This window comes from Pongo pygmaeus, chromosome 1, assembly GCF_028885625.2.
Source record: "Pongo pygmaeus isolate AG05252 chromosome 1, NHGRI_mPonPyg2-v2.0_pri, whole genome shotgun sequence".
In the NCBI taxonomy this organism is placed as follows: Eukaryota; Metazoa; Chordata; class Mammalia; order Primates; family Hominidae; genus Pongo; species Pongo pygmaeus.
The window spans coordinates 211,499,167-211,757,500 of NC_072373.2; the positions used below are offsets into that span (position 1 = coordinate 211,499,167).

The following is a 258,334-nucleotide window of genomic DNA, read 5'->3' on the forward strand; positions in this document are numbered from 1 at the left end:
ACTTCTCTGGGTTTTGGATCCCTCATCTATAAAACAGATGGATGGTAACTGTCCCTGTTTCACAAGGTTGTTGTGAGGATTAAATGAGGTAGAAATATGGCAAGTGCTTAGAAGCAAGCCAGGTATATGGTGGGCACTCAATAAACTGTTGCAAAGGTGATGATCTCTGTATCAGCACTGCCCAGCACTAGGTCTGACCTGCGGTAGCAATCAGTACAAGTCCCTGTCAAGGGAACCCACCCAGGCTCTAGTCTAGGGAGGCCCATGGCCCACCAGACAACCCCTCGCTGAGCAGTAGCTGGAGCCACTGCCTCAACCCCACAGCCCTGCCCCGGTCCTGCCACCAAGACACTACTCACGGGAAGGTAGATGCAGCAAAGCAGAGAATGGAGATCAAGCCCAGGCCCACACTGGCCTCGTCCCAGCCGTCCTGGGCACATTCACCCAACACATCCCATATCCACTGGATGGAGCCATTGGGGCAGCTGGAGAAGTTGCGGGAGCCCAGTTTCTTCCAGACCATGGCTGTGGAGGAGGGGCCCCCGGCCAGGCAGGGCTGCACCGGAGGGAGGGTGCTGGTGTTCTGAGGCCAGCAAGGGTTCTACAGGGAGGAAGAGAGGAGGCTTTCAGCACTGGGAGGTCCAGGTCCTATTCACAGTCATCCCAAACTAAGCTCATCCCAGCCTTTTCGCCGGGCTCCTGGCCCTGAACCAGAGAAGGGCAAAGACATAATCTTCACCCACCAGGACCCAATCAGCCCCCAGGTGCACAGATCACAGCAAACACACGCCAACTAGAGACACATGCAGACAGCATGCTGGATCTGCAGAAGGGACGGGTGTGTTCAAATCCCTGCTTCAACACCCATTCATGCTAGACTTTGGGCAAAGACTCAGCCTTTCTGTGCCTGAGCCCTCTCATCTGTAAATGGAGTCATCACAGTGCTGCCTCCCACATACAGCTGTTGTGTGGGTTCAGTGAGTTCATACACAGTGTGTTGAACTGAGCCCTCGATGTTACCTTTTCCTATGACTCTTGAACACTTAGGTTGTTCCTAATTTCTTGTTATTATTGTATGTAAATTACTCTGTATTGTAAATTACTCTGTAAGGATCTGCTGAGGCCAGGCCCATCAAGTTCATCTAATTTAAAGCAGGTTGTAGCCATGAGCGATGGCTCATGCCGGTAATCCCCACAATTTGGGAGGCCAAGGCGGGAGGACAGCTTGAGCCCAAGAGACTGAGACCAGCCTGGCAGCCTGGGCAACATAACAAGACCCCATCTCAAAAAAAAAAAAAAAAAAAGAAAGAAAGAAAGAAAAAGAAAAGAAAAAAAAGAAAGAAAAAGAAAAGAAAAATTAGCCAAACATGGTGGTGTGCACCTCTGGTCCAAGCTACTCAGGAGGCTGAGGTGGGAGGATCACTTGAGCCCAGGAGGTAGAGGCTATAGAGAGCCATGATCTCACCAATGCACTCCAGCCTGGATGACAGAGCAAGACCCTGTGTCAAAACAACAACAACAAAATAAGGACTGGGCACTGTGCCAGCACCCTAGGAGGCTGAGGTGGGAAAGATTACTTGAGCCCAGGAGTTCGAGAACAGCCTGGGCAACGCTGTCTCTATGAAAAATCCAAAAATTAGCCAGGTGTGGTGGCACACGCTTGTAGTCCCAGCCAGCTACTGAGGAGGCTGAGGTGGAAGAATCGCTTGAGCCCAGGAAGTGGAGGTTGCAGAGCAAGCCATGATCGCGCCACTGCACTCCAGCCTGGGCAACAGAGCCGGACTCTGTCTTAAAAGAAAACACACATACACACACACACACACACACACAAACCATAAAGCCCGTTGCCCCACACAGAAGAGGCAAGTGGAGAAGAGGAGCAAGGGATTCCCGGAGTTGCATGAGTGACAAGGACTCAAGTTTGGGATGCTGCAGCCTGTATTGTCCCAGGAGCTCAGAGTATGGGGGACGCCTACCAGCAAGGAGTCCACAGCTACCTCCCCACTGTCACATTGACAAAGCCAGAATATGGCTGATCGCAGGAGTGGGCAGGGCAGGCCTCTCCCGGTACCCGGGCACCCCGGACAGTGAGTAGAGCAGTCATTGCCTGCGTGACACCTTAGAGGAGGGAGGGAAAGTGAGGCTCGGCTGGGCCATCTCCATCAGTGATGGTCACCACAGCTTGGACCAGTGAGCCAAGGATCCTGCGTGCATTCATGTTGCATCTTCACAGCAACTATGAAGTGGGGACCACTGATATCCACAAGGAGCCTGAGCCAGAGTGCAGAAGTGATGTGCCAGCGCCACCCAGCCAGGAAGCTAGAGTCAAACCCAAGACTCAGACCTACACCCCTGCTCATGGCCACCTGCCACACTGCCCGCCTCAGGTCCATCTGTCACCAGCAAAGCAGAAGACTTCTGTGACTTGAGAGAGAGGGAGAGGGGGACAGGGGGAGAGGGAGACAGGGGGAGGGGGGGAGGGGGGGAGGGGGGGGAGAGGGGGAGAGGGGGAGAGAGGGGAGGGGGAGAGAGGGAGAGAGGGAGAGAGGGAGAGAGGGGGAGAGGGAGAGAGGGGGAGAGGGAGAGGGGGGGAGAGGGGGGGAGAGGGGGGGAGAGGGGGGGAGAGGGGGGGAGAGGGGGGGAGAGGGGGAGAGAGGGGGAGAGGGAGAGAGAGGGGGAGAGGGGGAGAGGGGGAGAGGGGGAGAGAGGGGGAGAGGGGGAGAGAGGGGGAGGGGGGAGATAGGGGGAGAGGGGGAGAGAGGGGGAGAGGGGGGGAGAGGGGGAGAGGGGGAGAGAGGGAGAGAGGGAGAGGGGGAGAGAGGGAGAGGGGGAGAGAGGGAGAGGGGGAGAGAGGGGGGAGAGAGGTGGGGAGAGAGGTGGGGAGAGAGGGGGGGAGAGAGGGGGGGAGAGAGGGGGAGAGGGGGAGAGAGGGGGAAGGGGGGAGAGGGGGGGAGAGGGGGAGAGAGGGGGAGAGAGGGGGAGAGAGGGGGAGAGAGGGGGAGAGATGGGGAGAGAGGGGGAGAGAGGGGGAGAGAGGGAGAGAGGGAGGGAGAGAGAGAGAGAGGGAGAGGCCTCTGTGGTCTGGCATGAGTGCACAGCCAGAAAGGGGGCTTCCTCTTTTTTCCCTGTGCTCAGAGGGGATTTCCTCATCCAGGCGGGGGCTGTCTCTAGCTGTCTTCATTCCCACTTGTGTCAGGAGGCCTGGGCTCCCCAGCTAGTCCCTGGCTGGCCCTACGGAACTGCTGAGGACACAGAGACTAGGGAGCACCAGGAGGGAAAGGAAGCGAGTCAGCACCTCCTCTCAGGAAGTCGCAGACCCTCAGCCCTAATGTGACTCGCTGTGGGCAGAGGCCCTGGACCTGAAGGTAAGGGCGCCCCAGGTCACTGTCAGCCCAGCTCACTGGTCTACCTCCAGGGCCCGGCACAGGCAGGGAGGCTGAAAGCCTCTTCCCTGTGTCTTCGTGGCCCACCTGGGGGACCATCAACACAGCTGATGTTGGAAACCTTCACCTGATGCCCCATCTCCGGCCCCTGAAAGGCCACTCCAAATTAACATATAGTTCAGGTGTGGCTGGTTCAGTGGTTCACACCTGTAATCCCAGCACTTTGGGAGGCCAAGGCAGTTGGATCACTTGAGCTCAGGAGCTGGAAAACAGCCTGACCAACATGGTGAAACACCATCTCTATCAAAAATACAAAAATTAGCCAGGCGTGGTGGGTGCGTGCCTGTAATCCCAGCTACTCAGGAGGCTGAGGCAGGAGAATCACTCGAACCCAGGAGGCAGAGGTTGCAGTGAGCTGAGATGGCGCCATTGTACTCCAACTGGGTGACAGCGCAAGACTCTGTCTCAAAAACAAAACACAAACAAACAAAAAAACCATATAGTCCAGGTGAGAACTACACGTTTGCAATGCCAAAGGCATTTCAAATCAAGTCCTCATGTTCTCAGCCACCACTACCAACTGGGCTGCACCCCCACACCCCCTTGCAGAGTCTGAACACAAGGCTGCAGCTCATCCACTGCCATCCTCACCACACCCCAGCAAGGTTGGGTATACTGTGCTCATTTGACAGGTGAGGCTGAGCGGCCTTGGAAGTGAATTAACCTACCTGAGCCTGTCTATAAAATGGGGCTAATGACACTCACTCCTTGGGGCAGCTGTCCTGACTAAATGCACATAATGCTCTCAGCCCTGTGCCTGACAACACATAGCAGCGACTGTTTTCAGGATGAGAGTCCAGCATCTCAACCACCTTGGAGACTCTCTCACTCACTTCCCCCTTTCCCCAGGTTAGGGAGGAAATGAAATGGACACATCTCGCATGTGTGTGTTGGGGGGTTGTCTCGAGGAAGGTACCTTGGTTTATGGACCCTGCGGCCTCTCTCTCACTTCCCCCTTTCCCCAGGTTAAGGAGGAAATGAAATGGATGCACCCCAGTATGTGTGCGTGTTGGGGGGTTGTCTTGAGGAAGGTACCTTGGTTTATGGATCCAGGATACTGGGTGGGTGGCCCCCTGACCTTGGACAGGACCCATGTGCAATGTGGAGCTCGGGACACTCTGAGACACACCTGATCCCTGAACAGAAGGGCCTGGCTCTGAGGGCCATCCTGCGTAGTTCCTGTCACCTAGAAGCCAGGCATGGGCCCACTTCCTGTTCAAACAGCACTGAGCAAATGGATGTCCAAAGTTGCAATGGAGCTTGACCTCATCTGCATGCATGGGAAGGACCCCAGAAGTGGTACCCTGGAATCACCCTTGGAGGGTGCATGTTCAAAATTTGGAGTCAGTGCACCTGGGCTGGGGCTTAGAGATTCTGAGTTTAAGAAGCCCTCCAGCGATTCTGCTCCATCTGGTGCACTTTGAGAAAGGCTGGGCTGGAGATGACATCTCCTGCCACACCCAAACTCCTCTCCCTGATCCCAAGCTGAGTCAGGGATGCTTCGGGCACATGATCACAGCCAATCATGTGTCCACCTTTGTCTACAGGATGAAGTCCAAATTACCTGAGGCTAGGCCTCAAGTTACTCCAAGAACTGCCCCTCCCAACCTTATCCCCTGCCTCCTGACCCATATCTTCAGTCATTTCAGGTCTCCAGGCTTCCGCACGTGCTATCTCTTCCCCTAGAAGTGTCCTGCTCCCCTTCAAGGGCCTGGTCATGAGATAAGGACTCACTTCTAAATTGCCCTTTCAAAGATGCCCCATGAGAGCTGGCTGGACAGAACCTTCCACCTCCTCCTCTCCCCTTGTCCACACACCTGAAGAACACTACCACTGTCCTCTGCGACCACTGTCTTTGAAACGTACTCTCCCCACTCTGGGTTGTGTATTTCTTATTCTCCAGGTGTAAGCACACCTAGAGGTTCAGCAAATGTTGAGAGACAGAGAGAGAAAGAGAGAGATAGAGAGAAGGACAGAGTGAAGAAGAGAGGAAACGGGTGAGGAAAGGAGAAAGGGGGGAAGAGAGAGAAGAGAAAGGAAAGGAGAAAGTTAGGAAGGGGAGAAAGCTATGAACTCGAACAGCCCAGGGTTGAGGAGAAAAGCACTCTGGAACAGACCTGCCCAGTGCCTACCAGTCTGGAACTCAAGTGATTGAGCTTCGTAGTTCTCATCTGAAAAGTAGGGGAATAGTGCAATACCCACCACCTAGGCTGACTGCAGAGTTAAATGAGACAATCCAGGCCAAGCGATTACAAGGGTGCCTGGCACTGGCACGCAACACCAACAGCCCAAAATGACTTATTTGTTCTCATTGTAGCCCCTCCAGCGTCCGGGCACACAGGCGCCTCCAGTAAGCGTTGATTAGACATGACCTGTGACCCAGGCCCGGGACCCCTCACACTTCCAGACTCAGACTCTCCATGCACACGTTTGGAAACCTACCCTAAGCACGGCGTGGGAGGAGGCAGTGTGGGCCCTCGGTCCCTGCAGACCTGGGGAGATTGTGGAGGGAGGAGCGTCCCAGCTCGGGGCTACCACCCACTCCAGGCCTCGGCGTCCTCGGCCACAGCTCCCTCCTGGTGACTCAGCCCGGCGCGGGCCGCCTGTTTGGAGGGATAATGATAGGACAGCTGCTGGGGCCAGCGCCGCGAGGGCCCCTCGCCCGGCCGGCCCGTGAAAAACGAAGCCATCAGATGCCAAGGGGCCGGTCGGCCGGGGCAGGGCAACTCCTGGCCAGGCCAGCTCGAGAGGCCGCGCTAGTCGCCTTTGAGGTGGGGGGCCACGGGCTGCGGACTCCCGAGGGCCACCCAGTCCCGGCCCGGAGCCTCGTCCCAGGATATCGCGCCACAAGGAGGGTGCAGGAGCCCGGACAGTCCAGCGGCCGGAGGAGAGGGCTGGAAGGACGTGGCAGGGAAGCCCAGGAGCCCCGACCCCCAGCCGTGGACTTTGCCACCTGCCCCCTGACCGGCTCACCACGTCCAGATCCGCCGCCAGGGCCCAGCTTCTGGGTCACGGCCCGCCGGGTCAGCTGACCGCGCGCCACCGCGCCGCCCCCACGCCGCGCGCTGGGCTGACCCGGCCTGGAGGCGCCGCTGCAGCCGCGCCTTGTGTCCCCGCCCCCAAGTGCCTCCGCGCTCCTCCCCGGAGTGGGCGGGGCCTCCACGCCTCCCAACGCGCAGGCGCCGCTGCTATGCTGAGTGCCGCGTCTCGCGTAGTCTTCCGCGCCGCCGTCCACTGCGCGCTTGGCTCTCCGCCGCCCGAGGCCCGCGCGCTCACCATGTCCAGGCCACCGCCACCGCGGGTCGCCTCGGTGCTGGGCACCATGGAGATGGGGCGCCGCATGGACGCGCCCGCCAGCGCCGCGGCCGTGCGCGCGTTTCTAGAGCGCGGCCACACCGAACTGGACACGGCCTTCATGTACAGCGACGGCCAGTCCGAGACCATCCTGGGCGGCCTGGGGCTCGGGCTGGGCGGCGGCGACTGCAGAGGTAACAGTGGCCCCGATCTTCCCCATGCATCGTGTAGAGCTGAGCCCGTCCCCAGCCGTGCACCACCCCGCTCGGGCCCGGCCGCGGGCGGCACCGACGGCTTCGTCCCTCGACCCCCACCCCAGGTCCACCCCGCAGCTCTGGGAACCCCAGGACAACTAGACAGTGCTTTGTCCTGACTCCTTTCCGCCACTCTCCTTCCCCTGGGAGTTGCAGCGCGAGAGTCTCCCCCCAGCCTGGTCTGGCCCATCGCTTCCCACCTCCATTGATGCCCCCGCCTCCAAACCTGCCAGGTGCCCACAACCGGTCCCCACCCAGGCTCTCCCCCTTTTCTCTACCCCTTCGTTGCCATCATCACCCATGCACTCCCAGAGCACCCTTTTCTCATCCTGGCCTTTTCTTAACCGCTAGACTCTGCCCTGTGTAGCTGGCAGTACCTCTGCCTCTCTCAGGGAGAACTGTGGCGATGCCGTAAGGCTGGCTGGGAGAGTAGGAGTGTTAGGGAGTGCGGACGGGTGAGGGTGTAGGGACTTTCTATCCACTCTACGCCAGGCTTTGACATGGGGCCATAGGAGGGAAAGTGACTCCAGCCCTCCACAGGGAGTTCAGAGTCTAATGAGGAAGATTGAAGTAATGATTGCTGGAGAGCCCGGAAGAGAGAGTACTTTGGGGAGCTGCAGGCCGGGGAGAGGCACTAGGGAAGGCTCAGCAAATGCTGGATGGAACTTGGCCTTTAAAGGCTCAATGGTAGGTTGGAGGAGAACAAGAGAAAGGAGCATTAGAGTCTGTGCAAAGACTTGGTTTGGAAATGCAATGTGCGTGATGTGTGAAAGGAAGGCCACTGGGCAGGTGGGGCTTGAGCGGAGGATGGAGGGGACTGTCCCTCGTGAGCCTGGTGCCCTTGATAGCCCTTGGGAGGGTGCCTGGCACTCAGTGAGGGCCCAGGGAAAGTGGGCTGTTACCCTTACCATGCTTCACCCACTGGACTATTCCGAGGCTCTTGCTCCCCACCCCTGAGGAGAGGTTCTCTCTGGGTCCTCCTTAGAGTCATAGCAGGTGGGGGGTCGGGGGGAAAAGAGGGCGAATGTGAATCTCAGGCCCATGCTTTTTCTAGTTCACCTGGCTGCATGTTGTTGTTATTATTTGAGACGGAATCTTGGTCTGTCACCCAGGGTGGAGTGCAATGGCAAGATCTCAGCTCACTGCAACCTCTGTCTCAGCCTCCCAAGTAACTGGGATTACAGGTGCACACCACCACGCCCAGCTCATTTTTGTATTTTTAGTAGAGATGGGGTTTCACCATATTGGCCAAGCTGGTCTCCAACTCCTGACCTCAAGTGATCTGCCCACCTCAGCCTCCCAAAGTGCTGGGATTATAGGTGTGAGCCACCATGCCCGGCCAGGTTACATGCTATTAATAATGAAGATTTTGTTCCTGAGTTGGTTTTTCTTCTCCAACCCTTCCCCGCTTCCATCTTTGAGGCCAGGAGCTCACTGGACCAAAGTCCTCAGGCCAGGCCTGAGGCAAAGTTCATGCCAAGAATGCCTGGGGTGTTGTGGGGAAATGGAGAAAATCTGGATGAGAAACTGTGGAACTTGTTCTCTCCCATATCCCAACTGATCTCATGACACCCCTCTGAGCTACTGAGCTGACTTTGCTAAGTATGAAAAGTGCAGAATCCATCCACCGACCAATCCAGACAGCTGGGGTTCTTTTGTTTTGTTTTGTTTTGTTTTTTGTTTTTTGAGACAGTCTTACTCTGTCGCCCAGGCTGGAGTGCAATGGCACGATCTGGACTCACTGCAACCTCCGCCTCCCAGGTTCAAGTGATTCTTCTGCCTCAGCCTCCCAAGTAGCTGGGGTTACAGGCACATGCCACCACACCTGGCTAATTTTTGTATTTTTAGTAGAGACGGGGTTTCACCATGTTGGCCAGGCTGGTCTCGAACTCCTGACCTCAGGTGATCCACCCACCTCAGCCTCCCAAAGTGCTGGGATTACAGGCATAAGCTACCTTTCCTGGCCCAGCTGGGCTTCTTTTTTAATTTTTACTTTTGTAGAGGGAGGGTCTTGCTACATTGCCCAGGATTATCTCAAACTCTTGGGCTCAAGTAATCCTTGCTACTCAGCCTCCCAAAGTACTCCCAAACTAGGTTTACAGACTTGAGCCACTACATCTGGACCAACAGCCGAGGTTCTTTATAGGGGAAAGAATAGTGCAAAATTAACTCACTTCCAAGCTGCTTGGATGCAGAACACTGTTGTCATAGCAACGTGTCTGTACAGTGGTTGGATGTATGCTCATGCTTCTGTGAGTCGGGAAGGGGAGGGGAGAATTATAATTACATTCTGCTCAGTGTGCCTTCTAAGCTCTCCAGTTGATCTCTGCCACTGGGCCACATTCATGTGGCTGCTTCGCTTTCCTAAATTCTTCCAGGCCTGCCCCCTTGACTTCTTTCTTTATACTGCAGCCAAGTGTGAACACAGGTGACCGGTTCACACCCTGACAAAATCTGGAATGATCAAGTTCAGATTCAGTGGGATGGTATTTAAGAACTTTTGGGATGAGGTCTGTCCCTGTCTCTTGTCGTATGTCCCACTGCTCCTTGCTCTGGAATTTAAGCTCTTATAACTTAGACTTGAAGGTTTGGAGCCTCACATACTGTTTTTTTGCCTCTTTGACTTTGCATGGGTTCCCATGCTCTGGAGTGTACTTCCTGCTCTTCCTTGTTGGCTGGGACTCTGGGAGTGATCTCCTAGAAAATCCTTCCCTGGAGTCTCCAAGTTGGCTTCATGCATCTCATCTGGGCTCCTTGGCATCGTGTGCCTTTCCCTCCTGTGCTTACCATATTGTACCATCATCCTCTAGGGCTCCAGGAGGGCAGAGATCCATTGTGTTCAGTTCATCTCTGCATACTCAGTCTCTAGTGCAACGCCTGGCACAGCCAGCAGGTTGGTGACTAATGATAGTTATTGTAATAGGTGAACATTGAGAACTCACATATATGACATTATTTAATCCCCAGGACCTCCCAATGAGGACAGTTTGATTATTATCACCCCATTTTACAGATCATACAATTGAGGCCAAGAGAATATTAGTAATTTAGCTAGAGTTACATGGTTAGCAAATGGCTCTGATAGGTCACTTAACCATTCCATTCTCTCTCCAAGTGAAAATTGCCACCAAGGCCAACCCTTGGGATGGAAAATCACTAAAGCCTGACAGTGTCCGGTCCCAGCTGGAGACGTCATTGAAGAGGCTGCAGTGTCCCCAAGTGGACCTCTTCTACCTACACGCACCTGACCACAGCACCCCAGTGGAAGAGACGCTGCGTGCCTGCCACCAGCTGCACCAGGAGGTGAGGGGGCCCTCCGAGCTCCAAAGGTGGGCTCCTACTCCTTTCTTTATCCTGATCCTACTCATGAGAGCAGAGGCACCAGGGCAGTCCCAGGGTGGGGCAGGGAACAGCCGCATTCCCTGGGACCTCACCCTGGCCTCCCTTTCCTGGTCTGGGCTGCACTGTGTTCTGACTGGAGCCTCACTCACGCAGGGCAAGTTCGTGGAGCTTGGCCTCTCCAACTATGCTAGCTGGGAAGTGGCTGAGATCTGTACCCTCTGCAAGAGCAACGGCTGGATCCTGCCCACTGTGTACCAGGTGAGGGCTGGGGCTGCAGAGGCCAAGGTCTCTAGGACTCCTGCTCATCCTGGGCTCTCTTTGGCCCCCTGACTGCCCCCTGTGCCCTCTGCATAGCAGCCACTCCCCTGCTGAAAGCCTGCAGATGGCTCCCATGTACCCTCAGGATGCCATTCAAGCTCCTCAGCCTGGCCACTGGGCATCTGCTTCTTTCCTGCCTGACTGTGCACCTTGGACCCTTCCTTCCCCACCTCCTTTCATACTTCAGCCTGGAACACACTTCCCCTGCTCTCCTCCCTGGGAGAAGCACTTGGGCCTTACATAGAGGTCTCCTCCTCTGGAAGCCTTTCTAGACAGCCCCACAGGAGTCTCCAGTCTCCAAACCTCTTCTTCATACATTCAGCGAGTACTTTCCAGCTCCTTGTTTGATCGTAGAACCTAACTTTATTGTAATTAGCTGCCTTCCTGTCTATTTTTTTAAACTTGAGTAAACATCTCCTGGAGGCAGGGATTTTGTGACACCTGCTTGTGGTTGTAACCAGTGTCTAGCATGGAGTTCATACACCAGAAATTTGTGGAAAGATACCATTCCACTTTGATTTTCTGTCCTTGGGCCCAACACCCTCCCTCCATCCCCTACTAACAGTAGTGATGTTAGAATATTGCTGAAGTCTTGGGCTGGTGTTGCTTTAGAGTTTAAAAGTGGAAGGCAACAGTTCCTTCTCTTGACATGTCCACTCTGTCCCCGGGGTCCCTCTCCCTGCAGGGCATGTACAACGCCACCACCCGGCAGATGGAAACGGAGCTCTTCCCCTGCCTCAGGCACTTTGGACTGAGGTTCTATGCCTACAACCCTCTGGCTGGTACGTGGAGCATTCCTGACCCTGTGTCAGCCTATTCCCGACCCACAGATGCCCAGCCCAGAATTTACGAAGCAGGGAGGGTTTGACAAGAGGCTGGGCTGCATTCTTCAGGGACCTCCTGGGTCCCTGCCCCTCCCCTAGACCAGAGCCCTGAGGGATATGGCAGCTTCTGGGGCACTCGGGGCCCGGGGGCTGATTGCTGCCTTCCCGCAGGGGGCCTGCTGACTGGCAAGTACAAGTATGAGGACAAGGACGGGAAACAGCCTGTGGGCCGCTTCTTTGGGAATAGCTGGGCTGAGACCTACAGGAATCGGTGAGCTGGGGGTGGGCTTGGGACGATGGCTGGGGTGGGGTCAGCTCTATGTGGAATGAAGTCCTGGGCTGTTCCTGAGGTAAGACCTTCCTTTGCTGTTTGCATCTCCTCCCCTGCATTCCTTCAGGAATTCCCAAGCACTCTGTGGGTTTTCTTGTTGTCTTGGGACCTCGGGGGGGAAATGAGGATCCCTGGATGTTGGGGTCTTGAAGTTGTAGCTCTTTCCTGAGCAGTCACCTGCTGGGAAGGAAAAAGCGAGCCCAGGATGGGCCAGGCATGGTGGCTCATACCTGTAATCCCAGCACTTTGGGACGTCGAAGTAGGAGGGTTACTTGAGCTCATGAGTTCAAGACCAGCCTGGGCAACATGGTCTCTACAAAAAAAAAAAAAATGCAAAAAAGTGGTCAGGTGTGGTGGTGCACACCTGTCTATAGCCCAGCTACTTGGGAGGCTGAGGCAGGAGGATTACTTGAGCCTAAGAGGTTGAGGCTGCAGTGAGCCATAATCATGCCAGTGCACTCCAGTGTAGGCAACAGAGTAAGACCACGTGTCAAAAAGAAAAAAGAGAGCCCAGGAGGGAATCCTGCCCCATCTGAGCAGCCTTCGTGTCCCTGGGGAAAATCAGAGCAGGCTACTGAGTCCTCAGGAATAAAGATTCATTGAGGTCTCTGCTAAGGGGCCCAGCATCCTGGGTGGTTCTGATGCCCAGCAAAGTGGGAGACCTATGACTAGAGAGGACACCCGCCCTTCAGGGCTGCAGGGTGTAGGGTGGGGCAGTGGTCCTCGATGGCTATTTGGTGTGGCTCCCAGTGTGACCCCCATGGTACTGACCCCTGTGCTACCGTCCCCTCTGCACAGCTTCTGGAAGGAGCACCACTTCGAGGCCATTGCGTTGGTGGAGAAGGCCTTGCAGGCCGCGTATGGTGCCAGCGCCCCCAGCATGACCTCGGCTGCCCTCCGGTGGATGTACCACCACTCACAGCTGCAGGTAAGCAGCAACCCTGGACGCTCAGCTTCTTTGCTTCCAGGGCGACCAGCATCACCTTTAGGTGAAGCCCAAAGCATTTGATTTCTCAATTCCTCTGAAATTTCTCTTTCTTCCAATTCTCATAAACACTCTTCTCACTGGTCTTTGATGGTATCTGAGTGGAGGCTTTGTAGTGAGGGCTTCATTACAGGGATTTTCTTATTCCTTAGGCTTTATGAATTATGATTATCCCAGTGTTATTGATGAGGAAACCGAGGTTCACCCAGCTATTAAAGTGGCAGACGTTTTAACACAGGTTTAACTAAAACCCACCCATCTCACCCTTTTGGTTTCCCTCTCTTGATGCCCCCTGTCTTCCTGGTTAAACCTTACTTCCTGGCCAGTGGCAGTGGCCCACACCTGTAATCCAGCACTTTGGGAGGCCGAGAGGGGAGGATTGCTTCAGCTCAAGCATTTGAGTCTAGCCTGGGCAAGAAAATGGGACCCTATCTCTACAACAAATCAAAAACATTAGCCAGGTGTGATGGCTTGCTCCTATGTTCCCAGCTACTCTGGAGGCTGGGATGGGAAGATGGCTTGAGCCTGGGAGGTCAAGGCTGCAGTGAGCTGAGATTACACCACTGCACTTTAGCCTGGGTGACAAAGCAAGACCCTGTCTAAAAAAACAAGCAAACAACAATGAAAATAACAGCAACAAACTTATCTCCAGCTCCAGCCTTCCATGTTGCATAGTGTCTGGCATATATCCGGTAGATGTTCAGTACGTGGGAGCTGTGTTTTACATAAGTTTTCTTATTCCAATGCTGAAAATAGAGAAAAAGATTGAATGTCGTGCCCACATTGACAGCACATACACTAAAATTGGAATGATACAGAGAAGATTAGTATGGCCCCTGCGCAAGGATGACACGCAAATTTGTGAAGCGTTCCATATTTTTCCGCCGCCACCACCACACTGCACTACCTCCCACCCCCTTTTGTGTACAAAACACAAGGAAAAATATTTTTGTTTGAAAAAAAAAAAGATTGAATGTCAAAACAAGCTTAATAACATAGCCCGCTTTTTTATTTTTTTGAGACAGAGTCTCACTCTGTCACCCAGGCTGTAGAACAGCAGTGCACTCATAGCTCACTGCACCCGCAACCTCCTGGGCTCAAGTGATCCTTCTGCCTCAGCCTCCCTAGTAGCTGGGACAAGGCATGCACCATCGCCCCTGGCTAATTTTGTTTTGTTGTTTTTTGTAGAGACAGAGTCTCTCTCTGTTGCCCAGGCTGGTCTTGAACACTTTGGCTCAAGTGTTCTTCCCACCTCGACCTCCCAAAGTGCTGGGATTGCAGGCATGAGCCACTGTGCCCAGCCAACTTAGCCATTTTTACACAGCTGCTGGGGGGCAGAACTGGGCTGTGAATGTAGGCCTGTCTGGGAGCGTCGTGTGGCAGTAGGGGAAAGGATGCAGGTTTCAAGTCACATGGGTACAGCTATCCAAGGCACCTTAAGTCCTTTCTGGACATACAGGATATAAATATAAACAGGGACCCCAGATCTCAGCAGGGAGGTGGCTGGGAGGGCTGTGAGTGGAGTTGCTGTGCAGCAGAAGAGGGTTGAAGTCTGGCTGTCTCCCTTGCAGGGTGCCCACGGGGACGCGGTCATCCTGGGCATGTCCAGCCTGGAGCAGCTGGAGCAGAACTTGGCAGCAACAGAGGAAGGGCCCCTGGAGCCAGCTGTCGTGGATGCCTTTAATCAAGCCTGGCATTTGGTTGCTCACGAATGTCCCAACTACTTCCGCTAGGCCCATCGTGGCTCAGGCTGCCCAAGGCTTTTCTGTCACCTCTTTTGTTCTCTCACACTGACCAGTCTTGGCCTTAAGCTGACTTAGAAGGGTCTTTCTGAATTGTCTAGATCCATGCATTATTTTTCTAGCTTCCTGCCTTGCTCCCTGTTCACTTTACACTGTGAAAGGTCGGGGGTGAGTCCCACTTGAGCACTTCCTGTTGAATAAAGCAGGCACTTGACCTGGCTGTAGCCCAGGTCTTGAGTGAACCCCAAAAACTTGTTTTCTCTGCTGTTGACACCTTGTTTCCTCTCCTACCTGGGGACTGAGAAAGGGCAGAACCATGGGCTGGAATCTTCAGAGGGCAGAGGTACTAGGAGGGTCACAGAAGCACACTGCCCTCCCGGGGTCTCCTCGGGCCCCTGGTCTGAATACCCACCTGACCTCTCAACATTGAGGTGTCTCTCACTCTTCTACACACGATAGAAAATGTACACCTGCAGTACATTTTCTCTAATTGAGAATTGCCTCAATACATTCTTAGGAATGAAACAACTGGGACAAAGAAACTACCATTAGAGTCACTACCAAGAAGAAGAACACTTCCCAGGATTTGTGGAACATCTTGAAGCTCTCAATCTTAGCCTACTCTTGTCTTAACTAAAGCGTCTTGTCTTTTCACCCATTAGGTTCTCAGTCTTGGCTCTGGGCCTCCTATTCGGCATGGGGACATAGGCAGCCAAGGTCCTCATTTCCCTTGGAAACCCCTACTCCAAACAGGAGGCACCAAGGCTGAGAAGAAGAATCCTCGGTTCAGTGGTTGCTGAACCTGCTGCATTCCCAGTGCAGCAAAATCCCTCCAGCCATGGGCAGGGCAGCAGGCAGCACTTGGAGCAGCTTCTTGAAGCAATGAAAGAGGCCCAACCTGGAAATTTACTTTTTCATTTATATTATTTGTTCTTGAGACAGGCTCTCGCTCTGTCACCTAGACTGGAGTACAGTGGCATGATCACTGCTCACAGCAATTTTGACCTCCAGGGCTCAAGGGATCCTCCCACCTCAGCCTCCCGAGAAGTTTTTATTTTTATTTTTTTTGTGGAGCGGAGATTTCCCTATGTTGTCACCGTCGTTTCTCTTTACCCGTAACAAAACAGATGCTCACCCATGTGGAGTGGTGTATCAGTTATCTTTGCACAACAGACCACACTAATAAGTTGCTTGAAAAGATAAAATCCAAGGCTGGCACAGTGGCTCATGGCTATAATCCCAGCATGTTGAGAGCCCAAGGCAGGCAGATCACTTGAGCTCAGGAGTTTGAGACCAGCCTGGGCAACGTGGTGAAACCCCGTCTCTACCAAAAATACAAAAAATGAATCTGCGTGTGGTGGCACATACCTGTGGTCCCAGCTACTCTGGAGGCTGAGGTGGGAGGATCGCCTGGGCCCCGGAAACAGAGGTTGCAGTGGGCCGAGATCATGCCATTACACTCTAGCCTGGGTGACAGTCAGACCCCATCTCAAAAAAAAAGAAAAATCCTTCTTATTGATCAAAAGATTTGATATAATTCTTATTACTCCCAGCTGACTTTTTCTTAATACTGAAATAGACAAACTAATCCTAAAGCTCATATGGAAATTCAAGGGACCCAGGAGAACCAAAACAGTCTTGAAAAACACATAGTTGGAGGACTCACTTTCTGATTTCAAAACTACTACAAAGCTACAGTAATAAAGACAATGGTTCTGGCAATAAGAATAGAGCAACTGAACAGAACTTAGAGTCCAGAAATATACTCTTACTGATTTTAGAGTTGAGTTACAACTCAATAGGGACAGTTCAATAGGGAAAAGAATCATCTTCACCAACATCCAGATGTCCTGTGAAAGAGTGAAGTTGGACCCCTTCCCCATACCATAAACAAAAAATTAACTCAAATGAATCACCATCTAAATGTATAAGGTAAACTATAAAACTCTTAGAAGAAAATACTTGAGTAAGTGTGACTTTGGATTAGGCAGTGGTTTCTTAGATGTTGACACTAAAAGCACACGTGGCAAAAGAAAAAGTCAACACCATCAAAGTTTAAAGTATTCGTGCTTCAGGAAACACTATCAAGAAAGTGAAAAGACAACCCACAGAATGGGATAGTGTTTTGCAAATCACATATCTGCTAAGGATCTTGTAGCTAGAATAGATACAGGACTCTTACAACTTAATAAAAGAGAAAACCCACCTGGGTGCACTGGCTCATGCCTGTAATCCCAGCACTTTGGGAGGCCAGGCGGACAGATCACTTAAGCCCAGGAGTTCAAGACCAGCTTGGGCAACATGGCAAAACCCTGTCTCTACAAAAAATACCAAAATAATTAGTCGGGTATGGTGGCGGGCACCTGTGGTCCCAGCCAATCGAGAGGCAGAGGTGGGAGGATCTCTAAGGCCCAGGAGGTGGAGGCTGCAGTGAGCCAAGATCAGACCATTGCACTCCAGCCTGGGCAACACAGCAAGACCCTGCCTCAAAAAAAAAAAAAAAAAGAAAAGAAATCCCAATGAAAACAATGGGCAAATTATTGGAATAGACCTTTTTCCAGAGGTTATAGGTGGTCAGTAACCACATGGAAAGCTGCTCAAAATCAGTACTTATCAGGGAAAAGCAAATCAAAACCCCTTCAAATCCGCTAAGCACTAGGATCATCAGAGTCAATAAAATACAGAAAATAACAAGTGTTGAGGGTTTGGAGAAATGGGAGACTTAGGACACCACCATTGAGACTAAAGCGGTGCAACCATTTTGGAAAACATTCTGGCAGTTTTTCAAAAGATTAAATATTTATATGACCCAGAAATTTCACTCCCTAGGTATACCTAGAAGAAATGAGGCCGGGCGCAGTGTCTCATGTCTGTAATCCCAGCACTTTGGGAGGTTGAGACGGGCAGATCACCTGAGGTCAGGAGTTCAAGACCAGCCTGGCCAACATGGTGAAACCCCATCTCTACTAAAAATACAAAAATTAGCCAGGCATGGTGGCACACACCTGTAATCCCAGCTACCTGGGAGGCTGAGGCAGGAGAAGCGCTTAAACCTGGGAGACGGAGGTTGCAGTGAGCCGAAATCTCGCCACAGCATTCCAGCCTGGGCGACAGAGTGAGACTCTGTCTCAAAAAAAAAAAAAGAAATATATGTCCTTATTAAAAATTACATGAATGTTATAGCAGCATTATTCATAATAGCCAGAAAGTGGAAACTGCCCAAAAGTCAATCAATAAATGAATGGATAAACAAAATATCTGTATGTACAATGGAACATTTTTCCAAAAAAAAAAAAAGGGAATTAAGTATGAAACATCTTCCGGATACTATATCTCAAACATAGTTGATGGTCTCTTGAATTCAGCTATTTCATATCTAAAGAGATCCTTGAAGACACCATGTTGTACACCTTAAATATATATACAATTTTATTTGTTAATTTAAAAATAAATAAGTGAGGCCAGGCGCGGTGGGTCACGCCTGTAATCCCAGCACTGTGGGAGGCTGAGGCAGGTGGATCACGAGGTCAGGAGTTCAAGAACAGCCTGGCCAATATGGTGAAACCCCGTCTCTACTAAAAATACAAAAATTAACTGGGCGAGGTGGCGGGCGCCTGTAGTCCCAGCTACTCAGAAGGCTGAGGTAGAAGAATTGCTTGAACCCGGGAGGCCGTGGTTGCAGTGAGCTGAGATTGCGCCACTGCACTCCAGCCTGGGTGACAGACCAAGACTCCGTCTCAAAAAATAATAATAAATAAATAAGTGACAAGGAACAAAAAAGTCTAAAGAAGCAGAGCTGGATCTGGAGAGCATCTCATATATTTAATCATCCTCAAACTAAGGAAGCTGTTCTGTGCTGTATGAAAGACTGAAGAAGGAGGTGGCATCGATTTTTTATTTTTATTTTTTTATTTTTTATTTATTATTATTTTTTTGAGATGGAGTCTCGCTTTGTCACCCAGGCTGGAGTGCAGTGGCGTGATCTCGGCTCACTGCAAGCTCCGCCTTCCGGGTTCACACCATTCTCCTGCCTCAGCCTCCCGAGTAGCTGGGACTACAGGCGCCCACCACCACGCCCAGCTACTTTTTTTGTATTTTTACTAGAGACAGGGTTTCACTGTGTTAGCCAGGATGGTCTCAATCTCCTGACCTCGTGATCCGCCCACTCGGCCCTCCAAAATGCTGGGATTACAGGCGTGAGCCACCGCGCCTGGCCAATTTTTTATTTTAACATTTTGTCTTCTCTTACTATTTTTCCTTAGGTGAGAAAAATGTACCCTTCCATGCCTGTGCTTTCTAAATTTTGGGACTGATACAGATCCACAGAGGCCACACCTAAAATTAAATTATCGTTAGTGCTAAAACTTAATTGACTGTGTATATAACTGTGCGATTGCTGTTACCGATATTACTGTTTGGGGTTCATTCAACAGATTAAAGAAGCAAGGTCTTGCATTTAACACACAAACTAATGAGATACTGCTTTATACAAGAATTTTAAAAACACTGTCATGTGGTTTAGTGTAGTTAATGTCATGCTTATGTCATATAACATAGCATATTAGAGTTCTTTAGAGGGACAGAACTAACAGGACATATGTACATAAGAAAGGGAGTTTATTGGCCGGGTGTGGCGGCTCACGCCTGTAATCCCAGCACTTTGGGAGGCCGAGGAACGTGGATTACCTGAGGTCAGCAGTTCGAGACCAGCCTGACCAAAATGGTGAAACCCCATCCTACTAAAAAATACAAAGATTAGCTGGGCATGTTGGCAGGTGCCTGTAATCCCAGCTATGTGGGAGGCTGAGACAGTATTGCTTGAACCGAGGGGGCGGAGGTTGCAGTGAGCCACTGCACTCCAGCCTGGGCAACAGAGTGAGACTCTGTTTCAAAAAACAAACAAACAAACAAAAAAGGGGGAGAGTTTATTAAGGATAATTGACTCACACATTCACAAGGTCAAGTCCCACGATAGGCCGGCCGCAAGTTGAGAAGCAAGGAAGCCAGTGGTGGATCAGCCTGAGTCCCAAAACCTGAAAAGTAGGGAAGCCGACAGTGCAACCTTCAGTCTGTGGCCAAAGGCCTGAGAGACCCCCACAAACCAATGGTGTAAGTGCAAGAGTCCAAAAGCTGAAGAACTTGGAGTCTCATGTTCAAGGGCAGGAAGCATCCAGCACAGGAGAAAGATGAAAGCTGGAAGACTCAGCAAGTCTACTCTTCCATCTTCTCTTGCCTGCTTTATTCTAGCTGGGCTGGCAGGTGATTAGATGGTGCCCACCCAGATTGAGGGTGGGTCTGCCTCTCCCAGTCCACTGACTCAAATGTTAATCTACTTTGGCAACTCCCTCACAGACACACCAGGAACAGTAATTTGCATCCTTCAATCCTATCATGTTGATGCTCAATATTAACCATTACACATTGGTTCAAGTTCTTTCTTCAGTCACAAGAGTAACACAGGTAGAAGAGACAAATGAATAAGTGCCAAGTCTTGCTGCAGAGTTTCCTTCATAAGTTTTGTTTGCAACCTGGCCATTTCTTTTCTAAGGTCACTTTGTTCATCAGTGAGATGAACTCTGATTCTCTTCTAGGTCCTCCAAACTCCGAAGGAATTGCTGATTTCAGTTTAATTTGTTTCAGTTTCTGTCTCTCTGAACCATTCTAGCTTATAGACAATTCTTTTGTTGCTCTTGAAACATTTTAGCTAGTTTTTGTTCCTCTTGTTCCTCAGCCTTCCCCATGTGTGTTCCAGTCTTGAAACAAAGTCAGAAACTGCTTAGAAAATTTGCAATGAAGTTTCTGCCTTTCCTCTTGTGTTTTCAAAACATGTTCAGTTCTCTTCTTAGTGGTGTGGATAAAAGCATTCATATATGCCTGTAATCCCAGCACTTTGGGAGGCCAAGACAGGTGGATCACGAGGTCAGGAGTTCGAGACCAGCCTGGCCAACATGGTGAAACCCCGTCTCTACTAAAAATAAAAATTAGTTGGGCGTGGTGGCGGCGCCTGTAATCCCAGCTAGTCGGGAGGCTGAGGCAGGAGAACTGCTTGAACCCAAGAGGCGGAGGTTGCAGTGAGCCGAGATCGCGCCATTGCACTCCAGCTCTGGGCGACAGAACAAGACTCTGTCTCTGAAAAAAAAAAAAAAAAAAAGCATTCTAGCCTTTTTCTCTTTGCAGCAAAATCCTGTTTAATATCAGCTTCACTTACTTGTAATTTCTGTACATCATCCCCCACATCTTCCTCATCTGTTCCTACAAAGTGCTTTCTTTCTCCATGCTCATCAGTTCCTGAATGCTTTCCTCCCGGCTCATTTCCTGGGATGCCATAACCTGGGCCTCCACTGCCTTGGCAGCCTTCACGAGGCACTCCCTGTCTACAGGCTCCATGGCTGGCTGTCCTGGAACTCCTGAAACTTGTGAGTGCAGTGATGCACTGGAAGTGCTGGAAGAAGGTGGAGATGCGTGTGATCTGCAGGCTCGGGTATCTGGAGGCCAGCGGGCAAACTGGACACTCCCTGTGATCTAAGAACTTATTTAGGCAGATAGTGAGGGTAAGGAAGTCCTCGGTAAGGTTTTCCTTTTAATGAAAAGCAGCCCCCAAATCATTTCTTTCCTAACAAAGTGCAGCCTGTAAAATCAAGCTGCAGACATAGATAAGCAAGCTGGAAGCTTGCAGGGGTGAATGCCAGCAGCTCTGCCAATAGGAAAAGGCTCCCTGGAGGCTAGTCATGTTCAACATGGTGGTTCCATCTCTTCCCTTTTTCTTTGTCAACCAGATGTACAGTAAGGAGCAGGCAACATGGTGCCAGCCAGGTAGAGAAGCCATTTGTGGCCAGGTGTGGTGGCACACGCCTGTAATCCCAACACTTTGGGAGGCTGAGGCGGGCAGATCACCTGAGGTCAGAAGTTGAAGACCAGCCTGGCCAACATGTTGAAACGGTGTCTCTACTAAAAATACAAAAATTAGCTGGGCGTAGTGGCAGGTGCCTGTAATCCCAGCTACTCAGGAGGCTGAAGCAGGAGAATCTCTTGAACTTGGGAGGCGGAGGTTGCAGTGAGCCGAGATCACACCACTGCACTCCAGCCTGGGAAATAGGAGTGAAACTCCATCTCAAAAAAAAAAAAAAATCCATTTGCAAAATAGATTAGGGTGGGGCGGGGAACTTCTTCCTGCACTATGTAAACATCACACCTGTTCCAACCAATGTTTGGGCCCTATGTAAATCAGACACTGCCTCCTCATGCCTGTCCTTGTGCATGCTGCTGCAGGCCAGAAGACCCACTCAGGTGCCCCCTCTCTGCAGGAGAGAGAGCTATTCTCTTTTTCTTTTGCCTATTAAACCTCTGCTCTTAACCTCACTTCACATGTGTTCGTGTCCTTGACCTCCTTGGCATGAGGCAATGAACCTTGGGTATTACCCCAGATGAACGACACTGCTTCATTTTGGGGCCCCAGGTGGGATCAAGGTATCATCATCAGAACAGTGAGGACAGGAGTGGACCTCAACCCTGTCCTTTCATTTCAAGGTTCCTGGCCTCCATTTTAAAATCAAATCAAATACTGGGCCCCCTTCAGCTATTTAAAAATGGTTAGTGTGGCTGGCAGCCTTATAAGACTTGGGGGACAGGCTTGCTGGGGAGAACATTCTGAAGCACTGGGAATTTTTACAGTTCAAGGAAGTAATCCTGTTAGGCAAGATCAGGAAATACTGTAGTAACCGAGGTAGTGCTCAAGGCAATGCCATTTTTGTGATTTTCTAGGAACAGTGGATCTTCCCCTCCTCTCCCCGTAGTGAGGTCTCTCTCTGCCCTTGGTCTGGAGAGCACATGGCATTTAAAGGTCAACAGCTCTACCCAGTGGCATAGGAATCCTCTCCATGAGGCACATTTTCGGCCCTTTGCCAAAACACTCTAGCTTCCCAATTCTCCTCCCTTTCTGCACCCCTTTGCTGGACACCAGGCTTTATGCTACTTCCATAAATGGGAAAACTCTGCCTTCAACAATAAGGAGGAAAATGTCCTCCAAAACAAAATTTTAGTCTCAATACTGTCCATCAGCAGGAAAATAGCCATTTGGTTCCTATGTTTTTTTTAAGGCACCTATTCTGCTTCTAATTAAAATAGTACTTAAATAGTAAGGGTAATTTAAGTCTGGAAGTTAACTGGAACCATTCTCTAAGGGTACTTTAGCATGAGTCATAATAGCAGGATATAGACCTCAAACCAGCTCACTTCCTCCATTATGGAGGGAAATACAACAGTTGCCTAAATGCAACTGTTACGTAGTCTCTCCCAAGATCCGTTTTTCAGGGAGCCACACAGGTCACACAAGTCTTGGAAGTCAAAAGGAAATCACAAGTGCAGGACTAGAGTCACATGGGTAAGCATGACTAACCCCAATCACTTAGTTCCTCTGGTTCCATGGCTGGGGGTCACACCTGCAACCATGGGAGGCACATTTAACAAGATGCTGGGACCCAGGAACCAAGGAGGGAAAACAGTAGGGGTGGCGCCCTCACTGTCTTCCCCTTCCCCTCCTCTGGAGTGCATTCTGAAGCACTGGGACTCCTTTGACCCTGAGATTTTGAAGAAAAAACAGCTCATTTTCTTTTGCACAAGAGCATGGCCTTCTTACTAGACCTTTGCAAAGCATTGCACAATTGACTCAGCTCTTTCAGCAGTCATATCAGACAGGCCCAAAGGGAATGATTCCCCAAAACTAGAGAAACAAACCCCCAGGAAACCCTCAAATGCAACTTCCAGATGCCCTGGCCCTTCCTCCCTCACTTTCTTTCACATTGTCAGCTTCTCCAATTCTACCACCCAAACCCCCAGACTTTTCTATGGTATTTTTCCTTCCTTCATTCATGATTTAAAATGGCTCCTATCTCTTCTTCTATAATGTTCCTCCAAACTGGGAGAAGTTAATTTCCCCAAACCTTAAAATGCTTGGCTTAGGGTTGAGCTCGGGGAACAGAACCCAGAAGGCTGACATGCTGTCAAAAGGGTAAAAATTTTTATTTTTATTTTTATTTATTTATTTATTTTTGAGACAGAGTCTCACTCTATTGCCCAGGCTGGAATGCAGTGGTGCAATCTTGACTCACCGCAGCCTCTGCCTCCCCGGTTCAAGTGATTCTCCTGCCTCAGCCTCCTGAGTAGCTGGGACTACAGGCACGTGCCACCACACCTGGCTTGCTCCATCAACACTGAACATTAGTGATTGAGTTGTTGCCACTACTGGCACTCAAAAAATTATCCAGGTGTGGTGGTGTGCACCTGTAGTCCCAGCTACTCCAGAGGCTGAAGTAGGAGGATCTCTTGAGCTCAGGAGGAGGTCAAGGCTGCAGTGAGCCAAGACCATGCCACTGCACTACAGCCTGGGTGACAGAGCAAGACCTGTCCCCCCTCAAAAAACAACAACAACAACAACAACAAAGAAATATATTGAAATAACTAGTATCTTCAATACAATGTTGAATGAGTGGACATCATTGGTTCCCAATCTTAGGGCAAAACTTTCTGATTTCATCATTAAATATATTAGCTATAGGTGTTTTGTGTATGCTCTTTAAAAATTATTTTATTTTATTTTTTGTAGAGAAGGGTCTTGCTATGTTGCCCACACTGGTCTTGAGCTCCTGGGCTCAAGCAATCCGCCCATCTTGTCCTCCCAAAGTCTGGGACTATAGGCATGAGCTACTGCTCCTGGTCTATGGATGCCCTTTATCGGTTTCAGGAATTCCGTTCTATTCCTAGTTGGCTGAGAGGTTTATTTTCCTTTCATGAATAGGTATTAAATTTTGTCAAATGCTTTTTCTGCATCTATTGAGATGGTGATATGGGTTTTGTCTTATAGCCTGTTAGTATAGTAAATTATATTGATTGATTTTAAAATATTAAGCCAACCTTGTATTCCTGGGATGAAACTAACTTGGTCATGATGCATTATTGTTTGTATTTACTACTGTATTCACTTTGCTAAGTTTTAAAAGGATTTTTGAAAAAAATAAAAAGGATTTTGTGTCTAGATCCATGAAGGATATGTGTGTAGTTTCTTTTCTTGTAACATTTTTGTGTCATTTGGTATCTGGTAATACTAGCTTCAAGATGAGTTGGTAAGTGACCTCTCCTCGTCTACATACTATAATCATTTGTGCAGAATTGATGTTGTTTCTTCCTTAAGTGTCCAATGAAGCCATGTAGACCTGGAGTTTTCTTTGTGGAAGTATTTTTTTTATCAAGAATTCAATATCTGGACTAGACGAGATGGCTCACACTTGTAATTCCAGCACTTTGGGAGGGTGAGGCAGGAAGAATACTTGAGCCCAGCAGTTTGAAACCAGCTTGAGAAATATAGCGAGACCCTGTCTCTACAAAAATATTTTTACAAAATTAGCCAGGTGTAGTGAGGTTCACCTGTAGTCCCAGCTACTTGGGAGGCTTGGGCAGAAGGATCACTTGAGCCCAGGAGGTTGAGGCTGCAGTGAGCTATGATTGCACCATTGAACTCAAACTTAGAAGACAAAGCAAGACCCTGTCTTAAGAAAAAAAACAAAATTCAGGTTGTTGTTTTTTTTTTCTTGTTTTAGACGGGGTCTGGCTCTGTCGCCCAGGCTGGAGTGCAGTGGTATGATCTTGGCTCACTGGAACCTCTGCCTCCCAGGTTCAAACGTTTCTCCTTGCCTCAGCCTTCCGAGTAACTGATTACAGGCACACACCACCACACCCAGCTAATTTTTGGATTTTTAGTGGAGCTGGGGTCTCACCATGTTGACCAGGCTGGTCTCCAATTCCTGACCTCAAGTGATCTGTCTGCCTTGGCCTCCCAAAGTGCTGGGATTACAGGTGTGAGCCACTGTGCCCAGCTGTCTCATTTTTCCTTAGTGGGCTTTGGTAGTTTGTGTTTTTCAAGGAAGTCGTCCATTTCATCTCACTTACTAAATGTATTCACATAAAGGTTTTAATAATCTACCTTACTGTCATTTTAATTTTTGTACAATTTGTAGTGGTGTCTCTTCTGCTCTTTCTGGTGTGGTTAATCTGTGTATTCTCTCTTTTATTCCTGATCAGTCTAGCCAGAGGTTTATCAACTTTAGCGATGTGTTTATAGAACCTACTTCTGGTTTTACTGACTTTTGCTGATGTTTTTGTTTTATATTTCATTTATTTTGGCTTTTTTTTTTTCTTTGAGATGGAGTATTGCTCTGTTTCCCAGGCTGGCGTGCAAAGGAGTGATCTTGGCTCACTGCAGCTTCTGCCTCCTGGGTTCAAATGATTCTCCCACATCAGCCTATTTTGGCTATTATTTTTATTATTTCCTTTCTTCTGCTAATTTTGGTTTTATTTGACTCTTCCTTTTGTGGTTTCTTGAAGTACAAGCCTCGGCCGGTGCAGTGGCTCACACCTGTAATCCCAGCACTTTGGGAGGCTGAGGCAAGAGGATCCCTTGAGGCCAGGAGTTCAAGACCAGCCTGGCAAACATGGTGAGACCCCTTCTCTACTAAAAATACAAAAATTAGCCGGGCATGGTGGTACATGCCTGTAATTCCAGCTACTCAGGAAACTGGGGCATGAGAATTGATTGAACCCAGGAGGCTGAGGTTGCAGTGAGCTGAGATTGCACCACTGCTCTCCAGCCTGTGCGAAAGAATGAGACTGTCTCAAAAAAAAAAAAAAAAAGTAAATGCTTACATTATTGATTTGAAATATTTCTTCTTTTATAATATGTCAAAGTGGTGCTATAAATTTCCCTCATAGCACTACTGTGGCTGCATCTCAGAAAATTTGATATGTCCTGTTTTTACTTTCATTCAGTTCAAAATACGATCTAATTTTCCTTGTGATTACATATTTGACCCATGGGTTATTTAATTTCTAAATATGTGGAGATTTTCCAGATATCATTCCATTATTATTTTCTATTTTTCCTTTTTCTTCTATTTATTAACTTATTTACTTATTTTCAGTTCCCTCTCAGGCTCTAAATTCTGTTATTATTTTGTTTTCCTTTCTTTTTTTTTTTTTTTTTTTGAGATAGAGTCTTTTTCTGTCACCCAGGCTGGAGTGGAGTGGTGCGATCTTGGCTCACTGCAACCTCTGCCTCCCAGGTTCAAGCAATTCTCCTGCCTCAGCCTCCTGAGTAGCTGGGATTACAGACACACACCACAATGCCCGGCTAATTTTTTTAGTATTTTTAGTAGAGATGGGGTTTCACCATATTGGCCAGGCTGGTCTTGAACTTCTGACCTCAAGTGATCTGCCCACCTCGGCCTCCCAAAGCACTGGGATTAAAGGCGTGAGCCACCACGCCCAGCCTCTGTTATTATTTTCTAGTATAATTCCATCGTGTTCAGAGATGTACTTTGTATGATTGGAATCCTTTAAAATGTATTTATTTTTTATTTTTAATATGGAGTCTCACACTGTTGCCCAAGCTAGAGTGCAATGGCCTGATCTCGGCTCACTGCACTCTCCTGTGATTCTCCTGCCTCAGCCTCCTGAGTAGCTGAGATTACAGGGGCATGCCACCACGCCTGGCTAATTTTTGTATTTTTAGTAGAGACGGGGTTTCACTGTGTTGGCCAGGCTGATCTCAAACTCCTGACCTCAGTGAATCCACCTGCCTTGGCCTCCCAAAGTGCTGGGATTACAGGCATGAACCACCGCTCCCGGCCTCTTTTACATTTATTAAGACTTGTTTTATGCCTCCAAATGTGGTATATCTTGGTGGATGTGCACTTGAAAAGAATGCATATCCTGCTGTTGTTGGATATTCCATTCATGTTGTTTTTGTGGAATTGGTTAATAGCATTGAGTCTTGTATACCTTTACTGAGTTTCTGTAAATTATGACTGATAACGGTTCTACAACTATTGAGAATGGTGTGTTGAAATCTCCAATTATAATTTTGTATTTATCTACTTCTTCTTTAGTTCTATTATTGTTTTTCATGTATTTTGATGATCTATGCTTAGGTGCATATATATTTAGAATTATATCTTCTTTATTAATTGACCTCTTTGTCATTATGATATGTCCCTCTTTGTCTTTGGTAGTTTTTGTTGTTGTTGTTGTTGTTGTTGCTTTGAGACAGGGTCTCAATCTGCAGCCTCGACCTCCCAGGCTTAGGTGATTCTCCCACCTCAGCCTCCCAAGTAACTGGGACCACAGGCGCATGCTACCACAATTTGATAATTTTTAAAATTTTGTTGTAGAGATAAGATCTCCCTGTGTTGCCCAGGCTAGTCTCAAACTCCTGGGCTCAAGCAATCCTTCCTTCTCAGCCTCCCAAAATGCTAAGATTACAGGTGTGGGCTAGTATATCGCCCACTGTGTGGGCCAGTATTCTTTGTTTTGAAATCTACTTTGTCTGATATTCATTTAGCTATTCCAACTTTTTAAAATTTAGTTTTGTCAGTGTATGTCTTTTCCCATCTTTTTGCTCTTAAACTATCTCTGTTTTTATATTTGAATAGCTTTCTGGTATTTACCATATTGGTTTTGCTTTTTTATCCATTCTAACAATTACTGCCTTTTACTTGTGAGCATTTACATCATTTATATTTATTCAATTATTGATATGATTGGGTTTAAATCAATTTTGCTATTGGTTTTTCATTTGTTCCATCTATCTATTGGTCTTTTTTTCTTTTGTATTTGGAGACAGATTTGCCCTCTGTCACCCAGGGTGGAGTGCAGTAGAGCTATCACAGCTCACTGCAGCTGGGCACTGGTCCATTTTTCTATCTTTTTTTTTTTTTCTTTTGAGACAGGGCCTCCCTATGTTGCCCAGGCTGGATTCAAACTCCTGGGCTCAAGTGATCCTCCTGCCTTGATCTCTCAAAGTGTTGGCATTACAGGTGTAAGTCACCAGAGCCAGTCAGTTTTTTTTTTTTTTTCACTTAATTCACAGAATTCAATGCCAACAGTTCTTTTCTTTCAACACTTTAACCATGTCACTCCATGGGGACGCTGTCTTGAGCCTTTGGTAAGCCTCATTCTCCAGGACCACACAGCAGGCGTGACAGCCCTAGGTCCACCCCACCCTGTAAGCTCCCTCCTGGAGGAGACAGAGACCCAGGACAGCTCCGGGGCAAGGCCGAGGAAGGAGGGACGACGGGGCAGGGAGGCCTGAAGAGTCCCCGCCTTTTGGGATAGTTGCCACCCTTGGACCCCCTCACCCTTGGGGACGTTGAGGAGTGTTAAAATCTCCAAGACGCGAGTCACCGGTACGAAGCCACAGCCATTTCGCAGCTTGCTCGGTGCAAGTACAGAAGGTCCTAGTAGCCGAGCGTGGAGTCGAGCTCGTGGGCGGCGTTGGGCACCTTCGGCCGCGCCCTCAGCTGCACCCCCCGGTGGGCGGGGCCCGAGCCAGTCTCTAAAGCCAAGCGGCCGCCCGCTCCGGGGCTGGTGCTTCCGACCGCTGCGCGCCGCTGCTCCGGGGCTGTCGCAGTCTCCCGTTGCCGCCGTCATGTCCCGGCAGCTGTCGCGGGCCCGGCCAGCCACGGTGCTGGGGGCCATGGAGATGGGGCGCCGCATGGACGCGCCCACCAGCGCCGCAGTCACGCGCGCCTTCCTGGAGCGCGGCCACACCGAGATAGACACCGCCTTCGTGTACAGCGACGGCCATTCCGAGACCATCCTTGGCGGCCTGGGGCTTGGGCTGGGCGGCAGCGACTGCAGAGGTAACAGTGGCCCCTGATCCTCCCTCTGCACCGTGCAGAGCTGAGCCTGTCCACAGCCGTGCACCGCACCGCTCTCCCTGGCCCGGGGCAGCACCCAAGGCTTTGTCCCCCCCACCGCCCCCACCCCCGTCCACCTCGCAGCCTTGGGAACCCCAGGCTCCTTAGGCACGTCTAGCTCCGGACAACTTTTCTCTCGTCTTCTCTTCTGTTCGTCTCTCTTCTCTTCCGGGAGGTAGCCAGCACCCTCACTGACGCCTGCATGACTTGGTCTTGCCTGGAATGACTTGGCTAGCCCCTCTCTGGAGCACGAAAAACATTGGAATCTGGCATTGTGCAGCTCCTGTCCCCACCTGTGCCCTCCAGGTGCCCTTGACGGGCCTGATCTGCAGAAATTCTGTTCTTGCCGCCTGGCACTCCCTGGCACAGTCCAAAATCAGAGTTTGGACCCAGCACACTATCTGCTTCCTCCTTTGCACATGCCAGCCTGCTCGGGGCCCCGGACTTTGCTCTGAGTACCTTGTGGTACACACAAGGGCACCGCACAAGGGTGGCAGTGCCCGGGAGCCTTGGCAGCTCCCTCAGGGGGATGAGGGATTGGGGTGGTACAGGTCTCACTGCCCTCTCTGTGGAGGCTCTGTCTGAGGCTATTGGAGAGAAATGGACACTAACCCACTCCAGGAAGCTCCAGTTCTAGAGATGGCTGGGGAGCCCAGAGTGACCCCTTCCTGGGAGGGACCCTGTGAAGAAAGAACAGATAGGAGTTTGTCAGGAAGAGTACGAAGGGCAAGGGCGTCAGGGCAGTGGGCATGGGTGTGGAAAGGCAAATGTGATTTGGCAATGCCACGGGTGCTGGAGGAGGCAGGTGTGGCCGGAGGGGAGGATGTGTGTATAGGGGCAGGAGGAACCGCCCTCAGTCTGATGCCATTTGCAGTGCTTAGGCCGATGCCTGGCAGGCACATAGTGAGGGCTGGGAAATGTTAGCTGTTTCTTTGTTCTTAGTATTAGCACCATTTGCCTCCTTCCACTCTGAGTGTCTGAGTGGAGTCTTATTTCTCCTCTGATTCACCACATGGTAGATCCAGAACAAACCTAGCCTGTGCATGCATCTCAGTGCCATGCTCTTTCTAGATCACCCGGCTGCCACTCGGTGAGAGCTCTAACCATATTTCTGATTTTTTTTTTTTTTTTTTTTTTTTTTTTTTTAGACAGGGTCTTGCTTTTTTGCCCAGGCTGGAGTGGAGTGGTGCAATATGGCTCATTTCAGCTTTGACCTCTCAGGGCTCAATCCATCCTCCCACCTCAGCCTCCTGAGTAGCTGGGACTACTACAGGCCTGTGCCACCACACCCGGCTAATTTTTTGTATTATTCATCGAAACCAGAGTCTCACTTTGGTGCCCAGGCTGGTCTCAAACTCCTGAGCTCAAGTGATCCTCCTGCTCTGGCCTCCCAAAGTGCTGAGATTACAGGTGTGAGCCACCACAAATCTGCACCCTCTGCCTGGCCCTTATTTCTGATTTTTTTTTCTTTTCTTTTTTAATCCTTCTTTGTCTTCTGCCTGAGTCCAAGGTTGGCTGGCGAAAGTCCTCAGATCTGATCTGAAGTTAAGTTCAGTTGAGAAGCAGAGGGGTGGTGGTGGAATGGAAAAATTCCAGATGAATAGTTCCTCAAACCTGCTCCTTGCCAGGCCTCAAGGGTTCCAGTGACTGCCCTCCTGCCAGCCTAAGTGACTTTCTAAGTGTGAAAAGTGGGAAGAGGACTCTCCACTCACCTGTTAGTCCAGCTCACTAGGAACTAAGATTCTTTTTGTTGTTGTTGTTGTTGTTTAATTTGTTTGTTTGTTGGTTGGTTTTTTGAGAAGAAGTCTCACTCTGTCGCCAGGGTGGAGTGCCGTGGTACAATCTCGGCTCACTGCAACCTCCGCCTCCCGGGTTCAAGCAATTCTCCTGCCTCAGACTCTGGACTAGCTGGGGACTACAGGCGGGCTCCACCATGCCCGGCTAATTTTTGTGTTTTTATTAGAGACGGGGTTTCACCATGTTGGTCCACCTGGTCTTGAACTCCTGACCTTCTGATTTGCCTGCCTCAGTCTCCCAAAGTGCTGGGATTACAGGCATGAGCCACGGCACCTGGCCCTGAATTTCATTTCTCTTTCCTCTCAGTGAAAATTGATACCAAGGCCAATCCACTGTTTGGGAACTCCCTGAAGCCTGACAGTCTCCGGTTCCAGCTGGAGACGTCACTGAAGCGGCTGCAGTGTCCCCGAGTGGACCTCTTCTACCTGCACATGCCAGACCACAGCACCCCGGTGGAAGAGACGCTGCATGCCTGCCACCAGCTGCACCAGGAGGTGAGGGGACCCCTGAGCTCTGGGAGGTGGTCCGCTGCTGCTCTCCTTATCCTGATCCTAATGGTGAGAGCAGAGGCACCAGGGCAGTCCCAGGGTGGAGCAGGGAACAGCCCCACTCCCAGGGGCCCCACCCTGGCCTCCCTTTCCTGGTCTGGGCTGCACTGGGTTCTGACTGGAGCCTCACCCGAGCAGGGCAAGTTTGTGGAGCTTGGCCTCTCCAACTATGCTGCCTGGGAAGTGGCCGAGATCTGTACCCTCTGCAAGAGCAACGGCTGGATCCTGCCCACTGTGTACCAGGTGAGGGCCGGGGCTGCAGAGGCCAAGGTCTCCAGAACTCCTGCTCATCCTGGGCTGTCTTTGCCCCTCTGACTGCCCCCATACCCTCTGCATAGCAGCCACTCCCCTGCTGAAAGCCTGCAGATGGCTCCCAGGTACCCTCAGGATGCCATTCAAGTTCCTCAGGCCGGCCACTGGGCATCTGCTTCCTTCCTGCCTGACTGTGCACCTTGGACCCTTCCTTCCCCACCTTCCCCTGCACTCAGCCTGGAACAAGCCCTTCCCCCACCACTGCCCCTTCCCTGGGAGAAGGGTTCAGGTCTCACATACGTGTCTCTTCCTCTGGAAGCCTTTCTAGACGGCCCCAGAAGACCCTGAGACCTCAGGTCCTTGTTTACCTCCTCATGATTCATTGCACAAATATTTGTACACCTGCTTGGTGCCAGGCACTGGTCACAGAACTTTCTAGTTTATTATGATTGCCTCATGACTCAATTATAACTGTTTATACTTGACCTTATTATAAAACCTTGAGGGAAGGGACTCTGTCCTTTTGGCTTAAGAATCTAAATCTGACAACCAGCCCATAGTTGGTGCTCATGAAAGTTGGCTGAATGAATGAATTTTCCTAGGGCATAAGCCCCTTTCACCAGCACCAGTAAGAATAAGTATATGCCCAGATGGTTAAAGTCCTAGAATTGTTAAGGTCTGAAATCAGGGTTCTGGAAGGGTAAATTTGAAGTCTCTTCTTTTGACACATCCACCCTCTCCCCTGGGGCCCTCTCCTTACAGGGCATGTACAACGCCATCACCCGGCAGGTAGAAACGGAACTCTTCCCCTGCCTCAGGCACTTTGGACTGAGGTTCTATGCCTTCAACCCTCTGGCTGGTACGTGGTGCATTCCTGACCCTGTGTCAGCCTATTCCCGACCCACAGATGCCCAGCCCAGGACCTGGGAAGCAGGGAGGGTTTGACAAACTTTGACCTCTCAGGTCAAAGAGGTCAAGGCTGTGTCCTTCAGCCTTCCTGGGTCCCTGCCCCTCCCCTAGACCAGAGCCCTGAGGGATGTGGCAGCCTCTGGGGCACTCTGGGCCTGGGGGCTGATTGCTGCCTTCCCGCAGGGGGCCTGCTGACTGGCAAGTACAAGTATGAGGACAAGGATGGGGAACAGCCTGTGGGCCGCTTCTTTGGGAATACCTGGGCAGAGTTGTACAGGAATCGGTGAGCTGGGGGTGCTTGGTGTGGATGGCTGGGGTGGAGTCTGCTTTATGTGGAATGAAGTCCTGGGCTGCTCCTGGGGTAAGGCCTTTCCTTGCTGCTGCACCTACTCCCCTGAATTTCTTCAGGAATTTCCAAACCCTCCATTGGTTTTCTTGTTGTCTTGGGACCTCCAGGAGGAAATGAGTCTCCCTGGACCTTGGGGTCTTGAAGTCATTGCTCTTTCCTGAGCAATCACCTGCTAGGAAGGAAAGAAGGAGCTCTGGAGGGAGGTCCAGGAGGCCTGGGGCTGAGTCCTGACCCATCTTAGCAGCCTTCATGTCCCTAAGGAAAATAAGAGCAGGCTGCTGAGTCCTCAGGAATAAAGATTCGTTGAGGTCTCTGCTGAGGGGCCCAGCATCCTGGGTGGTTCTGATGCCCAGCAAAGTGGGAGACCTATGACTAGAGAGAACACCTGCCCCTCAGGGCTGCAGGGTGTGGGGTGGGGCAGTGGCCCTGGTTGGCTCTTTGGCTGTGGCTCCCAATGTGGCCCTGATGGTACTGACACCTGTGCCACCATCCCCCCTTCCCAGCTACTGGAAGGAGAACCACTTCGAGGGCATTGCCCTGGTGGAGAAGGCCCTGCAGGCCGCGTATGGTGCCAGCGCCCCCAGCATGACCTCAGCCACCCTCCGGTGGATGTACCACCACTCACAGCTGCAGGTAACCAGCGACCCTGAGTGCTCAGCTTCTTCCCTTCCAGGGGAACCAGCAATATCTTTAGATGAAGGCTGAAACATTTGTTTATAGATTCCTCTGAAATTTCTCTTTCTTTCAACTCTCACAAACATTCTTCCCACTGGTCTTTTTCTATGTTTTATTTTTTTGGAGACAGAGTCTCACTCTGTCACCCAGGCTGGAGTGCAGTGACATGATCTCGGGTCACTGCAACTTCTGCCTCCTGGGCTGAAGCAACTCTCTTGTCTCAGCCTCCTGAGTAGCTGGGATTACAAGCATGTGCCACCATGCCCAGCTAATTGTTTGTATTTGTAGTAGAGACAGGGTTTCACCATGTTGCCCAGGCTGGTCTCAAATTCCTGAACTCAGACAATTCGCCCTCCTCAGCCTCTGAAAGTGCTGGGATTACAGGCTTGAGCCCCTGCGCTCGGCCTTCCCATTGGTCTTTGATGGTATCCAAGTGCCAGGCTTTGTAATGAGGGCTTCACTGCAGGGATTTCATTATTCCTTCAGCTTTATGAAATGACTATCCCAGTGTTATTGACGAGGAAACTGAGTTTCACCCAGCTATGAAAGGGGCAGACATTTTAACACAGGTTCAACTGTTAAGCCCACTAGTCTCATCCTTTTTGTGGGAGCTGGAGTTTCCCTCTCTTGGTACATCATGTCTTCCTCATTCAAATTTATATCCAACTCCAGCCTTAGATGTTGCAATAGTGTCTGGCATATATACAGTAGGTGCTCAATAATAAATGGGAGCTAAGTGCTCTACATAATTTTTCACACCCATAACCATGTTGAAAATAGAAAAGAGGATTGAGTCTCAGAGAGGTTTAATAACAGCTGTGTTTACACAGCTGCTGTGGGGCAGAACTGGGCTGTGAATGTAGGTCTGTCTGGAAGCGTCGTGTGGCAGTAGGGGAAGGGATACAGGTTTTGAGTCACATGGGTACAGCTATCCAAGGCACCTTAAGTTCTTTCTGAATGTCTGGGATACAAGAGAGCCCAAATCTCAGCAGAGAGGTGGCTGGGAGGGCTGTGAGTGGAGTTGCTGTGCAGCAGAAGAGGGTTGAAGTCTGGCCGTCTCCCTTGCAGGGTGCCCACGGGGACGCGGTCATCCTGGGCATGTCCAGCCTGGAGCAGCTGGAGCAGAACTTGGCAGCGGCAGAGGAAGGGCCCCTGGAGCCGACTGTCGTAGACGCCTTTAATCAAGCCTGGCATTTAGTTGCTCACGAATGTCCCAACTACTTCCGCTAGGCCCATCGTTTCTCAGGTTGCCCAAGGCTCTTCTGTAACCTCTTTTGTTACTCACATTTTCTTTAATTTAGAACTGCCTCAGTAAATTCTTAGGGATGGAAGTATTTGGACAAATACCTAACAGAAGAGTCACCACCAAATGAAGAATGAAACCTCCCAGGGTGCTGTGTGTTAGTCTGTTTGCGTTGCTATAAAAGAATACCTGAGACTGGGTCATTTATAAAGAAAAGAGGTTTATTTGGCTCACCACTCTGCAGTCTGTACAAGGGGGTGTGGTGCCGGCATCTGCTCTTGGCGAGGGCCTCAGGAAGCTTACAATCATGGCAGAGGGGGAAGCGGAGCCAGGGCGTTACATGGTGAGAGAGCGAGCAAGAGACAGACGGGGGAGGAAATTCCAGGCTCTTTTAAACAACCAGATCCTGTGTGAACTCATAGAGCTGGAACTCACTCATTACTGTACAGATGGCACCAAGCCATTCATGTGGGATTTGCCCCCATAGCCTAACCCCTCCCACCAGGCTCACCTCTAACATTGGGGATCACATTGCAACATGAGATTTGGAGGGGACAAAATACCCTAATGATATCATTGTACCAGTACCAGTCCCCCGCAAATGTTATGTTCTTCTCACATTGCAAAGTACAGTCATCCCTTCCCAGTAGTCACCCAAAGTCTTAACTTGTTTCAGCATCAACTCAATCATAAGGCCAAAGTCTCATCTGAGACTCAAGGCAAGTTTCATCCACCTGTGAATCTGTATAATCAAACAAGTCATTTGCTTCCACGATACAATTGTGGTACCCGTACTGGGTAAGATTCCCATTGCAAAAGGGGAATCGGCCAAAAGAAAGGGGCAACAGGCCCACGCAAGTCTGAAACCCAGTAGGGCAGGCGTGAAAATGTAAAGCTCCAAAATAATCTTTGACTCCATATCCCACATCCTGGGCACACTGGTGCAAGGGGTGGGCTTCCAGGGCCTTGGGCAAAATTCAATTGCTTAAAATGACAAAATCCCCAAGATGATAAGAAAATTCAACATAATCCTTGTCCAAATCCCAACTGGCTTTTTTATTTATTTATTTATTTATTTATTTTTTGATATAGAGTCTTGCTCTGTCTCCCAGGCTAGAGTGCAGTGGCGCAATCTCGGCTCACTGCAACCTCCACCTCCTGGGTTCAAGTGATTCTCCTGCCACAGCTTCCTGAGTAGCTGGGATTACAGGTGTAAGCCACCCACCTGGTTACTTTTTGTATTTTTGTAGAAACTGGGTTTTGCCATGTTGTCCAGGCTGGTCTTGAACTCCTGACCTCAGTTGATGTGCCCCACTTGGTGCCTCGAATGCTGGGATTACAGGCATGAGCCACCACACCCAGCCAGCTTTTTTTTTGAGAACACAGAAGTTGGAAAACTGGTTCTAAAATTCATAGGGAAATTCAGGGCACCCAGGATACCCAAAACATGCTTGAAAAAGAACACAGTTGGAGGACTCCCACTTTCTGGTTTCAGAACTTACTACAAAACTACATAGCCGGGCGTGGTGGTAGACGCCTGTAATCCCAGCTACTCGGGAGGCTGAGGCGGGGAAAATTGCTTGAATCTGGGAGATGAAGGTTGCAGTGAGCCGAGATCAGGCCACTGCCCTCCAGCCTGGGTGACAGAGTGAGATTCCATTCTCCAAACAAAACAAAAAACAAACAAATAAACAGGAAAAACAACTACAATGCTAAAGACAGTGTGGTCCTAGCATAAGGCTAGACATAAATCAATGGACTGGAATTTAGAGTCCAGCGGTAAACCCTTTCATGTATTGTCAATTAATTTTAAAGAGTGTCAAGACAATTCAACAAGGAAAATAACCATCTTTAGGCCGGGCGCAGTGGCTCATGCCTGTAATCCCAGCACTTTGGGAGGCCGGAGCAGGCGGATCACGAGGTCAAGAGATCGCGACCATCCTGGCTAACACAGTGAAACCCCGTCTCTACTGAAAATACAAAAAATTAGCCGGGCGTGATGGCAGGTGCCTGCAGTCCCAGCTACTCGGGAGGCTGAGGCGGGAGAATGGTGTGAACCCGGGAGGTGGAGCTTGCAGTGAGCCGAGATCGTGCCACTGCACTCCAGCCTGGGCGACAGAGCAAGACTCCATCTCGAAAAAAAAGAAAAGAAAAGAAAAGAAAATAACCATCTTCAACAACATCTGGATATTTGCAAGTAAGAGAATGAAGTTGGACCCCTTCTTCATACCATACATAAGAAAATAAACACAAAATGAGTCATAGATCTAAATGTATAGGCTAAAATTATAAAAACTTTTAGAAGAAAATACAGGGCCAGGATGGTGGCACACTCCTGTAATCCCAGCTACTCTGGTGGCTGAGGCACCAGAATCACTTGAACCCAGCAGGCAGAGGTTGCAGCCAGCCAAAATTGTGCCACTCCACTCCAGCCCCGGTGACAGAGCGAGACTCTCAAAGAAAGAAAAAGAAAATATAGGGATAAGTCTTGTGGCCTTGGATTGGGGAATTGTTCCTCAGAAGCACACACAACAAAAGAAAAATTAAATTGGACATCATCAAAGTTTAGAACTCTTTTACTTTAAAGACTCCATAAAGAAAGTTAAATGACAACCCACAGAATGGGAGAAAATACTTGCAAATCATTTACTAGATGATGTTCTGTCTAGACCAGGGGTGTCCAATCTTTTGGTTTCCCTGGGCCACACTGGAAGAAGAATTGTCTTGGGCCGCACATAAAATACACTCACACTAACGATGGCTGATGAACTTAAAAAAAAAAAAAAATCACAAGAAAATCTCATAATGTTTTGGGAAAGTTTACGAATTTGTGTTGGGCCACACATTCAAAGCCATCTTTGGGCTGCATGCGGCCTGCGGGTCGTGGGTTGGAGAAGCTTGAATTATGTAAAGAACTCTTATAATTCAACAATAAGAATATCAATAATGCAATTGAAAAATGAACACAGGATTCAAATAGAACTTTCTCTAGCAAAGATATACAGATGGTCAGTAGACAGATGAGAAAGCGCTTAACATCATTACCCATGAGGGAAATAAAAATAAAAACCACAATGTGTTTCCACTACTTCACACCCACTAGGATGGGAGTAGTAAGACAGACAGACAATAGAAGTGCCGTGGAGAAATTGGAATCTTCACACACTGATGGTGGGAATGTAAAATGGTACAACCACTTTGGAAAATAGTTCGGCAGTTCCTCAAAGGATTAAACATAAAATTACCGTAGGATTCAGCAGTTCCACTTGTGGGTATATAGCCAAGAGAAGTGAAAACATATCTCCCCACAAAAAACTTGGGCATGAGTTTTCACAATATCATTACTCGTAATAGCCAATAAGTAAAAACAACCCAAATGTCCATCAATGAATGAATGGATAAACAAAATGTGGTATATTCATACAACAGACTATTATTCGGCTGTTAAATAAAAAATAAAAAAGTAGCTCACGCCTGTAATCTCAGCACTTTGGGAGGCCAAGGCAGGAGGATTAATTGAAGACAGGAGTTCCAGACCAGTCTGGACATAGAAGTGAGACCTTGTCTCTAGTAAACATAAAAAGAAAATTAGCTGGGTTCTGTGGCTCACACTTGTAGCCCCAGCTACTCAGGAAGCTGAAGTGGGAGGATTGCTTGAGCCCAAGTATTCAAGGCTGCAGTGAACTATGATTATGCATCACTGCACTCCAGCCTGGGTGACAAAGCAAACCATGTTTCTAAATAAATAAGTAAATAAGATGAAGTAATGAAACACCTACAATGTAAATGCACCTTGAAGACTTGTAAAGTTAAAGACGCCAATTGCAAAAGGTTTCATATTGCATGATTTGATCTGTATGAAATGTCCAGAATAGGCAAATCTGTTTGAGAGAGAGAAAGTAGATGAGTGCTTGCCTAGGACTGGGAGGAGGTTTGCAAGGAAATGGAGATTCACTGCTAATGAGTACAGGGTTTCTTTTGGGGGCGCTTATGAAGATGCTTTGAAATTGATTGTGATGGTTGTACAACTCTGAATACATGAAACAACATTAAATCATCACTTTAAGTAGGTAAACTGTATAGTGTCTGAATTATGTCTCAATACAGTAGGTTTTTTTTGTTTGTTTGTTTGTTTTTTCTTTTTTGAGATGGAGTCTCACTCTGTGGCCCAGGCTGGAGTGCAGTGGCGTGATCTCGGCTCACTGCAACCTCCACCTCCTGGGTTCAAGCAATTATCTTGCCTCAGCCTCCCAAGTAGCTGGGACTACAGGTGTGTGCCACCATATCCGGCTAATTTTTTTGTATTTTTTTTTAGTAGAGATGGGGTTTCATCATGTTAGCCAGGATGGTCTCAATCTCCTGACCTCATGATCCATCTGCCTTTGGCCTCCCAAAGTGCTGGGATTACAGGTGTGAGCCACTGCGCCTGGCCAATACAGTCGTTTTTAAAAAACAAAACAGGCTGGTCACAGTGGTTCATTCATGCCTGAAATGCCGGAACTTTGGGAGGCCCAGGCAAGGGGAATCTCTTGAACCCAGGAGTTTGAGACCCCTTCCCCATACTGTACACAAAAAATTAACTCAAATGAATCACCATCTAAATGTATAAGGTAAAACTGTAAAACTCTTAGAAGAAAATACTGGAGTAAGTATGACTTTGGATTAGGCAGTGGTTTCTTAGATATTGACACCAAAAGCACACGTGGCAAAAGAAAAAGTAAAGTTAGCACCATCAAAGTTTAGAATGTTCGTGCTTCAGAGAACACTATCAAGAAAGTGAAAAGACAACCCACAGAATGGGATAGTATTTTGCAAATCACATATCTGTTAAGGAACTTGTAGCTACAATAGATACAGAACTCTTACAACTTAATAAAAGAAAAGACCCACCTAGATGCAGTGGCTCATGCCTGTAATCCCAGCACTTTGGGAGACTGAGGTGGGAGGATCCCTTGAGGTCAGGAGTTCAAGACCAGCCTGGTCAACATGGCGAGACTCTGTCTCTACTAAAAATACAAAAATTAGCCAGGTGTGGTGGCACATGCCTGTAATTCCAGCTATTCGAGAGCTAAGGCATGAGAATTGCTTGAACCTGGGACGCCGAGGTTGCAGTGAGCCGAGATCGCACCATTGCACTCCAGCCTGTACAACAGAGTGAGACTTTGTCTCAAAAAAAAAAAAGTAAATGCTTACATTATTGATTTGAGATATTTCTTCTTTTATAATATGTCAAAGTGGTGCTATAAATTTCCCTCATAGCACTACTGTGGCTGCATCTCAGAAAATTTGACGTGTCATATTTTTACTTTCATTCAGTTCAAATTATGATCTAATTGTCCTTGAGATTACATCTTTGATCCATGGGTTATTTAATTTCCAAATACGTGGGGATTTTCCAGATATCATTCCGTTATTATTTTCTATTTTTCCTTTTTCTTCTATTTATTTATTTACCTATTTACTTATTTTCAGTTCCCTCTCAGGCTCTAAGTTCTGTTATTATTTTCTAGCTTAATTACATTGTGTTCAGAGATGTACTTTGTATTATTTAAATCCTTTCAAATTTATTTGTTTATTTTTTTTTCTTTTCTTTTTTTTTGAGACGGAGTCTTACTCTGTTGTCCAGGCTGGAGTGCAGTGGTGTGATCTTGGCTCACTGCAACCTCCACCTGCAGGGGTCAAGGGATACTCCTGCCTCAGCCTCCTGAGTAACTGAGATTATAGGCATAAGCCACCACACCTGGCTAATTTTTGTATTTTTTAGTAGAGATGGGGTTTTGCCATGTTGGCCAGGCTGGTCTACAGAACCCCTAACCTCAGGTGATCTGCCTGCCTCGACCTCCAAAAGTGTTTGGATTACAGGCGTGAGCCACTGTACCTGGCCTGTTAATTTATTTTTGTTTTATTTTTTATTTTTTTAGATGGAATCTCATTCTGTTGCCCAGGCTGGAATGCAGTGGCATGATCTCGGCTCGCTGCAATCTCTGTCTCCCAGGTTGAAGTGATTATCCTGCCTTAGCCTCTCGAGTAGCTGAGATTACAGGTGCATGCCAACATGCCTGTCTAATTTTTATATTTTTAGTAGAGACGGGTTCTCACCATGTTGACCAGGCTGATATGGAATGCCTGACCTCAAGCGATCTGCCTGCCTCGGCCTCTCAAAGTGCTGGGATTACAGACATGAGCCACCACGCCCGGCCTCTTTTGCATTTATTAAGACTTATTTTATGCCTCCAAATATAGTATATCTTGGTGGATGTGCACTTGAATGCCTATTCTGCTGTTGTTGGATATTCCATTCATGTTGTTTATGTGGAATTGGTTAATAGCATTGTTCACGTCTTTTTTTTTTTTTTTGAGATGGAGTCTTGCTCTGTCACCTAGTCTAGACTGCAGTGGCGCGATCTCAGCTCACTGCAACTTCTGCCTCCTGGTGAGTTCAAGCAATTCTTTGCTTCAGCCTCCCGAGTAGCTGGGATTACAGGCGCCCACCACCACACCTGGCTAATTTTTTGCATTTTTAGTAGAGATGGGGTTTCACCATCTTGGCCAGGCTGGTCTTGAACTCCTGACCTCGTGATCCACCTGCCTCAGCCTCCCAAAGTGCTGGGATTACAGGCTTGAGCCACGGTGCCCGGCCTGTTCAAGTCTTCTATACCTTTGCTGAGTCTCTGTAAATTATGACTGATAACTGTTCTACAACGGTTGAGAGTGGTGTGTTGAAACCTCCAACTATAATTTTGTATTTGTCTATTTCTTCTTAAGTTCTGTTATTGTTTTTCATGTATTTGATGCTCTATTTTTATTTGCGTATACATTGAGGATTATATTTTCTTTGTTGATTGACCTCTTTGTCATTATGATAGGTCCCTCTTCGTCTTTGGTAGTTTTTCTTGTTGTTGTTTTTGTTGTTGTTTTGAGACAGGGTCTGAATCTGCTGCCCAGGTTGGAGTGCAGTGGTATGATCACAGCTCACTGCAGCCTTGACCTCCCAGGCTCAGGTGATGCTCCCACCTCAGCCTCCTGAGTAACTGGGACCACAGGCACATGCTACCACATTTTGATAATCTTTTTAAAATTTTTTGTAGAGATAACATCTCTCTGTGTTGCCCAGGCTGGTCTCAAACTCCTGGGCTCAAGCAATCCTCCCTTTTCAGCCTCCCAAAGTGCTGAGATTACAGGTGTCAACCACTGTACGGGCTAGTATTTTTTGTTTTGAAACCTACTTTGTCTGATATTGATGTAGCCATTCCAACTTTTTAAAATTTAGTTCTGTCAAGGTATGTCTTTTCCCATCTTTTTACTTTTTTTTTTTTTTTTTTTTGAGACGGAATTTCGCTCTTGTTGCCTAGGCTGGAGTGCAATGGTGCCATCTTGGCTCACCGCAACCTCTGCCTCCAAGGTTCCAGTGATTCTCCTGCCTCAGCCTCCCGAGTAGCTGGGATTACAGGCATGTGCCACCACACCTGGCTAATTTTGTATTTTTAGTAGAGACAGGGTTTCTCCATGTTAGGCTGGTCTCCAACTCTTGACCTCAGGTGATCCAACCCCCTTGGCCTCCCAAAGTGCTGGGATTACAGGCGTGAGCCACTGTGCCTGGCGCATCTTTTTACTTTTAACTTATCTCTGTTTATATATTTCAATAGCTTTCTAATATTTACTATATAGTTGGGTTTTGCTTTTTTATCCATTCTAACAATCTCTGCCTTTTACTTGTAAGCATTTTTTTCATTTATATTTAATGTAATTATTGATATGATTGGGTTTAAATTAATCTTGCTATTGGTTTTTCATTTGTTCCATCTGTCTATTGGTTTTTTTGTTTGTTTGTTTGTTTTTTGTATTTGGAGACAGATTTGCCCTCTGTCACCCAGGGCGGAGTGCAGTGGAGCTATCACAGCACACTGCAGCCGGGCATTAGTCCATTTTTCTTTCTCCTTTTTTTTTTCTTTTGAGACAGGGCCTCCCTATGTTGCCAAGGCTGGATTCAAACTCCTGGGCTCAGGCGATGCTCCTGCCTTGATCTCCCAAAGTGTTGGGATTACAGGCGTAAACCACCACAGTCAGTCAGTTTGTTTGTTTGTTTGTTTGTTTCACTTAGGTACAGAATTCAATGCCAACAGTTCTTTTCTTTCAAGACTTTAACCATGTCACTCCACGGGGACGCTGTCTTGAGCCTTTGCTAAGCCTCATCCTCCAGGACCACACGGCAGGCAGGCGCGACAGCCCTTAGGTCCACCCCCACCCCTTAAGCTCCCTCCTGGAGGAGACAGAGACCTGGGACAGCTCCAGGGCAGGCGAGTCCGAGGGATGGGGGACGACGGGGCAGGGAGGAGTCCCCGACCTTTGGGATCGTCCCAACCCTTGGACCCCCTCACCCTTGCGGACGTTGAGGAGTGTTTAAATCTCCAAGATGCGAGTCACCAGTACGAAGCCACAGCCATTTCGCTGCTTGCTCGGTGCAAGTGCAGACGGTCCTCGTGGTTGAGCGCGGAGTCCAGCGCGTGGGCGGCGTTGGGCACCTTCGGCCGCGCCCTCCGCTCCACTACCGGTGAGCGGGGCCCGAGCCAGTCCCTAAATCCACGCGGCTGCCGGCTCCAGGGCTGGTGCTGCCGACCGCTGCGCGCCGCTCCCGGGCTGTCGCAGTCTCCCGTTGCCGCCGTCATGTCCCGGCAGCTGTCGCTGGCCCGGCCAGCCACGGTGCTGGGCGCCATGGAGATGGGGCGCCGCCTGGACGCGCCCACCAGCGCCGCAGTCACGCGCGCCTTCCTGGAGCGCGGCCACACCGAGATAGACACGGCCTTCCTGTACAGCGACGGCCAGTCCGAGACCATCCTGGGCGGCCTGGGGCTCGGGCTGGGCGGCAGAGACTGCAAAGGTAACAGTGCTGCCCCGCTCTCCCTGGCCCCGGGCAGCACCCACGGCTTAGTCCGCCACCCCACCCCCGTCCACACCGCAGCTCTGGGAATCCCAGGCTCCTCAGGCCCATCTAGCTCTGGACAACTGGACGGTGCTTTGTCCAGACTCCTTTTCTCTTGTCTTCTCTTCCGAGAGCTAGCCCAGTACCCTCATTGACGCCTGCATGACTTGGTCTTGCCTGGAATTACTTGGCTAGCCCCTCTCTGGAGCGTGAAAAACATTGGAATCTGGCATTGTGCAGCTCCTGTCCCCACCTGTGCCCTCCAGGTGCCCTTGACGGGCCTGATCTGCAGAAATTCTGTTCTTATCGCCTGGCACTCCCTGGCACAGTCCAAAATCAGAGTTTGGACCCAGCACACTATCTGCTTCCTCCTACGCTCATGCCAGCCTGCTCGGGGCCCCGGACTTTGCTCTGGTAACTCACCAGGGTGACAATGCCCGGGAGCCTTGGCAGCTCCCTCAGCGAGATGGGGAATTGGGTGTGGTACAGGTCTCACTGCCCTCTCTGTGGGAGGCTCTGTCTGAGGCTATTGGAGAGAAATGGACACTAACCGACTCCAGGAATCTCCAATTCTAGCGATGGCTGGGGAGCCGAGTGAGCACTTCTTGGGAAGGACCCCGTGAAGAAAGAACAGATAGGAGTTTGCCAGGAGGAGTAAGAGGGGCAAGGGCGTCAGGGCAGTGGGCATGGGTGTGGAAAGGCAAAACGTGGATTTGGCAATGCCGCAGGTGCTGGAGGAAGCAGGTGTAGCCCGAGGGGAGGATGTGTGTAAACGGGCAGGAGGAGCCGCCCTCAGTCTGATGCCATTTGCAGTGCTTAGGCTGATACTTGGCAGGCAGATAGTGAGGGCTGGGAAATGTTAGCTGTTTCTTTGTTCTTAATATTAGCACCATTTGCCTCCTTCCACTCTGAGTGTCTGGGTGGAGTCTTGTCCATTTCTCCTCTGATTCACCACATGGTACATCCCAAACACAAGAGGCCTGTGTACACATCTCAGTGCCACACTCTTTCTAGATCACCTGGCTGCCACTCGGTGAGAGCTCTGATCTTATTTCCGGTCTTTTTGTTTTGTTTTTTTTTTTTTTTTTTTTTTTTCCATACAGGGCCTTGCTCTTTTACCCAGGCTGGAGTGCAATAGTTTGATCATGGCTCATTGCAGCTTTGGCCTCTCAGGGCTCAAGCGATCTCCCACCTCAGCCTCCTGAGTAGCTGGGACTACTACAGGCCTGTGCCACCACACTCGGCTAATTTTTTGTATTATTCATCGAAACCAGAGTCTCACTTTGTTGCCCAGGCTGGTCTCAAACTCATGGGCTCAAGTGATCCTCCTGCCCTGGCCTCCTAAAGTGCTGAGATTACAGGTGTGAGCCACCACAGATCTGCACCCTCTGCCTGGCCCTTATTTCTGATTTTTTTTTTTTTTTTTTTACTTTTTAAATCCTTGTCTTCTGTCTTTGAGTCCAAGGTTGGCTGGTGAAAGTCCTCAGATCTCAGATCTGAAGTTAAGTTCACATCGAGAAGCAGAGGGGTGATGGTGGAATGAAAAAATTCCAAATGAATAGTTCATCAAACCTGCTCCCTCCCAGGTCTCAAGGACTCTAGTGACTGCCCTCCTGCCAGCCTAAGTGACTTTCTAAGTGTGAAAAGTGGGAAGAGGACTCTCCACTCACCTGTTATTCCAGCCCACTAGGATCTAGGATTTTTTATTTTTATTTTTATTTTGAAATAGGGTCTCATTCTGTCATCCAGGCTGGAGTACAGTGGCATATTTGCTCACTACAGCCTTGATCTCTTAGGCTCATGTGATCCTCTCAACTCAGCCTCCCAAGCAGCTGAGATTACAGGCATGTGCCACCATGCCCGGCCAAATTTTGTATTTTTTATAGAGATGGGGTTTCACCATTTTGCCCAGGCTGGTCTCAAACCCCTGGGCTCAAGAGATCCACCCTCCTGGGCCTCTCTGAGTGCTCGGCTTATGGGGGTGAGCCACTGTGCCTCATCTCCAACTGAGATTTTTTTTTGGGGGGGACAGAGTCTTGTTCTGGCACACAGGCTGGAGTGTAGTGAAAGATCTCAGCTCACTGCAACCTCTGCCTCCTGGGTTCAAGCGATTCTTGCGCCTCAGCCTCTCCAGTAGCTGGGATTACAAGTTTGAGCCACTGAACCCAGCCTCCAACTAGGATTCTTAATAGGGGGCAGGGAGAAGAGTGTTAAGCTTACTTCTTTTTTTTTTTTTTTCTGACAGTCTTGCTCTGTCGCCCAGGCTTCACTGCAATGGCACGATCTGGGCTCACTGCAACCTCTACCTCCCAGGTTCATGCAATTCTTTTTTTTTTGAGACAGAGTCTCACTTTGTTGCCCAGGCTGGAGTGCAGTGGCGCGATCTCGGCTCACTGCAAGCTCTGCCTCCCAGGTTCACGCCATTCTCCTGCCTCAGCCTCCTGAGTAGCTGGGACTACAGGCGCCCACCACTACGCCTGGCTAATTTTTTGTATTTTTAGTAGAGACGGGATTTCACCGTGTTAGCCAGGATGGTCTCGAACTCCTGATCTCGTGATCCGCCTGCCTCAGCCTCCCGAAGTGCCGGGATTACAGGTGTGAGCCACTGCATCTGGCCGGTTCATGCAATTCTTGTGCCTAGCCTCCCAAGTAGCAGAGATAACAGGCGTGTGCAACCACCCCCAGCTAATTTTTGTATTTTTAGTACAGATGGGGTTTTACCATGTTGGCCAGCTTGGTCTCAAATTCCTGACCTCAGGTGATTTACCTGCCTCGGCCTCCCAAAGTGCTGGGATTATAGGCGTGAGCCACCATGTCCAGCCCTGAATTTTCATTTCTCTCTCCTCTCAGTGAAAATTGCTACCAAGGCCAATCCATGGATTGGGAACTCCCTGAAGCCTGACAGTGTCCGGTCCCAGCTGGAGACGTCACTGAAGCGGCTGCAGTGTCCCCGAGTGGACCTCTTCTATCTACATGCACCTGACCACAGCACCCCGGTGGAAGAGACGCTGCGTGCCTGCCACCAGCTGCACCAGGAGGTGAGGGGACCCCTGAGCTCTGGGAGGTGGTCCGCTGCTGCTCTCCTTATCCTGATCCTAATGGTGAGAGCAGAGGCACCAGGGCAGTCCCAGGGTGGAGCAGGGAACAGCCCCACTCCCAGGGGCCCCACCCTGGCCTCCCTTTCCTGGTCTGGGCTGCACTGGGTTCTGACTGGAGCCTCACCCGAGCAGGGCAAGTTTGTGGAGCTTGGCCTCTCCAACTATGCTGCCTGGGAAGTGGCCGAGATCTGTACCCTCTGCAAGAGCAACGGCTGGATCCTGCCCACTGTGTACCAGGTGAGGGCCGGGGCTGCAGAGGCCAAGGTCTCCAGAACTCCTGCTCATCCTGGGCTGTCTTTGCCCCTCTGACTGCCCCCAAACCCTCTGCATAGCAGCCACTCCCCTGCTGAAAGCCTGCAGATGGCTCCCAGGTACCCTCAGGATGCCATTCAAGTTCCTCAGGCCGGCCACTGGGCATCTGCTTCCTTCCTGCCTGACTGTGCACCTTGGACCCTTCCTTCCCCACCTTCCCCTGCACTCAGCCTGGAACAAGCCCTTCCCCCACCACTGCCCCTTCCCTGGGAGAAGGGTTCAGGTCTCACATACGTGTCTCTTCCTCTGGAAGTCTTTCTAGACGGGCCCAGAAGACCCTGAGACCTCAGGTCCTTGTTTACCTCCTCATGATTCATTGCACAAATATTTGTACACCTGCTTGGTGCCAGGCACTGGTCACAGAACTTTCTATTCTATTATGATTGCCTCATGACTCAATTATAACTGTTTATACTTGACCTTATTATAAAACCTTGAGGGAAGGGACTCTGTCCTTTTGGCTTAAGAATCTAAATCTGACAACCAGCCCATAGTTGGTGCTCATGAAAGTTGGCTGAATGAATGAATTTTCCTAGGGCATAAGCCCCTTTCACCAGCACCAGTAAGAATAAGTATATGCCCAGATGGTTAAAGTCCTAGAATTGTTAAGGTCTGAAATCAGGGTTCTATAAGGGTAAATTTGAGGTCCCTTCTTTTGACACGTCCACCCTCTCCCCGGGGCCCTTCTCATTGCAGGGCATGTACAGCGCCACCACCCGGCAGGTGGAAACGGAGCTCTTCCCCTGCCTCAGGCACTTTGGACTGAGGTTCTATGCCTACAACCCTCTGGCTGGTACGTGGAGCATTCCTGGCCCTGTGTCAGCCTATTCCCGACCCACAGATGCCCAGCCCAGGACCTGGGAAGCAGGGAGGGTTTGACAAGAGGCTGGGCTGCATCCTTCAGCCCTCCTGGGTCCCTGCCCCTCCCCTAGACCAGAGCCCTGAGGGATGTGGCAGCTTCTGGGGCACTCTGGGCCCCGGGCTGATTGCTGCCTTCCCACAGGAGGCCTGCTGACCGGCAAGTACAAGTATGAGGACAAGCATGGGAAACAGCCCATGGGCCGCTTCTTTGGGACTCAATGGGCAGAGATCTACAGGAATCGGTGAGCTGGGGGTGCTTGGTGTGGATGGCTGGGGTGGGGACAGCTTTGTGTGGAATGAACTCCTGAGCTGCTCCTGGGGTAAGGCCTTTCCTTGCTGTCTGCACCTACTCCCCTGCATTCCTTCAGGAATTTCCAAACCCTCTGTGGGTTTTCTTGTTGTCTTGGGACCTCCAGGAGGAAAGGAGGCTCCCTGGACCTCGGGGTCTTGAAGTCCTAACTCTTTCCTGAGCAATCACCTGCTAGGAAGGAAAGAAAGAGCCCTGGAGGGAGGTCCAGGAGGCCTGGGGCTGAGTCCTGACCTGTCTCAGCGGCCTTTATGTCCGTAGGGGAAATGAGAGCAGGCTGCTGAGTTCTCAGGAATAAAGATTCGTTGAGGTCTCTGCTGAGGGGCCCAGCATCCTGGGTGGTTCTAATGCCCAGCAAAGTGGGAGACCTATGACCAGAAAGGACACCTGCCCCTCAGGGCTGCAGGGTGTGGGGTGGGGCAGTGGCCCTGGATGGCTCTTTGGTTGTGGCTCCCAGTGTGACCCTGATGGTACTGACACCTGTGCCACCGTCCCCCCTGCACAGCTTCTGGAAGGAGCACCACTTCGAGGGCGTTGCCCTGGTGGAGAAGGCCTTGCAGGCTGCGTATGGCGCCAGCACTCCCAGCATGACCTCGGCCGCCCTCCGGTGGATGTACCACCACTCACAGCTGCAGGTAAGCAGCCACCCTGGGCGCTCAGCTTCTTCCCTTCCAGGGGGACCAGCATTCATTACCTTAAGGTGAAGCCCAAAGCATTTGTTTTCTCGATTCCTCTGAAATTTCTTTCTTCCAACTCTCATAAACACTCTTCCCACTGGTCCTTTTTTTTTTTCCTTTTTGAGACAGAGTCTCGCTCTGTTATCCCAGCTGGAGTGCAGTGGCACAATCTCGGCTCACTGCAACCTCTGCCTCCCAGACTCAAGCAATTCTCCTCCCCCTGCCTCCTGAGTAGCTGGGATTACAGGCATGCGCCACCATGCCCAACTAATTGTTTGTATTTATAGTAGAGACGGGGTTTCGTCAAGCTGCCTATGCTAGTCTCGAACTCCTGAGCTCAGACAATTCGCCCTCCTCAGCCTCTGAAAGTGCTGGGATTACAGGCTTGAGCCACTGTGCTCGGCCTTCCCATTGGTCTTTGATGGTATCTGAGTGCCGGGCTTTGTAATGAGGGCTTCACTGCAGAGATTTCATTATTCCTTTGGCTTTATGAAATGACTATCCCCGTGTTATTGACGAGGAAACTGAGTTTCACCCAGCTGTGAAAGGGGCAGACATTTTAACACAGGTTCAACTGTAAAGCCCACTAGTCTCATTCTTTTGGTGGGAGCTGGAATTTCCCTCTCTCAGTGCCTTATGTCTTCCTCTTTCAAATTTGTATCCAACTCCAGCCTTAGATGTTGCAATAGTGTCTGGCATATATACAGTAGGTGCTCAATAAATGAGAGATAAGTGCTGTACATAATTTTTCACACATATAACTATGTTGAATATAGAGAAGAGGATTGAGTCTCAGAGAGGTTTAATAACTTAGCCACGTTTACACAGCTGCTGGGGGGCAGAACTGGGCTGTGAATGTAGGTCTGTCTGGAAGGGTCGTGTGGCAGCAGGGGAAAGAAAACAAGTTTCGAGTCACATGGGTACAGCTATCCAAGGCACCTTAAGTTCTTTCTGGACATATGGGATATAAAAGAGCCCAAATCTCGGCAGGGGCGTGACTGGGAGGGCTGTGAGTGGAGTCGCTGTGCAGCAGAAGAGGGTTGAAGTCTGGCTGTCTCCCTTGCAGGGTGCCCACGGGGACGCGGTCATCCTGGGCATGTCCAGCCTGGAGCAGCTGGAGCAGAACTTGGCAGCGGCAGAGGAAGGGCCCCTGGAGCCGGCTGTCGTGGACGCCTTTAATCAAGCCTGGCATTTGTTTGCCCACGAATGTCCCAACTACTTCATCTAAGCTCATCGTGGCTCAGGCTGCCCAAGGCTTTTCTGTCACCTCTTTTGCTCTCTTCTGCTTTGTCTAATTTAGAACTGCCTCAGTAAATTCTTAGGGATGGAAGTATTTGGACAAAAACCTAACAGTAGAGTCACTACCAAATGACGAATAAAACCTCCCAGGGTGCTGTGTGTTAGTCTGTTTGCATTGCTATCAAAGAATACCTGAGACTGGGTCATTTATAAAGAGGAGAGTTTTCTTTGGCTCACAGTTCTGCAGTCTGTACAAGGGGGTGTGGTGCCGGCATCTGCTCTTGGTGAGGGCCTCAGGAAGCTTACAATCATGGCAGAGGGGGAAGCGGAGCCAGGGCGTTACATGGTGAGAGAGGGAGCAAGAGACAGACGGGAGGAAATTCACACGCTGATGGTGGGGATGTAAAATGGTACAACCACTTTGGAAAATAGTTCGGCAGTTCCTCACAGGATTAAACATAAAATTACCGTAGGATTCAGCAGTTCCACTTGTGGGTATACAGCCAAGAGAAATGAAAACATATCTCCCCACAAAAAACTTGGGCATGAGTTTTCACAATATCATTACTCATAATAGCCAATAAGTAAAAACAACCCAAATGTCCATGAATGAATGAATGGATAAACAAAACGTGGTATATTCATACAACAGACTATTATTCAGCCACTAAAAAAAAAAAAAAGAGTGGCTCACACCTGTAATCTCAGCACTTTGAGAGGCCAAGGCAGGAGGATTGATTGAAGACAGGAGTTCCAGACCAGTCTGGGAAACAAAGCGAGACCCTGTCGCTACTAAACATAAAAACAAAATTAGCGGGGCCCCGTGGCACACACCTATAGTCCCAGCTGCTCGGGAAGCTGAGATGGGCAGATTGCTTGAGTCCAGGTATTCAAGTCTGGAGTGAGCTATGATTGTGCCACTGTACTCCAGCCTGGGCGACATAGCAAACCCTGTTTCCAAACAAACAAACAGAAGTACTGAAACACCTACAATGTAAATGCACCTTGAAGACATGTTAAGTTAAAGAAGCCAATTACAAAAGTTTCATATTGTATGGTTTCGTTTATATGAAATGTCCAGAATAGGTAAATCTATTTGAGAGAAAGAAAGTAGATGAGTGCTTGCCTAGGACTGGGAGGAGGTCTGCAAGGAAATGGAGGTTCACTGCTAATGAGTACAGGGTTTCTTTTGGGGGCGCTTATGAAGATGCTCTGAAATTGATTGTGAGGGTTGTACAACTCTGAATACATGAAACAGCATTAAATCATCACTTTAAGTAGGTCAACTGTATAGTGTCTGAATTATGTCTCAATACATTTGTTTTTAAAAAACAAAACAGGCCAGGCACGGTGTCTCATGCCTGAAATCCCAGAACTTTGAGAGGCCTAGGCAAGGGGATTGCTTGAATCCAGGAGTTCAAGAGCAGCCTGGGCAACGTGGTGAAATCCCATCTTGACAAAATATACAAAAATTAGCTGGGTGGTGGCAAACCCACTGTTTGGGTAGAACTCAGTGGGGGAAGCCTCATTTGTTCCCCGGTGTCTGAGAAGTGATTTAGCAGCTGTAGGCTAGGGTCACCTGAAGACATTCACTTATCAGCTGCTGTCATTAACTGGCACACACGTGGCCTCTGCATGTGGCTTCCAAGGGAGCACATCTCAAGCAATCTAGACAGAAGCCATGTGGCCTTTTATGTCTCAGCCTCAGGAGTCCATAGCATCATTCTTGTGTCCTGGGAGGGGAGTCAAAGATACCCGTGCAAAGAGCATTTGAGAGCATGGGGTGGTTATCTTAGGAAAATAAAGTGTAACACTGGGAGCAACGATCCTGAGTGGTCAAATCGAGATGAGCCCCAGGAGCTGCTAAGACTCCTGAGGATCCCCATCAGGGATGCATTCTCTGCTATGCCACATCCCACCTGTTAGAATCTTCTGGATACTATATCTCAAACATAGTTGATGGCCACTTGAATTCAGCCATTTCATATCTTTTTTCTCTTCTTTTTTTCCCACTCCACCTCCTCCCTCAGCCATTTTATATCTAAAGAGCTTCTTCAAGAGACAGTTCCCAAACAGCACCTTAAATATATATACACTTCATATTTGTTAATTTAAAAACAAATGAGAAAGAACAAAAAGACCTAAAGGAGCAGAGCTGGATCTGGAGAGCATCTAATATATTTATTTGTCCTCAAACTAAGGTTATCTTAGGAAAATAAACTGTAACACTGGGAGCAAAGATCCTGAGTGGTCAAGTTGAGGTGAGCCCCAGGAGCTGCTGAGAGTCTTGAGTATCCCCATCAGGGATGCATTCTCTGCTATGCCACATCCCACCTGTTAGAATCTTCTGGATACTATATCTCAAACATAGTTGATGTCCACTTGAATTCAGCCATTTCATATCTTTTTTCTCTTCTTTTTTTCCCACTCCACCTCCTCCCTCAGCCATTTTATATCTAAAGAGCTTCTTCAAGAGAGTTCCCAAACAGTACCTTAAATATATATACAATTCATATTTGTTAATTTAAAAACAAATGAGAAGGAACAAAAAGACCTAAAGGAGCAGAGCTGGATCTGGAGAGCGTCTAATATATTTATTTGTCCTCAAACTAAGGAAACTGCTCTGTGCTGTACAAAAGACTGGAGAAGGGCCAGGCGCAGTGGCTCACGCCTGTAATCCCAGCACTTTGGGAGGCCTAGGCGGGCGGATCACAAGGTCAGGAGATGGCGACAATCCTAGTTAACACGGTGAAACCCCGTCTCTACTAAAAATACAAAAAATTAGCCGGGCATGGTGGCGGTCGCCTGTAGTCCCAGCTACTCAGGAGGCTGAGGCAGGAGAATGAACCTGGGAGGCAGAGCTTGCAGTGAGCCAAGATCGCGCCACTGCACTCCAGCCTGGACAACAGAGCAAGACTCCGTCTCAAAAAAGAAAAAGAAAGAAGAAAAAAAGACTGGAGAAGGAGGTGACATAGATTTTGCACATGGGAATTCATGAGGAGGGGAGTTCCTGAAACTTCAGGCTGCAGAGAGGGCCATGGGCTGCCCTACTTGCTTCATTTCTGACCTGCTTGTTCCCAGTGACTGGGTTGGTTGGCATCACCAGTGTCTCAAATTGGGCCATTCTGAATAGATTTCAGAAGCAATAGGAAGGTAAGAGTGCCAGGCTCCACAATTGTTTATGAACAAGTAATTTCTGCTGCATGGATTTTTAATTTAATAAGGCTGTTTTTACCATGGCTTTTTTTTTTTTTTTTTTTTTGAGACGGAGTCTAGCTCTGTTGCCCAGGCTGGAGTGCAGTAGCACAATCTTGGCTCACTGCAACCTCTGCCTCCCGGGTTCAAGCAATTCTCTGCCTCAGCCTCCCGAGTAGCTGGGATTACAGGCGCCTGCCACCACGCCTGGCTCATTTTTTATATTTTTAGTAGAGACGGGGTTTCACCATCTTGGCCAGCCTGGTCTTGAACTCCTGACCTCGTGATCCACCCGCCTCGGCCTCCCAAAGTGCTGGGATTGCAGGCGTGAGCCACCGTCCTTACCATGGCATTTGTAAGTGTATGTCCACTGCAGAAACAAATTTGTATCGCCAATATTGAGCTTTATTAACTGAATTTGAAATAGCATTCAGAACAGTTAGATGCTTCCCCTCTGACAAAATGGATTTCCAAAAGCTTTACTCTGATTCCAAGAGTTGGATGGAAGACAGTTTATATATACAAGCTGGAAGCCACCACACCCAGTCTATTTCTTAAAATTTGGACAATTTATCAAAGTGATATGTGCCCATGGTTAAAAGCTGTCACTTTCCAAGTCTCATTCCTCAGAGGCAACTTCTAGAAATTCTTGCAGCTTTCTTTTCCTCTAGCAGTTAACTGCTGCGCTATGTCTAAAGTATACACTTGGCTGGGGGTGGTGGCTCACACCTATAATCCCAACACTTTGGGAGATGAAGGTGGATCGCTTGAGCCCAAGAGTTTGAGAATAGCCTGTGCAGGTCAGTGAGACTGTCTCTACAAAAAAAATTTAAAAAACTAGCCAGGCATGGTGTCATGGGCCTGTAGTTCCAGCTTTAGGAGGCCAAGACAGGAAGATTGCTTGAGCTCAGGAGTTTGGCCTGGGTATTAAAGCAAGACCGCCATCTCTCATTAAAAAAAAGCTACACACTTTATCGCTATTCCTTAATATATCAAATTTAGATGTCGTGTGTGGGCTGCTGGAAAGCTCTTGATCTTCTTAGATTTACCAAATCCACACCTGCAAGGTTAATTTTTGTGCACAATGTGATTTATTACTTCTTTTTGTTTTCTCCCCCTGGAGGAAGGCAGAAGCAAGCCAAGCTCCATGGAAGTGGTGCCAGTGCTAGTTTTGTTGAAATGGTCAAGGACTTAGGCAGCAGCGTCCAACATTTGGGTTCACCTTGTGTGCACTGCTGTGATTTACAGCCTTATTTGGATGATAAGGATGATCAGAAACCCCGAGGGTTTCTAATAATCCTGGCCATGATCAGGAACCACCGTCCTAAGCGGAGGTTTTCTCAAGCTTTTCACACTGCAGGGCCCAGGCTACAGCCCTGGAGAATCGAGGCCTGCTGGGTTTCATCCCATCTGTTCTTTACAGTGTGCAAAGCTGGCCAGGCCCCTTACCACCTTTATACTTGGCATTTAGCGCATGAGGCTGGCATGGGGCATTTCCTTTCCTCACTGAGCAGGTAAGCGAGGGCAGATGGCTCAGCCAAGGCCACAGAGCCAGGATCGGAGGTCAGGACTTGTCATGGGTCCTCGTGTCCCCCAGGGCACACAGGTGTGGTACTGTAGGTGCTGAGGGGTCCTAAGGTGGCGGGTGTTTGTTAACACCTGGTGAGGTTAAATGCTAGGGTTTTTTCTTCGAAATGGGGTCTCATTCTGTTGTCCAGGATGGCGTGCAGGGGCTCGATCACCACTCCCTGCAGCCTCTACCTCCCAGGCTCAAGTGATCTTCCTGCCTCAGCCTCCAGAGCAGCTGAGACTAGAGGCTCACATCACTACACCCAGCTAATTTTTTTTTTTTTTTTGTAGAGACAGGAAGTCTCCCTGTTATCTTGGCTGACTTCTAACTTCTGGCATCAAGCAATCTTCCCTTCTTGGCCTCCCAAAGTGCTTGGATTACAGGTGTGGCCATAACGCCTGGCCAAATGCAAGGATTCTCGCCTACTGCCTCCCCTCTAACCATCCAAGAACACGGATGAGGGGCCCAGAAACCTGCATGCATTCTGATGCTCAAAAATGTAAGACATCTACTTAGAAGCCATTAGCCCCTCAGTGCTTCAGGGACCTGGGTGCAGGCAACCGCCATGAGATGACCCCTAGTACTGACTCCCATGCAATCCTCTCCCCCAACCCCACTTCTGGAAGAAGCACCACTTCAAGGCCATTGCCCTGGTGGAGCAGGACCTGCAGACTGTGTATAGCACCAGTGCCCCTGGCATGGGCTCGGCTGCCCTGCGATGGACCACTCGCAAGCTGCAGGTAACCCAGCTGTCTCTAGATGCTCAGCTGCTTCTCTCAAATTCTATGGGGCTGGGGAGACTGGGGAAGCTGCGAGGGCTGTACAGTCATTTGGTCACTTCTGAGATAAGTCCTTTTCTTCCTATGAAGGCTCTCCATGGCCCAATTCTTTTGGGTGGGGTAAACCTGTTCTTAGACGAATTACTTAAGTGGCCAGGTTACCAACACTAGTTATTGCAATGGCCATGTTAAGTATGGTCATCTCAATTTTACATGAGGAAGCTGGCTCAGAGAGGCAATTTCACTTGCGTAGGGTCCCACAGCTACACATGGTAGGGAATGAACGTGGGTTTGACTGAAACTAATGTTTTTCTTTTTGTGGGGACAAGGTCTTTCTCTGTCACCCAGGCTGGAGTGCAGTGGCTTGATCATGGTTCACTGCAGCCTTGACCTCCAGGGCTCAGGCAATCCTCCGCTTCAGTCTCCCATGTAGCTGGGACCACAGGCGTATACCACCACGTGACTAACTTTTGTATTTTTTGTAGACAGGGGTCTCACTATGTTGCCTGGGCTGATCTGTTTTTTTGAGACGGAGTCTAGCTCCGTCGCCCAGGCTGGAGTGCAGTGATGCGATCTCTGCTCACTGCAAGCTCCAACTCCCGGGTTCATGCCATTCTCCTGCCTCAGCCTCCTGAGTTGCTGGGACTACAGGCGCCCGCCACCACGCCCGGCTAATTTTTTGTATTTTTAGTAGAGACGGGGTTTCACCATGTTAGCCAGGATGGTCTTGATCTCTTGACCTCGTGATCCGCCCACCTCAGCCTTCCAAAGGGCTGGGATTATAGGCGTGAGCCACCACGCCCGGCCTGAGCCTGGGCTGATCTTGAGTCTTTGGGCTCAAGCAATCCTTCCATCTCAGCATTCCAAATTGCTGGGATTACACGTGCGAGCCACTGCATCTGGTCTGAAACCTACATTTTTAACCATTAGCCTTTCCTGGGTCCTTGGCTGCCCACCCTGGAGACAGCCCAACCCTGTGTGTAGTGGCAGGGCTTCCATCTCCCTGCTGTCCCTAACCCCCTTCTCCAGCTTGGGTATTATATGGTTATGGCTTCCCTTTAGTGAGCACCTGTTAAGTGCCAGGTCTGCAGGCAAAGTGCTTCACACAATTTCTAATTCAGACAAGTGGCCTGAGAAGTAAAGGAAGTCTGAAGCTGAAAGGCTGGGTGACTGATCCGGGTGTACCCAGCTGCTGAGCAGCAGATGAGTGGCTCTGAAGTCAGCTGTCTACAGCTGAGACAGCGTGGAGGCAGGGCTTTAGAGCCCAATGGTCATGGCTGTTTGCAAGCAGTAATGCAAGCAAATAATGAATAACCAGAGCCCAGTTAGCAGCGGGGCCATGGGTGGGCGGGGCATGATTAGTCGCTGTGCAGCAGAAATGTGTTGGTCTAGCTATCTCCCTTACAGGACATGCATGGGGACATGGTCATCCTGGATGGAGCAACTGGAGAAATTGGCAGCAGCAGAGGAAGGGCCCCTGGAGTTGGCTGTCACAGAGGCCGCTGACCAAGCCTGGCACCTGAACATCCCACTCCTCCTCCAGGTCTGGCTAGAACTGGCTCAGGTGCGGAGGGCACCACCTGCCACCCTTCATTCTCTCCCCCTGGCCAGTTTTGGCCTTAAATGGTTGTAGGCTGCTTTCCCCTCTCAGCCCAGTTTGCAGATCGTCCTCTACACTCCTGCAGTCTTTCCAGTCCTCCTTGCGAGGCCAGAGGGCTGGGCCTGAGCTCTCCTTCAGCACTTCCTGCTGAGGCTGGTGCTTGACCTGGCTGAGGCCTGGGTGAACTTGGTGAATTCATTTCCTCTTCTGCCCGGAGCCTGTTTCCTGCTGTCCTTCCCAAGGGCGTGGTGAGAAGTGGGCGGGAGTAGGAAGTCTTCAAAGAACAGAGGCATTGAGAGGGTGTCAGGGGCACAATGCCGCTGTGAAGGTCACTGCACACCGTGGGATCCAGCCTGACCTCCCAACAGCAGGGCTGGAGGTGGCCCTCTCTTCCATGCATGGCAGGAAAGAGGGCCACTGTACACCCTGAAGCTGATTTACTCTCATTCAAAACTGCTTTCATGAAATACAAATGGAACAATGTGGGCTGGATGCGGTGGCTCACACCTATCATCTCAGCACTTTGGGAGGCCAAGGTGGGTAGATCGCTTGAGCTCAGGAGTTTGAGACCAGCCTGGGCAACGTGGTGAAACCCCATTTCTCCTTAAAATTTTAAAACAGAAAAATCAAAAACAAACAAAAACAAATAGAACAAGGTGGACAAAAATCTACCATTAGAGTCACCAAGAATAAAACCTCCCAGGATGCCGTGGACACTTTAGACGCTGGCTCTTGACTTGCAGTGACGTCACTCTCAGCCCAAGCCTGTCCTCCTGGCATCCATCAGATCCGCAGCCCTGGTTTGGAAGTGTGTGGAGACCTAGGAAGGATACCTAATTTTCCTCAGCAAATCCCTCTGCCAAGGGGTACGCAGGGCTGAAGAGAAACCCCAGTTCTGGTGTGGAGCTGTGCTGTCATGGCAGTCCCAAGGCAGCCAGTGGAAGTTGGCTGACAAGGCAAACTAAGGCAATCCACGCAGAACAAATCCAATGGCCACCCAGGCTGGAGTGTAGTGGCATGATCATGGCTCACTGAGCCTCCAACTCTCAGGCTTAAGCAATTCTCCCACCTCAGCCTCCCAAGTAGCGGGCACCACAGGCACATGGCACCACACCTAATTTTTTTTTATTTTTTGTAGAGATGGGATCTTGCTGAAGTGCCCAGGCTGGTTTCAAACTTCTGGGCTGGGCTCACCGAAGGCCTCTTTTCTAAGAAAGAGCCCTCTCCCTCCTCTCCCTCTTGTCTCCAGGAGAGACATCCTGCAAAGTTGTATTCTTTTTTTTTTTTTTTTTGGGGCGGAGTTTTGCTCTGTCGCCCAGGCTGGAGTGCAGTGGTCCAATCTTGACTCACGGCAACCTCCGCCTCCCGGGTTCAAGCAATTCCCTGCCTCCTACAGCCACATGCCACTATGCCCAGCTAGTTTTTTTTTTTTTTTCTATTTTTAGTAGAGACGGGATTTCACGGTGTTAGCCAGGATGGTCTTAAATCTCCTGACCTTATGATCTCCCTGCCTCGGCCTCCCAAAGTGCTGGGATTCCAGGCATGAGCCACTGCGCCCGGCCCAGAGTTTTATTCTTTACAGGAGGTCAGTGCCCATCACGTTCCCTGTCTACAGACAAATAAAAAGCTGTTCTCTCCAGAGGGGTGGCAGCAGTCCTGATGGTTCAGTGAGACCCAGAAGGTTCCAGGAGACCTTCAGTCCTGAGTCCCTTTCAGTCATCGTCTTCTGAGTCTGACTCTTCTGTGGACTCGGATGCACTCTCTGGCAAGTCGTCTCCCATCTGCTGGAACCTTCCCGACTGTGAATCCCACATGTATTTGATGGTCACCTTGAATTCAGCCATCTCATACCCAAAAAGCTTCTGCAAGAGACAAAAGGAACAAAGAATCAGGAGGAATGAAGGTATTCAAAGTGCAGGGGGGCGTTTTCAGCAGGTAGAGGAAAGCCAGTGCCCCCGCCCGCAACAGCCTGCAAGGCGCCAGACTCACCAGGACGCGAGCCTGCTCTGGGGTCAGCACATCGCCCTCCTTGCATACCTCGTAGTCAGACAGCAGAGTCACCACACCTGCAGAAGAGGGTGGCTCTCAGTTACCTCTGGCCCAGAGGCCTGCAGAACCCTCTCTGCCCCTGCCGCGTTGGGAGGAATCCAGTCAGCCACCTGCCCTCCCCACGGCTCCAACACACACTGGGCAGTGGCTGTCTCCCTGAGGTCCCTTTGATTTGCCGCAGCCTCGACCTCCTGGGCTCTAGTGATCCTCTTGCCTCAGCCTCCCATGTAGCTAGGACCACAGGCACACACCACCATGGCTAATTTTTTGACTTTTTTTTTTTTTTTTTAAACAAGTGCAAGGCCCCTGATGGGCCTCAAGGGCTGCATTTTGACTGTAAGTTACTGTCTGCTTTCACCCCCACTGTGAGGCGTGCATTCTTAGCCCCATTTTCTCATGAGAAAATGGAAGCTTGTAGAAATAACTTGCTCAGCTAGAAAGGGATGAGCTTGCAGGCCTGTGATCTTGGACTCTAGGCTGTGATCTTTTGGCTCCAGGGCTGCCCATACCTCTCTTGAGGGCGGTGGGCAGGCCCAGCTGCCTGAGCTGTGGCTCCATGGAGTGGGGGAACTGCTCCAGGGGCCCTGGATCCAGGCTCACAGTGAAAGCTGCTTTGTTACCAGCTCGGGCGTAGTCCATTTCTGTGTATTTTGTGAACCACCTAAGGGACAAGAGAAGTGGTAGGAGGGGATGCTCCTGGCCACGCCACCAGCCCATGAGTCAGGCTCCCCGAAGTGTCCCGTGGCCCTGGGCCTTCCCCCATCACAGACCTTGGCTGCTGGCCAGCAGCTAGCCCAGAGCACCATGCTGGAGAGGACAGAGAGGGCTGTGGTCCCAGGCCACTAGCTCAGTGAAAGGCTTCCAGGAGCAGTTCCAACTTGATGCCACATATGGAACGAAGTTCCTGCATCATTCCCTCCCTGAAATCCCCTCTCACCCGCCTCTTTCCCTCCGTTCCTCAGCAGTACTTACTCATTCACCTCCTCCTTTGTGCGGTTGGTGAACAGGAGACCCACTTCACCCCTCAACCTTTTGCTGACCTACAAATCAAGAGTGAGGCCAGCTTGGTCACATTAGAGCAGTGGTTCTCTATTAGGCACATTTTTGCTCACCAGGGGACATTTGGCAACGTTTAAAGACGTTTCTGGTTGTCACAGCAGGAAGGAGTGGGAAGCAGGAAGCGTGCTATTCCCTGGGTCCAGAGGTGAAGGGAGAAGCCAGAGCTTTAAGCCAGGCCCTGCTCTCCCTGAGCCTCGGGCCTGCCGATGGCTGGGGGAGGCTGTCACGTGGGAGTAGTGGGCGAGAAGGCAGCTTTGCCTTGGCCCCACCCCGTGAGGACCAGAGACTTACCTGGTGCAGGTTGTCTTTGTATTCATCAGATGGGCTCCGACCCAAGGCCACCATCATCACCTTGTTTTTGCCAAAGAACATCCTACCAAGCAAGAGAAAGAGCATTCTGTGAAGGAAGTGCCCTGCCCTCCCCAACCCTCAGCAACATGCAAAGCAGCTCTGGTCCCCAGTGAGCTCAGGCCCAGGCTGAGCCAGTGGCACCCACTTCTCCATGCTGCCTGGCCACACTGTCCCTACCTCGGGGTCCCTTTCATTATGTTCCCACCCACAGACTCCTGACATGGCAACATTTTGTCTCCCAGCCCATCACGAGCATCATGTACCGGTTCTCTATCTGGATGTATGCGGGAGGCATGTTAACAGCCTGAACCAGAGCTGGTGCGGCAAGAGACCACCACCAGAGCCACCTGCCCCAGGACGGAAACTTGCCATGTGGTTCCTGCATCCTGCTCCCAGGTCACTGTCTGTGTCCCAGTGTCCATACTGACATTCTAAAACTGGTGTGATGCTCCTAAATGGCCCAGAGTCCAGGGTTAAAGGGCCACTTCTCCTGAAAGGACCACCTCTCAAACATCTCCTGAGCAACTGCCAAGTCCTGCCCCTAGGAGCTCAGTGCAAAATCTGCTTTTTTTTTTTTGAGGTGGAGTTTCACTCTGTCACCCAGGCTGGAGTGCAATGGTGCAATCTCAGCTCACTGCAGCCTCTGGGTTCAAGTGATTCTTCTGCCTCAGCCTCCTGAGTAGCTGGGATTATAGGTGCCTGCCACCATGCCCGGCTAATTTTTGTATTTTTAGTAGAGAAGGGGTTTCGCCATGTTGGCCAGGCTGGTCTCAAACTCCTGACCTCAGGTGATCCGCCTGCCTCAGCCTCCCAAAGTGCCAGGATTACAGGCGTGAGCCACCGCACCTGGCCCAAGACCAGCTTTAACAGTGAAAAGGAAGTGCTCTTCAGTGGCAGGTAGCACTTTGTCCTTATTAAGGTGTCAGCAGCATGACCCAGGCACCTAAAGGGTCAGAAATTGCTCCTGTGCTTTGAGAGCAGCCTGGCCGGGTCCCCACTCAGAAGGGCCTTCTTCCCCCTGCCCGCTCACCGGCTGTGCTTCCAGGCGTTCCGGATGTCCTTCAGCTTGCTGTTCCTCATGTTGGCCACAGAGAAGATGAAAAGGTACTTGTAGGTGTCTACACATTTCCGAAGCTGTGGGACAATTCACGAGGCTCTGAGTTCAAGCAGCAGCATACGATGGGCACTACTCTGGCCTCAGATGGGAATGAATCTGCTCTAGCGCCCTGACAACTATGGAAACTGGAAGAACTGGAGGCCTCTAATTTGGTTGTCTCCTACCTCCATTACTGAAATTAGGATCCCTAACCACAGGGGAGGCTGAGCCATGGATCTACACCCCACGGCCTTTTCCAGGTCTCTCACTTATCTATGACCAGCAGTGGAACTGATCATCAACTGTTAACCTAGAAACATTCACCCACACTAGGAAGGGTCCTGCTACATGGAAACACATGGAGCCTCACTGTTATAAGGGGAGGCAGCTGATCGGTACTGCTCTGCACATGGTGCTAGCCAAAGCCACCATGAGGCGGCCTCTAGGAGTGGAGTCATTGTGCAGGAGGAGACTGTTTCACCCAGCCTGCAGCCCAGGTTGGCAGGTCAGAAGCTGTACAGACAGTGGGTTGGTGCAGTCACCTACACCTGGTAAATCTCCCAGCTCTTTTTTTTTTTAAAGACAGGGTCTCACTCTGTTGCCCAGGCTGCATACAACCATGTCCAGCTAGTTTTTTTTTCTTCTCTTTTTGTAGAGATGAGGTTTTGTCATGTTGCCCAGGCTGCTCTTGAGCTCCCAGACTCAAGCTATCCGACCCACTTGGCCTCCCAAAGTGCTGGGATTCCAGGCGTGGCCCACCGTTCCTGGCCTCCTCCTGTTTTTTGACATTGGGCAGGCTAACAAACCTCTGTAAGCTTCAGTGACCCCAAATGCAAAACAGCAACATCATCACCTAGTACCCACATCAAGGGATGTTATGAGGATGGAGTGGAATAACGCATAAGAAACACAGTGCAGGACAGGGCACAGAGTACAAGCTAGTCAAAGCTGGAAATCATCACTATGGAAGTTTTTGCTGGTGCTGCTGCTGGAGGAAAAAGGCCTGGATTAGCAGCTCGGAGATTTTTCTTTTTTTTTCCCCACTAGTATGCTCCCCGGGCCAACAGTCCTATACCTACCTTTATAAACCAAACAATCGCAAGCTCTAGAAAAAGAACAACCTCTTACCTCTTCTATCAGGTTTTGTTTCAATTCCAAGCCTTTCTTGGCAGTTTTGGTTAAGGAGACTAATAAAAACAAAAACGAGAGAGATGATGAGAGACCAATCTAAATGCATTGGAGACTTATTTTCTTCTCCCCTTTGGCAAAGAGCACTCAGTTGGATGCAGCCATTCTGAAAAAAGGCAGCAAGGCCTTTGTGGCCATCATTTCTGGCACACAAAGCCATTCCCAGGGCCCATGGAATGCCTACTCATTAGCATTCCTGGGCCTGAAGATCCCTGGATATAACTCCTGCTATTTAGACAAACTAGGCCTTTCTTAGCCCCTAAGGCTGACCCAAAACACTTGATTGCAGTGTGGGGGTGGAAGGTGTTCCTGCTGCTAGAAGTGCTCTCAGTAGCAGACCTCACACCTGCTGGCTGAGGCAGACCCCTGTTTTTTTTTTTTTTGACATGGGGTCTCACTCTGTCACCCAGGCTGGAGTGCAATGGCACGATCTGGGCTCACTGCAGCCTTGAGCTCCTAGGCTCAGGCAATCCTCGCACACAGGACTACAAGCACACACCACCATGGCCTGCTAATTTTGGCTGGGACCACAGAAATGCACCACCATGCCCAGGTGAGTTTTGTATTTTTTGCAGAGATGGCTTTTGCCATGTTGCCCAGGTTGGTCTTGAACTCCTGGGCTCAAGAGATCTGCCTACCTCAGTCTCCCAAAGTGTTGGAATCATAGGTGTGAGCCACCATGCCTGGCCCCTTACTGCTCTTGACCATGATGCAGAGGCCACTCTAGCTGGCCTATGCTGTGCAACCATGAGGCTGGGGACTGAATCTCCTGATATGTATCTGCACTTCAGTATTGCAATTTGGACCCAAAGACGCAGCAACACCTCTCTGGGGAGGAACATGTACCTCTACTGTAAAAATGGCTGGGGCCCAATTTGCCCTCTACCCACAGAGTTTGGCATTTGCCAGACCTGACCCAGGCCCCCTCCACAGAATCAAATCGTTCCAGAAACACTTAACAGAACTCCAACTGCAAAGCTCCGGGCGCCTTCACAAAGGGACCCAGGCCTCTCTTCTTTAACCTGCCCGGCACTCAGCTCCTCTTAACGAGGTACCACACAGACAAAGACAATGACATCGGTCAATGGTAAGTGGAGCAGAGGAGGGCAAACGAAATATAGCAGGCCACTTCCCGTCATTTCCACTGTTATACCTTTGGCTCAAGCCAGCATCACCCTCTCTTGGATTAATGCTGGGCTCACTGCTTCCATTCCTGCCCTCTGCCCTGTCTTCCCCAACTATTCTCACCAAGGCAACCAGAGTGACCCTTTATAAGTAAAGGTAAATCACATGGGTCCTCTGTTACCCAATTCACCTGGGCAGGAAAGCCAATGCCTTGCCAAGGCCGAGGAAGTCCTGCCCTCTCTGCCTAATCCCCTCCCCCAACTCTATTTGGCTCCTGCTCCAGCCTCACTGGCCTCTTGTCCCAAACATGTCATATCTGCTCCCATTTCAGAGCCTTTTCACTTCACGTTCCCTCTACTTGGAACAGCATTCTCCCAGATAATTCCACAGCTGCACAATTCCACAGGTTGCTCGCTTCCTTTCTTTATTTTCTGCTCATTTGTCACTTCATCAGTGAGACCTTTCCCGACCACATTATATCACCATCTCTTCACCCCATTTTCAATCTGATGTTTAGCATTTTGTGGAATGTGTTTCTCCTAAAACGTTAGGCTCGATAAGAAACAGGCTTTCCTTGTAACTGCTGTATCCTCCAATGCCTAGAAAGTGCCAGACCCCTAAATATTTTTGAATATTCCAAGGAGCCGGGTTGAGAGGCCACCACAGCAAAGGTGGTCAAAAATGGTCTCTTGAGAGGTGCTCAAGTCGGGTGTAGTGGCTCACACCTGTAATCCCAGCACTTAGGGAGGGTGAGGCGGGAGGGTGGTTGGAGCCCAGGCGTTCGAGACCAGCTTTGGCAACACACTGAGAATCGTGTCTATAAAAAATAAACAAAAAAACCTAGCTAGGTGTGGTGGCGTGCGCCTGTAGTCTTAGCTACTCGGGAGGCTGAGGTGGGAGGATTGCTCAAGCCAACGAGGTCAAGGCTGCAATGACTTATTTTATTTATTTATTTTTGAGACGGAGTCTCGCTCTGTCGCGCCCAGGCTGCAGTGCAGTGGCGCGATCTCGGCTCATTGCAACCTCCGCCTCCCAGGTTCAAGCGATTCTCCCGCCCCAGTCTCCCAAGTAGTTGGGATTACAGGCACCTACCACCATGCCCATGTAATTTTTAGTATTTTTAGTAGAGAAGGGGTTTCACCATATTGGCCAGGCTGGTCTGGAACTCCCAACCTCAGGTGATTCGCCCGCCTCGGCCTCCCAAAGTGCTGGGATTACAGGCGTGAGCCACCGCATCCGGCCTGCAGTGTTATGATCGCGCCACTGTACTCTAGCCTGGGCAACAGAGCGAGACCCTGTCTCAGAGGGGTCCTATTAACTGACAACTAAGAAGGCGCAAGCCATACGAAGAGGTAAGCATGCCAGGCAGAAACAACCGCAGACACACACACGGGAACAAGCCTGTGCTGAAAGAAGGGAAAGGGGAAAAGCAGCCAGGGTGGCGGGAGCGCAGGAAGAGAAAAGGCCGAGGTTGGCAAAAGTGGGCCGAAACGGCACCAGGCACAGCCGGGGACGGTGTTCAGGAGCTGCCTCCCAGCCCAGTGGGCCTTGCAAGAGCACTTGAAACTAGGCAAAAAGAGTCTCCGCTCCCCGGACCCGACCAGGCGTCAGCCCCCTCTGGCGGTTTTACAGCCCCGAAGCCCCCATTCCAGCTCGCAGCGAGGCAGCGGAACACCTCGAGGATGTCCTGGCGTTCCAATCTGCGTCCCCGCCGCCCCGAAGCCCTCACCGCAGGCTGGGCAGCCAGCCCACGGAGCTCCACCCAGGGTCCTGACGCCCCTTTCGCCCACCTTTCTTGTCGCGCTTGGATTTGGGCATCGCGCTGAATCCACGTGCGGCGGAAGACGGTGCACCCCGTTAGGACCGCGGCGGCGCGGGGGCCTCTGGGACGGCCCTCGGGGGCTGCCCCTCGCGTGTGCCTGACCCAATGTGCACTGCAGCCTGCCTCTCCCTGCCGAGCCGTCGCCTGCGCTTTCTCCCGCGCCTGTAGAGCGACTTCCCGCGTGCCGAGGCCGTCCCCGAATCCCGAGCGTCCGACCGAGGGCCTCGCGCGCGGTCCCAGCTCTTTGGTCCCGCGGAGGCGGAGCCCGCGGCGCGGTGCATGCCGGGACGGCGGTGGGCGGTGCCTGCGCTCGCATCATGGCGGCTGAGTGGGCTTCTCGTTTCTGGCTTTGGGCTGCGCTGCTGATTCCTGTGGCCGCAGTCTACGAAGACCAAGTGGGCAAGTTTGATTGGTGCGTACGTGTGGAACATATTCGAGAGATAAGTGGCTGTTTCCCTAGTACCTGTCTCCTACCTGCTAAAGGTTGTCATGTAACAGGATTCGCCGCATAATTTGCAGGACCCAGTACAAAATGAAAGCGTGGGGCCCCTTGTTAAAAAATTATTAAGGATTTAAAGTCTTCGGAAGCAGAGCTTTAAACCAAGTGTTAGGGGTCCTTCTAAGCTGATCCTTGTGTGTAAGCCGGACCTGCCATCCAGGCATGCTTGGGGTGCCGGTCAGAGGTCACCGATCCCTTCCTCCCTCGTCAGGTTCCATTTTTTTGACTGTGAGGTTTCTGGTCTACCAGGTGTCAGAGATCGCCAAGCCGTCAGTGAGCTTTAATTCCTACTCGAATTGGTGTCTTGTAGGCATGTGAACAGGAGCTTTTGTCTTCAAAGTCCTAAACTGAGTCTTTTGCCAGTTCTCATCAACTTATTCTGGCCCTGGGCTCCGAGCAGGATTGCCCAAAACACTAAGCAGCTAGAATATGCCATTCATTCATTCATTCATTCACCCACCCACGTCTTCCTTAAGGCCCTGGAGTAGCTTGCTTTTGTTTGAATTTTACCAATTAAGAGTTGTGTGATCTTGGGGAAGGTGACTTAACCAGTCTGTGCCTTGGTTTTTTTGTCTGTAGAATGGGTTTACTAAGAATCCGTTATCTCTTACAGTACTTGTGAGAATGAATGAGACAATCCCATTAAATTACTTGGCACAATGCCTGGCTCATTGAATTCAGTCATTAAATGTTATCTGTTATTATTGCTATTTACACTTTATTCTTCAGGGCCCAGCTCAGATTTCTCCTCCTCTGAAGTATTTTCTGTCTTGGAAAAGTTGATTCGCATATATGTTGAGTACCTGTTATGCCAGACAGTGTGACAAATACAACATAAGTTACATTTTTAATGATGTGCACGACTGTTCACAATGTCGTATGTGTACGTTACACGTATATATCGGGTGATATGTGTATCTAATTTTGCAGAATACTAGATATATGCAATTTTCTTAATTTTCATGAATGAATGAATGAATGAATGGCATTTCCTAACTGCTTAGTGTCTTGGGCAGCTCTGCTCTGAGCCCAGGGCCAGGTTAGGCTGATGACGGGGGAAAAGGACTCTGTTTAAGACTTTTTTTTTTTTTTTTTTGAGACAGTTTCGCTCTTGTTGCCCAGGCTGGAGTGCAATGGCGCTATCTCTTGGCTCACCACAACCTCCGCCTCCGGGGTTCCAGCGATTCTCCTGCATCAGCCTCCCGAGTAGCTGGGATTACAGGCACGCGCCACCACACCCAGCTAATTTTTGTAATTTTTGGTAGAGATGGAGTTTCTCCATGTTGGTCAGGCTGGTCTCAAACTCCCGACCTCAGGTAATCCACCCGCCTAGGCCTCCCAAAGTGCTGGAATTACAGGCGTGAGCCACCGCGCCCAGCCAAAACTTTTAAAAATTTTTTGAGACAGGGACTCATTCTGTAGCCCAGGCTGGAGTCCAGTACTATCATGGCTCACTGCAACTTCGACCTTACAGGTTCAAGTGACCCTCCCACCTCAGCCTCCTGAGTAGCTGGGACTACTGGTGCACACCTCTCTAGTTTCTTTGTATTTTTGTAGAGACGTGGTTTTGCTATGTTGCCCAGGCTGGTCTTGAACACCTGGGCTCAAGCGATCTGGCTGCCTCCGCCTCCCAAAGTGCTGGGATTACAGGTGTGAGCCACTGCACCTGGGCTACAGTTTTCAGATTGAAAAATAAACGAAGACGTACAGGTATGCATCACTTAATGATGGGAATACATTCTGAGAAATGCCCTCTTGTGCAAACATTGTAGCGTGTACTTATGTAAACCTAGATGGTTTAGCCTACTACACACCTAGGCTGTATGGTATAGCCTATTCTTCCTAGGCTACAAACCTGTACGGCATGTTACTGTACTGAAAACTGTAGGCAATTGTAACACAATGGTAAATATTTGTGTATCTAAACATAGAGAATGTATGGTAAAAATAGGATATGAAAGATAAAAAATGGTACACTGGTATAGGGCACTTAACATGAATGTATCTTGCAGAACTAGGAGTTGTTCTGGGGTTAGTCAGTAAGTGGGTGGTGAGTGAATGTGAAGGCTTACGACATTACTGTACACTACTGTGGACTTTATGAATACTGTGCATTTAGACTATACTAAATTTATATAAGATATTTTTCTTTCTTCAATAATCTTAACCTTAGCTTAATGTAACTTTTTTACTTTACACACATTTTATTTTTTTAATTTTTGACTTTTGTAATAATACTTAGTATAAAACACAGACTTTACAGCTGTACAAAAATATATTTTTAAAATTTATTTTTGACATGGGATCTTGCTATGTTCCCCAGGCAGATCTTGAACTCCTGGACTCAAGCAAGCCTCCTGCCTCAGCCTCCCTAGCAACTGGGATTACAGGCATATGCTATCATGCCTGACTTAATAATATTTTTCTTATATCTTTATTCTATAAGCTTTTTCCTACAATACTAAAATTTTTTTTTCAGTCTTAAACTATTTTGTTAAAAACTAAGACACAGGCCAGGCGCAGCGGCTAACATCTGTAATCCTAGCACTTTGGGAGGCTGAGGTGGGTGGATGGCTTGAGCCCAGGAGTTCATGAGCCCAGGAGTTCAAGACCAGCTTGGGGCTGGGCGCGGTGGCTCATGCCTGTAATCCCAGCACTTTGGGAGGCCGAGGAGGGTGGATCACGAGGTCAAGAGATCAAGACCATCCTGGCCAACATGGTGAAAACCCGTCTCTACTAAAAGTACGAAAATTAGCTGGGTGTGGTGGCACACGCCTGTAGTCCCAGCTACTTGGGAGGCTGAGGCAGGAGAATTACTTGAACTCAGGAGATGGAGGTTGCAGTGAGTTGAGATCGCACCACTGCACTCAGCCTGGCAACAAAGCGAGACTCCATCTCAGAAAAAAACAAAACAAAACAAAAAACAGCTTGGGCAATATGGCGAAACCCCATTTCTTCAAAACATACAAAAATTAGCCGGGCATGGTGGTGGGTGTCTGTAGTCCCAGCTACTCAGGAGGCTGAAGTGGGAGGATCACCTAAGCCTGGGAGGTCGTGGCTGTGGTGAGCTGTGATGGTGCCTCTCTACTCCAGTCTGGGTGACAGAGTAAGAGCATCTCAAAAAACAAGCAAACAAAAAACAAAGACACAAACACATTAGCCTGGGCCTAAATAGGGTCAGCATCATCAATATCACTGTCTTCCACCTCCACATATTGTCTTACTGGCAGGTTTTCAGGAGCAGTAACGCCCATGGAACTGTCATGTGTGATAACAATGCCTGTTTCTGGAATACCTCTTTTTTTTTTTTTTTTTTTTTTAAGGACAGAGTCTTACTCTGTCGCTCAGCCTGGAGTGCAGTGGCATGATCTCGGCTCACTACAACCTCCACCTCCCGGGTTCAAGTGATTCTCATGTCTCAGTCTCCCAAGTAGCTGGGACTGCGGTGCACACTACTATGCCTGGCTAATTTTTGTATTTTTAGTAGAAATGGGGTTTCACCATGTTGGCCAGGCTGTTCTTGAACTCCTGACCTCAGGTGATCTGTTCGCCTCTGCCTCCTGAAGTGCTGGGATTATAGGCATGAGCCACCGCGGCCTGCTTGGAATACCTCTTGAAGCACCTGCATGAGACTATTTTACAGTTAATATTCTTTTAATAAGCAGAAGGAGTACTCTAACCATAAAAAGTAGATACATAAACCAGTAACATAGTCATTTATTATCATTGTCAAGTATTATGTAGTATACATAATTGAACATGCTGTACTTTTATACAGCTGGCAGTACAGTGGGTTTGTTTACACCACCTTCACCGCAGAGGTGATTAATTCGACTGCAATGTTATGGCAGCTACAATGTTACTAGGCGATAGGAATTTTTCAGCTCCGTTATACTCTTGTGTGACCACTGCTGTGTATGCTGTATGTGCTATCCATCATTGACTGAAACATCGTTTTGCAGTGCATGACTGTATAGTCAAATGTTAAAAGTATATGTACAAAGCTGGGCACAATGGCATGCACCTGAAATCCCAGCTACTTGGGAGGCTGAGATGGGAGTATTACTTGAGCCCAGGAGTTCAATCCAGCCTGGGCAACACAGTGAGATCCCATCTCAAATAATAAAAAGTGTATCTATAGTGGTTGTATTAGTTTTCTCAGGCTGCTATAATGAAATACCATAGACTAGGTGGCTTAAACAATAGAAATTGATATTCTCACAGTTCTGGAGGCTGGAAATTCAAGATCAAGGCATTGGCAGGTTTTGTTTCCTCTGACGCCTCGCTCGTTGGCTTGCAAAAGGCTGCCTTCTTGCTGTATCCTTACTTGGCCTTTGCTGTGCTTACACATCCCTGATGTCTCTTGCTCTATTGGATTAAGGCCTCACCATTTTGACTTTGTTAAAACATAATTACATTTTTAAAGGCCTTGCTGTCAAATGCTGTAATATTGGTGTCATATTGGGGGATAGGGTTTCAACACAGGAATTTTTGAGGATACAATTCGATCCGGAAGAGTGATATATTAGATTTTAAAATTTTTATTATTTATTTATTTTTTATTGTTTTGAGACAGAGTCTTGCTCTGTCACCCATGCCGGAGTACAGTGGCATGATCTCGGCTCACTCCAACCTCCGCCTCCAGGGTTCAAACGATTTTCCTGCCTCAGCCTCCCAAGTAGCTGGGATTATAGATGCCCACCACGCCCAGCTAATTTTTGTACTTTTATAAGAGACGGAGTTTTACCACGTTGGCCAGGCTGGTCTCAAACTCCAAACCTCAAGTGATCGGCATGCCTCGACCTTCCAAAGTGTTGAGATTACAGGTGTGAGCCACTGTGCCTGGTGGATATTTTTAAATTGTTATAAGTGTTCCCCCCACCCACCCATTTTCTGTAATAAGGAGGCATTACTTTTATATCTAGATAAAACAACACTATTTTATTTACTTATTTATTTGAGACAGAGTCCCACTCTATCGCCCAGGATGGAGTTCAGTGGCACGATCTTGGATCACTGCAACCTCTGCCTCCTGAGTTCAAGCCATTCTTTTGCCTCAGTCTCCCGAGTAGTTGGGATGACAGGCACATGCCACCACACCCAGCTAATTTTTGCATTTTTAGTAGAGATGGGTTCTAACCAAGTTGGCCAGCTGGTCTCGAACGCCTGATCTTAAATGATCCACCCACCTTGGCCTCCCAAAGTGCTGGGATTATAGGCGTGAGCCACTGCGCCTGGCCTATTTATTTTTTTGAGACAGAGTCTTGCTCAGGTTGGAGTGTGATGGTGTGATCTCGGCTCACTGCAGCCTCGACCTCCTGGGCTCAAGCGATCCTAATCGAGAAAATTATTAGCCGCACACGGTAGGCTACCAAGTACAAAGGAGGTGCTTGCTCTATGCTGTTAAGAAGTGCTGTGATCTCAGTCGGGTGTGGTGACTCACGCCTGTAATACCAACACTTTGGAAGGCCGAGGCGGGTGGATCACTTGAGATCAGGAGTTCGAGACCAGCCTGGCCAACATGGTGAAACCCCATGTCTACTAAAAATACAAAAAAATTAGCGGGGCGTGGTGGCAGGCGCCTGTAATCCCAGCTACTTGGGAGGCTGAGGTAGGAGAATCGCTTGAACCTGGGAGGTGGAGGTTGCAGTGAACTGAGATTGCGCCATTGCACTCCAGCCTGGGGGACAAGAGTGAGACTTCATCTCAAAAAAAAAAAAAAGAAAGGTCAGGTGCCCTTTTGGGTGTCACTTATCCGAAGGTAAATATGTGCTTCCATTTAGAAGGAAGAATTAGTATTATCTATTAGGAGGTAATTTTCTTCTCTTACTCTCTTTGCATCTGACTACATTGAATGGAAATCTTGCTTTTGGTCAGAGCTCTTCACTAACAAACACTTTTTTTTTTTTTTTGAGATGGAGTTTTGCTCTTGTTGCCCAGGCTGAAGTGCAATGGCGCGATCTCAGCTCACCGCAACCTCTGCCTCCCGGGTTCCAGCGATTCTCCTGCCTCAGCCTCCTGAGTAGCTGGGATTACAGGCATGCGCCACCATGCCCAGCTAATTTTGTATTTTTCGTAGAGACAGACGGGGTTTCTCCATGTTGGTCAGGTTGGTCTCGAACTCCTGACATCAGGTGATCCGCCCGCCTCGGCCTCCCAAAGTGTTGGGATTACAGGTGTGAGCCACTGCGCCCGGCTAACAAACACTTCTTATATGTCCTAAAATGAATGTGATGGTGATAGCCCTGTGATTTTTTTTTCCGGAGCATTTTGTGGAATGGTGATTTTAGCTCCTTACGGTCCCCTGTACTCTTTTTTTCTCAGGAGACAGCAATATGTTGGGAAGCTCAAGTTTGCCTCCTTGGAATTTTCCCCTGGATCCAAGAAGTTGGTTGTAGCCACAGAGAAGAATGTGATTGCAGCATTAAATTCCCGAACTGGGGAGATCTGTGAGTGAACTGGAAACTGTGTCTACTGGCTGCCTCAGGGACGAAAGGCTTACCATTGCCAACTCTGTCTGGCTGATTCCTGAATAAGGGACATGTTGGCCAAAAGATGCCTCTCCTAGTGGATTCTGATACTTTTTTTTTTTCAGTCTTACCATCTTTGAATATTTGTATGTTCCTATAACTGACCTTTGTGGTTTATTCTCTCAGCCTGAATCCTGAGTGTCCTTAAATAAGATATTGCTACAAGCCCAGGTGGGAGGATCACTTGAGCTCAGGAGTTCGAGACCAGCCTGGGGATCACAGTGAGGCCCCATGTCTAAAATTTAAAAAAATAGGCATGGTGGCGTGTGCCTAGATTCCCAGCTACTTGGGAGACTGAGGTGGGAGGACTGCTTGAGCCCAGCAGGTTGAGGCTGCAGTGAGCTGTGATCATGCCAGTTCACTCCAGCCTGGGCAATAGAGCAAGACCTTGTCTCAAAAAAAAGATGCTGCTGCAAAAAACACATTATTCTACTTCGCAGTAAACTCTCAGATACCCTCACTTAATTACCTACACTGGCTGGATGTTTTTAGGCACTAAAATAAGGGAAATAGAATTTATAATCACTATTTTTCTTGTGAATTGGATGGATTTTATTAATCTTATTGTTGTTTGTTTATATGTTTGATGGGGTGGTAGTGGGGCCTGGACAGTAGTGGTCCCTCTTAACCCCTTCTACCCTCATTACCCCGTGAATGGGACTGGATCACTGCCAGTTAGCTATACTCCTTCACTCCCTCGAAATAAAATTGGACATTGCTGTGCAAATGAAGAGCTCTTCATTTTTCTCTTAGTCTTCTGGGTTGCCACCTTTTGTTCATAGTAACGTCTAACTTTCATGTCTCTCAGTGTGGCGCCATGTTGACAAGGGCACGGCAGAAGGGGCTGTGGATGCCATGCTGCTGCACGGACAGGGTAAGCAGAGTCCTCCCATGTCTCCATTGTGCGGCCAGCTCCCTGTCCCATTCCTTGGCTCCTTGATCTGTACAGGGTCTGGTAGGGAATGGAGACGGGGGACTCCTGACAGTGAAGGACAGGTACCTGTTTAACATGTATTTGCATCCAGAAATCAGAGGTGAGGCCACTGCTCACAGTGGGACCTTAGGAGGCGACAGAGCAAGTGGGAAATGACTTCACCACGATCTTTTCTTTTCCAGATGTGATCACTGTGTCCAATGGAGGCCGAATCATGCGTTCCTGGGAGACTAACATCGGGGGCCTGAACTGGGAGATAACCTTGGACACTGGCAGGTAGGGGAGAAACTGGATTTTATCTTGACTGAGTTAAAGGCTTTACCGGAACACAGATCTGCATAGACAGCAACTCTGGGCTTTTGGCTTTTTCCCAGGGACTACTGAAGAGCCAGCCATTGAGTGCCCATTGTGGATATGCTTGCTCAGCCAACATGTATTGAGCACCTGTTAGTTGCAGAGTTTCTAGGTGCAGTGTTTGTGCTTGTGCTTGAATGCTGTTCCTAATTTCACTGTGATTCGTGAGTTTTGCAATGTTCCAGATATAAGAACATAATATAAAACTTCCACTGTTTAGTTTTGTTTAAGGAACAGCCTGACCTATCGTTACATCTTTGCTAAAGTTGTTTATTTTTATTTATTGAGTTTTTTGAGACATAGTTTCACTCTGTCACCCAGGCTAGAGTGCAGTGGTGCGATCTTGGCTCACTGCAACCTTCGCCTCCCAGGTTCAAGCAATTCTCATGCCTCAGCCTCTCCAGTAGCTTGGATTACAGGCATGTGAACCACACCTGGCTAATTTTTGTATTATTAGTAGAGACAGGGTTTCACCATGTTGGCCAGGCTGGTCTCGAACTCCTGACCTTGTGATCCTCCCACCTCGGCCTCTCAAAGTGTTGGGATTACAGGCATGAGCCACCGGGCCCGGCCCCTAAAGTTGTTCTAATGATAGGGTCATTTCTATTAGCTTCTACATTTTCTGATAGTAATTCATTTGGTAAACACGTGCTGAGCCCCAGGTGATGAGGACACATGGGACTGTGAGACAGTTGCTGTCATCGAGGATTCCGCTGTCCATTGGGAGGCAGGCAGGTAGCACAGTAATGACAGCACTGTCTCATGGGTATGTGGCAGAGGGTAGGTCCAGTTGCTGTGAAGTCCCAGGGGAAGGAGAGAACAGCCCTTAGGAGATGTGGATGGTTTCAGGGAAGCAAGCAGTGTGGCCAAATGGTTGCAAGTGCAGAATCTCAAGTTGACTAACAAGAGGCAGAGCCAGGGTTAGGATCCAGCTGTGTTTGACACCAAAGCCTGTTTTCTTACCCACTAAGCAACAGTGGGTACTGTTCTGAACTGTCTCTTCCAGCCTGAGGCTCTGCAGGTGCGGGCTGCTCTCAACCTGTACTTGTGCTCAGTTTCCAGGCACTTGGGCTGGTTGGCCTGCAGGAGTCTGTAAGGTACATTGCAGTCCTGAAGAAGACTACACTTGCCCTCCATCACCTCTCCAGTGGGCACCTCAAGTGGGTGGAACATCTCCCGGAAAGGTAAGGCTGCCTGCTCACAGGCAACAGCTGCCTCGTCCTACTTTCTAGGAGCTCCTCTTTCTCCTTGAGGGACCCGAAGCATTTGCTTTAACCCAGGCCTGTCTCTTGTTGGTGTTGCATGGAGTGTGTTGCACTCAAAATATCTTGAAGGCTGTGAGTATGGGTGAAACTCCGGAGTATGCCCGGAGTTTCCTTTGCACTGAGAAGAACACTCTCAAACTGGGGTGCTAGGGCGAGCCATGCTACGGGAGCCACTCACTCACTCATGGTTGTGGTACTTTGCACCTTCTGACTTCTAGTTCAAGTTCTAGTTCTAGTTCTAGTTCTGACTGAGCCTTTCGTTCATATTAAGAGTTAGAACAACTCAAGAAGACCCAGGGTAGGCTGAGTGAGGTGTGAAATGGTTTCTCAAGGTCCTGCTGGTAGAAAACATCAAAATTGGGAAGGAACAAGAGAGAAGGAACAAGAGAAAAGGATCTACTTAGATACCCTGTGGCCATTTTCAAAGTTTAGAGCAGGACTTAAAACTTCAAATTCTGGCCTGGCACGGTGTCTCACGCCTGTAATCCCTGCACTTTGGGAGCCTGAGGTGGATGGATCACTTGAGCTCAGGAGTTCAAGACCAGCCTGGGCAACCTCATCTCTACAAAAAATACAAAAAATTAGCCGGGCATGGTGGTACATGCTTGTGATCCCAGCTACTTGGGAGGCTGAGGTGGGAGGATCACCTGAGAATCGGGAGGTAGAGCTGCAGTGAGCCGTGATCGCACCACTGCACTGCAGCCTGGGTGACAGAGTGAGACACTGTCTAAAAAAAACACAGCCAAGAAAATGCTATGAGGCGGGTTATGAAATATCCATGAGCAACACTGGCTGGATGGGAGCTGCAGTGCACCTGGCCTGCCTGGAGGGGGCAGCCTTACCCACCTGATTGGTGCTCTGCATTTAGGCCTAGTGTTGCCACGTCTTCTAACCGTAGGAAAATTTAGAAATCTGATTGTGAAGTATAATATCTTCTAAATGTTGACAACTAATTCAAATTAAGAACAACAACAACAAAAGCCCCCAAACTGTGTGAGCCAAACAAAACCTATTTGGGAATTACTAGTTTGTGACATCTGGCTGAGGCCCGGCAGCCCCTAAGGATAATCCTGTCCTGGGTTTAAAGCTGACACTGCGGTTTCTTCTTCCCTCTCTTAGTGACAGCATCCACTACCAGATGGTGTATTCTTATGGCTCTGGGGTGGTGTGGGCCCTCGGAGTTGTTCCCTTCAGCCATGTGAACATTGTCAAGTTTAATGTGGAAGATGGAGAGATTGTTCAGCAGGTACAGGAGGGTGACAGGAGCCTGTGAATAAGGTGGGGTTGGGGGAGACTCGATAGATTTCTTTGTACTGGGGAACAGGGAACTTGGCTGGGCAGATGCAAAAGCTACTTATGCTCCCTCATTCTGGTCACTTGCCAGCTGCCTTCCCATTAGGCCTCTATTTAAAGTACTCATATTTGCATGTGTTATCTTCTGGGGTGGCTAAAAAATTACATAGATCTAGTCCCTGCCTATAAGTATCTTACAGTGCTGTGAAATCACAGTAGGACACCACATATGGCAAATATAGTAAAGAAGTGCTGATTCTGAAGTGTCAGGTATTTAAAATTATCGGGTATATTTTTCCAGTGACCAGAAAGAAAATCCTGATATTTTTTCCAACTTTGAAGGCTCTCAGGAGGTTGGAGGGTGGGGCTGCAGGGGACAGGAAGAACTCCTATACAACCAATCATGAAGAACCTTTGAGCTTAGGACCCCCAGTGGGATGCTGGCAGCAATATTGCTGTTGGGCTGAGAGGGAAATGTAAAAATCTTTCATGAGCTTCCTGTTAACGATGACTTTTCTGTAGGTTAGGGTTTCAACTCCGTGGCTGCAGCACCTGTCCGGAGCCTGTGGTGTGGTGGATGAGGCTGTCCTGGTGTGTCCTGACCCGAGCTCACGTTCCCTCCAAACTTTGGCTCTGGAGACGGAATGGGAGTTGAGACAGATCCCGCTGCAGGTGAGAGGCTGCTACTGCTTCTGGCCTGAGGCATTTCCTGCGGGGAGTAGAAAGTTTGGCATGATTCCCCCGAGGGTCTTTCTCCCAGACTCTTCCTGAGCAGTGGAAGCCATTCAGGCCTCTGGCTGAACTGGTATAAGAGGAAATCGGTCACTTTCCCCTTTGGGGAACTTGAACTGGAGCATTTGGAGCCACCTGCCATGGCCCAGTTACTTCCCCTGGTAAAGTAGGTCAGAGAGTGTGAGCCTGGGATGGGTCAGGGAGTCGTCAGCTGTTAGCCATTATCCTTCTCCTTCTTGCCTTCCAGTCTCTTGACTTAGAATTTGGAAGTGGATTCCAACCCCGGGTCCTGCCTACCCAGCCCAACCCAGTGGATGCTTCCCGGGCCCAGTTCTTCCTGCACTTGTCCCCAAGCCACTATGCTCTGTTGCAGTACCATTACGGAATCCTGAGTTTGCTTAAAAACTTCCCACAGGTAACTGCAGGCAACATGGTTTGCTAGGATTCAGGAGATCTCTCCAAGACATGGATGCTAGAAGGCAGTGTTTTTGAATCTGGAAACGTTTGCTCTTAGGCCCAAGATTGATGACACCTTCCCATAAATGGTTTGAGAGGGGGTAGGTAGCCTTACCGTAGAAATGGTATATTTCCTTCTGAGTATTACAAAGGCTCTTTAGAGCAAAACTAGGGCCTTCCTTAGTCCAAAGGAAATATGGGGACATAAATGAGAGCTTCCCCGTAGATAGTAAGAACAAGCAGCATGGGATTTAAGATTGACCTGTGCCTGCGTTGGAGGTAGGGAGAGTTCTTTTTTCAGCTGTAGATGCAACTGAGGCCTCCCTCTGCTCTTAAGTGCCTGACCATTCTGCTCCAAAGTGGGGAGCACTTTCAACTCTAAGGCCAAGGGCCTTCCCTGGAGAGGCGACCCTCTGTAAGGCAACTGGCTAGTACTGGTCCCGTTTAGGAGCTGATGCCTTGCTTTTCCCCCAGACTGCCCTAGTGAGCTTTGCCACCACTGGGGAGAAGACAGTGGCTGCAGTCATGGCCTGTCGGAATGAAGTGGTGAGTATTGAGAACAACAGTCAGCACTTGGGATTTTCCTTCCTGGTCTCCACTAGGAACCCTGAAAATCAGAAGTCTGGGCACATTGGCCTGGTCAGTTTGAACCCAGGGGGCAGGAGGCCGTTGAGAAGTGAGGTCTTGCCTCACCTATAGAGCTTTCTGCGTACCCCATTTCTCCCCAGGAACGAGACCCTAATGTGATGACCTTACTTTCATATGGGGCTATTAAGGGTTGAATAGGCTTGGTGGGCAGGGGTGAGAAATGAGCTTTGTCTTCTCTCAAGTGCTAAGAAGACAAAAACAAAAGCTTCATTTCAGTGACTGGGAAGTGACCCTTTGGCTGAATTTTCTCCTGTCCTTCTCTTTCTCATAGCAGAAAACTAGCAATTCTGAAGATGGGTCAATGGGGAGCTTTTCGGAGAAGTCTAGTTCAAAGGTAGGGTGTGGCACTGGGCAGTATGCCAGACCTAGAGACACAGGAGGCCACCAAAGAGAGTTGGGGGAACAGCTTTGGTTAGGAGCAGGTCCTAGAGTTCCCAGCTTCAAATGGGGTTTCCTAAGTACTGTAAATTAAATGATGTTTCTCTTAATCTCATTTTACTGGGAGATTAGGAAGTAGAATCTGTAGAGTCTGTTCCTAGCCACTTTCTCCTCTGGGCCTCAGCGTCCCCATTTCTTTCGGGATCCTGGCTGGCACAGTTGAGTAGTAATCTGTGCGGTTACCCTGTAGCAGAGGCATGAGCCCCTGGCTGGAGGCATAGGTTCCTGCTGTGGCTTCCATCTAAGCGTTTCCCTGCCTCCTGTCTTGCTCAGTCTTACCTTGCTCAGCCCTACCTCTCTCAGAAGTCTCTGCTACTCTGTACTGGCTTCCAAGACAAGTATGGTAGTTGTAATTTCGTTTATTTACTCAGGCACCTTATTTTTGCCTTAGGATTTAGCTCGCTTTTCTCTTTTATTCTCCTTTGCATATATTTCCCCTTCTGGCCTGGCTCCTTCTCTAGGGTATTTGCCCCTAATCCTTGGACTTCCTTTGGTGGGCTTTGCTTTCGGGGGATACCTGTAGTTGACACGTGCTGTCTGTACTCCTAGGACTCTCTGGCTTGCTTCAATCAGACCTACACCATTAACCTATACCTCGTGGAGACAGGTCGGCGGCTGCTGGACACCACGATTACATTTAGTCTGGAACAGAGCGGCACTCGGCCTGAGCGGGTGAGAGAGAGCCTTTCTTTGCAGACTGTCCTGTGGGCTTCTCAGCACATGGCTTCCTTTCCTCAGGGTCAGGTCTTAGCCATGGGGCTTGGATTAGGCTCTCTGAACATGTGTTCTAGTGCAAATCACAGGAAGGCGGGTATTATTTACGCCAGCTCATCATTGTGCACCAGGCACTGTTCTAAGCTTTTAACTTACACATTAATTGATTTAACCCTCCGAACACTCTCATGAAGCGGCTGTTCCTGACCTGGTTTTAAAATGATTCTGTGGCCTGGTGGGATCGAGTACCATAGCCAGAGTCACTGAGCCAGTAAGAGGTGTCACTGGGGTTCAGATTCAGGTCTAACCCCACAGCCTGGACTCCTCATCACTACCCAGTATTGCCTCTGTGTGCATCTGCTTGCGTTCCTCAGCTGCTTGGGCTGCGGCTTCTTCGTTTCTAAAGCAGAAAGTCTAATCCCGGCCTCCTGCTCACTTTGTGGGGTGTGATTAGAGCGTGGATGAATGGCGTGGTACCCGTGGAGTACTCAAGTTCTTCCATGGAAAGGTTTGGGAGACCCCAGCATCATTGTGTTGGCTCCTAAGAATATGTATCACTTACTGGCATCCAGATAATAGCTACCTTGTTTAGACATCAAATAATGCCATGGCCTGTACCTCTGTTAAGTCCAGGCTTTGACTCCTGGGGTCTGGTGCTCTCAGAGGCATTTGGATCCTCATTGACTACACTGGTCTTGACTGTGGCTTACAGCTGTATATCCAGGTGTTCTTGAAGAAGGATGACTCAGTGGGCTACCGGGCTTTGGTGCAGACGGAGGATCATCTGCTACTTTTCCTGCAGCAGTTGGGTAAGTAGACCTCATTCAATCCATTTTATTTCCCCAGGCCTTCCAGTGTGTTCCAATCAGACTGTTTTTTGCGAGGCTGCAGGTTTCTGGAAGAGATTCAAGTGGAGTGTGCCCTGAGTGTTTCGTTCATAGCCAAATGTCACCTGCTTTTTTTTTTTTTTTTTTTGGAGATAGAGTCTTGCTCTATTGCCCAGGCTGGAGTGCGGTGGCATGATCTCGGCCCATTGCAATCTCCACCTTTCGGATTCAAGCGATTCTCCTGCCTCAGCCTCCTGAGTAGCTGGGATTACAGGCGCTGATTTTGTATTTTTAGTAAGAGACAGGGTTTCACCATGTTGGCCCAGGCTGGTCTCAAGCTCCTAACCTCAGGTGATCTGCCCACCTTGGCCTCCCAAAGTGCTGGGATTACAGGCATGAGCCACTGTGCCCGGCCCCGTTACCTGCTTTTGAAAAATAACTTGGCATTCTCGGTGGGATACAGAACTTTCCTCCCTTGACCTATTGATTCCAGCCCCTTGCTCTGCCATTTCTCCTTTTATGCAAGAGCTTGTAGTAATCCCTGAGTCAGCAAGAAGAGTCTGTCTAGAAAATCTGGGAGACAGGCTTAGCTTTTTTGTTCATTTATTTATTCATTTATTTATTTATTTTTTGAGACAGGGTCTCACTGTTGCCCAGTCTGGAGTACAGTGGCGTGATCGTAGCTCACTGCAGCCTCAATCTTCCGGGCTCAAGTGATCTTCCCATCTCAGCCTCCTAAGTAGCTGTGACTACAGGTGCTCGCCACCATGCTTGGCTAATTTTTTGATATTTATTTATTTATTTATTAATTATTTTATTTTATTTTATTTTGAGATGGAGTCTCGCTCTGTCGCCCAGGCTGGAGTGCAATGGCACGATCTCGGCTCACTGCAACCTCCACCTCCCGGGTTCACGCCATTCTCTTGCCTCAGCCTCCCAAGTAGCTGGAACTACAGGCGCCCACCATCACGCCTGGCTAATTTTTTATATTTTTAGTAGAGAGGGGTTTCACCATGTTAGCCAGGATGGTCTCGATCTCCTGACTTCGTGATCTGCCCGCCTTGGCCTCCCAAAGTGCTGGGATTACAGGCGTGAGCCACCGTGCCCGGCCCTGATATTTATTTTTTGTTGAGATAAGGTTTTGCCCTGTTGTCCAGGCTGGTCTCAAATTCCTGGGCTCAAGAGATTCGCCCACCTTGGCCTCCCAAAGTGCTGGGATTACAGGCATGAGCCACTGTGCCCAGCCCCAGGCTTAGCTTTGTAAAAATGTTTCCTGTAGCAGGGAAGGTGGTGCTGTGGAGCCGCGAGGAGTCCCTGGCAGAAGTGGTGTGCCTAGAGATGGTGGACCTCCCCTTGACCGGGGCACAGGCCGAGCTGGAAGGAGAATTTGGCAAAAAGGCAGGTATGAACCTAAGAGGTTGGAGCTGCAGAGTTGCTGGAGGGGCCAGTCTGGAAATGACCACAAGAGACACCGTATCATGCATCTCTGGCTTCCTAGGCTTGGCAGATTGCTAGTCTTTTCTGAACGAGCTCTGTGATGAGGTTCCAGTGCATTCATGGCCATATGGTTTATGAAACCATTCTTTTCTGTGAAAGAATGAACTGTGAATCCTTCTAGGGAAAGCTAGGGAAAAATCCCTCTAGGGAAAGCTGAGGGAAAAAAGTCTTTTTTTTTTTTTTTTTTTTTTTTGAGACAAGAGTCTCGCTGTGTCACCCAGGCTGGAGTGCAGTGGCACAATCTCGGCTCACTGCAACCTCTGCCTCCCGGGTTCAAGCAGCTCTCCTGCCTCAGCCTCCTGAGTAGCTGGGATTACAGGCATGCGCCACCATGCCCGGTTAATTTTTGTATTTTTAGTAGCGACAGGGTTTCACCATGTTGGTCAGGCTGGTCTCAAACTCCTGACCTCATGATCTGCCCGCTTTGGCCTCCCAAAGTGTTGGGGATTACAGGCGTGAGCCACTGCGCCTGGGGGGAATAAAGTCTTAACTTAGTATTGTAATAGCTACCATTGCCTGTGTACTAAAAATTTGCCAGGCACCTTATACTCATTGTCCCTAAAGCAGCAGCCACATCTGTCTGGAGACACGATTGGGTTGATCTGGGTATTGTGGAAACAGCCCAGTGCCCTCTAAAGCTGGCCATGGTCCCAACTGCCAGGATGAACTTGATTCACTCTGCTCTGATTCAGTCCTGCCCCCTGCCCTCTCTCTTCTGTCCATTCATCCAGCTCTCCAACGGATAGCTATTGAGGGCCTGCTCTGGACCAGGCACTCTGCTAGGCAATGCACATTTTCTTAAACTGAGGATTAATTTGACTTTACTGTTTATTTCTGCTGCCTGGATCCAGCAATTCAAGGTAAAACCTGCTTCTTGCTGCCTTGTTGCTCGTTGCCTGCTCACATGGCTAGCTTTTGGTTAATTGTTTTTCTTCCTAACTTGGACCAATGAGGTACATCCTTGGGGTATGTGTGAGTGTGTTGACTGCCATGCTTGTGTGTTGTCCTGTTCCTTCTCACTTCTCTTCCTTGAGCAGAGGTGGGTGGAACATAAGATAAGAAGAGGTTCTGCTCCTTCTTTAGTGAGTTATTACCATGTACCAGGCACCACACTAAATCCTTTATGTACGTCGTATGATGTAATTTTGCAACAGTCCAGTGGGTTACATGCCACTTTACAGATGAGGAACCAGAAGCAAAAAGGTGAAGTACATTTCTCAGTGTTGCCCCGTAGTGAGTGGTGAAGCTGGGATCTTAATCTGGGCCTGCTAGATTCCAGAGACCATGCCCTTTACCTTGCTTCCTTGCATCTGTTTCCAAATCTGTGGTCTCCAATGGAGGAGATTTGGAGGGCAGTGGCTTCATTGATGGAATCAGGGAAAGAGTGAATGATGGTCCTGGGAACTCGTTGCAAGTACGTCTGTTGGGTGCAGGTTAAACAGCTGACAAAGTAGGAATGAAGCAGTGGGAGATGGAAGTACCTGCTCATGATCCACATTCATTGACCTGCACCCTCCACCCCCACACTCATACCTCTTCTGGCTTTGTCATGGCACCCAGAAACCTTCCTCTGGCATCTTGGATGTGGGGCTGTGGTGGAGACATTCACAGCATGGCTGCCTCCTGCATGCCTGATCCCTGACTGCTTATCTCCTATTCCAAGATTCCAGCTGGGTTTAGTTGTAAGAGCCAGTTAAGCAGTTTTTGGAAGCTCCTGCATGAGCCTTACCTAAGTGTGAGACTATGGGCATCAGATACAGGACTGCCCTTTGGGCTTGTGGCCTAGAGTGTGGACTTATCGCTCCAGAGGAGAGGCAGAGATCCCTCATTAGGAAAATCATGTACCTCCTTCTGGACCCCTAATCTGATGTAGAGTATGTTACTTTTCCTTTACACCAGATGGCTTGCTGGGGATGTTCCTGAAACGCCTCTCGTCTCAGCTTATCCTGCTGCAAGCATGGACTTCCCACCTCTGGAAAATGTTTTATGATGCTCGGAAGCCCCGGAGTCAGATTAAGAATGAGATCAACATTGACACCCTGGCCAGAGATGAATTCAACCTCCAGAAGATGATGGTGATGGTAACAGCCTCAGGCAAGGTGAGTGGGGTTTAATTAAGCTCCAGTTACTGAACCTTTTCAAGTTCTGAGGGTGAGGAACAAAAAGCCTTTGGTGGTGGATAACACTGGTTCTAGTTTTCAAGGACAGACTCAGTTCTTTGGTTTCTCTTTCTAGTAGTGAGCCAAGTATTTGTTTATCTTGCAGCTTTTTGGCATTGAGAGCAGCTCTGGCACCATCCTGTGGAAACAGTATCTACCCAGTGTCAAGCCAGACTCCTCCTTTAAACTGATGGTCCAGAGAACTACTGCTCATTTCCCCCATCCCCCACAGTGCACCCTGCTGGTGAAGGACAAGGTGAGGCATCCAGCTCTGACTTGAGCCAGACTCAGTGTGGCTTTTTTGCTATTTTGTAACTTAAATTGCTCCTAGGCCCTTGGAATTGTGTGAGTTAATGAGGAACATTCAGGGGTTAGAACTCTGTTTCTTCTAGTTTCATGCATGGGTGGAGGAACCATCCAGCGCTGATGTGGAATTGTTTAGAAAGTGGGTGTGACTTCACCAGCTATATAGGGAGCCAGCTCTCCTCTTTTCTAAACATTGGCTGTTGGTTGCTGAGTGGCTATTTTCTCTTCTCTGTTTGAGGAAGAGCAGGACACAAAGATATTTTTGTGTCTTCCCAGAATTAGAATGGATTTTTGTGTATTCATTCTAGCATAGAAGGCGGGCTTGGTAGACACTTTCCTGGAATGGCTCCCTGGTGCGATCTCGGCTCACTGCAGCCTCCACCTCCCAGGTTCAAGCAATTCTTGTGCCTCAGCCTCCCGAGTAGCTGGGATTACAGGCGCACGCCATCATGCCCGGCTAATTTTTGTATATTTAGTAGAGACGGGGTCTCACCATGTTGGCCAGGCTGGTCTCAAACTCCTGACCTTAGGTGATCCACCTGCCTTGGCCTCCCAAAGTGCTGGGATTACAGGTGTGAGCCACCACGCCCGGCCAGGTTGCTGAATTGTTACTTGACTTTTTTATTGGTTCTTGGTTAGAACTGGCAGAGCAGCCAGGCGCGGTGGCTCACGCCTATAATCTCAGCACTTTGGGAGGCCAAGGAGGGCGGATTGCTTGAGTCCAGGAGTTCGAGACCAGCCTGGGCAACATGGTGAAACCCCATCTCTACAAAAAATAAAAACAGAATTAGCCACGTGTGGTGGTTTGTGCCTGTAGTCCCAGCTACTTGGGAGGTTGAGGTGGGAGGATCGCTTGAACCTGGGAGGCAGAGGTTGCAGTGAGCCTTGATCATGCCACTGCACTTCCAGCTTGGGTGATAGAGTGAGACCCTGTCTCAAACAAAGAACTGGCAGAGACAGTTTGACATTTTTCTTTGTGACGTTAGCCTAGGGGACTATTCACCTACAGCCAAGAACTTATTTTCCACAAAGAGGGCAAAGACTAGGGAACCCCCACAGTTGTTGAGCTGGAGTGCCAGCTCTTCAGGTCTATCCCTAGGATTTGCAGTCTTTTCTTGTTGGTGGAGCCTGACAGTTTGCTCATTTTAGGAGTCGGGAATGAGTTCTCTGTATGTCTTCAATCCCATTTTTGGGAAGTGGAGTCAGGTGGCTCCCCCAGTGCTGAAGCGCCCCATCTTGCAGTCCTTGCTTCTCCCAGTCATGGATCAAGATTACGCCAAGGTGTTGCTGTTGATAGATGATGAATACAAGGTACTGTCTTCAGAGGGGATGGAGAACATGCTAGCGGAGTCGGGTTTGGGGCCAGGTGGTCAAACACAGCGGCCCGGAGATGGAGTGCTCTCTGCACCCAGCACGTGTTTGGGCTCTAAGGCCATCCCGAAGAGAAATGATGGCTGTGTCTGCATTTGTGAAAACTCAGGTTCTTAACAGAACTGAATGTAAACCCTAAACTGAGTTCAAATCGACTGATTTGCTGTTTTATTCTTAAGGCTCTCTTTGATGGGGAACTTTCCTAACTCTTTCCTTGGGCTCTCTGGGTTTTTCAAGGTCACAGCTTTTCCAGCCACTCGGAATGTCCTGCGACAGCTACATGAGCTTGCCCCTTCCATCTTCTTCTATTTGGTGGATGCAGAGCAGGGACGGCTATGTGGATATCGGCTTCGAAAGGTAGGAAGGCGTGTCCTGGCATGACCCTTTGTGGATGAGATGCGGGTGTTTCCTGGCCATTTGGCTAAGAAGTGAATCACGCTACTCATTCTACTGTAAACTTAAATTAGCGTAATCCTGATGTCTGATACAAAGTCAATCATTTGTTCATATTTGTTGGGCAGCTACTACATGGCAGATACGGTTTTAGGTGCTGTGGATAGAGTGGTGCACAGTAGACCAAATCTCTGCCCTTGTGGAGCTTTCATTCCACATTCTTGTTCTTTTTTTTTTGAGACGGAGTCTTGCACTGTCGCCCGGGCTGGAGTGCAGTGGCGCGATCTTGGCTCACTGCAACCTCTGCCTCCTTGGTTCAAGCGATTCTCCTGCCTCAGACACCCAAGTAGCTGGGATTACAGGAGTGCGCCACCACGCCCGGCTAATTTTTTGTATTTTTAGTAGAGACAGGGCTTCACTGTGTTGGCCAGGATAGTCTCAAACTCCTGACCTTGTGATCCACCTGCCTCGGCCTCCCAAAGTGCTGGGATTACAGGCGTGAGCCACCGCGCCTGGCCCCATTCTTTTTCTATAGCAGAGAGATGGGACTTTTTTTCCATTCTTGGGAGGGTAGAAGGTAGGAATGTGGGTTGAGTAATAAGTTGTACTTTTATATGAAGATGATGTTGACCAACTCGTGATGGAATGTGTGCTTTGAATTTTATTTCTAGAAAGGGGGTCAGTTTGCTTTAATTCTCACATACTTGAGACCAACTCTTGTAAACAGTGATACACGCTGGCTCTGAAGTCCAGCTCTGAAGTTCACGAGGGGCTGGCATGGCCTTGTTAGCAGGACTGTTTGGAGAAGTACTGTGTGGTGTGTACTCACAAACAGCTCTCCCATCCTGTCCTGTATGGCCTTTTGAGAGGCATAGAGTTTAACAGCTTAGACCCAATTTGCTGGATTGGAAGCCTAGGTTTGTCACTTACTAACTTTGTGACCTTGGGCTCTGGCCTTCTGTTTTCTTGTCTGTAAAATAAGGTGATAAGTACCTGTCTCATAAGGTGGTTGTGAGAATTCAACACATAAATCACATAAAACTGCCTGGCACATGGTAAATGCCATCTGAGTTGGAGGTGCTGTTGTTTTGAAAACGCAGCACCCTTTTGTGACATTTGTAACAGCTAACCTTAGCATAAACAGCACTGGAAATGGTCTGCCCAGAAGATACATCCTTTACCCTTGTGAATGAAAAAAAAAAAAAAAAAATCATCCTTTTGAGTTAATAAAAAGAGGATCTTGAAAGAGACAGTTTTGTAGATTCAGGGCAGTGAACTGGAGTGTGGGTGTCATGAATCTGGAGTCCTGAGGACATCATCTGAGTGAACAATGACCAAGGAAGACAAAGGAGGCAGAGCTGTCTGTGGGAAGTGAGCCAGCTGTGCACACGAGTCTGGGACCACAAGGGAGTGTGCTGTCTTTGCCCTCACTTGGTGACCTTCCTCTCTGGGGATGTTTTAGTGAGTTCTTATGTTTTCAAAGAAGGTTGTGGCAATGAAGGCTTATTATTAATAACTTTCATTATTTTAAAAATTTGGGTAATACATGAGTATATTCTCATTGTAAAAGAGTCCATTGATACAGAGAGGTGAACAAGCAAAATGTGAACAGACCCTTGTAGCCCCATTTCCAGCGGTCTTCCCCTCCCCAGGTGGAAAGCCTGTCAGCAGTTTGCTGTGCCTCTTTCCACTGTCCTTGTGTATTTTTGATTCCATATCAACAGCTGTGTGGACACACGTGTGTGGCTCATACTTTTTTTTTTTTTTTGAGACAGAGTCTCGCTCTGTCACCCAGGCTGGAGTGCAGGGGCGCAATCTCAGCTCACTGCAACCTCTGCCTCCTGGGTTCAAGCGATTCTCCTGCCTCAGCTTCCCAAGACTACAGGTGCACGCCACCACGCCTGGCTAATTTTTGTATTTTCAGTAGAGACGGGGTTTCACCATGTTGACCAGGCTGGTCTCAAACTCCTGACCTCAAGTGATCCTCCCGCCTTGGGCTCCGAAAGTGCTGAGATTACAGGTGTGAGCCACCACGCCCAGCCCATTTTATTTTTTTTTCTCATTCACATGCAATTGACCTATCTTTATTCTTATGAAATTTGCTTTTTTCATTGAATGGGTTTTCTACCTCATTGTTTTGTCAACTTCAGTTTTTTATTACAGAAAAATATTGACAAAAGTACAAAATCATGAGGTATGGCTCAATGAACCCTCACCAAGGGAATACACTTGTGTACCTGGTAATCACATCAGGAAACAGAATAGCATCAGCTCCTAGAAGGCCCTTGTGCCCTTTGACAGTAACTATCTCCTGTCTCCACCCCCAAGGGCTCTGCATAATTCCACAGGATGGATGTATAATAATGTATTTAACCATGAGTGTTTATTGGTTGGTTTCCTATGACCATAAAGAATCATACACGAAATGTTTTGAGGTCCCTGTTAGCTTAGACATTCACTGCTGGCCCCAGTATACAGGGATCTTGGAGTTTGGTAATAAATGGTAAATTTTCCTTGCATATTTCCTACTGAGATAAACAACGGGATACTACTGAGCGTTCGCCTCCTTTCCTACTGGCTTTATTATCTATCTTTTTTTTTTTTTTTTGAGCCGGAGTTTCGCTCTTGTTGCCCAGGCTGGAGTGCAATGGTGCAGTCTCGGCTCACTGCAACCTCCACCTCCTGGGTTCAAGTGATTCTCTTGCCTCAGCCTCCTGAGTACCTGGGATTAAAAGCATGCACCACCACACCCGGCTAATTTTGCATTTTTAGTAGAGATGGGGTTTCTCCACTTTGGTCAGGCTGGTCTCAAACTCCCGACCTCAGGTGATCCACCCGCCTCGGCCTCCCAAAGTGTTGGGATTACAGGTGTGAGCCACCACGCCCAGTCTAGTATCTATCTTAATCAAACCGAGAGTTCTGAAATTTCTTCATAAACTAGATCTCTATTGCTGTTTTTCTAGTTTGTTTTTTTTTTTGAGTCTTGCCCTGTCACTCAGGCTGGAGTGCAGTGGCGTGATCTCAGCTCACTGCAGCCTCTGCCTCAGCCTCCCGAGTGGCTAGGATTATAGGTGCCTGCCACCACATCCGGCTAATTTTTTGTATGTTTAGTAGAGATGGAGTTTGGCCATGTTGGCCAGGTTGGTCTTGAACTCCTGACCTCAAGTGATCTGCCCGCCTTGGCCTCCCAGAGTGCTGGGATTACAAGCATGAGCCACTGCTCCTGGCTCATTTTTCTAGTTCTGATCTCTGTTCCTTCCTGCACAAAGGCCTCAAATAATGAACTGTAGGATGTGTGTGACTCCAGCTGTTTCAGTTCTAAGTGTACCCTGCTGATTACAGGCTTTTTTGTCCCTGCCCTAGGATCTCACCACTGAGCTGAGTTGGGAGCTGACCATTCCCCCAGAAGTACAGCGGATCGTCAAGGTGAAGGGGAAACGCAGCAGTGAGCACGTTCATTCCCAGGGCCGTGTGATGGGGGACCGCAGTGTGCTCTACAAGGTACATACAGCCAGCTGTCTGGTATACAGCAAGGGCTTTTGAATCAGGAAAACAAGGGCTTCAAGTCTGGCTGTAGGACTTGGTACATATATGACCTTGAGTAAGTCATTTAATCCCTTTGAGCCTTAATTTTTGTTTGTGAAATGGGGATAATAAATCCTCCTCCTAGGCTTGTTGTGATGATCACCTGAAATGTTCATGTCTAGCCCAGTGCCTAGCGTATGGTAAGTAAGCAACAGATGTTAGCTCTTATTTTTTGACGTTTTTTTTTTGTTTGTTTCCTGAGACAGAGTCTTGCTCTGTTGCCCAGGCTGCAGTGCAGTGATGCAGTCATGGCTCACTGCAGCTTCGTCCTCCTGGGCTTACGCAGTCCTTTCACCTCAGTCTCCCAAGTAGTTGGGACCACAGGCACACGCCATGCTAATTTTTTAAACACGGCTGGGCTTGGTGGCTCATGCCAGTAATCCCAGCATTTTGAGAGGTCGAGGTGGGTAGATCACTTGAGTCCAAGAGTTTGAGGCCAGCTTCGGCAACATGGCTGAAACCTTGTCTTTACCCCCCAAAAAAAAAAAAAAAAAATTCGCTGGGCATGGTGGTGCATGCCTGTAGTCTCAGCTACTTGGGAGGCTGAGGTAGGAGGATCACCTGAGCCTGGGGAGGTCGAGGCTACAGTGAGCTGCAGTTGTGCCGCTGCACTCCAGCCTGGGTGACAGAGTGAGACCCTGTCTCCAAACAAACAAAAAAAATTTTTTTTAAATTTTTTATTTTTGTAGAAGATAGAGATCAACCTAGGAAACATAGTAAAACCCTGTCTTAAAAAAAAAATTTTTTTTAATTTTTATTTTTGTATTGACAGGGTCTCACTATGTTGCATAGGTTGGTCTCTATCTCCTGGCCTCAAGCAGTTCTCTTACCTTAGCCTCCCAAAGTGTTGGGATGAGAGACTTGAGCCACTGCGCCTAGCCCAGCTCTTATTACTAGCGGTAGTACTGATAGAGCATTCTGGGGTTAAACCATAGTCAAGCCATCAGAAACTCCATCTCTGTGATCCAACACTCTAGTTAGTGTTAAAGAGAGGGAGATTGAGGTGACTAGTGGGCTGCAAAACTGTTAATGGGAGAGAATGTAATGATAGTAGTAATGCACATTAATTACACCCTCTGGTACAGCAGAGACTGAGTTGGAGGGGGTGTCATAGAATACAGATCACGGAACTTGACAGTAAAGCTGGATCACTAAGCATGAGCCAGTGCAACACAGTGCAAGCCTCTAGTTTGACTGTCGAGTTAAGACTTGGCTCTGCCATGGCCTAGCTGTTCATCTCTTAGGCTGCCTGAGCTTCAGTTTTCCCCAGTATAATGGGGATAATAGCACCAACATCAGTGGATTGTTTTGAAGATTAATGATAACATGTCAAGTGATTAGAATAGTGCCTGCCACATACTTAACATTATTATTAGTGCTATTGACTCTTTTTTTTTTTTTTTTTTGAGACAGGGTCTTGCCCTGTTGCCCAGGCTGGAGTGCAGTGGTGCAATCACAGCTCACTGCAGCTTTGACCTCCCGGGCTCAAGCAGTCCTCCCATCTCAGCCTCCTAAGCAGCTGGGATAACAGATGCATGTCACCATGGCTTATTTTCTTTTCTTTCTTTTCTTTTTTTTTTTTGAGATGGAGTCTTGCTCTTTCGCCACGCTGGAGTGCAGTGGCACGATCTTGGCTCACTGCAACCTCCACGTCCTAGGTTCAAGAGATTATCCTGCCTCAGCCTCCCGACTAGCTGGGACTACAAGCGCACACCACCGTGCCCAGCTAAATTTTGTATTTTTAGAGATGGGGTTTCACCATGTTGGCCAGGATGGTCTTGATCTCTTGACCTCGTGATCTGCCCGCCTTGGCCTCCCCAAGTGCTGGGATTACAGGCGTGAGCCACCGTGCCCAGGCAGTTGTTTTATTTTCTTTAGAGATGGGGTCTTGCTGTGTTGTCCAGATTGGTCTTGAACTCCTGGGCTCAAGCAATCCTCCCATCTTGGCCTCCCAAAGTGTTAGGATTACAGGCGTGAGCCACCGCACCCGGCCAGCAGCAAGTAGTTTTTGAGTGCTAGCTGGATGCAGGCACTCATTTAGACACTGGGATATAAAATGGGCAAAATAGACAAAACTTCCTGACCTTGTGAGGCTTCCATCATAGTTGGGTGAGGCTACTAATAAAGAAAATAAATAGGTAAATTAGATAGTGTATTAGAAAGTGACCAGTTCTATAGAGAAAAATAAAGCCGGGAAGAGGGAAAGCGGGTACAGTGTAAATCGGGTGGCTAAGGAGGGGCTTAGTGAGAAAGTGGCACGGAGTGAGTGGACTTGAGTGAGGAAGTGAGTTGTGTGGGTAGCTGCGGGGAGAGCCTTCCAGAGAGAAAAGTCAGAGTGCTCCTGGTGTGTGTGAGAAATAGCAAAGAAGACCAGGTAACTAGAAGATGATGAGCGAGGAGGCATGTCAGGCCTGCTGAGGGCAGAGGGCAACAGGGCCAGATCACAGGCCACCACCGTGGTCTTCACTTTGGAGCACAGTGAAGAGCCACTGGGAAGTTTTCAGCAGAGGAGTGACATCAGTGACTGAGATTCCACAGGCTCATTTGACCCAGATTAGACTGTAGAGGGGTGAAGAGGAAAGCAGACCATTTAGGCTGTGGGGTCATCCAGGTGCTGATGGTGGCTGGAGCTGGGCTGTAGCATGGAGGTGGGAAGGAGGGATCAGGTTCTGGGTACTTTTGAAGGTAGAGCCAAGAGCAGGTATATGTGTATTACAGAGAAAGGAGTCAAGGATGACTCGAGGCTCTAGGTCTGAGCCACTGATGTATGGAGTCGCGACTGGCTGGGGAGGAGAGAGGAGCAGATTTTAGGCAGGGGTTAGAACAGTTCAGTTTGGGCCATGTTAAGTTTCAGATGAAACATCTGAGAAAAGCTACTGAGATAGTTTCTTAGTGAAGTCTGGAGTTCAAAGGAGTATCTGGTTTGGATATATACATTGGGCATTGCCAACATCCATAAATGGTGTTCAAGCCATGAGGTTGGCTTGAGATCACCACGAGGGTGAGTGTGATGGAAATGCTCAAGGCTTGAGAACTTCCTGGTGTGTTCCACCATGAAGAAACTGGGGAGATGTGGAAGAACCTCCAAAAGAGACTGAGGAGGAGAGGCCAGTAAGGTAGAAGGAGTGCTGGGCAGGGATGTTCTGGAAGCCAGGTGAGAAAATGTCGCAAGGAGGTGGTGATCACCTGCGTCATGTGGTACTAGTGGGTCAAGTAAGTTGAGGGCCAAGACTTAGCCACTGGATTTAGTGATGGGGAGGGCGGTGGTGACCCTCAGAAGAAAAATATCACTGCAGCGTTTGTCTCTAGGTCAATGAGTGGGCAGACCAGGATTTTATCTTGGGTTACCATTTGCTATCTGTGACTTGAGAAGCTGCTTAACTACTTTGGGACTTTTCTGCAAAATGTGGACCATAATAGCTACTTTGCAAGACTGTTTAAGGGATTAGATAAAATACAAGGTACCTGGCATGGCACCCAGTACCCAATGCACATAAAACAAGTGCAGTGATGAGAAACTCCAAACAGGAAACTCTTTTCACCAGAAACCCTGATTCCTCTGCCAGGCTGGAGAGCTCCAGGTTGGTCTCACAGCACAGGAATGGAGTGTGTGATGAGTCATCGTGGTTCTAAGGGAGGTTTTCTCTCTCTCTCTCCAGAGCCTGAACCCCAACCTGCTGGCCGTGGTGACGGAGAGCACAGACGCGCACCATGAGCGCACCTTTATTGGCATCTTCCTCATTGATGGCGTCACTGGGCGTATCATCCACTCCTCTGTGCAGAAGAAAGCCAAGGGCCCTGTCCATATCGTGCATTCAGAGAACTGGGTGGTGGTAAGCGGTCACTACCAGAGACACAAGGTAGCTCCAGAGGTCTCCCTGCTTCCTGAGTCCTTTCCAGAAACCCAGTTGCTGCTTTGGTTTTCTTAGGATCTCAAATTCCCTGGATGGCAGCAAAGCGTGCTGGTTAGGGCGCTAGGCTCAGGAATCAGATTGCCTAGGTTTAATCTTACCTCTTCCGTTTCCTGACCGTATAACCTTGAACTAGTTATGTACACGCTCTGTGTTGCATCATTGGTAAAATAGGGATAATAACAGTCACCTTCAGTCTAGCAAAGAACAATGCCTGGCACCTAGTAATGATTCAAAGGTTAGCTACTATTATGGCTTCTAAGACTCTTGAGAATTTCCTTTGTTTTGTGGTGAACTTTGGATAGCCTAGATAAAAATACTTTGAAAGTTAGTAAACTTGATAGTAAGGAAGAAAAGTGAGGTGCTAGTTGATGGTTCTCCTTCATGGATCTGTAGCTAATTAGAGGGATGCCTTCCAGTGCAATTTCCCTTTCCAGTTGAAGCAGCTGCTAAGCCCTGAGCTGCCTCCTCCTATCCCTGCAGTACCAGTACTGGAACACCAAGGCTCGGCGCAACGAGTTTACCGTACTGGAGCTCTATGAGGGCACCGAGCAATACAACGCCACCGCCTTCAGCTCCTTGGACCGCCCCCAGCTGCCCCAGGTCCTCCAGCAGTCCTATATTTTCCCGTCCTCCATCAGTGCCATGGAGGCCACCATCACTGAACGGGGCATCACCAGCCGACACCTGCTGAGTGAGTGCCTGGGGAGCCTCTGGGATGGCTGGGTTCCCTTGGGCAACCACACTTAAGGACAGAGCAAGGGACACATTGCTGGCAGAGCCTTGTTGAACCACCTGTAAGGGAAAGGTGGTGAGGAGGGCTATATATTAGTGGAGAAAGTTTCTTAGTTCATCTTTGCCACCTATGAAGGTGACCACTTCTCTCTCAGTCCTCATCTTTTTTTTGTTTTTTGAGACAGGGTCTCACTCTGTCACCCAGGCTGGAGTACAGTGGTGTGATCATGACTCACTGCAGCCTCAACCTCCTGAGCTCACCTGGCTAATTAAAAAAATTTTTTTTTTGTAGAGACAGGGTTTTGCCATGTTGCCCAGGCTGATCTAGACTCCTGGGCTCACGTGATCCTACTGCCTTGGCCTCCTGAAGTGTTGGGATTACAGGTGTGAGCCATCGTGCCTGGCTGCCTGGCCTTCAGTCCTCATTTCTGATATACCACCTCTCTATTTGGCGTTTTCACCTAGCTCAAAAAGTCAGTTCCTGATAGCATTCTTAACATAGCTAGCCTGTGCTGACAGCTTGCAGAAACTGGCAGGGTCTGTCGCCCAGGCTGGAGTGCAGTGGCATGATCTTGGCTCACTGCAACCTCCGCCTCCTGGGTTCAAGTGATCCTCCTCCTCAGCTTCCCAAGTAGTTACAGGCGTGCACCACCATGCCCGGCTAAGTTTTGTATTTTTAGTAGAGATGGGGTTTCGCCATGTGGGCCAGGCTGGTCTTGAACTCCTGACCTCAAGTGATCCGCCTGCCTTGGCCTCCCAAAGTGTTGGGATTATATGTGTGAGCCACCGTGCCAGCCCTAAAAATCTCATCCTTATGTAACCTAAGCCCAGGACTTAGGACTTAGTGGTTAACAGGTTCCTGTGTTTAGTTGATTTTACCGAAGATGTTTGAGACTCTCAGATCTGATGGGCACTTGGCATTGCTGTTGCCTTCTTTTTTTTTTTTTTTTTTTTTTTTGAGACAGAGTCTTGCTCTGTCACCCAGGCTGGAGTGCAATGGTGCAATCTCAGCTCACTGCAACTTCAGCCTCCCTGGTTCAAGCAATTCTCCTGCCTCAGTCTGCTGAGTAGCTGGGACTACAGGTGCGTGCCACTATGCCCGGCTCATTTTTTTATTTTTAGTAGAGACGGAGTTTCACCATGTTGGCCAGGATGGTCTCAATCTCCTGACCTTGTGATCCACCTGCCTCGGCCTCCCAAAGTGCTGGGATTACAGGGGTGAGCCGCCGGGACTGGCCTATTGAATTCTTAAATATGAAGAAGCCAGCCCTGTTGGCAGTTTATCAGCTTTAATCACCATTACTGAAACTGGTGCTATGATCGATCATGCCTGGTCCTCCAGTCTTCCCTGGCCACTGTACTGCAGCTGCATGAACAGCTGCGTTTGCTCAATGGGAAGGAGACTCCCTGCTGGGGGAGGCATGGGAGGGACTGGGGAGAGGCATGAGGAAATCCAAGTGGCCTACATTTTCTCTTTCATCATTATCCATATCTTGATTCTAGAACTTTATTTTCTGGTGTCTCAGAAAGTTAAGAAACCAGTGTCTTCAAAAGTGAGAACCAACATTCAGACCCATGCATATTATTGGATTATTATTTTTGGCTATGTAAGGGAGCCTCATTGACCCATTTTTTTGTTTTAAATTCTTATTTAAATTTCTGCAATCATGACATTTTTGTAACTGGCCCTTGCTGGACACTGGATCGGTGTGAACATTCACTTCCTCCTGTGTAGTTGGACTACCTTCTGGAGCAATTCTTTCCCTTCCTAAGGCTTTGCTGGATCCCCGCCGCCCTGAGATCCCAACAGAACAAAGCAGGTGAGACCCTCATGGGCAGTGCTGAAGGCTCTGACCTTACAGAACTTAACCTCACTGATTAAGCTTGGTTCTTGGTCTCCGTGTGCCTTCATGCTGTGCTAGGGCCTGGGGATACAGCAGGGGGCAAGTCTGAAAAAGTCACCTGCCCTCATGGAGCTTACAGTCTGCTGGGAAATGGACAATAAATACATAAGATAAACAAGTAAAATATATACTATGTTAGGTACTCAAATGCTAAGCAGAGTAAAACAGGAATGAGCTAGGAAGTGGGGATGGGGATGTGCGTGGGTGTAATTTGAGAGGTGGCCTGGGAAAGCCCCTTTGAGAAGGTGCATTTTGAGTGAAGGCCTGAAGGAGGTGAAGGAGCTAGTTGTGTAGATACCTGAGGAAGAACTTTCTAGGCAGAGGGAACAGGCAATGCAAATCCCTTGAGATCATGTCTGGTGAGTTTGCGGAGGGCGACGCTAGGAAATGAGATCACTGAGGTAATTCGGGCCAGACCATGTGGGCAAGCCAATAACTTATTCACTGTTGGTATTGTTGTATTAACAACCACCATCTCGTTGGGTTTTCTTACCTCCATCCTGAATTTCTTTGCCTAGGGGCATGAGGAATGGAGAAGAGTGTGTTTTGGAGAAGTATATGAGAGAGAGGAGGTTAAAGCTAGGAAAAGACACAGGATGATAATCAGGTTTCAGAGAAATGGGGACTGAGAGGCACCCTGGAGTGGAGACCAGGAATTAGCTTAGTGATTCAGTGTGCTGGCTTTAAAATGGTTGGCTTTCCTCTTGTGGTGTGAAGTGCCAGTCATCTGTATGTTCTTTCTTTTCAGATTTAGAACAAAGTAGGAATCTAGATCTCAGTCTTACTCTCCAGAGAGCTTCCTTTCTTGTAGTCCTTCCTAACATTCAGCTGCTAAATTTTTAACTACCTAATGCAAGCAGACCTGCTAGGAGATTTGAGGCTAGATATGTAGCCTGGAAACCTCCCAGGACTCAGGAAGGGCAGCCAAGAGATCCCTTTACAGCAGTGCTCAGACTGCCTGTCCCGGCTGGTGTTTTGCAGAGAGGAGAACTTAATCCCGTATTCTCCAGATGTACAGATACATGCAGAGCGATTCATCAACTATAACCAGACAGTTTCTCGAATGCGAGGTATCTACACAGCTCCCTCGGGTCTGGAGTCCACTTGTTTGGTGAGTAGAGCCCACAGCTGCCCTGTTTCACCCGTGGTGGATCATTGGTTGTTTCTTCCCTAATTCTTGTTCCATCTGCCTTCCAGGTTGTGGCCTATGGTTTGGACATTTACCAGACTCGAGTCTACCCATCCAAGCAGTTTGACGTTCTGAAGGATGACTATGACTACGTGTTAATCAGTAGCGTCCTCTTTGGCCTGGTTTTTGCCACCATGATCACTAAGAGACTGGCACAGGTGAAGCTCCTGAATCGGGCCTGGCGATAAAGACCAAAGACTGTGCCTAAAAGTGGAGAGCCAGGGGAGTGTGGGTCAGATAAGCAGCTACAGCTGCAGTTTGGTGGATTGGTGGAGAGTGTGTGTGTGTGAGTCAGTGCTCAGCTAAGAGCTGTAGGGAAGAAGATGGATGACCTTCACGCAGAACTCCTTTTGGGATACACATGATGCAGAAAGGATCCTACATGGAGAGAGACAGAACTCTCAGCTGACACTCTCAGAGATTCCTGATGGGCTTTCCCTTGAAGTCCAAAGGCCTCTGCATTGTTTCCTTTCTTTGCCCATCCATGAATGTTCTGTTTTGTTTTGTTTTGTTTTTTAATAAGAATTCCGGCTGATTTTTGTGAGGCCTGTTTAAATTGACTTTACTTTGCCTTTTGTGTTTCCCAATTTTATCTAGAAATCTTTCTGACTTTTTCCATCTCTTGCTTCAAAGTAAGAGGGGAACTCTCCTTGCTGACTCCACCTTATAGGTACATTTGGTGTTTTGCACTGGGAAGAAATAGGATCCATCCTTAGCTGAGGCTTGAGGACTGATCCAGCCTCTCATGGCTTCCCTCCAAAGTAACTTAGGGTTGAGGGATCTATGTGATGTCAAAACTTACTTTAAACCTCTAGTTTCACGCTGTCATTTATTAGGCTGGGCCACCAAATCTTTGTTTCAATTTATCAGAAGCCAAGTGCATAGTAGCATCTTGTTTGTTGCCCATTGCCTGTACTTTTCACCTGAGATGTGTGAGTTGGGGCCTTTTAAAAACTACTGAATTGTCTGAGCCTTGAAGACATTTCCAGGGAGAAGAGATAATCTCTCATTTCACCCACAGGCTGGCCTAATCATAACCTAGTTAAAGATGTCCTTGTTTAAGAACCCCATTATTTATTTTTAGTTTTTAATATAAATTAACATGTGGGTCATCGTATTTCTCCTTAAATGAGGAAATTTTAAGTCTTATTGATCTAACCTTTGAAGCTTTAAAAAAGAGGAGAAAGAGGGTAGGGGTGGGAAACTGGCATACTGTGTGTACAGCACTGCCGATTGGCTAGGCCGCTGTGTCTCTGCTACAAATTAAAGAAATCCTAAAAGTTTTCCTTGGTCATAGAGTTGGGGAATGACAGAATTTTTCTTTATTGTGAAATGTATGTACAGAGTAGACCATCTCTAGCCCTGTGGTGAAAGAGGTACACTCGAATGTCTGAATAAAACAAGTGACAAATGACACTGTTTAAGTCCTCTTTTGTGTCTTAGAAGATCACTTTGAGGCTATTTTCACATTAGAGGGGATAAAAGCAGTGAAGACACAGAGTAAGTGTATTTTATTTTAGTAAGGAAAGGTCAGTTTAATCATATATGGGTTGGTTAGGTTATCTAAAAATTTGTCATCTTTCTATGGTCATATGCCGATGGTAGATTATGGCAGAGAAGGAAGAGGAAATGACAACCATTTTATTAATTGTCAATTTGATATTGAGTGACTGAATGTCTAAGAATCTCCAGAAAAGACAGGCATCTATCATCTGACCCAAGGCATATTTTAACATAACCTGGGAGAAGAGAGTAAGTACAAGTTAAAAAAAATTCTGCCCTAATTTTGAGAAAGCCTGGCTGGAATTCTGACTGTCTTACATACATATGTGCAAGGTTAGCCTGCAAAATTCTAGTTTTTATTTACCAGTGTGCCAGAATCTGAAACAAGTTACTGGAAGTTATTTGTCCTTTAGTAAAATTCCCTGTATTTCAGCTGTAATCAAAGTTACCTCAAAGCAGGTGCTTTTTTTTTTTTTTGGGACAGAATCTCACTCTGTCGCCCAGGCTGGAGTGCAGTGGCACGATCTTGGCTCACTGCAACCTCCACCTCACAAGCAGCTGGGACTATAGGCGCGTGCCACCACGCTCAGCTAATTTTTTGTATTTTTAGTAGAGACGGGGTTTCATTGTGTTGGCCAGGCTGGTCTCGAACTCCTGGCCTCAAGTAATCTGCTGGCCTTGGCCTCCCAAAGTGCTGGGATTACAGGTGTGAGCCACCGAGCCTGGCCAAGTGCTTAAAATAGTTAATGCTAATGCCACAGTCCAATTTAAATCTTTTCTTAATTCTCAACTTTCCTTAATCTTAAAGCAGCATTTGGTTCTGAGCAGCTACGCTCAGTCTCCACCAATGGCTGCTGAGACTGTATGTTTCCTCTCTCAATTCTCTGATCTATTTGCTTTCTTGTCATTCTTTGTTTTTTTTGTGTATTCCTTGACTTACCTCTTCTCCTGTCTTCATTAATTAGGTTAATTTTGGGGCCCCTACGGTGTTTCACTTAAAAAGATTTGGCTGGGCATGATGGCTCATGCCTATAATTCCAGCACTTTGGGAGGCCATAGTGGAGGATCTCTTGAGCCCAGGAGTTCCAGACCAGCCTGGGCAACATAGCAAGACTCTATCTACAAAAAATAAAAAAAAATTAGCCGGGCCTGGTGGCATGTGCCTGTGGTCCTACCTACTCAGGAGGCTGAGGTAGGAGGATTGCTTGAGCCCGGGAGGTCGAGGCTGCAGTGAGCCATGAACATGCTACTGCACTCCAGCCTGGGCAACAGAGTGAGACCCTGTCTCAAAAACAAAAACAAAAACTAGTTTGTTTTAGTATTCATTAATTACGTATATGAGCACTGGTAGTCTAGTGTTTGTTCTTGTATACAATGTTTTCTTAAATGAGATGATGCTATTTAATTCTGTTACTTGTTTTTTCAACTAATGGATCTTTTAAAGTTTTTTATTTAAATTTTTGTGGGTACATATTAGGTATATATACTTATGGGGTACATGAGGTGTTTTGATAAAGGCTCAGCTAATGCATCTTGAATATCATGTATTCATAAAGATGACTGAAATAGTTTCTGGAACAAAGTCTGATAGAAAAAATACTCAATTCCTAATTTAAGTGTTAGAGACTTTAATGTAAGCTACCTAATCTGAACTAGTTTCATTATTTGTGTGTGGGTACAAGTTATGTGCTCTGTAAGGCATCTTTCAATTTGAAAATTTCATAATTGTAATTTCACTGCCTTTATAAATTGCTTTTTTTTTTTTTTTGGAGGCAGGGTCTCTGTCTGTCACCCAGGCTGGAGAGCAGCGGCTCAGTCATAGCTCACTGCAGCCTCGAACACCTGGGCTCAAGTGATCCTCCCTCCTTAGCCTTCCAAAGTGCCGGGATTACAGGCATGAGCTACTGCACCTGGCCCATAAATTGCTATACTTCTAAAGAGCCTATTACACAAAGTATCATCAGAATCATCCCAAGACTCATTTCCTGATTCCTAATTATTTAAAATTTTGCTTTTAGGCGAGGCATGGTGGCTCAAGCCTATAATCCCAGCACTTTGGGAGGCCAAGGCAGGCAGATCATTTGAGGTCAGGAGTTCAAGACCAGCCTGGCCAACATGGTGAAACCTGAAACCCCATCTCTACCAAAAAAATAAAAAAATTTAGCCAGGTGTGGTGGTGCATGCCTGTAATCCCAGCTACTTGGGAGGCTGAGGCAGGAGAATCACTTGAGCCCAGGAGGCGAAGGTTGCAGTAAGCCGAGATCATGCCTCTGCACTCCAGTCTGGGCAACACAGTGAGACCCTGTCTCAAAAATAAATAAATAAAATGAAAAAATTGCTTTTAAATCATGAAACCATTCTGTTTTCTTTACTTGGAATGTTTTCTTCCCTGCTTAAAATCTGGCTTGTCTCAAATCTGAACTCCTCCATAAAGTCTTCCCTATTGGTTTCAGCTACTCAGGACCTTCAACCATCCTGGCTGCTTACCACGTAACTTCTGAGTGATATACCACACCCCTTTATTATTTCAGATATTGTGTCTCTCAGGGACTGTTTTCTGAATTACCTATTGTCCGAGACATGAAGTTGCTCCTTGACAAATAGTTCCCCAAATGGCTGTAACTTCTTCTCCAGAACGCTTAGGAACTTTGTCCTCAGTTTCCCAAATTTCTAAGACTTCAGTGACTTAGGGAACTTTTTTCCTTTTTTTTTTTTGAGACAGTCTCATTCTGTCTCCCAGGCTGGAGTGCAGTGCCTTGATCTCGACTCACTGCAGTTTCCACCTCCCGGGTTCAAGAAATCCTCCTGCCTCAGCCTTCCGAGTAGCTGGGACTCCAGGAGTGTGCCACCACGCCTGACTAATTTTTGTATTTTTAGTAAAGACAGGGTTTCACCATGTTGGCCAGGCTGGTCTCGAACTCCTGACTTCAGGTGATCCGCCTGTCTGGCCTCCCAAAGTGCTGAGATTACAGGCGTGAGCCACCATGCCTGGCCCCAATAATTCTTTTTTTTTTTTTTTTTTTTGAGACAGTCTTGCTCTGTTGCCCAGGCTGGAGTGCAGTGGCGCAATCTCGACTCACCACAACCTCTGCCTCCCCGGTTCAAGCAATTCTCCTGCCTCAGCCTCCCGAGTAGCTGGGGCTCAGGCGTGCGCCACCATGCCCGGCTAATTTTTGTATATTTATGGAAATGCCAAGAGATAGTTCAGTCTGCCTCTCTGGCATGCCATGGATACCAGGTCTGACAAACTCTTCTTTTACTCCTTAAAACAAATGCGCACCTGATCAATATGGGGAAATAAGCTGCATGGTACCATAATTTGTATTCTAAAAGGGAAAAGTATCTCTTTGGTATTGCTTTGGAAAACATTCTTTATAACTATCTTGCTATTTAAAAATTGACAGTTATCCTTCCATAATTAAAACAGGTAGACAACATCCTGTGCCCTTTCATTTTTTTGTAAAATGTAACCTGAAACTATTCAGCATTCTTGAAGCAACCTTTCAATAATGGAGATACTGGTGCTTCATATCAATCAGCTGTCTTGATTTTGTGGCTAAGTTCTTTATTTTAAAAAGACTATGTAAGTTAAAAATTTTTTTTAACAATATCCCCAAATTAAGGTGAGTGTTGCCTTCAAAACCTCCCCCACGTTTCCCAGAGGTCACCACTGAACAATTTGGTATCTCTCCAGGTAATACAATCTTCTGCAGCTTGGTTTTATCACTTAATCTATCGTGGAGAGTGCCTATGTGAGAAGAAATGGATCTGCACCATTCTTAGTGGTCACACGGTTGAAATTCTTAAGTGCTGTACCATTAGAGATTTTTATGAGACTCAATACTCTTTCGGGAAAGTCTAATATTTAGGTCACCTTTCCAGTAAGAAATTTATAACATAAAGGATGTGTACACACCCATCTTCCCATTTTTTTTAGGAATCAGAGTGTGAAGTTAGTTGAGACTGACCTCCAACGAAGAAGCCTGTTTTCCACCAGCACTAAGGCTTTTATATATTTCTGATCCATGATACTAAGAAGGTGACTTTTCCAGGATAGAGACTAAGAACATTTAGGAAGGTGTGTTTGTAAAATAGCCAAAGGTTTATATTGAAGCACCCTCTTCTCTGTCCCCTAATGTGCAATCTGAATGAATGGAAGTCAAGAAAGCAAACTAAAACTAGAATTAAAAGGCACAATTACTTATACAAACTCCCTTATACTTCATGGTTTGCTCACATCATGGCTTTGATGACATCATATATCCCATGTGCTGTGATAAAATAAGAACTAGACTAGATCAATCAACCAGAGGCCAGTTTATTGATGATAATGAATGAAGACTGCAATTGCAAAGAGGGCTAAAATACTCATGCTGCTGGAATATATATCCGCTCCTATAAAAAAGGTGATGTAAGTTAAAATGCTATTGTAAGTTTGCTTGGTTGTTATGGAGTTAGGAGATGTGATATCTTACTCATGCTTTTTACTATAGGCACATACCTTCCAAGGAGACCAGAACAGTCCTTCTCTGCGCATGGGGACCCCGTGTCCCCACCCCAAACAGTGCTAAAGGATACACACAGTGTAATCATTTGGCTCCACTTTTCCCAGAGTTTACATATAAACTACTTTCCTTCTGTTAAGTATCTGGCATACAGTAGGCTCTCTCTGTCATCATACTCTGTACCTAATTATAAAGCAAATGGATGATAAAGTATTTATAAACTTTTTATTTTGACTTTTGACAACACAATTTCAGACTTACAGAAAAGTTGCAATAGTACAAATAATTCCCAGAACCCCTCTACCCAGATCCCCCAAAGGTTAACATTTTACATTTGATTTATCCTTCTCCTTCTCTCTGTCTCTCTGGCTCTCAATCTGATAGGTCAAAACTTTTGAGTGTAAATCTTAAAGTGACATTGTATTCGAGTCCCTCCACAGTTAGCAAAATTGTTTCTTTTTCGCTCTTAAAGCAAGAAGGCTGCAATAAGCATTTTCTTCTTCCTTTTAAGTTCATGCCAGGTGAATTGTTCAGTATCATGGGAAAAATAATACTTGTGGGTTATAAATAACGTCTCATAATTCTAAACTGAATGAGGCTTCTAATCTAATTCCTTATATTCTTGGCAATTTGAAAACTAACTCTGTTGTGAATTACCAAAAAGGAGCTGCTCTCCATTTGAAGTTTTCAGTATTGCAGTAGGAGTTTCAACAAAATATGCACTGATTACTACTTATTGTAACTTTGTAAAAGCTTGAGAACAGATTGACCTCTGTTGGCTCCTAGTGGGTAACAGCTAAGGTTTATTCATTTACTTGTTTCTAGAAACATTGTATCTATTAAGATTTATTCCAAGCAACTCTGTATTAGATGGCTCAAAAGAAAAAAAAAAAAGAGATGTGCTATCTATGGCTTTTGAAGCTCCTGTAGTGAGGCACACTGACCTCATTTGTTTTTAGATTGCTATACAATTTACAACCACCAAAGTGTGCAAATCATAAGTACAAATCATGGCTCAGTGACTACTGTGTGTGTGTATCCATGTACGCATAACTGTGTCAAGGTATAGAACTTTTCCAGCTCCCAGCAGGCCTCCTCATCACTACCTCTACACAAATCTTTAAACCATACCATTCATCAATGTCTGCCATTTTTACTTCATTGAATTCCCTGTAACATGACCGTATCATATCTTTTATCATTTTAAATTTCAGTTCCTTGGCAGACACTTGGGATTAGAATGGAACTAGTATTTTAAGTCCTTCAGTTAATTCATAAAAGTTATTTATTGTTTTTTAGTTTCTATCTAATTTTTTGGACCAGAATATTAGAAGCTTGTGTTTCATCTAGAAGTCTTTTATTAGTCTGTTTCTTTTGTCATCTAAATTTATAACATAGATGCCATTCCAAATCTTTGTGGCAACACAAGACCAAACCTCCAGTACTGAAATAAATGTGGCATTCATAAAGGAAGTTCTTTATCTGGAGTGCTTTCTCCCAATCTATTAACCAGAAATATAAAGTATATAATAAATAATTTAGGTACAGGTGAAAATCTCCCTGTGATATTTTGCATTTGCCTTTTATTCTCTTGGAGAGGGAAGGGAGGACAGCAGATACATTTGATCTTTTATTTCCTGAAATTTCTCCAAGACAGCCTTTGCAGATTAATTTTGTCCTTTGGTTAAAATAAAATTCATATCCCAAAGCCATTATAAAATTCTGGGTCTCCAGCCTTTCCTTAGGGCTCTGGTTCAGTATCTTGAAATACTGCAATATTTATAGTGTTATGGAAAGTTCTTTTTCATTTCTGATGTTTTTATGTTTAAGAAACTTGCTGTTATTATTATCCTCTGGTAAGCAGACACTGAAGGCAAATTCCTACTGCTGTCATCAAAGCCACATTTTCCTCCAAGACCGTCTTTGACTTGACTGAATTTTATTTTGAATGTAAAGATGCAGGCTGGGCGCAGTGGGTCAAGCCTGTAATCCCAGCACTTTGGGAGTCCAAGGTGGGAGGAACCTAGGACTTAGCAGCTTGGGCTACGTAGGGAGACCTGTCTCTTAAAAACAAACAAACAAAAAAAATTAAGAGTGGTGGCCTGCACCTGTATAGTCTCAGCTACTGGGGAGGCTGAGGATGGAAGATTGCTTGAGCCAGGGAGGTGGAGGCTGCAGCCAGCTGCAACTCTGCCGCTGCACTCCAGCCTGGGCCATTGGGCGACAAAGCAAGATCCTGTCTCAAAAAAGGTAAAGTATGGCATATCTTAATAAAAGTGCAGATTAATCACTAGGTACCAATTCATTTATCAGTGTTACACACCAAGAACAAAAGCTCTTCCTAAACTTGGGGGAGAATTTCAGGGCTTTAGGAATTTGAAACCGTCTTCACAGTTTCTTCCAAGTCTTATTCAGGCCGGCTGCAGGCCACAGGCCTAGAGCTTGAAGCCGTCCACCAATATCTCACACACAGGACTGTCCTTAATGCACGAATACCTTTCCTCGAGAAAACTGCTTTTCCCTCTTAGATCTTGTAGCCAGATCATTTTGCCGGCAAAAGTCTCAGACATCTCCTGTGAATAAAAGCTTACATTCTTTCCTTGCCAGTAGAAAAAAGGGGAACACGTAAGCATACGTGGCAAATTGCAAAGAGGGATGCATTGTACGAGCTGGTCAGATTGTTAATGAGGGCAATCCAAACAGAAGAGATTTGAGTGCGAAGGGAATATGGATCAGTGATTAAAAGGTGGTGTGAGAGGCAGAAAGCCTTGTAAGCTATGGCGCTCTTTAGTATTACTATTGGGGGGATCTAGGCAGGGGAAGAAGCAGGTGAAAGCGTCTTAGGCTTCGGCCTCCTCTTGTCGTCCTTAGCTGTCCCAGGCCAGGGCCATTCTATTCGCCGAGGCGTAGTCAACTCTGCTGCCCTAGACTTGCCAACTGAACCCATGCTCCAAACTCACCTTTCCCCGCTGCCCGGAAGCCAAGTCGCTACCACCTGCTTGAGCAACTCCCACCGCGCAGGCTCAGAAGTTAACGCTGTCCCGCCTTTCCCCGCTGCGCTACCTTCTGAGCAGGCGCAGCGTCTCCGATCCGTTCCCTCGCCGCGGATCGACCCCGGTGAGAGCAAAGGCCGCTCCGCGCGTCGCGTTTTTGACCCATGACGGCGGCGCGCAGTCTGACGCGACAGATGGCGTCACTTCCGCCCCCTCCCGGGAGGCGGCGCTGGGCCGGTGGCAAGCCCCCGGAGGGAGCCGCAGTAGTACGACGGAAGATGGCGACGAGCGGCGGCGAAGAGGCGGCGGCAGCGGCTCCAGCGCCCGGGACCCCGGCAACGGGGGCGGACACGACCCCGGGCTGGGAGGTGGCTGTGCGGCCCCTGCTGTCCGCGTCCTACTCCGCCTTCGAGATGAAGGAGTTGCCGCAGCTGGTGGCCTCAGTCATCGAGAGGTACCGGGCGGCGGCTCCGGCGGGCGACGCTGTTGGGGGGGGGAGGGGATTTCGAGCCGGATCGTCTGGACCCGCTTTCCGGGCCGCCCCCTGCCCCTTGGGCATCCCCGCCCCAGCCACGGCTTCAGGGTCCCGGGCCCCGGGAGACTAGGGCTTGCCTGGGTTTCCTTCCGCCAACCCATGTAAATCACCTCTACCTCAGTTTCCCCTCTGGAGCAAAACTTTAGCGGCCTCCCTTGCGGGAGGGCGTGGCCGGACAGGGTTGAGAGTGACTTTGAGATGCATTCGCCCTCTTAAGGGAATGTTCACGGGACTGCCCCTTGGGTCAAGTCACAGATGAGTTTGCATTTCTCGCCCGCACTCATCCCCCTAGCCTGGGCCGGAGCGGAGCCGTACGGTATAATTTAATAACGGTCTCCCCGCGGTGCTGTAATCAGTGGGGGCACGTGCTGTTTCTGTGACTGAAGCCCCTAGCTACATTGATGACCTCTTTTTACGTTGCACTCCTTGTGCATTCCTACTGTATCGGTCTTTGATTAAAAACATTTCAGTGTGTGAGTCTGAGAGATCATTTTCCCAGAGGATGTGTGGTGTGTGTGTTCTCTTGCTGCCTCCCATCCCCCTCGCATTAAAATATCATCACATTCTTTTACAAACGGTACTATCCGTTGGTTTCCTTTTGTGTGTTTTTGTCTTTTTGCACAGCGATTCTTAGCTAGTGACAGTTGTGTAGGTACAAAGATGGTGATCTCAGAGTGCCTGCCTTTTCCTGACATACTGTGCTCAGAGCAGTCTTTCATTAGTTTAATGGTAGACTTTTGCTTTTAAAGCCAGACTGACTTTCATTTTTCTAGCCATACCTCATTTCAGCAACTCCCTGCAGTTGTTAACTGGGTCATTTTAACTTCATGATGACAAGGGTATATCTAGGTGCTATCCAGAGGTTAGAAATTGCTATTTGTTACTCAAAGGAGGCCTATGGTTTGACAAATTGTTTTTGTGCTTTTTCTTGTTGTTAGACTTGTAATCCTTTGGATGCAGTTTTTAACAAATTATAATAAAATAATGGTTGAGTTTGGTAACTTCACAGTCAGCTTTACAGATGGATTTTGCTATCTAATCATCAGGCCAGGAATGTTCTGAAGACGTAAACAGGTTTCAAATATACTACTTTCAAATTACGTAGCTACTTTTTGTTTTAAACATTTGGATTGGCAGTATTTTCCCTGACTCATACTCATGTTACGTAGAATCAGTAACGTTCCAGTCTTTTTAGAGCATTTGCTTTTATGTTTTTCTGGACATGAGCTGGATAGGTTATAAAATATTAATAATTTGTTGACACCCTTCCGTAAATCCTGTATTCTGGGGCCATGCCTTTAAAGCCGTAATACTTAAGGAACACCCTCCAGCCAAATACATCACTAGGTTTGAATTTTGCCATACATGTGGTAGTGGTCTTTGCCATACCCTCTGTTTGTACAAATAATCAAGAGTTGTATTTGTAGACATTAATCAGATCTCTCTTTATGGCTTAGAAAATAAGTCCAAACTGATGGGTCTTTGGTAACGCATTTATTGGAAGGCAAGGTCTCTTTTTTTTTTTTTTTTTTTGAGACGGATTCTTGCTCTGTCACCCAGGCTGGAATGCAGTGGCGCCATCTCAGCTCACTGCAAGCTCCTCCTCCCAGGTTCACACCATTCTCCTGCCTCAGCCTCCTGAGTAGCTGGGACTACAGGTGCGTGCCACCACGCCCAGCTAATTTTTTGTATTTTAAGTAGAGATGAGGTTTCACCGTGTTAGCCAGAATGGTCTCGATCTCCTGACCTTGTGATCCACCCGCCTTGGCCTCCCAAAGTGCTGGGATTACAGGCATGAGCTACTGTGCCCAGCCAGAAGGCAAGATCTTCTAAGTCTTCTGGTTTTTGGAGCTCAGTTAGCTTTAAAAGCCTATGTGTCCTCTGCAGGCTGTGTGAGAGGAGTATGATCTAAAGAAAAATTTCCAGAAGAAATACCTGGCTTACAAGTTCTTTACAGTGAGAACAGCTAAACGTATCAAGTGTTCAGTTTGTTATAAAGCAGGCGTTGGCAAACGTCCTGTAAATGGCCAGATAGTAGATAGTTTTGGGACATGCAGTCTCTGTGTGGACTGTTCAACTCTGCCATCATTGTGTGAAAGCAGCCACACACCATACATAAATGAATGGGCATGGCTGTGTTTAAAATTGTATCTATGGGCACTGAAGTTTGAATTTCATGTAATATTTACATGTCACAAACTATTCTTTTGATTTTTTTTTTTTTTCAACCACTCTTAGCCATACAAAAACAGGTAACTTCCTGGATTTGGCCTGCAGGCCATAGTTTGCCAACCCCTAGCGTGGAGCACACAAATTATACCCTGCTATCATTATTCTGTTTTGTAAAAGTTTTATTTATTTATTTATTTTTTGGAGACGGAGTCTTGCTCTGTCACCCAGGCTGGAGTGCAGTGGCACGATTTTACCTCACTGCAACCTACACCTCCCAAGTTGAAGTGATTCTTGTGCCTCAGCCTCCCGTGTAGCTGGGATTATAGATTTGCGCCACCAGACCCGGCTAATTTTTGTATTTGTAATAGAGACAAGGTTTCACCATGCTGGCCAGGCTGGTCTTGAACTTCTGACCTCAGGTGATCCGCCCGCCTTGGCCTCCCAAAGTGCTGGGATTACAGGCGTGAGCCACTGCACCCAGCTCAAAGGTTTTATTTATTTGTCTTTCTAAAAAGTAAAGGTCTCAGAATTGTGGGAGTATGTCTTGCATAGGAATCTATAGTGCCAGATCAAAGCCAACACTGTAGATGCTGAGGTGGGCCTTGTTTTCTAGCTAATCGGAGGTTGAGATGTCTAGGCTGCCACTTTAGTTCTGTGTTGCCACTCCCATCTTCTGCAGTTTCCTGGTTTCTTTCTCTTGTTAAACCTGCCATGTTTTTGTTCCTTGTCACCGGGGACCATCTGTTTTTCTGTTGCAGGCTACTACTTACTCTCTGCTTCCTTTTTTGATATCCTGGCTCCATCATGCCAGCTCTTACTTTCTACCTGGTAGCCTGCTTAGCCATTGTATTTATCTCTTGACTATTGAGAATGATGACGTGCTCGAGACTCCTCAGTACACCACATTCTACCTTCTTTTATAGTTGAAATTGACCTTTTGAAGAAAAGGTAGATTAAACGTTCCTAGGTCTAACCCCTGTTTCTTAAGTTTGACTTTGCAACCAAACTGAAATAGAGGAGGAATCGATCAACATGGATGAGTTGGAAAGCATACTCTCAAGTCATTAGATGTTTTAAAAGAAAAAGATATCTGAATTTATTTAAAGGGAAGATTTTTCTCTATAGCATGTAGCTAGCTAGCATGTCTTTTAGTAGTAAAGGCTACTAAAATATTTTTTCTTTTTTAAGAGACAGGGTCGGCCGGGCGCAGCGGCTCACGCCTATAATCTCAGCACTTTGGGAGGCCAAGGCGGGCGGATCACCTGAGGTCAGGGGTTTTGAGACCAGCCTGGCTAACATGGTGAAACCCTGTTTCTACTAAAAATACAAAAAATTAGCCGGGTGTGGTGGCGCGTGCCTGTAACACCTATAATCCCAGCTACTTGGGAGGCTGAGGCAGGAGAATTGATTGAACCCGGGAGGCGAAAGTTGCAGTGAGCTGAGATCACACCATTGCTAGGGCAACAAGAGCAAAACTCCATCTAAAAAAAAAAAAAAAAAGAGGGTCTCCCTCTGTTGGCCGGGCTGGAGTACAGTGGGACGATTACAGCTAACTGCAGCCTCAAACTCCTGGGCTCAAGGGATGCTTCTATTTCAGCCTCCTGAGTAGCTACAGTAGCTAGCTAGACTACAGGCTCCCACCACCAGGCCCAGCTTAAACTCTTTTTAACACTGTTACTTATTACATAGTTTAAAGAACATTTTAAACACACTGTTACTTTTCCAAGCCAGAAATGGAGCAGAACTAGCTCAATGGAGCACATGCCGTCCATGGGATTAGTATAATCATTGCTGAATGTAGCCTTCTCTGTTAAGGTACAGATAATTCCTTTCTTAACTCTGTGCAAGATAGGCTAGTGAGCATGGTTATCATTCGACAATTTGATTGACTCTCTGTAGATAAAAAGAAATATTCTCCTTCTCTCTGAGCCAGTTCTTTCTGAGCTGACCTGGCCTTTTTAATGATAAACCTGTTCGAGGTTTCTGTTTCCAGATATTCGCTAGAATTTAGGGCAAAGACACCTACTTTGGAAGGGGGAGACTGTTACAACATTTCCATTAGATAATGCACAGTCATTTCCTAAAAATCTTGAAAGGAAGAAAGGGATGCACTAATGCCGTGATCTTTTGAATATGTAAGCAGTAGGATGCAAATTGATAATTGACCTACAGGAAAAAAAAAAAAAAGCCTGCCACCAAAAGATAGATCATGATTGTGAGATTAGTCTTTGTGACTACTGTTTCTATGTCTTAGTATCACATTAACCACAGATTTGTCAAGAGTATGAGGGAAGAATCTGAAAGACAGTTTTCAGTTCTTTAGTTAACATGCAGCAGATTATAGATAGAAAGACAGGAATAATCATAATGGATTCTATATATACTTGAGAGTACATGAAACTGATGAGGGGAAAGGAGCTTGTGGAATTTCTACCATTTACGAAAAAGATTGATAGTATGATATTGAAGAGGGAGAAGGGAGGTGAATCCTTAGTCTTTTATGATGCCCCTCCTCAGATTCCATTTCTTCCTAAAAAGAGCTAGATTTTTCCAGACGCTGCCAGTTCTTTTTTCACTTACACATCAAATTGGATTTCTCTGACCTGTCTGCTTAGCTGCTGTTTCCCTTTGTACTCTGCATCACATTTATTTGGTATAGAGTATAAAAGCTTCAGATTCTCTGTCTATCCACAGTGTTTCAGGCTTAGCGGTGCTGTTGTTGCAGTTCATTAGGAGCGACAGGTGATTCAGGAAGATACTTGACCAACCAGAGCAAAGACGTACTTTCACCTCTATCTCTTTATTTTCCTTCCCATGCTTATATTTGCTTCCATTTCTTCATTCTTCTCCTTCCTACTCAACTTTTTGTCCTTTGTTCCATTTTTCCATTTCTTATTCTCTGGTGTCTTGGTGTCTTAACATTTTCTCAGGGCATGAGGGTGAGGTTGGAAATTATGGCAGCACATCCCTATTAGCTGACTCTTTAAAATCAAGAGATATGACAATGTCCATTACTTCTCTATTTCCTCCTTCAAGTCTTCAAAACCAATTTTTCCCAGGTTTGTCCTTAGTTGCCCAATGCACATTATAAGTAGAGCTGAAGACTGTTCCATTTTTCCTCTGCCAATGTCTATCTTTCCCCAAAATGCATTCTTCCTGTTTCTTTATTGGAATAAGGATGTTATGTATTTCTAGGGGAGGAAGTTGGGTTCATTAGATCACAATAGGATGACACTGAACCAGGCAATTAAATGAGTTTACTCCTATATATATATATATTTATATATTTCATTATCAGAATGGGTATGAAAGCAATAGGCTAAGCCCATCCTTTGGGTGGGCAGTATTTCTCTTAGATTTGGTAAACCTGTTCAGCTGGAAAAAGTGGGGATAAGCAGCTCTGAACTTTGGAAATAAATCAGGAAAGGTAAATAAACCCAGTAAAATAACAGCAAATGACAGAGTGGGAAAGCCTTAGAAAAACGAATAAGAAAGTATAAGGGTGGGGCCAGGTGTGGAGGCTCATGCCTGTAATCCCAGCACTTTGGGAGGCCAAGGCGGTGGATCACGAGGTCAGGAGTTTAAGACCAGCCTGACCAACATGGTGAAACCCCATCTCTACTAAAAAAAAAATACAAAAATTAGCCGGGCGTGGTGGCACGCACCGGTAATCCCAGCTACTCGGGAGGCTGAGGCAGGAGAATCGCTTGAACCTGGGAGGTGGAGGTTGCAGTGAGCTGAGATCGTGCCACTACACTCTAGCCTGGGCGACAGAGCGAGACTCTGTCTCAAAAAAATAAAGTATAAGGCTGGAAGTAAAGGAAAAACTAAGTATATGAGGTAGAAACAGGGGGATTTAGTAGGGAGTTTTCTGCTGTACATGTGAGCCTTAAAACAGTGTTTAGTCACCAGCAACTTTTGAGTGCTGCTTGTTGTGGAAAGGTTTTTATTTTCTCCTTTTTATGTACCCTGACAAATGGAAAATGACCCTTAGTGGGCAGGAGGATCCTTGCACACATCATAGATGCTCTATAAATATTTTTTCTTGGTGAAGGAGTTATTCTAAGTTAGGGACTAATCTTTGATACATACCCATTTATCCTTGATCTGCATATAGCAAAGTACTTGCAATGCCAGACTCTCAAGTGTTATTTAAGGTGATTCATCACCGACATTGGCACCTTCCAAATAGTGATTTGTCCTTTTGGCTCCTGTGTTCATTTGGCAGGTAGATAGTCTTGCAGGCAGTGAATGGAGTGTTCACTCTGTTTACATTTCCCTTCTTAGGCTGATACTCTTTTTTTTTTTTTTTTTTTGAGTTGGAGTCTCACTCTTTGGCCCAGGCTGGAGTGCAGTGGCACAATCTCAGCTCACTGCAACTCCGCCTGCCGGGTTCAAGCAATTCTTGTGCCTCAGCCTCGTGAGTAGCTGGGACTACAGGCGGGTGCCACCACACCTGGCTAATTTTTGTATTTTTATTAGAGACGGGGTTTCACCACATTGTCCAGGCTGGTCTTGAACTCCTGGCCTCAGATAATCCACCAGCCTCTGTCTCCCAAAGTGCTGGGATTACAGGCTTGAGCCACCAGCTATAATGCGTCCCGCCATAGGTTGATACTTCTTGCTGGGGATTGACTCACTAAGTAAACTGTTCAACCACACTGTTGTTCTTTCCATTTAATAAAATATATTTTAGTCTTTGCTTTACCTTCATGTTTCTTTTTTTTTTTTCTGAGACGGAGTCTCGCTGTCACCCAGGCTGGAGTGCAGTGGCCCAATCTTGGCTCACTGCGACCTCTACCTCCCGGGTTCAAGCAATTCTCTACCTCAGCCTTCTGAGTAGCTGGGATTACAGGCATGTGCCACCACACCCTGCTAATTTTTGTAATTTTAGTAGAGATGGGGTTTCACCATCTTGGCCAGGCTGGTCTTGAACTCCTGGCCTCGTCATCCACCCGCGTCAACCTCCCAAAGTGCTGGGATTGCAGGCATGAGCCACCACACCTGGCTAACCACCGTGCCCGGCCCATGTTTCATTAATTGTGGATTAGCACCTGATTTGATAGAATGACTTTAAATGTATCCAGCCTTTAAACCTAGTTGGCTTCTAGATTTTTTCAGAAGAGGGCATTTCCCCAGCTAAGGATAAGGAATGTGGTTAAAAAAAAAAATCACTGACTCTTTTGTGATCTTGCTTTAGTCTATAGTCAGGGGGATGGGGTAGGGGATAACTCTGTTATCCAGTGAATTTTGGACTTTAGCACTGATCATATGACTTCTTATCTTGAGTTGTTGATTCCTTTTAAGTTACTGCATTACAGGCCAGCCTTATTTGGTCTAAAATTGGTTACTTTAATCTGTATTCCCACTAACAGTATGTTGAGTACTCTGGTCTGCCCCTTTTTGGCTGTCAATAATGAAGGCATATTAGCGATTGGTCTTTGCCAGTCAGTAATATAGAACAGATTGATATCCTGTTAGGTCTTTACCTGCATTTCATTAGTTCTGCTTGACTTTGAAAATGTTTTCTGTTTGTTAGTCTCTGCTTCTTCCCAAGCCTGATGACCTTGAATGAGATATTTAATTTTAATTCTCTAAGCTTCACCTTCCCAATCTTTTTTTGAGATGAAGTCTCGCTCTATCACCCAGGCTAGAGTGCAGTGGTTCAATATTGGCTCACTGCAACCTCTGCCTCCCAGGTTCAAGCAGTTCTTCTGCCTCAGCCTCCCGAGGAGCTGAGACTATAGGCACGTGCCACCACGCCCAGCTGATTTTTGTATTTTTAGTGGTGATGGGTTTTCACCATACTGGCCAAGTTGGTCTTGAACTCCTGACCTCAGGTGATCCACCTGTCTCATCTTTCCCAGTCTTGAAGGGGAGTAGGTTGATGATACTATCTACCAGGTAGTAAGGATTAAATAATGTTATATCCATAAAGGTGTATCTGGCACATAGTAAGCGCCAAGTAGATGCTGGCTGAATTATTATTATTTTTGCAGTGAATCCGAAATCCTGCACCATGAGAAGCAGTACGAGCCATTCTACTCATCTTTTGTTGCACTTTCCACACACTATATTACAACAGTTTGCAGTCTCAGTAAGTATTCCACTCTTGTCCTTCCCTTCTGAGGGCTTGTGAATAGGGGGATTGTTTATCCTCTCGTTAGTGTATCTGAACAAGTTGTTAATGAAGTCTAGGTTTTAACACTCCTAAGCTGCTCACCCAAGAGTGAAGACAACTGTCAGCTAGGATGAAGCTCCAGAAATTCCCTTACCTAGGCTAACCAAGTAGAATTTTAAAACTACTTGGCTTGGACACCTGCTTTATAAGTATTGTCAACCTCCTTTCCCTTCTTAATCCAAAGCATTTTATTGATTTCTCATGTAATTACTGGTGTGTTAATTTCCCCGGGCGGGAGGCGGTGGTGGATACTGACCTCTGGAGTTAGCAGCCACTCAAGGCTCTGTTCCTTATTTGGTTTTGGTGAGGATGTGGATTCTCCTTTGTGTTCTCTGGTATATGAAGGGATTTCAACTTCAGTTCTCCGTTTTCTTCATTTTTCTACCCCCAAAATGGCTAGGCCCTATTTTACATTTCTGAATTTTTACATTTTTCTAAAATCTTGACTCAAATAGTTCTGAAGAATTCTAATTATTTTAAATTTGCTTTTTTAGAGACAGGGTCTTGCTCTGTCACCCAGGCTGGAGTGCAGTGGCGTGATCATAGCTCACTGCATCCTTGAACTCCTGGGCTCTAGTGATTCTCCTGCCTTAGCCTCCTCAGTCCTAGCTGGGACTACAGGCACAAGCCACCGTGCCCAATTAATATTTTGTAGTGACGGGGTCTCCCTATATTGCCCAGGCTGGTCTGGAAGTCCTGGGCTCAAGCAATCCTCCTAGCTTGCTCCCAAAGTGCTAGGATTACAGGCAGGAGTCACCATATTTGTTTATTTGAATAGTTTGCTAAGCAAGTAAACTGAAAGGACACTGAAGAATTAGTGTATTTTTTGTGTGGCCCAAGACAGTTCTTCCAGTTGCTGAGTAATCCTTCAGTATCCAATACTGTTTATTACAAGCTCTGGCTACTGGCAGAAGAATCAATTTTAGCTTGGAGAAACTTTATGTAAGGAAGTCATTTTATTTTTTTAAGTTATACTTAAAAATTTTATCCATTTATTTATTTATTTTGAGATCGGGTTATGAGACTAATTTTTGTATTTTTGGTAGAGATGGGGTTTGACCATGCTGGCCCAAGCTGGTCTCGAACTCCTGGGCTGAAGTGATCCACCCGCCTCAGCCTCCTGAAGTGCTGGGATTATAGGTGTGAGCCACTATGCCTGACCAGAACGTCATTTTAGAATCCATGGGAATACTGCTACAATAGTAGTATTGTCTAGTGCAAGCTTGTCCAACCCACAGCCTGAGAACCATGTGATGGCTTTGAATTTGGCCCAACACAAATTCATAAACTTTCTTAAAACATTAGGAGATTTTTTTTTTGCCTTTTTTTTTTTTTTTAAAGCTCATCAGCTATTGTTAGTGTATTTTTTGTGTGGCCTAAGACAATTCTTCCAGTGTAGCCCAGGGAAGCCAAAAGATTGCACACTCCTGGTTTAGTGGTTAAGAGCATGAACTCTAGAGGCTGACTGCCTGGATTTAAATCTAGCTGTGTGACTTTTGTCAAGTCATTTAGTTAGCTCAGCTGTTAAAAATGGACAGGGATAATATGAATATCTGCCTCATAGAATTGGTTTAAGAATTAAATGAGTTAGTACCTTTGAAGTGCTTGGCACTGGTGTGATGTAAGTATTTCCTATTATAGTTATCCTAATTTCTAGTAAATACGAGATAAATTGATCTGATAGTTACTGATGTCAAAATGCCTTTGTTTACCCCTTGGGTTTTTGGCTCTGAATAATTGTTATGATATTGGGAATGTTGGACATAGAGCTCAATACTTACTTTGCTTGATTTATTGACCAACGCTGAGCAGTCTGAAATTGAGTAATGTTTATTACTTTCTCAGTTCCGCGGAACCAACTTCAGTCAGTGGCAGCAGCCTGTAAAGTTCTAATTGAGTTTTCTCTCCTGCGTCTGGAGAATCCAGATGAGGCTTGTGCTGTGTCCCAGGTGAGAGTGATGGGTCCATTTCTTGCCCTATTCTGAAGCAGTGTTGTGACTGACTAGTGGAAAAGAGCAGAGGTCAGTGAACTTTTTCTGTAATAGGCCAGATAGGAAATCATTTGCAGGCTGTATGTTATCTGTTGCAGCTAGTTAACTTTGCCTTTTTAGTGTGAAAGCAGCGATAGATTAATATATAAATGATGAACATGGCTGTATTCTAGTAAACTTTATTTACAAAAACAGGCAGTGGTTGAATTGGAGCTGTAGTTTGCCAACCTCTGGTACATGGGGCTACAGAGTCTTCTCAAGGATTGCAAACTTACATACCTGCAGGGGCCAGGTAGGTAACAGAAAATGAGTAAAGTGTGCTAGTTGAGAAGATTGCAGGCCCCAACTAAAGGGGCCAACCACTATTTGGCTCTGGCTTATTACTGCCATGCAGGAATGGAGGTGCAAGGTTGCTATACTGTGAGTTATTTGAGTGTGAGAAGTTCGGATTTGCATGGGAATCTTTTCATTCACTTCAAATTTTAAAAAAACATTGTGAGAACAGTAAGACAAATCTGCAAGCTACATATGGTCTAAGGACATCAGCTTGCAGTCTTTACTTTAGTGTTTATATGAACCTAAATTTGGCCCTGTGCCAGTTAGAATTTTCAAAAGAGTAGAATTTTCTGAAAGCTCTATTTGCATTTGTTTTCTTTTCAGAAACACTTGATTCTCCTAATCAAGGGCCTATGCACTGGCTGTAGCCGACTAGATAGAACTGAAATTATCACATTTACAGCAATGATGAAATCCGCCAAGCTGCCCCAAACAGTGAAGACACTTTCAGACGGTGGGTGTTCCTTTGACGGATCTGATCACATGACCACCCCCATGGCACCTTTCCCATGGCACCTTTGCCTTCTAGTGGCACTTTCCTCAGCCCTTTTTTTGCTTTTGTATTTTACAGTGGAAGATCAGAAAGAGCTGGCCTCACCAGTAAGCCCTGAGTTGAGGCAAAAGGAGGTACAGATGAATTTTTTGAACCAGCTGACCTCAGTTTTTAACCCTAGAACTGTAGCATCACAACCTATCAGTACACAGACTCTGGTGAGTTTCTTTAGTCAAATGTCTTCTTCTCTGTGGGATTTGTTGAGATGATAACACTAGGGGAGAAAAAGTGATGTATTTTATGTTTGTGATATAAAATGATATACATGTCTGTGGGACAAAAGAAATTGAGGAATACAAAATAAAACAAGTAAAATTCACCCCAACTCCTTCTGTCCACAGTTATTACTGTTTTGACGACCATTCTAGGCTTCTCTGAATGCAAATTAACAGATGTAAGGTGTATGTACAGTTTTCTATATAAAGGCATCACTCCATTTTGGTTATAGAACATATATATATTTTAAAGCTGTACATTTTTTCCCTCCTCCTGGAAATGTAACCTGTGTTTTCTACAACATTAGTAAGGAATTTTCCCTTCATTAACTGGGGAGTCTGGAGAGTATCCGTGCAGCTACTGCTCACTTTTGACAGTTGGTTTGGTGAAGAGATAATAGTATCTTGACAGGCCTTATGTTTCTTTTCAGGTGGAAGGAGAAAATGATGAGCAGTCATCTACAGATCAAGCCTCAGCTATCAAAACCAAGAATGTGTTCATAGCTCAGAACGTGGCTAGTCTTCAAGAGCTTGGTAAGACTCCCAACGGTTATCAGAAAGCTTATTTCTGGGCTGTCAAAAATTCCTTAAGTGTGCTTCTGTCACGTGGATAAGAATCAAGCATCAGACAAAGGCCTGTTCGTAAGGTTGTGGTTTTCATTCATTTAGGTGGCTCGGAGAAGCTGTTGCGTGTGTGTTTGAACCTGCCATATTTCCTACGCTATATCAATCGGTTCCAAGATGCAGTGTTAGCTAATTCCTTCTTCATAATGCCTGCAACAGTAGCAGATGCCACTGCTGTTCGTAATGGGTAAGGTGCTTCATGGTGCACATGCTTTACTTTTTTTGTTTCGTTTTGTTTTTGGGACAGGGTCTTGTTCTGTCACCCAGGCTGAAGTGCAGGGGTGCAATCTCGGCTCACTGTAACCTCTGTCTCCTGGGTCAAGCAGTTCTCCCACCTCAGCCTCCTGAGTAGCTGGGACTACAGGCATACACCACCATGGCTGGCTAATTTTTGTATTTTTTGTAGAGTCGGGGTTTTGTCTTGTTGCCCAGGCTGGTCTTGAACTCCTGGGCTCAAGCAATCCTCCCGCCTCGGCCTCCTGAAGTGTTGGAATTATAGGCGTGAGCCACTGTGCCGGGCCCATGCTGATAATTTCTTTAACTGTCACATTATAGAAGTGAATGATTCTGAGACACTTGTCGATCTCTGTCATGTTCCAGCTTTCATTCATTGGTGATTGATGTAACTATGGCATTGGATACCCTTTCTCTACCTGTGTTGGAACCTCTCAATCCTTCTCGTCTACAAGATGTGACAGTTCTCAGCCTAAGTTGTCTGTATGCAGGTGAGAAGTTATTATATCTGGTCTCATTTTCTCAGTCAAGCACAGATATACTTTCAGGAAACCATGAAAATCCTCCTGAATACTCTACTCATCCCCCTTTACTTGCTCCCTTCTCTCAAGGATCATCTGATGTCGCATCAAGGTGAAATGAGGTCTCAATAGGAATCTTTGTAAATGGTCCTGTTGTTTCACTGCTGCCATTGCATTATAAGCATATTTGATTTTATAGTCTATGCAGATATTAAATATTTACTATATGAAAAGCAAATTCCCAAAGACTGTTGGGATATTGAGATGAACTACGTGTAGTCTCTGCCCTCAAGGAGCCTACATCTGAGCAGCAGAGAACACATAAGGCTAAATAGTATAATATAAAACAGTATTAAAGGCAATAGAAGTATAGAATATTTTCGGTACACAGAGAAGAGAGGGATTGAGTCTTGCTGTGGGATCAGGTTTGAAGAAGGCTTCGTGGAACAGGTGGTATCTGTTTATACTGATAAATGCGAAGAATGATATTCTTTAAGCTTCCATAAAATCCCCTTTTTTCCTGTTGATCTTACTGCCTTTGAAGCAGGGCCTGACAGCTGGTGTTTACTCTAAGTTATTGTTAAAAGGACTTTTTAGCCCAGATCACTGATCCTTGGCTTTAAGTTCCGAGACATATCATATCTCTGGTATGTCTTGGAAGTTATAGCAATTTCAGAAGTTTACTTGGTTTTGCAAGTGAAGATTTGAGCAGATAGTCTTGGAGACCTGACCTTGGGGACACCATGAAATTACTGAGGTTGATCTCCCTACATTCTCTGAACAGTTTTAATTTGAACATCTATGTGTGAATAGGAATATAAAGATAAAGGCATCTGTGCCCTCAGAGACCTTACTGTCTTTTAGAGGATATTAGTAAATAACTTATAAGTGAAGAAACTGAATGAGAGATGAGAAAGTACTTTGGAAGTTTAGAGGAGGGAGAGCTCACTTTCAGTTGAGAAAGGCAGTAATCATGAAGGAGCTCTGATGTTGAATCTTAAGTCAGGTAGGATCTCGGCTTGGCTATTTCTAGGCAGAGGCAGAAGCAGACAAAACATATCCAAGAGTTTGGGGGAACATACTACATAAGTTGTGTGTGTGTGTGTGTGTGTGTGTGTGTGTGTGTGTGTGTGTAAGTAAGTCTGTAGGTTTTTTGGCTATTCGTGGGTGTTGTATAATTGGACAGAAAGTAAGACTCAGTTAGAAATGCAAACTGAGTCATTTGGACCATATCCTGTGGACAGTAGAGACCATTAAAGATTCTGAGCTGTGAGAGGATCTGAGCTATATTTTAGGAAGAACATGCAGGCTGTACTGTACAAGGTATTTTGGTGTGGGGAAATATTGGAGGCAGGGAAACTACTTAGGAGGAATTGGCAGTCATTCAGGCAGCGTACATTTAGGGCCTCAGCTAGGGCAGCAGCATTAAGAGTAGAAAGTTAAGGATATATGTGAGAATATGTTCTCTCGTAGCTAATTTCCAGTATTGAGCTTCATCATGCTCTACCGTTGATTTTGCATTTTTAAATTTGGGGTTTATTTATTTTGATTTCCAGGGGATTTCATTACCCTCACATGGATCTCAATGTACTCAGTCAGTAAGTGATTAAAGTCAGTAAGGACTAGAGATTCTTTAAAAATTCGTAGTCGGATTAAAGATCCCAAATCTGGTTTGTTAAAATTTGATCACTTGGGATTTGATTTAAGGAAAGGGATTTGGCTATGATGTCTTTGAGAAATTCCAGGTATAGGATTTTTTTTCATAATCCTAAAATTTATTTTTATTTTTAATTTTTTGAAATTATTAGATTTTACTATTATTATTATTATTATTATTATTTTGAGATGGAGTCTCCTCAGTTGCCCAGGCTGGAGTGCAGTGGTGCAATCTTGGCTCACTGCAAGCTCCGTTTCCTGGGTTCACGCCATTCTCCTGCCTCAGCCTCCTGGGTAGCTGGGACCACAGGTGCCCACCACCATGCCCGGCTAATTTTTTTTTGTATTTTTAGTAGAGACGGGGTTTCACCATGTCAGCCAGGATGGTCTCGATCTCCTGACCTCATGATCTGCCCGCCTTGGCCTCCTAAAGTGCTGGGATTACAAGCGTGAGCCACCGTGCCTGGCCAGATTTTATTATTTATTTATTTAAGAAATACAGTCTTGCTATGTTGCCCAGGCTAGATTTGAACTGTTAGGCTCAAGTGATCTTCTCACCTCAGCCTCTTGAGTCCACTGTGCCTGGTTCTAGATTTTAAATTTAATGAATGAATTAATTATTTAATTATAATTTTTTTGAGATGGCGTTTTGCTCTTTTGCCCAGGCTGGAATGCAATTGCTCAGTCTCAGCTCACTGTAACCTCCGCCCCCCGGGTTCAAGTGATTCTCCTGCTTCAGCTTCCTGAGTAGCTGGGATTATAGGCGCCTGCCACTTCGCCTGGCTAATTTTTGCATTTTTAGTAGAGATGGGGTTTCGCCATGTTGGCGAGGCTGGTGTCGGACTCCTGACCTCAGGTGATCCACCCACCTGGGCCTCCCAAAGTGCTGGGATTACAGGCGTGAGCCACCACGCCCGGCCTTAATTATTTATTTTTATTACTTTTTTTTTAAGAGACAGAATCTTAGTGTTTCAGCCAGGTGGGAGTGCAGTGGAGTGATTATAACTCACTGTAGCCTCAAACCCCTGGGTGCAAATGATCCTCCCACATCATCCTCCCGAGTAACTGGAACTAGAGGCATGCACCACCACACCTGGCTTAGATTTTATTTTTAAAGCAATTTTAGGTTCATAGAGTTCGCATATCCTCCCTCTCCCTTATAGCTAGTTTCTCTTATCAGTAATACTTTTAATTAGTATGGTGGATTTATTACTGATGAACCAATATTGACATATTATTATTAACTAAAGTCCGTAGTTTACAGTGGGGTTTCATTTTTGTGTTGTACAGGTCTATGGGTTTTGACAAATGTATAGTGTCATGTGTCCATGATTACCATATTGTACAAAATAGTTTCACTGCCCTAAAAATCCCCTTTGCCTGTTCATTCCTTACCCCATCCCTCGACCCCTGGTAACACCACTGATTTCCACTGTCTCTCTAGTTTTACCTTTTCTAGAATGTCATATAGTTGGAATCATACAATAAGCAGGATTTTTAGATTGGCTTCTTTCTCTTAGCAGTATGCATATAGTTCCTCCATGTCTTCTCATGGCTTAATAGTCCATTTCTTTTTATTGCTGAATTAATATTCCATTGTATGGATATACCACAGTTTGTTTATGTGTTCTTCTATTGAAGGACATTCGTGTGTTTTGTGTGTGTGTGTGTGTGTGTGTGTGTGTGTGTGTGTAAGTTTTTAGCTTATTTGGATAAATACCTAGGAGTCTGGTTACTGAATTGTATAGTAAACCTATTTAGTCTTGCTCTTAATGGCATTTATTTTAAGTAATCAAATCATCGAATTGCTTGTGGGTGGGATGTGCTTTTGTGTTTCAGCTTTGGTGGATTCTTGGGTGCACTCCATGGCTGAGACCTGTGCATCTTCTTTTTCAGGTGTGAGTGTGGCAACCTGCATGGCCATCCTCCATGTGGGTAGTGCCCAGCAAGTGCGGACTGGGTCCACGAGCTCCAAAGAAGATGACTATGAAAGTGATGCAGCTACAATTGTCCAGAAATGTGTAAGCCAAAGATCTGGGGATAAGGGAACCTTGATTGTTCAAATGAGGGAGTATGGCCAGTTGCACTTTCTTCCATGATAGAAGAAAGAACTTAGAGTATTCTCCACACTACTTTCCCTGGGCACTAGTAGGTCTAAGAGGTAGGCATCCAGCCTGTTGATTTGGTATATTGGTTGATTTGGTATATTGCTGTTTCCCTGTCTCTGTAGAACACACTTGAAAGATTAACCATTAATTCAGCAAATACGTTTGAGGGCCTACTGTGTGTCAGTGTACTTTTAGGGAAATGCAGTAAACAGGAAAATTTCCGATAGTGATTAAGTGCACTGAAACAATCCATTGTGATTGATAGTGATCTGGGCCGGGCGTGGTGACTCACACCTATAATCTCAGTACTTTGGGAGGTGGGTGGATCACCTGAGGTTAGGAGTTCAAAACCAGCCTGGCCAGCATGGTGAAACCTTGTCTCTACTAAAGATACAAAAATTAGCTGGGTGTGGTGGTGCATGCCTGTAATCCCCACTACTCTGGACGCTGAGGCAGGAGAATCGCTTGAGCCTGGGAGGTGGAGGTTTCAGTGAGCCGAGATCACACCATCGCACTCCAGCCTGGACAACAAGAGTGAAACTGTCTTAAAAAAAAAAAAAAGTGATCTGATGTGGAGCTGGGCATGCTGCTTTTGATTCGGGGGAGGGATGGCTTCTGAGAAGGTGACATTTGATCCAAATGAAAAGAGGGAGTCAGCTCCATGTGCAGGTCAAGGAAAGTACGATGGAATGTATCATTGAAAAGAGGGTATTGAACTCTTCAAGTTAAATTGTTTGGGTAGGGTTTAGCATTTATGATGAAATCTGTCAGCTTGTTCAGATTTTTGTGTCTGTTTGATATTGTACAGCTCGAAATCTATGACATGATTGGACAAGCAATCAGCAGTTCTCGCCGGGCTGGTGGTGAGGTAAGAAGCGTATCTATCTCTGCTGCATACTTCCTATCTTGTCCTCTCTGAGATGTGAATATCTGTATGATTATGTTTTTTATTTTGTGCCTTTCACAACAGCACTATCAGAATTTCCAATTGCTGGGTGCTTGGTGCTTGTTAAACAGCCTTTTCCTCATACTGAACCTCAGTCCTACTGCGTTGGCTGATAAGGGGAAAGAGAAGGACCCGCTGGCTGCCCTCCGAGTCAGAGACATCCTTTCTCGTACTAAAGAGGGAGTGGGCTCCCCTAAACTGGGGCCTGGAAAAGGGTATGTGTCTACTTGATTGTAACTTATATTTTGTTTTATTTCCCTAACATTTTATATTGAGAGCGAGCTAGTATGACTTCATATCAATAGGAAAATTTGCCTTCCTACCTGGTTTGAATTTAACAACTAAGATAATGATCATGACCTGTTATCTCCACAGCATAGCTTTGTGATTTTTAGATAAGTCACTCATTCTCTTTGATCCTATTTCCTCATCTATCAAAGGGGAAAAATATCTGTGCAATATGTATTTCAGGAATTTTATGAAGTTCACATCAGAAAAACATGTTTCTGTCTTGTAAAGTGGGCTTGTTTGACTTGGAGTTGAGTACTTGCATGTATAACCCGTAAGATGAGAATATTGTCAGGGCCTCCTGGTTTGCTTCCTGTAATATTTGCTATTGTTTTGATGAACTCTGAAAGAAGAGATATGACCAATGTACTGTTCAGGTTTCGTTTTCTAAGCCCAGGTGTTTCTGGATTTTACTTTTTCATTCAATCCCTATTATATACTAGGCCCTATTCTAGGCATTGAGGATATAGCACTAAACAAAGTGACGTCCTTGCCTTTATGGAGTTTATTTTATATCTGGAGAAACAGTGAACAAATCTACTAATGAGTAGATTATAGATAATCATATATAAATGTTGTGAAGAAAAAGATGTCAGAGCGAGAGGCTGGAGAGTCATAGGGGCTTTTATTATTTTATTTCTTTTGAGACGTAGTCTCCCTCTGTTGCCCAGGCTGGAGTGCAGTGACGTGATTGTGGCTCACTATAACCTCCACTTGGTGAGTTCAAGCAATTCTCATGCCTCAGCCTCCCAAGTAGCTGGGATTACAGGTGTGTGCCACCACACCCAGCTAATTTTTGTATTTTTAGTAGAGACGGGGTTTCACCATGTTGGCCAGGCAGGGTCTCCAACTCTTGGCCTCAAGTGATCTGCCCACTTCAGCCTCCTAGAGTGCTGGGATTACAGGTGTGAGCCACTGCGCCCAGCCCAGGGCTATTATTTTAGTTATTTAGGATGGTCCAGAAAGGGCTCCAAAGACGTGATGTAGAGACCGTATGTGAGGTGACAGAGCTATGTAAATATTTGGGGTAGAATTGTTCAGGTTTGAGATGGAAGTATCATTGACATTTCTGAGGATCAGCAAGGTCAGTGTGGCTAAAATGGAGAAACCAAGGTGGGAGAGTGGTAGAAAATTAGGTCAGACAGGTAGCCAGTGGCCAGATCATCTAGGGCCAAGTGCAGTCAGTAACTGTTAGAAGGATTAAACAAGTGAGAGATGCAACCTGATTTATTGGTGATCTGAGGATAGACTGCAGGGCATAAGATAAGAAGGAGGGAGAACAGTTAGCAGCAAATGCATCATTCCAGATGAGATATGCAGGTGACTTGGATAGGGTGGTGTGGCAAAGGCTGAGAAAAGAGGTCAAATTGAAATATATTTGGAAGGTACAGCTGGCAGGATTTACTGATGGCTTGTATGTTGGGTGTGAAAAAGATGACATCACAATTTTTTGGCTTGAGGCCACTGGGTTGTATAATTTACTGATACCGGGAACACTTGTTTAGGAGTGGGTTGAATGGGAAGAAGGGGAAGAAATAAAAACGTAATATTGGCCATGCTGAGTGTAAGATGACTGTCAGACCTCTGTGTGAGATGTTGAGTGGGCAGTTGGATATGTGAGTCTGGAGTTTCAGGAAGAGGTCACAGCCTGGACTGCATTAACAAATTACCCTCTGAGCATCTTCTGTGTCCCATGCTCTGTGTTAGTTCTGGAGTGCTGTGATGAACATAAAAATGGGCATATTCTCAAGAGACATGAAATAGGTATCCATACAAATATATCTTTTTTTTTTTTTTTGAGGCAGAGTCTCGCTCTGTTGCCCAGGCTGGAGTGTAGTGGTGCAATCTCAACTCACTGCAACCTCTGCCTCCCAGGTTCAAGCAATTGTGCCTCAGCCACCAAGTAGCTAGGATTACAGGTGTGCACCACCATGCCCAGCTGATTTGTTGTTTTTGTTTTTGTATTTTTAATAGAGATGGGGTTTCGCCATGTTGGCTAGGCTGGTATTGAACTCCTGGCCTCAAGTGATCTGCCTGCCTCAGCATCCCAAAGTGCTGGGATTACAGGCATGAACCAATCTGCCTGGCCATGTCAAATTGTGTCTAGAGAGTATTAGAACAGGGGCATTTGACCTGGCCAGGGACATCAGAGCAGGCTTCCCCAAGGAAGTGCTAATTAAGCTGAAATCTGAAGCCGGTATTGACATGGTAAGGTGATAGATACTAGGCAAAGTAAGGAGATAAGAGTGTTCCAGAGCAAACGGTAGTTTCTGATTTTATGAGTGGCCATTTTCATTCTTGGCATTGTAAAGGGAAATGAAAGAATGCCAAGAAATATATCCTTAGAAGTAGCAGTTATGCTTTTAAAATGGCTGTTGTTTCTTCATATTTTAAAAGAATACATGTATGTTGTATAAGTGACAAGCCATACAGATGGGCATAAATAGGAAAGGTAAAAATGATCCCAAATTCTTCCACTCAAGTTGGTAAACATTCCTTCAGACATTTTTCTGTGCACATATAAAATATATATAAGTTTACAAAAATGGGATCAGTGTATATGAAATACTGCATCATCTTTTCAGTGACACTATTAAAATGTCTAAGTTTTTAATGGCCAGAAGTATTCCACTATGTAAATATACCATAGTTGCCTAATTCCTCTATTGCTAAGTGCTTATTTAGATTGTTCCAAATGTCTTGTTTTGATAACTTCCTGAAATATAAACTTTTGGGAACTTAATTGTCCTCTTGGGATGAATTCCCAAAAGTACCGTTATTAGGACGAAGGGCTCACATATTTAAACATTGGAAATGTTTTGTCAAACTACTCTTTAGAAAAGTAACACTAATTTGCACTGACACCAGCTGTGTGCTTATATGCCCATTTTCCCATGCTCTCTTTGACACTGGGCATCATTAGTCTTCATGTTTGCTTATCTTAGAAGAGAGAATGCTATGATATTTCATGTATTTGTATTTCTTTGATTACTAGTGTGATTGTATTTCCTTTCACCTATTTATTGGTCATTTGTATTTCTTTTGTGAACTGCCTTATGTCCTTTGTCTTGGTTTTCTTATTGGTATTTGTCATTTTCTTTTTAATTTTTTTATTATTATTTTTACAGAGATAGAGTCTCACTTTGTCTCCTAGGCTAGAGTGCAATGGTAGGATTATAGCGCACTGTAACCTTGAACTCCTGGGCTCTGGTGATCCTCCCACCTCAGCCTCCTGAGTAGCTGGGACTACAGGTGTGCACCACCATGCCCAGCTAATTTTTAAAATTTTTTTTAGAGATGGGATCTTGCTGCATTGACCAGGCTGGTCTCACACTCTTGGCCCCAAGCAATCCTCCTGCCTTGGCCTCCCAAAGTGCTGGGATAATAGATGTGAGCCACCGCATCTGGCCTGTGTTTGTTCTTTTTTCTTTTTGATTTATATGAACTCGCAAATCAGATATATTAACCTTTTGTTGTGTGGACATTTTGGACAGGAGGAAAACACTTTGCTTGAATATAATTTTCTTTTCTTTTCTTTTTTTTTTTTTTTTGAACAAAGCCTCACTCTATCGCCCAGGTTGGAGTGCAGTAGTATGAACACAGTTCACTGCAGCCTCCGCCTCCTGGGCTCATGTGATCCTTCTGCCCCGGCCTGTTGGGTAGCTGGCACCACAGGTGTGCACCACCACGTCTGGCTAAGTTTTTCATATTTTGTAGAGATGGGGTCTTGCCATGTTGCCCAGGTTGGTCTTGAACTTCTGGGCTCAGGTGATCTTCCCACCTTGGCCTCCCCAAGTGCTGGGATTATAGGCATGAGCCACTGCTCCAGGCCTCTCATTCTCTTAGATTTGTTTCCAGATGTTTTATAGAAGTTGGTAATTCAAACCTTTTTCTTTTCAAAATAATGATGCTTTAAAAGTTCAATCTACATTTAAAAGTCAGCATCTTTGCATAACCCATTAGCCTTGAACTGATTGTTTAAATTCCAAAAATTTTTCGATTTGGGAGTTTCTTCTATTCCAGGAGGTTTTATTTATTTATTTATTTATTTATTTGTTTGTTTGTTTTGAGACAAGGTCTTGTTCTGTCACCCAGGCTGGAGTGCAGTGGTGCAACTCAGCCTCCCAAGTAGCTGGTACCATAGGTACATGCCACCACGCCTGGGTAACTTTTTAATTTTTTTGTAGAGATAGGGTCTCCCTCTCTAGGTTGCCAGGCTAGTCTAAAATTGCTGGGCACAAGTGATCCTCTCATCTCAGCCTCTCAAAAGTGTTGGGATTTAAGGTGTGAGCCACCGTGCCCAGCCTAGTCCAGGAGTTCTAAACCTGAAGCCTGCAGATCCTTAGGCCATCTGTGGATGGGGTTCAAGGAGATTGTGAACTTCAGAAATTATATGCAGATGTATGTATGTACAATTTTTTTTTTTTCTGAAGATCCACAGAGTCTGAAAGGGGTCTGAGACCCCAAAATGGCAAGATCCACTGTTTCAGAAGTTGTAATTTATTGTTAATTATTTTAAGGATTGTGTTTTCCTTTTTCTTTGTGTAGGCATCAGGGATTTGGGGTACTCTCAGTAATATTGGCAAACCATGCCATCAAACTGCTAACGTCTCTCTTTCAAGACCTACAAGTGGAGGCCCTTCACAAGGTGAGGAGGTTATCCCCATGGTAATCAGCATATTGATTGCGGGATCCACTTCTGGCCAAGCAAGCTTGATCCATCAACTCAAGTTGTTTTTTCTGGCTGAGTAGTATCATTAATCGCCCTTTGATATCATTGCCTTCAGGGTTGGGAGACAGATGGCCCCCCTGCAGCCTTGAGCATTATGGCCCAGAGCACCTCCATACAGAGGATTCAACGGCTGATTGACTCTGTCCCACTGATGAACCTGCTCTTGACGTTACTTTCAACTTCCTACAGAAAGGTGGGTGGGAGTTAAGCCATTGATAATTTAGAAGAATGTCTCATTTTATATATATGATATATATTTTATATGATGTATATTTTATATATATATATATATATATATATATATATATAAAACCTTCTTGAAATGAATAAGACTGACTACACACCATGACCTTTATAGACCCAAAGTTTTGGTAATGGTGTTGATGAAGTGAGAAATTCTTAACGGGTTGAATCTATCCAAACATTTGAATCAGTTATTGATTATCAGTTTTGTGGTTCACATGGCTACTTGGTGATTTGTGATGATTGGCATACTGAAGCAGAAGCATAGAGGACACTATGGAAACACTCCTTTTTTCAATTCTTGTCCACGTCTCTGGTTAGTAGTGTTTTTGTAGGATAAAGTGATGAAAGTCCTTAATTAAGGGAGCTATTAAGAGGCATACTCTTGGATTTAGGAAAAATAAAAGAGATATGGAGAAAGTTTTCATGCGGTGCATGAGATTAAATAGGATGGCTCCGGTTTTGTAATTGTCATTTTCCTAGGCATGTGTCCTGCAGCGGCAAAGGAAGGGCTCCATGAGCAGCGATGCCAGCGCCTCCACCGACTCCAATACTTACTATGAGGATGATTTCAGTAGCACGGAGGAGGACAGCAGCCAAGGTAGAGGCCGCTCTTTTCTCTCTCCCAGAGATAAGCTATAAAGTGCAACAGGAGTGTTCTCAGCAGATTCCTGTAGTTTCCTGAACAAACAAAAGTTTCCATTTTGTTTTCACCTGCTTAGCCTGGACCTTGGTTTTATGTGCATTCAAAGATGACATGCTATTTAAGAGCAAGTTGAGCTGTTGATGAATGAATGATGGAAACAACTTTCAGCCAAGCCTGGGTTACTTTTCATTCCTTTCCCTCCAAAATCAGAAAACATCTCAATTGTTCCATATTTCTTCCTGTGTTGACTCGTTTTGTGACCTCTGCTCTAAGCTTTCTCAGTGAAACTCAAAAGGTCACATGTGAGGTGTTCGGTTTGGATGTTGTCATAGTCACAGTTTAGGGAAGCTTGAGTAGAGAAACCTAATCCTGTTGTAGTGAACACGCTGGCATGCCCTCCTGCCTTAGTTTGATGAGAGAGTGAATAAGGTAAGTACCTCAGATTCTTTCATAATCAGGTTTGTGGGAACAATGTGAAATACAGAGGGAGGCGTGATTCTTACCATCCTGTGATTTATGGTTGATAAGGCACGTATAAATTTGCTCTTGAAAATGTTTGGCTTGTTACCAGCGAAATAATGTGAAGTTGTTTTTGTTTCTTTGTTGGGCTCCTTAAAGAAAAATCGGCTGGGCGCGGTGGCTCACACCTGTAATCACAGCACTTTGGGAGGCTGAGGTGGGCAGATCACAAAGTCAGGAGTTCGAGACCAGCCTGGCCAATATGGTGAAACCCCGTCTCTACTAAAAATGCAAAAATTAGCCAGGCATGGTGGCACATGCCTGTAGCCTGTAGTCCCAGCTACTTGGGAGACTGAGGCAGGAGAATCTCTTGAACCTGGGAGGTGGAGGTTGTGGTGAGCCAATATTGCATGACTGCACTCCAGCCTTGGTGACAGAGCGAGACTCCCTCTCAAAAAAAAAAAAAAAAAAGAAAAAATCAGTTTTATTGGGGTATAATTTACATGCAATAATGTGAGAAATTCTTAACGGGTTGAATCTATCCAAACATTTGAATCAGTTATTGATGATCAGTTTTGCTCTTATTTTATGTATGCATTTAGATGAGTTTTGATACACAAATGCAATCTTGTAACCACCATCACGATTAGGATATCCTTGTGTTCCTTTTGACTTAAGCACTTTTAGGAAGCAGATGCACCAAAAACACTTTTAAAAAATATTTATTTTCGTTACTTTATCTTTCTCTATTCAGACGATGACAGTGAGCCTATTTTGGGGCAATGGTTTGAGGAGACTATTTCTCCCAGTAAAGAGAAAGCAGCACCTCCGCCTCCTCCCCCACCTCCTCCACTGGAAAGCTCTCCTCGGGTTAAAAGCCCCAGTAAGCAGGCCCCTGGTGAGAAGGGCAACATTCTGGCGAGTCGTAAAGATCCTGAGTTGGTAAGAGTAGGTTTCTAAGGTTTAGGGGAAGTGGACATGGGGAGCTAGGGGTATGAGAGGCAAATCATTTGAACTCAAACATTTTGTGGCTTGGATAACTGTAATGTTTAAAGATGTTTTTGCTTAGGACTTATATGTCTTGATTATGTGTCATTAAATAACTTGTGTGACTGTTACTGTTTCTCTACTGGCCTTTAGAATCACTTAATGGCTTTGTGACTTTGGGCAAGAATCTGAATTTTTTCTAGCCTTAGTTTTGTCTCCTATCATATGAGAGTGATTGTACCTGCATCTAAAGGTGTTGTGACATCTTAAAGAGAGACTATTTGTAAAGTGCTTAGCATAGGTCTGATATATCATAAGTGCTTGCTATGGTTGAACTGTTGGTTCAACTAGTATTGATTATCTAGTAAGTGTCAGTCCCCGTTCTGATGATGTGAGTGAGTCAGATACAGTTCTTGCCTTAATATATATAGCTTACAGTCAAGGATGTGGACAAAAACATTTATACAATAATTCAATTTTAGTAGAGAAGTTAAGAGCTAGGAATTCTATGTATGTGTAATAATCATTAATATAGGCTTCAGGATTGAATATATCAGTAATGAATTGGAGCTGGACAAAGGACCTTAGGAGAACAAAAGAAATGGGTCAGTCTATTTGGAAATCCTGTTTTCATACACTGTTTTGTAACATCTATTATATTAAACTGGAATGCCATTTTGTGTAAGTAGAATTACATGGGAAAGAGACACTCTCATAATGAAACTTAGGCCCACTGTAAGTGATTTAAAATCTGATTCTTTGATTCATCGTGTTTATTGCATGAGACCTATGAGCATATTTTATTTTCTATTTGTAATCAGAGTTTATAGGAACGCTGGGCTTATGACCCTGATAAGAGCTTTTTTTTGTGTGTTCCTTTCAGTTCTTAGGTCTGGCTTCCAACATTTTGAACTTCATCACCTCTTCCATGTTGAACTCTCGGAACAATTTTATCCGAAACTATCTGAGTGTATCTCTTTCAGAACACCATATGGCCACCCTAGCCAGTATCATCAAGGAGGTGGACAAAGATGGACTCAAGGGTCAGTAGACAAGATATGTGCATAATGGATTTTTTTCTCATGGAGTTTGGCTGTTGGCAGGGAGGTGTGGTGCATTCAATAGCTGCTTAAATAATTGCCTTTTCTACTTGTCTTCAAGGTTCATCAGATGAAGAGTTTGCTGCAGCTCTCTATCACTTCAACCACTCACTGGTAACCTCTGACCTTCAGTCACCTAACCTGCAGGTTTGTGTGTGCTGTGACCATCTAGGCAAGAGCTCATGAGACCAGCTTCCATAGGCTGCAGCTCCAATTGTTTGTTTGTTTTTTTGAGATGGAGTCTTGCTTTGTTACCCAGGCTGGAGTGCAGTGACATCATCTTGGCTCACTGCAACCTCCACCTCCCAGGTTCAAGCGATTCTCCTGCCTCAGCCTCCAGAGTAGCTGGGATTACAGGTGCGTGCCACCATGGCTGGCTAATTTTTGTATTTTTAGTAGAGACGGGGTTTCACCTTGTTGGCCAGGCTGGTCTCGAACTCCTGACCTCAAGTGATCCGCCCGCCTCAGCCTCCCAAAGTGCTGGGATTATAGGCGTGAGCCACTGCGCCCGGCCTGTAGCTCCAATTGTTAAGGAACAGTTTGTCGTTAAATCCCCTCCCTGGAAAGAGCATTGAGAGGTGATTCTAATATGTCCCTGTGCCTTATATTTACGATCATTTCCAGAAAAAAAAATATGTCCTTTATCTTAAGTCAGTAAGCTTAAAGAAAAGGAAAACCCACAAAAACAAACAGAAACTCCTGATGATTATGCTAGCAGAAAAGTGGACAAATACACAAGCAGGCAGTTTATATGAAAAGAAGTATAAGTGGTCAATAAACATAGGAAAAGTATTCAACATCCTTAGTAATTGAAGAAAGACAAATTAAAATGTGTGTTTTAAAAGAATCAATCAAATTATAGGAGATAGATGCTCTCATATACACTTGTACTTGCAAACCCACCACCAAAACAAAATCTAGGACATTGACTGTGAACTTCCAATCTTCTGGTTCTCTCTCCCCACTGAAATAGCTGATGTCTTGAATCCTAAATCTCAAGTTCCTCATGTCCTTAGTCATACATGTATATGTATGTGTATGTACATATATAATCTATATTCCTTAAATTTAAAAAAAATTTTAATAATTGCTTGTAGTTTTATAGCAAATGACATCATGCTCTATGTAATGTTTTCAAGCTCTCTCTTTTTTCATGTAGTATGATATAGTACTGTATTGCCAAGATTCATCTATATTGTTATATATTTCTATAGTTCTTGTTTGGACTACTGTATGATATTCCATTATGTTTGTGACTCAAAATCACAATGAGATACCACTTCGCTTACTCCCATTAGGGTGGCTGTTATTAAGTGGAAAGTAAGTGTTGATGAGGATGTGGAGAAAGTGGAATTCTTGATGCATTGCTTGTGGGAATGTAAAATGATACAGTAGCTGTGGAAAATAGTATGTCAATTCTGCAAAAAATTACATATAGAATTACTATATGGTGGCACATGCCTGTAGTCTCAGCTACTCGGGAGGCAAGGTGAGAGGATCACTTGAGCTCAGGAGTTTGAGGCTGTAGTATGCTATGATTGCGCCTGCAAATAGCTACTGTACTTTAGCCTGGGCAACGTAGCAAGATCCCCATCTGCCAAAAAAAAATAGAATTACTATATGATCCAGCAACTCTACTTATATACCCCAGAAGAAATGAAAGCCAGGGCTTGAATAGGTGTTTATCCACCTATGTTCATAGCAGTGTTATTCACAGTAGCCAGAAGATGGAAGCAACCCGGGTGTCCATTGACATTTGAATGGATAAACGAAACATCCAGCCATACAATGAATGTTATACAGCCTTCAGAAGGAAGGAAATTGTGACACATGCTGCAACATGATGAACCGTAAAGACATGATACTAAATTAGTCAGTCACAGAAGCGCGAATACAACCCCGTATGGTTCCACTTCTGATGTACTTAGGTAGTCAAATTGATAGAGACAGAAAGTAGAATGGTGGTCGCGTGGGGCAGGGAGGTGGGAAAATGGGGACTTGGTGTTTAGTGGGTACAGTGTTTCAGTTTGGAGAGATGAAAAAGTTCTGGACCTGGATGGTAGTAAGGGTTGCAGAATAATGTGTATGTGCTTAATGCCACAGAACTGTTCATGTAAAAATGGTTGAAATGGTAAATTTTATGTTATGATACTTTACCACACAAGAAAAGTAAAACAAAAATAGTGCCTGGTACCTAGTACTAGTACCTACTGAAAATGTTAGCTCTCTTTATAATTGTATTATTGTTTAATATTATTATTGCAGTCTCTTGGTTCATTTGTTCAATACATATTCATTGAGCACCTCCTATGTGCCAGGTACTATTATAGACACTGAAGAAATAAAGATAACTTGAGTTAGTGTGGGCTCATGAAAAAGGAGGGAGATACGGCATAGGACATTTTGCAGAGATCATGGGCCATTATTTGAATGGGGTGAAGAGCATGGAAAGGAAGGAGTCTTGGATATTGCCTGAGTTTAAAACTCAAATGAAACTAGAAGGATGCTATTGTCATTAATAGAGACAGGAAAGTCAGGAAGGAGAGTTGGTTTGGAGGTAAGGGAGATTGGGTTTTGTTTTATTTGTTTTTTTTTTAGAGGTGGGGATGTTACTATATCTCCCAGGCTGGTCTTGAACTCTGGGCTCAAGCAGTACTCTTGCCCTCAGCCTTTTGGGACTATGTGTGTGTGCCATCATGCCTGGCTGGTCCGTCCTTCCTTCCTTCCTTCCTTCCATCCGTCCGTCTTCCTGATGGGGTCTCGCTATGTTGCCCAGGCTGCTTGAACTCCTGGCCCAAGTGATCTTACCACCTCAGTCTCCCGTGTAGCTGGGACTGTAGGTGTGAGCCACTGTGCTCGGCCTAAGGTTTCAGTTTAACTGTGATGAAGTTTTGGGGTGCCAGTGTCTAGAAAATAGTTGGGACAGTGAGTCTGAAATTCAGGAATTAAATTGGGGCAATTTTTGAAGTAATGAGAAACAGTGAGACTAGCAAGATAGCTGCAGGCTGAGGCTGAACCCTTAGAAATGCCAGTATGAAAGAGGAATGGAGGAAGGGAGGACTCAGCCAGAGTTCTGCTGCTAGATGGACTATGGTGCAGTTTGACTTCATAGAGAGTCAGTTACCTTACTTAGAGCTGAGAAGGAAGGATTGGGGTGGAAGGGAAAGACCAGGTTCCTATGGAATGTTAACTCATTTTTGTGGCTCTGAAGACTGAAAAACTGACACAAAGATGAAAAATGAGCTAAAAAAAATAGCGTTAAAAAATAGCATTATAAGGAATATATGTTACTTATCCATATATATGGCTAGGTACGCCCCTTGATTTGAACATTTAGATTTTTTTTTCCTGATTTTTACATTATTAGAATTGTGCTACAGTTAGTATTTTTCATGTAGCTCAGGTAGGTTTTTTTTTTTTTGAATTGTTTCATTTAACTTAGGAATTAAGAAGTTGTTTATGACTTTGTTGAGCATGGTGGTTAAGAACGTGGTTTTAGAGGCCGGGCGCCGTGGCACTTGGGAGACGGGTAGATCACTTGAGGTCAGAAGTTCGAGACCAGCCTGGCCAACATTGTGAAACCCCATCTCTACTAAAAATAAAAAAATTAGCCAGGCGTGGTGGCACACACCTGTAATCCCAGCTACTCGGGAGGCTGAGGCACAAGAATTGCTTGAATCCGGGAGGTGGAGGTTGCAGTGAGCTGAGATCGCGCAACTGCACTCCTGCCTGGGTGATGGAGTGAGACTCTATCTCAAAAAAAAAAAAAAAAAAAGAACATGGTTTTAGAGATAAACCTGGCTTTACCACTTAGAGACCTTCACCTTCCCTCATCAGTGACATGGAGCACATAATACTTCCTGTCTCTGCCTGGCACATCCGGTGTGACAACAAAGTATGCTCTGCGCTTAGCTCAACCTATGGTAACTGCCTAGTCCGTGGAAACTGCTCTTGAGGCCAGCGACATTTTGCGAAACATTCATTTCCAAGAAAGGGTCCTTGAGGATGTAGTATAAAAATATGATTTAATTCGGCAGACTTAGAAATTTATCCTACATCCCACAGTAACCATGCTTTGTGTCTTCTGAAGCCAAGTGAGAAAGCAGGCATTTGTCTGGTTTTCCATTGGCATCCTGCTCAGTGTGCGTGTGTGTTTGAGAAGATAATTTGCAGCTTAGTTAACTGAGCTGAAAATGAAGCTCACTTGAAAGACATGCTCCACCTGGAGGTGAAGAACAGCCTTGTTGAGTTGTGGGTGCCTTGAGATCTCATAGGCAGAATTTCTCTGCAAATACTGCGGATCTCTAAGTTGTTGGATCTTCCCCTTTTGGGTGTTATTTGTATTATGTAACTGATTATTAAAGAAAAACTATTAGCTATTACAGTTGTTCAAGAAGTTTGCTTTCAAAGGCAACAACTTTTCATGTTTTGTCCATTTACAAAATTATCCTGATTCTGGTGTCTCAATGCTTTTCGCCTTTTTCAGGAGCCCATATCTGACACTCATTAACTATAAATGTTAATGAGGTTAGATCAGTAAGTTTTCACGTATGTTTTTCTCATTTGTTGACCTAAATGATCTTTATCCAAACTATTCCAAAATCTGAATTTCTGGGTCCTTCTTTCTTTAAAATATTCTGTTCAATATTAAAATAAACAAACAAACGTTTGAGAACATAAATAACCTTTTGACTTGATCCCATGTCTGTTTCCTAATGTTCTGTTCCATGTCTTTCTTGTCAGAACACACTGTTGCAGCAGCTAGGAGTGGCTCCTTTTTCTGAGGGCCCTTGGCCCTTGTACATTCACCCTCAAAGCCTCTCTGTGCTTTCACGCCTCCTGCTCATCTGGCAACATAAAGCCAGTGCTCAAGGTGACCCTGACGTCCCAGAATGCCTTAAAGTTTGGGACAGGTAAGATACCTCTAAGAGAAGGCTATAGAGAAGGTTATTTCCTTTTTTATTTGTTTGACTTCTTTGTAGTTAATCTGTGGCTTTGAGGCATTGCTGTAATGATAATGTTTAGAGTGGGGAGGGTAGAAGAGGGATGGAGTTGGAGATGTGCTGTTAAAAAAACAAGTATGTCAACTTTGGTCTGGAAATAAAGTCTCCCTGTAGCACATGGGGGATTTGGTTATAATTATTAGATGGAACCACAATCTTGAACAGAGCCAGTTTTATCCTGACCTGTTTTTTTGAAAGACAAGCAGGGAAGCCAGCTCTGTCCTTGGTTATTTTGCTTTCAACGTGAAACCACTTAGGGGCACTTGTGGTCTTTTTTGGACAAATTTTAAAGAATTTTTTTCCTTGGGGGAAGCTCAGATTAATCATCTAAATCCGCTTTAGATGGACCTGTATTTGCCATTTTTGTTTACATGGTTAGAAGTCTTCAAAGCAGTTTGTTTTCCTAAAAGGCTTTGCTTTCTGTTCCCCATTCTAGGATCAAATAGCTCTAATGCTGGATTTGAGAAATCATAAACCTCCTTGAGTGCCAAAGACCTACTATATTTTTCCTGGTGGAATCTTGCAAAAAGGCTGAGAGGGTCGAGGGGTGCAATGAGGGAAACCCTTGTTAAACACACAAATCTCTTTCCTAGTATTAAAACACAAATCTCTTTCCAAATAGCCAAAGGCAATGGAAACAGTTGGCTACATTCATTCCTTTTTTGCATAAAAGCTCTTCTGACAAATTCTCTGAATAGTATAATTTCTTTTTTATTGCTTTATAGTCTATTGAGTTATTTTTGACTATTATCATGCAGTGATTTTTAACCTGTAGTATAAACTCTCAAAACTAGAATTAAATGATAGAATCAAAATATGGGGAAAAGTAATTGAATTGGTTCACCTGTCCAAGTTTATTAATCAGAAAGGAACAATAGCAACATTTTTGTGGGGGAGCTTGTAGTACTTTTCATGGTCACAAATGACAGGGTGGGCATTAACACGCCTGTGTTAAGGCTTGCCTCAAGCGATCCTCCCCTCGACCTCCCAAAGTGTTGGGATTATAGACTGAGCCACTGTGCCCGGCTGGCCAAGTCTGACTTTTTTTAGCCAAAATTTAGTTTCTGTCTTCTCTTTACCATGTAGCCTTTTTTCTTCCTTAATTTGTTATCTTACTGCCTGGGTTTAGGAAATTTAACTCTTCTAGTGCTTGACATTATAACTCCTGGGGAATGCTCTTTTTCCCACCAGATATAGTCATCTTTTCTCTCTGGTAGGTTTTTGTCTACAATGAAGCAGAATGCCCTGCAAGGCGTGGTGCCCAATGAGACAGAGGATCTGAATGTAGAACACCTGCAGCTGCTCCTCCTCATTTTCCACAATTTCACCGAGACAGGCCGGCGGGCCATATTGTCGCTTTTTGTCCAGATCATCCAGGAGTTGAGCGTCAACATGGATGCTCAGATGCGCTCCGTGCCGCTTATCTTGGCTCGCCTCCTTCTCATCTTTGATTATCTGCTTCATCAGTACTCCAAAGCCCCTGTGTATCTATTTGAGCAGGTACAGACCAACACATTCTTTTTTGCTTCACCGTTACTGAGAACTTTATTCTTCTCAATGGTTACCATGATCCGCAGCCCAAATGACCTGCTCACTTTAGGTTTTAGGTGTTGGTAGATTGATGGGTAGGATTAGGAGAACCACTGAGACTTGTACTTGATGTTTAGCTGGAAGTGATACATGTAGATTACTTGATTTGATGCATTTTTTGAAAGTGGAATGTAGGCTGTGTTCAAAGGCATTCTCCCACGAATTGCCCTGCTCTACCTGTGTCTGATGCAGTGCCCTGAGCATCGGCCCTCGATGAGTATTTGTTAGTGGTTGAATGACAGGTAGTAAATTTTATGGATTTGTAAATTCCTTTGTTGTAAGGATCCAAAATGAGGATAGGAGGATCTGTTCAGACTTAACTGTGTACAGCATTTCTTAAAATGTTTCATTGAGCACTATTCCCTTTATGTTGCACCAAAAATTGCATTCCAAAAGTAGTCACAGAAAAATCTTTAAATTTTTATTTTGGTTTGTGAGTTTCCCAGGCTTTGGTATACCAAGCTATTATCATACCTGAGTGAAAAGCTGAATGGTGCCCAATAAAACAGAATATTTGAATGTAGAACACCCACATTCAGATTACCAAGATTCAGTGTACCGAGCTATTATCATGCCTAAGTGAAAAGCTGAATGGTGACTGTGTATCTTTCTTAATTTCAGTATTTGTGTTTTAAAAGGTACAGCATAACCTGCTAAGTCCTCCCTTTGGGTGGGCAAGTGGATCCCAGGACAGCAACAGCCGCCGGGCAACCACTCCTCTCTATCATGGATTCAAAGAAGTAGAAGAAAACTGGTCTAAGCATTTCTCATCAGGTCAGAAAGAAGATTGTCAATAAGAAACAGACTTACTGATTCTCATTGGTAGGGTTGAATTTGAAGCTTAGAGACCCTTGGAGGATCTTTGGTCATTTGCTTTAGTGTAATCCCTATGGGTGGCGAATCACCTATGGATTAAAACATTTCAGAAATGGACTCCCACATAGCCTACATTTATATTTTTTAAAAAATTGAAGCCGGGCACTGTGGCTCATGCCTGTAATCCCAGCACTTTGGGAGGCAGAGGCGGGCAGATCATTTGTGGTCAGGAGTTCGAGACCAGCCTGGCTAACATGGTGAAACCCCATCTCTACTGAAAAAATACAAACAACATTTAGCCAGGCTTGGTGGTGCCTGCCTGTAATCCCAGCTGCTCTGGTGGCTGAGGCAGGAGAATCACTTGCACCAGGAAGCAGAGGTTGCAGTGAGCTAAGATTGCACCACTGCATTCCAGCCTGGGCAGCAGAACAAGACTCTATTTCAAGGGAAAAAAAAAAAAATTGAGGCTGAGCATGGTGGCTCATGCCTGTAATCCCAGCACTTTGGGAGGGCAAAGCGGGAAGATCACTTGAACCCAGGAATTTGAGATCAGCCTGAGTAGATCCCATCTACCAAAAATTATTTTAATAAGTAGCCGGGCATGGTGGCACATGCCTGTGGTGCCAGCTACTCGAGAGGCTAAGGTGGGAGGATCGTTTGAGCTTGGGAGGTTGAGGTTGCAGTGAGCTGTGATCACGCCACTGTACTCCAGCCTGGATGACAGAATGAGACCCCTGTCTCAAAAAAAATAAAAACTAAAAAATAAATTTGAGAGACAAGAAATCAGAATCCTCATGTCTGGCCATAGGATACAGTATATGGATTCTTGCCACTCTGTGTTATTAATTTTCCTTATTTTCCCTTAGAATTGTGGTTCTGATGTACAGCTAAGTTTCCTTTTGAGTCTTGGTCCAAGAGGTCTGGTCTTGGATATGCTGGTCTGAAACTAATGTGAACATGAGATTATCTCTAGTGTTTTTCTCATATAGCAATTGTCTGTTCTTTGGATGAGGTGTTTCTTGTGTTCATTTTTAGTGTGTGTTTGCGCTTACCCTGAGGATTATTAGATGTTAAGTGTGTTTTGTGGAAACTTTTGTGAAGCGTTAGTGTGAGTTTACTGTTATCTCTTACTATTTGATGTTAGGGAAACAGCATGTAAGTTTAATGTGTGCAGACGAATGATATAATTTGTTGATTGATTTGATTCTAGGGCACCCTACTTAACTCTTAGAGCAGTAGTTCTCAATGGGTGATTTTGCCCTCTCCCCTCCAGGACATTTGGCAATGTCTAGAGATATTTTTGGTTGTCACAACTGAGGGTGCTACTGGCATTCAGTGGGTAGAGGTCAGGGCTGCTGTTAAATCACCTAGAGTGCACAAGATGGCCTCCCACAGCAAACACTTATCTGGCTCCAGATGTCAATATCGTTAAGGTTGGGAAACCTTGCTATAAAGTATTTTCTGAGTTTTACATTGCATACTAGTTAGATAGAGTTAAGAATGGAACCATTCTTTTAATCAGCACATTACTTTTCAGATGCTGTCCCACAACCCAGATTCTACTGTGTCCTGTCCCCAGAAGCCTCAGAGGATGATTTGAACCGACTTGACTCTGTGGTACTAGGAGTTTTAAAACTGCATTTTATATGTGGGTCAGATGGTTTCCACCAGAATCAGCCTACTGGGGGGAAAGGGAATGACTGACTTTTTATAGACAGGAAATGTGGTCTGTGTTACGATTTGAGCTTATTCTAATAGGAAAATGTTACTTGGATATTTATTTGTTGGGTGCACTTTGTGGGGTTCATCGTTTCTGGATTGGCACCTCTGACACTTGATTTTTGAAGACAATCTTTGTTAGCATTTTTCACATGCAAGTATTTTAATGGACAAAAATAATTGTCTTACTTTCTTATTCTAAAGCCAGCAGTTGTGTGCTCACAATAGCTTGCAAACAGTGTGAGTAATGTCCCAGAATGGGAATCTGCTCCAAGGAGAAATTAATGAGTATGATTTGATGGGATATTTTGTCAATCATGAGGATAAGTGATAGTGCATAGGCAGTAGGAAAAAATACTTTAAAAATAAGGAAATGATTGTCTTTCTTTCTTGATATCAGGCATGTGACGTCCTTTTCTCCAAGCTTGTCAAGTATGATGAGCTTTATGCTGCACTGACAGCCCTGCTTGCAGCTGGGTCCCAGCTTGATACAGTTAGGAGAAAGGAAAACAAGAATGTAACAGCCTTGGTAAGACCATGGAACCCTGAGAAGTCTTTGGGTTGTGTTTGATCATTGATCATTTCTATCAGCAATTTCCTTCTGAAATGTGATCAGTTTATTGAATATTGATTTGCAAAACTGACTGATACTTGAGTATTTCTAGGTAGTTTGGGTAGCTATGTTCACCTTAAAGATAATTTAATCAGCTGTTGCATTTTTTTGGTTATCATTGAAAGAACTGTAATTTAAGAGTTAGTGGTCCCCGCCAAGTGCTATATCTCCTGTGAATACTGGTTGATGTGTGATATTGAAAGCCTCACACTTGAGATTTTTCTGTGGCTCTGTTAATGTGTCTCTATATTCTAGAAGCAATTCCAGGCCACAAAAACGGGCAGCTGATTGCAGGTCTGCTAAGCAGAATGTTCTGCCCTCTTTTGGTTAATTGGTAAATTATTGGGGAGCCAAAGTTGTCTTGGAATAGCCTTTTTGTTCTGTGAAATGTGCAGAATATGGAACAAATTATTTGTATGTGTGTTCTGCCATTTTCTGCTAGGTGCACTCTCTAGAAAGATCTGGAGAATGGACTTGGGGGCCATTGATTTTAAATCTCAATTTAAAATCAGGACTCTACACAGTTCTGCTTTAAAAGTTGTATTTGGAGTAGTTCGTACTGTGAGGGAGATCTTGAGGCAATACTAAGTGCTACCTCTATGCTCCTTTTCCTTTCTCCAGGAGGCCTGTGCCCTTCAATATTACTTCTTGATACTGTGGAGGATCCTAGGAATTTTACCACCATCAAAGACTTACATTAACCAGCTATCCATGAACTCACCTGAGATGAGCGAATGTGACATCTTGCACACTCTGCGATGGTCTTCTCGGCTCCGGATCAGCTCCTATGTCAACTGGATAAAGGTAACACAGAGCTTGCTGCTAAGACTATTCAAAGCCAAAGTGCTTTGTGCTTACTGGAGCTTTTAAATTTGAAGATAATGAAAGCTTTGGACTCTGCCTATAGTGATCTCCTAAACACTTTTTCTTGCTGTCCAAATAGGATCACCTTATCAAACAGGGAATGAAGGCTGAGCATGCTAGCTCACTTCTAGAACTGGCATCCACCACTAAGTGTAGCTCAGTGAAATATGATGTTGAAATAGTAGAGGAATACTTCGCTCGACAGGTATGTAGTATTGGAACCTAAATGATAGAACTTGGTTTCTACCATAGCCCATTGCCACAACTAATTATATTTTGCATATTTTTAAAGATCTCATCCTTCTGTAGTATCGACTGTACCACCATCTTGCAGCTGCATGAAATTCCCAGTCTGCAGTCCATCTACACCCTTGATGCTGCCATCTCAAAGGTCCAGGTCTCTTTGGATGAGCATTTTTCTAAGATGGCTGCTGAGACTGATCCTCATAAGTCGTCTGAGATTACCAAGAACCTACTTCCAGCCACGCTACAACTCATTGACACCTATGCATCGTTCACCAGGTGTGGTGAAATGCCTGCCCAGAGATGCACATGCACTCTTCACTCTGTGCACATCCCCCATTGACTCAGAATTTGACATTTTTCCCTTTCTTCAGCTTAGGGTTTTTTTCCCCCATGGTATAATGCTTTCTTCTCTAGTATGAAGGGGTGCTTGATGAGGAAATTTTCAAATAGTGCAGGAGGAGTCAGGAGGAAGTTTAATGTCTATAATTCTTTAAATATTTTGTACAATTTTACTTGTAGGATACAGAGAAAGGTAATTTTTCTAAACACTGTCATTTCTGTTATTAACTGAGTTAAAGCTCCTTAAATGCTCTTTATTTATTATTATTAAAAAAGTTTTTTTTCTGAGATGGCATCTCGCTCTGTTGCCCAGGCTGGAGTGCAATGGTGCGATCTTGGCTCACTGCAACCTCCACCTCCCGGGTTCAAGTGATTCTCCTGCCTCAGCCTCCTGAGTAGCTGGGATTACAGGCATGCACCACCACGCCTGGCTAATTTTTGTATTTTTAGTAGAGACGGGGTTTTGCCATGTTGGCCAGGCTGGTCTTGAATTCCTCACTTCAGGTGATCTACCCACCTCAGCCTCCCAAAGTGCTGGGATTACAGGCATGAGCCACTGTGCCTGGCCCTTAAATGCTCTTTGCATGTCATGATATGTAGTTGGAGAAAAAAAAAAAATCTCTAAATGAGTTAGAAATTATTTGAAATTCAACTCTTTCTATAACAAACACTGCAAATTGCACGCCCTGTAGACTTTGGTCTGTATGATGTTTAAATATTTTAAAGTTAATTTCAGTATATAAAATTGTGAGATTATTCACAAGTTTAGATTTCTGGCTTTTCTTAAATTGGAAGAACTGGCAAAACTGGGCCTGACTTCCCAAACAACAGTAACAGACTGGAGCTGAGAATTAGTTCCCTTTACAGCAGTTTTCACCGTGCTGTCTTAAGCTTATTTACTTTATCTGGTCCCTGTAGGATCTCAGTGTTCACTCCTGTTCTATGGGGCTTTTTTGTTTTGAGCTGGAATCTCACTCTGTTGCCCAGGCCGGAGTGCAGTGGTGTGATCTTGGCTCACTGTAACCTCCACCTCCTGGGTTCAAGTGATTCTCCTCAGTTTCCCGAGTAGCAGGGATGACAGGTGCATACCACCATGCCTGGCTAATTTTTGTATTTTCAGTAGAAATGGGGTTTCTCCATGTTGGCCAGGCTGGTATTGAACTCCCGACCTCAGGTGATCCACCTGCCTCAGCCTCCTGAAGTGCTGGGATTACAGGTGTGAGCCACTGTGCCCAGCTCTGTGGGCTTTATGCTGCTTTAAAGGGACCTAGGTCTTTGTCAGACTTAACTAACCTTGTCTCTTAGTGTGACTGCCTTGCAGAAGATAGAGGACTGTTGTTTGAGGCAAATTTTTTGAACAAATATGTATGGCTGCTACGTGCCAGGTACTTTTCTAGGTGCTAGGGTTATGGCAGGAGCCAAAGCAGACCAAGTCATTGCCCTCTAGGAATTTACAGACTCTAATCTGGCCTAATAGGCCAGTGCTTTCCACACTGAGTTGTTAACGTTCCTGGTCAAGTAAGTTTGCAAAATGTTGGATAAACAGCTTTTTTGTTCTGTTCTGTTTTAAAAAATATAGTATTCAGAGCCTTTACTGTATACATTGTCAATCTTCTGAGGTGGGGAAGGAGGATAGATATAGTATTCACTGTTTCTCAGGCTTATTTGTCGGGCAGTCATGTTTTGGGAGCATTTCAGGGGAGGGGACATTCTTTGGGAAATGATTACCCGTTGGAATTCTTAGAGACCAGGAAGGGGCAGGCACTATCAACTACATTCAATAGATAGGAAACTGAGATATAGGATTTTCAGCCAGTCTGGGGCCAGTTTTTCCTAACTGGTGGGATTAGATTCCTATGGCTTCACTTTCCCCCTATTTTTTCCCCAGAGCCTATTTGCTGCAAAACTTTAATGAAGAGGGAACAACTGAGAAACCTTCCAAGGAGAAACTGCAAGGCTTTGCTGCTGTTTTGGCTATTGGCTCTAGTAGGTGCAAGGCAAATACTCTGGGTAAGAGAACAAATGTGCTTTTGAGTAATATTATTACAACAGCTACTACTGCTAGTACTACTGCTTCTCTCCCTTGGTGCCTACTGGTGTTTACTATTTATTGGACCCTTTTTGTGTATCAAGCATTTAGGTAGGTTTATCTGTTCTGATCTTCACAATAACCCTATGAAGTGTTACTTTGATCCCCTTTTTACTCATTAGAAATTAGGCCTAGAGAAGTTATTTGTCCACAATCCTGCATCTTGCAAGAGATAGAGCTGGGATCCAAACCAGGATCTGTTGGTTCCAAAGCATAAGGCTATTTTGTCTTTAGCACAGATCTTTGCTCCCCTCCCCTCCTCTCCCCGCTCTGTTCTCTCTTCTCTCGGCAGGGTCTTGCTCTGTCACCCAGGCTGGAGTACAGTGGCGCTATTGCAGCTCACTGCAGCCTTCACCTCCTGTGTTCAAGCAGTCCCCCTGCCGCAGCCTCCCAAGTAGCTGGGATCCCAGGCACATAATACCATACCCGTATAATTTTTAAATTTTTTTGTAGAGATGAGGTCTTTCTATGTTGCCAGGCTGGTGTTCTTTTCATTTATAGGGGATAGGAAGATTAGCAAGCTAGTACTTTGTGCCTGGAAAAATCTCTTTGCTGGGTTAGGAATGATCTGGTAGAAATTTAGGGTGGAAAATCAAAGGGCTTGATTGGAGATAAGTACAGTAGTTACCCTTTAAAATTTACAATTGTTTGTATTTTCCTTAATTTCAAGCTTTAAATATTCATTTAACATTCAGACAGTCGCTTCATTGAATGCTGTTCTTAATGTGTGTTATGATCCCTGCCCTTAAGATTTGTCTTAAAGAGAAAAGAGATCAAGAGAAAAGTGATACCTGTTTATAGAAGGGGAGCAGATGTTTGTTTAATGGTGATTTCAGTCTGACTTGCAATGACTCACCCTCACTTCGCATCTTATTTTCACTTGTCTTCTTTACTTGCAAGATTAGAAAGTGAACATGATGGGAAATGAAAACCTTACAATTCAGAGTGTTAGCTATTAAGCAATTAACTGGTTCTTGGACATAGTACTGCTATTGAAATATCCATCTAAGCTATCTTACTAATTATTTTGACAGCCTGGGCTGTACTGTTTCTTTCTGCATTTGGGCTTGGCTTTTAAAATGTTCTGTGTCATTCCTTCTTTCTTGTGATGATTCCTTGTCCTTTCTGTTGCCTCCAGGTCCGACACTGGTTCAGAATTTGCCATCGTCAGTGCAGGCTGTGTGTGAGTCCTGGAACAACATCAATACCAATGAATTTCCCAATATTGGATCCTGGGTGAGTCCCTATCTGTTCCACGGGTAGAAATATTGAGTGCTAGCCATTCTGTCTTTTGTTCGTAAGCCTAAAGGAATTAGGCTTAAACTAGCTACCAAGATATCTTCATATATTGCGGTAATATCGGCTATGGCTGAATCATTAATCAATGCATTTAATCACCTAGTTGGTTCTCATATGGCTTTTTGCTTAGAAGTTTGTGTTATCAGAAGACAAACCATTTTATTTATTTGAGCCTCAGTTTCTTCACCAATTGAATGTTGGGCTGTGACGATTCAGTGTATTGAATGTTAAGTGCCTAGCATATTACCTGGCACAGGAATTCCCAATACATGTTAACTCTGTTTCCTTTGTAGGTTATATGTCAGGAAACTGCTCCTTTCGTAACAGTTTTACAGGGTCGCTTTTAGCTTCTCTAGGCTTTTAGATACTACTGAGTCTTCTTTTTTTTTTTTTTTTGTGAGACGGAGTCTCGCTCTGTCGCCCAGGATGGAGTGCAGTGTCGCAATCTCGGCTCACTGCAAGCTCCGCCTCCCAGGTTCACACTATTCTCCTGCCTCAGCCTCCCGAGTAGCTGGGACTACAGGCGCCCACCACCACGCCCGGCTAATTTTTTTGTATTTTTAGTAGAGACGGGGTTTCACTGTGTTAGCTAGCATGGTCTCGATCTCCTGACCTCGTGATCCGCCCGTCTTGGCCTCCCAAAGTGCTTAGATTACAGGCGTGAGCCACCGCGCCCAGCCGATACTACTGAGTCTTCTGTCAGTTTACTTGCTCTTTGTATATCCTCTGCGCACACTACCTCTATTAACAGATTATTCGCTTACTGAAGTTCTTTTCAAAAGCTAAATATTATAGTCTTGTTATCCCTGCTTTATGATCGTGACCTCTGTTTACACCACCCAGAACTTTAATAGAGACCAGATGCATTGCAAAATCCAGTTCCTTCTCAGTCATTATAGACAAACAATCGTTTTACTTTAAATATAGTGCATTATATTATACTCTAATCATTTGAAAGTGGTATTGGATATTCGTTGCATGTAACTGTTAACTTTGTACTAATTAAAATTTAACTGCTTCCTTTTCTGTACCCCACTTCCCTTCCCAGCATGAATAACAGTGTATACTGAGTAGAGGCTATTGTTTACAAACGTCAGTGGGGTCTTAGTTTATGTCAGTTTTTTTTTCCATGTGAGAATTTTCCAGGGTAGATGGTCTATCCATTTACATCTGCTTTGCTTCCTTTCAGCGCAATGCCTTTGCCAATGACACCATCCCTTCAGAGAGTTATATTAGTGCAGTGCAGGCTGCACACCTGGGGACTCTCTGTAGCCAAAGTCTGCCCCTGGCTGCTTCCCTGAAGCACACCCTCCTCTCACTGGTCAGGTTGACTGGAGATCTTATTGTGTAAGTACCTACTACATAGCCCCAAGGACTCTATGTCTGTATTCTATTGTGGTTAAAGAGGGACAGTGAGAGTTTTATAACTATGTAGTAATGCTTTCTTGTATACTTCTTTAGCAAAAAGAACCTGTTGCTTTAAAGTATAAGCGCTTACCTAGAATGATTTTTTAACTTAGTTCTGAAAGACAATAGAGTACTTCCTCCTCTCTGTAGTATTTTTCAGAAAAGGCTTGCTGGCTTTAAGATATATTGCAATTTGGAGATGTCTTGGGTTTAAATTTTAAAGTGATAGTGACAGATTATTTGATAATGTTTCTCCAGAATCATAGTGGGATAAATTCTCACCATTGTAGGGACTAGGTCAGGCCAATGGAGGGACTATTGTCTTCTTATACATAGGTAACAGGTAAAGTCTTATATCGTATTGCCCTAAAAGTGATCCAGTTTCCTGGCAGTTCTTCTAGAAGGCTTGTCTGGGATGGAATACTTGCTTTGGTTTCAGTTAATTTTCTTTGTTGAATATTATAAAATGCAGCTCATTAATTTGACGTTTTAATAAATGGATTTTTCAAATGAAAATGATTTTTGTTTCTGATATAATAATGAAAAAGAAGAATATGAAATTGTATGATGATACCTGTGTATAAAATAGCTATCATGGGAAAAAGACTGGAATAAAGACCCTTGTGCAATTCCCCTTCTCCTCTCCCCTTGCAAGTAATTGAATTACCCCGTCCTTGCTTTGCAGCTTTTTGGAAGAGTGTATTCACTAACTCGATTTCATTTTCTTTGCTGAAGTTGGTCAGATGAGATGAACCCACCACAGGTAATTCGGACCCTGCTACCTCTTCTTTTGGAATCAAGCACTGAGAGTGTTGCCGAGATCAGTAGCAACTCCCTGGAACGCATCTTGGGCCCTGCTGAGTCTGATGAGTTCTTGGCTCGTGTTTATGAGAAGCTGATCACTGGTTGTTACAACATTCTGGCCAATCATGCAGATCCTAACAGGTGAGCCTGATGGAGAACAGTCAGGTTTCCTGTGACCTACTGCTGCTATCAGTGAAATGTACCAACACTGCTGCCTTTAGGTCATTAATAGCTTATTGTTTTTGTGTGTGTGGTTTTTTTTTTATTCTGAGACATGGTCTTGCTCTGTCGCCCAGGCTGGAGTGCAGTGGGGTCACTGCAACCTCTGCCTCCGGGGCTCAAGCAATCCTCCTACCTTAGTCTCCTGTGTAGCTGGGACTACAGGTGCATGCCACCATGCCCAGCTGGGTTTTTTTTTTTTGGTAGAGATGGAGTTTGCTGTATTGTGTAGGCTGGTCTTCAACTCCTGAGCTCAAGTGATCCTCCCATCTTGGCCTCCCAAAATGCTGGGATTACAGGCGTGAGCCACCACACATGGCCAGCTTATTGTTATTTGTGTTTTTCAACAGAAAATTCTGTACTTGTGTGCATTCTGCATTAATGTGGAAATGTGTGAAGAGTTTTTTGGAGTCATTTTTTGTGATTAATTCTTAGGAATAGACATTAAGAAAATGGAAGACTTAGATGTTTAGATTTGGAGACTTAAAATTGTTTTTAATGACTATCAAGTGCTGCACTAGCTCTGATGAGATGTACAGAGGAGCTCACTGAAACTGATTTCTAAAATTTTCTTGACTGTGCTGCTGAAATGAGTGTGGAATGGGCGGTCCCACAGCATAGCTGGACCTTGGTAGTTTAGGCCACATTGCTGTAGATGAGCTGTAAAGAACAGTTCTGTTTCACTTTTACCCCACTGAGAATTGTACAAATGAAGGTGCCACGTGTTGGAATTTCCTGTCTCTTTGTTGTTGAGTAGTCCAGGTTTTCATCAAGGATTCCTTTTATTCCCTGTCTCCTCTTTTCTTTTTCTTTTCAACAGATAAATAATTTCAGACACTTTTAGCTATATAGAAATGATTTGTCCAAAGTGTCTTTTTCCCTAAATCACTGGCAGATCTGGATTAGGACCGAGCTTTAGATGCCTTTCCTGTTCATCTTCCTAATGAAGAGGATAGAAAAATAAAGTTGAGGGGCTGCTATTAATTCAGTAAACATGTATTGAACACCTACTTTGTGCCAGGCTTTATGTTAAGCTTTGCCAAAACAAAATTGGACATTGCCCTCAAGGTCAAACAGACAAACTTTAGATTTTAATAAATCACCATGAGGAGGACATTGAAACAGGTCTTAATACTGGTGGTTAAGTTTTCCGTTTGATCCTCAGTGGACTGGATGAATCCATCCTGGAGGAATGTCTCCAGTACTTGGAAAAGCAGCTGGAAAGTAGCCAGGCTCGTAAAGCTATGGAGGAGTTTTTCTCTGACAGGTGAGCCGTGTTTTGCTTTATTCAGTGAATATTTTTTGAATGCCTCTTGAAAGCAAGGAGCTATATATGTTGATTTAGGTACTTATTATCAGCAATATTTAAGGCCTGGTTAGGTGTCTGCACTTTGGGGAGTTAATTGCTGACTCCTTGGGGTTGTTGGTGAGGGGGTTAATTTCATGAACACCTTGTGTTATTGACTCATAAGTGGCCATTTTCCCCAGAGGAGATGAGATTGTGAAAAAAGGATGCTTTTCGTGTGGGGCTTTAATGTGATTCTTTCCATTTTTCTCCCCTCTTGCCTCCCAGTGGAGAACTTGTACAGATCATGATGGCAACAGCCAATGAGAACCTCTCTGCTAAATTCTGTAACCGAGTTTTGAAATTCTTCACCAAACTCTTCCAGCTGAGTGAGTGACAGTTTTTAGTAATCTTCTTATGGGAACTTTGATGTCCGGCTAATACTGTGCATATCTTCTGCCTGAGTTTAACTATAGCATGAAAATGCTAACAACTGGAGAGAATCCCTCAGAGAAAGTTTGGAAGGAAGTTGAAAACTGGCTTTGAAGCCATTTCCCCTTTTCCTGGCTCAATAATTTGCCCCTTCTTTCCCTTCCTCTTGCCCTTCTTTACTGACCCTGGCCTCTTGTTCTCCTCCTAGCTGAGAAGAGCCCTAACCCAAGCTTGTTGCATCTCTGTGGCTCCCTGGCACAGCTGGCCTGTGTGGAGCCTGTGCGCCTGCAGGCCTGGCTCACCCGCATGACTACATCACCCCCAAAAGATTCTGATCAGCTGGATGTAATTCAGGAGAATCGGCAGCTGCTGCAGTTACTGACCACATACATTGTTCGGGAAAACAGGTAGAACAACTACATTGCTGTCGTGTTTCCCTAGCAACCCCAGAAATACGTTGATATTTGCAGTTATCTTTCCTTCGGGCACCAGTCTTAGCATTTTCAACATTTTCGTATCTACGTCTCTCTAGACTCAAGGATTCTAGTGTAGCTCCTTGATTTTTTTCCCACAGAAAAACTTTTGGAATGACTTGGCCTGTCAGTTACAACCTGAATGAATGTTTTATGCTCTACTAGCCCAAGTCCAAAGCTGGGATTGTTATTATAGTTATGTATTTAATGTTTAATTTAAAACTTCTCTTATAACACACAGAAGGAGATTCCTGTTGATTATTCACCAACTTGCTCTTTCTTTTCTCCTAGCCAAGTTGGGGAAGGCGTGTGTGCTGTTCTTCTGGGCACCCTGACTCCCATGGCAACAGAGATGCTGGCCAACGGTGATGGGACTGGCTTCCCTGAACTTATGGTTGTGATGGCCACTCTGGCCAGTGCAGGTCAAGGTGCTGGTCACCTTCAGCTTCATAATGCTGCTGTGGATTGGCTGAGCAGATGGTAAGATGATGAAGTTGTATCTGTAGGTTACAACATTGATCTTGGAGAAGTGGGTTACTTTCTTTATAGCTCAAAGTGAGTATAGAAGAAATTTGAATCTCTACCCTTTTATTGGAGTTTGGGGGTTGGGGGGCGGGTAGCAAATAGCTCTGTTCACTTTAGACTTCATCTTCATCATTTTCTTAGTAGAGTTTCCTGTTTATTGTTCCCAAGATAACTCTTGGGGAAAGTATGCCAAGTGTTAATGATAATTTTAAGGCCAGAGCACCGCAAGCTATATAACTATATAGTACACGGAGTTTTCAAGAATGCTTCTGCTTCACAGTGTCCTCAGATTGATTCAAAGTTAATGAAGATGCCTCATTTCTTTGGTTTCTTAGATGATTTTGTGTCTCCTCTTTCCCCTCTTTTTTTCTTTGGGACAGCAAGAAATACCTGTCACAGAAGAATGTGGTTGAAAAACTGAATGCCAATGTAATGCATGGAAAGGTAAGAAACGTGAGGAATGACAGTGGGGGGTGAAGGGAAAGGTGATTCTCACCTCTGTGGTCAGGTGGAAGTCTCTCGTTCCTATTGAGTTCTGTGCCTGGCTAGCCTACCAAGGATAAGGCTGATAATCTCAAAGATCTAGAAATATGTAATTGCTGTGTGCCTTTGGGCATCTTTTGGCTGGCAAGAAGTGATGGGAAGGAAATATACTGGTAAATAAGCAGACAGAATCTTTCTTAAAACATAGAGTTCCTGCCATGCTAAGATATTGGAATGTTATGGGAAACTGTCTCCCTGCTCAGGCTTTGGAACTGTGCCACTCTAAGTCAGTGTTATAAGAGGCCAAATACAGCCTCCTCAGCTCTAGTCCAGATGCTAAGCTTTGTTTAATTTGCCTGAAGGTTCTGGTTACTCTGGTGAGAAAAGGGGTTTGAAACTGACAGAAATCCTGCATTCAGGCATTTTCTCCTCCTGCCCAACCCATGAACTGGCATAGGTGGCTAGGAACAGATAACTAGCCTCTGAGAACCACTATGGTACCATTCATTACTCCCTCCTTTTTTGCTGATCTTTATCCTTTCAGCACTGACATGTCAGAGTGCAGAGCAAAGGAACTTAGAAATCTGAGTCTTTGATGCCAATTAATTGGGTTTTCTAGGCAAGCATGAACTATCTGCAATGATTTGCTAGAATTTTTTTCTCTTGATTTCTGAAGCTATTCCTCTCCTGCGTTACTTTAAAGCCTGATAATTAAAATGACTTTCACTTAATGGTTAAAAAATGCTAATGTTAGGGGGAAAATGCTAATGGGAGTCTCTTCATACTCTAATCTGGTCTTTTCTTGAATGGTTTTAATCTGTTTTTACTCTATTCTTCTAATTTCAATCCTACTTCATCTTACAAGACTTTGTAAAGCGCTGTCTTTGTGCCTAAGAATGAATGAATACATGTTACTTCAGTACAATTTACTGACCAGCTACGTGGGGACGGAGTGGTAAAAGCTGGTTAATAAATAAAAACACACTGTTTTTCTTCTCTGCTTTCATACCATTTCTCTGATCTTGAGCTTTATTTGAAAAAGCTTGAGAAAACATGGTTTACATAATGAAACATGGAGAATCTGAAGTTGCTGTGGGGCTTCTCTTACAGCATGTGATGATCTTGGAGTGCACATGCCATATCATGTCTTACTTGGCTGATGTCACGAATGCCCTGAGCCAGAGTAATGGTCAAGGCCCAAGTCATCTCTCAGTGGATGGGGAAGAGCGGGCCATTGAAGTAGACTCAGACTGGGTGGAGGAGTTGGCGGTGGAAGAGGAAGATTCCCAGGCTGAGGATTCAGTAAGTACTAAGTAACCTTGAAGTTAACCTCTCAAGGTAATGACTAACTGGCATGGTACCAAGCTTTTGGCTCTTTTTTCCAGCCTCCTGCGAGCTTCAAAACTTCCTAGTCCTTGTTGCTGCCAGACCCCATTTTTCTAGGCCTTCAGAGCAAGGCATGGGGATCTAATCTCTTGTGGAAAGGACTTTTTCATAAGCTTTTCCCAGAGTCCCTTGTCCTGCTTTGTCAGTCTTTAATTCCAAATGGAATTTTAGGGATAAGTTCTTCATGGGGGTAGTGGAAGCTCCCCTATAGAGAAAGCATAAGATGTTTTTTCTTAACCACAAGTCCCTAAGGTCTCACTCACCTGAAGTAACAACAGATTTTCAGCCAGCTAGCGATTTCCAGTTGTGGTAGATTTCCACTGGTCATTTATGAGTCAACAATTCACTCCCCACATAGAGCATTGAGGCACATGTGTTTTTGTGGGTGTTTATATGCAGGGATATATTTCGAATTAAAAAGACTTATTATTTTTGAAGGATGAAGATTCTCTTTGCAATAAACTCTGCACTTTTACGATCACACAGAAAGAATTCATGAACCAGCATTGGTAAGAGTAGTTCTTCCTTTAAGGTGAAGATTTGCTAGGCACCGATTGTTGGGACTTCTGAGCTTATTTGCTGGTTCTTGTTCTTTGTAGGTACCACTGTCACACCTGCAAAATGGTGGATGGCGTGGGTGTCTGCACAGTGTGTGCTAAGGTGTGCCACAAGGATCATGAGATTTCCTATGCCAAGTATGGATCCTTCTTCTGTGACTGTGGAGCCAAGGAAGATGGCAGCTGTTTGGTGAGAGGACCCTCCCTGAGCTATAAAGGGTGGCTTGTTAGTGACATGGGATTACTGAAGCCAAACTGGACAATTCCCATCACCTCCAGGATACCTGAGTCTAGGAATATGTTCCAGCTCACTCACTGATGATCTGCACAGTTGTGGCCTAAGCACTTCATTTAGAATATCAGAACCAGCAGATTCCTTAGAGATCTTGTAGTTCGTTTTTCCTAAGACCTCCCCACAATTTCAGATGTTATAATAAGGCTTGATACTGTGAGTGGGTAAAGAAGTTAGATATTAGGTGAATACTATGAAGATCAGAATTTAGGCTTTTGGATAACATTGAAACGCTTAGCCAGTTTCTTCTTTGGGTCAGATTTTCCTCAGAGATCTCAGGCAGTATTTCCTCTGTGCTTGAGGCAAGAACTTAGGGACTCTGACATTTTCTGTCCCTAGGCTCTGGTGAAGAGAACTCCTAGCAGTGGCATGAGCTCTACCATGAAAGAGTCAGCATTTCAGAGTGAACCCAGGATTTCAGAGAGTCTAGTGCGTCATGCCAGCACCTCCTCGCCAGCTGACAAAGCCAAGGTTACCATCAGTGATGGAAAGGTTGCTGACGAAGAGAAGCCCAAGAAGAGCAGCCTCTGCCGCACAGTAGAGGGCTGCCGGGAGGAATTACAGAACCAGGTGGGGCTGACTGATGCTCCCTAGTAAGCAGACAGAGTTCAGGGCCTGTTGAATTGGTGTGAGAGTAAATAACGCACACGGCTCCTCTTGCAACTCATTGTCTCCTTTACCCATTTTCATAGTGTGAATGCAAATACTATGTATTGTCATCACGAGGGAAGGATTTATGACTGAGCACTATTAGGAGTATTATGGGGGGTGATGGAAGCATAAATTTTAGTTGTGTCATACTGTAGAGTACCCTTTCTTGGCCAGGGTTCCTTATCTGAAACACAGAAAACAAAATGATTTGAGTGTATATATTCTCAATTTTCCCAAGGATGGTACAAAACCCAAACCATTCTAGAAACATAGGAGAGAAGTTAGCTCATTTCATATGAGGGATGCCTTTGCGCATTAGGATCTCTGTGTGGGACCCCTGGTTTAGAAAGATTGCTCTGGAGTTAGTAGCACAAATGCATATTGATTGGAATCAATGCCAGGATTATGAGAATGAGAAGATGGCTAGAATATCCAACTGGAAGTGAAGTAGCTGGATTCTGAAGGAAGTTACTGGCAAGATGATTTTTACGAGTATGATCCATTGTTTTTCTTTTTTTTTTCACTTGTGTATTTTTTCTGTTTTTCTCAGGCCAATTTCTCCTTCGCTCCTCTCGTGTTAGACATGCTTAATTTCCTTATGGATGCCATTCAGACCAACTTCCAGCAAGCTTCAGCCGTCGGGAGCAGCAGCCGTGCTCAGCAAGCCCTCAGTGAGCTACACACAGTGGAGAAGGCAGTGGAGATGACAGACCAGCTGATGGTGAGTGTCTTGGGGCCATGAGGTTTGGTGGCTGTGGGAACCAACAAATTTATTGAGATCCCAAAATGTGCTAGATGCTCTGAGGAGTATACTTAGAGCAGTTGATGCTTGGCCATCCAAAACTTAGAATCTAAGACATCATGACATGCCCAGAACATATCATGAACAGTGTAAAAATCAGCATATGAGGTGTGGCTTCAAAAGAAGGGAATTGGCCAAGGGTGCACCTATAATCCCAGCACTTTGGGATGCCCGAAGCAGGTGGATTGCTTGAGCCTGGGAGTTTAAGACCAGCCTTGGCAACATGGTGAAACCTCATCTCTACCCCAAAAAAACACACAAAAAATTTAGCTTGGCGTGGTGGTGCAGCAACTATAGTCCCAGCTACTCGGAAGGCTAATGTGGGAGCATGACTTGAGCCCAGGAGGTTGCAGTGAGCTGAGATCGTAGCACTGCACTCCAGCCTGGGCGACGGAGTGAAACTCTGTCTCAAAAAAAAAAAAAAAAAAAAAAAAAAAGGAGTGGGGCTGGGGAATCCAGGGGTCATTTTGGCCAATGAAGAGAATAAATCTCCTTTTTAGTTCATATAAATATGTGAATCTCCAAGAGGTGGGGAACTCCATTTTGGGGCAATTAGAATAGTTAGAGAATTTTTATTTTTAGAAAATAGAACTTTATTGTATCTTCTCTAAAGTTCATCTAACTTACAAAATAATGTTTGTCCTCTTTTGCATATAGTCCTTTAGATAACTTTCCTTTAGTTTTTTATGTCACATGGGTTATAAGGTATAAGTCATTATTCACTTTAAAACCTGCTGCTCAGCACTGAATATAGACTTCTGATGTGGCCTTCTTGGCCTTTTTTAGCAGCAGGGTTAAGTAATAGCAAGTAAAGTGGTGGCGATTCCAAAAAGGAAGTGAACAAATATTGTGAATGAGATATATGAATAGATCTCATAAACTGGCTTTTTTTTTTTGGAGATGGAGTCTTGCTCTGTCACCTACGCTGGAGTGCAGTGGCATGATCTCAGCTTACTGCGACTTCCGCCTCCCTGGTTCCAGCAATTCTCATGCCTCACTCAGCCTCCTGAGAAGCTGAGACTGGAGGCGTGCACCATCATGCCTGGCTAATTTTTGTATTTTTAGTAGAGATAGGATTTCACCATGTTGCCCAGGATGGTCTCGAACAACTGTGCTCAAGTGATTTGTCCACCTCAGCCTCCCAAAGTGCTGGGATTATAGGTGTGAGCCACTGTGCCCAGCCAAAGTTGGCTGTTTTTAAGGGAATAATAGTCAGTTGGAAATATACACATAGATACACATATATATTCTTGCATTTTATTAAAATCAGTCACAGTTTTTGCCAGGTGCAGTGGCTCATGCCTGAAATCCCAACACTTTGGGAGGCTGAGATGGGCAAATCACTTGACCAGAGGAGTTCGGGACCATCCTGGGCAACATGGTGAAACCCTGTCTCTATAAAAAATATACAAAAATAATTAGTCAGATGTGGTGGTGCATGCCTGTGGTCTCAGCTACCTGGGAGGCTGAGGCAGGAGGATTGCCTGAACCTGGGAATTCGAGCCTGTAGTGAGCTGATAATCACATCACTGCACTCACCACTGAACTCCAACCTAGGTGACAGAGAGAAACCCTGTCTCCAAAAAAAAAAATGAGTCACGGTTTTATTTGATACTCTTGGAATTAAAAGAAATCATAAAATCAGTCACACTTTTAGAGCATTGGTTTTTAGATATTAAAGATGAAGCGAAAAAATACTTGGGTTGGGGGCCCATAAAGTTGCTGATTTTTATGTTGCTAGGTTAGATCAATGAAAACAAATGTCATCTGTCACCACAATTTGTAAGAGATTGGACATTTTAACATTTTTTTTAAAAGACCAGTACTTTGTATTTAAGTTTAGCTTTATGAAAACATTTACTATGTTATTCTTAATGGATTGATAATAACTTAAACACATTTACCCAGCCATCCATGGTTTGGAGGCTGAAATCACTGCTTTTGAATGACTGAATTGTGCAGTGTCTCAGTCACATGAATAGTGTGTGAATCCACTTGATTTTATTTGCCTCATTACTGCCCACTTTCTCTGCTTCCTTCTTTGCCAGGTTCCCACCTTAGGCTCCCAGGAAGGTGCCTTTGAGAATGTGCGGATGAATTACAGTGGAGACCAGGGCCAGACCATCCGGCAGCTGATCAGCGCTCATGTGCTCAGGCGGGTGGCTATGTGTGTGCTCTCCTCTCCCCATGGACGCCGCCAACATTTGGCTGTCAGCCATGAGAAGGGCAAGGTGGGTCCTCCAATTCTTGTGCGCTTACTTTAGGTCATATTGTCTTAAATGCTAAGCAAAACAAATTGATGACCACGTTTGGATTAGCCCTCTGTGGGAAAAAGTCCACTGGGTTCTAAGAATGCTTTAGGGACAGATCTCGTTGAGCTTTTCAAATACTTGAACCCTGAGTTGATTTGATTAGACCTAGAACTGGTATGACTAGGACTGTTTCTAATTAGTAAATTTCCACTCAAAACTTATTCTTCAAGCCCTCAGGAAAAAGTAATGATTAGCAGTTACCGAGGACAGCTTGGCTCCCAGTCTTGCCCTGTTTGGTCACTCTGGCGGGCATAAGCTGAGAGACAAAAGTTTTCATAGAAACACTCAGTGTTGCTTATGTAGTCCTGCCATGCCATCCCAGCTCTGTTAAGGATATAAGTAAATTTGTATTGTTTTATAGAGCTAGTAGAAGTTGGAAGAGTGCTAGGTATCTTAACTCACACTTTTCTATATTCTGGCCTCTCCATCACCACTAATGTTGTTTTAACTTTTATTTCAAGTGAAAATATGGATAGTCCTTAAAACAACTCTAAAATTATTTTAAAAACAGTTTCATAGAAAACTAGAAAAGGACAGTGGTACGTAGGTATTCTTAAACTATTTTGTGAACTATATAAAGAGAAATTGTTTTCATTACTTATCTGTTCTGTCCTCCATGGAAAGACATTCCATGGCTTTTAGCCAGGAATAATAGAGACTAATACTGATCTAGGATTTCCTACTAGACTTATCTGTAAAGAAAAAAGTGTGCCACCTGTTATCCCTATTGAAAGAGTTTTTGTTACTTACTTTGACTTCTCTGAGAGGACCATGAGTAAGAATAAATTGGTCATTGTTCCTTTGCAGATCACTGTTCTGCAGCTCTCTGCACTCCTGAAGCAAGCGGATTCCAGCAAAAGGAAGTTAACTCTGACCCGCTTGGCTTCTGCCCCAGTTCCTTTTACTGTGTTGAGCCTCACAGGAAATCCCTGCAAGGAAGACTACTTGGCGGTTTGTGGGCTAAAGGTAAAAATCCGGATCTAGGTTTGATTGCCTTGAGCTGTGGATTCTAGTCATCTTCTCTCCCCTGTTCTCAGAACTACTTTTTCTAATTCATTGTTGAGATTAAAACTTTACTGAAATGCAAAAGGAATTTTTCTTTGAATTTCTCCCAGATCTTTCAGATTTCTCCAATATTGGAAGTAATCTTTGTGTTCATGAAACCTGAATGTTACTAGACGTCTAAATACTGTCTGAGGGCAGGGGATATTAGAGGAAAAAAGGAAACGTCATTACTCTGAAATGAATTATAGCCCACTTTTCAGATCATCTTTTCACCATTTTGTTTCTTAAACATTGTCCAGGACTGCCATGTGCTCACCTTTAGTAGCTCAGGCTCTGTTTCGGATCACTTGGTTTTGCACCCTCAGTTGGCAACGGGGAACTTCATCATCAAAGCCGTGTGGTTACCTGGTTCACAGACCGAGTTGGCAATTGTCACTGCAGACTTTGTTAAGGTACAGTTAAAGTTCGTTGATGATATGGTCCTAGAATTTTTCTGCTTTTAAATCCAGAATCATTATGTGCTAGCTTCTCCCAGAAGTTAAAAAATCAGCTGGGTGCCATGACTTGCACCTGTAATACCAGCTACTTGGAAGGCTGAGGTGGAGAATTACTTGAGGCTTAGTTCAAGGGTGCAGTGAGCTGTGATCATGCCACTCCACTCCAATCTGGGTAATAGAGCAAGACCCTGTCTCTAAAAATGATAATAAGCCATATTTTGTCACTTTTGCTATGTTGCTGAGTAGGAGCTTTCTGTCTTTAGGCAATAGGGAATTGATTCTGGTTCTACCCTCACTGTACCAAGTGCACACCTATTACCATACTTGTTTCAGAATTTATTTATGTATGTCTGTCCCCTACTCATTCCTTGAAGGAGAGTGAAAGGTGTTCTGTTCATCTTTATAAGACCAGTGCCTAACACCCCAATTTTTTATTGAATGGAGAATGAATGCCCGTTATTGGTCAGTTCCGGCTATTTGGATTCACTAAGATATTTGGGGGATGGGACTGAGATAGATTTCCCTTATTTAATTTTTCTTCCGTCCTGCAGATTTATGACCTGTCTGTTGATGCCTTGAGTCCAACCTTCTACTTTCTCCTGCCAAGCTCAAAGATAAGAGATGTTACCTTCCTTTTCAATGAGGAGGGAAAGAACATCATTGTTATAATGTCTTCGGCTGGGTACATCTATACTCAGCTTATGGAAGAGGCCAGCAGTGCCCAGCAGGGACCCTTCTATGTCACTAATGTGTTGGAAATCAATCATGAGGACCTGAAGGTTAGAGCACATGTTGCTGTTTCCTTCTATTCCAGATTTAATTATTTAGCAACTCCTCTATTCTTTTTTCTTTGTTCTTTTATAACATTTTTCTGTGGACTTCATCTAACTGGATCTTTTTTTCTTTTTCTTTGTTTTTCCATCTAACTTTCTACCTAATAGCAAAATCTCTTATCCTTTAGGGCTAAACTAATTCAACTTCAAGTTCCATTTTTCTCAGGGTCTTTGTAAGATTTACCCACAGGGATCTCATGCTTAGAGTATGAGAGCAACTGATCATGATTGAAAACTAATAACCAGTATAAACCGGAAATTGGTAGCCAAGGCAACATGAATTACTGCAAATATGTGTCTTTGTGCCAGCAGGACAGTAACAGCCAGGTGGCAGGTGGCGGTGTGTCCGTGTACTACTCCCACGTGTTGCAGATGTTGTTCTTCAGCTATTGTCAAGGCAAATCATTTGCAGCCACCATCAGCAGGACAACCCTGGAGGTGTTGCAACTCTTCCCCATCAACATCAAAAGGTGGGAATGAACATTTAATGTTCAACTTCCACAGTGTCCACATTCAATGAGGGATCTCCACTCCCACTATCTGCTATCTGTTCTGAGTTTTGTGAAACTTAATTTTCTCTAGCCAACCTTTTTTTCTCCCCTGCTAGGTATCTTTAAAATCAAGGAACATCCGGGTTTGGCAGGTTGGGTTGTCTGCACGGTTTGTCCTCCACTGTGGAGACCCCAAGCTATCAGAGGTAGTTTAGGGGTCCACTGTTACTCAGAAGGAAAATCTATAGTTAATGTTATAAATGTGATTTTAATGTGAGAAGGGAACGTAAATTTCTCTTAGACATTCATTCTGCCATAATGCCCTTTAAGTTTTTCTCCTGGGGAGACTTACTCTGTTAGCAAATAGAATGTATCAGTAATGGGGGCATGGTTGGATATGGGGGAGGAAGAGACTTTCACCAAGTTTGCAGATAATAGAGGGGTGTATAAGGTAGTGAGAGTTTCATTTAGGGAGGAGGAAGAAGAGGCTTATGGTGTATTCCCTTGTTTCTTATCTGCCATTGATGACCCATTGTAGCACTTTCTCTCAGGCCTTTCTTTGGGAATTACATGGTTTGGGATGAAATAAAATGGATACCAGTTCACACTAACTCGATGTGTTTGGAGATCCTGATAGGACAATGGGTCATTAGCCTTAGGCAGCTCCATGGCCCTCTGCAGTTGACAGCCTCTAGGCACATAGGGCCACCTGTTCTTCAGACATGGAACTTCACAGTGGAGATTCCAAATGAGGACTGCCCTGCCGGAAGCACGCATTGGGGTGTATGAGCATGTGTGCATGGCTTGGAATAAAACTAACCTGTGGATAATCTGAGTCCCTGGCCAAGGATATTGCTTTGGAGTCACGTAGTCAGTTAGGGGATGGTTTTTAGGTCAAGAAAAGAACTATTAAATGGTGATTGACCCTCTAACTGTGGCCAGTTTTGTTGTCTGCAGTTCCAATGGTGGCAGTAAGACTTCTCCTGCTCTTTGCCAGTGGTCTGAGGTGATGAACCACCCTGGCTTGGTGTGCTGTGTCCAGCAAACTACAGGGGTGCCGCTGGTAGTTATGGTGAAACCAGACACTTTTCTTATCCAGGAGATTAAGACTCTTCCTGCTAAAGCAAAGGTCAGTGCCAGATTTTCCCATTCATTACTTTGCTATGAACTAGTCTCTTTTTATGTTTGTATATTCATTTCACTTCCCCAGCTCTTTCAATGGAGGCCCATAAAAGATTTTCAGTCCTTTTTCTTCTAGATGCCTTTTCTTTGCCACCCTTCTGTACAGCCCCTCAACTGACCGTGAAACCAGTTGCATCTCTGCCTCTTTTTCTGTGAGGATGCTGATCTGTAGGTGTGGGAACGAAGACCCTCCTTTGTCCTCTCCTCCTAGATCCAAGACATGGTTGCTATTAGGCATACGGCCTGCAATGAGCAGCAGCGGACAACAATGATTCTGCTGTGTGAGGACGGCAGCCTGCGCATTTACATGGCCAACGTGGAGAACACCTCCTACTGGCTGCAGCCATCCCTGCAGCCCAGCAGTGTCATCAGCATCATGAAGCCTGTTCGAAAGCGCAAAACAGCTACAATCAGTAAGGCTCCTTCTCAGATGACTTGTTGGGGAGTAGGAATGGTGGTCTTCTAGACAGTGACTCAGAATAGACTGTTGCAAATGTCTGTGAAGAAATGTGACTGTCCTACTTGCACATTTTGTAAAGTTAATTTCCCAAAAGCAGAGTCACGGTTCCAAATGTCAAGCACCCATTGGCTGCCTGTTTCAGGCCAGCAGTTCTTTGGTGCCTAGTAATGAGTTATGTCCTGGACCTTATTTGAGAGATTGTTCTCTCTAGGTTTAGGGAGAATGACTTCCCTGAAGAACTGATTGAAGTATAGACCTCTTCAGTTGGTTAATTTCCCACTGAGTAGTGAAGAGCCCAGCACAGGTCTCTGAGGTGGTGGTCTGGCACTTGACTGACTGAGGACTCTTCAGGAAAGTGAAAGCTTGAGTTTAGCAGTGAGCAAATCCAGCTAAGCAAAGACCATTACAGGGATCATCACATTACCTTAAATTTGCTCTAGAGTCTATTTTGAAAGAATGGTTTATTCATTTACATTCATTAAAGAAGTAGTTTCTATTGCTTATTTTAAATAACCCAGTTACAGGAGAGCCTATTGTTATTAACTGTACACCCAATACCAATGCCAGATTTCTTGGTATTGCTAGGACATGTCATAGTTAGGGATAACAACCGTTGGAGAGCTAACCACATGTAGGCATCATGCTGATGGAAATGTTATAATGCAGAGTTTGTTTAGATTAGAGTATGTGTGTGGGCTCTGTCTGGGAGGAGTCTTTACCAGTGGTGTCAGGGCAGAGGTGGGAGAGACTCTGACGATCTGGTACCGTTCTCTGCAGCAACCCGCACGTCTAGCCAGGTGACTTTCCCCATTGACTTTTTTGAACACAACCAGCAGCTGACAGATGTGGAGTTTGGTGGTAATGACCTCCTGCAGGTCTATAATGCACAACAGATAAAACACCGGCTGAATTCCACTGGCATGTATGTGGCCAACACCAAGGTAAGAATGGCACTGGGCTGGGATCAATCCCTGGGTAAAAGGACTCATAAACAATATGGTTTGAGAACACATCTCCTTTTAGAATGCAAGTATAGAGTATATACTCACAGTCACAACCCTCGGTTCTAGTTAAATGGTTCCTTAGAAAAATGGATATTCTTACTCACTTGGCAAAGGACTTGTACGGGTTGAGTTTCCACTGATACCAGCAGGATTACTGTGTAGAGGACACCAAAGAGGTTGTTAATACTGGGGAGAAGGAAGCCTGACATTGAAGAGAATCTGCTCTCTTTTCCTATTTTCCCATTTTTAGAAACAAGGAAGTCATTACCAGGGAGTTAAAAGGATAAGTTTTAATGAGCTTCACATGTTGAGACAATGTCAGAGAAGAAGGAGTCCTAGTTAAAACTTAAGAAGTTCTGTTAGTTTCTTGATGTGTGCCTTGTCTCCTTACAGCCCGGAGGCTTCACCATTGAGATTAGTAACAACAATAGCACTATGGTGATGACAGGCATGCGGATCCAGATTGGGACTCAAGCAATAGAACGGGCCCCATCGTATATTGAGATCTTCGGCAGAACTATGCAGCTCAACCTGAGTCGCTCACGCTGGTTTGACTTTCCCTTCACCAGAGAAGAAGCCCTGCAGGCTGATAAGAAGCTGAACCTCTTCAGTGAGTCACCAACCCCTGGTGCAGACTCTGTCCTCGTTGTGACTGCGAAATTGGGAGCCACTGGCCTGTGGCTCTCCAATATTCTGGGATCTGTCCACTCTACTGATTTTTCTATCCTTTTGTCAGGAAACTTTGAGCTTCATTTGATGTATTAAGGAGGCAAGGTGACAGGAAAGGAGTACACTGGAGCATGCTAGCGGTAAAGATAGGGCTGCACTCTGTTGAGTATTCAATTCTGTAGTATTGTGTCTGCCTCACTAATGGGGCTACTTCTGTGTTTAGGCCGAGAGCAGGCAGATTGACATGAAATTGCAAGACTTTCTTAATGCACAGAGGAAGACCTCAGGTCACACATGGCTGAGAGATGGTTAGCAATGGCTTGCTATGCCACTGGAAACTAAACTCTCAGAATACAAATCCTTGAGCCTTACTCAAGACTGCATTTCTCTGTCATTTATTGGCCACTGTCTGATACTCTTTCTTCTAGATATAGTTGCTGTGTGAATGATCATGATCTGTACTTTGAACAAAGAAAGTGTGTAGAGACCCCTGGGAGTGAGGCGTAGGGGATACAATACTCTGAAGCAGAAGAGGACCCTTGCAGTGATGGTTAGGGACTCTTCTGAGTAGGAGACGTAATCGGCTTTTGGTCCATGGAACTTTTACCACATGTATTCAGCATCTATACACGATTAAAGTGCTGCGAATATCTCAGAAGATAAAGTTTCTCTATGTCTGTAAAATTGACGTGATTTACTTCTTTGCTCCAACTGTTCTGGTCTTTGTTTTGGAGGGGTGGCTCTTTAGAGAATGTGCTTCCTAAAGGCCTCTCTTGCTTATTGCAGTTGGGGCCTCGGTGGATCCAGCAGGTGTCACCATGATAGATGCTGTAAAAATTTATGGCAAGACTAAGGAGCAGTTTGGCTGGCCTGATGAACCCCCAGAAGAATTCCCTTCTGCCTCTGTCAGCAACATCTGCCCTTCAAATCTGAACCAGAGCAACGGCACTGGAGATAGCGACTCAGCTGCCCCCGCTACGACCAGTGGAACTGTCCTGGAGAGGTACCAGTGCTGGCAGGGGTTGGCTTCAGTTTTTACATTTTCCACTCACTGCAGAACCTTCCTGTGTCTTGAGAGAGCCAGCTTCTAATAACCATCTCAAGGCTAGCCTGGAATTTTTTTAAGTTTTCATACAACTCGCCCACATTCAATGTCTCTTTAGTGTGCAAAGCCTGAAAAATGTGCTCAGAGTCATCTGACACCAGAGTCTCTCCCTGGGCAGAAGTTCTGTCCCTTCTCTTAATGCTCAGGTACCCTTTAGAGTAGCCAGAGGCCACAGGCTACACGATGCTTAAGCCAGTATTCTAGATTAGGATCCAGGCTTGCTGAAATGATAGGAAAACATCCTCCCTTCCATTCTGAGCTCATCATCTTTTCATCATCTTTCTCTGCGTAGCTACTTCTGTGATAATAACATTGCCAGCAAGAGAGGCTGTCTGCTGCCTCTTGTAGCAGAGTCTAGAGTTTCCTTAAGTCTCCCTACAGTGGCATATTCTTAAGCATTTTGCTTGGCTTCTTTGTGCTAGGTAGCTGCTGGTTTGCCATGGTAGATGAAATATTATAATTCATGATGTAAGATTTTGAGTTTCTTACATTGTAAGTCACAAGAATAGCCTTGCTTGGAATCACTGCCTCCCACCAGCAGCCTCCTCCCTCCCTTCCTTTCTCTTTCTTTTTCCCCGATACCCTATCCATACATGGTTTGCTTAGGATGTGTTTCCAGGTTTCTCTGAGCTTCACATTTTTTTCCTTTTTTTTTTCTTTGCTTCTCCCCCAAGTTCTGAAACTGAGTCCCTAACCAAGCTGGACCGGTTAGTATGCCCTCTTTCTTTTCTCTGCACGAGTGAGTGTGTGTCAGAGAGCCGTGTAACCAATGGTGTGGCTTTGCATTGATTCTGCTTCTGTTGAAGAGTCTTCCTGCTTCTTTCTGTTCTGGTCATTGCATGGCTATAGAGCTGTCCATGTGTAAAAATGGAGTATATGGAGGGTTGTAAGTGCACTCTTGGTGTTGGCCATGTCGGACACTCTCTCAACTCTCTCTTCCTTACCCTAGTCCTCTCTGCTCCCTTTCTAAGTGGATGAAAAGGAGGTTTGGGGTAGAGGGATTAACAGCAAAGTCCTACCATCTGATAACCCACTAGAGAGCTCGTTCTATCCAAATTTGTTTTATGCTTCAGTTTCCTCTTCCCTAGTTCTTTATTGCCTTCCTCTACCCCTTAACCCCTTTCTTTCCAGTTACCTTCTGAATACTTTTCTTTCTCTGTCCAGAGCTTCAACTGTCAGGATGTTGTTCTTTTTACTATGCCACATTAAATTGAAAGGAGTAAACCCTGGGGAGCATGTTACTTGGTACCTTTAATAGTAATAGTTGGGTTTCCTATTCCTTTCCTAAGGAGAAAAGTTTTCTAAAGATGCTTTGTATTTACCCCTTGAATGTTGGCAATTGGCATGCACCTAAAAAATAGTTTGTTCTCTCCCCCATGCTTGGGACTCCTAGGAAATGCCTTTGTGCATATATAGCTTTAAACTTTCCAATATAAGAGGATGGTTTTTACCTTTCCCTTTGTGTATCCTTTTGCCCACTGATCTCTGGGCACCTGAGCTTTGGGTCCCATTGCATCAAGACTGTTAAGCCCATCTCAGTGATCCCTGCCACAGGCAGCAGAAGGAAGCACATTTATCCTCTTTGAGGAAGAAAAGCCCTGTCTTTGAATTACGGATTATGAACATGGCCTCAGGTTGATCTCCGAGCAGGAGCCAGGTTTCTCCTGGCCTGTAACATAGGAAACGATATGCATGGTGCCTGTGGCAGGTCTTATTGTGCTTTGATTTTGTATTTGGCATTCATTAGCTGTCCCCAAGGTCCTCATGACTATAGTTTGCTTAGGCTAAAGCGCAAGGCGGAGAGAACAGTGTTGTACTCAAGCCAGGTTTTCTGTCTCCCCAGGCTGGTTGTGAGTTCTTTAGAAGCCCTGGAAAGCTGTTTTGCCGTTGGCCCAATCATCGAGAAGGCAAGTCACTTTTTCAAAGCACATGGAAGCTTTCTGAAGAGGCAGGAAGTCAGTGGAGTTGTCTGAGGCCCTGAGGCCTCGCAGCTAAAGAACATTTATAGTAGCATAATCTTGATTTGCTAAGAAGCTCCAGAGAAGTCTTCAGCTTAAGGCCTTATGTCCTACTTTTCGGGCCCATAGTGAGCGTGTGTCATAGAATAGGATGCGTGTTGGTACAAGAACACTGTTCTGGGAATCGTGAGCTTGGATTCCATTTCTTCCTCTGGTAAGAAGGAGGATTATAATTTCTGAAACTTTTTTTTTTCTCTTTGCAGTCCATGGAGCATAACCTAGCCCTGGTGGCCTAGAAGGAAGGAAGGGCAGGCAGAGTGTAGATAGTTCATTCTGCCTTGAGTTGGTGGGGTTAGTGATAACCCTGCTGTCTTTTGCCTCAGGAGAGAAACAAGAATGCTGCTCAGGAGCTGGCCACTTTGCTGTTGTCCCTGCCAGCACCTGCCAGTGTCCAGCAGCAGTCCAAGAGCCTTCTGGCCAGCCTGCACACCAGCCGCTCGGCCTACCACAGCCACAAGGTAACTGTTCTCTCAGGGAAAGGAAATTGCAGTGCTGACAGGGAATCAAATAAGTTAGCTTTTCATTGTAAAGCGACAGCACAGCAAAGTAACGTAGAGAGAGGATAGCATTCAAATTAGACCTACATTTTACAGAGTTTCTCCTGAGAAATTCTCAAGTGCCACTCAAAACTGAGGGTAAGCCAGTGACTGGGCCCCTGGTTTGTACTTATTTTTCTGTCACTCTAACAGGATCAACAAGACTTAAGAAAGAGAAGGAGGGATATTGAGTGTGGGTAGCCTTCTCGCTGGAAAAGGGTGAGGTGAGGGAGTCCCTCAGGAGATAGACTGCTAGTGTTTTTGCTCCCTCAGCTGTGGCACAGCATGAGAGGTGTACTGTACGTGTTGGTGAGACAAGTGTTGAATAGTTGTTGGAGTGCCTCTGATGGGAAAATCTGGGGAAAGAGGGTATCACTTATAAAAGAAAGGCATTGCCAAAGGAGACAAATTGGGCCAATTTCTGTAGATGGAAAAGATGACAGTTCAGACCCCTGAGGAAGAAGGGCTCTGAGAGGAGCCATCAACCCAGAGCTTTGGTTAGCTTCTGTGCCTCCAGCCCGGAGAACTGAGAAATGTGAGTTTAACCTGCTGAGTCTTTCAAGGAAAGGCAATTTTGGAAACACTGTCCTTGGGTAATATGAATTTGCTAAGAAATGACTCTTCTATTATAGGAGAAAGAAATCTGGCAGTTCTGGAGACCTGAGTAGATTTGGATTTTCCCATCATACTTTGATACTGCAGGGTTTTTATTTTTTAATGACATTAATATTTTATGTATTAAGAAACTTAACTATATGGGGCTGCTTTGAAGATCTGTTGTAGGTGATTGGTGTTCATTGGCCTGTTCTCTTGAGAGGAGGTAATAATCCCGGTGATCTGCCAGCTTTTCTCTCCTCTTCACTTTTGTACCCAGCTCTTGCTTATGGCTGACCCTCTGTGCTCCTGTTGTTTTATAGGATCAGGCCTTGCTGAGCAAAGCTGTGCAGTGTCTCAACACATCTAGCAAAGAAGGCAAGGATTTGGACCCTGAGGTGTTCCAGAGGCTAGTGATCACAGCTCGCTCCATTGCCATCATGCGCCCCAACAACCTTGTCCACTTTACGGAGTCAAAGCTGCCCCAGATGGAAACAGGTGAACTTGGCCTCTGTGGCCGTGGTCCTGAGATCTGCTTCATATGCCTGTTTACCCTCTCATTCTTACTGTTCTTAGTGGCCTCTGACTGACTGCATGCTCAGAGACAGGGATTTTGCTTCCTGGTCTTTATACCTTGTAGGGCCTTTTGACATTGAGATTGTATAATTTTAAACACATTCTTTTTCCAGTGCTTATACTTTTGACTATCCTTGAGTTTATTTAGTGTTCTAGACATCAGATATAATCTGTCTCTGAAGTTATTACCTCTTAGGAGCTTCAGGGGAAAGCTAAGCTTGGTTGGGCCCTGGTTGCTTTAAACCAACTATGGCATATCTTTCGCTTTCATGCTGTTCTTTTGCCAGTGCTATTATTAATATGTGTAGCAGCTTTCTCAGTGCTCAGTGCTGTTTCCTCATCTCCTCTTTTGTTGGCTGGGTAGCAAACCTGTTTTGTCATTGTCAAATTGAGTTGATTGCTGCCTTTACAATTCTCTGTTATTTACATGCTCCCATATGCATCATCATCCTGTTCCTCCTTTTAATACTACAATCCCAGAATTATTCTAGAGAGATCTCTAGAATGTTCAGATGTTCCTCTACGTTTTAGAAGTTGAACCAGTTGGAACTGAGATCTTTGAATCTGCGGTAAACATCCTAAATGCTCCCCGTTCTACTTAATTCTAACATACAATGTTTTCTGCGATATTCCTTTCCCAGACTGTTTTTTTCCTAGATGTGCCTGCTGGAGTCTAGGGATAGTTGGCATATTGATTGGGGCCCCACTTGAAACTCCCTCCCCAGGCAAGCTTCCTTGACCTGAGTTAACCTTAAAACAAATTAAATTCCATCTCAGATTTACCATCGTTGATAATTTTCTTTCTCCTCCTTAGAAGGAATGGATGAAGGGAAGGAACCACAGAAGCAGTTGGAAGGAGATTGCTGTAGTTTCATCACCCAGCTTGTGAACCACTTCTGGAAACTCCATGCATCCAAACCCAAGAATGCCTTCTTGGCACCTGCCTGCCTTCCAGGTATGTTAAAAGGGATATTTGAATCTTGGTAATGAAGCCTGATGTAAGTTCTGTCTTTGAACAGCTATGACTGTTAGCCATTAGCTTTCATTCTTCATAATCCATTTCTTCCGGAACTCATAATTGGGAAGTAGAAGTCTGCGAGATAAATACAATGTTCCTGAGACAGGAATTTAGCAGTGTGGCAGAGTGGGATTTTCTTCTACCATATCTTTTCATCGGGGTTGAATATTTTACATAAAGAGGCACTGTGTGTGTGTGTGTGTGTGTGTGTGTGTGTGTGTTTGTGTGTGTGTCTCCTCAGTGGTTTATAATTGTTTTTAAAAATCTTTGACAACTTGGCTTAAAGCCAGCTCAAAAGGCACAAGTATCTGAGGATTATTCTATTTCTAAGCTATTTGGTCTCTAACTTCTTACACTATTGAAAATTCAGACGGAAGGGTAAGGGTCTGAATAGCAATATAGAAAAGTAGGATGATCCTGGTGCTTATTCATGTTTGGAGGACACTTGGGTGGTAAACCTAAAAGGCATGTCAAGGTCATGTTTTGTCATCACCTGAGGTTGAGGGATATTAGGGAACATTTAGTATCTGCCTTCCTCTTCATATTTCCTTGCCTTGTCTTTTGATATCCAGAGAGAGTGGACAGCTACTTATTTCTGTGACTCAAGATATCTGGAAAGACTTTTGAGGACAATTTGGGAGTTTAGGAAACTGTTAATGAAACAAATCACAAATAATACTGACAGGCTACTGTGTGTGAATGAGTGTGTATGTGAGTGTTTGTCATTTGGTTTGCACGACCTTTTACATGGAGATAAAAAGTTACACTTTTGTCTCAGACTCTCAAGTAGTTAGAGTTTTTTCCTCCAGATTTTCAAATAATGTTTGTTTCTCCTTTAGGACTAACTCATATTGAAGCTACTGTCAATGCTCTGGTGGACATCATCCATGGCTACTGTACCTGTGAGCTGGATTGTATTAACACAGCATCCAAGATCTACATGCAGATGCTCTTGTGTCCTGTACGTAGCATTACAATCCCAGAGAGCTCTCAGCAGCCGGGGAATATCTGGAAAATTGTTTTTAGCTTGCTAAGCTAATGAAATAAAATATATTTAAAGGAAGCTGAAGGGAATGAAGTTTCGAACATCAATAAAAGCTTTAAGATCTTACTCCATGGAAGAGAAAGATTTGGAAAGGGGATGGGCTTAGTCTTCCTTATTCAGTGCTGAATCACCAGGGACTAGCCTGCTGCTTGCTGCATAGTAAGTGCTAGGTAACTCAGTGAATTGTGACTTAAATGAGCACATGAATTTGAAAGTAGTTCATCAAGATTTCTATTTCCAGTGACCCTTTCACAGAAGCTAAGTGTTAAAACTACTGATTTTAGCACAGAGCTAAGATGCGCACTGGGGGCCTGATCATCTGATAAGCCAAAATTTGTAAGGGGCCAAAGTGGCCTCAGGAGCAAATGACCTGCCAGTCTATCCCCAGGAACTGAGAGACAGGAAGTTAGTGAATGGCTCTTATGTGTGCCAGAACAGGAAGAGGGGATTAACTTAACCTGCTGAACTTGGTCTGCTGGGTTGCAGGTGAGAGTAGAGAGGTATTCCACATGCGTGTGAGTGACCAGGAAAGGAAAGTGTTTTATAGAGAGTTTCATGAATAATATGAGAGCAAAGCGTGACAGTTTCCTTTTAAACCTCAGGATCCTGCTGTGAGCTTCTCTTGTAAACAAGCTCTAATTCGAGTCCTAAGGCCCAGGAACAAACGGAGACATGTGACTTTACCCTCTTCCCCTCGAAGCAACACTCCAATGGGTAATGTGAGGTCTGGGTTTAGGCTCAAGCCTGTATTTGGGAGGAGGGGAGAGAGGGAGGTACAGTAGCATTGGGCGTGCTGCTCACGTTGACCAAGGTCCTGGAGATTTTATGTATCTATCTTTTTTCTAATCCTACCTCACCCCATAAAGAATTTAGGTGGCACATCAAAATGTATATAGTAAGCAGGATAAAAATAAAGATTAAAGGCCATGGGAAAATAAAAATACCATAGTAAAATCAAAATACAGAAAATTCGCATCACATGGTTGGTAAGCCAGGGTCTTATATTTGGCTGAAAGCTTCCTAAGAGCCATAGCAAAAATAAAATCACGGTGACCAAAGACAAAACAAAAACGTAACTTTTCTTGGGATAGAAACTCTTCATTAAATGTCCATTTTGTTGCCAAAGGGGCAGAAACCTTAGTGGACTTACCTACAATAAGTTGGATGGCAAATTTCACAGGAATTTCCCTCACGATACACTTGGACACAGTCAAGGGCATAACATTTTACGATTCAGTAAAAGCAATTCTAAAAGGTGTCTGAATAACAGAATTATATAATTCTGGTTACTTGGCTTGATTTAGAAGTAAATTTCAAATGAGTCACTATGTACTTTTAAATGTTCTTTCTTTCTTTTTCTTCCTTCCTTCCTTTCTTTCCTTTCTTTCTTTTCCTTCCTTCCTTCCTTCCTTCCTTCCTTCCTTCCTTCCTTCCTTCCTTCCTTCCTTCTTTCCTTCCTTCTTTCTTCTTTTCTTTTCTCTTCTCTTTTTTCTCTTCTCTTCTCTTTTCTTGTCTTTTCTTTTCTTCTTTTCTTTCTTTTTCAGAGTCTCACTGTGTCACCCAGGCTAGAGTGCAATGGTGCGAACTCAGCTCACTGCAATCTCTGCCTCCCTAGTAGCTGGGATTACAGGCGCGTGCCACTGCACCCACCTAATTTTCGTATTTTTAGTAGAGCCGGAGTTTCTACTTGACCACTTGGCCAAGCTGGTCTCGAACTCCTGACCTCAAGTGATCTGCCCGCCTCGGCCTCCCAAAGTGCTAGGATCGTAGACGTGAGCCACTGCCTGGCCTGTACTTTTAAATTTTCTAATAGCAATATTATAAAGAGTAAAAAGTAAAATTGATTTACTAATTATTTAATCCAGTATATCAGATGTTATATCAACATCTTGTCAATATAAAAAATTTATTAGTGAAATATTTTGCCTGTTTTGGTACCATTTTGGGAATCCAGAATGTATTTTACACTAGTGGCACATCTCCTTTTAGACAGCCATGTTTTAAGTGCTCAGTAGCCACATGTGGCTGGTGGACAGTGCACGTCTAGAGGAATGTACACAACTTTGTGACTTTCAGACAATCTTCCTTGCATATCATTTATCTTGCCTAAGCTTTTGGGTTAGGCAGCAGTTTGTGGCTCTTCTCTAGCAAGAACCTAGAGTGGAGATAGTTTATGTTCCTAACGGAGATATTTACATGCTTTAGCAATCCATCGAGTGGAAGGTGAGGTCTCTATCCTCTTCTGACAATTAGGAGTCTCACTTGGACATCTTCCTTATTAGAAGGCCTTCTTACCTTCACACAAAAGTGGGCACAGGCAGGACCTGCAGTGGTGTGCTTGGTTTCCAGTCAATGGTTTTACACTTCAGTTCTGGTTCTTCTCAGAATAATTAAGTAGTGTGAAAATCTCACTGACCTAGTTGTTTTAGAAAAAAATAGTGAAATAAATTCTAATCTGCCATGACAGACAAAAGGTAAAGATCCCAATCATATGATTTTTCCTGTCTTATCCAAGGTCTCCTGAGAGTTAGTGTAAGTTTGGGGGGCCTGCTGGTTTCAGATCTCTCGGCTTTATGGAAATCCCTTTGGAATCCAAGGTTTTTTCCTTCACCAGCTGGAACATTTTATTTTTGTGGGGGGCAAGCTGTCGCAGCCAACTCCATCTTCCCAGATGCTGTAGGTCCAAGAAGTAAGAGAACAAGGCCAGGCATAGCACCCCGGAGTTCTCCCGCAAAAGCCCAGGGTGCTAGCTGGTAGCTTGTCTTGGGTTTTTGTTGCCACTTGACTTATGGTACCATGTGCCAAGGGAGGAAAGCAAGCACCTTCAGGTGACTGGGGTTTCTTTGACTCAGGAGACAAGGATGATGATGACGATGATGACGCAGATGAGAAAATGCAGTCATCAGGGATTCCGAATGGTGGTCACATCCGTCAGGAAAGCCAGGAACAGAGTGAGGTGGACCATGGAGATTTTGAGATGGTGGTGAGTCTCTGGCAGCAGGAGAAGGGGAGGAGGAGCTTCACAACTCTCCTCTAGCTCTTATTCAGTAGACTTCCAAAAGTTACACTTACCATGGGACACTGACAGAGCTTTCTCTCTGCAGTCTGAGTCGATGGTCCTGGAGACAGCTGAAAATGTCAACAATGGCAACCCCTCTCCCCTGGAGGCCCTGCTGGCAGGCGCAGAGGGCTTCCCCCCCATGCTGGACATCCCGCCTGATGCAGATGACGAGACCATGGTTGAACTAGCCATTGCCCTGAGCCTGCAGCAGGACCAACAAGGTAGAAGGCCATGCCAAGAACAAAGCAGCCCATTGGCCTTGCAAAGGAAAAGAGGGTTTGGCAGTTACTGATATCCAGCTGACTTAGTTTGTCCCCAGATTTGGGGAGAGGTTGATCTGGGTGAGAGCTGTTCAGAGATACAGGTGGAGAGTGAGAGGGATGTGGCGGGAATTTCAGTCTGAGTGCCAATCTCATAGTTTCTGCCAGTTTGGGTTATTTCCTCTTGAAATTTAGATTCCTCCAGCCTGTGTCCTGCCTGAGCTGAAGGAAGCATTCCACCATCTCTGTAACTGAACTTGGTGGGTGGACAGCAGTGGCTGTTGGCTAACTTCCTCTAGGCCAGAGGGGGTCACATGCTGGTGTTTGGAGACTCTTGAGGGCAGCAGGTGGCCAAAGCAGCACTGTGGATGGGACCTGGAGGGGATGTTGTGCTCACTCTCCACTTGTTTCCCAGGCAGCAGCAGCAGTGCCCTGGGCCTGCAGAGCCTGGGACTGTCCGGCCAGGCACCCAGCTCTTCCTCTCTGGACGCAGGAACCCTCTCTGACACCACAGCATCAGGTAACTGTCCACAGCAAGGAGCACGGCTCAGGGCCCCAGGACCCTCAGGCCTTGTTTCCACTGCTGTGAGAGTGTAATGGGCAGCTGCTTTGACAGGCCATTCTGGACTTCCTGCTTCTGCCTTGGCTTTAGAAAGATGGGTGTGGAGGGTGTAGTGCTGTGGCTCGGCCCTGCTGTGCACTGCTCCGCTTCCTCACACTTTGCATGCTGCCTGGCTTCAGCTGCTTCCCCACGGAAAAGCCGAGAGAGTGGCATGCAGGCTGATCAGCTACAGGGCTTCCACTTCAGCTTCCAGCGTTCTTTGTCAGAGTTCTAACATTTTAGACAGTATTAAAAGAGAGACAAGAAACAGAACTCATACCTTTTACCTTTTTTATCTTCATTTGCAAATAAAAGGAGAGCTACAAGAAGCTAGATTGTACTTCAGAATTCTTGTTCAGTGTGACCAACCATCAGGGATCTGTGAGCTTGAGAGAGAGGGTTTTTATGGACAATTAAAATCTATAGCAAATCTCCAGAACTCATCTTCTCTTTATTTTCAGTCTTTTCCCTAATCTGATTAAAAAAAAAAAATGTTTCCTGAATAGAGATTTGGACCAAATGGAGATACCTGGTCAACCCCTGAGTAATTTAAGGGTTGATTTATAGTTTTTTAGACTGATGCTTCCTTGTGTTTGTTTTTTTTCTTTTCTTTTGGAAGTTTTAGCCTGGGTAGATAAGAAAGGGAGAGAGCAGCTGGCCCCACCTGCTGCCATGGCTTGTTGCTTTTCTCAGATCTCTTTAGTTGCTGTCATTTCAGGCTCTGAGGTTGCTGTTGTGTTGTGCCAGTCGTGTTCCCGCTGTGCTCTGTGGCTGTCTTGGCTTTCCTCCCCCATGTATCTCATCCAGCATTTTCCTCCTGTCTCAGCTCAGCCCTGATCCTGGATGCTGTGGCTGTCTCTGGGGAATTTCCTTGCTTCATTATTAGTATCTGATGAGGATGATTAGGAGGTGTGAAATTTCCCAATGAGCTCCCCTCTGGACCACTTGCTAAGAAAACCAAAACAGGGTTGATTCAAGAGCTCATGCTAAGTGATTTCCTAACATAAGCAAAAATTGACTGATTTCAAAACAAGTCTCATTAAAATTCAGAGTTCTATGCTTTGAATGGTAATGGCTAGTTTCAGATCTCTCAGCAGGTGTCAGTAACACCTAAACAATGGTGACCATGAAGCATTTTAGCTAGAAAACTCAGCGTCCATGTCACAGATTCTTACTGAATCTCTGCACTGTTCTACTTGCACTGTAATGTAAACAGTGAAGGAAATACCCAGTGAACTGGGTTTTCTTCACTCCTGTCTAAGTACTGTTTGCAATGCACCGTGTATAGTGTTTGTTCCTGTTAGTGACTAACCAGCAAAGCAAATCTCTCCCTTTTTTCTCTGACGACAGGATATATAAACTGCATTGTGTCCTATGCACTATGTGGTTTGATGCTTTCATCCCAAGGAGGGGTTTTTTTTGTTTGTTTGTTTGTTTGTTTTTTAACCTGTAACAGCTCTCGTTACTCTCTCAGCTCCAGCCTCAGACGACGAGGGCAGTACAGCAGCGACAGATGGTTCTACCCTTCGGACCTCTCCTGCTGACCACGGTGGTAGTGTGGGCTCGGAGAGCGGGGGCAGTGCAGTGGACTCAGTGGCTGGCGAGCACAGTGGTAATGTGCCATGGCGGGGGTCCTGTCTCCTTGGGCAGAGGGTGGGGACAAAACAGGAATCTCTGCTTGGGTCTTGGGGTTGGTTTTTGCAAAGAAAAGTTATAGAGACTCATTGAAAGTCTTGTGGACTCTCTGAAAGTCTTGTGGAATTCATTTGGCCTCAATTTTCGAGTTTTAAATGTTTAGTGGCTTAAGCTCAGGGGGTTAGTATTGAAATATTTTACAGATATTTACTAATTATCCGTTAGTGGAAAAAAAGCAATGACATGCGTAATTCTTTTTTTTTCCTCTCTGAAACTGCGATAATATGCATAATTATAAGTCATGATTAGCCTAAATCAGTTATTATGTGACCTTGAAACCCATTATCCTATGGTTTCTCCTCCTTATTTATTTGGGGAAGGGTTTTTTTTAAGCGATCTTATTGTTAATGATCTGATGTGTTAACATAGCAGACCATCCCCACAGTCTACTAGCTGATGAGGTGGGCTCTAGAATGAGGGAACATGACAAAGCCATTTTGGTTTGACCTTCCATATCAGTCTGTGGTTAGCAATTAGATACAGTTTTTACAGAGGAGACTAAGAGCAGCTGATAATTTCTAGATTCCCATATCAGTGTATGTTTCCTCTGAAGTATGAGATAGAAATGTATTAGCATCTGAGATTAAGATCATATAGGTGGGTCTTACGTACTGGGGAAGGGTGAATGGCTACTGTGAGAGTGATTTAACATAGTGCTGTGGGGTCTTACTTAGCTTTACATATAAGAAAAAAATGCTACCAGTTATTGTCTAATGCTATCAGTTACTGTCTAACTATTGCTGCTGCTTTAGAATGCACTGGGTTCCTTCATGCTTTGGGAGTTGATTTGTGCTTTTTAAACCATTTCCCTCTAGTGTCTGGCCGGAGCAGTGCTTATGGTGATGCCACAGCTGAGGGGCATCCGGCTGGACCAGGAAGTGTCAGCTCAAGCACTGGAGCCATCAGCACCACCACTGGGCACCAGGAGGGAGATGGCTCCGAGGGAGAAGGAGAAGGAGAAACTGAAGGAGATGTCCACACTAGCAACAGGTCAAGACCTAGTCCTTCACAGTTAAGAGGCTTGCCTATCTGAGACTATTTCAGGAATAGTAGGACTGATCAATTGCAGGAGATAGAGTAGTGATAACAGCATATTTATTTTGAAATATAAAGGTGTAAACTTCTGAAACATTTTAAAGTCTTAGGAAGTGCTCTAGGTCTGTCTTTGTCTTCAAATTATATTAATTATGGAGAGAATAGAAAGTGGTCTTTCTCTTAAGGTTCCTCTAAATATCTTAGTAACTGTAAAGTGATTGTCATAAAAACATGTCTTCCTTACTCAGATCTTTCCAGTTTCATCAATATCTGTACACTCAATATATGGCATCCTCTTTACAAATGGCACTGCTGGAGGCTCAACATTTAGGTATACGTATTAGGTGTCCTAGAAGTGCTCCTTGTTCAGCATGTTTGTAAGGTAAAGGAGAAATAAGACATAGCAAATATATGCATATGGCTAGAAATACCAGTGGTGGAGCATTTTGAAATTGAAAGTGGTCTATAAAATCCTAATCCATTTTTGTGTTGGGGTTTGGTACTAGATGGTGAAGTGAATGTATTCTTAACCCAGAGATAACTAGAGAAATAGAAGAAAAACCTGAAAATAAGACTCATGATACAATGTTTGTTGAATTTGTTGAAGTCAGCAGTTGTTACATTAGTGTAAAAATAGTAAGTCAGAATTTTTTTTTTTTTTTTTTTTTTTTTTTGAGACAGGGTCTCCCTCTGTCACCCTGGCTGGAGTGCAGTGGTGTGAACACTGCTCACTGCAGCCTCAACCTCCCAGGCTCAGGTGATTCTCCTACCTCAGCCTCCCGAGTTGCTGGGACTACAGGTGTGCGGCACCACGCCCGGCCAATTTTTGTATTTTTTGTAGAGATGAAGTTTTGCCATGCTGCCCAGGCTGATCTGGAACTCCTGAGCTGAAGTGATCCGCTCACCTCCACCTCCCCAAGTGCTGGGATTACAGGTGTAAGTCACTGTACCTGGCCCAGAATTTTGAACTATATGATTTCTATCAGGGGGAAAAAAATGGTGCCTGATGCAGTCAGGCATCAGAGACATTTAAAGGGGGCATCAAAGAGTGCCTTCCACGTTCCCCGAATCCTACTGCTTGAACGTAAGCCGCTTAGATCTCTGGATGAATTTCTCTGGTTCTGTTAATAGATGATATTTTGATAGAGTTTTAAAAAAACTTCTAACATTTTTCTTAATGTGATTTCTAGGTTAATTCCCTTATGTTCAATTAACTTGATCTCTGTGATTTTTTTAAAAATTTACTTTAAACATTTAAAATCCAGCCTACTTTTGTCTTCTATTTGATATAGTTGAGTTCATTTATAATTAATGTTGATTGCTAACAGTTTTGGAATGGTTGTATGTTATTACTTTGTGCTTCTTATTTGTTCTATGTGTGTCCTTTTCTTTGTGGCCTTCTTTTGAGTTAACTTGCTAGTTTTTTCTTCCTATTTCTTTCCTTTTTTCCTCCAACTCTGCAAGTTTGGAAGTTGTTTACTCTGTTTTTAATCTTTCAGTGGTTATACTATGCATTTTAACATGCATACTTACCTTATCCAGAACGAAATTTAACTAATAGCTGTACCTTCTTCCTGAATAATATGAGGATCTTAGAAGACTTTACTCCTTTGTGTGTTTTAACTTTTTTAATGTCTTCTTAAAGGCTTTAGGATTTTATAGTTTATAAGGTCAGTGTTTGTTAAAGTTTTACTTATATGTTTACCATTTTCTGTGCCTAACATTTCTTTATGCCTCTGAGACCTCCCATCCAGGATCATTTTTTTCCTGAACGATATCATTTAGATTTTCCTTTAGGGAGGTTTTCTGGTTTACACAATCTCAGATTTTGTTGGTCTGGAAATACCTTTATTGAACTTACATTTGGGGATGTATTTTTGATGGGTATAAAAGTTTGTGTTGGCAGCACCCCCGACCTCCCTAGTTGAAAATGGTATTCTGTTATTTCCTCGCTTTTATTATTTCCAATGAGAAATCACCTCCTATTTTAACTGTTGCTTGTTTGAAAGTAATGTCTTTACTGCTGCTTTTAAGATCTTCATTTGTCATTATTTTTGCAGTTTTACCAGGATATGTGATTTATTTCTTTACATTTATTTTGCTTAGTAGTCTTTGGGACTCTTGAATGTGTGGGCTAGTGTCTTTTATTTTGGAAAAAATCTCATCTATTAATCTTATCAGATGTTGTTTTTGTCTTATTTTCTGTTATTTCAGTTATTTTCTGGGATTTCAGTTAAATAGATGTGAGACCATCATATTCTCTTCTTCATGTCTCTTAAAATCTTTTTCTCTTTTGTGTTCCTTGTGCTTAATTATTTATAAATTTCTTGATCTATTTGAGTAGCATTAAAAAACATCAAATACATAGGAATAAATTTGAAAGATGTAAGACTTCTACTCTGAACACTGTACAATCTAAGAGAAATTAAAGACCTAAATAAATGAAGAACTACATCATGTTTATGGATTGAAAGACTCATTGTGAAGATAATTGTCTTCAACTTGATATAGAGCCATATAATCCTAGTCATAAATTTTGGCTGGAGTTATGTGTTAAAATTGACAAGTTGATACTAACATTTATGTCGATTAGCCAAGGCAATATTGAAGAAAATTCATAAAGTTAGAGGACTTTATAGAATTATAGCTTATTATAAAGTTATGGTAATTAAGACAGTGTGATAATGGTATGAAGATAGACAAATAGATTAGTGGAATGGGCTGGAGTTCAGAAACAGCTTCACACATACCTAGTCATCTGATTTATAAAAAAGGTGACACTTATGTACAATGGGGGAAAGGAGGGTTTTTTCAATAAATAATAATGGGTCAGCTGGAAACGCACATAGAATAAAATGAATCTTGACCTGATCTTATATGCAAAAATCAGTTGAATTATAGATGTAAATACAAAGGGTAACACTTTATTGCCTTTAAAAGACAAAGTGTCTTCATAACTTGGGTTTGGCAAAGATTTATTGAATAGGACACAAAAGCATTAAAAGGAAAAAAAATCTATAAACTGGACTATATTCTCAGCAGCTATTCATTTTCTCCTCCCCTCTTCTCAGTGTTAAGATTTCAGTTAGGTAGTTTTTCTTACAGGCTCCTAGGCTAGAGTGGGGTGGGGGGTGCGGGTGCAGGGAAGAGTGTGAAGGGAAGTCATGTATTACAGTTTACTTTTAAAGTGAGGGTATAGCCTTCTGTGGTTCTTCTGTGAGGTTCTCTTTGAAGACCTTCCCCACTGTCCACAGAAGAGGTCCAAAGAAAAAAAAAAAATGAAGACCTTCCCCACTTGAGGAAGATCCTTTGCTTTTATTCCTATTCCAAATGCCCTGTGAGGTCCTGGCAGCCAGAAGGTCAAGTTGCCTTCAGAACATCTTGGCCTTAACTTTTCAAATTTCAGATTTCCTAAACTTTGTCTCTGAGTTGTGCTTACATCTTTGGTCAGTAACTTTTTAATTGCTAGTGAGCTCATTATTACTTTTATTTTGACTTTGTATCTGATAATCTTTCTTAGTTTACTTATTCTTGTTGTTTCTTGTTTTGTTTTCTTTTAAGACAGTCTCACCTGCCCAGGCTGGTGTGCACAATCATAGCTCCCTGCAACCTTGAATGCCTAGGCTCGAGGACTCCTCTTGCCTCACCTTCTGAGTAGCTAGGCGCATGTCACCATGCCCAGCTGTTTTTATTCATTTATTTATTTTTGAGACAGAGTCTCACTCTGTTGCCCAGGCTGGTGTGCAGTGGCACAATCATAGCTCATTGCAACCTCAAATGTCTGGGCTCAAGGAATCCTCCTGCCTGAGTAGCTAGGCGCATGCCACCATGCCCAGCTGTTTTTAAAATTTTTTTTTTTGGAGACAGAGTCTCACTCTCTTGCCCAGGCTGGAGTGTAGTGGTACAATCTCAGCTCACTGCAATCTCCAGTTCCCAGGTTCAAGCAATTCTCAAGCCTCAGCCTCCTGAGTAGCTGGGATTACAGGCATGTGCCACCACACCTGGCACCCAGCTAATTATTGTATTTTTAGTAGAGACAGAGTTTTGTCGTGTTGACCAGGCTGGTCTCGAACTCCCAACCTCAGGTGATCCACCCACCTTGGCCTCCCAAAGTGCTGGGATAACAGGTGTGAGCCACCGTACCCAGCGTAGTTTTTTTTTTTTTTTTTTTTTTTTTTTGTCGAGACAGCATCTCACTATTGCCCAAGCTGGTTTTGAACTCCTGGCCTCAAGTGATCCTCCTGCCTCAGCCTCCCAGTGTTGGGATTACAGGTGTGAGCCACTGCACCCAGCTCATTTATTTATTCTAATGATAGATTCTAGTGGATTTTCTGCATCCACAATTTTATCACCTGCAAATAACGGTTTAACTTTTTTCATTCCAATCTTTATACTTTTTAATTTTCTTTTCTTGCCTTATTGCATTGGCTAAGACCTCTTGTACAATGTTGAAAGAAGTGATGATGATGAACATTATCTCATTCCCAAACTCAGGGTGAAAAGGTTCAATACTTTCTCATTAAGTATGATGTTAGCGCAAGGGTTTTTTATGGATATTTATCAGATTAAGGAAATTTTGTTCCTAGTTTGCTGGGAGATTTTTATCTTAAATGGGTTTTTCAAGATTTCCAGTTTCTTGTGTTTCATGTATTGAATCACTTATATGATTTTTCTTCTTTATTTTGTTTAAGGTTATAGATTACATTAATTGATTTTTCTATTATTAAGCCTATTTAGTCATGATGTATTTTCCTTTATATCATGTGACCTGATTTGCTAATTTTTAGCTTAGGCTTAAAATTTTTCTTTGAGATGTCTTTGTCTGGGATTGGTATTCACATTATTCTGGCCTCATAAAATAAGTCAGGGCATGATCCCCTTTTCTCTTGCTCTAGAAGAGTTTGTATAAGATTAATATTATTTCTTCCATAAATTCTTAGAGAAGTTCACCAGTCAGTGAAGTCTTCTGAGTCTGGACTTTATTTAAGGGAAGATTTGAAATTAGGTTTATTCTTTAAATGCTAGAGAATTATTTTTATTTATTTTGGTTTCAATTTTGGTATATTGTATTTTACAAGGAATTTGTTGATTTTTATTAAAGTTGTCAGTTTTACTGGCGTGAGCCCGTTCATATGTTTTTCTCTCATCTTTTTAATGTCTTGACAATCTGTAGTGATTTGCTTTTTTTCATTTCTGACAATAGTAACTTATTCTTTGTCAGTCTTGCTCTAGGGGTTATCAACTTTATTTGAAAGAATTGGCTTTTGGCTCTGGTTTTTTTCTGTTGTATGTCTGCTTTCTATTCCTGCTTTTTATTATTTCCTTTCTTTTACTTACTATTTTTTTTTTTTAACCATTTTTTACTTTGTTGTTGTTGTTGTTGTTCTATTGTTCCTGTTCTATTTCTGGCTTATGAGATACAAACCTAAATCATTTAATCATATGTATTTTAAACCTACTTTAAAAATACATATTCAGCCAGGTCCGGTGGCTCACACCTGTAATCCCATCACTTTGGGAGGCCGAGGCAGGCTGATCACTTGAGGCCAGGAGTTCAAAACCAGCCTGCCCAACATAGCAAAACCCTGTCTCTACTAAAAATATAAGAATTAGCCTTGCGTGGTGGCATGCACCTGTAATCCCAGCTACTTGGGAGGCTGAGATAGGAGAATCGCTTGAATGTGGGAGGTGGAGGTTGCTATGAGCTGAGATCACGCCACTGCACTCCAGCCTGGGTGACAGAGTGAGACTCTGTCTCAAAAAGACAAACAAACAAAAAACCATATTTGAAGCAATATATTTTTCTCTAAAATTCCATCTTAATCTTGCTTTGGCTGCAGCTCACATATTTTGATAATGTTGTGTTTTGTTAATGTTGTATTTTCATTGCTGTTCAATTCAAATTATTTTCTAAATTCTGTTGTAATTTAGTCTTTGGCCCACGGGATATTTAAAAGTATGTTACTAAATTTCTAAACATTCGGGAATTTTCTAGTTATCTTTTTGTTATTGGTTTATATTTTAATTTTACCATGGTTGGGAACATACTGGGTGATTGTAGATTTTTTTGTTTGTTTGTTTTTTGAGATGTAGTTTCACTCTTGTTGCCCAGGCTGGAGTGCATTGGCATGATCTTGGCTCACTGCAACCTCTGCCGCCCGGGTTTAAGCGATTCTCCTGCCTCGGCCTCCCAAGTAGCTAGGATTACAGGCATGCGCGACCACACCCGGCTAATTTTGTATTTTTAGTAGAGATGGGGTTTCTCCATGTTGGTCAGGCTGGTCTTGAACTTTTGACCTCAGATGATCCGCCCACCTCGGCCTCCCGAAGTGCTGGGATTACAGGCATGAGCCACCACGCCCAGTGGATTGTAGATTTTTTTTTGAAATCTCTTGAGACTCATCACTGCTTCTAAAATGGTGTTATATCTTCTTAGGATTTTCATTTGTTTTTAGGAGTAGGGTGAATTTAGGTAACCTAGCCATATTGACAATGGAATTCTCTATAGTAGTTTTAAATTAACCTTTTTTCATGAATAAGTGAATTAAATAATTGGTAAGTGAATTAAATAATTGGTTAATGAATTATTTAAAAAATTTTTGGTTTTATTTTCAGTCTTTGCTTGGTTGAAACATGAATTATTTTAAATAAAACAGAATTTTACTTTTAAGTCACTAAAGAAAAGGAAACTGCAGTTTTTGTTGCTGTGTTTACTTTTTTTTTTTAAGTTTCAAGAGTACTGTGTAAGAGTTTGAAAATAGGTTGGGTATGATGACTTAAACCTGTAATCCCAGCACTTTGGGAGGCTGAAGTGGGAGGATCTCTTGAGCCTAGGAGTTTGAGATCAGCCTGGGCAACATAGGGAGGCCCTGTCTCTATAAAAAATAAAAAAATTAGCCTGGCATGATCGCATGCGCCAGTGGTACCAGCTACTCAGGAGGCTGAGGTGGGAGGATCTCTTGAGCCCAGGAAGTCAAGACTGCACTGAGCTGTGATTGTGCCACTGCACTCCAGCCTGGGCAACAGAGTGTCCCAGGCTCAAAAAAAATAACAACATGAATGAATGAATGATGTTTGAAAATACTCTGCTGTGATCTTGGTCCAAGTCTAGACTCTGCTCATTTTGTTGACTTTTTTCTTCATGTGTGTATATTCACTTGTATGTTCTCCAAATCTGAGGATATTAATCCATCTCAAAACAAATCCATCTTATGTTTTATGTTCAAACTATTGAACTGCTGCTGTCATCTCACCTTTCCTCACTTGTACCTTGTTCATCTTTGAGCAATTCTTAAACGTTTGTATTCCCCACCTGGCTTGGCCAATTATTAACTGACACATGCGTGGTATTCTGAAGAACAGTTAGCTCATTCCTTTGAGTTCTTTTTAGAATGACAATAATTTATAATTCACGTAAGACCCCGTACTTTCTTTCATTCATTCTTTTTTTAGAGACAGGGACTTGCTCTGTTGTTCAGGCTGGAGTGCAGTGGCATGATCATGGCTCACTGTAACCTTGAACTCCTGGGATCAAGTGATCTTCCTGAGGCAGGACTGCAGGCACATGGCACCATGTCTGGCTAATTTTTAAATTTTTTGTAGAGATGAGGTCTTGCTATGTTTCCCTGGCTGGTCTTGAACTCCTGCCTCAGCCTCCAAGTGTTGAAAGACGTGAGCTACCACACCCAACCCTAGACCCTGTACTTTCATCCAGAATTGTATTATTTTGAAAATATTCTGGGCTGGGGACAGTAGCTCACTTCAGCTCTGTTGCCCAGGCTAGAGGGCAGTGGTGTGATCATAGCTCACTGCATCTTTGAATTCCTGGGCTCAACCAATCTTCCCCTGTTAGTCTCCTGAATTGCTGGGACGATAGGCACACCACCATGTCCAGCTGTTTTCTTTAAAACAATTTTTTTGGTCCTTTTTTGTATTTAAAAACATTTTGTTTTTAAGAAAAGAAAAAGACAATATTCTGGATACCTGCTAAGATATGTAACACATGCAAATCACACATTAAAAAAAGGTGTGTAGTTTCTTACAAATAATCTCTAAGATAAAAATGAGACAAGGACCATTTACTAATTATGAAAGTGAATCCATTGATTTATTCAGCAACTAGATTCTTAATCTGTATGAGATTGTGTATTAGGTGAGACTAGCAACCAAATTGTCAGTAGGACTTTAACTAATTTTCATCATCCTCTTGAATCAGCATATTAGCTAGAGATCCAGGGGCACATACTTGGTACAGAAGGTCAGCTGTATATCTGTAGATGAAGGCTAGGTAATGGCCAGTTGATTATACGGGAAAACTCATGGGTCCAGTAGGACAGTGTGACATTGACAAAGAACATTATATTAGGAAGATGGTGGACAAGGTGTGAGAGAGTAGAGCAGTGACTGGACTTTATAAGAATTTGGGAAACGTGAGAAAGGAAGGGCTGGGTCACTGTGCAGCTGGTGATATAGAATTTGTATATAGCAGAATTCTAGAAAATAATGTCTGGAGGCAGAATAGGGCCACATATTAGAAAAAAGCCATAAACCTTGCAGTTGGAGGTTTGGTTTTGAAACTGAGAACTACTAGGGCCTGGAGGCTTGGGAAATACTTTGAACTTCCCTGTAGTAGGATTTAATTCAGTGCCATCAGTTGTATTTTAGAATAGTTTCACTTTCTTTTAACAGAGTGGGATCTCTCCTTCTGTGTTGCTGACTGGCATACCGATTAGGCAGTTCTTAACTTTTTTTTTAATGCTGGAGATTGTTCCTAAGCATTAGGCTTCTTGTTGACCTTGGTAGCAGGGTGGGGGTGGGGAGGGAACTGTATTCAGCTGGGTCCTGTTGGAGTACAGCTCATGTTTTCTATCTTTTCCCCACCCTTTTAGGCTGCACATGGTCCGTCTAATGCTGTTGGAGAGATTACTGCAGACCCTGCCTCAATTACGAAATGTTGGCGGTGTCCGGGCCATCCCGTACATGCAGGTATCTCTTAGCTCACCTGGGTCTCTGTCAGGTCATGATTGGACCGTCCTTAAGCATGCCCACATCTCTCTTCCAGAGGACCTGGAAGCGTTTGTTTGGTGTTAGGCCACAGAATAATGAAATCTAATTTTTGAGCTACAAATCATAGCTCTTCGTTTTATAAATGAGAAGGCTGAGGGTCAGAGAATTTTTTAAATGCACAAGTTCATCCAGGTAGTTATTGACAGAGCCAGTGCAAAAGCCCACTTCTGAGATTCTGAGTCTCTAGTCTCTATGTTGATATTAGAGTGTGGGCCAATAGCTGTTCTTCCACTCACTAGCTGTCTTCCTCAGAGGCAAAACTGTTCTTTAATTCTTAGTTTGGTGTACCACCCTTTCTCAAGCTACTTTGCTTGGATATAATATAGGTTAGTCCATTAATTTTACAAACTTTACGAAACATGTTTTTGTAATGTCAAGTGTGGCATATATCAGAATTTGACTTTTCTGACTCTGAACACTGAAGCTTTGGATACCTGGAATTATAGAATGCTATAATGGATTACAGTTATGATTGATAGGGATGTCAGGAAGATTAGGGTTTCTTCTGAAACACCCCGTATTTCGAGTCGTTCTTCTTTAGGAAATTGGGTTTTGTGTTTTCTCTCTTTGACTTCTAGGTCATTCTAATGCTCACTACAGATCTGGATGGAGAAGATGAGAAAGACAAGGGGGCCCTAGACAACCTGCTCTCCCAGCTTATTGCTGAGTTGGGTATGGATAAAAAGGTAAAATCTGAGAGGCAGACTGTGTGAGAAACAGGATTGGCTGAGATCCTTTCTCAGGTTCCCATTCGTTTCATAGAGGAACTTCACCTCGTTTCAAGGGGTAACCATCCACTGAGGGCTCCAGTTCTGTTGAGTCAACAAAAGCGTATTCGGGGCCTGCTTTGGCCCGAGCATAGTTTTGGACCCTGAGCATAGTTGAGGGCAAAGATGAAGTTCTTACCCTCATGGCCCTTTTGTGCTCAGTGAGGTGAGAACATTAAATTAGTTGTTCGTATCTTAATATGGCCTCCTAAGTGTATCAGGCTCTAGGTACCCCAAGTATAGTCCATGGATATACTGGGGGTTGTTTTGTGTCTGATTCAATCTGAGGAACATTTTAGGGCTGATGGGCTTGACTTGAAGGGATCTTGTTCAGAGGATGCCTCAAGCATCGAGTAAGTAGAGGTTTCTGGACTTATGCTTTGGCCTGCAGGATGTCTCCAAGAAGAATGAGCGCAGCGCCCTGAATGAAGTCCATCTGGTAGTAATGAGACTCCTGAGTGTCTTCATGTCCCGCACCAAATCTGGATCCAAGTCTTCCATATGTGAGGTATTTTTGCTTTGGGTTCATGAGTTTGGGGAAAGGTAAGAGGATTGTCTGGGTAGTGCTAGGGCCAGCGCAGGGGTGGTAGTCCTCTGTAAGAATAAAGCCATTGTTCCCTGAGGGGAGTAAGATTCTAAGCTATCACCTTTTCAAGAGCAGAACCTCCACCTTTTTCCGAATCCCTTCCAAGCTCTGGTCTTTGCTAACAATCCTTCCAATGGAGGGGTTAAAAGGTTTGGAAGTTCCATTATTGAAAAGCAGGGCTCTCTTCTGCAAGGCACAGAGTGGCTAAGAGGATTCCCCTAGTGTATGTTGCTATAAGGTATGGTCATAAAGCAGAGAGAAAGCAACGTGTGTGTGGTGAAAGGAGATTAGCACAAAGCAGAGAAGATAGAAATTGAGGCTGAACTGCATCCAATCTTAATGAGCTTAGGGAGCTGTGGGGTTTGCTGGGATTTGCAAGGCTCTTCTAATGGTCTTATTTACAGTAGCTTTTCTCCTACTTTTTTATGCATGTGATCACTCACCCCCAACTCCTTTGGAAGCTAGTTCTATGGAAGACTCTACAGCGGGTGAGGTGGGGTTGTTCAGTAGTGCCTATAATGGAAAGTTTTCTCTGTCCTTCTTGAATTGGGCTTCTTTTCTAGTTGCTCAAGATAAAAGAGGAAACCCATCCCCTCCAGGGGGAAAGGTTATTTAATCCTTGCCTCCCTGGCCTCTGGCATATGTGCGTGTAGCAAGGTTAGAGTTGAGAACAGGTGTGTTTCTTTGTTTGTCTTACCACATGGTTGTTCAAAAAAGTTCCGAAAAACCTCACAAACTTCCTTGGGGAAGTTTCAGTGCAAGAGCCTGATTCACTCACTGCCATAAAAACTAAGACTCTTGTGAGTGTATTTCCCATCCCCAACACCCACCTGGATTTCACATTGTTTTTACAAGCCATTCTTCCCATCTCTGTATTTTCTCTGTCTCCCAGTCATCTTCCCTCATCTCCAGTGCCACAGCAGCAGCTCTACTGAGCTCTGGGGCGGTGGACTACTGCCTGCACGTGCTGAAATCACTGCTGGAATATTGGAAGAGCCAACAGAATGATGAGGAGCCTGTGGCTACCAGCCAGTTGCTGAAACCACATACTACCTCCTCCCCACCTGACATGAGCCCATTCTTTCTCCGCCAGTATGTGAAGGTGAGATCTTTCCCTCATCAAAGAAACACTCGTCCTTTGTTCAGAGCACTCTTCTCTTTCCTCGCGGTGCAGAGAGCTCAAGGGGCTGAGGGTGAAGAGCCATAGGAAGGAGCCGGCATTCCTTGGTGGGGGTTAATCTCGGCGTGATTGAATAAATGACCACTTCTCCCAACCTTCTGTGGGATTCTCATTCCTGCATCTTTGTAAATTGGAGGAATTGAATGAAATCATGGTTATCTCATTTCACATTAAGTTTAGAAAAAGATGAGAAGGTACAAGCTAATGTCATCAGTTGTGGGTCATGACATGTGTGTCAGATATTCCCTGTGCTGTCACCACTGAGAGGCCCTTTAACGTACTTATTAAGAAGATGGGCCTTCTGATCAGATTGATCTGGGATAAGTCCCATCTTGTGTTCTTACTTACCAGTCTTGAAGCATGGAGAAGTTCTGTCTGTCTAACCTCCCTAACCTTCAGCTTCTACAGCTGGAAAATGAGCATACAGATGGTATCTACTTTACAGGGCTGTTGTGAGCATTGAATGAGGTGCCGTTTGTAAAGGACTTAGCACAGTGCCTAGCATGTATCAATGCCCAGTCCGTATTAACTGATATCACTACTCTCTTCCTCACTGTCCACTCAGAATAGCTTTGAGCAGGGTAGGAATACGATAGGCATAGAGTGTGGATCTGATCGTGTCTTGCTCTTTTTTCATGACTCTTTGGTGGTTTTCCATAACTTACAGGCCAAAAAGTTCTGGAGGACCCAGCCACCTGCTTGACTCTAGCTTTGTCACCTATAACACCCTACACGCAGCCCTGCCAGCCTGCACATTTCCCAAGATGTGGCGTGTTGCCTTTGTTCATGCTGTCCCTTCTGGAATTCTTTCCTCTCCCTCTGCTCCCCTTTCTTCTCCTGTCTAGCGAATTCCTAGCCCATCTTCAAGACCACCCAGCATAAGCTTTGGATCCTTGGGAAAACTTCCCTAACATATACTCCCTGCCATCAAGTCTGCTCAAGAGAGCCTTGTCCTGGGTTCCCAGAGCACCCTGTGTGCTCCTTCACCTGTCTTGCCCTCTACACTCTCAGCAGAAACCAAATTTTATTCCTATTTACAACTCCAGTGCTTGATACAGAACCGATGAATAACTGGGAGTTGAATATGTGAGACACGTTGTGCCCTCAGACTCTTACAGATTCTTTTTATGGGACCACACAGCTTGCAGGATAACTGTTGTTTCCACTGTCCTCACATCTCTCATTTACCCCTGCCTTTTTGTGTTACATGAAGCCAGGAATCTTGGCTGAGTTTAGTGATCTTGCCCACCTTGGTTTATTTAACAATTTCTTGTTATCATGGGAAATTTTGGTTCTAGGGACTAGAATACATCTCATAGAAGTCAGAGATCCTTACTAACTTTTTTTTTTTTCTCCCAATTTTTTTGGCCTTTCTAGCACTCATCTTTATGTAAGCAGAGTACAATCGACCCAATGTCAAAAACCATAGAGTGAAATATTAGGACTTTTAGGAAGTGAGGTCTGCCTCCACTGTAACCTTTGCATGTAATTAAATTGCCTGCAGAAGCCTGGGCCTTCTGGGTTTATAGAATAAACTGTCAGTCAGTCTTGATTCCAGCTCTGAAAGGCACCCTTTACCACCTCCAACATGTAATATGTCTAATGAGCCAGGCTTTTTCCTAATTGTGGTCATGGAAAATTGATAGTCACAGGTTCTCATGCAAATTTTCTTCTCCTAGGGTCATGCTGCTGATGTGTTTGAGGCCTATACTCAGCTTCTAACAGAAATGGTACTGAGGCTTCCATACCAAATCAAAAAGATTGCTGACACCAATTCTCGAATCCCACCTCCTGTCTTTGACCATTCGTGGTTTTACTTTCTCTCCGAGGTAAGTGAAAGTCCCAAGCGGCATGCTTGTTGGGCTGAGGACACATCTGCATTCGCCTCTGTGGGCCCCTTTCTTCCTCATCCTTACTTGGTATTTCCCCTTGCAGAGTCCCTTTCACCTGTGTAGGTCTTGGTCTTGCCCTTCTGGAACATACTGTGTGGTAGAACTGTGGGAGATGTGTATCAAACAAGCCATACTTTACCTTCTGATTCTGTGTGTTGAACTCCCCGACACGTGCTGATAATGGGCAAGTTTAATAATTTAGGTTCTGTCAGAATAACAAAGTATACTAGTTATCTTAGAGAGATTTCAATATGGGAAATTGGGTAAATGCTGTTGGACAACAAAAAAGACAAAAAGGAAACATGAGGTAACACAGGGATAGTAACTGCCTGAAGCGCAGTTATCAGGAAGTGGGTGCCCTGCGGGGATGTGATGTGGTTGATGCTGGGAGCAGTGAGAGAAGCTGATGATTAGAACTCACTGTGGCTGCCAGGGTGCAGGGCTGTTGCTAGGACTGCAGGCAGATGGGAGGAGGCAAGCCCCTTCTTCCTCCTGCTGCCAGTGTCCCTCCCTGTTGGCAGAACCTAAGAGGGAGCCAGCTGGCAAAAAAGTAGTGCATTGGCATAATTCTGGCCTCAGCATCACTGGGCGGCGTCAGTAGGGGTGGGTTGGGAACTGAGAGACAATAGCTTAATAACCTTAGTAACCAGCACAGCAACCCTGAGATAGATTAACTCTGGGAAGAATAATCTGTTAGCAAACCTCAGATGAGGATTTTGAGTTACATAGTTGTACCAACCCAATCTTCTCTTTAGCTCTTTTACCTGAAAAAGAGATTTGGAATGGTTTTTTTCTTGATAGTTTCCCTTTGGGTGGGCTGAAGTGGAGACCAGCTTCCCTGTAGATTCCTAAGGGCACAAGGAAGAGATGCATGAATATTGGTATTTTCCTCTTTGATTTCTTTCTCTCTCTTTCTTTCACCTGGTCTCATTAAAGGATATTTAAGTTCAAGAGAGGCTGGTTTGGTCAAGAGGAAATAACTTGGTTTGTGTTTCTCCCCAGCCTTTGTTTGTTTGTTTGTTTTTAAGACCGAGTCTCTCTCTGTTGGCCCAGGTTGGAGTACAGTGGCACGATCTCGGCTCACTGCAACCTCGGCCCCCTGGGTTCAAGCAATTCTTCTGCCTCAGCCTCCCTAGTAGCTGGGATTACAGGCAGTGCTACCACGGCCAGCTAATTTTTGTATTGTTAGTAGAGATGGGGTTTCACTATGTTGGCCAGGCTGGTCTCAAATTCCTGACCTCAAGTGATCAGCCCACCTCGGCATTCCAAAGTGCTGGGATTATAGGTGTGAGCCACCGTGGCCGGCCTGTCCCCAGCTTTTAATAACAGTTTATTAAAACCCAGGGTGTGAGAGCCCACAGTTGATATAGATACAATCCCAGAGTCATTTACTCTTTGTGGTGTTTTTCTCCTCAAGTACCTAATGATCCAGCAGACTCCATTTGTGCGCCGTCAAGTCCGCAAACTTCTGCTCTTCATCTGTGGATCCAAAGAGAAGTACCGCCAGCTCCGGGATTTGCACACCCTGGACTCTCACGTGCGTGGGATCAAGAAGCTGCTAGAAGAGCAGGGGATATTCCTCAGGGCAAGTGTGGTTACAGCCAGCTCAGGCTCCGCCTTGCAATATGACACACTCATCAGCCTGGTACGAGGGCTGGGACCTGGTAGGGCAGGGAGGGGGGATGTGATAAGGCTTAGCCAAGTAGGTAATAGGGCTGGAGGTAATAACGCAGGACTTTTAACTGTGTTGACAATGGCATGGTTAGGGCTGAGATGAGGGTAAATCCATAACCCCTGTCTGGGTGCTGTACCATGTGTAGTTGGCTTCAGGATCTGGGATGTCCCCCTCAGCACTCTCGTCCCACCTGGCAGCAGTTCCTCCACTGTGAGGTGAGTGGCCTGAGCTTCTTACCAGTGCCATTTGCTTACATCCTAGTCAGGATTGATCTCTTTGTGCACCTCTGGTTTTTACCCTTGAATACTAAAGAAATGATGAAGGTTCAAGTAGAAAAATGTATTACTGCCTAAAGAGAAACTGTTTGGACTTAGAGGAGTAAACTGAGTATTTTGTATGTGAACAACCTAGAAAGAACATCTTTAATCTAGCTGGCTCATGTTCTTGCTATTGTTATATATCAAGAAAAGTAAACTGGATTGTAGTTTCTTAGATTATGGTCTACCTTTTGCTGTTGCCTTATTGAGTAGTCTGAAGGTTCCTGAAAACAGCGCCTTGCATGGGGATGGGGTAGAACAAAGGCAGGTTCGGTAAGAGCTGCAGCGGTTGCAGCAGTGTGTGGGTCATGGTCCCAGGTTGACCAGACATCCCAGCAAGCATCTGCCTTGCTCAGAAGATCATGTTCAGCTGTAGTCCAAAGTCAGGGAGATGGCTCCAGGCAGCAGGTGTGGTGCTTGTCTGGGCAGTGTGGTGGAGTTACTCCTTTCCCGTGGTTGGTTCCTATTTCAGATGGAGCACTTGAAAGCCTGTGCAGAGATTGCCGCCCAGCGAACCATCAACTGGCAGAAATTCTGCATCAAAGACGACTGTAAGCAATGCTGCTCCTTTTGATTGCTGTTATTCATTCGTTCAGGAACTATTAAGGCCTACTATATGCCAAGCACTGAACTGGATGCTGGAGATATAGCTATGAACAAGATAGACTAGACAGAACTCTGTCTAGCAAAGAAGACAAGTAAAAATCTAAAAGAGTGGTGAGGGCTGGTAGTCAAAGTTTGGGGAGCTGTGGAAGCACAAAGTAGGAGTCTCTAACCTCCAGGTAGTGGCAGTAAAGTCAAAGAGGAGTAGGTGGAGTCTAGAGAACCCCTTATTCAAAGGAGCAGGGGGCTCTGGTCGGTGTGTAGTTACAATACTTTTCAGAGATTTCCACAGAAAGTATAACTTCTTCACAATGTCCAGCAGAGAGAACATGGCAAAGAAAGCTGGTGAGAACAGGGCAGTCTCAGCTGTAGGGAGACGTTGTTTTGGTTCTCGTGAGTCTGGTTGAGGTCATCTCAGAGCTGAGCCTCTGTCTCCTCTGCTTGCAGCCGTCCTGTACTTCCTCCTCCAAGTCAGTTTCCTCGTGGATGAGGGCGTGTCCCCAGTGCTGCTGCAACTGCTCTCCTGTGCTCTGTGCGGCAGCAAAGTGCTCGCTGCACTGGCAGCCTCTTCGGGATCCTCCAGTGCTTCTTCCTCCTCAGCCCCTGTGGCTGCCAGTTCTGGACAAGCCACAACACAGTCCAAGTCTTCCACTAAAAAGAGCAAGAAAGAAGAAAAAGAAAAGGAGAAAGATGGTAAGGGTCACCCTCTTGTCATTGTGACCACAATGATGTATGTAAATCTCTCGGAGCACATGGTTTGTCCTGTTGTAAAGGGTCTTTTAATCCTGATTTACAGGGGACTTAAAGCCCAAATGTTCTCTGGTGTCTACTTTCGGTCTCATTTTCAGTTATACTGAAGTGACACCTTAAACAGCGTGACTTCTCATACCAAGTGATAGTAATAAGAAAAGTCAAAGTGCACTAAACATTTTTAGTAGACCAAATTTCTTATTCTGTGAAATAATAACACCTTCTCTATGGAGCTCCCATCAGAGTTAAGTGAAATGACACTGAGTACACTGGTAAATGCTCAGTAAATGTTAGCTCTCTTAGCTGACCCTCACCATCAGCTGCACTGCTTTCCATGGTCCTTGGAGACCTGAGATCGGTGATCAGGGTTGAGAGCCATGGTGGTGGTTCACATTCCCCCAGTTAATGATCAGACATCTCTGTGCAGGCCTATTGCAAGCTCTTGAAAGGAAGTTCCTCCTCCAGTGTCACTGTATTTGTTCAGTGCCAGCTTACATAGCACTTTATCCTGTGGTTTTTAGTGTCATTATTGTATGTCTCGTCTGGAAGGCAGTTGTGCTCACCACTGCATCACCAATGCTACACATATGTCTCATTTGGGGCTGACCTATTTGTCCCCCAGTAAACAACTAAAAATTGTTTTGCAGAATATCAGCATTCAGTAAAAACTTTTAGAAATGGACAGAATTCCCTCCCTCCCCATTTGGTAGCCCAGGCCTTAGGACCCTAGAGGACTTCTTCTTACTCTTTAGCCCTTAGTCCTGTCCTAATCTTGCAGGTGAGACCTCTGGCAGCCAGGAGGACCAGCTGTGCACAGCTCTGGTGAACCAGCTGAACAAATTTGCCGATAAGGAAACCCTGATCCAGTTCCTGCGTTGTTTCCTGTTAGAGTCCAATTCTTCCTCGGTGCGCTGGCAGGCCCACTGTCTGACGCTGCACATCTACAGGTAGGGCCAGGGCTGGGTTTGGCAGATCTGCAAGGGTGTGAGGCCAGGGTGCGTAATGCAGTTCTATTTTGTTTTCGGTTACATACGGTCACAGAGTCAGTAGTTACGCCAGCCTGAATCCTCTTGTGCTTTAGAGATTTCTTTATTGTTGTCTGCTTTTTAGCCATTAAACTGATGTCATAGGCAGGAGAGGATCTGTTTTCCACTCAGAAGGCTACGTATCGGGGTTTGTAACATGACCAAGCTTGACCCTTCAGGCTAAAAAAGCTCAGCTTCTGCTCTGGGGTACGTTGGGTCATGGGTAGAGGCAGCAAATGACTATGCTGCATCTGGTAGGATTGATTGTCAGAAGAGAAACAAAACCGTTCAAACTTAACCCATAATTGTAGGGAAATAGATACATTTACAAAAACGATACCAGAGCCTCAATGATAAACACAGGTGCCTCAGGGTTTTCTGCTGCTTGGTAACATGAGCTGTCATATATCCACAGAAATTCCAGCAAATCTCAACAGGAGCTCCTGCTAGATCTGATGTGGTCCATCTGGCCAGAACTCCCAGCCTATGGTCGTAAGGCTGCCCAGTTTGTGGACCTACTAGGGTATTTCTCCCTGAAAACTCCACAAACGGAGAAGAAGGTAACAGTTGCTTTATGGTCAGAGAGGCCAACTTGCCATATTTAACCTTTTTTCTCTTGAGTTAAGAATATTATGAACAACCCAGATACAGGGAGTCCATATAGGAAACCTCTTTTAAATATATCTAGTTTTGCATTTCTTGTTAAGCACTCATAATATGCATGTGCTTAACAAGATGTAGACAGTAGACGCTAGCAAATCTGACTTAACATAGGAAGTAGGTCAAGGTCAAGTGGGGAAAGAAGATAGAACTCATCACAGTTCCTTGGAAAAGCAAGTGCTCCTCATTTTGCTGGTAGCCCTGATTACATACCAGAAAATGTTTCTGCAATTAGCTAACCATTTTATGGCTTCTCCATAAAAATAAAAATGATCTTCCTCCATCAGGTCGGAAAAGGGTACCACCTATCACTAAAGCTCATGGAAACTTCTAAAGGAGATAGAATCCATTTAAATGATTGAAATTAGGCCCAGCTTTGTATGATTCTGACTGAGAAGTCTGGTAGGTCTAGGGCAGTATTCAGCTAGAATGCAGAAGACAAAAGTCTTTTCCAATAAGACTTCCCCTTGGGCTTTAACTTGTTTCTTTACTGAATTCTGTTTCAGTTGAAGGAGTATTCACAGAAAGCTGTGGAGATTCTGCGGACTCAAAACCATATTCTTACCAACCACCCCAACTCGAACATTTATAAGTGAGCTTTGTTTTGCTTTCTACATGTGGGAAGCTCAGTCAGCATTCTGAGGAGTTATTTGCATGGTGATAGGCTCTTACATAGGAATTGACAAGAGCCTGAGAGAAGAGTGAATCCGACTAGTTGAGATTCCAGTCCCCTCCATGTAGGCCAGGGTCTTGCACATAGAAGGTACTCAGAATGTCATTGCTGAGTTCAGGGTTTGGTGAGTAGTAATGTAGAAAGGTCTGTATTGCCTGGGCAACATAGTGAGACTTCATCTCTTAAAAAAAAATTTAAAAAAGTTAGCCAAGCATGGTGGCGTGTACCTGTGGTCCCAGCTGCTGGGGAGGCTGAGGCAGGAGGATGGCTTGGGCCCAGAAGTTCGAGGATGCGATGAACTGTGATCCACGCCACTGCACTCCAGCCTGGGTGACAGAGTAAGACCCTGTCTCAAAAAAAAAAAAAAAAAAAAAAAAAAGGTCTTAGGTTCAAGGGTTTAAGTTAAATAAGATAAAACAAATTTAAAGAAAATGTCTTCCTTTTTTTAAAAAAACTTTTAAAAGAGGATATTGGTTAAATTGACAGTTTATTATTTCTCTAGTTTAGTAGTGACTGTTCTTTAAAAAAAATTAAAAAAACTTTATTGAGATAATTTATGTATTAACCTATTTTAAATGTACAGTTCAATGATTTTTTGTAAATTTAATTGTGACTCTTGAGTCAAATTTTACTACTTTTTAGAATTCCTCTGAAGGATAGATCAAAGATTAGGAAACTTGTAAGGTCAGTTAGTTGAAATTTCTTTCCTGTGGCTTCGTAATCCTATTGGGATTTCTCCTGTGTCCTTGAGTTCTCACTAGGGTGGGGCTCACTTTGGGGGACATTGAGCCATGGCTTTGTCATGATTTTTTTGTGAAACTCAGTGCTTCCTCAGATGAAAATGTGTTCATGCTAAGACTGGTTTCTTCCTTAGCACTTTGTCTGGCTTAGTGGAGTTTGATGGCTATTACCTGGAGAGTGATCCCTGCCTGGTGTGTAATAACCCAGAAGTACCGTTCTGTGTAAGTGACATCTGTACATGGACAGTCCTGAGGCCAATAGGTCCAGTGGGATTCTTGTTTCCAGAGATCGATCATTATCACATAGATGTTCCTCTCCTAATGGTTGGTCACCGATAGTAGGAATTTTTATCTGCCACATTTATTACCTTAAATAGAAACTTGGCTGGGTGCAGTGGCTCAAGCCTATAATCCCAGTACTTTGGGAGGCTAAGATGGGAGGATCCCCTGAGCCCAGGAGTTTTAGACCAGCCTGGGCAAGATGGTGAGACCTCATCTCTACAAAATATTTTTTAAAAAATTAAATAGAAACTTCATCTTGTGGATGAAGAGTGGGTTACATTGATGAATTTTTAAAAAGGCAGTATGAGTCTTGAACTAATACCTTGTTTTGTGAACTCTTGTATTTAGTATATCAAGCTGTCTTCCATTAAAGTGGACACCCGGTACACCACCACCCAGCAGGTTGTGAAGCTCATTGGCAGTCACACCATCAGCAAAGTGACAGTGAAAATCGGGGATCTGAAACGGACCAAGATGGTGCGGACCATCAACCTTTATTATAACAACCGAACCGTGCAGGCCATCGTGGAGTTGAAAAACAAGTACGGGCTTTTTAGGCCTCGGGAGGGGCAGCAGGTTGTGAGGCTGAAGCTCAGTTGCTGCCTTCGGTTCCTGGAATGGAGTAAGGCAGCACATCCCTAGAGGCCTAATACATCCTCTTGGCCCCTCCATTCATGACCGAAGGACAAAAGTGAAACAACAGTTCTAAGGATGTTGACAAAGATTATTTCTAAATTTGTCCAGTGGAGCCATAGGGGTCTGTGGAAGTTCCTCAACAGCCTGCCTAGGGAGGGGAAGCTGAGTGAGGGGACCTCCAGGCTTCTCATGCCCATTTTAACTATTATACAAAGGTCTAGACTTAGATAAAACCTTCTGTATTGGGAAGTAATTGTCATTTCTTGGATTAAGACAGCTATGCTCTTGCTCACAGGGCAGGAAGTTATTTCTCAAGAAGCTTCTTTAGTACACACACACTTCAATTTCCGCATGGTGCCTTTTCTCTGTATCTGCTGATACTGGATCTTCCTAACCCGTGTATCCCAGTGACTGAATCAGGGCATGTCATATTTAGGCCAAGAGAGGCACTCACATGGGTTATAGTGTTGACTTTCACAGAGACAGATCGCCTTTTGTTGAACTCTCAGGCATTGCTACTGAAGGGAGAACACAGGTCGACACTACTTGAATAGTAAGACTTACAGAGCTGTTCTGCACACAGGATGGAAGTATTGCTGTTATTCCAAGAGGCAGAATAAGGCTCATGTACCACAGCAACATGTGGCCATGAAGGCTGCCTAGGGAGGTTTTCTCTTCTTGCCTTGAAAAGCCTAGTTTCACCTTGGTGACCTGTAAGTAGATGCTGCACATTAGGGTGGCCCATTCCCCTCCAGAGGAGGTGGGTTTGATTTTCATTGTGTGGAGTCAGCAGAGCTACTGGTAGACTATTTGGGTTCAGATCCCAGCTCTGCTACATAGCTCTGTGACCTTAGAGAAGCTGCTTAACCTCGGTTTCTGTAACTATAAAATGGAGGTAGGACCCCACTTCCAGGGTTTGATTTTAAGGATTAAATGAGTTAGTATGTGTCAGGTGCTGAGAACAGAGCCTAGCACATAGTAAGTACTCAGTAAATATTAGCTCTCACTGTGTTATATAATCACCCCAAAATTATTACATACCTTCCTCTTTATGGCTTGACTTAGCACTTGGTTCAGACTCTGATTTTCTTCCTCTGCCTCTCTAAAACAGCCTAGCTTTATCTTTCCAAGGTTGCTGTCAGGATGGGAACTTGGCATGCATCATCATTGCACCTCTTACAGGCTTCAGTGTGGCATGCTTTTGGAGTCATGGTTTCCCTTGTTATATACTTCTGTTGTTTTCCTGGAATTTCAAAAGGTATCATGTATAACAGCTTAAAGCACTTGTATGTTCTTTCCTGTTTTTATAGAGAAAAGATAGTGGAAAACTTTTAAAACTGGCTTCCTGTTATATGCCAGATTTCTTTTCTTTAGCGTAACCACTTAATTGCCTTAGAAAAATACATGGGACAGTCTTCCTCTTTGTCTCATCAGACTGTTATCACTGAGGGTTAGATGAGAAAATCTCAAGGCTGTCTGTCTTTCCTAGGCCAGCTCGCTGGCACAAAGCCAAGAAGGTTCAGCTGACCCCTGGGCAGACAGAGGTGAAGATTGACCTGCCGTTGCCCATTGTGGCCTCCAATCTGATGATTGAGTTTGCAGACTTCTATGAAAACTACCAGGCCTCCACAGAGACCCTGCAGTGCCCTCGCTGTAGTGCCTCGGTCCCTGCCAACCCAGGAGTCTGTGGCAACTGTGGAGAGAATGTGTACCAGTGTCACAAATGCAGGTAAGTCATTGGTCATCCCCTAGACCAGGGCTGTGCACATTCCTTGTTATTTTTCTGTAGTAGTGTCAGTGTGAGCAATTGCAGTGTCTGATTCCCTCAGAACATTTAGAGAATTATGGGTTTGTAGAGTGGGTTCAAGGGTAGAAAGGGAGGAGGAAGAAGAGAGAGTGAGTGTGTGTGTGTCTGTGCATGTGCACACGAGTGTGCCTGTCCTGTGGCAGGGGTGGAGGGTAAGAGCGGAGGGAGGTCCAGAAGTTTAGCTCTGGGTCTTGCTTTCTTGTTACCTGGCTGCTTAAGTCATTCATTTATTATTGTCCCTTCAGTGGCCCCTGCAGTAGTTACCAGAGTATATAAATGTGGCACAATCCATCTCCTCAGAGTGACCCCCACCCCACCCACCCTTGTCACCTCACTGACCCAAACGCTTTGGTTACTCAGATCCATCAACTACGATGAAAAGGATCCCTTCCTCTGCAATGCCTGTGGCTTCTGTAAATATGCCCGCTTCGACTTCATGCTCTATGCCAAGCCTTGCTGTGCAGTGGATCCCATTGAGAATGAAGAAGACCGGAAGAAGGTGAGGCCAGATCTGGCCTAGACTCAGGGCTGGGCCTTGATCTGGACTTTGGGCAGACCTGGTGCAGCGCAGTGCACTTTACTTTCTAGCCCAAGCCTTCTTCGACTCAACACCAGTTTCAGGGCCCAGCTTTTGGGTGGGAGCAAAGAATGGCTAAGGTATATTGTATTGAAAGACATGGTTTGAATAGGATTTTAGAAAAGTGTTGATTGGTAATGAAACTAGAGTATCTCCAGGTACAGATAACTTTGGATTTGGATGCTTTGCCCTGCATTTCTTCCACAGACTGCTTCATATTGAGGCTGCTGGCCCTCCCTCAGTATTAGCTTGTCCAGTGCTAGTTCCCAGCCTGCATAATATGGGCGGGGGTGGGGGGAGGTTCTAGATATTAAAGAACAGTGAAAAAGGGGCACCTATAGGGTTAACAGAAGAACATTTAGCTTTGGAGTCAGAAGGACAGAAATTCTAATTCCAGCCATACTTTTAATACTTGTGTAACCTAGTATAAGTTACTTCTCTCAGCATTGTATTATTATATATCACAGAAGTGTATTGTATTTTTATTAGAAATAATATACCCACCTCATAGGAAGGATTATTGTGAAGAACAGAGATAATGTATGAAACACAGTGCCTGACCTGTAGGAAATATTCTGGTAAATGGTTAGCAGTGAGGATTACTCAGGGAAAGTCATCAGCTAAAAAGCCTTCACTCAGTCCCTGTCTTTCCCTGTCTAGGCTGTATCCAACATCAATACACTTTTGGACAAAGCTGATCGAGTGTATCATCAGCTGATGGGACACCGGCCACAGCTGGAGAACCTGCTCTGCAAAGTGAATGAGGCAGCTCCAGAAAAGCCACAGGTAATCCCACGCTGCAAAGGGCATTTGGAGAAGGCCTTGGGTCATGATCAGAAGACTGCCTCCTAGGTGAGATCACCTTAGGTGGGAAGCCTGACAGCTTACCTCTTGGGATTGCAGGATGACTCAGGAACAGCAGGGGGCATCAGCTCCACTTCCGCCAGTGTGAATCGTTATATCCTGCAGTTGGCTCAGGAGTATTGTGGAGACTGCAAGAACTCTTTTGATGAACTCTCCAAAATCATCCAGGTAGAGAGCGGGGAGCAGCTTTTGGGTGTGTTTTGTCCAAGTGTTACTGGCGTTGTTTTCACAGCAGTCCCGCTGCTCTCTCATCCAGCAGTCCAGGTCTTGGTGTTGTCCCTGCCCAATCCAGCTGAAAAGGCAGGCAGGTGGCTGCACCAAACGGCATCTCCCCCACCGTGATTTGTGGCACTGGTTAGAATGCTGAGTTCATGCTAGATAACTGAACATACTGGTGATGGGAAGGTAGCACAGATAAGGTTTTTTTTTTAGCCATTAACAACCCATCTCTTAGTAGAGGGGTTACTGGTCTTAAAAAATTTTGGTGCCAAGATACTGTTCCCTCTTCTTCTGATACGCCGTGTTTGCAGGCTGTAGGGTAAGGGCATACCAACTGCAATCAACCAAGGGTGGGCCATGTGTCAGTTGCAATGTCATAGACATAATCTCCATGAGATGGGAGGCTGGCCATAGACAGAGGTACCTCATATAAGGAGAGCATCCAGTTTACCTTCCCCCTCAACCCCAAATTGCTGGAGTGCCATCTTTGCTACACATGTATTAGCTTTTGACCTTTGTCTTTGTTACATGGGAGTTAAGAAGCATAAGCCTGCCATCTGAGTCTGAGTTCTGAGTCTGCCACTTATCTTGGTCAAGCCAGTTCCTCCAAGCTTCAGTTTCTTTCTCTGTAAAATGGAGATAAAGCATCTAACCAGTTGGGTTATTGAGAAGATTAAATTATATAATGCATATAAAGTTTTTTCTAAAGCAAAACTAATTTTCCAATTAACATCCTCTTCTTATTTTAATTGCTAATTCCCATTATTGTTGCCTTTTTCTTCTTAGAAAGTCTTTGCTTCACGCAAAGAGTTGTTGGAATATGACCTACAGCAGAGGGAAGCAGCCACTAAATCATCCCGGACCTCTGTGCAGCCCACATTCACTGCCAGCCAGTACCGTGCCTTATCCGTCCTGGGCTGTGGCCACACATCCTCCACCAAGTGCTATGGCTGTGCCTCGGCTGTCACAGAACATTGTATCACACTACTTCGGGCCCTGGCCACCAACCCAGCCTTGAGGCACATCCTTGTCTCCCAGGGCCTTATCCGGGAGCTCTTTGATTATAATCTTCGCCGAGGGGCTGCGGCCATGCGGGAGGAGGTCCGCCAGCTCATGTGCCTCCTAACTCGGTCAGTACCTACACCATGGTTATGGGCCTAGTGATTCCTACTGACACTGGCAGCCATGCCAGGCGCGTTAGAGAGTACACAGAATAGTGCTTCTGACCACCCAGCAAGTTAGGTAGCTTATAACAAAGGAAAGATGGAAAGAGACACAGGGTGTAGGTGAGCGAGCTTGGGGAGCATTGAAACCCAGGTTTCCTTGTAAATGGCATGATTGGCTTGTGCTTTTTTGGTTCCAGTATAGTGTCTTGAGGAAACTGTCTCTGAGTCCTTGTGAGGGAAGGAAAGGGAGACACTTGAATTCAAGAAAGACTCACATGAAGGAAGATAGTGGAGCCGAGCAGTGGGGCCTGGAGATTAAGAGCTTGGACTCTGGATTGGAAAGACTCAGTTTCAGTATCTGATACCTTGTACTATACGCCTTGGACAGATTCCTTAATTTCTCTGAGTCTGTGTTTTCCTCATCTGAAAAATACTGACAGTAGGCTGGGCGCAGTGGCTCTTGCCCGTAATCCCAGCACTTTGGCAGCTGAGGCTGGCGGATCACTTGAGGTCAGGAGTTCAAGACCAGCCTGGCCAACATGGTAAAACCTCGTCTCCGTTAAAAATACAAAAATAGGGCCAGGTGCTGTGGCTCACGCCTGCAATCCCAGCACTTTGGCAGGCCAAGGCGGGTGGATCACCTGAGGTCGGAGTTCAAGACCAGCCTGACCAACATGGAGAAATCCCATCTCTACTAAAAATATAAAATTAGCCAGGTGTAGTGGTGCATGCCTGTAATCTCAGCTACTTGGGGGGCTGAGACAGGAGAATCGCTTGAACCTGGGAGGCGGAGATTGCGGTGAGTCGAGATCGTGCCATTGTACTCCAGCCTGGGCAACAAGCGAAACTCCATCTCAAAAAAAAAATAAAATAAAATAAAGGAAAGAAAAATACAAAAATAGGGCTGAATGTGGTGGCTCACACCTGTAATCCCAGCACTTTGGGAGGTCAAGGCAGGCAGATCACGAGGTCAGGAGTTGATCATGAGGTCATGGCAATGTCTCAGCAGTGGGCTGCATGCCTAGGAAGTAGCAAGTGGGGAGCTGAGAGCAGGTACGTGCCAGGAATGCTAGGGCATCACAAGGAACCCGTGTAGCTGGAGACAGGGATGCAGTAGGGAAGACTCAGGAGGAGGCTCAGGTCGGAGGGTGCGAGGGCCAGATCCCATAGGGTCTTGTGGGCCTGTGTAAGGACTTTGGGGCTTATTCAGTATGTTGGGAAGCAAGAGTGAGTGATACGGTTTGTTTTTTTAAATTAATAATGGGAACATTGTTACAAAGAGACGTAAACTGGAATGTGAGGGCCTTGTGGAAAATGACATGCAGGCGGATGGAGAAGACAGGGAAAGAGTTGTGACCAAGACTGAGAGTGGACCTCTAGGTTTTGGAGACTGTGTCACACCAGACAGCAGGGGCTCTGTCGCCTGGGACATGGGCCCCATAAGGTGGTGCTGCTCTTCCCTCAGTTAGCTTCTGTTCATAGGTAAGGCGGCTGTGATGGATCCTTTATTATTACCGACCATGGTTTTGTGAAGCTAAAGCTGTAGTCTTGCCCCAGGAAGGAAGTAGAAAATTTGGGGCCGGGTAGCCTTAGACATTGATTTCATTTTCTCTGGGCCCCTTCAGGTGGAAAGGAGTGTCACACCTGATTGTGAATTACAGGACTCCATTTCTATTTGCTTCCGCAGAGACAACCCAGAAGCCACTCAGCAGATGAATGACCTGATTATTGGCAAGGTCTCCACAGCCCTGAAGGGCCACTGGGCCAACCCCGATCTGGTGAGCCGGCCTAGCAGACCCAGCTGTCCTCTCTGACTTCCCCTCACATGCCTTGTGTTCCTCAGCTTCCCCTCCCAGGTCCTGCGGTGACTGAGGAGGGAAGGAGCAGAACATTATCCCAGAATGGTTTTCCCAGGGAAGAGCCTGGAGCACAAGGGTCTCCGTCTGTCCTTTGTCTTTGTTGGAGCCACCTAGGACTGGAAATTGTATTAATAGTTAAGAGTCGCTGGACCGGAGCTGACCCTCTTGACTCATGTCTCTTCCCATTACCTTCTAGGCAAGTAGCCTGCAGTATGAAATGCTGCTGCTGACGGATTCTATCTCCAAGGAGGACAGCTGCTGGGAGCTCCGGTTACGCTGTGGTGAGTTAGGGGATTTTCAGAGAAAGGAAAGGAGGAAAGGAGGCTCCAAGGAGCAGTCCTGGCTGGAGTGGGAGGGGAGGAGGGAAACTGATGCTTGGGCGGCCTCTGCAGAGCAGATGTGTAGTGTTCCTGATTGTGACTCTGCCTTTCCTGACCATCCCTAGCTCTCAGCCTTTTCCTCATGGCTGTGAACATTAAGACTCCTGTGGTGGTTGAGAACATTACCCTCATGTGCCTGAGGATCTTGCAGAAGCTGATAAAACCACCTGCTCCCACTAGCAAGAAGAACAAGGTACTGGGCCAAGCAGGGGTCTAACAAGGAAGGGCAGGGCGGCCGCCCTCCTCATTCCCTGGCAGTGTGCCCTGCCTTCTCATGGTCTCCGCTTTGCCTTGAGCCCACCTCCCCTGAGTGGCTCCAGTGCAGCCTTTGCCTTAGTTCAGCAGACATGGGTTGGGATTTTTGAGAAGGATGGTTCAAGTCAAATAAACATGAAACTGCAAAGCAGAGAGCAAAGTGGCTAGCTGTGAAGGATGAACTCTCTCCAGTCATGTTAGATAACTTGCAGCCCCCAGAAAGCATTGTGTCCTTCCTACCCCTGTACCTTTGCACATGCAGGGCTGTGCAGTGATAGAAATCCCAGGCTCTGAAGCAGACTTCCTGAGTTCAAATCCCAGCGCTTCCATTTATTAGCATCGTGACGTTGGGCAAGTCGTTCCTTAGTTTCCCCATCTATAAAATGGGAATATAGTCTCCACCTTGAAGTGTTGTGAAAAATAAATGACATAATGCAGACTAAGTGATCAAAACAGTGTCTGCCTAAGTTAATCCTTAACAAATGTTAGCTGTGGCTATCTCCTGCTTTCTTTGCCTAGAATGTTTTCCTTCACTTTGTTAGCTGCTCCTTAGAGGGTCAGTTCTCTACTAGGCTAGCTGTAAGCTCCTTGAATCCAGGGACTGGACCATCTTAGTAATACTTTTTATGTCTAGTATGTAGGATGGTATAACATCTATAATAGCTGCTTAGTAAATTATTGTTAAGTGAATAAATGAAACCAAGTTTTTATCCTAAAATAACTGTAGCTGAGCCACAGATTGACTTGCTTGTATCAGCTTTTGAATTGGGAGGCCATAGTTCTTTCTTTGGGCCATGCCTAAGGCTCTGCCACCAGCTTTCCCTGGATTGGGCCTTGGGTCCTTCTGTCTGATGGGCCATCCCTTATGGGCAACAGAGTCCTCATGGCAGGAAGATTGCTTTTTGAGTGCTAAGCACTAGGGTTATGATGTGGGGAAGCTGGACACTGAAGCTGCCTTCAGAAAAGGCAGCACGAGGCACTCTGCTTCCTTCCCTTTGATGGAGGGATTATTTCCCCCAAGATTCCCAGCAAGTAAAATCGGCCCTTGGTTGAGAAGAGGACACCTATCCCTACATGACCATCATTGTTTCCACAGTGTGAGGCAAAGGGAGATTTTTCACAGAATTACTTACCCTGTAAGGACTGAGGCCTGGTGTGGATGTTCACATTTTGTTCCTTGTAACTTAGCGAGAGCAGCAGTTCCTAAAATCTGGCTCACAGACTCCGGGGTGTTCTTAAGACTTTCAAAGATCTGTGAGGACAAAGTTATTTTCATAATTGTCCTAAGACACTATTTGCCCCTGTAATTCTTGTGATGTTTGTGCTGACGGTACAAAACCTTTGCTGCTGGGGAGACGGCCAGTGCCTTAGGTTGACAAGGTGGTGGCCCCGTGCAGTTCTTCACTGCCACCCGGTTTCATCAAGAATATCCTTGATGAAGCAGTACAAATTAATTTTATTAAATCTCCACTTTTGGGTACTAATCTATTTAATGCTCAGTGTGACAAAATGAGTACACAGAAAGCGCCTGTGCTACACCCCAAGTACAGCAGTTGTGCTGAGAAAAGGCACTTGTGTGAGATGCAAGCCAAACCAGCTGCCTTTCCATGGATCTCCGCTTGTGCTTGAAGAAAATGGTTGATGGGCAAATTGTGGTTGTTCAGGCTTAGGTATTTGGCAGATATTTTCCTCAAAATGAATGAAGTGAGCTGTAAGAAGAACTGACATAACTGTGTAAACCAGTGTTTTCTAAATGACCAATGCATGTTATAGTATCCTGCCAGGTAAAAGATGAAGGTTAGTATAATGAAGTGTGAAGAGTTTATTGATGTGCTTTCAGAGTCCATACTACAGCTAATCTTTCAGACCCTATAATTTGTTGAGTTTTGGTATAGTCTCAACGAAAAAAATCCACAACTAGTTGAAAAAGGTATTAAAATATTCTTTCCTTTTCCAACTGTATATCTGTATGAGGCGAAATGTTTTTCATATACTTCAACCCAAACAACCTGTCATGACACTTTGACCATAGAAGCAGATATGAGAATCCAGATGTCTTACAAAGCAGTCATTAAATAATTAACAAAAATATAAAACAGTGCCACGTCTTTCTGTAGGTTATTTTTGTTTTGGAAAATATAAAATTTAGGTTGACAAATAATAGATTTACTTTTCTTTTTAAATGAATTAACAAATATCTTAAGAATTTCTCAGTTTTTTATTTTTTATTTTTTTTTTTGAGACAGGGTCCCACTCTGTCACCCAGGCTGGAGTGCAGTGGCATGATCTCGGCTCACTGCAAACCCTGCCTTCTGGGTGCAAGCAATCCTCCTGCCTCAGCCCCCTGAGTAGCTTGGGACTACAGGCATATACTACCAGCTAATTTTTTTGTATTTTGTATCTAAATGGAGTTTCACCATATTAGCCAGGCTGGTCTCGAACTCCTGGACTAAAGCATCATCTGTCTGCCTTGGACTCCCAAAGTGCTGGGATTGTAGGCATGAGGCGCCGCGCCCAGCCAGTTTTAATTTTTAACATGAGAAATGTCAATAGATACAACCATGTAAAGCAAAGCTCTCTGGAGTCCTTAATAATTTTCGAAGATTATAACAGGGTTCTGATGCCAAACAGCTTGAGATGCGCTGGACTGGAGTGTCGTCTGTGGCTATCTCTCTGCAGGCTGCTTCTGGTTAGTGACAATTTGCATTCTGGAGGCTACTTGTGACTCTTGGAAGGTTTATGCTTAGGAAACTGCAAATCAGCCATGGGATAGGAATTAGTGTATGTGCTGTAGGATTGTCTGTAGGAAGCCAGCCACAGCTTCTGCTGCACAATAAAAATCAGTGACCTTAAGCTCAATGTGGAGATACTGCTGCTAAATTGGATCAAAATGGTTTAACAGGAACACATATTTGGGCATAAAAGATGATACACATGTTGATCCTCCTGATCTTCTTGCCTTTGCACATCACCCCCTGGGGCACCAGTGCCATGCTGTTGGGGCTATGGCTCAGGTGTGCCCTTGAGTGCCCTCACCTTGCTCCACCTGCCTCCTCCAGGATGTCCCCGTCGAGGCCCTCACCACGGTGAAGCCATACTGCAATGAGATCCATGCCCAGGCTCAACTGTGGCTCAAGAGAGACCCCAAGGCATCCTATGATGCCTGGAAGAAGTGTCTTCCTATCAGAGGTTTGTCTTTCTCTTCAAGACGCCGGGAAGTCCTGCCTGTGCTCTGACAGCCCTGCCTTCTGTCACTCTCGTTTACTTACCTACCCCTGCAACCCTTGGCCTTGCAGGGATGGATGGCAATGGGAAAGCCCCCAGCAAATCAGAGCTCCGCCATCTCTATTTGACTGAGAAGTATGTGTGGAGGTGGAAACAGTTCCTGAGTCGTCGGGGGAAGAGGACCTCCCCCTTGGATCTCAAACTGGGGCATAACAACTGGCTGCGACAAGTGAGTGGCCACTTCTGGACTCTTCACCCCTTGTGCCCCTGACCCCAGACTCTGAGCAATATGTTTCTGCCCCTCGCCATGTGTCTGCGCTGCCGTCTCTTTCTCTTTGTTCATCTTGCTTCCTTTCAAACAGGGAGTGAGTACAGGTTCTTGGTTGTAGCTGTTGGGCCAGCATGGTGGACTCGCTGAAACAGAACTTCCTCTGCTTATCTTAACACACTCCTTGTGCTTTCTGCTTTCCTCCCTGACCATAGTCTCTTTTCTCCTTCCATTTTTCATATCTTCTGCTGTCCTTCCCCTCCCTCCTCTTTCTAGCTAAAGTAATTCTGTGTTAGGTAATCCATTTGTCCGGTGATATATAAAATAAGAAATACTTGGTTTACATTAAATGAAAGTATTCAGCATATAAGTGTCCCCAAAAAAGAATGATCAGCATCTTTGCTAAGGAAGATCCCTTTCTCCTACCTCACTTATTGTAGGTATGTTCTTCACATCTCCTGATGGAGAAGTCTCCAGGCAGAAGCAGGGCTCTTTCACAGCCCCTTTCCCCATCTAAAGCAGTTGAGTCTTGTGTTAGCTGGTGATTTTTACCTCTTAACATTTTCCTAGAGAGGTGCCCAGAAGACCTCTCCTAGATGGGTGGCAGTTGACTGCCCTGCTGGGGGCTTAGTGAGGCAGGGCATCCTCTGAGCCTACAGCCCCTTCTCTCCCCTGTCCTGCAGGTGCTTTTCACTCCAGCAACACAGGCCGCACGGCAGGCAGCCTGTACCATTGTGGAAGCTCTAGCCACCATTCCCAGCCGCAAGCAGCAGGTCCTGGACCTGCTTACCAGGTACCATTTGGGAGTGGGATGGGGAGCGTGGTTAGACTTCCTCTAGAGCCTTTTCATCTTCCCCGGGGGAATCCGTGGATCAGGGTAATGAAAGGCATACCTCATTCCCTGTAGAAGACCCCAGAAACAACAAAGTGTTAAAAAGCTGACTTCTAGTGATAGTAGTGGTGGTGGTGGTAGTGAGGCTGTTAGCAGCAGCAGCTAATATTTGAGATCTTATGCAGCTAATATTGATCAAGATTGAGTGCATAAATGCTTGGCATGCATTATCTTATTTAATTCTCTCATAGCATCAGTGCCAAAATATGAATGCTTAGATTCTGTGGCATTCACTCCCTGCGGTGTGCTCTGAATGCTTCCTAGGTATGGGAAATTCCCATGTGGGAATTGGAGCTGTCTTGGATGCTGTTCCTCCACCCTCTAGGTAGCAGGAGAGACAGACAGCAGAAGATAGGAAAGATTGGGAGGAGAAAGGGGAGCCTTGGAGCTGTTCAAAATGCTAGAGTTCTTGACTAGTGTGCCCTCTCCCTCTTGGTGGCAGTTACCTGGATGAGCTGAGCATAGCTGGGGAGTGTGCAGCTGAGTACCTGGCTCTCTACCAGAAGCTCATCACTTCCGCGCACTGGAAAGTCTACTTGGCAGCTCGGGGAGTCCTACCCTATGTGGGCAACCTCATCACCAAGGTATACTACCCTATTGCCCAAGAGAGACCCTTCCCTAATTCCCCCTTCATTGTACCTTGATGTAAACTCTACCATGGTGTTTTGTTTGTTTGTTTTTGCTGAGAAGAAATATTTGTTGAAGGTGTTTGGAAATAATTTTTATGACTTTATTGTATTTATTATATGGTTATAGCAAACTCTTGGGAGCATTTGGACTGTTTACAGTTTTTAAGCAATCCCTTACCAGCGCTGCGACTGTTCTTGGTCTCCTGGAAAGGAGTTCTGTAAGAGTTCGATTAAGAAGATGTAACTACTGAGTGTCTGGTGCTGCAAGCTCCTGGGACAGTGGTGGAGTTAACTGGTATCCTTGGCAGTGCTATCACACTGACTGCACTTGTCATCCTGTTTAGGAAATAGCTCGTCTGCTGGCCCTGGAGGAGGCTACCCTGAGTACTGATCTGCAGCAGGGTTATGCCCTTAAAAGTCTCACAGGTAAAGAGAGCCACCTGGACCTTCCTTTAGGGCATCCTGAGTCTGTTTAGGGACAACCCTTAGTTCCTTGGGTGCTAGGGTTGACTCTCTTCTCTCTGGTACTGACCTTAGTGCAGATTTAAGCTCTGCATTTTTTTTCTGTATTGATACGTTTATGATTTTGAGACCCTGTTTGCTATTGACTGTTTCCACTTGTTGAGCACCTGCTCTGTGCCATGCACAAAGATAGATTTTCCCTGCTTTTTGAGTTGCTCATAATCTTTTGAGACACAGACTTTCGTTATGTTTTCATCCAGAGCTCTCACAGCAACATTTTCCTGTCTCCACAGGCCTTCTCTCCTCCTTTGTTGAGGTGGAGTCCATCAAAAGACATTTTAAAAGTCGCTTGGTGGGTACTGTGCTGAATGGATACCTGTGCTTGCGGAAGCTGGTGGTGCAGAGGACCAAGCTGATTGATGAGACACAGGACATGCTGCTGGAGATGCTGGAGGACATGACCACAGGTAGCACTGCCTAGTGGCCTGGAGCCTAAGGCACTGTCCCTTCTGGGGCTGGTGAGGTGCATTTGACCAATTTCCCCCAGTTCTACAGAGCCAGAAGAGGGGTGGCAAACATTTCCCTGCATTCAAAGAGAGACTCATTTCTTGACAAAGTGTTGGCTCTTGGAATTTTAAATTCTAGAGCTGGGCTCAGTCACTTTGGATTTTTCATGTTGAGCTTATAGAGCGGTGCAAGGTCAAAGGCTCTCTGATTGGTGTCTTCTATCAGTCTGGAAAATTCTCAGCCATTGTCTCTTTAATCCCCTCTGCTGTGTTCTCTTTCTTTTCCTTGTGAAACTCCATTTTCACTCTGTCATCCATATCTCTCCATCTCTTATAATGTTCATCTCATTATGTATTTATGCTGCATTTTTGACAATTTGTTCAATTCAGTTTTTCTTCACTATGTGCAAATGTTTAATCTACCTGTTGAATTCTTGTAGTTCTAGATTTTATGGTCTGTTTTTTATTTTTTATTTTTTGAGACCAAGTTTCGCTCTTGTTGCCCAGGCTGGAGTGCAGTGACGCAATCTCGGCTCACCGCAACCTCTACCTCCAGGGTTCAAGCGATTCTTCTGCCTCAGCCTTCCTGAGTATCTGGGATTACAGGCATGCACCACCACGCCCAGCTAATTTTGTATTTTTAGTAGAGACGGGGTTTCTCCATGTTGGTCAGGCTGGTCTCGAACTCCCAACCCCAGATGATCCGCCTGCCTCGGCCTCCCAAAGTACTGGGATTACAGGCGTGAGGTCTCTTTTTAAAAATTCACACTTCCCTCTATATGATCTATAAGCACACAAATTAAACATTTGTGTCTGATAATTCTAAAATTTGAGATATTTACATGCCTGATTCTGCGGCTTGTTATTTTGGCTCTTGCTCATGATACCTTAAAGTCTTGTTGTGTTTTATGAGTTTTGACTGTGACCTCATATTTTTTAGCTTTATCTGTGGAAATTATTTAGGACTGGGCCAAAGATGGGTTTCTCCAGAGGAGGTGAAGAACTGCTTCTGTGAGGCAGTGCAGGGTACTGCTGTCCCAGTTCTGAGCCTCAGGATTTTCAGACCTCCTAGGTAGTGAGAGGTTTGAGCCGCAAGCCCCTATAAGGGGACAGCTCATTACAGGTTTTCAGAGGAGATTTTGCCCTGCCACTTGATGGTAAAGTTTAAGGAAAGCCAATTTCCTCAGTTATTTGGTTGGGGGAAAGGGATAGCTGATCTCTGCACCAAGGGTGTAGCTCTTTGGGGTACTAGATTTGTATTTGTGGGGCATGGGGTTGAGGGTTCCTGCTAGATTCTTTGCCTCAGTGGATTCGGGGCTTTATCCACCTCTCAAATCTGGGCAGGGCATGGAAACAAAAGCTCAATGCAAAAACTGACTCGTATTTTGCTTATCTCCCTGGCTTCCCGATTTCTCTTAGTTTATGGCTTTTGGCTGTTCTGTGTTGGTGTGGCAGTTCATTGATACATTTTTATTCAACACTTTAAATTGTTTTTGAGTGGTGGAGAGTGAGGAGTAGATCAGGGAACCTCGTTTGCCTTATTGCCTGAAATGGAACTCTTTCTGATGCCATTTTCATCGTGCCATACTGAGCTGGTTTGTGACTTTGTCAGGGACCTTTACCTTTTTTTTTTTTTTTTTTTTCAATTCAGACCCACCCAGGAATGCAACAGTGGGACTTTTTTTTTTTTTCCCCCAAAGTTTCACTTTGTCACCCAGGCTGGGGTACAGTGGTGTGATCGAGGCTCACTGTAACCTCCACCTTCTGGGCTCAAACCATCCTCCCACCTCAGCCTCCTGAGTAGCTGGGACTATAGGCGTGTGCCACCACACCCAGCTAATTTTTGTATTTTTTGTAGAAATGGCGTTTCGCCACATTGCCTTGGCTGGTCTCCAACTTTTGAGCTCAAAGTGCTCACAAGACCTTATTTTTTAAAGACCATATTTTCTCACCTTCATGTTACTTTAAGTTGTGTTTTTTCGCTTATAGAGGACATTCTACCTAATCTTTTAGAATGAAGCTAAAAACTAACTATAACTTCCTTTTGATTTGACTGGAACACAGGATTATTTGACATTTTCTGAGTGCCTGTTTTTTGGGCAAGGAGATGCTAGTTAAATAAGGCACAGTCCCTCTCCTTGAGGAGGTTATATCCTGAGAGAGAGCAAGACATGTACACAGCCAACCATGATGAAGTGTGTGGACTTGGGTGTTATGGGTTTCAAACTGAATGTGGTCTGCGGATAAAATCAATCAGCATCAAATTTCCAATTTGAACTATTGATATTGCCATGTAGGGCATTTAAAGACTTACCAGACAGAAATAATTTGTCAGTGATGGTACTTCAATTAGAATTCTCATTTCACCTTCCATGGGAGAGGCTCTTTCCTAACTTGGCCGCTTTGATTTCTGGCAGGTACAGAATCAGAAACCAAGGCCTTCATGGCTGTGTGCATTGAGACAGCCAAGCGCTACAATCTGGATGACTACCGGACCCCGGTGTTCATCTTCGAGAGGCTCTGCAGCATCATTTATCCTGTAAGCAGTGTGGTGCTTCCCATGGCTCTCGAGTGTCAGCATGGCCCACTTTGCCATGAAGCCTCTTGGTGATTCGTTAAAGTGATGGGGAATTGTACCAGCTGTGGGCCACTTAGTCATTAGTGAAAGAAGATCCACCGCCATAAAAGAGAAACAACCTCATAATTTTCCTCTTGCTAATAATGGGACATTTAATGACCTTCCTTGGTCTTATTTCCTAGATTCAAGTAAAGAGTCATGTTTTTTTAAAAACTAGGTCTAACCTCCATTGCCAAAATCCCATTACATATCAGTCCAACATACTGTGGAAGAAGCAGTATTGAGCTAGAATATAAAGATATTTTTACTCTCTTCCTTCTTTAGCTGCCCTGTGTTTTGTGCACACGTGCAGCGTGTGTTTTTTTCCCTAGCCTGAACTGTGTAGAAGCACAGTATCATCCAGAGAACCCTTCCTGCTATTGAAGAAAGATGAACACTAGTATCATGAGCTAGCAATGAGAGCTCATTGGGGGTGTGTACCTGAGTGTCATGTCCCATAGAGAAGCCCTTTTCTTGACTTCAGGGTCATCAGTGACAAAGTCCTCTGGCCCCAAATTGGTTAGCATCACATGAGACCAGCAGGAGGAGGAAGGAAAGTCCCTCCTCGCACCCCTTCCCCCATTTTTTAATACATCTCTCATATGTCACTCCTTGTCTGCTTGTTAGGCTTTATCTCCTAATCCACCCTGGGGTTTCAGCGGAGATGCTTGATATTTTAGTTTACTTGAGTTTGTTTAGATTTTTGGAAGTACCTCTGAGTTTCCTGTCCTTTATATCTTTAAATGTTTGGGGGACTTGCTGAGTTTGGTGTGTTTTCCTCGAGTGTCCATAGAACAAGGTAGCATGGTATAAATCTCCACCTCTGCCATCCCTTCTGATGCACCCTTCTGTCTGTCCTCCAGGAGGAGAATGAAGTCACTGAGTTCTTCGTGACCCTGGAGAAGGATCCCCAACAAGAAGACTTCTTACAGGGCAGGATGCCTGGGAACCCGTATAGCAGCAATGAGCCAGGCATCGGGCCGCTGATGAGGGATATAAAGAACAAGATTTGCCAGGACTGTGACTTAGTGGCCCTCCTGGAAGATGACAGTGGCATGGAGGTGATGACCATAGGACAGTGCTGTTCACGTTTACGATTAGGGGCTTCCTCCTAGGCTAACCAAATCCAGGTGCTTCTTCCTAGTAGCTGATTAACTTGGGGCAGGTGGCCTTCAGTTGCTCCGCTCTGTAAGTTGGGGTTAATGATTCCCACCTTTCTACGTAGTGGCTGTCGGTTGTAGTGGTGGTGGGTATTTATTATTGTTACTGCCTCTGACAGAGACTTCTCGGTGAGTCTGAGCTACCTGAGCCCCCTAAATATTGGCATTTTACCCCCTGTGCAGGTTTATGTCCCTGTGTCAGTTACTTTCTGGCAGACCCTTGAGGGTCTGACATTTTTACATAGTGAAAAGCCTTTTCTGGTGCTGAGCCGGCAGGAGAAGGTCCCCAGTGGGTGTGTCTAAGCTGGAGCCTGTGTGTGGGTTAGGGATGTTTTCAGCCCCTGAAATTGTGCACAAAATTCTCTGTGTGTTTTGCATACATGAGGATTTTTTAAGAGTGGGGGAGTTGATAGGTCCATGACATATAAAAATTATGAATTATCAGCCATTGCTGTAAGGTGCCCTTTGCTCTTGGATTTTACTTGTCTTACAATTATTTGGAATAACAGCTTCACCTGCTTTTCTGTTCAGCTTCTAGTGAACAATAAAATCATTAGTTTGGACCTTCCTGTGGCTGAAGTTTACAAGAAAGTCTGGTGTACCACGAATGAGGTATGTGCCTGCTTTCTTGTTTGGAGGTGTGGTTTCACTTTTCTGACTTATGCAGACTTGTACCAGCAGGAGCTGTTGTTCATCATCACTTACCTAGCTTGTAGCAGCTCTCTAAGGCTTTACTGTCCCTGTTTGGGGTTGTGTGGAGAAAACCAATCTTGTTTTCCTTTGGAGGCGTCTGACTAATGGAGGGACATTTAATGACCTTCATGAAGCTTCAGGAAAGCAAAAGCATTTTGCTGGGCTGTGCAAGTTGTCAAACCCCAAGGACTGAAAGCCAGGGGGTGTCGGAGGCTCTGTGCTGGGAATGCTTGCTGTCTTGTTCCCTTCAATATGGACACCTCTCAACTGAGATTAGTTCTCAGCTTTTATGGGCCTGCTCGCTTAGTAGAACATTTTTCCAGTAGCTGTATCAAGGAGCATCGTTTCTGTTTTACTAGCTGGGGAATGGAGGCTCAAACAGGCAGTTGTTCTTGAGGAGGGGAAAAGGGAAATGAAGGAAGTCCAGTGCTCTGGGCCTTTTGGCCATCACGAGGGATGCTATTTGTCCACTTATGGAAGTATTAGATGGTCCCTTTCACCTTTCCCTCCTTTCTTATTCTCTGTTCCTTCCTTTCCTCTCTTCCTGTTTCTTTTTCTTCCCCTCCATTTCTCTCTCCCCCTGCCATTTCTTCCCTTCTCTTGTTTCTGTTGGGAGGAGAGGTCTTTAGCACATGAATCAGATAAGTAGCTTAATTACAGCAAACTAGTGTAGCAGGGACGCACAGCAAAATTTTCTAGATTTGGTCCCAAATACTTCTGTAGAGTTTGAGAAACTAAATTGGCAGTATACTATTTGTACATTTTGACCTTCAATTTGTTACATATTTCCGCCTCTCTCCTTTCTTTTCTCCCACTGGGCTGGAAATCCTGCTCACTGTTGACTGTTGGTCTACTGCCAGTGGGGTCGTTGTTGCACTGTTGGCTGAGGGACAGGCAGAGAACTGTCCCAGCCAATACCTCTTGTTACAGACATTGTAGCATCAAAACAGAATGATACAGATTTAATCCCTGATGCACATAAAAAGTTAAGACAAGGCTTCTGGGACACTCTTGTAAATAGTGGTAGTGAACCCATGGAATGCACAAGGGTATTTCCCTTGAATGGCGAAGCAAGATAGAAGTTGAGAATCATTTGCCCCTCACACTGATGTGCTTAATCCAGTTAGAAGGTTTTCTGGCAAAGTCCTGAGTTTGTGATAGCCTTTGTTCTGGGACTTCAGCCTCCTTTCTCTACCTTGGCCTCCATTTCCCTGATAAGCAGCCTACCTCCGTAGCTACTGACTAGAACCTGCTCTGTGTTCATTGTCTGTGGTGGTTCTGTCTCTGAGGAATTCTCACTGGGCTTCTGTAGCCGGAAACACTTCTGCAACTGGCCTTTCTGGCAGGTGGTCTTCCTCCAGGGTTTCCCGTCCTGAAGCTCGGCATAGACTTGGAGGCAGGCTGCTTGAATTAGTGTGCTACCAAATCCCCCACTGGATTTCATCAATGGTCACTTTGAGCTCCAATTTCTAGTCTGCAAAATGAGAAGAATATTAGTATATGTGCTCAGTGCCAGACATACAGTAAACTTTCCTGATCCTCCAATTTAGTGAAGTTGCTGTAATTTTGTCATTTATAAAAGACTTGATTCTTATCATTCTAGTCAGATTGTGGGTTTAGCTTAAAGAATTGTGGATGAACCCCCTCCTTGTATGGTTATATAAAGACGTCTGAATCTCTATAGGTAAAGATTGATGTACTCTCTTTTCCTGTTTTGATTCCCGAGGCTTGAGTCAAAGCTCTTTGATTTAAATGGCCTTGCTTGTCCTAGGTAGTAGTCCCTATTGATTGGAGACAGTTTCTACTCCTGAGGAAGGTCCAGGCTTGGAATTAGACCTCCGCTTATAGCTTGGTAACCTTGAACAAGCTGTGTAACCTTATGTAAAAGGATCATATAAAGTACTTAATTAGCATAGAACCTGGCACAGAGTAAAACATTCAATAAATATTTGTTAGATTATTACATAGTGTTCTAATGAAATTGAAGGAGATAGTGTCGTTAAAATGTTTCATAGAATGTCTAGCTTCTAGTAGACACAAAATAAAATTAGCATTCTTTCCCCTAAGTGAATCGCTGTGCATTTGGATTCTAGATGTTGTGGTTGAGACCTTGTAGAAAAATAGAGGCTCTCCACATTGCTGGGGCTTTAAGCAAGACCAAGTATGGAGTCCTTTGCATTTGTCTGGGCCTGTTTTTAAGTACCTTTCTCCAACTTTCTCTGCTCAGGGAGAGCCCATGAGGATTGTTTATCGTATGCGGGGGCTGCTGGGCGATGCCACAGAGGAGTTCATTGAGTCCCTGGACTCTACTACAGGTAATCATGGCACTGCACATTGGATCTGAGGCTCGGGACTCATGAGCGGCTCACGTCCCAGGACTTAGGGGCATTCTCAGGAGCTTCTCTCTTGTACCTCTGCATCAGAATTGTGGGGAGATTGTTTCTTCAATTGAGGAAAAATAGAGATGTCTGTGGCACGATGCAGATACCACTGAGGGTTCCAAAAAAAAAAAAAAAAAAAAAAAAAACACCAGCAAACTTTTAGAGGAAAATGCAATGAACAGTAAACTGGAGTTCAGATTTATTTTTAACTCCCTCTCCCCCCACTCCATTGATGGTATTGGTGCTCATACTTTGACATTTGAGTAAATAATTTTAATTGACTTGAAACTTTAAAAAAGCTCCTACTGAGAGTGGGATAGTTTAATATCATCCATCATTGACCCCTTTTATTGGCCGTGTCTTTATTGGAGATACGGAAAAGGGCTGTCAGCCATCAGCCAGGAAGAGGGCTGTCTTATCCTGGCCTATTTTATTCCCATCTTCACCTTGCCCTCCATTTCTGCTTGGCTTCCCTTCTCCCCTAGATGAAGAAGAAGATGAAGAAGAAGTGTATAAAATGGCTGGTGTGATGGCCCAGTGTGGGGGCCTGGAATGCATGCTTAACAGACTCGCAGGGATCAGAGATTTCAAGCAGGGACGCCACCTTCTAACAGTGAGTTGGGGGCAGCAAGGTGTGGGGGCCAGCCTTTCTGCATTGGGAGAGGCCCCTGTGGAAAGAAGCTATGGCCACTGTGTCATTTTACCCTAGAGGGCAGCATGGTGCCATGGAGCAGTGCGAGCCAGTGAAGGACCTGGCAGTTAGGACTACATTCTTAGGCACACCTTTTCCCGTCCTGCTGGCCCACTTCCCTTCTCCAATACCTCTTTATAGAGGCAGCATCTGACTGTCTTTCCCCAAATAGCTGCACTTGTGTTAACTATTATCATTGTTGTTTTTAAAATGGATTTTGTAATGTAACTCATTTCTTGCATTGTAAGGTTTTGTTTGGGTATTCATCCAACTAATCTCCTTAGTAAGGATTAGAGCATTCCAGAGAGGCACCACAAATATTACACTGTTATTTTCACTACTCCCCACCCCCACTCCCCCAGGGTTTATGAGAATATGTATTATTGTTATTATTGTGCCTTTGTTTTAAATGACCTATGTGGTTCTGAGCTCTCACAGGCCACGAGCTTTGGGATCATCTTCTTTACTATTAGTTTAGGGTCTGAGTTGATGCTGGGATTTCCCCCAAGACAACAAACAGAGCGTCACCTCTTCCATTAGGAACTGCTGTCACTGCTGTTGTATTAGAGATGGTAGAGATATATCCAGCCAATGGAGCTACCAGCCTAATGGGAGAGCCCAGCCATCTCACCGTGTCTCCTGAAGAGCCACTTCTCCCTCCTGTCCTCTTCATTTCAGGAGGAGCCCCTGCTGATGGTGTAGACCCTGCTTAGATGTCCCTTTCCTACTGTCCCCCACGTCCTACATTCTCATGTGGCCTCATGGGTTTTGACTGGCTTTTCTTGTCAGGTGCTACTGAAATTGTTCAGTTACTGCGTGAAGGTGAAAGTCAACCGGCAGCAACTGGTCAAGCTGGAAATGAACACCTTGAACGTCATGCTGGGGACCCTAAACCTGGTAAGGAGCATGGACTGCAGGTGAAGAAGAGTGGGCCTTGGAAGTTCTGGGCTCAGATGAAATGGACTCACGGCCTCTTCAAGCCCTTTATCTCTCTGGCTGACTGGTGCAGAGGCTTGGGTCATTCAGCTGCCCTTCTCCTCTGGCTGGCTCACCCCCCGCCCCCATGCTGCTGCCATGGCACCAAAGAGCTTCCTTGCTCCTTTCCTGAGTTCAGATCAGAGATAAGAGGAAGGCAGTCCCTTAAACAGTCTAGACCACACACCAGTGGGAAAGAAGTGCCCCTCTCCTTGGGGCAGCAAAGAAAGAGATCTGGAACTTCATGTTTTCCCTGTCATCAAAAGCTCATATGCTTGTCTCCCTCTCAGAACATGCATATACATGCACATACATACACACGGTCATACACACATGGTCTCTGGGGAGTAAGGCTGTGAGGGCATCCTTGAGAGCAATTGTCATCAGCAGTGAGTGGCTGTGGTCTTATTCTGAGAGTGACTGAGTCTCCTTCTCCTACAGGCCCTTGTAGCTGAACAAGAAAGCAAGGACAGTGGGGGCGCAGCTGTGGCTGAGCAGGTGCTTAGCATCATGGAGATCATTCTAGATGAGTCCAATGCTGAGCCCCTGAGTGAGGACAAGGTGAGTGGGGCCCGGCCCCTCCATCTGTAGGCACTGAGAGCCTGCACTGTCTCATTGCCCACAACAGGCCTGTTTGTGTCTGGCTTAGTTCACCTGAGAATGGCGGAGCCTGCTTAAGCATTGGAATGTCAGGACTCAACTAATGATGACATAATTGTATCGAAATGTGAAATCTTTGGATTCAGAGCAAGCATAATTGCTGAGGATAGTCTTTCACTCAAAAGCTGCTCGTTAATGGAATCCTGGCATGTCTCAGTTGATAGACAGAGGCTTTAGTCCAACCTTTCATTTCATAGTTGAGGAATTGAACAGCCCACTTCATTTCCCTAGACTTGGCATTTCCTCAGCTGTGGTACATAGTTGGTTACTGGTGGAATCAGGCCTAGAACCCAGGTCTCCAACTCCCAGAATTTCTCTCCACCTGCTATGTCTGTAATTTCCTCCATTCTTATTGGTGCTAATGATTTGGCTAGAGCTATGACCAAGTGAATGTCCAGCAGCCTGCATTCTCTTACAGGAAGGAAAGATTGTATTGGTATATTTTGACCACCTGAGACTATTAACAGCACTGTCACAGAAATTTAGAAACGAATTTCTCAAGTGAAACTCATACTGTCTGTTATTCCCCAAGAAGTGCCGAGACATAGTTCTTCTAGGGGTATTCCTGATGACTGATGGAAGTGGTGACTTTTGGGGCTCAGATGTTGGCTGCAGCCACAGTCCTGACTGCATTAATGGCATGTTCACCCTCTTTTCTGTTGCAGGGCAACCTCCTCCTGACAGGTGACAAGGATCAACTGGTGATGCTCTTGGACCAGATCAACAGCACCTTTGTTCGCTCCAACCCCAGTGTGCTCCAGGGCCTGCTTCGCATCATCCCGTACCTTTCCTTTGGAGAGGTGGAGAAAATGCAGATCTTGGTGGAGCGATTCAAACCATACTGCAACTTTGATAAGTATGTTACTTTGATTTCATATAGTGAAGTGAGAGTCTCCACTAAAACCCTGAACTAGGTCTGTGAGATGAGGAAGAAGCCTCTGAATTCCTATTAGATTTTTGTGTCCTCGTTCTGGCTTTTAAGGAGCTCAGTCTAGTTGGGAAGTGAATAGTTAAAATATACTGTATTAGAGTAGCAATTGGCTAGGCAGAGAAGGCAAAGTGGTTGGTGAGATGGGAGGAATATGATGAGATGGAGCCACGTGTGTGCAAATGTGAGTGCAAGAGAAGGCTGTGAGTGTGGGAGACATAGCAGGTAACAGGGAGAGTGGCGGGAGCTGGGGCAGATAGGTCTTTGTGTCACGTTAGGGAATTTAGCCTTGATCTTCTATAGGCTGACGACAGTTGTTAACCAAGAGGGTGACATGACTGTGTTTCGTCCCGCCTTTCACACCCTCAAACTCTGCTCTTTCCTCCTAGATATGATGAAGATCACAGTGGTGATGATAAAGTCTTCCTGGACTGCTTCTGTAAAATAGCTGCTGGCATCAAGAACAACAGCAATGGGCACCAGCTGAAGGATCTGATTCTCCAGAAGGGGATCACCCAGAATGCACTTGACTACATGAAAAAGCACATCCCTAGCGCCAAGAAGTATGAAGCCCTCCCGCAGCGGGGCTGCTTTGCCTCCCCTTTGCCCTTTCCTTTTCCTTCTCCATCAGCATCTTGGTGTAAAGCTTCACGTGTGCCCCTTGCCCTCCTTGGGGCCTCCCAACCGCTTCTGGAAACTATGTGGGTGACCATTCAACCACTGCAGAGTCCTCAGGGCTTGCGGGAAAAGGATGGCAACTTTTTGGTTTCTACTTAGAGTACTCACTTCTTTCTGGCTTTTCGGCTGAGCTGGGTGGTTCTATGTGATTCTTCGTGACACTCGGAGAGGGTCATGGTTAAACACGCACTGGGGGTTTAAACAAGCCAGAGTCAACAACTGGTTTCTAGGTAGGCTTTGCTTCCCTGGCCTGCTAATAAGCCTTACTTTGCTTTGCAGTTTGGATGCCGACATCTGGAAAAAGTTTTTGTCTCGCCCAGCCTTGCCGTTTATCCTAAGGCTGCTTCGGGGCCTGGCCATCCAGCACCCTGGCACCCAGGTGGGTAGCCAGGACAGGTAGTGTGAGGGTACAGGGGTACAAGTATAACTACCCTAGTTCACCTTGAGACACGACTTACCCTAATATATGAGACTCCTAGAGTAGAAGTGAGCCTCAGAAGTCATCTACTTCATCTCTGTGTGCTGAGAGAAATAAGTTGTATTTGTGATTTCCTCATTCAACTCATTCTTAAGTGGGGCTTCATTGTCTAATGGGTCACCTGTGCAGCTGTTGAACTGTGAGGGATTGGCTGACCAGAGAGTAAAACACTTGGGTGTCTGGCCACAGTCACTAGGACACTTATATTACCATCACCTCTATCTTCTCTGCCTCAAGCAGCTGAACACCTTGTTCTTAGGGAGGCCCACCCATTCCACTCCACAGCTCATTCCTGATTTCTCCCCACAGGGCTGAGCGTTAACCCCTCACAAATCCGATCCTAACTGGCCCTGGATAGATGGCCAGGGCTGGGTTTTTTTTTTTTTTTAAATCAAAGTTTTAATTTGGAGATTATTATAAATCCACATGCAGTTGTTAAGAAACAATACAGAGAAATTGTATGGGTCCTTTCCCCACTCTCCCCCAGTGGTAACATCATGTGGATCCCGAGCACACACCACAACCAGGATATAGACATCAGTGCCATCAGGACGCAGCGCAGGTTCATCAGCACAAGGGTCCCTCTTGTTGGCCTTTCGTAGCCACATCCATCTTCCCCGGCTCCCCTGCCACAAGCCCCTGGCACCCACCGATGTGTTCTCCATTCCGTAACTTTGGCATTTCAAGAATGTTGTGTAAATGCAGTTGTACAGAATGTAACCTTTTGGGATTGTCTTTCTTTTTTTTTTCTCAGCATGATTTTCTGGAGTTTCATCCAGGTTTGTTTAACTGTTCACCCATTAAAGGACACCTGGATTGTTGCCAGTTTTTGGCTGTTATTTATAAAGCTGCCATGAACACTTGTGTGCAGGTTTTTGTGTGAATAGAAGTTTTCATTTTTCTGGGATAAATGCCCAAGAGTGCAGTTGCTGCGTTGTATAGTAGTTGCATATTTTGTTTATGAGAAGCTGCCAAACTGTTCTCTAGAGTAGCTACAGCATTTTACATTTTACATTTCACCGGAAATGTATGGCTGCTCCAGTTTTTCTGCGTCTTAGCCAGCATTCGGTGACTATTTTTAGTTTGAACTGTTTGGAAGATGTGCAGTGATTCCGTGTGGTTCTGTGTTTTCCTAGTGGTTCATGATGTTGAACGTCTTTTCATGTGCCCTGTGTAACTTCAGTGAAATGTCTGTTCATGTCTTTTGCCTAATTTCTAACTGGATTGTTTGTTTTTTAATGTTGAGTTTTGAGAGTCCTCAGCATTGTGTTTTTTCTGTTTGTAGTGTTCTGCATTGAAAATAGTTCCACTGTCTCATTTGGTAATCTGTTCTGGTAACTCATTCCAAAAACATGGTAGCTTGAGTACAGTAAAGATTCTTCACTGTGTCTCACTGAAATCCCTTTTCTAAACTCTTGTTCAACTCATAATTGTATGTATTTGTGGAGATACTTTTTCCTGCATGGGAATTTCACATGTATTGTTTTCCATATCCTTGTAACATCTCTATTTTGTATATGGATAAATCAAGGAACACAGTTGTGATTTGGCCAAAGGCAACACAATGAGTTTGGAACTCAAAGTCAGCTGATTTCCAGGCTTTTTTTTTTTTTTGAGGTGGAGTTTTGTTCTTGTCACCCAGGCTGGAGTGCAGTGGCATGGTCTCGGCTCACTGCAACCTCTGCCTCCCGGGTTCAAGTGATTCTCCTGTCTCAGCCTCCCAAGTAGCTGGGACTAAAGGCACCTGCCACCACACCTGGCCAATTTTTTGTATTTTTAGTAGACACGGGGTTTCACCGTGTTGGCCAGGCTAGTCTCCAACTCCTGACCTCAGGTGATCCACTCCCCTCAGCCTCCCAAAGTGCTGGGATTACAGGCGTAAGCCACTGTGCCTGGCCATCCAGGCTTATTTTTAGTTACCAAATTGAATTACTTTCTTTAGAATAAGGCTTTATCTAGTTAGATACTTGGCATTTATGCTATGGCCATTCATTTTTCTTGCAACGCATCTTGTTGTATAGCTGGTCCTGTGTTAGACTGAGGAGACAGCTGTCGCCTGTGCCTGTTGGGAGCTTATTGTCTGGTGAAAGATAGAGCCAAATACAGAGTAGTAACTAAACAGCGAGATAGATGCAGTGTGGAAGGGGCCTCAGGAAAGAGGATTGTTAAGTAGAGGGCACGGCACCTGCAAAGGCTCAGAGGCCAAAGAGAGCCTAAAGCCTTCCAAGAATTGAAAGCAGCTGCAGTGGGAGGCGAGGCATGGCAAGAGCTGCCGGTGGAGACCCGAGCAGGGGCAAGGCATGTTCTTTCTCCCAGAAGAGGAGTGTGGGTTTTCTCCTGAGGGCAGTGCCCTGACCATATTACAGAGAGTGAATTGAAGGGAGGTGAGATTGGAGGTAGGAAGAACAGTTGACAGGCTTTTATCGTAATTGAAGTGAGAGAAATGGCGGCTTAAACTAGTTCATGGATAGATTCAACAGAGATTGAGCTGGGAGGAAGAATAAATGGGATTTGGAGAGTGACTGAACGTGAGAAGCGAAGAAGCTGAATGAATCAAGAACCTGCTCAGTTTCTGGACTGAGTGATGAGGTGAATGGTGGTGCCACTGAGATGGAGAAGATCAGAGGTTTGCGAGTAAGGTGGAGGAGAGTTCAGTAGACTATGCTATGAATGTATGGTCTGTCCTATGAATGACTAGAATGTAAGTTAAATGAGAGCAAGGTCGTTGTTTTCCCAGCACCGAAAACACACATATGCAAGCATGCACACACAGTAAACAGCCAGAATGTTGAGTTTGGGATACCTGTGGAAAAGCTCAGTAGGAGTTGAAATATGGGCTCAGCATTTAGGAGCATGAGACATGAGGGAATAGGTAATTTCGCTGAGACACAGATTGGAAGCGGACTTGCTGTGAGAACAGATTTATGAGCTACTGAGTGATCTGCTGGCTGTGTTATTTTCAGCCTATTGTCTCATATGTAGTAATTGCTGTCAAGTCACTTGTGACAGGTTGGTGAAGATTTCAGGGATGTGGTAATATTTCTCAGTGAGCTCACCTGGAGTGCTTTTTCCAACTACACCTGTCTTTAGCCTTCTGATGTTCTCCACCCCTGTTTATCGCATGGCGCTATACGTAGTGACTTCCAGCTTTTTCAGGCACAGAGGTTTCTTGTTAATATCTTTTTTGTTGTTTAAGTTGTTAATGTCCATACCTGCTTGTAGTCGTTGCACCTCTAGTATCCCTAGCCTGAGAAAACTGTGCTCCTAGGTTTGGTGGACCCAGGGGCTCCCGTGGAGAACTTAGGGCAGGTCCTTATGAGAACGTCCAGTGCCTGCTCTGGCTGCTGAGTTCACCACTCAGTACTCATCAGGTGTTGCTGCTTGTCTTACCAGAATAAGGGGATCTTCTCCTGGCCCCTTTCCACATCCTCTGTGATGGATGCTTTGCATATGTTATCTAGTTTTTAGTCATCACAGCAACCCTTGCACTATCCCCATTTTATAGATGGAAATACTGAGCTTAGAGCATAGGAACTGGTCAGAGGCAGTGGCAGAGCCAAACCCTCTTCCATTTGTCTGTGTCTGTCAAAGTGTGGAATCAAAGGACCTGATTGCAGCTGAGCAGGTGACATGAGATGGTACATGCTGGTTGAGTTGCTAAACCTTTAAGCTCCCGGGAAGAAGGTTTGTCTACATAATTGGAGGCATGTGTCTCTCTGGTCTCTTATTGGCAGGTTCTAATTGGAACTGATTCCATCCCAAACCTGCATAAGCTGGAGCAGGTGTCCAGTGATGAGGGCATTGGGACCCTGGCAGAGAACCTGCTGGAAGCCCTGCGGGAACACCCTGACGTAAACAAGAAGATTGATGCAGCCCGCAGGGAGACCCGGGCGGAGAAGAAGCGCATGGCCATGGCGATGAGGCAGAAGGCCCTGGGCACCCTGGGCATGACGGTAAAGCTACCACCTAGAGTCCTCATATTTCTGCCAACACTGTTGATGAGGAGGTGGCCATGGGACAGCCCTGGGGTTGGCCATGGGGAAAGAGAAGGCTGGACAGAGGAGGAGGAAGGAACTAGGTGTGTTCGGCCCTCTCAGAGGTGGAACTACTATTGTTCTGTCATGCAGATGAGACTTGGAGTGAGTGACTTACGAAGTTTACCAAAACAGTAAACCGGTGATAATAGCCATTAAGTTTATTGAGGACTTATTTAAGCCCTCAAGTAGTTCTAGGAGGTTGATATTGTTATATCCATTTTCCAGATGAAGTAACTGAAACTGAGAGGTGAAGTAAATAGGCCAAGGCATATAACTAATAAGTGGTTGACACAAAGGGTTCTGTGCTCTTCTAACTGTCCCACCTTGGAGGAAGCAGAGTCCTACAAGCTCCTTCTCCAAAGCACAGACTTGAGTGTCAGCAGTTGAAAAGCTCACATGGGAACAGTGAATGAATCATAGTGCAACAGCCCTTGGAAGCTGAGACTTGGCATTGCTGGCACGAAGATGCTGGCATGAAGAAAGGGGGCTTTTCTGATGGCAGGTGGCACCTTGCCAGGGCTCCAGCTGGATGATTTCCTTTGCTTCAGTGGTTCCTGTAGGAAGAGAGAATAGCAGAAGGGCCTGGGTCTTTATCCTTATTAGAAGACAGCTCAAGGGCTTTCCTCTCATGCACTTGTCCTTTTCGTGGAGGTAGAAGGTTAGCCCTGTTCCTGAGTACCTCCAAGCTAGGGTGGGAGAGGGTGTGTGGAAATCCCCTTGACATGCCGCTGGGGTTCCCCTACAGACAAATGAAAAGGGCCAGGTCGTGACCAAGACAGCGCTCCTGAAGCAGATGGAAGAGCTGATCGAGGAGCCTGGCCTCACTTGCTGCATCTGCAGGGAGGGATACAAGTTCCAGGTACAGCTGCTAGGCCTGCGGTCGGTCCTGAGGGCCCAGCCTGACCCCTTGTTCTAAGTAGCATCCCCCTCCTCCAGGCCATTTTGTTCTTAGCTAGGCAAGGTCAAGGCCTGCATCTTAGGAGGTTAACAAAAGGACCAGCTGTCCTCTTTAGAGGCAGGAAGGTGAAGTCATCCGAACTTTAGACTTTGTTGTCTTTATCATCATCATCATGACAAATGCTGCTCGTTGGATTCTTCCTATATGTGAGGCCTCATGCTCAGAGCTTTGTGTAAACTGGATAATTTTATTTAAACCTGTAAAAAGCCTCAACTTGTGGTTAAGCAAACAAAGGTCACATGGCAGAGCCAGAATTCCAGCCTAGGCTTCTCAGACTCCAGACCTGGGCTTTTAAAAACACACCATGCTGCCTCCATTCAGGGTAACTGGGGAGAAAATCAGAACTTTCTAGGCTTATCCAAACTAGATTCCACCTGAAAGGAGCAGAGCAGCCAGTGACCTGCTGGCTCCCCTGAAGGCTCAAAGGTGGCCTCTTCTTTCCAGCTTGAACTTACTGCTTAGAATACAGGCTGTGGAAGGGCAGGTGCCTGGGCTACAGGGCTCATTAGTCCTGCGTAATGCAGGCTCCTCAGAGCTGCCCGGCAGGTTTTAAAAAGCAAGGGAATATCAAGAAGTCACTTCTGCATTTTCAGACAGTTGAAGCACAGTGTAAAGAAAGATGGCCGAGGCTTGCTAAAGTGTATGCGTCTACATCTGCACTGCATCCCCTTCTTGCTGGTTGCTCCCATAATCCTCGTTTCACTAGGGCTGCGGCCAGCCAAGTGCTTCACCAACAGACTGAGGGGTGGCCTTACCTGCTTTTCTGAACTTCCCTAGTGAGAGCAACCTGAACCCCAAGGCATTGCCCAAGAAGGGCGACAGTTCCCCTCTATACTGCTTCTCCTGAGCCTGACTTGGAGTTTCTCCTCCCCTCTCCTTATGTTGTCGTCTTTGCAGCCCACAAAGGTCCTGGGCATTTATACCTTCACGAAGCGGGTAGCCTTGGAGGAGATGGAGAATAAGCCCCGGAAACAGCAGGGCTACAGCACCGTGTCCCACTTCAACATTGTGCACTACGACTGCCATCTGGCTGCCGTCAGGTAGGCCCTGGCTCTTGTGGGATGGCTTCTTTAGTAGGCCTGCCTGTGGGCCTGTAGTGGGTGGGACTGCCATCCTCGTGGTTTTAAATCTGCTCCTTAGTCTCTGGGGAGTAGGGTGTTCTGCCTGACACCATATAGGTCCCCAAGCAGTTATTTGAATGATAGGAAAATATGCTTTGGCCTGGGCCCAAGGCTGGTGAGAGCAGCCCTGCCTACCTGAGTCAGCAAAGCCAGCGTGTACCACATTGAGGCTATAAATGGCAAATTCTCTTCACAGGGTCAGGAGCCTGGGCCGACTGAGTTCTTAGTGTTGGCACACCCCCACCCCCACCCCCACCCCCACCCCCACCCCCGCCCTCGCCCTCGCCCCCGCCCAGGTGCCTGGTTGCCACCTTAATGCCAGCAGTCGCTTGTCCCTGCTCTCCTCCCTATCCAGGTTGGCTCGAGGCCGGGAAGAGTGGGAGAGTGCCGCCCTGCAGAATGCCAACACCAAGTGCAATGGGCTCCTTCCGGTCTGGGGGCCTCATGTCCCTGAATCAGCTTTTGCCACTTGCTTGGCAAGGTGAGTGTTGAGTATTTTTCATGGTGGGATGGAGGGGATTTGCAGGGGATGGGACAAGACCCGCTATCAGCCCAATCCCCTGGTGACACCATTTCCTGTTACCTTCCTTGGGAATCCATGTCTGTCTGCTTGCTGACTGGGGAGCTGTCCAGAGCAGACAGGGTGGGGGATGGAGGCTTACTCAAGGGGTGACCTGACATGGCCCACCACAGGGTGGGAGGAACCAGCACCCTTAGCTTCCAGGGTACCAGATGAAATTTCTGGGTCTTCACTATTCCTTTGCTGATCTTATGACATAAGATGTGGGACCGACTTGGTCCTTGAGGCCAGAATTTCTGAGTTCACTTCTACAGTGTATGGCTCTGAGGTTTAAATAACGAAAGTGGCTTAGTGCCAGGGGGGATGTTGGGCTCCTTAGAAGGCCTTCCTGGTCCTAAAAACCCGGATAAGAATAGCTAAAGCATCTGTGAGGTCCTCATGTCTTGCTGATGCCTTGTGGAATGGTGCCCCACCCCAAGTCCTATTTCAAAGCTCAGGGATAAAAAGATGCCTGTCGTAAAACAGGCAGCTGGCAGTGATAATGGGCAGCATATTGAAATGCTTAACCTCTATTCTTTTGTTTTGAGACAGGGTTTTGCTCTTGTCACCCAGGCTGGAGTGCAGTGGTGTGATCTTGGCTCACTGCAGCCTCCGCCTCCCAGGTTAAAGTGATTCTCCCGCCTCAGCCTCCCAAGTAGCTGGAATTACAGGTGCCTGCCACCACGCCCAGCTAATTTTTGTATTTTTAGTAGAGACGGGGTTTTGCCATGTTGGCCAGGCTGGTCTTGAACTCCTGACCTCAGGTGATCCACCTGCCTCAGCCTCTCAAAGTGCTGGGATTACACGTGTGAGCCACTGCGCACGGCCGGGCATGTATTCTTGTATACATTGTACAGATGAGATGCAGAGTTTGAGCAACTTGCTCGAGGTCACCCAGTTAATAAGAGGCACAGCCCAGATAGACTGGAATGTGTATTGACATAGGAAAAACAAAAACAAAAACAAAAAACCCTTTTATTTGGAGATTGAAGAGCTTATTCTTATGGACAGATCACTTTGTCTGTCAGAATGGATGAGTTCTACATTGCTTCCTCCAAAATGTACTTCACATGCAGCCACGGTATGTCCTACAACATTAGTTCATTAAGAAATGGGCCCCCACGAGTGGTGGGCTCTCATCAAAACTTGGAGAGTGTCACATTCAGTCACTGCAGAAATGAAAATGTCCTATGGCCTTGTCATCCTGCTGGCCCCAGCCTTGGCCTCAACTTTCCCTTTTATTCTTGTCTCCGTTTGCAAACCTTTGCAGCCATCAGGCCTGGGAGTACTGGAAGGAGGCTCTGTCTCCCAAACTGGGCTTTCACCAGGAACTCACTTCCATTTCATTGTTGCTCTGCTTCCCTCTAGACACAACACTTACCTCCAGGAATGTACAGGCCAGCGGGAGCCCACGTACCAGCTCAACATCCACGACATCAAACTGCTCTTCCTGCGCTTCGCCATGGAGCAGTCGTTCAGCGCAGACACTGGCGGGGGCGGCCGTGAGAGCAACATCCACCTGATCCCGTACATCATTCACACTGTGCTTTACGTCCTGAACACGTCAGTACCCTGTGTCCCAGGGGCAGCATCTCGCAGACCCGCCCTGCATCCCTCTGCCCGAGATCCCCTCAGCTTTTTCATAGACTCTCTTGCTAGTTCCAGAGCAAGCATCTGGCCTAAGGCAGCCTTTTTGCTGAGGTGGGGATGCTCATCTGCATTCTTTTAGGGCCACGCAGAAAAAGCAATAAAGGGAACTTCCTTCCCTCAAACTGCCCTGTCTCCCACCATGGGCAGCCCAAGACCGCATCCTTGGACTGACCTTCAGCTCACGGGGGAGCAGGAAGTGGGAAAAGTCAGGCCACTGAAGCCTCTACTTCGATGCAGCTGCTACTTCTACTTTCCAGACTGTTCTCTTGAATGGGGGGAGGCCACAGGTCGGAGCTGTGCCCACATCATTAGTCAAGGGCATATAGATTGTTACAGGTGACGGTTTCCCATCAAGGGGATGCAGCAGAGCTGAGGACCTAGTTCATAAATGGAAAACTGGATTTGTTATCCCTGTTTTCTCTACAGTGGGTAAGGCTTCTGGCAAGTGTGAAGGGAAAGGGAATGTTCAAGATTATCTGGGAAAGTCAACTGACAAGGAAGGCAGCCAGGAAAAAAAAGAGATTGGTAGTTTTATCCATATGCACATTATGGGACAGTTAGGTTGGTACCTGGAAGTGTAATTTTAAAGAAGCACTTAGGCCAGGCACGGTGGCTCACGCCTGTCATCCCAGCACTTGGGAGGCCAAGGTAAGAGGATTGCTTGAGCCCAGCCTAAGCAACATAGTAAGACTCTGTCCTAATAAAAAAAAAATTGTTTTAAATTAGCCAGGCTCACACCTGTAGTCCCAGCTATTTGGGAGGCTGAGGTGAGAGGATGGCTTGAGCCAAGGAGGTTGAGGCTGCAGTAAGTCGTGATCGCACCACTGCACTCCAGCCTGTGCGACAGAGCAAGACCATGTCTCAAAGAAAAAAAAAAATTAGGAGATTGACTATCCTTTAGCTCTTCCATTTAATTCACTGTTTCATGCTTGTAGGCCCCATCTCCTAGCAAGAGGCTTACGGTTCCCTGTTGAAAGGTTGTGTACAGCTCACCCCGGGTAGCTGCAGCACAGTTTAGGCAACAGGACAATCTGTCTCTTGTCTTTTCTGGTTCTTTCTCTTCAACAATGTTATTTTTTCCTTCTCTTCCATTTCCTTGTGAGATAAAAGGCTGACCTCGAGACCACAGGCTTCATTGTTAAAACACGCAGGGGCAGGTTGACATCAGAGTGCTTACTTCATCTGCTGAACTGCTTAGACTGGCGGGAGCAGCACCCGGCAGCACTGATGGCACAGACCTTCCCACTCTCCAAATTTCACTCCTTCTCAATGTTCCTGGGGCCCTGGACAGAGCCCTGGGTGACTTTAGGTGTCAGTATGTTTCTGAACAAGCCAGACATTTGTAATTGTCAAGTCCCTTCATTGGAAAGGGAATTGGCTGTCTCACAGTTTCTTTGGTCAGCCAGATGCTGACCCAGAAGCTTCACAGAGAGGCCTTGCTTCTCGGCCCAGACTGCTTCCCAATTGACAGCTATCCAATTGACATTGGTGGGAGCTTGGTCACAGTGGGGCTGAGTGCCTTTGGTGGAATATTTGTTTATGGAGGCAAGTATGTCACAGCATGGCCACCGTAAGCCAGACCTGAGCCTGAGCAGATCCTGCAGCAGCCAACAGCCTCAGATTCCCTACAGGGCTGGAAGATCAAGTTGATTGTATCCATCCATGCCTATCTGCAGGCAGCAGAAGCAGGCAGGGTGTCCTTGCACTCTCTCCTCCTGCTTTCCCAGAGTCCAGCATCTGTGCCAGTGCCACCTATAGACCTGGTAACTTTTTTTTTCCTGGTTCTAGTGTTGTGTTTGTCCCCACCTCTCCCCACCAGTGCCCCATGGGGTTAGGATAGGGCATCAAGCATTCATGGCATGAGAGCACCATTCAGGATCTAAGGAGAGAGTGTACCCAGGAGCGTGGCATCAGGAAGGACTTAAGTCACCTCTCAGTGCTGATTCCGTGACCTTTTGTCAAAGCTTCAGCGTGGAGAAGGAGGTAGGGTTAAGATGGACAGGCTACCTGGCTTCAGAGCACAGTTCCTTCCACGATGTGAGACTTGGGCAGAATCCTTACCTCCTCTGTACTGCAGTTTTCTTTTTCTTTAAAATTGGGATAGTGGTGGCACCTGTCTCATAGCATTCTTGTGACTACTAAGTGAAATAATCCCTGTAAAGCACTTAGAGCAGTGCCTGGCACTGAGTCTGATGTAGTCCTCATCATCATCATCATCATCATCATCATTGCAACTTAGGACACATGAGGACAAGAAGCAGCGCTCATCTGGAAGAGACTGTTCTAACGAAGGCGGGAGGACCTAGATCAGAAGAAGGCAAACAGGAAGAGGGAGCCTAGGAAAGGAACCACATGCAAATTTAGTGCAAACCATGTAAACATAACATAACAAGACTATGTGGAGCAAGGGGGAGTCAGGCTATGGACCCGCCAGGGAATCTTGATTCATGTTTTTGGCCCCATCACTCACTAGCTTGGTGACTTTGGGCAAGTCACTTCACTTTTCTGGGCCTCTGGAGTTACTAGCACAGTTCCATGTTGGGGAGATTGTGAATGTCTCTGATATATGGTGCTCAGGAACCAGTAGTTGCTTGGAATTGTGTTAGAGCTGGGGTAGGAGCTAGAAGCGGGGGCCAGGGAAGAAGGGAAGATGCCACCAAGAAGGGCCTGGAAGGGGACCAAGGGCATGGATTATCAGAGGAAGTGGGAGTATTCGTCAAGGATGGGTGGGGAGTGTTGAGTCATCCAAGCGTTCAGCAAATGTCACAAGACAACGACAAATTGAGCAAATTCTTCCTGCTCTTGCTGCCGGGTCCTGCTTCCACCCTGCTTTTATTTTATCATGTCGCTTTTCTTCTAGAACCCGAGCAACTTCCCGAGAAGAGAAGAACCTCCAAGGCTTTCTGGAACAGCCCAAGGAGAAGTGGGTGGAGAGTGCCTTTGAAGTGGACGGGCCCCACTATTTCACAGTCTTGGCCCTTCATATCCTGCCCCCTGAGCAGTGGAGAGCCACACGTGTGGAAATCTTGCGGAGGCTGTTGGTGACCTCGCAGGCCCGGGCAGTGGCTCCAGGTGGAGCCACCAGGTCAGTACCTGCTTCAGGAAGCTGCTGCTCACTATTTCCCATCATCAGTTTTGAAAAGCTGCTTAGTGGTACGCATGTGCTAGGTGAAGGCATGCTTTGTGACTGCGGTGGTTGACACCAGCCCTTCTCCCTTCTCAGTCTGTCATGTCAAGAGTCTAAGCTGATGGCTGGCAGGTTGCCTGGTCATTTCTGGGTTTTCTGTTCCGCTACTAGAAAGGTAGAGCCAGTCTTACCTACTGTAGGAAATGTTAGAGAGGAAGGCAGCCAGGCACAGGGTGATACAACCAATGAGATGATCAGGGCTAAGAACAGTAATCAGGTTTTCCAAATCTTGCTGGTGTTGGCATAAGCCAGGAAAGTTTCACTGTGGCCACATGGGGTATTTTCTAATAATTAAAAACTCGTCTTCATTCTCTCTTCTTGGTTACATTCCTATCCCATGCGTCCCACATTCCATGAACCTTTCTTCTTCTAGACCACTCTCCTATACGTGTGGACACCTCCCCAAGAAAGAGCATGTCAGAAAGGAAGTGGTCTTTGATTTATGACCTTGGGCTGTGATTTGGGACAGATGGTCTCGAGAGAAACAGCTGGAAACTGCCGCCACAGCATCTCTTTGAGGACCCCCGTGGATTGCTGTGCGCAGAGGAGACCCCATGGGTACCACTCAGGCTGCCAGTGGCCCCACTCAGTCTCTGCCTGTCCTGGGGAGCTACGGAGCAGGCTCTGGGTTTGGCAGTTTGCTTCTGTCCCTCGAGTGAAATGTGCCTCTGCTCCCATTTCTGGAAGATCGGGTTTGTGATTTTTGTGATTCTGCTTTAGCCTAGGCTTCGAGGGATCATGTCCACATTTGTAGACCATCCAGGGAGCAGAGGGAAACTTTTAGGGCCATGATAAAGACAAGCCAAGTGGAAATAGCCTGTGCCCTCATTGGCACACTTGGTGTCTTTATGTCCATTAGCCCTGATCGATCAAGCGTTGCTGGTCTGTGGGCACTTCACACCCCCAGAGAGACCAGATTGGAGCTGTCCTATTGAATCTGGCCTGTACCAGATAGTCACTGGAGAGTGGGAGGGGGCAAGTCTTGTTAGATTCCTAGGTAACCCCTGCCCCCATTCCTAACATGTCACTTTCCAGTATTTCCCAAGAGCCTGAATTAATAGTTAACTAGCTGCTGGAAATCAAAAGTTAGATCTTGAGAATACTAAGTTGATAAGTCAGGCCTGGCCAGTATCCATATGCTGCATCCACAGCAAATAGAGTGGCCATTTATTGGGCACAGTCTCTCCATGGCGGGTGTGAAATCTGAACCCACAGGAGCTGTTTTGCTCTCAGTTAGGAGACTAGCGTTCATTACTGTCCCAGGCAGTTAAGGAAAAGCTGATTTGGTCACAGCTTAATTAGGAAATCCAGTGTGAACTGCATTCATGAGTTGCTGTTTTCTCTGTAGCAGTTTCGTCACCTTTACTAATTGGCCTTAAATAATTAAGTTGGGCAGGGTCACTCAGGATTTCTGCTTACCAAAGCACAACAGCCACAGCAAAGGGCCAAATACGGCCATGGTCCGGGGCTGTGAGCCCGGCACTCATCAGGCAGACTAGGAAAGGCACTGTGGGTTTGCCCGATACTGGGAGGAGACCCATGGGGGAGAGACCACGGCTGGAAGGGCGTTTAGAGGTATCATCCTGGTGCTGGGGCAGCCTCACTGGCGGCAGTGTTTGTCCTAAGTCCTGTAAGTCATGGGGTAAGGTAGTAGCAGAGACACAGAAATGTAGCTCAGCAGAAGCTGGCCTCTTCTGCACACTTGACATTCAGAAAAAAAAGTTCCTCTGCCAGGACCTTGCAAGTACCAAGCCTGGGACGTTCTCAGGCGTCTGTCAGAACTTGATCTGTTATCATATCTGCCAGGGTAAAGAGCTGCAGAGAAATAGATTCTTGTACTCATCTACGGGTCCACCTTCTAGGACTTCAGGCTGCAGCATCATCACACGTATGCAGGAGAGAAAGTGGGGGCTTGGGAAGGTACTGGGGCAGAGGGAGGCCACAGGAAGCATATTTCAGTAGAGAGGGAATTGTCCCCATTTATTATTATTTGTTTTTTGCGAGTTATTTATTGAATGCAGGTGTGGGTAGCCTGTCTCATGCTAGGCAGCCCCTTCACTTGAGGCCCATATAGTTTTAGCTTCTATAATAAATACCATCTATGTTGTCTTATTTTTATGATTCTTATATATACCCATGCATTTTAATACTAAACATTTTAATATACGTCCCTTTAGTCATGGGATGTGTTCCAGTGTGTTTTGAGGTGTAGAATACTCCGTGACAAGGGCTCACCTAGGCTTTACTTATTACAGATGTGATGGCTGTAGGCAAACAAAACCTTGGGTGGTAGAAACTGAATCCTGACGCTGATATTTCACTGCCTGTGCCGAGGGGAGCCTGATCTTTCTGTATTTCCTACTGGCTCTACCTGGTGTAATCATTCCTCAAACCTCAAACCAAGAGTGCCTGCTGAGAAGGCAGTGGACATTGTTAGAGGCAGTCTCTCCCCGCCTGTCGCTCCCCATATTCCAAGGAACTGGCTGGTCTTTAGTCCTGAACTGAATCATTGGATTAAGTAGCAACGATACTGGTTAGAAACAACGGGGTGTGGTGAGCAACTTGGATTATCCCAGGATTTAGGTGATGTCAGGGTGGCTGCATGCTCTATCTTAGACATTACTATTGCTTAATACCAACTTCCTAGCAGCTTGCTGCCATTTAACACAGCACATGTTTGATAAGTTACTGTGTTTGACTGGTTTAGGTCTGCTGGCTTTCAAGAAATTTCTCCTAGTGGGAATGTAAAGACTGAATTAAAACCTTGTTTCCTACCTCATTTATTAGGTTCCATCAAATTCCAAGAGATTGTGGGGGCCCAAACACAAGGGATACATAGGAATCCTTTGCCTTTCTTTAAGTCACTAGCCTTGTGTTTGCCACGTCTGCCCTGGTGATGTCTCCCCCGGTTCCATTTTACCCTGATCTGGAAGATGAGCACTGAGAGAATCAGATGAATATAATGGAGCATTTTTGTAACCAGTAAACTTCTGGGTCCCAGGGCTCCAGAGGTTCTTGCCCACGGCTGCTTTTTTCCAAGCAGAAGGCAAGTCGCTGGAACTCCGAGATGCATACACCACTGTGACGCTTCCCTTGCTCCCAGAATGCCTTGCTCTGTGCTTGTGAGTATCCTCCTAGGGACTTCATGTGATGGAATTGGATTTTCTTTTCCAGGCTGACAGATAAGGCAGTGAAGGACTATTCCGCTTACCGTTCTTCCCTTCTCTTTTGGGCCCTCGTCGATCTCATTTACAACATGTTTAAGGTAAGGAGGCTGTCAGAGGCCCAGTGGGTTTTGGCAAGAGTGTAAAATGTCTGCACTCCTGTCCCTGACCCTGCCTCAGCACCCACATGGCTGCTCCTCTGCTGGCCTGGGGCGCTTTTTTCCCAGAAACAACCCCAACTGTGGGAGGGATTGACACTGGCAGCTTGGAGCCTTGTGTCTGTGAGGTACATTGGTTTGGTTTGGTTTGGTGTGGTGTGGTTTGGTGTGGTTTGGTTTGGTTTGGTGTGGTTTGGTTTTTTTGAGATGGAGTTTTGCTCTGTTGCCCAGGCTGGAGTGCAATGGCATGATCTCGGCTCACTGCAACCTCCACATCCTGGGTTCAAGTGATTCTCCTGCCTCAGCCTCCCAAGTAGCTGGGATTACAGGCATGCACCACCACGCCCGGCTAATTTTGTATTTTTAGTAGAGACGAGGTTTCACCATGTTGGTCAGGCTGGTCTCAAACTCCTGACCTCAGGTGATCCGCCTGCCTCGGCCTCCCAAAGTGCTGCTATTACAGGCATGGGCCACTGTGCCTGGCCCACATTTGTAGCTGAGATCACTCCCGTCACCTGCTCCCGAGCCTGCTGCAGGCTCGGCTGTGCAGGAAGACCTCCCACTCCGGGTCTCTCTTTGCTGCTTTTGCTGTGCTATTGGGATAAGCTCTGTTGCCCTGAGTGAGTCTGACTTACCGCAGCCAGCTTATAACACGATACTCCTCTCCAGAGAGAATCTGAGTTTTTGAGTTGGTTCCTTTCATCATCGGCATGAAACACCTCATGGAAGCACATTGACAAGTCCCTTTGCTCTGGGGAATGTGGATGGGAAGTGTACAGGGAGGGAATGCAGCCACTTGTTGGAGCCTGTACGTTCAGGTGACACAGTGCCTAATAAGGGGGCCCTAAGAGGAATGAAGTGAAATTGTGTTGTTCCTGGAGACAAAACACACGCTCTAGGGTGCATGTTGGTATGCTTTGGTGTAGGTTGGGAGGGCCGTCCTTTGAGGGGTTGAAATGGCCTGACTGACTTGAGGCGGAACATGAGGCAGCAGTAAGTCACCCACCTCTCTTGTCTCCTGTTGATTCTCGTAGAAGGTGCCTACCAGTAACACAGAGGGAGGCTGGTCCTGCTCTCTCGCTGAGTACATCCGCCACAACGACATGCCCATCTACGAAGCTGCCGACAAAGCCCTGAAAACCTTCCAGGAGGAGTTCATGCCGGTGGAGACCTTCTCAGAGTTCCTTGATGTGGCTGGTTAGTGTCAAGGTTTTCTCTTTTAAAGATCCTCCGCAGCAAAGCCCCGTGTCTTCCTCCGTGGGTCATCCGTAGCTTTATCTTCACAGCCAGAGGAAACGCAGTATGAGCCAGGCTGTGAGCTGCCACCGAAAGCCCTGGGAAAGATGTGTACGTAGCAAGTCACTGATAACGAGAACAGCAGCTCTAACATGTACTGAGCACCCCCTCTTTCCCTGGTATGGGCTGTTCACTGTACGTGATCTCAGCCCTCAAGGCAGCCCTATATGAGGTAGGAGCTTTGGTTATCCCCATTTTATAGATGGGGTAAATGAGGCTCTGAAGATCAAATAAGTGGCCAAGGGAACATAGCTAGAAAGTGATAGGGTCCCTGTTTGAGTCTGTTTTTTAATGGCAGTTCAGAGAATTAACACGCAAATTGGAATGCCCCTGTCTTCCTCCTGCGTCTTAGGTCACAGTTGACCCCAGGGAGGCATGGGCGACCCAGCAGGGTCGCTCTGAACTGTGGGTGTGGGAGACGTGATCAGACAATTCCTTATCCTATTGCTAGTAAAATTGAAATTCTTTGTGTAACAAATTTGTCATTCTAATTGCAAACAAACACATTAGAATTGGTTTGGATTTCATAACCAAGCACCAAGTGACAGCAGGGGGAGGTGACTTGGCCCGTGCCTGGGAAATCCACCTAGGGTTAAAAGACAGTGCCCTGTCAGGTTGTGGGTGCCACGGCATTACAGCCCCCATCAGAGCACCTGCCCTACAAAGGTCAGCTCCCCAGAGCCAACGCACAGGTAACCAAACCTGCCAGCTCTTTTTTGTGAACTTGTTTCATTTTTTTCTGGTGTTCATTGTCGGAATTTTGTAAAGTATAAAGAAGCAGGAAAACAAACTCCCCCCAGATCCCACTGTTTGGAGAATGCCTCTGCTAACATTTTCTCTATCTTGTTATCCTCTGGGAATGAGACCCACTAAAGGGCTGGAGTGTTGCTCAGTGTGAATTCCTCTTTCTTCCCAGCTCAGAGCCAGCTGACGATTTTCCCAAACAGCTCTGTGCCTCCGCATTGGCTGCCCCTTGCAGTGGCCTTAGCAGAAGCTCTGTGCTGGGATGGCTTTCGTCTGCCTGGTGCCTGCCTCCGCGTCTGGGCGGGCCTGTGCTAACACTGCTCACCTCCGTGTGTTTGTTAACTCCACCACCTCTTTACAGCTCCCACTGGCTCTGTTTCAGCCTAGATGTTTCGCCAGCATCATACCTTAGCACATGCCTCGCGTTCTTCCCAGAATGTCAGGCCTTGGACCAGATGGGCTGGTAAAGTCCTCAGTGCTGGGCCCTGTGCCTGTTGCATGAGCCTGTGTCACTGTGACTGTGGAAGTTGGAGCTAGTGAGAGGAGGAGGAGGTGGGCAGGGGAAGGAGGGTCCCCTGGGCTCAGGCTTCACATCAGTCCTGAGCTGCTGGCAAGCACCCCTGGCCTGCAGCCAGGGAGAGCCAGAGCCCTTGCCAGGCAGCGAGCCTCCGTGCCTTCCACTCCTAGGTCAGGTTTTGACAGCACCACTTTATTACTTTGTTTAAGCTGTTAGAAAATTTCAGAACATCAGACACACCCTATTCAAATGTGAGAACAAAAACACCTTCCAAAGCCAAACGGGGATAGTCTGAGCCGCTCTCCCTTCCATTAGCCCAGGTGCTTGGGTGATGACTTCAGTTCGGATGCTGCCAGGCCTTTGGTTCTAGCAGCTCCACAGCTGTTTGACGTGTGGCTCCGGCATCTCCTGTCCCCTGCTCGGTGACAGAGGGGTGGGGCCACCAAGGCCTCGGTGCAGCTTGAGCACCTTCTGTGCGTGAGGCACTTGCACACGAAGGGCCTCATTGAATCCCCTCAGTGGGGCCGCAGGGCTTCTCCCTGTCTCCGTTTGATGGTTGAGGAAATGGAGTTCCTGAGCTTTGACAACCTGCTCGGGAGCCCAGGACCCATTATCAGATCAGAGCTCAGAAGCAGCTGGGGTCCTGCCACCCTGCTCTGCTCCTCCCAGCCCTCAAAGGCAGAGCTTTCTTTGGTCCCAGATCCCTTTGAGAAGATGGTAAAGACTGCAGGCACTCTCCTTTCAGAACCCGCCTTCCATTTGGCACTGGGGGTCAGTGGATTTGCACATCCCTGGGTGTCCCTGAGCCAGGTGTGGCCTCTGCCACTTCACCCCCAGCAGCAGTGCCTGCTTCTGGAACAGGACTCCTCCTGCGGAGCAGGGTTTTGCTCAGTGACTACCTCCCCGGTCATGCTGCTGTCCAGTGACCAGCCGGGCCAGAGCTTGTCGGGCCGCAGTGTGTTCTCTGCTAGATGCAGCAGCTGTGACTCAGGGTGAATGGGGGCTGCACGCCCGCTCCTGACACACCTCTGCCTGTTGTGCCTTGCAGGTCTTTTATCAGAAATCACCGATCCAGAGAGCTTCCTGAAGGACCTGTTGAACTCAGTCCCCTGACCACCACACAGCAGCTGCGGCGGTGAAGACGAAGCTAGCTTGCCTTCCACCCTCTGTTCTCCTTCCTTGTGCGTTGAGTTCCCTCCGTGGGATGCTGCATTGTTACCCCGCCCTCCCCTCTCTCATTTTTCTTGGTGTGGCTTGGGGTTTTTAGGCTTCCTGTTTTATCTCGTGTGTGTGGTGCACTAGCTGTGAAGTTGTCTGTAACCCAAGCCATCAAAGGGCCTGTACATACCTAGGAGCCATGAGTTGTCCCGGCCAACTTCATACTTGAGTGTGCACATCTTGAGAAATAAACAAGTGACTTAATACACATTGAAAAAGAAGGTGTTGCCTGCTGCTTCAACTCGTCCTCAGTGGCGCAGGCCAAATGGTTTCCCTTGAATGCACAGCCATTTCCGGCATCAGCCCGGGGAGACTCATGTCAAATTCGCTGTCTCCAGGCCTGTTGTCAGCGCTAAGTTGAACCTGTCTATTCTTGGCCAGCAAGTTGGGGCACCACATTTGATGGCTCTGATTTTTCCCAAAACAAAGTCCATGCCTTGCTCTTGATTTTTTGGCCTTAAGAGCTGGAACCCAGAGACACGTGGAGCCCAGAGCTTTCCTAGCCCTCGGCTGAAGGAAGGCTGGTGGAGCCCAGAGCTTTCCTAGCCCTCGGCTGAAGGAAGGCTCACGGAGTAGGGCACAGTCTTGTTGGACCACAGAGGCCTGTGGAGCATTTGACATTCTCATGCTGCTGTGAATCAGGAATCCCTTGGTGACTTCTCTCCAGGGTTGTCATGTTAAGAGAGGGCCTGGGGCAGACTTAGGATCAGGATAAAGAGAGTGGCTGCTATTGACATTGCCAGGCACCCAGTGTATCTTATTTCTAATCTCTTCAAGAAAGGGCCCAAGAGCCAGAGCCGCTCGCCCGAGGGCTCCCAGCCAGCTGCTGTGGCGTTGTCAGGTTTGTGCCTCCGAAGCTGTGTCCTGACCACTGTGGCTGCCGCTCCTGGAGGCCTCAGACCTGCTCCCCTACCCACGTGGGCAGCAGGACTCCCGAGGGCCTCTCCCCAGACTTCAGGAAAAGGCCCACCTCGTGGGAGGGAGGGCTCGCTCATGACCGTCTCCTTTTGTTCTTTGCGGGCCCCTCAGCCAGCTGACGTCGGCCTCTCCTGTCTGGATGTCCGGTTTCTGTGGCTTACTCCTCAAGCCAGATCGTCTGGGACTGGGGGTGGCCTCTGGGCTCCTGTAGACTTCCACAGCCAGGATTTCACATCCGTCCCCAGAGCTTCTGACCGAACAGCCACAAGCAGGCATGAGTGTCGTGCCTGGACTAAGCTGGAGAGACAAAGGCGTTTGTGGCAAGGGCCCAGCTGGAAGCCCTGGCAGAACACAGCATGCATGTGCTGGCTTGCACAAGCACACTTTGGTGTTTGTGTTGGGGACACCGGGCTTCTGAGGGACTGGCATGGCTCCAGGGAGGGGAGCAGCCTGGTTGAAGCGCGGCCAAGCACTCACTCCATTGTTCAGATCCCAGCTCCACTGCCTGCTGTGTCCACAGTCTCCTCACCTGTCAAATGGGAATATCTATGTGGTGGGAGGGTGCTGAGGTTTCCACGAGCTAATCTGCCTACTGTGTAGTAACTAGTAGCTTTTCTTACTGTTAGTGAACTTGTTTTAGTCTGAAGGAAGGCACCCATGCCCCAGGTGAAGTCCAGGTGAGTTCAGTGAGGATGATGGAGACCCTGGTCTTGGCACACTTCCGCCTTACACTGGGAATGCCTCAGGCTTGCTCCCGCTGTGTGTCTGTGGTTGCCCACTTTCTGTTGGTCTCCGAGAGACTGATTCAGGTGTTCAGGAGTCTGTGTTCACTATTACATCACCTCCTTGTGAGAAATAAAGTGGAGCAGCCTCATCTGGACAGCGAAGCAAGGAGGGAGCGTGGGGAGCAGCCAGGTGAGCTGGTGGCATGGGGCTGGCTGTGCAGAGGCTAGCCTCGCTGCTTCATGTGGCTCAGGGAGGCTCAGCACGTCCGTCATCACACCTCAGGGTAGTGAGAGTGGACCTGGTGCCTTCAGAAGCCCACCCGAGTCCTGCTGCTCTGGCCTGCAAAGGTGGAGTCACCAAAGCTCATTACAAGGTGTTTGCTTGTTTTTGTCTGCCCTGCATTTTTTTTATTTCTTGCAAAGGCCTCAGAGGATGTTGGCCCCAGCCCAAACACATCTTGTTTTCACTAGTAGAGCTTTTCATGGTGTCTGCACAGGGGTGCCTCCAGTGGCTTTGCCATAGCCCCAGACAAGCTGCTGACACGGCAGCCATGAGGTCTGGGACAGGTCAGGGGGTGCTTTTGGCCTGCTCCAGCAGGAGTGGAGGCTGGACTGGGCTCCAGCAGGACTGGAGGCTGGTCTGGGGAGAGAGCTACACCTCTCCAGGCCCAGGTCTCACGAAAGGAGCATCGAAGGGCACCGAGGAAAAAGCCACTTAGCCCTCTCCTGTCCCGCACCATTATCTGGGCCCATTGGTTCTTGGGTCCCTGTCTTTCTTAACAGGCAGCCCCAGTTGGGGAATTAAGTTGATTCTGGACTGGCTACGCCTAATGATAGCTGCAATTTTAATCCCATAAAGTTCGAGTTCAGCAGTAAAGTTGAGGAGGCAGTGTCAACACCTTCCTTGTAGAACGGCTGAAGCCGCTGTCTGGTGTTCCTCAGTCAGCAGCCGCCCTGGTTCCCAGCTGTCCAAATTTGTTGCTCTTAGAGGTGAAAGGGGAGGCCCCCTGCCTGCACCTCCCTTCCCCAGGGGTGTTTGTTGGGACACCAGGGGCTGCGCTCAGTTCTCTGCATTTTACTCCTGCATCAACCCTGTATGTTAGGTGGTGGAATTTCCGCCTTACCGAGGGGGAGGCAGCCCCCAGAGGAGGTAACTCATCTGCTAAGGAGTCAGGAGCTGAGGGGTCTGTGGGACTCCAAAGATTACTCTGGGTCATGCGACTTCATTTGTTCCTTCCAGGATGTAGCAAGTGTCTCCTCGGTGCCAGGGACTTACCAGAGGCCGAGGGCACAGCATGCATCAAACAGGCTCTGTCCTCATGGAAAGGAGAGAGAATCAGAACTGAGGGATTCCAGGGACATAAGGTGTGAGGTGGCAGTGTGAAGTGTAGACAGATCAACGTCGGGGACAGGCTGTGGCTGGCATGCTGCTTACGTGTGGTGGCCAGGTTGGTCCCCTCCCAGCTCCAACGTGCCCATGGCCAGATTCTCATGCCTGGTTGCAACGGGCATCCTCTTTGTTCACTTAGCAAACCTCAACTGGGCACCTAGTCTGTGCTCCGCTGTCAGCATGGGGTCCCTTTAGGGTACTGGGAGGAGCCAGAAAAGAGACTCACTCTGCTCTCTAGGCTGCAGAATATAGCCCAGAGCTGGCCACTTCCCACCACCTTTGCACCCAGACCCAGCTCCTGGATCTCCCACTTCCTCCCGCTCTGTAGTCCATTCTCTATGCACCCAGAGCAGTCACTTAAAAACACGCTGCAGGCGGTTGCCTCTGAGACTTTTCACTTTCACATTTTGAAGGGCAGCTGAACTACCTCCCAGGCTCCCAGACCCTCTCCAGCCTCCCTCCTCCCCACCCCTTGGCCTCCCTCCTCCCCACTCCCTCTCATCCCCACTCCACACACCTGCTCATCCCCACTCCACACACCTGCTCATCCCCACTCCACACACCTGCTCATCCCCACTCCACCCACCTGCTCCTCCCCACTCCACACACCTGCTCCTCCCCACTCCACACACCTGCTCCTCCCCACTCCACACACCTGCTCCTCCCCACTCCACACACCTGCTCCTCCCCACTCCACACACCTGCTCCTCCCCACTCCACACACCTGCTCATCCCCACTCCACACACTTGCTCCTCCCCACTCCCTCTCATCCCCACTCCACACACTTGCTCATCCCCACTCCACACACTTGCTCCTCCCCACTCCACACACTTGCTCCTCCCCACTCCCTCTCATCCCCACTCACACACTTGCTCCTCCCCACTCCACACACTTGCTCCTCCCCACTCCCTCTCATCCCCACTCCACACACTTGCTCCTCCCCACTCCACACACCTGCTCCTCCCCACTCCCTCTCATCCCCACTCCACACACTTGCTCCTCCCCACTCCACACACCTGCTCCTCCCCACTCCACACACTTGCTCATCCCCACTCCACACACTTGCACCTCCCCACTCCCTCTCATCCCCACTCCACACACTTGCTCCTCCCCACTCCACACACCTGCTCCTCCCCACTCCACACACTTGCTCATCCCCACTCCACACACTTGCACCTCCCCACTCCCTCTCATCCCCACTCCACACACTTGCTCCTCCCCACTCCACACACTTGCTCATCCCCACTCCCTCTCATCCCCACTCCACACACTTGCACCTCCCCACTCCCTCTCATCCCCACTCCACACACTTGCTCCTCCCCACTCCACACACTTGCTCCTCCCCACTCCCTCTCATCCCCACTCCACACACTTGCTCCTCCCCACTCCACACACTTGCTCCTCCCCACTCCACACACTTGCTCATCCCCACTCCACACACTTGCTCATCCCCACTCCACACACTTGCTCATCCCCACTCCACACACTTGCTCATCCCCACTCCACACACTTGCTCCCTGCTGTCCCCTCGCACAGGGCACATATCCACCGCCCAGGCTCTCACTTTGTCCCGTTAGCCCACGTGTTTGCGTGGCTCATCTCCTCCCGCCACTCAGGTCTCAGAGATGCCCCTGAGCCCTGATCTGGGAGAGCAGTGCCCTCCGGGGCCCTCTCTGTCCCTGCCTGCCCTGTTTTGGTCCTTTCCGCCGGCCTCATGCAGCTGTGGTCAGCTTGCCTGTTCATCTCCCTCTGCTGCGTCCTGCTAGTAGCTTTCCTTTATTTCCTGCTGCATCTACAGTGCCTAGAACAGTGCTCAGTGCATAGAGGACACTCGGGGAGTATTTGTTGGCTAAATGATGGGTCTATGTCAGCATCTCCCAGGGAACAGTCAGCCATCTCCACAACCCTATGCCTAACTCTGGGATGATGGGCAGTAAATCCAAACCTGATTCCAGTAAGAGGCTGGAGCACGTGGGCCCATGAGGGCCCTTCCCCACCATCCCCTGCCCTTTGCTGTTCCTGCAGCAAGGCTGGGCTGAGACCCTGGAACATGCTGGAGGCAGAGCTGGCTCAGACGCAGGCTGGAGTGCCCAAGTCAGGGCTCCCGCCCGGCTCCTGCTCCGGGCCCTACCCCTTCCTCCTCCTGTCATAGATCACCTCAGGGCAGGGCCATTCCTTTGCCTGGAGCTAGCTCTGGTCTCCCAGACCACAACAAGTCCTTTTCAAGCTGGAGCGGTTCCCAGCAGCACCAAGAGGATGGCAGAGAGGGACAAGGTAAATCCCCAGGCTGAGCTCCCTGGAGCTGGCTGCTGACGCTTACCTGGGGGGAGGCCTGGACGAATCCTCCGCCTTCTCTTGGTGCCCTTGGCCTTCTTTCTGACCCCATCCTGGCTGGTGGCTCAGATGCAATAGGGGGAGCAGAGTAGCCTCTGAACAGGAAGGGAGCCGAGATCTGGCCTTTACTCATGGCCTGCGGGAAGCTGGTGTTTCACCTGTGGCACGTCCTTCCATCCTTGCGGCCATCCCAAGTGGCAGGTGGCATTCCCTTCTCCACATAGGTAAACAGGTGCAGAGAGGCTAATGACCTACGCAGGCTCACACAGCAAAGTGTGGAGCCACGATGAGAACCCAGGTGTGTTTGGCTCTGAAACCCCCTTTCCAGAGAGTGTTGCTGGCCTGGGGAGACTGGTTGCTGTTCATGCTGGGGCGCGGGGACCAGAAGGAGGAAGAGGGAGAAGGCTGACTTAGGGAGTGTGACCCAGTTTGCTCCCTCCTGTCCCCATGGCCAGCGGAGGCAGCCTCAGGGCCCCATATGTGAGGATGTGGCCGAGAGGTACATGTCCTAGGACTAAACAGTTGCATTGCATGGGCTCTGAATTTGGGGCGCCACTTCCCATCAGAGGGCAAGGGCCGCATGGGGTAGAGGCAAGACCGAGGGCTCCAGAGGGGGCCCAGCTCTGCTGTAGGACTTGAGCAAGTTTCCTAACCTGTCTGTGCAGGTGAGGATTCAAGGAACAAATACAGGAGAAGGTCCTAGAACCTGGCACAGCCCAGGCACAGCTGGCCTTAGCTGTGACCGTCAGTGTTACTGTATCAGTGTGTCAAGGAATCGCAGATGGCTGGGCGTGATGGCTCACGCTTGTAATCCCAGCACTTTGGGAGGCCGAGGCAGGTGGATCACTTGAGGCCAGAAGTTTGAGACCAGCCTGGCCAACTTGACAAAACCCCATCTCTACTAAAAATACAAAAATTAGCCGGGCATGGTGGTAGGTGCCTGTAATCCCAGCTACTTGGGAGGCTGAGGCAGGAGAATCTCTTGAACCCCGGGAGGCAGAGGTTGCAGTGAGCCGTGATCGCACTACTGCACTCCAACCTGGGTGATAGAGCAAGATTCCATCTCAAAACAACAGCAACAACAACAACAAAACCAGGAATCACTGAATGTCTGGGGGAGGATCCCTTAGGCTCCACAGCACCCCTCTCCTTGTCTTACAGGTGTCAGGACAGATGCCCAACCTGACATGCACACACACATGTACATGCCTTCCAGGCACTCACGAGTTCAGTTGCTTTGGTGACATCTGTTTGCTTTCCATGGTTTATTTCTCTCTCTCTGCTCTGTGTTTCCTGCCCTGGGGGGGCTACTCCCTTCCTCCCCCTCCTTATCTGTTGCTCAGTCTTGGAGCTTGGCCTGGTCCCCGTGAGTTGCCAACCTGCCCCCTTTGGCCTCCTTAACAGGCCTGGAGAAGCTGAGCAAGGCATGTGCAGAGGCAGAACCGTTTCCGCTGCCGCCTGGCCGGGTCAGAGGGACCCCGCCCTCCAGAGCATCAGGGCCCCAGCCTGGGATGGGAGGGCTACTGGCTGCCATCCGCCCTGGGAGCTGCCCCTGGCCAAGGTGGCCGGGGTTGGCACCCACTGTGTTTCACTCTGTGCCCCTTTGCCCTGACTTCAGAGCTTGAAAGTGAACTCTGACCCCTTCACTCTAGGGTTGGGGACAGTGGGCATGGAGAGCAGGAGCGGACTTGCCTGAGGCCCGCAACTTGCAGTCCATCACTTTCCCACATCGCATGCAGGCCAGCAGGGTCCCGGGCACGTGGGGCCTGGCAGCACTCCAGGTGGGCACCCAGCAGTGTGATGACTTCCTGGAGGAAAGAGTGGGGCAGGAGGTGCCCGGCTTGAAGTGCGGGGGGAGCTGGTGCTCTGTTTTAGGGGTCAAAGTGACGGATGGAGTATGAAGACAAGTATTCCGCCAGCTCACCTCCTCTGGCTACTCCGGGCTCTGAGTCGGTGCCGATCTCCAGCCACTGCCTCAAGCCCCAGTGACCTTCAGCATCTGCAGCAGGTTGCGGGCTTCCTCCTGAGGGGTGTGGGGTGCCGGCCTCTGGCAGCCTCCCGGGACATTGCCAGAGGTTGGCCAGGCCTCTCAGGAAAAGGGAGATGAGCTTCTGGGGCACTGGGGTGAGGAAACCGTGGTGGGAGGTATCTAAGGTCACCACCTCTGAAGGTGGTGGGACCCACAGCGGGTATGGGGCAGCAGGATCTGTGCTTTGCTGAGTTTCTGAGTCAGGAGGACCAGAATTAGCCCCAGGTGCCAAGTTTACAGGGGGAAGTCACCCAGAGCCCCGAACTCTCACGCAGGATGGGAGGTGGGGGTGTTCTGAGCGTGGGCAGGCGTGAAGGGCACAGAGTCTCAGGCTCATTGTTCTTTGGACTCTGTTCCTTAGATCCCTCTGCTGCCTTTGGCCAATGACCTTGACACCCCATCCACCCCTTCTGTCCACAAGCCAGCTTGGTCCCGACAAGGAGTCCCGGCTGGACCCCCTGTTAGGCTGCTCCTGGCTTCAGAGATCTGGGAACTGCACCATAGTCGTATTTACTGAGCACCCACTCCCGCAGGATCACCATGCCTCGCGTGATCTCCAATCCTTGTTACTGTTGTTCTTCCTGTTTTACAGATGAGGAACCTTAGGCTCAGAGAGGCAAACTCATCTACCCAAGGCTGCACAGCCCGTAAGTGAGATGCAGACTCCCTGTCCAGCCAGCCTGAGCCCTGCTTCTTCACCTGGCCCTGCTCCCCATCTGGTCTGGGCACGGATTGGGTTAGATCATCCCAGCTCCCAGCAGGAGGGCACGTCTCTGGGAGCCAGGGTTTGGCCAGGTGCCCAGCAGGCAGGCAGGGCAGCCACAGCCAAGGGCTAACTGGCCGCAGGCTGGGAGCCGTGCTCGGGGCTGGGCAGACAAGGTGCAAGGCCCTGGGAACCAGCTCCAGGCCGGGCTGACAGGGAGCTCCACAGGCACCCCCGTGGGCTCTCGTGCCAGAACAAACAGGACAATTAGGAGGTGGCTTTTGTTTGGTGGGGCCTGAATGCTGGGCATGGAGCTGCGGGTGCTTCAGCCCCTGCCCCTCATGTGGCGGGAATCTGCTTGTTCACGGGGACAGGGTCACATGCGGAGTGTGACAGCAGACAACAGGACAATGCCACTCTGTTTCCTCGCCCAGCTTCAGAAGTGATGGCTGGAGGGCTACTGCTTTTCACAGCACAGTGTGAATGGGGCCACCAGTCCCTCCCTCCCTTCCTGTCCCGGCAGCAAAAAGGGCTCCAGTCACCTCAAGAGCCATCGATCACAGGGGTGGCCCAAGCCATGGGGCACGGGCCCAGCACCTTCGCGTTTCCCTCCTTCGCGTTTCCCTCGCTCTGGGTTCTGCCTCGGGGCTGCCTCGGGGCCCCACTTGGAACCCACTGTGCAGGGCTGGATTCCGTACCTGACGGTCGTGTGCCGTGTCACCTCTCTCTGAGGCAGGCACTATTAATCCCATTCCAATGAGGGAATCTGGCTCAAGGGTGAGGTTGCTTCACCCAGAGGAGGGGCTTGGGTTAGGGCTACTGGGTGAAATTCAAGGTGCCAAGTTAAATCTGAATTTCACATAAACAACAAATACATGTAAACCTCTGACGGTGGCGGGACCCACCACGGGTATCGGGCAGCGGGATCTGTGCTTTGCTGGGTTCCTGAGCCCAGTGGGCTGGGACAGGATCAGAATTAGGTCCAGGTGTCAAGTTTACAGGGGGCTCAGCCAGAGCCCCGAACTATTACAGTCTTTAGTATGGACTGTACTAAAAAAAAATGACTCACCATTTCTCTGAAATACAAACTTCCCTGGGCAGCCTGTATTTTTATTGACTAAATCTGGCAGACCTGGCACAGGTGCTCACGGGACGCGCTGAGTTAAGCCAGCTCAGGCCCTTAGAGATACAAGTCCCAGACACAGGTTCCCACGTGGAGGCCGTCAGAGCAGCAGGTGCCCTTGCCTGGAAGCCAGGACAGGCCTGGAGTGTCAGGAACAGGGACGTCGAGGGGCTGGTGAAGGAGCCAATCTGAGTGCCATGAGGGCCCTGAAGTGCTGTGAGCAGGGGAGGCAGGTTCCAGAAGCCTCAGGCCCCCGCCTTTCTGCAGGGTTTCCTCTCCACAGGACTGTACTGAGTCCCAGGGGGGCTGCTCCAGGCGGCTCCCCAGCCCCTCCCTGCCTCCTCTCTCTGATGCTGCTTGCTGCTCTGCCCCACCACACCTGCCAGCTCTGCATGGGGCCCCGAAGCCAGGACTGGGTGGAAAGTGGTTGAGGTTGGAGTCTGGGGCCAGATTGGGTTCGGGGCTGGCTGTGCGACAGCCCTTCACCTGGCCAGGCCTTTGGTTTCATGTGTAAAGCAAACATGCCCTCATTGGGTTCACCAAGAGGCTGGCACAGAGGCGGCGCTGGAAGTGCGTCATTGGGGTTATGAAGGACCTACTCCCAGGAAGGGTCTTCACAGAAGCGGTTTCGGTTCCATCTAAGGAAAACACGGCTGACAGCAGGGCTCCCATAGTGACAAGAGCTGTTTGGAGGTAGTGAGTCCCCTGTCATTGGAGGTATCCAAGCAGAGGCCGGTCTACTGGCCATGCCTCAGATGTGTCACTTGGGAGGTGACAATGTCAATGGTCATTTCCAACTCTGTGGGCTGGGTGGCAGGTGGAAAGTTCAAGGGCTTTGGTGTCAGACAGTCCTGGGTTCTAATTCTGACTATGCGACCTTGGACAAGCTGCTTCCCCAGCAACCTCAGTTTTGCCCCTTGTAAAAGGCAGTCAGCAGCCTTGCCTCACAGGATAGATGTGACCGTGTTCGTGAAGTGCCCAGCTCTGAGCAGATGCCAAGGAGTTGTGGGTTCTAAGACACATCTCCCTGATGTGGGAACAGAGGCTTCTGAGAAGCCTTCCAGGGCCCGGCTGGGAACCACCCGTCCTCCTCCCGGTTACTCTGGCTGGCACCCCAGCCGCAGGGTTGGACTGCGGTAAGAACGGCAGACAGGTTTCTCAGAATCCAAAGGGAACCTGGGGACAGCGGTGGCTCAGAGGGGAGAGCCCTTTGCCTCCCTGGGGCCTGACGTTCCAGGGTTGGGATGGTGGGGCCCGGAGCCTGGACTGTGTTTGCCTCCCTGCCAGGGAAGGCAAGGCAGCCTTGAACCAGAGGGACGGGCAGGGATGGGCCCAGGCTGGGCTTCCTTGCCTGCCACGTCCTGCTGCTCTGAGCACCACACAGGGTGGTGTCCGGCCTGGGAGAGCCATTAGCACAAGACGGCTGGCATGCCCATGGCTGTTTTCATTCCATTAACTCCTGAAGGGTGGCGGACCCTCAGGGGTCAGATCCAACCAACCTCAGACGGGGAAACTGAGGCCCAGGAGGGGCAGGGCCTTGCACAAGCTCATGGTATCAGGCTCTACCAGGCCCACAGCCTCATCAAGAAGCGGGCGTAGCTGCTGTTCAGACCAGGGCTGGGCCTCCAGGTGCTTCCCACACCGCAATTACCTGCCAAGGTGTGCCTCGCTCCGTGGGAAGTGCTTATGGGGAGTTTCATCCTATAACCACCCCGTGAGGCCGGCACTATTACTCGCATCTTCCAGACAAGGAAACTGAGGCCACCCTGTCCAAAGTGACAAACAGGGATTTAAGTCCAAATCCAAGACCATCTCTTTTGCCACCTCATCTTGGTCCGCAGTCCAGCTGGACATTACTTGGGAAATATACAGACTTGACTGGCCAGGACTGTGGGGACAGACACGAAGAACTTAGTGTCTCAGAGGCTGACCTGGCTGAAAATGGCAGATCAATTCCAGCAGAGCTTACCAAACTGGGGTGGCAAATCCTGCCTGCTTTTGGACAGCCAGCAAGGAAGAACGGTTTTCACATTTGTAAAGAGCTGGAAGAATATGCGACAGACACCAGAGGTGGCCCTCAAAGCCCAAGACATTTCCTGCTTGGCCCTTTCTAGGAAAAGTTGCTAAGCCCTGGCTGAGATAAAGGCTGGCCCAGGGATCTCTGGAGGATTACAGGAGAGAGACACAGGCCTGGGAACCACCTCGCCTGCCCCAGCGCCCATCCTCCAGGCCACCTGCCCGTCTCTCTGCCAACACCAGGGAGGGAGGCAGCTTAGGTGGGAGGACACTGGCCTTGGGAGTCCGACAGACTGCGTTCCACGTGGAGCTCTGCTTCTTGCTGACTGTGTGGCCTTGGGCACGTGAATTCACCTCTCTGAACCTCACTTTCTTCGTCTGTAAAATGGAGTTGTTAATACCTACCTCGAAGAGTTGGCCAGGTGCGGTGGCTCACGCCTGTAATCCCAGCACTTTGGGAGGTCAAGGTGGGCAGATCACTTGAGGTCAGAAGTTCAAGACCAGCCTGGCCAACATGGCAAAACCCTGTCTCTACTAAAAATATAAAAATTACCCAGGTGTAGTGGTGCATGCCTGTAATCCCAGCTACTTGGGAGGCTGAGACAGGAGAATTGCTTGAACCCAGGAGGTGGAGGTTGCAGTGAGCCAAGATGCTACCACTGCACTCCAGCCTGGGCGACAGAGCGAGACTCCATCTCAAACAAACAAACAAACAAAAAACAAAACAAAAAAGAGTTGTTGTAAGAATAGAGATGATTACCGATAACAGCAGCAGCCGGGGAGCTGGCGGGGCTGCTCTGAGAGCTTCGCATTTGACCTCCTGGGCTTCATAGCCACCTTAGGAGCCCGCTCTCCAGGTGAGGAAACTGAGCTTTGGAGAGCTCTAAGGACTTGTCCGAGGTCACGAGGCTGGTGGCTGACTGCCAAGCTTATCCACTGCACCCTCACTGAGACAGCGTCCAGGCTCTGTCCCAGGGAACAAGAGGACATTGGTGTCACCACCGGAGGGTGGGGCAGCTGAGAGGCGTGTGGCAGCGAGTGGCAGAAGACCCAATGCAAAGTGGCCTGGACAGTGAGGGGAACTTACTGTGGTCTTGGGCACGTGTCAGCAAGTCTAGGGGTAGGTTGGCCTCAGGAGTCTGACCCAGCAGCTCAGGCCTGCAAGGGCCCGGGCCTTTGAGGAGTCTGTGGGCTCTGTCCCCAGGCAAGTGTCCTTCAGAGTTCCTAGCAGGTCCAGAGGAAGCAGGGTTTGCTGGTCCCTGAGTCCTCTTCTCAGGAGAGCTCTCCTGGAAGCCCCTGTGAGCGTCCCCTCACCCCACTTCCTGGGGTTGGGCAAGGCAGGTCCCTGAAGCCCCTGGGAATGCCTGTGGCTGTGCAGTGATGCCAGCGACTGTCCACCCCGGCCACCCAGCATCCCTCCCTCCCTTCCTTCTTGTTAAAAGAACTGGTCAACACAGGCTGCCAAACTCTAGACACAGAACATGGCTGTGCCCACAGCCACCACCACGCCACCTGCCCCTACCTAGATCCTGCTTCTTTGCATCACTGGCTCTGGGGTCAAATCTGCACAAGTGCATCTGATTGTCCGAGCTAGGTCCCATGACCATGCAGCTGCAAGAGAGGCTGGGAAAGCACTAGAGGATCCTGTGGGCGTGGCCTCCTGCAAGTTACAGGTGGGTGGGTCCCAGACCAGGAGGTGGTTTCAGAGGCTGGGTTGCCAGCCCAGCTTATCCAGGCACGAGCTTGAAAAACAGAGATGGGATTTTACAGGGGAGCTTTGGTGTCAGACTGGCTCTGCCATCTGCCATGCTGTGTACCCTGGGCAAATTGCTCAGCCTCTCTGGGCCTCAGTTTCCTCATCCCTACAGAGGGAGTACTACTACCTATGGGAGGACTGAGTGAGATTATGGCTGCTAAGCACTTAGCACAATACCTGGACAAGCCAGCAGGACCCGTCATTAACCACCACACGACCGTTATTGTGAGCCACCCACAGCGCCTGGCACAGGGCATGACCAGCAGACATCCACTGAACCTGTTCCCAGTCCTGCAGCACGAGACTCAAAGCCAGGTGTCCCCGGATGAAGGGATTTTAAGGGAAGGAGAAATCACATCTGGTTGGAGGATGGTGTCCAGGCATCAGGAAGGACTTCCTGTAGGAGGTGGTGTTCAAGACAGGGGTTCCTAGGTAGAGAAAGCTGAATCTCAGAGGGGTCGAGGAGGGCTGTTGTGGAGGGTTCTGGAGGGAGGCCAGCCCCTGAGGGCCTAGGTGTGTCTTGCAGCCAGCGTAGGCTACCAGGGGAATTTCTTGGAAAAGGCCTGGTGCCAGGTGTTTTGGTGGTGGGAGCTGGGAGGGGCTGCAGGTGCAGGGTGTGGCTGGGGGAGGCTGGGAGGCAGGAAGAGGGAGACAGCAGAACAAGGGAAGGCTTGAGGAGGTGGCCTGGCTGCAGTGGACGGCTGCCCTGGCTCCCTGCGTGACCTCGCCCCTCTCCAGGCCCTGCCTGTCTATCTCTAACACAAGGGGATTGGAAGAGACCAGCCCTTCCCCTGGTGCTCCTGGGAACCCTTGGAGGCCTCCCCTTCCTTCTCCAAGAGAGCCACCTGGGGGACTGGACAATGATGCAGATTCTTGGCCTTCCCCAGCCCTGCCCCCTGAGAGAACTGCCCCCAGCACTAGTGATCTTTAGCCCCTTCTGTTCGTATTTTGGATTAAACCAACTCAACCCACACTTGCTGAGCACCTACTGGGTGCCAAGTGCTGGGATGGTCAAGGTACCACCCCTGCCCGTGAGAGGGTGAGTGGGTCCCAGGGCACCTGACCCCTGCTCTAAGTGGGGCCAGAGCGGGTAGTGTGTCAGTTTCTTTCCCCAGGGACTCTTCCCTGCATTTCAGATGATGTTGATGATGATGATGATGATGATGATTGTAATGATGATAATATGATGATAGTGGTGGTGGAGAGGATGATGGTTCTAGTTGTGATGATGATAGTGGTGGTGGTGGTGATGTTGATGATGGTGGTGGTGATGATGGTGGTGGTGTTGGTGGTGTTGGTGGTGGTGGTGGTGATGATGTTGGTGGTGGTAGTGGTGGTGATGATAGTGGTGGTGATGATGTTGGTGGTGGTGATGTTGATGGTGGTGGTGGTGATGATGATGGTGGTGGTGGTGATGATGGTGGTGGTGCTGGTGGTGGTGGTGATGATAGTGGTAGTGGTGATGTTGATGATGGTGGAGGTGATGATGGTGGTGGAAGTGATGATGATGGTCGTGGTGGTAATGATGATGGTGGTGATGGTGGTGATGATAGTGATGATGTGATGGTGGTGATGGTGATTTTCATGGTGGTGGTGATGATGATGATGGTAGTGGTGATGGTGGTGGTGGTGATGGTGGTGGTGATGGTGGTGATGATGGTGGTGGTGGTGATGATGGTGGTGGTGGTGATGGTGGTGGTGGTGGTGATGGTGGTGGTGATGGAGGTGATGGTGGTGATGGTGGTGATGATGGTGGTGGTGGTGGTGGTGGTGGTGGTGATGGTGGTGGTGGTGATGGTGGTGGTGGTGGTGATGATGGTGGTGGTGGTGATGGTGGTGATGGTGGTGGTGGTGATGGTGGTGGTGGTGGTGGTGGTGATAGTTATGGTGGTGGTGGTGGTGGTGGTGGTGATGGTGATGATGGTGGTGGTGGTGGTGATGGTGATGTGGCGGTGATGGTGGTGGTGGTGATGGTGGTGGTGGTGGTGGTGGTGATGATGGTGGTGGTGGTGACGGTGGTGGTGGTGGTGGTGATGGTGGTGATGGTGGTG

General features: G+C 46.5%; 7 protein-coding genes and 1 non-coding gene across 30 annotated transcripts in view; 6 read left to right on the top strand and 2 right to left on the bottom strand.

The window, feature by feature from the left end:
• Positions 1 to 6,562, bottom strand: part of SLC66A1 (solute carrier family 66 member 1) — a 17,042-nt gene extending 10,480 nt beyond the window's left edge. For 2 of the 6 annotated variants that reach the window (XM_054503646.2, XM_063667838.1), the window contains exons 1-2: positions 6,417 to 6,449; positions 360 to 601 (exon numbers count right to left, since the gene is read on the bottom strand). In XM_054503646.2, coding sequence (XP_054359621.1) covers positions 360 to 523 — 164 coding nt within the window. In that variant the 5' untranslated portion in view covers positions 524 to 601; positions 6,417 to 6,449. Of the gene's footprint in view, positions 1 to 359; positions 602 to 3,590; positions 3,844 to 5,885; positions 6,049 to 6,416 lie in introns of those variants that run through there. The other 4 variants (XM_063667856.1, XM_054503666.2, XM_063667853.1 and 1 more) reach the window with 4 other exon arrangements.
• An 18-nt stretch (positions 6,563 to 6,580) lies between these two features.
• Positions 6,581 to 14,784, top strand: LOC129045240 (aflatoxin B1 aldehyde reductase member 2). The gene is made up of 7 exons (XM_054503704.2): positions 6,581 to 6,931; positions 10,107 to 10,294; positions 10,487 to 10,591; positions 11,337 to 11,433; positions 11,647 to 11,746; positions 12,605 to 12,734; positions 14,363 to 14,784. The coding sequence occupies exons 1-7, from the start codon at positions 6,634 to 6,636 to the stop codon at positions 14,522 to 14,524; spliced, it is 1,080 nt and encodes a 359-aa protein (XP_054359679.1). The 5' UTR covers positions 6,581 to 6,633; the 3' UTR covers positions 14,525 to 14,784.
• Positions 13,566 to 13,672, top strand: LOC129022968 (U6 spliceosomal RNA). Its single transcript, XR_008496617.1, has one exon. It is a non-coding gene; the product is annotated as a U6 spliceosomal RNA (small nuclear RNA).
• Positions 14,785 to 28,897: 14,113 nt separating the features above from the next.
• LOC129045242 (aflatoxin B1 aldehyde reductase member 3) lies at positions 28,898 to 35,199 on the top strand. The gene is made up of 7 exons (XM_054503719.2): positions 28,898 to 29,220; positions 31,381 to 31,568; positions 31,761 to 31,865; positions 32,637 to 32,733; positions 32,967 to 33,066; positions 33,636 to 33,765; positions 34,876 to 35,199. Exons 1-7 carry the CDS (start codon positions 29,007 to 29,009, stop codon positions 35,035 to 35,037), a joined length of 996 nt encoding a protein of 331 aa, XP_054359694.1. The 5' UTR covers positions 28,898 to 29,006; the 3' UTR covers positions 35,038 to 35,199.
• Positions 35,200 to 40,707: 5,508 nt separating this feature from the next.
• Positions 40,708 to 51,750, top strand: LOC129045249 (aflatoxin B1 aldehyde reductase member 4). Of its 3 annotated transcripts, none has more exons than XM_063667918.1 (8): positions 40,708 to 41,483; positions 43,152 to 43,928; positions 46,821 to 47,008; positions 47,201 to 47,305; positions 48,077 to 48,173; positions 48,384 to 48,483; positions 49,054 to 49,183; positions 50,292 to 51,750. In XM_063667918.1, exons 2-8 carry the CDS (start codon positions 43,361 to 43,363, stop codon positions 50,451 to 50,453), a joined length of 1,350 nt encoding a protein of 449 aa, XP_063523988.1. In that variant the 5' UTR covers positions 40,708 to 41,483; positions 43,152 to 43,360; the 3' UTR covers positions 50,454 to 51,750. The 3 variants fall into 3 exon arrangements, with proteins under 3 accessions (XP_063523988.1, XP_063523986.1, XP_054359707.1); XM_063667916.1 differs by having other exon boundaries at positions 40,708 to 41,093; XM_054503732.2 differs by having other exon boundaries at positions 40,708 to 43,928.
• Positions 51,751 to 58,713: 6,963 nt separating this feature from the next.
• Positions 58,714 to 66,407, bottom strand: MRTO4 (MRT4 homolog, ribosome maturation factor). The gene is made up of 8 exons (XM_054503847.2): positions 66,267 to 66,407; positions 63,292 to 63,350; positions 62,098 to 62,201; positions 61,008 to 61,089; positions 60,630 to 60,697; positions 60,167 to 60,318; positions 59,598 to 59,674; positions 58,714 to 59,470 (listed from the first exon to the last, which is right to left on the bottom strand). The coding sequence occupies exons 1-8, from the start codon at positions 66,292 to 66,294 to the stop codon at positions 59,321 to 59,323; spliced, it is 720 nt and encodes a 239-aa protein (XP_054359822.1). The 5' UTR covers positions 66,295 to 66,407; the 3' UTR covers positions 58,714 to 59,320.
• EMC1 (ER membrane protein complex subunit 1) lies at positions 66,309 to 99,452 on the top strand. 4 transcript variants are annotated; one of them, XM_054503809.2, is made up of 23 exons: positions 66,309 to 66,710; positions 73,122 to 73,246; positions 74,136 to 74,201; positions 74,444 to 74,537; positions 75,671 to 75,799; positions 77,000 to 77,126; positions 77,696 to 77,845; positions 78,153 to 78,320; positions 78,836 to 78,907; positions 79,281 to 79,343; positions 79,997 to 80,119; positions 80,874 to 80,970; positions 82,268 to 82,390; positions 84,385 to 84,584; positions 84,751 to 84,900; positions 86,100 to 86,261; positions 86,559 to 86,678; positions 90,078 to 90,215; positions 93,959 to 94,132; positions 94,694 to 94,904; positions 96,681 to 96,765; positions 97,831 to 97,960; positions 98,047 to 99,452. In XM_054503809.2, the coding sequence occupies exons 1-23, from the start codon at positions 66,616 to 66,618 to the stop codon at positions 98,224 to 98,226; spliced, it is 2,982 nt and encodes a 993-aa protein (XP_054359784.1). In that variant the 5' UTR covers positions 66,309 to 66,615; the 3' UTR covers positions 98,227 to 99,452. The 4 variants fall into 4 exon arrangements, 3 of the variants coding, with proteins under 3 accessions (XP_054359784.1, XP_054359791.1, XP_054359800.1); XM_054503816.2 differs by having other exon boundaries at positions 66,568 to 66,710; positions 79,284 to 79,343; XM_054503825.2 differs by lacking the exon at positions 79,281 to 79,343 and having other exon boundaries at positions 66,568 to 66,710.
• Positions 99,453 to 107,203: 7,751 nt separating this feature from the next.
• UBR4 (ubiquitin protein ligase E3 component n-recognin 4) lies at positions 107,204 to 243,506 on the top strand. Of its 13 annotated transcripts, none has more exons than XM_063667865.1 (107): positions 107,204 to 107,493; positions 115,746 to 115,843; positions 117,773 to 117,876; positions 118,579 to 118,708; positions 118,826 to 118,965; positions 119,454 to 119,556; positions 119,692 to 119,833; positions 120,247 to 120,371; positions 123,954 to 124,078; positions 124,974 to 125,033; positions 125,136 to 125,326; positions 129,948 to 130,047; positions 130,187 to 130,324; positions 130,858 to 130,975; positions 132,234 to 132,421; positions 133,350 to 133,509; positions 133,628 to 133,713; positions 138,310 to 138,479; positions 139,787 to 140,069; positions 140,798 to 140,933; positions 142,513 to 142,592; positions 143,095 to 143,223; positions 143,929 to 144,111; positions 144,251 to 144,376; positions 144,464 to 144,693; positions 146,645 to 146,766; positions 147,984 to 148,081; positions 149,334 to 149,491; positions 150,287 to 150,496; positions 151,740 to 151,841; positions 152,148 to 152,248; positions 152,500 to 152,698; positions 153,056 to 153,244; positions 153,670 to 153,733; positions 154,883 to 155,074; positions 155,597 to 155,667; positions 155,758 to 155,905; positions 156,347 to 156,577; positions 157,209 to 157,379; positions 159,509 to 159,691; positions 160,580 to 160,738; positions 161,077 to 161,229; positions 161,826 to 162,053; positions 162,417 to 162,577; positions 163,556 to 163,727; positions 163,992 to 164,193; positions 165,018 to 165,181; positions 165,638 to 165,854; positions 166,700 to 166,916; positions 168,862 to 168,925; positions 169,360 to 169,494; positions 170,490 to 170,664; positions 171,384 to 171,467; positions 171,557 to 171,697; positions 172,600 to 172,721; positions 173,408 to 173,519; positions 175,658 to 175,788; positions 175,910 to 176,087; positions 176,542 to 176,646; positions 178,202 to 178,339; positions 179,238 to 179,412; positions 188,346 to 188,442; positions 189,102 to 189,209; positions 189,682 to 189,798; positions 190,769 to 190,978; positions 192,736 to 192,885; positions 194,366 to 194,593; positions 195,413 to 195,491; positions 195,991 to 196,236; positions 197,072 to 197,240; positions 197,734 to 197,878; positions 198,485 to 198,570; positions 199,526 to 199,613; positions 200,022 to 200,215; positions 201,799 to 202,038; positions 202,477 to 202,615; positions 203,354 to 203,479; positions 203,597 to 203,725; positions 204,563 to 204,906; positions 206,630 to 206,720; positions 206,998 to 207,082; positions 207,247 to 207,374; positions 210,496 to 210,625; positions 210,733 to 210,890; positions 211,613 to 211,722; positions 212,264 to 212,405; positions 212,795 to 212,876; positions 213,206 to 213,379; positions 215,836 to 215,957; positions 216,899 to 217,096; positions 217,727 to 217,807; positions 220,116 to 220,203; positions 220,755 to 220,882; positions 221,750 to 221,857; positions 222,377 to 222,496; positions 223,261 to 223,451; positions 223,913 to 224,086; positions 224,481 to 224,580; positions 228,414 to 228,632; positions 229,462 to 229,575; positions 230,572 to 230,714; positions 231,151 to 231,276; positions 232,723 to 232,917; positions 235,865 to 236,089; positions 239,366 to 239,456; positions 240,548 to 240,710; positions 243,119 to 243,506. In XM_063667865.1, exons 1-107 carry the CDS (start codon positions 107,204 to 107,206, stop codon positions 243,181 to 243,183), a joined length of 15,753 nt encoding a protein of 5,250 aa, XP_063523935.1. In that variant the 3' UTR covers positions 243,184 to 243,506. The 13 variants fall into 13 exon arrangements, with proteins under 13 accessions (XP_063523935.1, XP_063523943.1, XP_063523939.1 ...); XM_063667873.1 differs by having other exon boundaries at positions 175,661 to 175,788; XM_063667869.1 differs by having other exon boundaries at positions 162,420 to 162,577.
• The last annotated feature ends 14,828 nt before the right edge of the window (positions 243,507 to 258,334 follow it).

Excerpts from the sequence above, each read along its gene's own strand:
- LOC129045240 (XM_054503704.2), top strand. The coding sequence starts at position 6,634 with ATGCTGAGTGCCGCGTCTCGCGTAGTCTTCCGCGCCGCCGTCCACTGC. Across the intron at positions 10,295-10,486 it reads GCCACCAGCTGCACCAGGAG|GGCAAGTTCGTGGAGCTTGG; the intron begins GTGAGGGGGCCC and ends TCACTCACGCAG. Across the intron at positions 11,747-12,604 it reads GCTGAGACCTACAGGAATCG|CTTCTGGAAGGAGCACCACT; the intron begins GTGAGCTGGGGG and ends CCCTCTGCACAG.
- UBR4 (XM_063667865.1), top strand. The coding sequence starts at position 107,204 with ATGACGGCGGCGCGCAGTCTGACGCGACAGATGGCGTCACTTCCGCCC. Across the intron at positions 142,593-143,094 it reads TGAACCGACTTGACTCTGTG|GCATGTGACGTCCTTTTCTC; the intron begins GTACTAGGAGTT and ends TCTTGATATCAG. Across the intron at positions 151,842-152,147 it reads GAGGAGTTTTTCTCTGACAG|TGGAGAACTTGTACAGATCA; the intron begins GTGAGCCGTGTT and ends CTTGCCTCCCAG.
- EMC1 (XM_054503809.2), top strand. The coding sequence starts at position 66,616 with ATGGCGGCTGAGTGGGCTTCTCGTTTCTGGCTTTGGGCTGCGCTGCTG. Across the intron at positions 73,247-74,135 it reads TTCCCGAACTGGGGAGATCT|TGTGGCGCCATGTTGACAAG; the intron begins GTGAGTGAACTG and ends CATGTCTCTCAG. Across the intron at positions 97,961-98,046 it reads GTCTGGAGTCCACTTGTTTG|GTTGTGGCCTATGGTTTGGA; the intron begins GTGAGTAGAGCC and ends TCTGCCTTCCAG.
- LOC129045242 (XM_054503719.2), top strand. The coding sequence starts at position 29,007 with ATGTCCCGGCAGCTGTCGCGGGCCCGGCCAGCCACGGTGCTGGGGGCC. Across the intron at positions 31,569-31,760 it reads GCCACCAGCTGCACCAGGAG|GGCAAGTTTGTGGAGCTTGG; the intron begins GTGAGGGGACCC and ends TCACCCGAGCAG. Across the intron at positions 31,866-32,636 it reads TCCTGCCCACTGTGTACCAG|GGCATGTACAACGCCATCAC; the intron begins GTGAGGGCCGGG and ends CTCTCCTTACAG.
- LOC129045249 (XM_054503732.2), top strand. The coding sequence starts at position 43,361 with ATGGGGGACGACGGGGCAGGGAGGAGTCCCCGACCTTTGGGATCGTCC. Across the intron at positions 47,009-47,200 it reads GCCACCAGCTGCACCAGGAG|GGCAAGTTTGTGGAGCTTGG; the intron begins GTGAGGGGACCC and ends TCACCCGAGCAG. Across the intron at positions 49,184-50,291 it reads ACCACCACTCACAGCTGCAG|GGTGCCCACGGGGACGCGGT; the intron begins GTAAGCAGCCAC and ends TCTCCCTTGCAG.
- MRTO4 (XM_054503847.2), bottom strand. The coding sequence starts at position 66,294 with ATGCCCAAATCCAAGCGCGACAAGAAAG. Across the intron at positions 62,202-63,291 it reads AACAAAACCTGATAGAAGAG|CTTCGGAAATGTGTAGACAC; the intron begins GTAAGAGGTTGT and ends ATTGTCCCACAG. Across the intron at positions 59,471-59,597 it reads CAGAGCAGGCTCGCGTCCTG|AAGCTTTTTGGGTATGAGAT; the intron begins GTGAGTCTGGCG and ends TGTCTCTTGCAG.